Below are 288358 nucleotides of genomic sequence, written 5' to 3'. Positions count from 1 at the left end.
TACAGCGAAGAACGATGAATACCGAATGGTCTACCGTCTACTCTGCTTCGTACTGTCATACTGGACTACCGAAGTGCCATGATCCTTTTCCTTAAAAAAACGCCATTTCTTTCGTAGAAGAATTTTTTAAGAAAGATTTTCTCTTATCTCACGTTACACACTTTTTGATTCATATTTAAACTACGTTAATAGATTTGAAATAAAGAAATAATGCACTATCAACAACACGTGTCACACAAATATATATTAATTATATTAATAAATATTGAAATATATATATAATGAAAATTATTTGTTAATTGGATTGTTCTTGAATTCATTCATTGTTATATAGAAATATGTATGATATTTAATAAAACAGATTAACATATAAAAAAGGAAGACCATGTCTCAAGAGGACGACCCGCATAGATCCTTTGAACCGAACGGGATCGGGTTTGCGATCACGGCACGACGATAAAGTTGGGAAGAGTTCAAAATAAAGGGACTACCCTCCGGATGGTCCCCGACGAACCACCCAGAGGTCAATCGCCGCATCCGGCTCTAATTAATTGCGTTCGGCTGCGTTTAAAGAACCTGTATCCTGCCTTACGCGGCCGCTGCACGATAACTTCTAATAATTCGATGATGCGGGAAAGGGTTATCGTTGCAGGAAATTGTCTAGCCGGTAACGTCCTTATTTATTCATCGCAAAGAATAATTATCGATAAATTATTGATACTATTGTTCTTTTTATTTTTTTTTTAAATAATAATAACAAATTATTATATCAAAATACAATCGAATTAAAATAAATATTTATCTAAATGAAATCTTTCGTTATTAATTAATTGTTATATTATATGAAAAAAATTATGATAAAATATTTGGATCGAATTTATTTACATTCATAATATTTTATTATTCCGTCATATTATTATACTCGTAAAAGTCGATTATAAAGTAAATTAAACGCCATTGAACAATCATTCCAGATTCATTGTAATATATTTTTCACGCAGTACTAGTCTCACTAATGTTCACCATTACGATAAATTCACTGTATCATAATATCTCGAAGGATATTAATAATGGCGAATACTGTGAAACTACATGACGTTACGGAGTACCGCGTTCTGTGCATTCAATTTTTCTTTCTTAAAAATAGTGACTAGCGTGGATGACTTGTACGAGACGCTAATCGAACCGTATCGAGTTAGCAAATAAGTAATGTGAAATTGTATCGTCGTTTAGATTTATTGGAGCATACCTCGCACAACTGATACACCATTTGTCCTCGAAAGCAGACAAATTGCTTGAATATCTTTTCAATCGTACATTAAATTCAAATTATACTCCTATGGTTTTTCTTATTACATCATTTTGCAATAAAAGTAATTATTAGTTCATATTCGAAAGTTAATATTTGCCAAATTAAAGTTATACTATACAGAATGGTTCAAATAAAGTGTTACAAATTTTTTGTTCACAATCGAACGAGAATACCTGATAAGGATATCATATTTTGAAAGTGACTTAATAGGAAGAGGAATGGAAAAGGTGAGTGTCCTGTATATTTTTTAAATGAAAGATAATATTAATTCTTAATAAAAAAAAAAAGTTAAGTTACTATTATTCAGTTTTACGAAAGCTATCTGAATACCAAAAGTTGAATATCATCTTTCATATAAAAAGAAATATAAATATTTTTAAAATCCTCTCTAAAGATCGGCTCAACAAAATCTGCTATATGCTAAAGGATCAGCCCCCCACCTTACATTATTTTATTCTTATAAAAATAAAATTGATATGTTCTTTAGTTTTGGAGAAAACAGCTTTTAATACATATAATATAAAAAAAAATTAAATTATAAAATCGAAATATTATATGAAATATTATAAAATATTATAAAACATATTTGTTATAATATATATTAAATATCTATAAAATATTTTCAAGTGTTTGTTAAAGTGTATTAGAATTCTTAGTAGTAAGACTATTAAAAATACTTAAGAATGTTCTATAGAAAAAATGTTATCTAAAATATAAAGAAGGTTCTCAAGAAGGTTCTCTCTTTCGATGGTCTTCGTAAAAGTTCCCAAGTGAAAGAGACGTGACCTCGAGATATTAGGAGCCATCATCGGAGTTTCATACTCCCTTTTAATTCCACCATCCCTTACATCTTTACATACATATATTCAAGTGATAAGTGGATTTTTTTTCTTTTCTTTTTTTAATATTCTACCCGATGCTAAACGAAAAGCTCGTTGAAGGGTAAAAGAAAAAAAAGGGTCGAGAGGATTGGAGGATGAGCTCGGCTTCCAGACAAATCCATCTCGAGACGAAAGAAGAAAAAGAACATAAAGAAGAACAAGAAGAAGAGAAAAGTGAAGTAAAGGGTAAAGGAAGGGTACAAATGAAAGACGGTTCCTGTTCGATTCGCTGTTGTCGATTTTTTTTTTTTTTTATCAACAAAACGAAACTCGCCAAGTTTTCTCACTTAATTCTCTTTTCTTTTTCCGGTGTCACAAAGTGAAAACATCGTAGTAGACCAAGAAACCTAACGCTTCGTCGAACACGAAGACGAACGTTTATCATCGAACAGAAGAAGTCAATGCACTTACACTGCGAGTTACACACCGGCCGGAGTATAACGATCATCTTGAGTGCATCTTTAGGCTGGTGCAACGCATGCACACGTGCCACTGACAATGAAACGTTCCTTTATTCTTCTTATTTCTTTTATTGTCTTCTGTGCATACATGTTTATAATATTATATATGTCCTTTTTTTTACGTTCTTATGAACTTTCTATGAACACTGTTCGATACTTTCTTTCGAGTTAAACGAAATTTTTTCTTTCTATTTCGATTGTGTTACTTCAATTTCTTTCATTTTTGAAGTTATACTTTTTTTGACGCGTTGGGGAAAATGTAATGGGGGAGTGATTTTGTTCCGAGCGTCTGGGAAAACGACACCATGAAGTTTGTCAGTATTTACGACGCGCGGCAAAGCGATTTCAAGTATACGGCATGAAGTTGTCTTCCTTTCTTCTTCCCCTTTTTTTCTCAAGCGGGTCACCCATCCAAATACTAATCGTACTCAGCGCTGCTTTACTTAAATGATCGAGCGAAAATTAATGCTGTAACCGCGCCATGGCTGTTGACGCGTGAAGTAATTCGATATATCGCTCTTATATTTAGTGTGGACTGATATCTATATTTTGACATTTTCTTTTTCTTTTTTTTATTCTTTCTTATATATATATAATAATAATAATCATTTTTTTTTTAAGTTACATATTTTTTTTCTTTGAAGTTTTTTTTGAAGTTATTTTTGAGGTTATTGAGGTTATATTTTGATACAGCAAAGAAGTATAACTTCTTACGTGCGTACATAAGTACACACACCAGTTTTTTTTTTTGAAGTTATTTTTTTCTTTGAAGTTTTTTTTTGAAGTTATTTTTGAGGTTATTGAGGTTATATTCGTTTTGGTACGGCAAAGAAGTATAACTTCTCACGTGCGTACATAAGTACACACACCAGTTTTTTTGTTTTTATAGTATCACTTTTTAAAAATGAAAAGCACTGAATCTTGTTATGTATTATTATTCGAACTCGATATTACCTATTTTCTTGAAACCTACTTTCTCTCCGATAGTAATGTTATAATTAGGTCACTTTCCAGTAATACACGAAGGTTTATTTTTCTATTCAATGATCTATGCATAATCTACACGTAACACGCTGTCTAATCATCGAATATCTTAATAGAAGCTTTTTTTTACATAATGTATATATGAAATGCTAACGTACGGAGTATTGCGCGTGAAGTATGAAATTAATCATACATAAATATTTAATTCATCGAAAAAAAGTTTTGTTCATGTTTATAGCATAAAATTTAATGATATTTATAAAACTTGACTTTTCTTTTGTAAATTATTTCTTAAAAACAAAATAAAATCAAAATGGAAGAAATTATTTGTTTGATCTGATAAAACATATAGTGATTTTAATTTTGTTAAAGATCTTGCATTAATAAATAGAGAAATAATAAATAGAAATATTTAAATCGAAAGTATAGCTATACGAAATTCCATGAAAAAAAGAGGTCACAGCCCTATCTCAAATACGAATAAACTTAATATATTATCTTACATACACAATACAATACAATCCTGGCACCGGATCCGTTCAGGTATGCGCTTGCAGCTGTCCTCGGATTCCGAGGAAGGCAAGCAAGAGCGCATCGGTATTTTAGAATAGAAGCTCGTTTTAAACAGTCAAGAGAACTTCCTTTTTATTTTTTCCTATTTAAAATATTTTCTACGACAGAAAAAAGAAAAAATAATTCGCATAGCTCATATCGTAATTTTTGTATATTTTTTATCGTATATTCTCAAAATAAAATTGTCCTTGATTTGTTCTTTAAAGCAATAAATATTGAGAAATTTGAAATATATATTCAAGACTGTATTTATGAAACTTATATGTACGTCTTTACACGATTCAATTAAATTTTAATAAATAAAATGTCTTAGAACAATTCCAGTATTGTACCTATAAATAATGAATTATGTATCAATTTATTAAGTTTCTATTTAAATTATAATATTAATATCCCAACTTTATATATACATATATGTGTGTATTTTAAATCTTATATAAAATATCTTGTCTAATTTGAAACTAACAATAAGAAAGAAATTATTAACTCATTCGTATAAACATTCTATAGAAAAAAAATTCTGTCTTGGTTATTTCTATTCAGAATCGAACAAAATAATGATAATTACAAAGGACAAATTAAAATAAGACAATCTTATATAAGAAAAAATGAATAAGAATCACAACATACTACTTCATAAAAAACAAGAAAAATGACAAATCATCTCTAACAAAATACAAAAATATATATCTATTTATCTGAAGCAAAAGTAAAAAGAAAAAAAGAAGAAATAGAAACGAAAAGAAATCGGCAAGGAAAAACATTATTTGTAATATTTATACAGGATGCATTCAAGAAACACATTAAGGGAGTAGTCATTTCGATAGAACCATCGAGTGAACGGAAGTAGGCGTAATAACGAACTACCATTGGTTATACGTGACCGGAATACAATAACTTCTACTCATATATACATATATAGGTTGTACGAGTACAAAAGTATAGGAATATATATATAGAAGTATAAGTTATTTCTTTTTCTCTACCATATAACGACCGTTGGACGACCGCTCCGTTTCGGACCGCTAAGAATTCCTCAGCGAATCATCTTCCGAGTGGGAGTGGTCGACTCTTTTGTAGAATTTTACTGACATGAGAGACAGAAGAGAACAACACGTGTGTACCTGCTCGCACATGTATAAACACATATAACACATATAACACATAGGACACAGGAACAGATACTTCCTGTCGCGAACGGCTTCGTTCTTCCGGTCTGATCGTAAATAGTCACATATGCGTATATTTAAGTATGTACACGTGTGTATGTGTGTGTGTGAGTGTGTTTCTGTCATTATTTCGCAACGTCTCGGAATAACAAATAGCAATCGAAGAATCAAGGACGTCTACACGATTACTTCTAGGTCAAGATCGTCACTGAATTTTTTCCAATTGTATTTTTTTCATTATCCGGAGAGTACGTACATATTTTTTAATGTACGTCAATTTTTCTCAAAATCGACACGAACTTTTCGAACATCTTAATAATAAGATGGGTGAGTTGATAAGTTTTGAGCCTAACATTGAAATTCACTATTATTTAAAAAAAAATAATAAAAGTTTTTCTGTTGAGGTTAAAAACTTTTCAATCCATTCTCATAAGTGCTGGATTGTTTGAAAAGTTCGTGCTGATTTTGAACAAAAAATGTATGTATATTATAAATATAAATCGAATATATGCATTTTTAAAAATTAGCATGACATTTTCCTGAGGTGCAATTCGATATTTCTTTTATATATATTCCTAATTGAAAGAGAATACGAAAAAAGAAAATCGAATTAATTAAAACGTAACATAACATAATAATCGTTTTACCGTTCGATAAGATAATATTATTTTCAAAAGAAAGATACGAAGCGATGCGATTGATAAGAAGAACTGGCAATTATTATCACGTGTCTTCAACAACATAATTCGAATTGATAATAAGATGAATAAATGGTTAAATAATAGAGAAAGACGAATTAAGATTTATTACCTATGGATAGATCGAATGAATGAACAATAATGAATGAGCGACATGCGATGAATTTACGATTAAATGCGTATCGATTAATATTTAAAAGTGAATTTTTTAAGATATAATTTCAACGATGCTTATATAGGTATTAGATAATTCGTAAATTATAAATATCGATAAGTATATCAAATTGATTCATACTTGTTGGAAGTTAGATAAAAAAGAAAAAAGACGAAGAAAATTCACGCGAGCGTTAGAATATTCTTTTAATGAAAATTATTGATAAGTACATATAAATTCGATTCATAATTCTTATTTCCTGTTTTTAATACAATAAGAAAACGATTCATTGAGTCATTATTTATTAAGAGGGTGGGTTGAAAAGTTTTTCGAACAAATTTTTTCCTTTCACTTTTAAATTATTTTTAAATTTCAATTCACCCACATAGAGTACCCATTGAAATTTATAGAAAAAAAAATACACTATAAAATAGAGCACAAAAAAGCTACAAATATATATTTTATAAATCTATTCGTATAATATTTGTAATAAAGTAAAAAAAAAAAAAGAAACAAAAACAATCATAAGTAAACCAGTACAAAGTAAAACAAGCAAAGAGAAAAAAAAAGGGAGATATAAAGATGAGTTCGCGGAAGTCATGGTTGTTTCTGTTTAATTTTTTAAGTCGCCCACGAGAGCCGCGACTTGATTATTCTTTCACAGGGTCTCTTTCATACACGCACACACGACACACGTAACATTCGAATACACAGCATACACTCTCGCCCACACACGATCTTCATCGGTTACGCGTGTGCTTACTCTCACGAAATAGCCTGCCAGTCTTATTCATTCGACAGATCACTTACGAACTCTCACTCATGGAAAATTTCGTCAAATTTTTAATTCATTCGCGTTTTTTAAGGAGCGAGTTAAACGGATGATTGTGATTTATCATCAACCCACGTAAATTTGAAAAAAAAAAGAAAGAAAAAGAAAAAAAAATAAAACCCACGCAAGAACGATATCGAAAAATACAATTAATGGAGAAATCAAGAGGATAACCTTCGGATGATGATGAGTTTACATTGATTTATTTTATAATGATTTTGGAATTATTTGAAAAATATCGTTAGTCGGCGTTAGCTTGCAATGGTGGAAAATACACGCTTGAAATAATCCGGTCATTGTCCCTATCGATGGCACATGACACCGTGCGTATGTACAAATTACCGGCAATAACGACCCCATACTTTATTCTCGCGCTTGTTAAAGTTACGCCGATCAACAAGGATGCTCACTTTTGATCTGTCTGACTCTGAACAGTGTTCTACAAAATTTTGAAACACAGTTAATAAAATAAAATAAAATAAAATAAAGTAGCCGTTTTATGGGTTGAGTTTAAACAAAAATAATTACAATTTTCTCTCGAATTATTGACTTAACATTTTGTAGAATCAACATTATTTTTATTAATCAATTTTTTGTAAAAACAATTTAAGCTATCAGTTTACTCGTTGAATTATTAACCTATGGTCTCGCAAAACCGACAGAATTTGTATTAAAATAAAACGTTTAAAAAAGAATGTAAAAATATATTCTGTACATTTTGACGATAATTTTATCAAACGAGTCAATTCATATTAAAAGGAAATCTCGTAAACTGTGAAAAGTATTTTCGATTGTCGCGTCAAACGATGCAAAAGGTCAAACCAGAGAATCCTTTTATTCTCGTCGTCCTCGAAAGGCTCATGGAAAGTTCAGATATACATATAGCAAAGATTTTAACGAGACCTTAACGAGGTTCACTGTGCAGCAATCGTCATGTCCGATCGTCCGTGCGTGATTATGCAACGCAGGAAGGGTCTTCGACCACTCTACACGTCCCACGTGTCGGTCAACAACGAGAAACCTAACAAAGATTCTTCCACATACTGATACCGTCCAATTAAAATTTTACACGTCCTTCCATTTCTTAACTCAAATTTTCTTATTCGATAATCTTTTTTTTTTCAAAAAGAAAAAATAATATATATATAGTATATTTTTCAATATATAACTTCATCGTACGAAACTATTGTATTTGACTTTTTTAACTAACAATAAAATACTAGCTCTGAAAATATTACATAATCGTTTTGTAACACAAATATATTCGGTTAATGTATCGTTTGCAATTACCTTCGTCATTTACCGTGAATATTTATCGATGCTACCGGTTAGCATTCCGTACATCGTTTCGTTTCGTTTCGCAAGGACGTTCCTTTGCTAAAACATGACACCGAGTCATTCATAAGAAACGTTATCGCGTATGCTGTTGGTTTTAGCTAAAATGCAATATTTCTCTGATATATCTCGTTAATATTGGGACTAAGATAATAGTATTTTAAAGATGGAACACCTACACAGAGAAATAATGAATTTTTAAAAAATGTCGATATTTGTATAACTTCAATATTCGTGGGAAAAAGCATACTTTCACGCACACACACATACAAAAGTTTTGAGAATTATTGAAGTAAGATAAACTTCTGACAGGCTAGTGTGCAACGTTCGAACGTTTCCGGCAAATTTAGATAAGACTCGTATCCTGTTTATATTTTAACCATCGTCTTTGCTCTTTTAAAATATATCTATTCTCATTGGTCGTTCAATAATTTCGGAAATATTACCAACTGAAAGAATTAGAAAAATGTAATATAAAAAAATACTGCAATACTTATGCATTCTAAAAATATAATAATTTTATCTAAACAAAAATATCGTAAAATATAATAATTCTAATTAAACGTACATGAAAGATCAAATAAAACCATTTGTTTTAATATGAAGAAAAACCGATTTAATTATCCCTTTAAATTCGAAATGCATTCAGCATTCGTTTTGACACGAACATTTATTCCGACAACTGGGAATTTCGGAGCAGCTGTCATGAGCATTTATTTTCAATAAATTATTGTATAAATGATAAATTTTAGTGTTTTATATTTTCAATTGATATAAAAAAAAAAAAGTTATCATACATTTTTCTTAATACATTACATATATATATTATTATCGAATTAATGAATGGAAATATGTGAAAATAATTCCCAAGTGCAAAAATGGTTAATGTCAACGATTATATAAATAAAAGTGAATAAAAATGTTACATACGTTTTCCGGCTGTGACGATCGTCTCTGTCGCGGCACACAGAAGAGCGGCACGCCGCTTTCCCTCTTCCTCTCCAATATAGCGACTTCTCGTTTTCCTTGCACAAAAACACTAGGACGATCACCTTTCTTAATAATTTTTCCTGTTTTTCTTATTCTTCTTTTTTCTTTTTTTAATCACACAGTTAGATATCAAACGTTAGAACAAAAGAACTCACGCAGATTCACCAAATCGGTCAATGTATATATCAAAGTAATATCTTAAGAATTATCTTGAAACCAAATGTTCTGTTCTTACTTTACTACCGAAGGAAGGACGAAGAAAAATCGTCAAACTTGGAAAACGTGACTTCTGCTGGTTGGAACGTTCGACGCTAGGATATCGACGACGCATCGATTCCTCGCAACTCGATCCCTTCGCTTCTTTTCTCCCTTCCCTTCCTTTCTCTCCCTTACGGCCCTTCCTTCTTCTTTTTCTTCTTCGTTCGTTCACGATGGTATGGTGTGTGCTGCCTTCTTTCGATACGAGAGTGCGCGCGCGAGCACACACAGATAGAAAGAGAGATACAGAACAGTGACACAGGTAAAGAAATAAAGTGTAAGAGAGAAAGAGAGAGAGAGACAGAGGGACAGAGAAAGAGAGAAAGAAGGAGAACACTGAAGAAATGTAGCTTTGTTTACCTCCTCTTCTTTTTTCTCAATGAACTCTCCTCTTCGCGTAAAGAACAGTGACACGTTGCGAATAAAAAGAGATAAAGAGAGAGAGTGAGGAAACAAAATAAAGGATTTCACGAGGAGTCATACATTCGTTATTCGTATAGAAACACAATGCGTGTATCCGTGGGACGACGACGACAACGACGACGACGACGACGACGACGACGACGACGACGAGGTAGAGGGTTCGTCAACCCGGACGTGACCACTCGACTCACTCGTAGCAGATCGAGGACTTTCGGTAACGGTTATCCCGATTTCCGATCTGATCCGGCTCGTTCCTTTTAAGAAAAAGATGATGAAATAATAATTAATGGAAACACTGTTATAATTCGATGCTGCGTTATACGTCTTATATGTTGAGTACAAATCTAATTAACGCGGAAACTTATATTTTACGAGAGAACGAATTTTCTTATGAGGAAAAACGAGAGTAAACAGAAACAATGCTAACAGGTTGCGCTCCGCAGAACGACTGAGGCGCCCCACCGCTCACTCGCTTTCGGAGCCTCTCCCCACTTCAATTCACTACTTGCTATCCCCACCACTACGGCCAAAGAACGCGTGCCGACGTGCTAGTCTTACTCCGGATCGATGCGATCGAAGGATTGATATCAATGAGATATCCTATGTCTATAGTTTGTTTCTTTTTTTTTGTGTGTGTTTATGGTTTTTTATTTGAACGAACGAATGCATTAGTTAAAATACTTTTTTTATAGAAGAGTTTCAAATTTTTTTGTATATATTTTTATACGCATGTATTATTTATATTTATGATTCATCTAATTTATTAATGATACACATTATTTTAATTTCAACTTATCCACAACGTAAATAAAATATTATAATTACATTCATTAATTATGATTGCTATAGAAATAATGTAACATATCGATTTTTAATTATTTTCTTTATACGATTTATCTTTTCTGTTCTGACTTTATTAATATCTATATTATTATTATTCATTATGTATGTATTGTTTATTATTTATTGATATTTCAAAAATATGAAAAATCCAAATTATCACACAAAATTCATCTTTCGTATAAATATTTTAATTTTAGCATGACTTTTTAAATGATATTCTATAAAATACTATAAATTTAAATGATTTTCAATAGAATAATATAATTACAACAATTTATCATAAAATTTATTACAAATAACGTAAGATGTTAAAATCTTTAATAAATGATTTATTTTGTTAGAACTTTATATAGTTATTCGAAATATTATATCAACTAATAAAGATAAGTATTAAAAAGGAAATTATTACCATAATTCTATTATCAAAATTTAATACATACCACATCCATTTGATACTAAATCTATAGAAATTTTATAAATATTAAAGTTACATTTTGTACAATTGAATACAGTTAATGATCAATTTGATATTGGTTTAAATAATAAATCAAAAATAATATTTTTATTTATAATTTTCATAAAATAAAATGAAAAAATATCTGTAATACTAATTGCAGTATTTGATCTCAAAAACGTGACCGATCGTGATATGTTCAGTGTTAAAGACGTTATCTATCGAAAAACGCAACTTTACATTTCCAACGTATTTCTTTCAATTTGAGATCTTTCAAAATAAGTTGTTTAACATGCGTGTCTTTTCTGTTATAGAATAATTTTTGTATAAAATTTATTATGTACTCCTTCATTTAAAAATGATGATCATCAAACAATCAAATTTTATATTATTTCAACATAATTCCTTACGTCTTATCGATATCCTTTCATCTGGGAACTTTAAGAATAAGTTTTTTGATGCGTATGTCTTTCTTGATATAGAGAGATGCGGGCTTGTAGAGTTCATTCTGTAGAAAACTACGCGTGTGGCACGAGTTCGAGGCGGGTAAGAGATACGATCTGCTTTGCTCTCCTGCAGCACGAGGTCCCGCATTACTTGTGTATCTCGATTTCAAACCTCCTGTCCTACATGTCACGCAACTAACCACGCTAATTAGTCCATTATCATTGTCATGTCGGTAACGGCGACTCATCGTATCTCTTTATATAATAAGTACCGTTCTTAGCACGTTCGCGAGTAAGTACGCCTTTCGTGACCCAACTCACTTCGACAAAAAACATCTCATTATTGTACATTCGTAATCGTCATATTAATATTTTTTATTATTTTTTTTTAAAACAACAGACATAATGTCTGTTAAAAAGTTTTAATATAATTTCAATTAAATATTAAGACAAATTTCTGACTATCAATATAAACGTATACATTACCTAAACAAATTGTTATTATTTTATTGGTAATATAAGTCAAGAAACATCTTTTACAGAGATGAGGGTACATTATTTACAAATCATATCTATTTTTTTTTAAAAAGTGAGAAAATACCTGCTATAAAGTGCAAATACATTTTCATAGAAATGTTTAGAAAAATTAATAACTCTTCATTTTTATGTTTTTTTACAATTTAAAATTTTGTTAAATAGTGTTTTTTATTTTTTAATTAAACAAATTGTTTACAACACGTGAAGAGTATATTCATTATAAATAAAAATATATTCGTAGAGTAAAAAAATAACTATCATATACAGTTTTTAAATGCATCTTTCAAGTACATTTGATTATGGTCATTACCATACTTTGTTTATAACGCATATGAGTATAATCTTAAATGCATTAGGGTTTATAAATGATCTCTTCAATTATTAGTTGTTATTCTGTAATGTAAGTTCCATCTTTCTTTTCCTTATTATTCTATTTTAATGCTAATGAAATGTCTGTGCTTTTGAAACTTATTTCCTTTCTCTTTAATTTCTTCGACATTTCCGGTAATTCCTTTCTATGTTTTCTTACCGTTCCACATGCGTTAGTTCTTTTATTATGAAACACATTGAATAAGACTCGTGAATCAGTTATCGATGTATAATATTTCACATTTTTCAAATACAAAACTGCAATAACATTATAATAATTTTTGTTTCTATTCCTAATACTGTAAATGATGCTTCCAAATTTATTTAGAAGCTCTTGTATAAACAATTAGAATATTGCACAAATTGGTAATTGTATAAAACGAATATTTTTTTGTTTCTTCAAATCTACTTTGTTTAAATGGTACGTACTGTTTTATTAAACAATAATTGTGATTAATTAATATTACATTTGAAGATGTTAGTTATTTTCAGTGTTTTTGAGATTAAACGTTTTTACGTATTAAATCTTAAACAAAAAGAATTGGAAAGTATTATAGAGTAGTAAATTCGAGGGTGGGTTGAAAAATGTTGAGCCCATTTTTTTCTAAGTCTTAAAATTATGTTGAAAAATAACGGAGTTTGACAGAAAAAACATTGCTTCTATGTCAGGCTCAAAACTTTTCAACCCACCTACGTAAATCATTTATCGTCTATTACGATCTGTCCAAAAAAATATTCTTTATTATACTTCTTTTAATATTTAAATTATTGTCTTTTAATGCAATAATAAAGTGAAAATTTTTTGTTTAGCTTTTTAGACTTTAGTTAAATAAACAAATTATCTAAAGATATATTTTGATATGATTTATATTATTACAATCTTATAATAAATTATTCTCATCTTCATTATCATTTTTTATATAAACATCTATTATAAATTAAAGAGATTTTCTTTTGTTTTCTTATTTTATAAAACTTTTCATTCGTTTTAGAAGCTTCCTTAAAAATATATGAAAATATATTAAAACTATTGCAAAATTATATAAAAAGATTAGTTCGTCTCGGATGTAAATTTGTTACTTACATAAGATTGTATAATATTTATCGCGAGCAAATTTCCTGAACGTATATCCTATACGCACCCATAACGTACGAAAGGGTTAAATGAAACCTTTGAGTTTAATTCGGAAAGGTGAATACCAGTAGTTCATTCAAAAGAGATAAGAAACACGCGAAGATATTGTTTAGCGACACCATTTCAATTGCTATGGCACACCCACATGGTCAAAGCCGGCTAAAGTAAAACAGCAGCATGTACTGACCACCTTTAATTTCACTAAAACGCAAAGTGAGTAATAAACTGGTCTAGACGTATGTTCTGGCTTATAGTATTACTATTTACCATGCGTGGGTGTCCAGTGTGGGTGTGTCAGTGGACACGACAAAATACTAGACATATGGATGGACATAAGCCTACCTGCTACCTTTTTATTAAAACTTTTGAATTTAGAAACAATTCGTACAAACGAGTCAAAATAATGTTAAAATACCTATTCTAATAAGTCTTAAAATTAAAAAAAATCCCATCGAAACTTTGAAACATCATATTTAATTATGATAACTAATATTTTATTAGCGAAAAAGAATGAAATCCGTTTTTTAAGATCACATGACATTAGAAATAATGATACCAATCTAATCGGATGATCGTGTTGGCAAGCATTGCGAGGGTTTCATCATTGCATTCTTACACGAAAAATTAACCACATTGGCCTCATATAAGCTAATTAAATTAGGAAACGAATATATATTAGACGAGGGAGATAGATATTTTCTCACATACATACATATGCTCTTATAAATTTGGGTCGAGTGATCACACATTACATATTCACCAATTTGTAAAGAATTCTTTTGAAATTATATGTCATATATTTTATTATTATAATTTATGTATCAAATGTTTTCAATAAGGAATACTACCCTCATCATTTATGTCTTGAATCATATCGTCTTCTCGGCCATCATCGGGAAAGAATAAAGGTTCAGGATCATCTTCTATTTGTTCCTTCATTATATTAAAAATAGGTATAGGTTTTCTTTTGCGAATGGCTCTTTCGATCTTTTGAGCCATCCTAATTTCTAGAGGACTGCTAATGAAATTGACTATTTTACAATTTTGATGACTGCCTATCCTTCCGACTCTTCCACATCTAAAAATACAGGAAATTAATTACATACTGTCTGCATTCGTTATATTGAACTAAACAAGCCTTACCGGTGAATATAATCAGCAGTATCCATTGGAAATTCATAATTCAATATGTGTCGGACCATGACAGTATCCAATCCTCTAGATCCCACGTTCGTAGTTGATAATACATTAACTTTTCCATTTTTGAATTCTTGGTATTTTCCTTGTTTTAATTCCAAAGGCATGTTACCATTTAAACAAATGTTATCGATACCACAATCATTTAAGAACATATTAATAAAATCGCAAGTAGCGATATTATTACTAAATATTATTACTGGTTCCTTAGATTTAACTTTTGGTTTTATAAACTTTAATAGCTGGTACGGTTTTTGACTAGGACCCAATCTCATAAATGTCTGAGGTACGGAAATACGATGCAATTGTTCTGTAACTATTTTAACCAGAGAATCGACCTAAAATTTGAATATATCATTATATTACGCAAACTCTACTTATACATTTTTTTTTTACAGATTATTTCTATATATTTATTCATATCACCTACATTTACTATGCTTCCTAAGACTTCAGAGATTCTTTGAGGCATTGTGGCAGAAGCTAATGTCAATTGAGCATTTTTAGGCATTCCGTTTTCATCTATTATTGGTTCACTAGCAATCTATATTACGATATAAACAGATTATTATGATCTCGTCTGCAAGATTGTATATGGAATACGTATAATTTATACACACCTGCAGCCTATTCATGAATACATTAAGTTTTTCTTCAAATGTTTCATGAAATAATGCATCTGCTTCATCCAGAACAATATGTTTGACACAATCTAATTTATAAATTCTGAAAGTGGTCAATTTACTGAAAACTCCAAAACTTGCTACAACGAGATCGACATCGTCCATAGGTAACCTTGATACCATTCTTTTTGTTTTACCACCTACTAAGATTTTGGTTGAAATATCAAGACTATTTGACAACTTTTTAGCTTCTTCCTGTATTATAAATAAATATATATTTATATTCATTTATATATATTCATATTAACTAACATTTTTATCTTATAATAGAGAGAATTATATGAAAAAAAACAAACCCCTATCTGAATAGCTAATTCTCGACTTGGTGTAACGATTAATCCTAATGGAGAATTAAGTGGTCTTTTTAACATCGGTTTCCAATTTAAAATTTGTTCTATTAAAGGAATAAGATATGCCATTGTTTTGCCACATCCAGTTTCAGCAGCTATTATAGTATTTTGACCACTCAGAATTTTTGGTATAGCACATTCCTGAATTTTCAACGGCGTTGTATGCCCTATTTCCTGTAATTTCTTGTATAACCAAGGATTTAAATTGAATTCCTCAAAAGTAGACTTTTTAATATCTTCATCTAATGTTAAAGTTTTTTCCTAAAAAGATTAACATTTGTTAAGCGTGTCTTTTAGGTATGATATTATATGGAAATACTTAAACTAATGATACAAACTGGATAAATACAAAAATGATCTCCTTTGGAATCTGAACGATTCCATCCTTTGCTGTTTAACGGTATTGCTTCGTATTTTGAATAAGTATCACCTTGGTAGAAATTAAACATCGGGCGTTTGCAAAGGATTATTGGTGTTTTTGATTTCCTTTCTTCGGCAGTAAGTGCTTCCCGTTTTTTAACTTCATGTTTCTTAAAACGTTTGGCACCAACTCTTTTCTAAATCCAATAAAAATATATTATTATTTCTATAAATAAAAAATATAGAAAAGAAATAAGAATAACCTAAAAGAAACATAACCTAAAAAAACATAACCTATTCGAAAATCATGCTAATATTAAAGTTTACTAACCCCATACTTTCGTAAATTTACAATTGACACACTTATGTTCTTATAACATAAATTACAATATCTAAAAAGCATTTTAAAATGCTGTTATTTTTACAATCTTATTTTACTAGAAAAGATTCTAGTATTCGTCACATTCCATACAAAATGTTTATAAATGAGGAACCATATATATCTTGAATCAATTATCATTAGTATCCCCATTTTCGTAAGATTTAAAAAAATAGCGCCTTTACCTAATGTCGGTAATATCACTTTTCTTTCAAAACAAAGAGTACAGAAGTACATAAAAGCTCACAGTCCCCTTTTGTATCTACCCAGTTTCATTTTAGTTACTACCGGGACCACTAGTAGGAGATAGTATGTACTTAACGTGATGACGGTACAATACTATCAAAGAACAGTACAATGCTATCAAAGAGCGGTACAATATTATCAAAGAATACAGTATTCTATCAATTATCACCCACTAGTGGTCCCGGTAGTAACTAAAATGAAACTGGGTAGATAAAAAAGGGGACTCTTGAACTTCTATGTACTTCGTATTTTTTGTTATGATAATAAATAAGTCCATATTGTAGTTACCGTGATTACTGTAACGATCGATAATACAGATTTTTATTTTAACAACTGAAAAAGTAACTTCCGAATATCTTTTATTACTCTAAATAAAATTGAAAGAGATGATACAATATAAAAAAAAAAAGAGCGAACAATATAATACAAATTATTTACATATATATGATTGATCGTTTTTTTCTATTTAAAATAAATATTGAAATAACATATTTCTTAAGAAGAAGAGAAAAAAGAAAAAAAGAAAAGTCTAAAATTTTAAGTTCAACAGGACAATCGATAGATTTCGATTAGTGTCTATAACAGCAGGTAAGAGGACGAGCAAGGTAGGGTGTCACACTTTCGTTCTCCCCAGGTTCGATTGTTGTTGGTGCCAGCAGGTTTTCTAGTCGTCAACGGCAATAGACGGCGGCGTTCGACCCAGGAAAGGCGAAAGTGCGAGTAAGAAGAAGGCGAAGACGAAGAAGAAGAAAAACCGTCGAAAGTCAGTCAGAAGACGAAGGAGAATGTTTGTCTTTTGTCGAGGTCGGAACGATCGCTGTGAGCGATAGTCTTTGCGAATAAACGCGTGGAGGATGGCTGATCGCGAGGAGGACGAGGAAGAAGAGGGGGAGGAGCGGGAAGGGGAGGAAGAGGAGAAGGAGGAGAACAAGATGGTGTTGAGGAGGAGGCACGAGAGGATGAAGGAGAGGAAGGAGAAAAAGGAGCCGAAGGAGACCGACGAGTTTACTACCGACGAGAATCTCAGGATATTCGAGACTCTTTGCATCTCGTCTCCTCACAAGGTCTACCCATCTCACAACACGATTCACAACACTATCGCACTCATCTTGAATATTGTGAAGCGCACCTTGCTCTTTCTATTTTTTTCTTTTTGATATTCTCTCACGTGTATATATGTGCCGGTAATGGCGACAGTTTACTCAGTCAGAAATTTGAAAAAAAAAATAATTGATTTGTTTGATATTATAATTATTTATATTAGAAAATAAATCATACAATCAATTTTTTTCCACTTTTTGACATAGTCCACAGTCATAATTAACGGTACAATTATAGTTAAATAAATATATATTTATGCACCGGGCACGTATATTTTATTTTTCTCCTCTCTTTTAAGATATCACTAAATAAAATGATTATTTGCCATTAATTTTAACGTAGAATTATGAATTAGGTATATTTGAAAAATTATCGATTTTTTGTCACGATAAAAATTTACACCCTTTTAAACGAATAATGCACGAATAATGCACATAGAAAAAATCGATCAAATCTATCGAAGAAGAGGGTTAAGTTTACGTTCATCGAGTGCTAAGTTTCGTTACTGAGCTCTTGAAAATCGTTGTTTGATCGAAAGCTTCGTTTTCCCTACGTCTTCTCATAGAAGCGTCAGCCTGTTAAAACCCTTTGGAATTTCATCGTGGATCGGATTTACGAGTGGCTCGTTTAATTGATGCGTCCAATCGTAATTTCGTAATTTCGTCACGCGTAAGCGTCGTTATCGTAGCCCTCGAAACATTGCCCTCTCTTTTTACCCCTACACTGATCCTCTTTCTCTTTCTCTTTTTTCCCTTTCTCTTTCTCTCTTTCTCTGTCTCTTTATCTATCTCTGTCTATCGCTGTCTCTATTTCTCTTATTCGCTTCAGTGTGACGTATACGAGGTACACCAGTGAAACGCAAATGTATTGAGTTGCATGCGAACAAGGGTTGCGTTGCCATAGCGTTACACAGAATCGATTTTAGCAGTTCCACTAAAGGTCCGTGTGTACGCGCCTTTTCGATCCTCCGCGTTCTCGCATGCCACCATTAAGGAAGCCTTAATTTATTTATTTCTCTTCGAGAACTTTTTAATTTTCCTTCAAAATTATCTACCTCTCCTTCACATTTTTACTATTTTCTATACTCAAATTAATCTTTTTACTCGTTAACTCTTAAATTGTATCGCTAGAACAACGCGATGACGACTATACTCGTTAAATACAGAAAATTATTATCAATCGATAAGCTAGAGACATAATAAAAAGAAAATGACTGATCCCTGAAGGATCTGTTAGAAATGAAAAATTTAAGTGATGGTTCTTTATTACAACACTTATGTTAAGCACGTTTCTTAAAATAAGTAAAACTTGTATCTTTCTATTTTTTTAAAAAAAATTTTGTTTCTTTTTATTATTGTTTTAAAATATTTTAAAATATCTATTTATATTTATTTCTATTTATAAATATCATTAATTTTTAACAGCAAATTTAATACAAATGATAGTTACGAGATACGTGACGAGTATAATCGTTATTTACAGTTAAGAGGATAACGAATAATAACCAATTTTAATTTCGTTTTCTATGTTGATTCGTTACGAGTTCGAGATAAATGAATCGAAATTTTTGCATTCAAATTCGCTTAATGTTAACTAACTATGAGCCACGCGAAAAAATATTTATTTAATGAATACAATTTTTAAATAAATTACATAAAGGATTTTTTTTTAATTTTTAGGAAATAAATACGTATATGTATATATATATATACACGTATTAATTTGTATATATTTATAGATTCACGCGTGTTGATGATAAATAGATCGAATTTGATACAGAAACGTTCATTGAAACGTAATTGCTGAAACATTATATTGATGACTAACAGATATTATCTATATTGGCATGTAATAATAACCGATAGTTATCGTGAATAATGTCACGGACTCATTCGTGCCATTATTTTCCTAATCATTTTCGAATTTGTATAAATATCCACGCAACCCGAGCTGAAAGTAATATCTCTAAAATTTATAAAAATATTCAAGTAAGTTTCTTGTACCTTTTTTTTTTGTTCTCGACAAAAGAAAATGTATATCATTATTCATTTCTAATTGTCAAAATAAAATGCTATAAAATAGGAGGATAGATTGAATGGTTTTAAGTCTTGACAAAAATTAATTTTTTTTTTAAATAAAAGTAAGTTCGACTGAAAAAAATTGTTTCTATGTCAGGCTCAAAACTTTTCAATCAATCCACGTATATTATACGTATTGTATAAACAAGAAACTGATGATTACTTTATTTTTTAACATTGTTTTGACAATGATTATATTTGTTAACTTTTATTTAATGAAATCAAATATTTTGTACAAGGTGTTTTAAAAGTTAGCTGACAAATTTTAAATAGCATATGAAAGATTTAAAATAGACTAACTTGTTATAAAGAATTTTAATTTTGATAACTTACTAATGAAATATGTTTCACTTATAAAAGATATTTTTTTAAAAAGAATATGAATTTCCATTCGAAAAATATCTTATATATAGTAGAGCATCGATTACTAGAATGAATCGAACGAGACCAGCATATTAGCAATTCTGATAAGGTATTAAACATCGATCACAAAACAATTTTAAACCATTCGGAGAAGGCTGGATACGAAATATGAAAAAAGAAAAACTTGTTTTACTTTTGCATTAAAATACGAAGAAACTTTTTACTTAACCCAGTATATACTAAAATATATGAGTATACCATAATATATAAAAATAAGAAGCCAAAAAGTATAAATAATTAACTTTTAATTAAAATAAGAGAGATATAACTATATATACTTTATTATTTTTTCTTTTCACCTAACTTAGAGTCGTTTATTTAATGATTTCCTCTAGTTAGCTTGTAAATCACACACACACACATACACATACATCGGTAGAGAGATATATGAGAATATATTTTCGGTTGTGTACGTCTCATAGTTGATATCAGGACGTATTTAGTGTCAGGTCGCGGTGGCTCCTTGTGCGAAGTACGGAATGAGAATCACGTAAACCTTCGTTATCCTTGGCAGACAAGGATATACCTTATCTATTCGCGAATACTCTTTCCATTCGTCATATAAAACAAGAACGACGAATTTTCGTAGACATTGGGACGAATTGTTCGTGCTCAACTAGTCGGCAACCTTTCGAGAATGAAAACGACGACGATGATCGTCCGTTCAGTTCAAAGTTTGTCAAGAAAACGTGAATTCGATTATTGATTAAAACGTACAACTAATCGAAAGTAAATAAATGAAAAATATCTCTTATACATTTTTATTTTCCAACAAATAATGAATTGCCATTAAAAACAATTGAACAAAATTCATTGTTATTTTTTTACTTTAATTGTAAGATGTGTTTTATTCAACAAATTAAATTTATATATTAGAAAAGAAATAGAATTTATATGAAATTATCTTCGTAGATGGATTTCAATAAATAATTAGTTTTGTTCTTTATATATATTTATTTGTAAGATGTGTGATATAATAATTAAATAGTTTTAATCAATATAAGGTTGTAAGAGATATTTACTTTTTTTTAAGAAAGTTAAAACATGATCAGTGAAACGAATAGGGTATTCATGAAAATTTATCGTTAAATATTTTTCTAAAATAATCAAATAAAAAATATACACAATAGATGTATTAATATGTTAGACAATTAATCTTCTTGGATAAGTTGCAAATTCAAAGAAATGATTGTTAACGCGTAAGCATTAGCATTTAAGAAAGATGAAACGCAATTACCGTTCCTTCCAGCGTATGTATTAGACGAGAAAATATCTTTTCAACTGTGGTTAACGGTGTGAGGATAAGATAATCCACGTGGTAGAAACAGTGATTTTCACTCGGCGTTTATGAAGGAGGAGTATGAGGAGAAGGAGAGGGAGATAAAGAAGAATGTGGCAGTCTTCCTCCAAGTAAACTAATTTTTTACTCTTAACGACCAACTTCCCAGATGTAGTAATAAATCATTTTAACTAAATCCACTATGGTAGGAGGGAGTCACGATTTATGAATTTGTTCAGTATCTTTTTTCTTTCCCTTTCTCTTATTATTTTTACCTTTATTTAAAAAACAAAAACTTCTTTTTGGAAATTATGAGTATAATACTCTAAACCGAGAAATTGTGTGTTTGTATTAGTTTTTTATTAATTAAAGAAATTCAAATGCGAATATATTTTCTAAGAATAAATTCAATTGTAAGAGAAATTTATTAAAGATCCTCAAATGATTCTATGTCATGTAAAAAGTTAATTTTATTCAGTATGATGATATCTCTTGTATGAATTTTACACTTATACTTATCGAACACAATTTTTAGTTTCTAGAGTTGCAAACTAGGTTAAAATGCACGCGTACTCCAGAAATTTTTAAATTTATGTTTCTCGAAAGAAATGAACACATTTTATTCTACATTTTTGATTTGTTAGTTTTTTATGTAGAAACACTACTCTGCTCGCTTTTACAATCATTTTACAGGATATCCTGTATATTATTTTACAGATATCAAACATTATTTGATATTTCGCTTTGTTTAAAAAAAAAATTTCTCTGGTCAGTATATACGGTTTTTTTTAACCCTGTACATTTATTTTAATTTTAAATCTAACTTAGATATAACACTTTACTTTTTGTAATTTTCTTATTCACTTTTCTTTGTCCGTTTGGATTTTTAAAAGTCGTCGGAGAAAGCAGAAATATAAGAGAGAAAAAAAGAATAAAAAGGAGGAAGCTGTAAGGATCTTTTCTTTGGTTACAGTTGGACACAGGAGATGCGATGACTCACGACTTGACGACGACGTTGAGGAGCGAACTGGCAGCTCTCGAATACAAACGAGATAGGTTGATGTTCGAGGTAAAACGATTTCCGTGCTGTTCCGACGGCTAAATCGGCTGGATTATTAATTCAACGGCTTTTCCTTCTTAGCTGCAGGAGATGAAGAACACCGTCAGATCAAGAGACCAAAGGGTCGGAGAACTTCAGGTGGAAGCTGATCAGTTGAGGGAACAAGCTGCCAGACAGAATTCTATCATTTCCAGTCTAAGAAACGCATAAAGGCGAGAAATTTGTTTTCTTTTTAATAAATATAATTTATATATTTATATAATTTATAAAAAATGCATGATTTTTTAAAAAAATGTCTCCATAGATATAATATTCATTAATTTAAATAAAATATTTAGATAATTTTTGCATATGTAAAAATCCGATTTTATTTGAATTATAATTCTTATGTAAGTTATAACTCTTACGTAATATTATTATGATTTTACATAGATAATAAAAAAGTTGGTCTAACATGAATATTCATACCTAGATAAGATATAATAAAAATATAATTATTATTTTTGTAAGTAGTACTTGGTTAGACCTTTTAAATTTTATAATGTTTTTAAGATGATCGGGCATATTTTTATAATACCAATTTTGTTATTAATTATGTAAAATTATACTTCTCTTATATAATAAAATTTATATCTATTTACAAGTTTAATAATCCTATAAAATATGTTTCTTTGTACTAAAATTAGAAAACGTTGCATTACAAGCATATATCAATTGTTTATTATTGACAGTGGTAGTAAAAATACTTTTGTAACTCATTGCATATACATACTTTAGAAATATTTGTTATATTTATATATATGTATAAATTAATTCACAGGAATTGGAAGAGCGTGAGAAAAATCTTTACGCGTCTCAAGGAAGAAACGAAATTTCGATACAAGGATTACAACGAGATGTCAAGTATCACGAAGAAAAGGTCAGAGAATATGAGAAGAAAATTCGACAAATTGAGCATAATTTATCCGAGGAGATACAATTAAAAGAAAGAGCGAGATTAAATCTTCAGGTATTCCTTTTTATGTAAATTTATATTTATTAAATAGAAAATATTTGTTAAAATTAAACGTAAAAATTGATATATTTTTATGAGAAATTAGTTCCTTATGCATTTATCATTCTCATTAAAATATTCGAAACTTTTGATATAAAATGAAAATGAAATTTTCCTGCTTTATTGAAAAATAAATTATTCGGTTTACTGAATACTGTTGGAAAATTAACGGAATTCAATTAAATCGAATTCACATTAAAAGGATTTTGTACGGCGTCTGGCACACGCATTGAACGTCGAGTACAGTGAAACGGTTCACCATAGCCCGGAAGTGGTTATCCACAAGGCGGAAGAATTAGTGCAAGAAGTAAATCGGTTGCGGAACAGGAGTAATACAATCGAGACGCAACTTAGCGGTATCGAGAATGATTTTCGAAATTGTAAAGACGCGCTAAATCGTCTTACCACTGAAAAAGAACAACTTCAGAGGCAAATGTCTACACAACTGGTTGATTTGGAACGCTTACGGCAGGTATAGTTACAAGTGAACGTATATACAAAGAATAAAGTTTATTTTCAGGATGATACTTTATATTGAACATATTTCTCCAATAGATTCATAATTAATAGCGATATTTGTAGTTAAGTATAAAATGTAAAGAAATGTGAAATTTGAGTATTTATTTCTAAAATGTAAAACTTATCATAATAAAAGTATCGTTTTTGTTTCTTGTCCCTAAAATCGAGGATGTTATGGGTAAATAAGTTCAATTAAAAGTTTTACAAGTTAAATAAACGTGTTTTGGCCAATTCGTAAAAAAGAAGTGTGGTTAAAGGACATTTATTTAAGAATACAATTAACTAATACGATATTTTATAATTAGAATTTGTATAGTTATATCATTTTATATAGTTATTGAGTTGATTCGTAAATAAATGTCATATATAATAATTGCATTAATTTCTAATTTACAATGAATTTGATTCGTTAATCAATATTTGAAAATTATTGAAAATATATCATTATCAATACTCTAAAACAGAGAATGATAAATAAACTAAACAAAATCTGCTAGTTATGTTAAGAAATATATCACGTTTATCAGGAAAAAGAATGTTTAGAAATGCAGCATAGAGTAGCCGAAAGAGAGATGAATGATCTGAGAGATAAATTGGTGAATGCGAACAGAAATATAACAAGTGCTACGGGAAACATATCTAATCAGGAAGCACTGATCTGCCAATTACGAGGTAAACTTTAAGCGAATGCTTGTTTCATTAGAAATAAATACGATTGATTTGTTGTTATTTCTTCACAGACGATTTGAAGAATCGCGAAGAAAAAGAGCAACGCCTGCAGACAGAACTGAGACACTTACTGGAATCTTTAGCAATTCTTTTGAGTACACCGAGTAGATTTGTGGAATCTCATGAAAATGCGATAAAGGATAGGATTAGAGAGATCCTTGACGAGAGCAAAGATCAAGCACTGGTATTTCGCTTCTATTCGTGATACATTATTTAGATACTTTAGAAAAGATTGTTAAACGATTTAGACATCCAGATTATATTCGATTGGTATCAATATTGAACTGCTCGGAAAGTTATGAATATGAAAATTTATAAAAATATAAAAATATTTGTTTAAATAGTCGACGATCTAACCACGTGTTGGATTATTAGTTTTCGTTAGATCATTAAAGTCAAACAACGTGGGTACGATTAGTAAAGTGGATTGGTAATCCATCCGAAATAAACAGAAACCATATGTTGTTGACTTCAGGGAGACGGTAAAGAGACACGACCTTTTTGGTAATATTGGATAGGTGTGAGAAGGTGTTAGTAGAAAAGTAATTCGAACCTGTAAAAGGGAGAGTAAAAGGATACGATATATTTTGTTGAAATAAACATATTATCTTGATAAAAATAAATATACACTTTCAGGGGCAATCCCTATGTTTTTCTTCGGGGGAAATTTTATAAAATTGAAATTATTTAATATTTAGAAAATTCAAAGTCTACGAGAGAAGGTGAACGCTGCCACGGAATCTGCCAATCGTCAAAGCGAAATGCTCGAGACGAGTATGATGAAGATGCGACATTTAGAAGAGGAACGATCTAGTCTCGAGACGAAGATACACAAACTAGAGACTGAGTTAACCAGCTGTGAACTTTCCAAAGAATCTTTACGTAGGGACAAACAAACGGTGATCTTACAAATATATTTTTTATTTTAAATGTATAAAAGAACAAAGAAAGCTATATGTTTGCTGAAATTGAACGCATGTTTTAGTTCATGACGTTTCTCGATCGATTGGGGAAAGCCATGCAGATCGAGGAAATTTCGGAAGACGTCGGAATCGAATTACAAACCGAATCTTTACTCGTACGAGCCGAACAACTTGCCAGATTAGAAACGGACAAATTAGTCGATAAGGTGAAGGACACGATCGATAGATAAATTTATATTTTTTTTGTTTTTACCGATCTTTAAAATGTCTTTCTTCTTCTTTTTTTCTTTTATTTCAAATCCTATGAAAATTCTACCGTTCGTGTACTTCAGTACATGTACTCCAGCTACACGATATTACCAAGGATTCGTCGTGAGAGATCCTTTCACGAGCTTCCCTCCCCGAAAGACGTAAGCCCAAGCTCCAAACCAGTCGAGAAAAACCTTCCCATTTAGCGCTTTATCGTGCTTCTCATTTCGAATTCGGTTCCTTTTGACTTCTCTTTTTTGTACTATTCCACGCTTGAACGAAAAATTCTTCGGCTTTTTCGTGAAACTCACGTAAACGTCCAACTCGATCCGATTTTGCTCGCTTCGTATATAAATAGTTCATTAGTTTCTTTCAAGGATAATTCCATTACCTTTTTTATACTTTTTCATTTTAGATATCAGCACGAGATCTTTTCTTTTTCTTCTTTTGTCTTTTTAATATATACTTTTTTATACAATATGTTTCACGATAAATTGTTAATAAAATTTCCTAAAAAAATAGATCATACATTTTATATTCTTTCTATTCTTGGTTAAAATAATTTGATTTCTTTTGCAATTCCATCGTAGTATTATGTAAATTATTGTCATTTGTAATTAGAAGATTCATTTATTAACAATTAGAAAGAATTTTGTTTCCAAAGATGTTCGCATCTTCGAGCATATATGTACTTTTTATTTTATGTCGCTTAGACGTCTGTGGTCTATCAATTGCAACGACGTGTGAGAACCCTTAGGGAGCAACTGCAGAGGCGAGATCTTCACTTGGATCTTCTGCGAAGAAAATTGTCTTTGCAAGAGGACAGTGTGAGAATAAAAACATTGTTACAAAGCGAGAGAGACGAAGCGAATCTTCGGTGAATGTTGCATCGAATAAGATTAATTATAATAATAAAAAGCAAGAAAAATATTATCATTATTTTGATTTTTTAGCGCGAAAAAATTAACTAAACAGGTGGAACGAACGCAATCACAACTGTCGGAAGAAAAATCACGAAATCGAGAACTGAGTGCTCAATTAACCGAAGCGGCTGATTACAAGGTTTTATACATTTTAATAATAAAAATATAAACAAATAATAAACAAATAAAAAGAATTGTACCATTTTGGTATAAAATATATATATATTATTTTTTTTATTATTTATATAATAATAAGAACAAATTAATATAAAATAATTTCAACGACTGTGTTTCATAATTTTTTAAATATATTTTTCACTGTATATATGCTATATTTAATTCACTTTGATTTCTTTTATTGCAATTCAATCTTTCACGATGTTAGCTACTTTAAAATCGAAATACACAAATTTTACGTTTCCATGATACAGATAGCGGCATTGGAAAGGAGTAGGAAAATAGAGGAGCTCCAGAAACGTCTCGTAGAAAGCGAGATGTTGAGAACGCGTTACAGTAGAAAGCTGTCTATGTTGAAAGAGCAAATGAGAACGACATCTGAAACGGCTGATCAAGAAAGATCTATCAACGATCATTCTCTACAACTTCTTAGAGACGAATTGGCGCAGGTGAAGCAAAATCTCGCCGAAGTTACTAGAAGGGAATCTCAGGTAAATACATCACGTAAATACATGCACACACACAAATTCAACGGAATCAATGATCCTTAATTTTCGATTAATTTTTTTATTAATATTTATTTATTTAATTTTTATTTTTGAAGCATTGTCGAATTTCACAGTCTAAAATAATCAAATTACAAAAGATATGACATGAGAGAAAAATAATACATCAAATAAATGATAAATTATAGTTATTTTACGAAGAAAGTTTGAATTCCCATATTTACGAGTCTCGAAATACTTTCGATATGTATACAGAATATTTATATATTTTATAGTTTAATTTTTATTATACAAATAATATTTATAAATATTTATTTTCTAGAAATTCTTACCGTAAGATTCTTGCCAAATAAGATATTACGTATTCGGCACGCAAAGTCGAATTCACGCAATCTTGATTTATAGTGATTCCTCTATAAACCTACTTGCATTCGACCCCTGTAAGAGAGTTCGGACGCGGTACGCTTGGCGATCCGTATTTTCGAATTTGATATGCCTGTTAAAATGCAGAACCCTTTGACTCTGTCATTTCACTCCGTCCGTAAAATTAGAACTGAAACGAGAGCGTGAAAGCATCTTCTTCATTTATCAAAATCAATCTCCGGAGAATATACGGGACACTTACAAAATATCCGTCACTTCTCGTGACAGATCACGTTATTAAAGAAGAAAATATTCTTTTTCTTCTCGTGACTCATTTTTCATGTTATTTTTTTTTTTTTTCAATAGGCATACAAAGATTACTCCAATGTAAGAGAAATCTAAAAAAAAAAAAGAAAAAGACAGGGAGGGGGGGAGCACTCTTTTCCGAATAAAAATAAGATATAGAATGAAGAAAAGGGGAAATAGAATAACACGTATCGCGACGTAACATCTTATTCATTTTTATTGATATAATTGACAATCAACCTAAATCATTTTATCTGATAAAGATGATCTATGGAGGTATACATATATTGAATATATGCACAGTAGTCCTTTTGGTGTTTTCGAAAGGCAAGAATCTCGCGTATGATCTAGAGTTAGTAACGTTGTTCCTCGAGTCAGAGGGCAAACGGACTCGTTAATTCATTGAAGCAATCTCACCGACAACACGCAGATGACATCCATTCGTATTATTGCTACTCGTTCTCTCTCTCGTAGGAACTGCATAAACCTGCTCCTCGCGATAAGGCAAAACTTTATCTCTTTCTTTCTCCTAACGAATACGACATCGTTGTTCGTCGATTATTCATTCGAATCACGTTCACGTTCACCGAGGTATATAATTTGAAACGACTCGCGAAACCGTCTTTTACCTTTCTTTGAGCTGGCACGTGCCACCCACTAGTCGACCCGTTACGAATTCAAATTTTTCGAATGGTATTTACAAAATAATACATTTTTTGGATGTTTTTTTTTCTTCTTATTTTACATGTAGAAGGAATAAATTTCAATCTAACTTTTATAGCATAATAATCGCTTATAGAAGAACTTTCACCTGCGTATAAATATAATCGAAAATTTAATGTGTTTAAATTTTGTCTTATATATCTAGATACTTTCGTTTATATGATTAACCAACGTAACTCGAAATAACTTGGCAAAGTAACGAAGCGCAGAGAAGGATGCTCTGTGATCATTCGAACGAATCGGACCCTTGTAATTTTATCGAAACCTTTTTTTTCTTGCTTTCTCGTAAACGACCAAAAGTGTCAGGTCGTAAGCGTTGACTCTCACCCAGAAACATCGAATCGATTTTCGATATGTCCTTCATTATTTTTGATTATCTCAACTGATTTGAACGTAAAGCAATTTTTGACGATCTAACTTGTAATGGCGAGCGTGTTAATGTAGTAGTGGTAGTAGAGTAGTAGTATGCATAGATTTATCTATCTATCTATCTATATATCTATACAACTTGCAAATCGTTCATATCCTATTTCAGTTGCAGAGCTTCCGTGTCTCCGTAGCGAAATTATTGTCGGAGCCAATCTGCACTCCGGATTACGAGATCATTACGCGACTGCAGAAAATGGTTGCAGCCCATCGCGACTTCACCATGCTCTCCCGTAGATACGATGAACCGTTGGAAGCGAGTCCCTCAAGGTGCACAAGGTAATCCTTGTTAAATATTAACGAGAAAGGGAATAACTTTGAAAGCAAACGTGTTTTAGCCGTTCTAAGCAGGAAAATATGGAAACCATTTTGTGAGCATTTAAAGTTGAAAAATATTCTATAGAAAATAAATTCTCAGATTATCTCTTTTCTTGTATGTTTCTCCTCGTTTATGCCTCGTTAATTTTTACTCGAGATAAGAAACTTTAACGATCATGTTTTTATATCCTTCTAACTAAGATATTTTACATTGATAAATCATTTAACGATTTAAATATTATTCGTTATTTGTATTTAAATTAAAGTGAATTAGGTCAATTCTATTTTTTATTATTCTATTATATCTATCGATAATTATAAGAACAACCTAAGTTATATATATACGTATAAGTATATATTTATATATTTTTTAAATTTATTCCTACGTCACTTTCATTAATAATGGCATATGCGAGAAGATTTATCAGATTTCGAATCTTATATTCTTTAATTTAAATAATTTCATTCGGAATTTTTTTAATAATTCGAATAAAATGTAAATAAAACATATAGAAAAATTGAATTTATTATTTAATTTTTTGTTAAATTAAACTTATTGTTAGAGAAAAGAAGTATGTATGATATATAAAAGTATATTAAAGTATTGAGATTAATAAAAAAAAATGTTAACAGCATTCATCCGATCCATTCGGTGCATCCACCGAGATCACCCGGTTCTCGGTGTACCCGTTACGAAGACAGCGGATTTGCAGATCCACCAGATTTGCACGATATCGAGGAGGATTTTAACAAGAGACCAGTAAGGAGCAGCCTACTTCCGTGACATCGGCCAAGATTCAACGTTTGAACGGTTGTCTGCTTGAATCAATGACGACAGCATCTGATTGTCGATCTCCGCTTCTTATTAGATTTATATACGAATGAAACGATGCGTAAAGCGAACCGTTTACTTCGTTTAAACGGACGACTTCTACAGTCGTTTTCCTGGAACTTCAAAAAAGACTCTTCTTGTTTACGAATACAACATACAGGATATTATCCTATCACGTTCATTCAAATGATTCATTTTTTCCTGATAAGAAATAATTTTCCAATGTGTAGGAGATAGGGTAAGTTCTAACTCAAAGTTTCAATTTACAAATATAAAATGAAACATTTTAACTAATAAAAATAATCGAACATTCGTATTGTATATTTGGACTGGCATCTCTCAATCTAGAATAATTATTTATTATTCTTTAGAAATAACTTTGTATAATGTAACTTTTTATACGATGAATCATTTCCATTTGTATCAAAATTCTAAAGTGGCATTTTTTAATCATACAACTTTCCTCACAATTATTAATACAAAATAGTGTTAAAAAATACACAAATATGTGTAACGAAAAAAATGTGTCATTCGATAGGAATATTGTACCCGTTTGAATGCGTGTTCTTATGACTTATATAGGTCGAAAATTAAATGATCGTAGATAAGTATCGCTTTTCAGTTCAACAAACTCAGAAGTTCAAACATTGACCGTGATTGAAATCGTTTAACGATCTATAACGATCATTTGATATTCGATTATTCTTTTTTCTTTTTTAATATTTTTTCTGTTACAATGATTGTTTTGCTAGTACGTGTAATCACCGATCAACTTGTATAATTAATTTGAAATGTAACTTTTATAAAATTGTATACCTTAAGCATTGCTACGATTCAGATCTGTTCGATTCCACATTAAAGATGAAATAAAAGAATAAATTGTGAAACTGGTTTTCGAGCTACTTACACATCGTATCATTCTCAACTGTTTTGCGAATTTTCGATTAATATCTCTTTTTAATACCGGATTAAATATAATCACTCTCACTTCGAAGAACTTGTTCGCAAAAGAGGAACACGTTCAGATTATCGAAAATTAACAAAATCATCGACATCATAAATTTCGAAGAGTCATTTATATTTCAACGTTACTTTCTATTACATATCTGTAAATAAAAGAAACAAAATTCAAACAATGACAACGAAATAAAGATAATAAAATTTTGTATCAACTATCTCTCCAATCTATTTATGCTCAAGAAAACATTATTCTTCAAAAAAAAAAGTTATAAATGTAAATAATATAAAAACGAATAGAAAGGTCTCTTGCAAAAAGTGTGCGTCATTATTTTTACTCACTTATCCTATAAACGTTATGGTGTGTATAATTTTTTAAATTATGTGTTACATTACAATTACACATTCAAATCTATCCTGAGAACATAATTATTATAGAAGACTTATTAATTTATTTTTAAACGATCAGTTAAACTCGATCACGATCGGCCGAGTTCCCCTATTTAAATAACACGCGAGGCAGCCCACATTTTTTTTCAAGTTGCTTCTCGTACAGCCGATAATTCGAAGCTTCACTTCCGCCGACACGGTTCCAATTTCCATGCGTGGTCCTACGCTGTGAATAGGCAACCATAAGTGGTTGCAAGTTGATATGAATGTAACGGTACATAATCGAATATCGTAATTACTCTTCAAAGATAGCCTTGCTAAAACTCAGATCGTTCTCTCTCTCTCTCTCTCTCTCTCTCTCTCTCTCTCTCCCTCTCCCTGGTATATATATATATACCTAGTTCACTTGATTGCTCATTCTTTTGTAAAATGAGATAATGTTACGGTCTTTATTGCATCCTTATTATTCATCATCGTTAAGGACACCGTTCGAAGGTGTTTTTAAGGTCTCCTTTTTTAGATACATATAAAAAAAGAAGAACCCATATATTAAACAAAATAATAATAGATAATAAATAGTAATACATTCAGAATTAGCCAACTTTTTATTTAGACACAAAAAATGTAAACAATTATTTTGACTGGAATAAAAAATTGATCATTCAATGCCAAAAAAGTCTCATGTTATTTAGATGGGAAACTTACCTCGTTGGCGAAGATTAAAATTGAGATAAAGATTTGAAACTTGAAGGATATTTTGTTTTATTGCCTCTGAGAGAATAAAAATTCAAAAATACCTAAAATAAGAACCACTCAAATGTATCTACATGTATGCGTCTCGTATAAATATATCACTGTGACTGACGAGCCCATATACAAACACAATTTATATTCCTAATAAAAATATGTTGATAAAAGATTAATCATTTTATTAATCTTGTTCATATGTCTAGAATTTGGCATATTGGAGTGCTATAAGTACTCCAGGCAGAAATAGTCACTGACAATTTCCAAGGACTATCACAACTGATTCGGTTTCGCGGAATATTTAATTTCGAATAGTCTTGTCTGCAATAGATTAAAGTAATGTGGTTATAAAAATGATACTACTTGTGATACCTTGTTTTGTTAATGGTAAATAATAGAAATGTTTTTTTGATCCGAAAGAAAACATAAATCTAAGAACAACAAAGTTAATGGAGATTAGAGAAAACACTTCTCGATTATATGGGCGATCTTTGGAGACACGTAAATTTGACTAGGCGTTTCTTACATCACACACAGGTATCGTAGCGTAAGACAGGCTTCGTAGTAAGTATGTAGGCGGTAGTTGTATCGCTATGGAGTGGAACAACCACATTCCAGAATGTAGACGGCGGAGTGAGTAAGAGGATGCGAATCGCAGAAGGGTAGACATGAAAGAGAGAAGCCGAGAAGGTGGGACAAAGGGAGAAGAGGAATGGAAGAATTCAGGTTCGTGAATACCTTCAGGGATTCGAACCTTCCTGCCATAGACGTTCAACGTGTGCGTTTCGAATACTCCGACGTTCACGAAACATCTATTCTTTCTGATTCACTTTCAAACATCATTGTAGGATCAAATCTTTAATGTTTTAAGGTTGCTTGTACGATAAAGATAACTTTAATTAAATTGAGACTACCTTAATGAATTTTAACGAATAATAGATTTCACGAAGATCTCGATTATTTTCCTTTTCGTGTAAGATGGAAATCATTCTCTTTAATTTATAAGGATTTATATATCTATATTTTAGTAAATATAGATATCGACGATCCAATATCGACTTCTAAATATGTTGGTAATTGTAAAAGGATGAGTAATTGTTGTCGAATAATTGAAAAAATTCATTTTATGACTTATTTTATATAACAATTATTGATATTATAAAATGAATCGTAAAATAATTTTTATTCCATTTTTTTTATTTATTTAATTCAGTGTCATTATTTATGGCACAAATTTTATTTTATTTTTTGATCACTGAATAAATTGTTTACTCTTAATGTTAAGTTTAAATTATTATGTCAAATTTCGAGTTTTAAAATTTTTGTTAATAAGAATAAAAGAAAATGAATTATTTATTATTAAAATGTTTTTGTATTTATATTGGATCATATTTGATCGCGTTCTTATTTTTCTTTCTTTCTATTAGACCGTGTTAGATTAAAATTTTAAAATAAAAGTACAAATTTTTGTTCTAAGAACAACCTTGAAAGAGGAACATTTTCAAGTCCCTCACTTACGAAAAGTAAATAAAGAAACGAGTTAAGTTTAATGCGATTCTGGGAAGTATTCGACCGAACGACGAAGTTGCGCTTCGCCTACGTAAGCGCCTATCAGAGGACACTCGTGAATGGTTGATCTCGTTATTGTACAAGCAGACATTCGCGTGTGCGACTTTCGAGATCTGGGTTAGTACATATCTAAACTCTGAACTTAAGAGTACTTATTTATGCCAAAGTGGTGAGTTAAAGATAGATTATTTTTGTGTCACGAACTAGATTGTTAGATGTGATACAATTTACTCGTAAATTGATGTATAAATCTCATAGAATTAGCTATCCTATCATTTTCCTATTGTAAAGAAAAATGTAGGGAAAATGAAAAAAGTTCTCTACAATTAAAATATTTCTTTACAAAATATAAAATAGAAAATAAATATAATATCGTGAACAAAATTTTAATCGTCTTAAGTTATTAAAATATCGCGCAAGGCTTCTTATTTTCAATCCCACAAGAGGATGCTTGAAAATACGAAGCCAATCGAGGGACGAACATCTGGTGACTTTGTGAGCCGTGTCGAAACCTTTCAATATAGCTAATTGTAAGTTCAGATATTTGATCTGAAAATATAACAAACTGACTAATAGGTAAAATTTTCAAATTATCTTTTATGAGATCTCACGAATAATTTGACCTTTCTCCAAATGGAATTAATCGAATTTTGATAAATGAACACCTATCTAAGTTCAACGGACATTTAGTAGGAAATCTTAGAACATCTGTTCACGTGAAAACATTTCCTCGATGCGCGCTAAACGCTTTTAACGTCGACCAACCAAGCGAGACCGATTGACGACAACGTTTCCTGGATTCTTCTATGAGATTTCCTTCTAATTAGCTTCGCTCCTTCCTTGTGTCGCATTATTACGTTGGAATACTTTTAATAAGTACTTATAAAGCCGACGGATCGCAACTATATAATGATAATACTACAAATGAAAATACTGGTGGGAGGATTAAAGATACAAAACTTCAAAGAAACTGGAAATCAGTTTTGTAGAAATGTGGGATGTTTCATATGAAAGTTCTTTAGAAATCTTTATTTCGTAGAAAATTCCACTAAAATATATGCTAATTAATTTATATATTTTTCAATGTGAATCTGAAACAGAAAAGATTAAGCTCAATCAAATAATACATTTATATTAATCAAATTGAATGCATCCTTACTACACGAGCAAATAAATTGATTTAATTTCCATCTTATAAACCAATTAATTATTCCTATATCCGAATTTTATTTCTAATATATTGTACACGGGACATGTATAATACTAATAAGTTTTTCGTATATTGTTTGTTTAAATGTGGAAACATATTTTTAATGGTATCACACTACAAAATATTATTATTATCACAGCTTAAAATATTATATAGATAAAATATATATGATTTTTTGAAATCATATTCGGATCAGATGCAATCGAGTTAAAAAAAAGTCTATAAACAATGTATTAATATTTTTTCTAGTCAATCGAATAAAAAAAAAACAAATTCTAAATAAATTTTTTCGGTCGTACTAATATATGTCAAACTTTAGTATACGTAAATCAAGTTGAAATAAATTAGTTAATAAGAAGGTTTCACGTTTTTAACTGCACGCAAGAATTCCAGTAGCTTTGATTTTCTAATCTAAATAGTCCTAAATTCTATGGACACTTATTAACAATAAAATATCTCTTTTCAACGATTCATGGAAACGCCTCCATTTACTCTATTGCGCTCGGAGAATTCTAGCTGGAATCTGCTACATGTTTCTAGCCGTCCGGTGCGTACATAATGTAACTCTCGGTGAATTAAGGTCGTACGGAGCAAGAAGTTCACGATCATTGCAAAAAATGTACTACAAATTGTGAGAAGGCTGAAGAAATCGAGCGATCATTGGTAGAAGCTATGAAATTCTTATCGTTTTGTTTGTTAATGTTGAGCGTCACTAATGATGCTCGGTAGGGGTGCCATTTCTAGATCGCTGCTATAACGTTATATTTTTTTCACAAAAGATTATTTTCTAGTACTGTTAGTATAGATGTATATACTATACTATAGATACATTATATTTTACATTTAAAATCTTAGAATATACGATACTTTAATGTTCGATTAATATTTTCATGTTAAAAAATATAAACTAATAAATATAATAAAGCAACATATATAATATATATTAGTAAAACAATAGAGTAAATATATTCAAGTCGTATTCACATTGATATAAATATTAAATTTGTAATATAAAATATTTGAGTTCCAACGGATTATTCATTGAATTTTATATGAACGGGATTAATGAAAAATATTAACTATCGTAAAACATTCACGAATCCATATAGTTCATCGGAGATAGATGGAAAATAAATTTGTCTTTGCCAGTTAAAACTAAAACCCGTTCTATCCTTGAACGTATCTCCGAGACAGCACGAAAATTACATATTCTTTTGCTCGAGAGTCATTTCACGCTTCTTCGTTCAAAAACTCTTTCCCCGAGCTTCGAACTGCAGAAAAGTACACTCATAAATATATGTGTATTCACCGGTGGTACTGGAAAGAGTTAAAATTAGTAACGGTCGAGGGACAGTTAAACGGCTCTTTGCGTTAAGGTATAGTATATCTTTTCGATTCTGTCAAGAGAAAACAACGTTCAAAAGAACATGAATTTCTTTTTGTCAATAAATAACAAATAAAATACTTCCTTGAATAAAAATGACAAACAACAATTCCGTTAATTTTTCACGATCAACACACAGTTGGTTTTACAAACATAAAACGTTCGTAAAATGTATATTCATTGATTTTTACCGGACTATGATCATATGTTATATAAAAGAATGTAATATAACATTTTGTTAACATTATTTATAAAATATTGTTAAAAATTATATAAGAACGTTTTTATATAAATAAAATTGACTTGGTCGATCAGTGTTAATGAAATCGACTTAAAGGAGTGTACTTGAACGTATGTCATTTGAAGAGAGAAACGATACAGTGTCTGCATTAATAGGCATTAAAAAGAGAGGAAGAAGAATAATTATAAGAAGAAGAAGAAGAAGAAGAAGAAGAAGAAGAAGAAGAAGAAGAAGATAAGGAGATAAGAGTGTAATGGGCAAAGAAAGAGAGAGAAAGAAAGCATGAGGGTCAAAAGCAAGATAAAACGAGTGAATGGCAGGCAACTCTGAACACGGGAAAATAAAAGAGAAAGGAGAATAAGAAGAAAAGAGGGAGGTTGTGGTCGAAGTAACGCCGAGGTTTACCATGGAGTCCTTTTACGCGAAGAGAAAAGGTGGGCCTTATGCAGAGGCTGCCTTCGAGCGAGCAAAGAGTCAGGACAGGATTGGATCTTGTTAGCCCTGAACTTGGCCACCAATGTCTTTCCTTCCCTGCAAACTTAAACGTAGTATAAGCTCTACGACGGGTTTGGTCTTACTGCGCTCACGATCTCTTAGTATCGAGCTTTAAATACTCGTAAGAGTTTATGCAATGTTTTCATTTCAATTCCTGATTGAAATGGAAATTAGATGTTATTTTTATCATTAAATTGAAACATGTTTTTATATCTTATAATCTATATAATTAGTAGATATAAATATATATGTGTGCTTACAATTTATATATGTTTCTGTAATTATAATAGTAGACTAATTGTAAGTCAAAAATTGGAAAAAATTCATTTTATGATTTATCTTACAATAATAATAACAGTTATATCAAATAAATTATAAAATTATATTTTTTGATATTTTGATTTATATTAATTCACTGTCATAATTATAAACACGTATATAGCTTTTGTTATGCATATACAATATATTTAAATAGGGTGCCTCCTATGAAGTTTTATAAGTAATTTTACATGTAATCTCCCGAACTGTTCGTTATGCAAACAAGTGTTTTAAGTAGAATGAACTTTATTTAATCTAGATAAAATTTGTAATCATCACTTTTTTGAAAATAATAAATACACGCGAAACGACGTTTCCGGTTGTTTGTTTATTCTTTATTTCGATTTAGTAAAAGATAATCGAAAATTTTAGGAGAAAATTGTTGATGTCGATCGATGAGTACGTCGTAGTGAAAGTCAAAAGAGAAAGAGAAAAAGTAGAGGAAAAAAGAGAGAGAGAGAGAGAGGGACAGACAGACAGAAAGAGAACGCACGTGGAATCTTGTTTTGTAATTTTAATGGCAGATCCGATCTCGTTGGCCCTGAACTTGGCCGTGAGCCTTACTTCGCGTAATCCTTCGACGTAGGCGCGTCACGTTTCGAGTTCTTACTCGATCGTTTGCCACCGGCCGACAGTCCAATCCGTCTCGGTGTGCCTAGAACTATATCGTAAGACTTGACCCATGTTATTTCGACTATAATATTTTTATACCGAGCTGATATTGTAAGATATATCTAATTATTCGTAATTAATTGCACTTAAAATTCTACGATTTATCCTAAATGTCTATCGTATTAACATTAAACGTAAAATAACATTAGGAAATATAGTTTAAACAATTTAATCATAGGATTTATTATATATGTTATCGTGAAAAATCGAAATTAGGGAATGTCAAGAAGTCACATACATACCAAATACGTCCGTAAAAAACCAAATATTTGGGTTTATTCTTATACATTAATATTTTTATTTTATTCTTTTATTCTTATACATTAATATTTCAGACGTACACCAAGCGACAAAATAAATCAATTTAAATCAACAGATTTTAGAATATACCAATTATTGCATGCGATTATATGACACATAACAAAAATTACGTATTAAATAAATTTATTAAAAAAATATAATTTTCTTCAAACCCCAATGAAAAGAAATTTTAAGACCTCGAGGATCATTCGAGACCCTTTTTTATTCCGCGGTCCCATGCGGCCGCTTATGTTAGTCCGCTTACTGCTTAATCCGCCGTTATATCGATGTATGTTAAATAGTAGCGATTTTAAACTTTAAAATAAAGAATACTTACGTATTATTGGGTATTATAGTTCAAAAATGAGTATTATGAAAACAATGTTTTTTTGCAATTATGATCCATAAAATACGAAAAATAAGATAGCTAATATGTTATTTCCTTGAAATCCCGTTTTCTATTCTCATTATCGATTATTAGAATTAATAAATAGCGCGAAGTTGTAATATATGTGTTATTTTTTGTATCATTTATCATTATTATATATTTCATAAATTGATTTATCCATCTCTGCCTTATCGAAGAGATAATACTTTGCGATAAAAAAATTCTTATCAATAATATATCTTATCAATAGAAAAGCTTTGGAATATTTTACTTTCCTGTACAATTGTATTACAATTACAGTAGAGTTAACGCAAATTATTCCTTATCATCAGGATGTTTACGATTGAAAAAAATGACCTCCGACGCGCTTGGTTTCCGGTTTTTTTTTTAATTGAAAAGCACGCAATTCCAGAATCAGTGTCGTTTGTATCTTTTTGATATAACAAGATATATATATATATGCTATCGGAATAGTGGGAAATCAGGCAATGTTAGCAATTCCTCGGCATTGTCCTCAATGCAAAGCGTTTTTCGGCAATGTCGGAAATAAATTCATATCTCTCACATTTCCTAGAAATTCTTGACAATGACAAATGAGAAACCGGTAAAATAAAAAAGCAGATATAAAATATTTCGTTCTAAGCCTGTTTATCTTCCGATACGATAGAGAATAAAAGATACAGATTTTTCGCAGAAATTTCTACGAATATCGGTTTAAACGTAATATAATCTTCTCCTACGATAAGAGTAACAATGGGTGATCCTACATAATAACGCACCAGCAATGACTAAGTTTAATAATTTAATAAGTCACAAAAATTGGCAGGGAATGTAATGTATCCAGACGATGTGTCAACGGGAATTTTGCAATTACCAATGTCGAGCAATTGTTTGGAAAAAACGTCTCCAGACCGGTCGTTTTGCAATGCGACTCGCATGTTAATATTTAATTTAAGTGTTTTAACGTATTTTCATAAAATGGACTACTTCAAACATGCAATTAGTTCGTCTGCTGTCGTTGATCGTGGAATCACTGGCAATGTTTGTCGAAAATCACCTGCCAATAGAATCATCGCACCATCAAACCGGTTTTGGTTGTTTTTTAAATCTTGCATTGTGCGGCCTAATGCCTCCAAAGATTTTTTTGGTGGCATTTTAAACAACCAAATCATTCAAGTTTTCAATTAAAAAACTATTGATTTTGCTACCTTTGTACCGTCAATATATTGCAGCCTTTTAAATTTTTATTTCACGTAAAAACACGTATCTTTTTTTATTTCGTGTAAAAACACGTATTTATGTTGCTAGGCAACGCTTTGCATTTGACCAAATTCACGCGAGGTTCACGAAAAAATGTCCGCTGCACGCGTAAATCCACTCAAATTTTGAAATTTTGTTAGCGATTTTCTTAATTTTTCTTTCCGTAAGAACTTTCTACAAAGTATTAGAAAATTTAAAAAAAAAAAGATAAATGAAATCGATAAAATCGTTCTCATGTTATGGCGTGACCAAGGGTAACAGGGATTCATTTTTAGATACATAGATTACTATGAAAATTGTGATATTGAAAATAGAGATAAATAAATACATTGACGTATGAAAATAGTCGATGTTCATTTTTCATTACAATAACAAAATTAAATTATTTTTGTTCAGTATTTATAATCGATCTTAAAGAAATATTTACTCGTATCGTTATCTTTACTTGATTCTCGGTACAACGATCGAGTATCTAACGAGTACCGTTTACTACATCACTAAATATAATTTCTATCTAATAAGGAAAGACAAAATCAGTAAATTAATATTATAGCTTATCAAATAAAAAGAACAATCGGTTTTTTATTGTCAAAGGTATTTTACAATAAAACTTTCGATAATATTTAATGTTTAATTGAAAAGTAAATAAAGTATCATTGTTCGAGTCAATCAATACAGCATAGAAATAAAATTTATTTATTTTTCCTTATAATAAAAATTAGGTTATAAAATCATTAAGATTGATCTTTTTTGAAATAACAAGTTGAATTTGTGATTCTATACAATTAATATTATAATTTTTCTTTCTCTCTTTCTTACTCGTACATTATTTACAAGCCTTTGTGATAGACAAAGGTTAATTAAAAAATGAAGAAGAATTCTTTGAAACCTCGTTGTGAACATCGCACAATGCATTCTAGGCGGTCCCTCTTCTATCCTTCGAGTTCACGCACGGAATAACCCTCATTAAGGGCACATTTGCGGCTAATGCGAATTAGGAGGATATATTAGTCACGCTGGGAATTGCAGATGCGTGGGAGTGGAATGTTATAAATCGGAGTCCAAGACGAGGAAATTAAGGAAGAGTTCAGTATGTATACTTTTTAAATAATATTTGAAACGTTTTACAATCGTCTATGTGTTTCTTATACTCGGTTATGGTATTTTGCAATAAAATAGTAACATATGAGGAGATATTACATATAACGTGCGAGTATATTAGGGTAATCCTTATATGGGGTCTGAAAAAAATTTCATGTTAGAGCGCGTCAAATCGATTTCAAATAGTGAAAAAAATGCTCTAATTTTTTTTAGCCATATCTATAGAGGTATATATTGTACATATAATTCTTATTTTCAACATCTGTGGAAAATCCAATTCGACACACCTGCGTGACATTGAAACGGACGACTCGTAAAATATGCCATGACCGGTGCCAAGTTGTTAAAGATAAATCTTAAAACAACAATGAGATGAGGCTTTCTCTGTCGTTGCTTTCACCTTTTTGCGGAATTTGTCAAGTAAACTCGTTTTTTTTATAGGTCACGGTAAACTAGGAACGAAAAACGAAATAAAAAATAAATTTTTGTTTTTATTCTACCATATCGATGCACTGTTATATTTTCTCTCTCTACCAGTATTTATTTATTTCATTAGAATAATAAAATACATCTTACACTCATAGGATACATGATAATATAAAATTAAAATTTATAAGGCGAAAAGCACAGCAATTTACGTCGCTCCTCACGAGAAAACTCACGGAGACGAAAAAGCTTTTACGAAAGTTATGGTTGCTATCATATTTTCAAATTTTCTTTTACATCTTTCAACTTCTACATTTTTTTAACAAATATAATACTGGATTTCATCGATTTATTTAATATCCAATATCTGAGTATCAAAAACGTAGAAAATTGCAATAATATTATCGCAATTTTATTTTCTTTTAAAATTATTTAGAATCTCACACAAGCAATCGTCACAACCTTGTAAATTTTCCAGATATGTTGTGCTTGACCGATGATTGCATTGCTATTTTCTTCTGTATTGAAACTATCAACGTAATGATAAGGAATTTTTCAATAGCAGCAAGATTTAAACTAATCTATTGATATCTTATCAATATCAGACTAAAACTTCGCGAGCTGATTGCGTATTTATCAGAACATTGTTAACAAATAAATTATGATTATTATTTAATTTTCAATTTGTACGAATAATGTATAATTGGTTTATTACATTTATTTACTTTAAGATGACAACAGTAAAATAACAGTAAGAAAAATAGAAACAAACCACTTATCAGTGTTTGATAACTATAAAAAATAAAAATTGTTGGAATGCATAAGTGCTTTTGTATTCTTTTGAAAATATTTCTGCACCTTAATTAATAAAGTGTTCGCAAAGTAAATTAACACAACGGTCCGATTATCGCAAAGCGAATGCCAATCAGTTATCGTAACGACAACTTCCGTTGGTTGGAATTGTTTTGTTAGTTAGTTGGATTCATTGCATGATCCAGATTTAGGTTGTCGATAAATCCTTTCCGAAGGTTTGTCACTAATAACAGGTTTCAATGTTAAAGTCATACATTATCTTGACCCGTAGTGCAACAGATTATATTAAATGGTAATTAAATTTACTATAAATTTCATGTTAACGTAAATATTATCCAAGAGAAGTAAATATGAGCTACGAATCTCTGATATAAATATTTTTATTAATTAACATATTATATTTTCTTAAGAAATTATTCTTCTGTTTTTGCATAAGCTGTAACATTAATGTTAACCGCAAATATCTCAATTATTAGTGACATATAGATAAAAAAGAAACTACATTCGTTAATGTTAAGATATTTCAGTTATTCACTTTAAAATATTAAAGCAACTTTTATATTTTTAATAATTTAAATTCACAGTAACGTTTTAGACATAAAATGATAATGCTGTTGATTAATTATTGCATGAAGCATCTATAAAGCGTTAGATTTGTATTGCATTATATTGCATTATATTAGAATCAAGCGTACCAGAATATACTTTTCTAAATGTTCGATGAACGATCATTTTTAATAACGAGCTTAGAATTAACAATTCTAATTACAAGTATTTGTTTTTCTTACAGTGCTTTCTTTTTTTCTTTTCTTACCAATGTTTTTTAACAGTTTTTCAAACAATACGAAATAACGTGCACTACAAGTGGAAGTGCTAATGACATTCACATCAGCAATCCCTCATGATCATTGTTATTATTTGGCTTCATCGTTGAAAGCGAATACATTTACGTACCAACAACGCAATAGTCTCTCATCTTTCTCGCGTATCTTTTTCTCCTTCTTTGGAATAAATTTAAATCAGTATTCGTCTTATATCCTCTCAATGAATCTTTCTCTTTTCGATACTGAAGAAGAAAATTTACGTAAAATCGTTAATATATTTAAATAATAGAATAACCTGAATTTTTTTAATCAATTAATTTTTCTTAAATAATACATAATATTTTTTTTTAAATCGTGACCACAAATCGATTAGATTTATGTTTTCAGTGAATTTTATTATGCAATATTTATCTTCATAATTTATTCCGTCATAGAATAAAAAGTATACGTATATATAATTCCAAGGTAGATTTAATAACTGGACCGTATTAAGAAATTTATACTTTGGCAGATAGGAAATTATTAAAAAAGGAAAATTTTACATTATTTAACAAGTTTTATCATCAAATAGTGCGAGTTTTCTGCAGGATTTCATAGGTGCAAGAATGTAACTACTTTTTTCTATGTGCAAAAAGAATTAAGTTTTAGTCCGGCTCCCTTATTGGATATAATTTGTAAAAATACTTCAATTAAAAGCTGCAATTCCATTCTATTGATAATCATTCTTATAACGAGCGATTTTTAATATAAGCAAGAAGAAAAATAATATCAATCGTATCTTCGATTGTAGATAAGGATCAAAAAGAAGCAGCAGTACGATAGATAACATTCTATATCTTATCGTTATGAGCAAATGAGGATACTTTAACAGAGAAACGGAAAGTATAATGGTAAAGTTTTTCCAAAGAAGTTCTTTTAATCACGACTCACCAAAGATAACGATATCGATTGGTGCTCTTTATCGAGATAAACTGTTATGTAGAGCCAATCGATTGATAGAGAAATGATAAGGATTAATAAAAAATGTTTGTTCTCTCGCAGTTTCGTGTCAGTCAAAGAGAGGTAGTCAAACTTATTACGTGAAAGTCTAGGAAAAGCTCGTTCAACATGTCACTAAGACGATCTTACACTCTAATTGTGTCGTGTCTTTTATTCACGAGTCTTCTTTTTGCGTCGATCGAGTTAGGTAAACGATTGCGTATTCTAATTTCTTTGAATGTTATTTAAGTGATCACAACCTCTTAAAAAAAAAAGAAAACAAATGGCTTCCTATTATGAGATCAAAAATTGAATATTTATTTGAATAAGCTATAATTCTTATTTGTCTGTACCAGGTGAGGGATTAAAGTGTTACATATGTGACGGCCAAAACTCAGATTGTGTAAATAGTCTAGGCAAGAGTGAAGATTGTCCATTAATGACAACTACGACACAGTCGTCAACAAATCCGACGACGAAATCGACGCAGCCGACAACAATTTCGACGACGGAACCGACGCAGCCGTCAACAAATCCGACGACGGAATCGACGCAGCCGTCAACAAATCCGACGACGGAATCGACGCAGCCGTCAACAAATCCGACGACGGAATCGACGCAGCCGTCAACAAATCCGACGACGGAATCGACGCAGCCGTCAACAAATCCGACGACGGAATCGACGCAGTCGTCAACAAAGTCGACGACAACTACGACAACTAACTCATTGAAGCAAGGTCCGGAATTAGATTTTATTGATAATGGTATTGTATATATTCATATATGTATAGATTATACTATATTTTTAATACATTCAAAAACTCTATAACATACAATTATCTAAATTGACAATTAATAATAATTTATAAATTGTTAATTATTATATTTGAAAATTATTAATAATATTATGTATACAAGCAGATTGGCTTAAAGAAGGTGAAAACATAACGTATGAATGCGTCGAGGCACGTCTGACTACACTAAATGGTAAGTAATATATATCATGTAACTTATTTTAAATGTCGAAATAATCATTACGAATTAATATGAATGTTAGTCTTGAGATTTATTGAAACTTTTCTCTCTCTCTCTCTCTCTCTCTCTCTTCATTTTATTATTTAACAATAAATATTTATATATCACTAAATTTCATTCAATATCATATGACATTCAAATGTGAATTTGAATTTATTATATTATAGGTACAACTTTGAAAAATGAAGTATATCGAGGATGTACTCCAAAGAACTTGGTGTCTTGTAGTAGAATTCCAATATCAGACATTCAAGTAAAAAGTTGTGTTATAAGAACTTGTGAAACTGACAATTGCAATTCTTCAAGTATGGAAAAAATGGGAATAATTTCATTACTTTTACCTTTAATCACAGCGTTACTGCGTATAAGATAGATATTCCATTATTAATACTGACATAATAATATGACGTGAATTGTATTTCTATAAAAAGTAGGCAATAAAAACTGATTGAAAAATATTAAAGTTATTATAGTCATATATTTCTGTCAAAAAAATATTTATATGCAATTTAAATCTAAGAAGTTTATTGAAATGAACAATATCTTGATAATGAATGTTAAAATAAATTATACTATTAATTATTGAAAATCTTTTATATATTCCAACTTCAACAAAAAATTTCCAACTGAAATTGAATGACGAAATGGAGATCTGAGATTAATTTAAACCTTTTAACAAAGTGAAAAATTTGTTCTGCACGTTCAAGAACGGAGGACTTATGTGTGGAATCGCGGTACAATGATCACTTAACGAAGGGCGTCATATACCTATCGTTCATGATACAGCAATCACAACGCCATGGATTAAGCACAGAACAATTATACATTATGTATAATTCAATTTGTAAAGGTATATCAACTTAGAAATGTCATGTTCTTCAACTCGTACTAGAAACAAATCCATTAATACATATTTTATCAATAAACTAAATATATAGGATCACACACATTTCAAAAGTTAAAATAAGAAATTAATAAATAAAGTATCTTATCTCTTTATTAATTTGAATATAATCATCGATATGCGTAGGAAAGGAAATTAAGATAAGGACAAAGTAAGCAATAAAATCTTATTATTCTACAATATATCGATACTAATATTGAGATTATAAGAAATACTATAGCTGTATATTCTTGAATACAGTAAGTATGCAATAATAAGGAGAAATGCATTACTTCTCATCATTTTATGCAACCGTTCGATTTCCTTAGTGCGAACGATTTGCAAGATAAACAGAAATTCGCGTACAACTTTCTTGGCAGCTATGCACTTCGTGCGTTCTTCAACGTCCGTCAAAAGTACGACTAACATAAGTTTACGCGGAACCGCGTTACGCTTACGCGGATAATGCTATAGATTTATATAAAACTGGGCCGCGATGCTGTGAGAAATTCTTCGTGCATCTGCCAACGGCAACGGACCAAACCTTACCTCCTTTTCTCCCCCCTTCTCTCTTTCTATTTCATTCCAGTTTGCTTCCGGGTACCACGATCTACCGGGAATTCTCGTACTCTCTTCATCAATTTTCCAAATAAGTATCAGGAATTCGTCACTCGAAATATCTCTGATAAGAAATTTTTCTAACGTTAGATCGGAAATTTTTTCTCCACTTGAAAAAAAAAAAGAGAAAGAAGAAGAAGAAGAGAAGACTTCATGCCGTAAATTTGAAATCGCTTTGCCGCGCATCGTAAATACCGACAAACTTCGTGGTGTCAATTTTTATGTCGCTCGTCAAAATTTCACGCTCTCATCACATTTTCCCAAACGCGCCAAAAGAAGTATAACTTTAAAAATAACCTACGGTGAAATGAAAAGTCATATAAACTAAGCGGATATATAGACAATTCATATCAATCTATCGACTTTAGCATTGATCACAATTATCTCTATCCTCTTTAAAACATTGTAATTCATTTGCAAGTTCGAAACTTTCAGTTGATACAGTTATCTAATTGATTTTCGCGGCTCATCGGCGAACTATTTCAAGCGAGTTATTAATTTTGCTTGGCATGCATCTATCGCCGGTGAACCCGATATAAAAAAAGTTGATATTTTATTATTAATGATGTTCGATGAAGCTCACATTGTTGGTAGATACTTAAGCACAATTTTTTCATATGAAAAACATTATCAATATAACGAAAGTCTCACTTGCTTCTCCCATTTCAACGTTAATATTTTATAATTTAATTATAATCACGTTGTTAAGTTGTATAACAATCGTTTTTTTTACTATTACATAGAAACTATACTTTAAATTCATTTATTTATTTAATTTTTCGTTGCACATACGTGGATCGTAAACTATACAAATATGATACTATACCTTCTATCTATTTCCAAATTTTCGTAAGCCATCCTACGGAGTGATAAACAAAATTCGATTACGACAATCTCGTAAAGTTCCAATATTATGGATGAGAAAGCAACGTTCTCGTAATCTGTAAGGTTAGCTCCATTCGTATCTTCCCTCTGGCATGTCTCTTCTTCGGATTCTTTTTAAATGTCTAGCAAATTCAAAATATTTCGAACGAGTTATAAATAATAATTGATAAAAGTCGGGTCAAGAGGTCAATTTAACTTTTTAAAATTTTTTTTTATCTATGACTATGATGTCATATCTTACAAAAAAGTAGAATAAATAAAATAAAAAATAGTACAAATGTGTAGATATGCGTGAAGGAAAATGGGGAAGATTTCTAATATAATGCTTCGGACACGCATTAGACAAGATTCACGTACAAATTTTCCATATAAATCGTTGGCAAAGAGGCATAGTTAGTTTGTAGCGACATTCTCGTCCACCGAGTGGCAGTTACGACATGTAAAGTGCAAATACGCAGATACACCGACAAAAAGACATATTACCGTCCTTTCTTTCGTTACGCCTGGTAAACAAGAGCTTCCACCGGGATAACTCTTATCCTCTCGTTAGCTCCATTCACGTTTCTTTCATTTCTCTTCTACAAAGGAAGGAAGCAAAGAGGAAAGTAAGGAAGAAAGCAAGAAAGGAAAGAAGGAAGGAAAAAAGGAAAAATAAGAAATAGAAATCAGCTCGATTCGAACTGCGGTCGGTAATGGCTTGCTACTTTTCTATAATAAATCATTCGATCGAGTATTCAACTACGAAAATCTAACGAATTTGTTTTTATATGAAATTATGAAACAAATATTATAAGGTAAAAATAAAAAACGAGAAAATATAATATTTATCAAGATTAATATTGAATACAGCAAAATATCAATACTAGATGATACTCATTATTTACATTCTGAATAGTATACGGATTGAATTATATTTATATTATTTCATTAATTATTTTCAAATTACGAATATATTATACAAACACTATTTACTTTCTCGAAGCTTTGGAATATGCAATATTAAATTTAAAAAATATTGTTTATTATATACGGTATAAATAATTTTGAATATAATTGAAAATCGTATAGAATATCTTCAATGTTTTTTTTTTGATTCGTATGAAAGAAAAAATAAGATATGAAAAAGAATAGTTCTCGAATTTTGTTGTTGAGATGACGTATAGATACATCCCCATGGAGGTTGGATAGTATTCTTCTCGAATTCCCATTGGAGCGTGCGCGTTTTGAATTTCGAAGCGTAACCGAGCGCGGGAGGCTCGGCTAAGCAAGTTAACGTTTCGTGGGGCGCTTCAGTCGATAGTCATCCTTCGTAAGCGACGGGTCGTTTCGTTTCCTTGTCTCACTTTTCCTTCATAATAATCGTCCCTTTTATTTTGTAAACTTCTTTTCATTTAACACATTTTATCAAGGATCTATTTTCTTCAACGACCAACAAAAATCCATCCTTTCAAGTTTTTCGAATCTATCTCGCGTATATGTTTGTGACAGCATTTCATTCAAAATAAGAAAATCAACAACAACGAGATTAATCATCAGTGCCGAGCCTAAGTGTTTCAATTGCAGTTTCGATTATGATGCGCGATCGACGACATTAATTTTTCTTTCTTTGGGTTTCTTTTTTTTTGTTTCTTTTATAATTATACCTGTCACGAGTCAAACGTCCCAGGAATTTTGCAGCAAGATTATGAACGTGAGTACATCAATTATATGATTTTGTTTCCTATTTCGTATTTAGGATATGACGTATGCCTGTGTGATTCATTTAAAAAAAAGATTGTCACGTTTCTCCCATTTTAATTATCCTCATAAGAAATTCCTAATATTTTTTTCAGCAATCGGAAAAATAATAGAATCTAGATTATATTCAACTTTAATTTGTGTTATTACGAAAAAACGTTTTATTTTCAAAGAAATTATATTTCATATTTCGTTAAGTTTTTAACAATATTCTATACAATTTTAATAATAACACATTTTCCAAAGTAAAATTTATTAAAAATTTTATATTTAATTTAATTAATTTATTAAAAATTTTATTTAATTTAATTAATTTTAACTAATAAAATTTATTTAAAAACAATGCATGTATCATTCTATTTATCCATATAAATATTTTCTTCCGATTATTGTTACCAATTAGTATAAATTTTCTGAACAAAAACATTATCATTAATTATAATAATGAAAAATGAGAAGAGATGAGAAATGAATATTAATCGAGTAATATTTATTTGTTTAAAAAAAGAAGAAAGGAAATGAATTTGTAAGAAAAGACAAAACCACAAAACGGAAAAAACGCGTTTCAAAAGCAACCGGATGAGATCATTTCTAAGGTACAATTCTTGCAGGCTTTTAGTAGAAGAAAAAACTTTCCGAGATATAAGACGAGACTCGTTCGTTCATTCGTTCATTTTAAGGAATCTAGCGTGCGTATGTCTCACGACACACTTATACAAATCACATGCCATTTCCTCGGAGGAAAAATATTGTGTGAAATCGTAACAAGACGGACGACTACGTAAAATATAACTAATTAGTTAATAAATCTTATTTTTTTCTTTTATGTTATTTCAAAATTTATATGGAAATTTGCAAGTAAAAAAAAAACTCAAATATAGATACAATTTAATGATAAGTGCATTTAAAATTGATTAACCTTGCCTTTTTTATTGCAATAATTATTTGATTAAAATCTTCTACAAATTATCGCAGATAAACTAAATATATTCTTTGAGATTAGGATGAATGTAAGAAAATCTTAAAACATATAATATATTTATTTAAAATCTCATGAAAACTTTTTGGACTATTTGATTATCAATGAACGCGAGTATTATTTCGAATTAGTTTCTTCGTTGAGGGTATTGGGAGGGTATTGATAATGCAAACTAAATGCCATAATGCCAGACATGAAAAGGACTAGCATTTGAAGATAAAGTTATTTAGAGAGAGAGAGAGAGATAAAGAGTTTCTCTTGAAGGGAAGTTTGAGATGGTCTCCGTTTCCATTATACAATTTATATAAAGGAAAACTTCTTCTGTATCAATTGTACGAAATATTCGCAAGCACATTTGCAAATGAAAGAGGTTCTTATTTCGAATTAGTCTTGCCATTTTGTTGGACCGAGTTATCGAAACTTCGACATTCTCGTTCACTGAAAATCGAAAATTTCTGCTTCATCGAGCTCATGATAAACACTTGAATTTGCATATTCGTTTACTCTTTACTGATGAGAATTACAAAGAGTTCATTTTACCGGTAAATTAACGTCACCCAAGTGTGTCGATATGTAAATACTCGCACGTGTCGCATGCACAACAACAATATATAAAGCGAAGCATTGAAAAGAAAAGGAAAGAGAACGCGTTTAAACTTTCTTCTCTTTCTTTTAGTCATTTTCTTCAAATTCCCTAGACCGAAATAATCACCTTGATTAGAATGTACTTTAAACGATAATTCGTAATACTTACATACAAAAGACTTTCTTGAAATTTTCTTCCTATTTATTTATTTCTTCGTATCTCTCTTTCTTTCTTTTATATATTTTTCTTCTATTTCTCATCACCTGATTTTCTAATTTTTGTTTTTTTTTTTTTCTTTTTCTTTTTCTTTTTATTCCCACACGCGAGAAAACGGATATCCTGGATAAACCGTGCAAACGATCTGAAGAAAGTTTTCCGTGGAAAGTACACTTCCTCGTGCTACGACACTAACGTGCAAAGTGTTCCTTATTCTTAAAGCTTCTCACGTTACGATACTTCTCGCGAGCTTCTTTTGACATTCGTAATTATTATAATGACAATAAAAAAAAAAATTCATTATTATCAAATAATTTTCAAATTGTTGCAATAGTAGTCGCAGATAAAAAGTAAGAAAATTCTTTCCTAATATTTATTTACAATTTTTTCCCGGATCTTTTCCACATTTGCTGTTTCCTTTTTGTTTATCGCAATAACGCAGTAATCATTTCTAACGCTGTACGGTTTCCACGAGAATATTTCGTAACTAAAAGCGATCGACATATTTGTTTTCTTTTTTCTTTTCTATCTGACAGGAGGGAAAAAAAATAGTTCGACGGGTTTAGTCGCATTAAGTATTAAGCCAAGAGTCGTTGAACAATCTGGAACATGATCTGTCATTGCTCGTCGGATTATTACCAAAGCAATTCGTCTCTCGTAATTACTAGTGTTTGGTGAAAAAGTGACGAGGTCAGCCAATCGAAAGAAAGAAATAAAAGTAAGAGGAGAAAGAAATAGAGAACCTAACCGCGGGATACAAAAGAAACATTTATTTTTTTTTCTTTTATACCGAATCCCGATTTCACGATTGTACCACGTACTATCGTAGTATTAAATTGCTTGCACGATTGTTTGAAACACGTAAGTAAGTACGAGCTCATGGCATTCTTCGAGTGATAATTAATTCTCTCGGTCGATTCTCACGAGAGTCAATCGAACCGAATATGGAGACACCTATGCGTTCTTATCTACCGAATTTGTATACAATCAAGTGACCAGTTTCAAATCGTTCGAACGTTTCAAATTTTTATCCACAAACACACCTATTTATAAGTTCATCAATACGAATTTTATCGCTCTTACGACATCAACGTATTTTCGATATAATTTTCGGTAAAAATTCTTTTCTTCGTGTTTTTAATGAAATCATTTATCAGAAATAATCATTTATCACCAATGTTATTGAAAATAATCCATTTTATTTGATTATCAATAATAATAATAATCTACATATATATAAATGAATCCCCGTTTTCCTTGGTCATGCCATCATAATTTGAGAACTTTACCGATTTCATTTATCTTATCTTTCTTAAGTTTTCTAATACTTTGTAGAAGGTTCTTACGGAAAGAAAAATTAAGAAAATCGCTCACAAAATTTCAAAATTTGAGAAAACTTGAGAAAGAAGTGAGTCTGATATATATAAAAAAAGAAAAAAATTGCATTAAAATTTTTAAAAATGATTCACGCTCAATGAAAATTTGCTAGTACTTTTCTATGTTTTTCATTTTATAAAATTGGTAATTCTGTATCTTTCACTATAATTTAAGTTTTTTCAATAGCTAATGATGTAAAAAATAACGTATAAAAATTTCAGCATAACCAGTTTTATAGTGTTTCTTTTTTTTTCTTATGAAAGTTTGAAAAATTGTGTGTTTGAGAAAAACGCATTGATAGTTAATTTGAAATGAACCGAAAACTCATTTATAATTCCAAGACGGAACAAATTATTTATCGAAGAAAGCAAGGAAAAAGAGAAAAAGAACAGAATAAAATTTGCAAACAAACCAATTTAGTTCCGCTCATGCTTGCATGGTGGTGTTGTATATACGTGACACACTAATCCAATTTCCATATGTGCCGCGTGCGTATATAAAACTTATCAGGATCGTGGTTTCGTGTGTCTATTTCTTTTATTCTTTAAAAAAAATACAAAACTTTTAGTACAAACTTATTTTCTATTAGTTAAGAATGTAATAATAATAAGGCACAAAAAATTTCTCGGAAAAACTTTTAATTTTGTGCCGCTTGATTAAAACGATTCTTTAAAACACAAACTTGATGAAACGATGGAAAAATACGGCTCGCGAATAAGAAATATTCCAAGAAAAAAGAAAAAGTTAAGTCTTGAATGATCTTATCTCATTAGACATGAATTCACTTTGATGATGTATATTATCATCATCGTGGATCATAACGCACGTTTCTGATTTCCATACTCGTTTCTATATTAGAGAGTATAACCGTGTAACAAACGCCATTTCAGACAGGAACTGCGCAGATTAACGTTGTAGTCGAGATTTGTCGCGATTTCCTAGGAAACAATTTAGTAAGAAAAACGATGGTACATTTTTTTTTAACGAACGACGAAGATAATGACGGTAATTATTGTCTATTCGTTTGCAAGCTAATAATAAGGAAAAGAATAAATAACGTGATCAAATCCACGCTTCGTCGGAGTTTATTCTTAGATAATTATAAGAAAAAGAAAATACGAATTTTGTTCAGGGATTGTTGTTTGATTTCGTTACGATCGACATGCAATAATAAAATCGATTGAAAATAATCAAGCTTGAAAATTACAATAAAAAGTATTATACGTTATATACGGATACTATATAATAGATACTTTTATTAGTTATATAGTAAGAACGTTGTTCTGTTGATAAAAGATAGGACGTAAGATGGAAATGGACACTTTACAAACAGAGGCGTGACGATCATTCATCTCGACTTTAAGACACAGTGATATCATCTTGCTGATGCGTTGAGCAAACAAGCTTCGCGGAATATACGTCATAGCGTAATACTAATATTGACGAAGCTTATAATACTCCTCTTTGATATTTCCAGATATTTATTAATTGATAAGATTGGAAGACAAATTTTTAACATAAATTGGCTGGTGTAGATATCATTTTTGTATTTTGAAATAATCGATTAGAGTAAAGTAAATATTTGTCATAATAATAATTTTATATATATAAACGTGTTTAAAATACTATAATTTCTAAAATGTCATTTAATATTTAAGAATATTATATCAAATCAAATTTTTATATCGTTAGATATAACTTTGATAGCGTCTTTAATTAACGAAGATTAATGACATTCGGTAGAAGATATTAAAATAACTAGAATTTGGTGACTCGAATTGTTTTAAACGAAACATCGAAGAAATAAGATCTCGAAAGACGTACAATAATAAAATATTATAAGTAAATAAATACGTACATCTCTTGCAATTAGTTATTAAGAAAAAAATATGAAGTATAAATTTTTGTACTTCCATTGAATACTCACAAAGAGTTTTTTAGTTAATAACTGACCAGAATGATGCTTAATTAATGATCTTTAACGTTCAACGATTTCTAATTCACGCCTACGACTTTCTAACAAATCTCACGTACTCGGAAGGATTATACATAGTAACATCATTAGCGTTTAATAGCTATAACGAGATCGTTATTTTACTTTGGTTCGATCGATTAGTTTAATTTTATTATATGAAATATTTTTCGTCGAAGTAGCACGTCATTTCTTTATCTTACAAAAATGAAAAATCTCATATCGTGACACACATTTAGGATAATTCACACATAAATAATAAACACGTATACTGTATATATACAGCTTGTATCTCTCGAAAGAGAAAGCATGCGGGTCGATGGTAAACCACAAATTAGATCAAATCGGTGATAAACGTTAAGCCGAAAATAAGGGAACGTTGCTTTGCCAATTGGTGTCAAGGTATGCGGAAATAATATCTGGGCCATTTCGAAAGTTAGTTGAATATATATATATGTGCCGGTAATTATAATTAAAAATTTGAACAAAGTGAAAAAAAATTAATTTTATAATTATTATTAAGTAAGTATATACTTTATACGATGTAATTTTTATGAAATCAAACGAGTCAAAAATTTTCAATCCTTCATTGGCAAGAATAACAATTACCATACAGCATTTCGTATTTCCTTTTCATTTATATACAAATAGGATCCATTCATGCGAATTCATGATACGTTGATTTGATTCGATTGTGGATTTTAGTAATGAAAACTCTGATTTCGAGGTGTATGTATGCACCCGTTACGAATAAACGAAACGTTTATTATTAAAGAATTTAATTGATTATTGTTTGAGAGAAGGAGGTTTATAAACATCGAAATTTATAGCAAGACGAGAAATATTTATTTAAATTAACGTGAAATTAATATTGCATCGTTAAAATTAATAACACTTTTAGATAGATAGAATAATCTGAATAATATAATTAATATCGTAAAAATAAATAAAGTAGAGTAAGATGCAATAGATATCATCAAATGATAGATAAATGAAGTTCAATTATTGATAATGTATTATGGTTTAATAGTAAAACCAAACCAAACATTTCGAAGCTTTTAAATTGTGATTATTTGATTTAATGAATTCTTTTTATCACAATAGTAAGTGATACGATATTGACAGTGTAATCTAAATTATACAAAAACACCGATACGATATCTTTTTTAAAACTTATGAACCATCATGTTTATCTTGCTTGTTTTCTTTTCTTTTTTTTTTCTTTTCTGAGAAAGGTTCGAGGGATCTGAAGACAAGGTACAGCGTGAGAAAGAACAGTCCTGTCGAATTCAGGTGCCACTATGCAAAAATTGGCCGCAAAGAGATACGAGTAAGAAAGAGAGGCGAAGAAGAAGAAGAAAAAAAATAAATGAGAAAGAAAAAGAGAGGGAAGGAAAAAAGAAAGAACGACCAAGGGCCACGCGAGGCCCTGGGGGCCTCAAGTTCATTGACCCCCCGATACTTTTTCTTCTTCTTCTTCTTCTTCTTCTTCCTCTCTTTCTCCCTCTGTTTCTTTCTTAGTGACTGCTTCTTCCTCCTCATTCTCGTCTCATTTCTCTTCACCCTTCTTCGTGCCCTTTTTCCACTCATTTCTTACCGCTTCAAATACGCCTCTGTCTGAGACGGAAAGAAAAATATTGATCTTTTTGAGATCGCACAAAAAAAAAGTAATTAAAAAAATAGAAAGGTGTATATATAATGTAGAGAAAAAGATACAACTATCGTTAACCAGGATTCAATATAATTAAAAAGAAAGACGTATAAAACGGAATCTTGATCACTGATATAAATGATTTAATAGGCAATATAAAATGGAATGTAGGATAGATATAAATATATAAATGATTGATATCTGATTGAAAATCTACACTAAAAATATCAGATTAATAAGATAATTAAAAAATATATGTGCAGAAAGAAAGATTAAAATAAAGATTAACCAGTTAACAGTGTTACTGGAACAACGTGATGAGGATAGAACAGTTGCTGTAACATTAAATTGAATCATAACGAAAAATAACATTTCATTTCTTGACAATTACTATCAACCGATAAACTAAAAGCATAATAGAGTGAAAACAATTGATTTCTAAAACCTGTTAGTAAAGAGAATAATTCAAATGATCGTTATTTATCGCAATACAATAAGTTACATTTTGTATCTTTCTATTTCTCTGAAAAAAAGTTTTGCTTCGTCAAGAATAGAACTAATACCTTGAGATGATTAATGAAAAACAAGGAAACAAGTAAAGACAAAATTTAATCAGAAATTTGTGTAAATATATTATAAAATACGATATGTGCGCGTGTTTTCTTTCGTTCTTATCCAAAGACATTGTAAAATATTAAAAATTAACAAATAAAGATGTGAAAAAATCGTAGACTTTTAAGATTTGATTGGTCAACTGATGAAACTCTTTCTCGATCGAGGAGACAAAGGAAGATATATATCTCGCCGTTCGATATTGGTGCGCTTCCATTTTCATCCGTGCGAGATTCACGCGGAAATTACGAAGACCACGAGAATATTGCTGTCGAGAGATCGATGTCGTTCCTTTTTCCTTTCTTCTCGAAAGGTCTAAAGCTTTCATACATCGAGGGAGATCAATTGAGTTCGAAGGTTTTTCGATAGAAGGGAACGAGCAACGTTTCACGGGTTAATGCTCTTGTTATAGTGAAAATGGTCGCTCGACAAATATTTAACCCTCGTTTCAAAACGATATCCTCGACTTTTATCTAACACACCTAAATATTCAATCTAACTGGTAATAATGATAGATTATATATTTCTTATTAATGATGTTTAATAATACGAGTTTGTTGTATTATAAATATTTGTTAATTACTGGTACCATGTAAAATGATATAATACTTTATAATGGAAATTCTTATTATAAAGTATCTTTTATTTATTAGATTGAATCATAAATTAAGTGATGGTTTATATAGTAATAAACTATTTATTTATGACGGAAACTTATATTTAACGTATCATTTATTATTGAACGACAATAGAAACTGTTCTTATTAACTAATATTAAACTCAATTGTCAAGGAATTTTATTATAAATATAAAAAATTCTGTATTGAGATTAAGTGGTTCGATAATAAAATTATTCAAAATTCTAAAAATGCAATTAATCGCTTTAGTCTTTGAATGGCTCACTTATGAATCAATTCTGCAATTATACGCGTATACTTGGTTCGTTTAGCATCAGAAATGTCTTCAATTTATAATAAGACGTTTACGCCATAAAATCATGAGCGTCAAAAATAAACTAATAAGAAGATAAACGACGTGGATTAGGCAGAAATTATGAAAAAATTTAATCAAAAATAAATTATAGTTTTCTAACGATGCCGCTAATTATAAACTGGCTTTTCTTCGATGTATACGGAAGAATACGCTTCCGTTTTCCCTACCTCTCCCGAGAAATCGATGAACGAATCGACGGGGTGCGAACCCCGTCCCGGGCTCGACGAGCTGCCTGCGACTTCGATCGTAATTAACTGGGGCTCGATTAAAGCTGGCCATCGATTAAGTCGCACCTCGAATTACACCTCATTCGACTGATATCAAAAATCTCAGAAAAACTTTTTTCCAAATTTCCCCTTTTATTTTTTCTATCTTTTTTAAAATTTCTTTAATCAAATCAATCTCATTAAACGATATTTATCAATGTAAATATTTCCTTTATAATTTTGTTTATAATTTTACATAACTTTCAGTTGAATCCAATTAAATAATATTTTAGAGACACAAACATAAGCGAATTTTGTTTTATTTGTTTGTCAAAGAGGTGAGGTATGATGTAAAAATAACTGTAATATTTTGTTGAAATAAATGGAATATTCTCAATGCTACCAAAAAGGTAGTGTGTCTTTTTACCGTCTATTTGGAGTCAACAGCACACGGTTTTTTTTTTCTTGTATTTTTTCGGACGGATTACCATCCATGTTTTTAACCATACCCACGTTGCTTGACTTTAGTGATCGGCTCGGAACTATTAATCAAACATAGTAGAAGTAGAAACGTGTTTATTTTAAGCACATAACAATATCAAACAATGATAATCCAACGTGGCTAGGCCATTGACACTGATCAGTATCTTATATAAATTCTTTAACGAATCGATTGATGTAAAACAACAAATAAAAGAACATTTATGGAAGAAAATGAAACGAAAGCAAATCATACCTTTACATTACCTCAACCATGGACTGGCCCATTATTCTGGGCATGCGTAGTCTGAAAGAAAAGCACCAGAGCTGGTTTTCCAATAAAACCATTCATTTCTTTGACTATTTATCGTACCGCAAGGCATCTCACTCTCTTTGCTTTCATCAAAATCAAAAAGCATTGACGACGCTCTACCTTTTAACGAATCTCATCCCGTATTTCACTTCATCTGTTTGACTTTGCGTTTGCAGTGATTCCCAGCTGCGTATAAACGATGTTCAACGTTATTGGAATACGTGTCTCGATAGCAGCAGCAGCAGAAGCAGAAGCAGCAGGAGGACGCTAGTAATTATTGGAGACTCCTTTATACGTAGTTCAATCCAGCTAGCGTTCCTCTTTTTGATAGGAAAACCATAAAATATTGGAAAATATATAACGGACTTGAAATATATTGTTCCTCTATTAATCACGTCGTCCAGCTCTTAGGATCTCTTTTGAAGTGAAATTTAATATTTTGACGAGAGAAAATTCTAGTGAAGAACTTTTAAAATGTGCGAAGTTGTTGGTTAGATAATATTATTTTTCTCGCTTAACGTTGTCGGCTGTACTTTTTGCGCGCGTCACATCCGTCTTTCTTATTCGTCTCGTTCGTTTCGAGGTACACTCGTAACTCAGCGAAAAAGAAAGACAAGAGGCGAGGGAACGTAAAAAAGAAGATGAAGAAGAAGAAGAAGAAGAAGAAGAAAAAGAAGTAGAGGAAAACGAGACGCGATGCAGGAGCACCGGACGAGTACCCATTGGTAAAGTATTGTCCATAGAAATTCTCCTTCTCCTTACAGTATACTGAAATTAATTGGCACGAAATTAAACCGGTTCTTCAGTACCTCTTTCTGCGGTCGGATGAAAAGAGATGAATAAAAATCAAACTACGATTCGGAATGCTACGAATCAGAGAATTAATCTGCCAATGTAGACCGCAAAGGGAAAACGATCGAGATATCGATAAGTAATATCGATTGCTACTTATCTTCAAACAGAATTGGAACGTCGAAAGTTCATGACTCCTTTACCATTGGGATGGATATCAAATTTCTTTAATTATCAATGTGACGATTGTAGAAAAATAGTCGTCATCTACGTAAAAATATTAATTCAATTTAAACAAATTATGAGATGATTTGTTTATTTGAACAATCAACTATTATACTCAGCTGTATTATAAAACTTTCGTTGTATTCGACGCAGTATTGTTGAAGAGAAAATATTTTGTATTTGTTACAAAATTTATATTAATTCACGGTAAACAGTGAACAATGTTTCTTTCCAAATATTAATCGACGTTCGTATATAAAAATTTGCATATATGTTAGCATGTTTTAGAAATCTAAAAGAATAAATACGGTACTTTTGATCCTTTCGTTACTGGTTTCTTCGCTATTTTTATTTTCTTCTTCGTTGATAATAGAAAATAACGACGCGATACGTACGAAAGGAAGTTTAGCTCTTATCGCGATGGCCTAGATTTTTTGTTTTTTGTTTTTACTCTTGCAAAGTGAAATTCAAGATTCGAAATTCCCTTCGGAATTTTCTTTTTCTTTCGTTCTCTATCTCTTTCTATTCTCGATCGTGCCTGTGCATCGTTATTGGCTCATTGTACTTGCCTAAACCAAAATATTCTCTCGACTGTTTTTTTTTCAATACTATGCTAAATTCCGTATCATAAATTTGGTCAGAACGAGGCAAAAGACACTTTTTATATCCTGAAAAAATTTTGTCCAATTTTTCTTCTTCGTTTCATTCTTTCCTAAGTTTAACATATTCGTTTCCGGAATACAATGGTGAACGCATTGTTCGTATCAAACAGACCCCAAAGCTCGTCTATTCTTTTTCTTTCTGTTTAAAACGTGTCCGCAACGCTCGACTTCCTACGAATCTTTGAAAACGCTATTTTAACATAAAAAAAATGGTCCGTAATCGGAAATATTCTTCTTGTGAAGCTTTAGCGAATACCCTTTTGTGTTAAAAAGTTAATCAAGTCTGCTCTATTATTAAGATCACACTTCTTATCTTCTTATTCTCGAGAATTTAAATATTCTAATTCATTGAGACAAAATTCGTGTGTTTATGGAATAGATAAATCTTATTTTATTCGTACTATAAATAGTCATTTAGTTATTATACTTGACACGGTATACATAACTTACAGAAAACTAGTTATTTCTTGTTATGCTTTTCTTTTGATAAGGGAAATCATGCGACCGTTTCACTAAAAGCTTCGATGTATCGCATATGTAAAACTTGACGTTTTTATTTTGAATGTCAAGAAAAAAATAGAAAGAGAAAGAGAGAGAGAGAAAGTGAAAGAAAAAGACACTATACAATTTAACACTAAATGTACTACAATTAATCAAATGATAGCTTAAAAATTTTAAATTAAAATTCTACATCCAGTGTTGTTGCTTTTCTTCATTCAATTTTGCGACAATTAAAATTAGAAATATTGCTTTTTTCTTATTAAAAAATGGTATTATTTATTATTGAAGCCAATAATTAATTAATTATTATCTGAATTCAATTGTAAAGAAATATAAATCTTTTCAAATACCGATCATTTGACCGGTTATATATAAAAATAATTTATATCATTTTTATAATATATATCGGTAAGTTTAATGTTGAAAAAATGTTTTCGACAATCGAGAATCCTAATATCCATATGCGCATATGAAAAATTTCATTATTCTAAAGCATAATGGAAAAAAGTCACCATTTAATTTCTTTTCATTCCTAAATGAAATTTTCCGAATACTAAGTCTGATAATAGGATTTTATGAGAAAAATTTCCTGATTCTGCATTCTACGTTCTCCCAGCGGGTTTCCGTTCTATTGTTTTTTTCTTTTTTTTTCTTTTTTTCATAAACTCCATCAGTCGTTTACAAAGTCGTGTGTTTTACTGAAAATTTCAAGCGATTATTTCGTGCTCTAACTAGACATTCCACAACTCGTGCGTGTAACGAAATGAACGTTAAAGGGATATGAAAGGTCTTTTTATCTAAATTATAACAATTAGTACAATCTGCCTTATAACTCACTATACACGTAAAAATACGATATATGAAATGTAATAATATAAAATGTATTACGTTTTATCCAAAGTTAGTTCTTTAGGTATATGATAATTTATCTTTTTTCGTTGAAAATAATCTTAATATTTAAATACTTGACAAATATTATATTTGATATTTGTTAATACTATAAATAAATAAATTCGCGTAAGTATATTAAAAACATAGCTGGCAGGATCTCACGTTAGTTATTAATTATAAATAAAAAGAAACGTTTGCAACAAAACTTTGAATATTCCTTATCGAATATGCTAATGCATGTAAGGCCCACGTTCCATTTAGGTAAAGTGTCATGTGTCAAGACCCTGAAACCTCCTTCGGAACAGGAAGAACCGCCGCAAAGACGAGTTCGAGCAAACTCGAACCTTACGATTTCTGGGACAAGAGGCTACATCGGCAAGTAAATGAAAAAAAAAGAAAAAAAAACGCATTCCTGTACAAGCATAATCCACCCAAAGCAAAAGTAAGCTTTAAAATTGCAAATAAAAAATTGTTGTTCACTTATAAAATAACATTCACATTTATAAATGTATTTTTCAAAAATAATGGAATTGAAATAATTTTGGTTTCGCAAAGATTTTAATGCTTATTATATAAAATATATATTTATTTCTATTAAATTATAATCGTATACTGTTGTAATTTTATTATAATTTTATACCGAATTTATTGAGGTACTCTAAAAATTCGAACTAATTTATTAATATATATATTTTAATTTTATTTCTATTTGAGATAAAATAACAATATTTAATTGAAATATTTGTAAATAAAAATATATATATGTATGTGTATGTGCATACACGTATACATGAGCATCGTATATGACGAAATACATCTAACAAGAATAATTATTGAAATATTATTAATTAGAGCATTGTTAAAAAAGAGGATATCAAACATTATATCTAATGTAAATGAGAATATAAATGATGTAGAAAAATGTATAATACGTGTAATAGGAACACATCTAAACCCTGGTCTGGTCGAAAGCTCGATGTTTCTGTGTAAACACGTACATAACAACATTTGAAAACATACTAAAACAATGATCAATCATGATGTTTCTCTTCTCTAACTAAGCAATAGTAAAGGAACAAATATCTGCAATTGACATTGACCACTTACCGTCAACGCACAAGAGAAATAGATCGTTAGCTGGCTTGAAGCTCGTACGAACTAATGAATCATTAGCGTCCCTATTAGCCAATTAACGTCTTTTAACCCTTGGGGGTCTGTTCCATATCCGGTTGGCCAAAGCAGACGGGAGCAGATGATATGGACTGGCTGCACTTGCGTCATTTATATGCGTGTAACGTTCGTAACGTTAACCAGACTAACGTATAGCTGCTTCATACGATCTCCTAAGATGATTAATTTTCATTCTTTGATGCTATGTTGGTTCTATTAATCAGCAATGTCTACTTTTGTCGTCTTTAAGAAAATATTTCCTTTCGTTACTTCAAGTAGAATGAAAATATCTTTCGCAAAATGAATCAAATTCTATTTCTTTTTCTTCTTCTTCTTCTTCCTCTTCTTTATAGATCATCTTTCACAATTAAAAAATATTATTCTTCTTATGCTTATCTAGTTAGCATATCTAGAGGAATACTTTGCCAAGATTTTTTTTTAATGAATTTGCCTACATCTTTCTTTAATTTGAAAAACTAACGAGACCACATTTGTCAGAAGTCTTGGAATAACGTGGAAAGACATTTTGGATGATCATAATTGTACTCGCTTTGTGACTGTCATAATTTTAAAAGGATACGCATTGGATTATTATTTTTTCCCTGTAGTACTCGATCTTCTTAAAATTCCAATATTCCTCTTACCCACGTAACTTTATATCATTCTTTCGATTACTCGAAAGCTATCATTAATAAAAGAGACCTTCTTTAACTTTGCGTTTCTCGTATCGATTTCGTGCTATGTGTGCACATTTAAGAAAGCTTGTTATTGTTCTCAAAAAGTGATAAGCCGCGTACGTGAAACGTGATCGGCATGCATCATAAATTGCATTTGTAGTAGCCTTGTGCAACGATTACGCATGTAATATTCGACGTGTTAACAAATTCTACACGTACAACGTATGGACAATGAACTATTAAATACAAAATTTTACAACTTTAAGCATATAAAAAAAATAATATTCATAAGTTCCCATTATTCGCTATCTAAACTTTTAACATAGTGAACTGTTTATATAATAATAATATTAATAAATAATTCTTTCTCAAAACTATATATTCTTGTTTACATTTTTATGCACTGATTATTATTTTCCACGATCTTCTGGAGTCTACTATTCGATAGTAATCATCGAGAGAGTTTGAATGAGATTGTAAACGTTGACCTTCTTGAGTGCGACCAGACGACGATAAGGTGACGTCATCGAATAAATTCAATTCGTATTGTCACGATTTACTACAACGATGATGACAACGAACGGGTCAGAAAGACGTTGACACAGAACTTAATTAAATTTTCTTTATACTTTCGTAATTTTTTTTTCTAATTATTATTCCCAGCTGTTTTTTCCTTCTTCTTTTCTATTTACGAGAAGTTTTGACATTAAAAAAAAAAAATTTTGAGTTATTAACTTTGTTCTTTCTACCAACTGATCGTTATCTTCATATCACTCTTTATCTTCACGTGTTTATCCTTCTTCTTCGTATCCAGTATTTTTTTCCTGTTTTCAACGAGTTTATTGTTCCACGTGTATTCGTATCTAATATTTGTGATGAAATCACCGAACGGAAAATTCTTCAGTCATGAAGATTGTATTAACCTATAATTTTAAGAGAAAACAATTCTTTTTCAAACCTGACACATCTTAAGATGCGATACAAATTTTCTCTCATCGATTTGTAACGTGGAACTGCAAAATTGAGAGAAAGCGTTTTGATTTACAAGATGGAACTAATATAAACTTGACAGAAAATGCTTTGATTTAATTATTGAAATATTTGACATAATGTATCGTAAAATATGACTGAACATTACCATAATGTTCCCAAAAATAACGGAAATTCAATAATAATATTCCGCAGCAAGGGAGTATGACAAATAATAATAATTCCCCGTGTAAAATGAATTCCAATCGAATTGGATATAATTTCTATTATTCAATGCTGACTAAAATACCAATCGATGAAGCAGAAAGAATATGAATATTCTAGTTACGTTCTCACGCGTTAGCTTATTCATTGACAAAACCACTCTCGATCGAGTCAGCGCATATCTCGTTTGTATTTCTCGTATATGCATTGCGAGAAAGACATTACGTATACGAACACGTGTCGTTATGTCGCATAACATCTAATGCATATATGTGTATGTACATGTAAATTGTATGCAATACGTATATACTCATTCGATGGATGGATTAGATTAATCGACTTCAATGTTGGTCCCTCGGAAGGTAAGACGTGACATCAGAATTTCTGAGAACTAAACTCTTCGTTTGTGTTCACATTTTGCATTTACGACGCACTTGGAATATTTATACGCGAAGAGATAATAATGCTTGTATTTCTGTGTGTGTGTGTGTGTATAGGTTTGATGTACACTACACGTATGCGGTTGTTATTCCTCGACTAAAGATTTTCCCGCGCTTCGAAGGCCAACAAGATAAAGATAACTTAGAATAATGGCGGTCAAAAGTTATGAAGGACGACAAAAAACACGCTGAGATTATAAAATTGCGGATATTATAGCGGTGAGAAATTGTTCTTATGACGAGGACAACGACTAACGGAATGGCTGTTGAGCCACGTTTTAAAACGTGCTTAGCCAACTATTCGATTTCTACGATGACTCTGTCAACTCCCTTTGTCGTTCGACTATAACGAGATCCGATGACTAAGAGGCCTCAAAGACGGAAGCAAATCATCAGCTCTGAATTGATATCGTGCACATCCTTAAAAATCTACGCTCTTATCTCTTCCAGTCGATTTCTCTCTCACGCGTTACGTCAGATTTATTCAAACATTGATTCCTTTCTTTATTTCCACAACGTTCAGAGAATACTCAAATTTTGTTTCTTTTACTGCATCACATGTATATATGAGCCACTTATATACCATATCGATTAATTCCATAAAACAAATAGTAGACAAAATTGATAAAGTAATAATATTGTCGTATCATTTATTATTAAATGGCTATACAAATTATTACTAATTTAATAATATTAAATCTATATATAATTATTAAGGAAATTTATTATAAATTTAAAAAGAAAAATATTGGCCGAGTATCTTGATAATAAAATTTTAAAAAATGCTAATAATGGAGTGAGTTAACTGCTTTGACCTGTAAATGGCTCATATGTCAAAATAATTAATCTATTAATATTTATCCAACATATGTATATGTAAGGAAGAGTCACTAAAATCGTAAAACTTAAAATATTTTACGTAATATATTATTTTCATTGTAAATGGAACGTTTTATACTATATATTTTTATTATTATATTGAATATTATATATAATGTATATATCTCTCATTCTTCATTAATTTCATATATATTCATTGTTAAATATTACTTATTTATACTCGACAATAAAAACAAAATTGTTAAGCTACAATTTAAGTAAGCAATATGCATTTCTCTCACATTACTATCTTCTATATATTAATTTTATATACAAGCAACGTATTATGATTCTGTGACAAAAATAATCTGTTAAAAGATGTGAATTGAAATATTTTAACGCTGTGAGAAAAAAGATCTGAGAAACGTGACGTACTATTCGATCGACTTATTATCATCGATTATACAAAAGAATAAAAAAGAAAACGAGAATAACTCAAAAGTTACGGAATACAATGAACACAAAAATTTCTGTCTCGCGGCTATATTTGATCGAAATATTAGGAGACTGAATTTACGACTTTGTAGTAAGAAGTTTCTTTGTAAAAAAACTTTCCCAAAGGCACGTACGAGTTCGTTTAAGTTCCCTTTTTTTTCTCTCCCGAATAACTTTACAATAGAAATGGTCTTTGTCATTATTAAACTTATTTGTATTATTGTCGGAAAATCTGTTCGTCTAGATCAACCGACACTTTCCATCAAAAAACTTTTTCAGATTTATTCTCTGATTCATTCAATCTGAAACATTCAATAAACTTTTTTCAATGAGATAACACGGACAAAGAATGGTATCATTAGATGGAAGAAGTTATTTATTAAAACATAATTCGCATAGTTTTCTTGTACCTGTAGAAATTAATATTTTCTACAGTTCTGGGTTCTCTGTAAAATGCGTTAAAAGATAGACCACGTGCTAACTTATTCAAAAATACAAATATACATACACACAAAGAATCATAATATCCTCTGAAGCATAGAAAGTACACCCTCGTAAAATGGTTCCATTTGCGAGATTGAGCTCGTCTAGTACGTACTGGTGAGAAAATCGGTGCACTATAAGATCCTTCTTTAGGAGTAATAAATACTTGAATACATTGCTTCGAAAGTTTACGAGATACACATATACGTACGCACTAACTAGATTCGTAGATAATATTATCTTCAAAGTAACGAGCACGAAATATAGCATGAAATATATCCTCTACTATTGAAAATAAGAATGAACAAATTATGTAGAGCTGGAATGAGAATTCACGAAGAGAAAATTAAAATCTACCTTGAATTTCTAGCGAATTTTGTGGGCCTATATTATCCTTCAAACGCATCCATCCAGCTACGTTACTTTCCCGCGTGGATTTAATGCTTCCTGAATTTTATTCCGGATGTAATATACCTAAGATTAATCTTGGACGACGCAACTATACATTTTCATAGTACAAAATGAAAGAGGCTAAAACCGAGACGGTGTATATATATATATATATATATATATATATATATTATAAATATATGTGAATATATTCATAAATATATGCATAATATTCGTAAACACATACGTACAATATATTGTATTATATTATCACGTATTTTCGTATATCTCATATTTACGAGTATACATATGAATGTATGATAGGTTTATGTATGTACATATGTATATGCTCCCATATCATATAATAACCGATACTCTCATAATCAAACATTATAATTTCAATTAGAAATTTTGTCAAATAGTCCAGCCCTAATTAGTAACAAATCGTCAAAGCAGAGATTCTCCCATGATTACGCAGTTGATGTTTAATCGATCGATTAATACACCACTGGCAGTTTACTTAAGTTTTCGTACGATTGTACGTTCTAGTTTTCGTGCAATATAATCCGCGTAATTAGTGGTAATTAGTAATAGCTTAATTGTATTTTAAATCTTACTCGTATTTAGCTATGTTATTATCACTTGACTTCTACATTTCAATTTTTTATACCGAATAAAACGATAAAATCGGTATGAAAAGCTACATAGAATAATAAGGATAATGAGCTCGGATAATGAACGTATAAAACAAAAGAAACGTACGCAATCGTATGCTCTTTGATGCATTATAATGACCGACCTTATACATTTCGTTCAGTCAAACGTTAATAAAAAAATCATAAGTATTACTCTTTGTAAATTTAAATAACGAACCCGGAAAAATGTGAAAGGAATTGAAATTCTTATGGCTACACTACTGTCACCTTATGCATAAATTATCAATTATATTTTATTTATTTTTAATTATACAACCTACATTAATATAGATATTTGAATCATTTTCAACTTATTATACTTGCTAATGAATAATTTCGAATGTTTAAATGAGTTAATATATAAAGATATAAATAAAATTGAGAACTCGATATTTCACACACTCAAACATGAATTAGTTCATTATATTTCAATAGTCATTATCTTAGTGTTTGTATAAGTCAAGGACCCTGTTGACACTCGTAAAGAAACTTTTTCATTTTCAAGAACCGTACTTCGTTTAAGAGACCACTCACGGAATGAATTCAGTGCTTTTCGTTGCAATTTAATAAAGTTAACTTTTATATCAATCTAACAAACGAATAAAAAGTTACGGTTTTCGTACATTTTTCAATGTCTATATGAATATAAATTTTATCTATATTTGTATTTTTTTTTTTTTATGGATTCACGGCATTCTCCAGCAGAGTTTGTTATTTTCCTACATTGAGCATACGCTATATGAATGACTCATGGCCTTGCCGCCATTTCACGCGTATAACTCTACGTCTAATAACACCGTCGTAACTTCTGACTCATGTTCAAATTATACGGGGCTATTGCGTCCTATTACTCGCAATAAATACCTGTAGATATATATGTTGTATGTTAACGACGACTCAAATATATATATATACATGCATATATGCATGGATTATTGGAAATTAGATAACTTCAATAATCTAACGACGATATGAAAGTGATCGTCAAACGGATTATGCAAATGTAACCTAATCGGACGGTGTCATAAATATTTCCACATTTTCGGTTCACTCGATATATTTAACGTAATAATTTCACCTTGAATTTAATATTTCTATTAATAATTTATATTAACGTTGTGATAAAAAAATACGAGTAATGTCTTTTAAACTCAAAACTTAAATTTAGATAAATACGTACTCTACAAATAAAGACGATTTGATATATTATTTCTAATAAAACTGCGTATATATTTATTATATATATAAATTTTTTTACACGTTACCCTTAGGCTTATTTAAAACGATTGTATAAAAAGTAAATTTGAGTTAACGAGTATTGTCATAATTCACAATCAAAATTAATCTTTAACGATTTTCCGATGATTGTTTAATTAATAATAATAAAAAATTGTTTTTTCCAAATTTTTGTAATACAAAATTTATCGAGTCGTGGCATCAAGAACGATCTCGAATATCCGCAACAGCTTTTGTTTCGATATCGAACGAATATAGGAATTACTTCGGTGATTTCGACAGCTGTCACGATGACACGTATTCCATCGTAACTTTGCCACCATTGAATCTCTACACGAAGTACGATGCCACTCTCCGAAGCTTCACCGGTCGTGTTCATACCCAAGAACAATTACGTTAATACCTCTCACGTTTCTATGTAGCACGTGATACTATGTCTGCTTGTAAATCGATGCTCTAATAAAGTTTGTAAACATTGCTTTCACGGTGTATGCACTTCGCGTGATACTTTGAAAATATTTTTCAAGTTTGAATTTCTATACCTGATGAGATATCTCACATGCATCACGTGATATAACTTTGAACTCTAATATTACTTATGAAGAATAAGACTGTACGCATTAATAATTAAAATAAACTTCGATAAATTTGATATGAGAATCGACTTCTATGCTTAACGTCTTTGAAATTTATATTTAACAATAATAAAATAAATAATTATGTCCAATATGTAATCAAGAAAATAAATTTCGAAATGATCATAATATTATACGTTTCTATCCAATAAGTCGCGTGGTAATAATAATTTAAAATGAGATTTTTCAATTACAAAGCACAAGCAAATAAAATTTTATTTGATTTTTTTGATATTTATGTTTAATAATAACAAAATAATTAAAAATTGTTTTAAATACGTAATCGTATCATTATTAAATTATTCGTCCCTTTTCGGTAAACTACTTAATATTCTTTGGCAGTAATTATTTTTATATAATTATGATTTCGCCAAAACTAATAAAATTGTATTTTTCACATTTTCAAAAATAATGTTTTGCTATAATAATATATGCAAACACCCATATATAGTAAGTGTCCCTTAAAATCAAACATCGTCACGTTTACTAAATTTTTACTTAAAAACTATTAATATAATGTGTCCAGAATAAAAAACAAATTAAGAACAAATACATTAACCAGGTATTCTTCCTGTTTTTACATTTATACTAAGATACTTATATGATTTAAGGTACGGACGTTTTCTATACATTATTTTTGTATTTGTTTAATTTACTTGATATAAAATAAAGCTCTTAAATTAAACTTATTAAAATATACTAATGTATTTATTTCAAAATTCTTTTTATCCTGAACACATTATATTAATAATTTTCAAGCAAAAATCGTGAAAGTGTAACGATGTACGATTTTTAGGGACACTCATTGTATTGCATAAATGATCAAAGAAATAAATCCTTAAGAATTAAGCAATAATGAGCAATTGTGAATTTAGCTATTTGTGCAGATTCGAGACCTCTCGTCGAAGAAAGTTGAAGTCGATTGAATTCGTGACATTTCACGATTGGTAGTTGGCCGCGCATCTAAACGAATCGCAGCATCTTTTAAATTTATGCATCCAGCAAAAGGGACGCATGCCTATTTAAAAGGTGTGCTAGGAACGAGTTTCATATTTTACAGCGCGTCCACGCTTAATTTACAATTACAAGCTGGGTAGTCCGGATTACTGCGTTACATATCAGTGCAATATATATAAATGTTGCGTTTCGCTTTGTTCTTCTTCGTCTGTACGCAGATTTCACTTAACGATTTATAATACTCGTTTAATTTGCACGTTGATAAGGGAGGTCTGTTATTTATTTCTTATTACTGTAGAGAAAAATAATTTATCGTTAATGGAAAACAGGAACTGAAGAGAGACAATATTCACGAGTTCGGATTAACGCGTTAGCTGAAGCACGATATTCCCTTTTGTTTCTTTGATTAATGCTCGCCTGCTACTTCACCCGTCAAATCAGAAGGAAGATCTTTAACAGGGAAAGCGACAACCATTGTCTGTTATATTACAGAGGGCAAATAAATTTCACGCGCTATTCTTTACGATGCTAAATCGGCCAATCGATATGAAATAGAGGATTTAAACAATTTGCCGGTATCGCTAATCAAATTTTAATATTTTATATTTCACGTTAAAATCGTATCATTGGTCTATTCGCTTTATATTTGCAAATTAAAATATTCGCACTTTTTTTTTCATAACGAATTTAACTATGTAACATGTTGAATAAGTTTGATATTATTGATGACAATTACTTTTATAGATTTCATATTAAATATTTCTAAGTAAGATGTCTTTTGTGAATGCGTTTTTTTAGCGACATTTATAAAAATAAAAGTATACTTTCTAATAGTAATAAAGTCTTATTTGAAAATAATGATAATGAATTCTCTTCTATCTTCCATGCATAAAAAAAGTAAAATGTTATAAATTTTATTGGATTCATGTAATTATCTTTATGAAATTAGTTCAGCAATAAATGTATTAATGTATAATTTTTATGAATATATAAGATTATATTATCTATTAATTTGTATCGTACATTAAATGGAAAATTATCATAATTTATATAAAAGTAGTGATAAAGAAAAAATTATTTAAAATACCTTATATTAAGTATTAATCAACGTTTAACATTAATATATTGGAATTCTGCAGTCGCAGAATATTTAAAATTTAAAATATAAAAATCATAAGCAATTATTCGCTCGAGTTAAAAAAAAGTATCATAAAATGATTTTATCTCTATCGTTAGATACGTATAAACATTTCTATCGAGCTCGATTATTCTACATAACACAATGAAAATAGATCTCAAGCGTTAATAAGATCTTCCGGCTGTAGGAACTGGATTATACACGACTTCTCAGGCTTTTCTATGTTTCGAAATGATTTCTAACGTGCGAGGGAACAAGTTGTTTTATTTAAAAGCGATTCATAGTTATACGTATGAATATATCTATGTATGTGTACTCTATGTAGGTACATAGAAACGACCTGGATCGCAAGGAAGTACAGACGAGTTGGTTAGCGGGTAGATCCGATATACGACTTGCACATAACTCTGGTCTAGCGTTATAACCGCTTTCTGTGCGTTCTGTTTCCTATTCACGAGGTACACCGCGTTAGTTTCCCCTGCGGTTTTCATCTATTCCTATATAAATGTATAAATGTATATATATACATATAGTCTTATAGCCATAGATATTTAGAACGAGATAAAAAAAAAAATTGATTTTCATACTATCCGAAACATTTATAAGATCAACGTTAAATTGGTAACAATTAACACTTATTAAATTTTGACAGCTGTCGTTATCAAAGCTACGTAATTTTTTTTTTCTATTTTTTTTTCTTTTTTTCTTCTTAACAAACTTCTCATAGCTTTTCTTTGTAAACTTTTCAAAACTGAACATATAAAATACAATGATACTTAACGTGAAAAATGGTACGTTCTCAGACAGTGAGAAAACGTTGCATAAAACTCGACTCTCGTGACACAATGTTCGCATTGAGAATGTTTACATTTCGCGCGGCACATTTCGGTCTTCCGTGATGAAACTTCTCGAGATTGCAAAGGTAGGTGATATTTTCGCAGAAAAATACGAGATATAGTTTAACAGATAAAATTTGCTATACAAATCTTTAGGAATTACTATGTAATCGTTGTTAATTAAAACGTTACATATTTAATCTCTTGCACCGTGCAGATTTATGTAACTTTTATATTAACGAGTTAGTGTGTTTTTTCTTTTTTTTTTTTTTGAAATAGTTACAATCTTATCCGCGACTTTTATGAATTTTGTAAACTGATATTGTACGGCGTAATGATTCGAGACGAAAATTGCTGTAAAAGACTGACGAACGAGATAACGAAAGCTTTCCGCATCGCATCACGTTTCTGCAATCTTTTTGATTACCCTTAAAGGAATAGAAAGAGAGAGAGAGAGAGAGAGACAATGATTTCCCTTCAACGTCGATCCCTAAGGAAAGACTCGTTAAAATTCTATCTTGGTGATCATCTTGGTCGATTAAGAGAACCGAACTACGAGGGGATAATTTAATCGACCGCAAAATCGTGGTTCGCAACTTGATACTCATCCTATGAACATTTTGCGGTAAAAGAAAAGGTATTGAAATCGATAACGAATCCATGAGAGATCACGTTTTACTCCTCCAAACTTATCGATAAGATATTATTTGCAAGAAAAACGAATAAATACGATTACCTACATTTCATCCATTCAAAATTTCGTTATTTAACCGTTCAATTGTTAACCCAATTGCATCCGTAAGCGTAATATTCCACACACGAAAATTTATACTTGTCACCTAGCGTGGAATAATTTTCGCGCGTTTAGTGAGCAGTACGTGTAATTATGCGGAAATGGTAATAAACTACCAGGAAATTTGAACTCTTTAACTCATTCAATGCCAACTACGAGATGTAGGAATTTTATTGGATGGTACACGTTAACTGCGAGAAATCTCGTAGATATTTTATTTTTTTTATATATAAAACTTAATATTATATATATATAATAATATTAATATAATACTAATAAAAATATTTATATCTATTATAATATTTAATTTAATGATTTCGTATATATTGATAATAATAATATACTATACGAGATTTTTGAAAAAGTATTTTCAAAGTAAAAAGAAAAAAAAAAGATTTTTATATTATTATAATTATTTATTTTATATAATTTTTTTTATATAATTATATATTTTATATAATTATAATATTATAATACTAATAAAAATATTTATATCTATTATAATATTTAACTTAATGATTTCGTATATATTGATAATAATAATATACTATACGATTTGAAAAAGTATTTTCAATGTAAAAAGAAAAAAATAAGATTTTTATATTATTATACATTCGACAAAAATGTTAATGTAATTATTTCAAAATAATTCACTCGCATCGTATATCATCGTATATGTCTATAAACGACATATTTCAAACTAAATTCATGGCAAAAGAGAAACGATAATTTCGAATCAACGATACCTACGCCTGCTGCTTCGACATGATTCATGAATGATCAAAGATCTACGAGAGAGAAAGAGAGGCATGCGAGTCGACAACGACGACGACATCGAGAAAGTGAATTCTCTTCGGACTCTCTCGGTTCACATTTCCGAGAGTATCGTCCTCTCGATTTCTCCAGCGAACAACCGTTCACGAAGATGACGTCATTTCTCTCATTACGACCATTCAAGAGCCTGTAATAATTACACTTACTACTAGTATTCTACTCCTTCCCTTTGAAAAAGAAGACTCATCGCTTTGAAACTTTTGTCAAGCGTACAAACACGTTGTCTCTACACTTCGTCGTTCATTTTGTCAATAATAAACCAGCCTAAATGAATCAAACGTACTTCTTTAATAATGACGGGTTCGTTGTCTTCTTACACGTTATTTTTGACGACATTTAATTGGTCGAACAATTATCCTCAATCTCCTTGTATCTCTTTATCTCTCTCTCTCTCTTTATTTCTCTCTTTTTTCTCGTTTTGCTTATTTCTCGAATGAGAATAATTTGTTACGCCAACGTACGAAACCAAGCTAAATAACTACCTTTCTGCTCTATCGAATATTCCTTGACACCGTTTGCTAAAACGGTTTATATCGAGACTACGTTACGATTAACGACACGTTCGTGAACTTTGAAGATAAGCAACAGGATAAACAGGTTAACACGGTATTTACTCGTTTTACCAAGCCTTGTAAGTATTTGACCGGTCATGAGAAATATTAAAAATGATTTCAATAGGTTTGACATTGACCTAAAAAGTGATAATGCTTTAAATTTTACGAATAATAAGACTATCTACATTGGACGAATTTCTTATTTGATATAATTTTTTATGAGTTAATATTGGAAACATTAGTTTGATATTTAGAACACTTACTGTAATATTAGATTTTCAAGATTTTTTCAAAGATGAATTTAACTGCTATAAGTCTTTTTAAAATATAGTATATATAATATATTTATAATATAACTACACTCAGAGTACTAGTATTATTTTTTAATAATAACAAAATAAAAATATTAACAAATAATCAATCCAATTTACTTATATATTTTTACTAAAGTTAAGATAATTTATAAACAATAAATAGATAAAAATATTTAACGTACAATAATTAATAATTGAATTAATTGATTTAAATCTCATATTAAGTAAACAATAATAGATTTTATTACCTTCTACAAATGTCATGAATCTATTATATTTGCATTTTATATATGTATTTGATTGTACATTCTTTTCTACACGTTAGAGTAACGTATACGTACAATAAATCCAAGGAGTACTCATACCCATCGCACTATCAATTTAAAACAATCAATATTTTCTTGTTATATAATATTTTTAAATTCTTATAAACAAAAACATATTTTAGAATTATTAAACTTCTAAAATGATATAAATTTTATTGTAAAAAAGCATTTTATTTTAAGAGAAGTACAATTTGACATAACAGACGAGAAAATTACTCTTGCAAGATATGCTCAATTGTCTCAAAAGCATTATAAGAGGTAAAAAAGGACCAACCAAGTACTACTTATAAAAAAAGATGATTTTATTTTTAGTATATCTTATATAATTATACATATACCTTCGTGAAACTAATTTTTCATCATTTAAGTAAAATTATATTTTTCAAACAATAAAATGTTTTTCTGCAATAAAATCTATATTAATTTTAAAGTTTAATAATCTTAAAAAAAATAGGTTGATTAATATTATTAATATTAATGAAATTATATTTCTGAAACAATAAAATATTTTTCTGCAATAAAATCTACATTAATTTTAAAGTTTAATAATCTTAAAATAGGTTGATTAATATTATTAATATTAATGAAGTTATATTTCTGAAACAATAAAATATTTTTCTGCAATAAAATCTATATCAATTTGAAAATTTAATAATCCTAAATGTATAAGAATTTGGAAATTTCTTATTACAAACAATTATCAATTATTTAGCATTTACAATGAAAGGGAATACGAATACTCTTTTGACTGACTGTATATGATAATAATTCATATATAATTCAACCCATATACAATATGATAAGCCAAATGTATGAAAACAAAAGTATCTAATACAAATTTCAAAATAATATTATAATGTACAATTAGATTCAGCAATTCAGAAAAATATTGATGAATAATAATTTAAGAAAGCAATATTTGGCAATTTTTTGCAACATATCTTACCAATCGATTTCACTTCTGCGTGAGAGAAAACTTTCTTCAAGCGGAAGACGTCACGGAACGTCTACTTCGAAATCATTATCGTCCCACGAAAAAGCTTATGTACGTTTTCCTTATATACGCGGGTCTCTCAAGGTCATAGGCCGCTTAACAACCTGGAACCTCGGAGTTTCCTGCATCGTCACGCGTACTATTCTTCTCTCGGCGGTCGTTGCACCGGAGAACGGTAATCCTTGGGATAAGTGCAACGACGATGGAGCACCACGTGCGTGCTTCGACAAACGTTTGACTTATAAATGTATATGCGTGTGATAGTTTGTGTGTGTGTTTGTATATTTTGTGTATGCACTACCAGCTGCGTAACGTTCCCAAGATATAATGTATACCCCGTGTAATAGCGTAAACACGGTACTAACGTGGAATAGACAATGCAACATTGGAAAGGGTCTGAGATACAAAGAGAAAAAGAAAGGAAAATATAAAATAAGAAAAAGAGAAAGATTGAGAGGAAGGGCCAGCAAGGATCGTGTTGTGTCGATAGATTGCGTCTCGTTCGCATTCGTGTTTATTGTCCTATCACGAAATACGACGTGCCTTGAGAATGGAGAGAAACTATGAGAGGAAGGAAGAGGTGAAAGAGTAACTTCAGAAGATATAGAAAGTAGAAACAGCAGGTAAAGAAAAAGAGAGTGAGATAGATAGAGAAAGATTCCATCGGAAGGGTGTCGAGATCAAAGGAGTATATACCTTTGCCTTTAGCGACAACGAATTTATTGATAATACAACGCACACTTTGTGCGTGTTATTCTTCCCAAGTAATACTTATCGAAGATCAAAGATTTGATTATTTTCTTTTAAAGGAATTATAAGAGCTGCATTATTAATAAACCATCTATTTGATCTACCGAGAAATTTTTTAAATTATTTTTCTATGACTATGAACAAGAGATCTCAAATTCGTCATTTTTACGTGTCTCAAAGTTTATTAATATTACATTTATATAACTGTTATGTTTATATATATATAAATAAATACATACCAGGACGTGTATTATTAAGTCTCCAAGTCACGTAAGATTCCTCTGAAATTTTGTTTATTATTAATACCTAATTCTTATTTCCTAGAAAACTTAATGATTTTTTGTTGTTGAACAAAAACTCCTATGGATGAATATTAAAAATGAATTTAAATTATAAATTTAATGTTATTTTAATGTTTAGATATACTCATCTATCAAGACAAGATAAAAAACATTTAAAAACCAACTTTTGTAATGACACATTTATTTTAAGAAAAGTATATAAAGCCGATCGTTTTTGTCCAACGAATACGATGCTAAATTCTACTTGGCTAATCACACGCAAAAAAATGTTCAACGACGTCGTAACGAGGCAACTTGTTTCCTGTCTAAAGAAAACGAAACACAGGTGAAAAAAAAATACAAGAAAATACGTTTAGGATTCTTGCTCATTCTCATACTCGTACATTTACGATTACCACAGTGTCACGCAGGGTTATATCAGTGACATGTTTGCTACATTCCAACGAAGGATGGCTTTTCGAGCCATTAATTTAGCGAGTATGTTCTACTCGACAGACAACGTTTCCTAATCGCACTAAAATGCATCCTGCTAGTGTGATAGCACTATCTTCAAATGCAGCTGCATACGTGATTCTAGTGTCCTATTTCTATGTTTATTATTAATATTAACAATTAATCGACTTCTTTTCGGAGGCGTTTTTTCATCGTTTTCAAAGGTTTTTTCCTTGTAGTCACTTTTTACGACAAACAAAAATTACTGTGGGACTATTCTGTTCTTATCCTAATCACATAAAAAGAGTTTATTACTATTATTATTATTATTTTATAACAGATAATAATTATTATCAAACCCATAATTAACATTGAAAGAAAATTTGCAGTTTAATTATATATTTTGTTTTTAAGATAAGAACTTCATTGCGCTTCTTACATATAATATTTATAGGTTAGGTGTTCGTGTATTATATTATTAACAGAAAAATAGATGTTGTATTAGCTCATAAATTATTACTAGACAGATAGTCGTAAAAAAAAGTATTAAAATAAAAATGCAGAAAAATCATTACACGGAAATCCGTTTTATTCTTTTTTATTTTACAAATCATAATATGTCTCGCTGTCTCTTACATAGAAATTTCCTGCTCACAGATAGAAAAAAATTCTTGAACTATTTAAAAGCTTCCTACTTTACTAACTCAAATATCATACAGGAGCATCCACAAATCTGTAATTTGTCTAGCTACTCAAGTATGACGATGTCGCTGGCTCATTTATCGTGTATCGCAAAACGTTATCGATTACGGTTTTCCGCTATATACACTCAATGTGATTATACGTACCATTTACAATGCATAGAAACGTACATATGTGTATTCGTTAGGAAGCTCGTTATGAACCGAACAATAAATAGAGCGTATCTGATTTTATCGATTCCATCAACGAATATTATAATACGAAAATCTGAACATATTGCAATAAGCATTTATTTATATAGGTATGTAAAATATCTTTAGATATTAATATAACTAAATATAAGAAATTATAACTATTTTGTCATGCTCAATTAAAATCATAACAACTAAGAACGTTTTAATATTAATGATATTAATAAATAACAAATTAAGAATTTAATAATTATATCGATTATCTTAAATTAGAAAAAAATTCTATTATAAATAAAAGTCTATAGATATTAATTTTGTATAATGTAAAACTTTATAGTAATTATTATAGTAGTAATTATTGCAATAATAATAAACAGTAGGCATTTATTTGAAATTGCTATAATGAAAGTAATTATTTCTCAATTGCCAATAATTATTATAATACCAAATATATTATCTACAATGTAAATAGTCAATTAGAACAGTTTAGATTAATAATTATTAATAGTTTGATAAGTATTGTGTAAAATATTTGAAATTATAGAGAGTTTTTAATTATATTTCTTTTGTAGTAGTTATATTTTTATTCGACTTTTTCTACAGGTAAGATATTTTCATTTAAATATTGAAATAAATAATGGAAGATAAAAATTAGAAAGAAAAAGCATGAAAAGGGGGACAGACGTTGGTCCAGACCCCCGGAGACTGCTGCGGAATCGATACGATCTGATGACCTATTTATCATTCGGTGAGGTTCACTTTCACAATATACCCTTCGTTTAGTTTTCATAGGGTCTTTAATTGACTCTCTTTACCTTTTTCACCCACCTGCGTCACTTTTTCATTCTTCTCCTCATCTTCTTGTTTGTTACATCCAGCCATATTATTTTTCATAAAATGTTTGGATGTAATACGTATGCGTATAGTGGTTGAATCTGGGTTACGTAAGGGATTTTTCAGGGGATATTCGGATATTTTTAAACGAACTAGAAAATAAAAATTGATAGGGACTATCAAAACAAACAAAATTACAAATGAAGTGGAAAATAGAAAATAATAAATGGTACTTTTTATTTTCAAATATATGTTTTTGAATGCATACAATTTTCAATCGATTTTTTCATCGATATTTAGGCTTCAAATTAGAAAAAAAGAAAGTAAAATAATTTGAAAAAGAATGTAGAGTATTTTGGAATTTAATAATCATTATTCTGAAATTAATAAACTACCGAAATAAAAATTTCCTCTAAATTGAAAATGCATTTTATCAAAGCTACATTTTATATTGAATGTTTACTATATTAAAAACACATATTTATTTATATTATATCATATAATTTAAAAAATACAAATAATGAAAGTATATACGATTTGTTTTACTATTTTATATTATTGGCAAATTTAATTGACTTCCAAACTGGTAATTCGGGCCATCAATATAAAAAACAATTGGCAAACAAATATAATAAACAACTATGTGTTCATGTTATCAAAATAAATAAAAATATTTAATTTTAGAAATAAATTTTTTCTGTGTGAAATCAAATTCTTTCTGTATACGAAATTTTACTAAAACCGGTCAAGCCGTTATTGAGTTATAAGCGAACAAAGAGCAGACAGATAATAATTTAAAAAATATCAAATGTGAGATGAGTGGTGAAAAAAATAGATATTCATCCCTTAATTATGAAAATAGAATTACATGTACTCTCAGAGTCTACAGATTTATTCATTAATATAGATAGAATGTAGATACGAATTATTATATATTATTAATCTTAAATCAATACTTTGTTAATTTATATTTATTTAATTGAATTTTTTTATATTAATATTTAAATTTTGTTGTTCACTGTCGTTCATAATACATTGATAATCTTCAATTTAGCGATTTATCACGCTTCGGAAAATACTATTGGATTCCTCCTACCATTAAACGATACAAAATGCGAACAATATACTTCCGGGTATAGGTTTCAGATCATACCTCTCATATTTCAATTCCTATCGTTATATCGAAGCGATATAATAGTAAATCCTTTGGTAAAAGATCTATACTAAAAGATCATTTCGAACACATGCGGGTTTATTATGACACCAAAAGAGTATCTACCCTCATCGATTTCATTTTTCAAAAGACAATACATCCGGTCGGGGAAGATGCCCACACACACACATATATATACACACCCATATTATCGAAACTTTTTTATCCGCTCGTACTTTTACGATTAAACAGAAAGTTTGATACGTTTTAAAAAAATAACAGAGATAAAAATAGGATACATTCATAGTTTTTACGAGGAGCTATTGCAAACTTTTGAGACTGTCGAAAAATAGAAGTGAATATGACCAAAAAAAACATTTCTTCTATGTTAGGTTCAAAACTTTTCAAAATATTAAAGATTAAAAAACGTGATAGATAAGAAATATTTAGAGGAGTGATTATTAGTGTGTGAGTGAATGAAAAGAATGAAGGAATAAAATGTTGTTAGGAAATCGTAAATCAAATCTTATTCGTGGTTGTGCAACTAAAAAAAGACATTATTATTTGTTGTATTTATATTTCCGTATATAAATATTTAAATTAAATAATTGTTTATTTTTTCCAAATATATTGTCCGTGTATAAAATCTTCAATTATTTATCTTTTATTAAAAAAACACATTTCAAATAAACTTGAAAGCATATTCAACATTTGCCTCTTTTTATAGAAATAAATCATTATAACGATCATGTTAAAAGTAACTTCCTAGAACGATCATCGGATAAAAGTGAAATCAGCGTATTACAGGTGACGCGTGCTCTTGGATGCAAAGATGAAAGTTCAGAGTCGCCGGAGAGATTTATGCATCAGTTATCATCATTATCATCGATAAACAAGAAAACGATTAGAGATCGTTTGCTTCTCTCTAACTCTTCGTTGAATATCGTTTTAATTTATTAGAAGAAGCTTATAATAAATGGATAATCCTTATATCTAATAATATCTAATAAATATCGTAGACCCGATGTTTACGATAATTAACAAAGTTCGATCGGTTAATCGAAAAAAGATGAGAATTGGAGCGAGAATATTTGAAGAGTGCAACGATGGTGTTTACACACTTTGGTTAGGTTATATCGAAACTCTGATTCATCTTCCCCTTTATTTAAACACAGTGGCGTTAAATTACAAGCGGACATCTATTAATTGATCATGTAGGTATTTACGTAGGTGATTTTATAATAAGCAGTGAGATGAAATTAAGGCCATCGGAAGGTAGACTTTTCTCGTTCAGGTTAAGTAGGTCGTTGTCGGTACGCCATTGACTGATTAGTTCTTTTACGAACTTGCTACTATCTCTTGCGTCACAGCATCGAAGTCGACGACCTAGTTTTTTCCACCACCGAGGTCAATTAACAGGGAAAAGAAAGAAAAAAGAAGAGAAAAATCAATAGGATTCAAACAGTTTCTCTTTCTTTTCTTCTCCCGAAATTTTCTTATCGCACGTTTTTCTTATTTTACATGGAAATAATTACAATGAAATCTTTTTATCGAAGATTTTCATAACAAAAGATATTTATATCTGTTAACGAAGTCCTTGACATTGACCAAGAAATTGTATTTTATTATCAGTCAGATTAAATTATTTCTTCGCTTATTATTTTGATTACTTATAATACATATATAATTATCATACTTATAAGTATTCAAGTATTTTCTTTGTAACTCTTTCTTCTTGAATCGTAAAGTTCAAACTCGTATAACATTTAAGGATAAAATCGAAGAGAAATGAGTCGATACAAATACTGCTGAGATATTTATAGAAGAATTTAAACTTCAGGCGAGGGACCTTCGTGAAATCGATAAGCTTTCATATATAACATAAACGCTAAAGATGAGCAATTCTTTCTCTATCAGACAAAAGTTCCCTCGCTTTTAGACGAAATCGAGCGTAATATTTTCTAAGGCTTACCTATCTATTCGATTCCTATGTCATACTGACGGAAAGAGAGAAGATAAGAGCATGATAAATGGAGTTGAGAGTCGGTGTGGCCATTGAAACGCATTTGAACGCGGAGAAAAAGCCGACCCGCTCATATATCCAACTCGAAACTCTAACTATTCGCCTCCGTTTAAATAGGATTTAACGTTCGACCGATAACGTATGTTCAAAGTCCATTCACTATTTGATTTGCGATATTTAGCTGAATATAATTCATCGGACATATTCGATCTAAAGGACTCGGACACCAAATAAGTGGAAAATCGGTGAAATTCACAAAAAAATTCTCAAAAATATTTCTACATGTTATATATCAGAAATATTATTTTTGTAAACTATAAAAAGTATATTATTTCATATTTAATTTTTATCTTTTTCTTTTTCTTTTCATTTCTTTTTTACGAATTATATATTGTATTTCTTGTAATGCTGAAAGGCATCAATAATCCATTACTACATTAAAATTTATTCTGATATCTATCCGAAAATATATACAATTTAATAAATAATGCAATCGATGTTTAATAAAAAAAAAAGTAATACAATCTAATATTATTGTGTCTCCTTTGTTTTTAGGGCAAAATGAATGGACCAGTGTATGCGTCCTCCTGTCCTGCACTACAATCGAATCTTTCTCTACATAGTTCATCATACTATAGCGAATACAGTGGCACGACCAGAAGACGACTGTCTTCGACTGGCGAGGCCGATACTTCCGCTACTTCGAGCTACGAAGGAAGCGACAGCTCCGAAAACAGCGACGAATCACGATTAGATCCGGTCAGCCAAATGGAACGCGAACAATTGGAGACTTTCTTTCGTGGACTTAAATCACAGGTATCATATAAAACACAATGCATATATGTGCCCGTAATTATGAAAGTGGTTTAAGTCATATATTTCTTGTTTCGAGATATTTAAAGGATTACATTTGAACATTAAATAAATTCTATATAATATTTTCATATAATTTTTATTTTTACATATATAATATATACAAATTTTCTGAACAAATGATAAAAATCAAATATAAAATCTAATAAATAAATTATGAAAAATTTGTTAAACTAATCATAAAAACTCGTATTCATTAACATACATATGTTCCCATAATTATGAAAGTGTTCCTAAGTCATATATAGATATTTAAAAAGAATAACATTTGAACATTCAATAAATTCTATATAATATTGAAATAACAAACACTATCTAACGGTTCATTTTTGACAATATCGTGAAAATTACATTGAATTAATTTAGTTTAAAATAATGTGGTGTGAAATAACTATTAAACTTATTTTTTTTTAATTTTGACTTAGACCACTTTCAGAATTATAAGCACATATATGCTGTTCAAAATATGTGGACATAATTTCAGTGGTGGTTTCATATAATTATGTACACGATATTATCTTGTTTCCAAATTATAGCCATTTTCTTATTATAATATTATCAATGTAAATCATCGCGGAAATGTATTAGCAAATTTTCATACCTAGTCTTATCAACGACAAAATGTAATGAACTGATTAAAAATAATGTTTATACAGCAGACAAGAAGGTCGTACATGAATTAAGAAGCTTGCTTGTAAATTGTGAAGCATGTATTAGGTTAAAAGACAACTGAAAGATAAATATAGCTAAAATTTGGAAACAAGGTATTCATGCGGGAAACTGAAATAAAAACTTTTTGCAATTGACATGAGATAGTTACACTTGATGTTATGATAAAATGAATTAGGGATGCAGTTGCAGAAATTAATAAAAATTGACATGAAATTTGTCATATCATAAACAGTAGACTATAATAATGTTATACTTGTATTTGAATAGGCGGTCAATATTTTGAACAGTACATTTCGATATTTTTACGATTTTGTGTAACTTTCAAAATAAATTATGTTCTGCTTGAAACATTTGTTTTGAAATAACGAATATTTTATAAGTTAATTGCGCGTTTAACACTTTACATGGTACACATTGTATATATAAAATATTTCAACATATTAACATTACTTTATCTTTATCCTTGAATTTACAGGTATTCGTATGCGAATCACTAGCAAACTTGTATCTTGGTAGCGCCTCGCAAACAGAAAGGTGGGAACTTCGATTCACTGGAATACCGGTCGTCGTCCTCGATCTTGGAGAGACACGATCAAGATCCAAAAGACGAATCCAGATTTTGCTAGCCGAGCGAGGCACTTGCTTCACATTATGGCGAGAAACTATCGATAATCTTTCATCGTATAAGGTATGCTTACTCTTCTTTTTCATTTCTAATTTGAAAGATACTACATATAATATAAGATAACATGATATTTACATTATTTCGAAATCTAATATACCTGAAAATGCATGAAATTGTTAATTAAAATTAACAAAATTAAATAATCTGAGAAGTTATATGTTTAATCATATTAAGAATAATAAAATCTTTTTAACGAGAGTTAATGTTACTTTCTTATTTAATAGATTAAAAATAAAATGAAAAGAAAAAAAATATAATACATTACAATTTGATATAGGTATCCGGACCAGCATTTCACACGATGTGTCTCTCATCGGACCACACACGTTTGGCTGGACTGAGTTTTGACAATCCGAAAGCAGCAAACGATTTGTGGCAGCACATAGAACGACTGGTCTCGTGTCCAGAGAACATAAGTCTTTCTGTGCCAGGTAAAAAGAAAAAGAAGGTGCCTCAAAAGAAGGTCGTCCTACCAGCGAAGAGCAATATAAGCCAGCCGTGCCAATTCCAGCACGTGACGAGCGTCGATGCTGCCGATCGATCGCGATATTTTTCCCTTCAAACGTTGGTGCCAGCCTTGAGCGAGCTAGAGAACTCCCTCGAGGCAAGTTTCTGAGTCACGGACAGCCTCGCAAAATCCTCGTAGTTTCTCTTCACCTCTTCACCTTATCGAATCGAATCTTCTTCCTTTTTTTCTTTTCTCTCTCCTTTTTTATCTTTCCTTTCTTTTCACCAAGAGAAAAGAAACTTTGTCGAGTTGAGAAAAGGGAGAAAGAAAGAGAGAGTTTCGTTTCAAAATGACGAGCATTGTGTTTGATTAAAAAAAAAAGAATAATTTATTAAAGAGAAATAATCGATCATAGAAATCGATCTACTTTCATTTAAACAAAAGCTATGTTTACTTTCTTTCGATTATTTTACACGAACTCTTCGATATTTCATCTACTTCATGACACGGATTTTTTTTGGTTATCGTCGATGTTGAATATTGAATAAATGGAAGATTCAAATTCATTTAAGTTTTTGGGTGGATCATTTATTTTCGTTACCCAATATAGATGAAATATCAGGTTATTTTTGAATTCTTTCAACAGCTAAACGTTGTCTTCCATCAATTTGCAATATGAAGATTCAAATTGGATTTTTTGTTACGAGAGTTATATTGTTTCATTTCGAAGCGTACTGCTCGTTAAATATGAGTAACTACGATGACATTGCTTATAACTTGAAAGAAGTGCTCGAAATTTACATTTAATTATTTTACGTTGAATAATGAAAAACGAGCGTTTCAAACTAAAGAAGATATGCGAGGCGTGACAGAAAATGATAAAATATAATAAGCGAAAAAATTTCAAAAAGTAGCATTAAAAACTTCGTCGTTTCGTTTCTGTATATTCATTATTATACAATATTGTATATTATGTCATAACGATGAATGTTACTTTGACAAAATGTTAAAATGAGAATTTTAACGTTTGAAAAACCTTTGAAAATAAGAATTAAAATCATAAAGTTTCGATGTTTTCTTTCTTATTAACGAATTTAAATAAACACCTCAAGGTTGTTATACGACGATACAATCACTATATAAACGTGATCGTTGAAATATCTGATCTTAGATATATCTATAATAATAAATTTTAAATCTAATAGACGTTCTATGATAAAATTCGTTTATTCATCAATCATCATTACAATGTTATTACATTATACGCGATATATGTGTGCGTAAGTTTAAAAACTCGTGTAATGTGTATGTAGATATACTTCTCATAACTTTCCCTCTTAAGATATTATACTGTTTATAGAAATTGTAAAATTTCTCTCTGCGTTTGTTAACGTGATCTGCGTTTACGATTTTAGCCAATCATTAGAAGATTTCCAAGTAAAAATATTTCTCGTGATTTGTAACTTGCTTTTTTGAAACAGTCGATAAAGTTGATTGCTATCCTTCCGTATTGTAAAGCTTTCAATAATTAGAAAATTTGAAAAAAAAAATAAAAACTTGTCGGAAAATCAATGTCTCGATAAAAATTTGAAAATTAAATCGTCATACTTTTGAATATTATAATATGTCTACGATCTACGATGTAAAACAACGTTTAATAAAATAATACAGTTTCCGATATTATCGATGCATGTAACGAGTGACAATCTTTATGATCCGAAGTAGCAAATTTTTCTTCTATCTTGATGTTACATTTTATCGGCTTAAAAAACAAGTAATGTTTTACTCCAAAATATAAGTGAAAAGTATTTATCTTTGAAAATTATTCAAAAAATAATTATCGATATGTATTATCTTACCGATAATAAAGGGTAACGGCTAACATTACAAAATATTTCGTATGCAGATTGCTAATTAACAGCGATTGCAATAAGACTGGTCTTACCATCCACATAAAAATATTCTACAGTTAATAAACGTGGATCAAAGGACATTTATTTGTCGAGCTATCATTATAGATAATAGAAGTATCACTTATTCTAATATCATTTTACTTTTTGAAATATGTATATGTTAAGAACAAATCTGTTTTAATTTTTAAGAATATATAAGTATTTCATTTTACTTATTATCTCTCGCCAATCAAATTAATTATACTTAAGATTAATTAGATTTAACGATGCGTTGTAATCTCAATGGAATTTACACTGCGATTCTGTCAAATTCAGTATGATGTTTTTTGTACGAGCATAATCGTAATCAATTGATTAACGAATTTATAAGTTACGTAAATTCTAGAAAGATTTTAACGTTTTTATGTAAACTATCTTCGAAACATTAATTAATGTTAATTTCTTTATCCACGACTGTGATATAAATATATTTGTATCGTTACGTTTCATAATATGTATCAGCATTAATCATTGCAAATTAAGCAAAATCATAAATATCGTTATCTATGTAACAATTGTGGTAATAAATAGTATCTTAAATCTTAGATCAATTTCATTAATGGATCATACTATAGAAAATAAAGAAAAATTATACGATCCTGAAATTTCCTTTCTTATTTCCCTAACGCTATAATATATAATTAATATTATTATATATAATAATATTAATTATATATAAAATAAAATAATAAAATATAAAATTCTATAGCTAAAATATAAAATTCTATATTATCGATAGAAATTAGTTCCGTACGCATGTCAACAGATGGCGCACTATTGAGTTTTTATTACGAAACAATTTCTAATTTAATAAGTAAACCATATATTTTGAAAGTGTCCTAAGTCCATTTTACTACTTTTTTGTTGTTGACCGTAATAATATCTACAATTGGAAATTAACTCTCATAAAAAAAAATGACACGGTAAAAACAAAAAATGGACTTAGGTCACTATCAAAATAAACGACTCAAATAATCGAGAATAAAATTGTTATCGTAATCACGCTTAATTGAAGATTAAATAAATTTCAAATTATACATGAGAGTTAATAAACATATCACATTATTTTTAGTTTCAAAAGTAAGTATGTGCTTTCTATTCATAATACAAATTAAATTAATATGTTTGATTTTAAATCCAATAATGTTTAGTTTATAATTAAAATTCACACTATATTGTAATCTCGAACAATGAAAAGAGGAAAATTATAACGATTATGAATTATTGTCTGGATGTCTAGTTTTTATCTAATATAAATGTATTCATAATGATCGCATTATTATTATCGTTACTTTTGCAGTAATTAATGGGGGTTCAGTAAATTTATAAATTGACGGTCTCATTAGTTCGAACTTTGAGAAAACTCTGTTAATTTCTAATTACATGAAATATATTCTATGCATTTTATCAGCATGAGAATATTCCATTGACGGAACCATTCAATTCAAATCATTTCCAAGTGTGTTAACACCATCAATAGATTCAATGTTTGTATTGTAATTTGTGATAAACTGTTGCCATTTCTCATACGTACAATAAAATTAATGACCGCGTATCGTAGGTCATCGTGAACAAAACGGAGATAGGAGAAGATTGTTTCTTAAATATTCCAAAGTCTCAAAAAATCCATCGTTTCCCCATTTTAACAACAAAGGAAATTCACTATGCACACGTCTTAAAAAATCTTGTCGTGTACAGCGGGTTTCTAATTATCCATACGATATTGTAACTAACACAAAAAATAATAAAGCAAAATAATATTAATATCTTTAAATTACAGTTTTTTTTTACGCGAAATTGATCTGACCGCAATTCTTTAATTATTATTTCATTAGTTCATTAATCATATTTAGAGAAACAGGACAAAGAACATCGTGGTAATTAACAACGTTTGCAGTCAATTATTAAATAATGGACAGTAGAATCTCAAGTATTTTTCTAATCAACGGAGCAAAAAACAAAGCAGTTTTTTTTTTATAACTATAATAAATTTAAATTTAAATTTAAATTCTGTATTATTAAATTTGTAATAACAGTGATAAATTTAATATAATGTTCAAATATTTTATGAAAATCCTATATGTCTATCGTATCTGTTTACCCTAGACTTCTTACTATAACGATTAACATGAAACATTCAATAAATTAATTACATTCAATTCAATTTATGAAACATATATATGAAAATTAGTATACATCTTCTCGGAACACGTGTATCGTCCTCCAAAGTAGATGCCTAAAGATTTTTTAAGAAGGATGTTTCTTAATTGAGGTCAATGAGATCACACTTTTTTAATTATTTTCTTCTACGACTTTATAAGTAATTCTGATGAAATACTTGTTTACGAAAAAAATGATAGGTGTTTATTTTATATTCAAAATTTTCAAAATTTGGTATTTAAATACTTTTTCGTTTAGTTTAATTACTTAAAAAATACGAATAAATAGAGAAAAATGATACAAAATCAAAATATAAACGTCTCATTAAATATTTATATTTTCATATTACAAGAATATTATTTCATTCCAAAAATCTATATATTCACCTTATATATAAATAACAATTAGATTAATAATTATAAATTTCTAATAAATACAAAGCTACTTTTCGAAATAATCTTAACAACAATAAATGATTATTAAGCATCTTATCCTATACAAGGTTTAAACTATCACTAACGATGTATCAAAAATTCCTGTAAAAGAATTTTAAGTCAACAAATCGCACGTTAGTAAAAATAAAAAAAAAGAAGTATTAATATATAAAAATAAAATAAATGAAAGGTAAAAAAAAGAAACTATTTAAGTTAAAAAATTTTTTCGAAATCGTTAGACGATATTCACATATATATAATACATAAATGAGAGCTTGAAGATACACGTCCAAACATTCATACACCCATTCCTGCATACATGCACACGTGTACACAAACACACACACATTTACACATATACACACATAAATAACTCTCATAAAGAGATCCCGTTTTCTTGGATGTCGCGACGCCAAGATGGACTCCATCGGTTGCGACGCCTCGTCGTGTTCTCCGTCGAGGCGCTTTGGTGCAGCTTCAATGCTTCCCTCCATCCTCTTCGCCTTTTCATAAGCATCCTACAACCTCTACCACATCACCACCACCACCACCTTCTCTATCTCCACTTCTTGATACTCTCTGGCGCCCGCGGATGGTGAACGCACGTTAGTATAAGCAAAGCAACGTAAAACACACAGAAGAGTCGTCGTTAAAAAGCCTTCTCGTTTGTCAGTTTCGAACAAGCTAGCAGCGCGAGTTAACGCATCAATTCGCTCATCCGTCTAATAGCGTTACTCTTTTCAAAATATTAACATAACTATATTCGGGTCCACTTCTTTTTCCTCTTCTTCTTCTTCTTCTTCTTTCTTGTTTTCTTACATTCTTTCGTATCATTAGTTTTATTTTTTTTTTTTTCATTTTCGATCAAATTTAATACATTCTTATTTTTTTTTCTTTTAATTCTTATTTTTATACTTATTTTTTTCTTATTTCTTTCTTTTTTTTTTTTTAAATAAAATAAATTTTATGAAAGACAATAAGTGTACTGGTTAATAATATACACTTTCGTGAAATTCTACACTTTCTCTCCTTACTTTTTCCGAGTAAAGTGACTTTCGTCCGCATTTAGACGCTTTATCGTTCACCAAACTCTCTTCGTACATTGTCGCGTTTATATATCTTCTTCGCTTATGTTCACCCGACATTTAACAAACGATGAATTTAAGAATCTTAATTGACAGCATGTAAACTTTCTTTTCGTGAAATAAGATCGATCATAAAGATAAACAGTATTTCGATTCTAAGCTTCGGTTCAATAGGGATCACTTTGTTGTACGAAAATCGATCGAGTGTCTATCGTTAAAATTTATTAATGTAAGTGATTTTTGTTTGAATAATAAAAGAAAAAACATTTCGAAAATAAAAACTACTTGTGGCCACGTTGATCTTCAAGCAAACGATCAGGTAACGTTATATATCGAATTATAATATTTTATGTTCCTTTTAATCTTATCAATTTCAATGGAACTCTATAAAGTTATAACAGGTAATTAAAATCGTTTTTTATCCACGTCAATTCTTAATAAGTCATGCATGTGTAATAAATTCGAGTATTTGAAGTTGATAACAAGTGCTTAATTACATTCATTTTAAAGTAAATTCAATAATATTTAAACTTTGATAATAAGAACAAAATGAACATTTTTATAACGGTCGTTGATGGATCGATTGATTGAAAATACTTAATATTGTTTTACTTCAATGTATATGCGTACACACATACATACGTAGATACTTACACTGAAGTCACAGAAAAGGCTCAATGTAAGCATTACTAGAAAAACAGTCGTTACTACTTTTTTCGTTGGCTGTACAAGAGGTTGCACGACCGGAGCAATATACGTTTAAAGAATGAATAATTGTAGAATGAGTCAGAGCATTCTAAAAAGTATAATTGGTTCAATCGTTTTCTCCTAACTTCTTTTTCAGATTTTCGTATTTCACGATCTTATCCAGGTCGTGGTTTCCTCGATATTACATTATCTAAATTAATCCTTTGTTTATATTAAGCAACACGTCTTTCAACGAAAGACAAGATAAAACAAGATAATTTTATAATCGAATTAGTTATCAAACGATAAAAATAGTTAACACAAATACATCGATGAAAACGAAAGCAACTACTATTACGAAAAATGCTTTCTATCTATCTAGGCTATCTATCATGCGTAGAATCTTGATTTTCTGAAATTCGATACGTGATAATTTGTGTGAATGAATTAACAACGGATGCCACATTTGTTTTCCGTCATTATTCGAGTTACATCTCATGAAATTTAAACTAGATGTTTTATATATGTTTATGTACATAAATATGTATAATTTTTTGTTATGACAGATTTTATTGCTTTTTGTTTTAAGTTTTTCTCTCTCTCTCTCTTTCTCCTTTCGTTTCTTTGATTTTCTTATTCGCAGCATATTTATACAATAAAATTTTCCATTTAGCGAATGATTTCATAAAATAAAGAAGTCAGAGTAAACTTGACAAACGGCGTTAACACCCTCTATTGAGATCGTTACGATATTTAAACAGTTCACGAAATTCTATTCGTTGTAGCCAAATGCAGTTATGGATGAAGTTCAATGCTGGGGTTTTCGGATTCTTTCGCGAAACCTGTTCTCTCTCTCTCTCTCTCTCTTCCATTCTTTCTCTCTCAAAATTTCGTTTAGCACATGTTGCCAATGTCGAGTAGTTCGTCTCGACAATTCTACGATTATGTTTATTTAAAGATCTCGCTTGTAATCTGTTAACTTCTCTCGTGATAAAAGAATAAATCAATTTTATTTTTATCACTTACATTGAATCTACGCCCGTAACACTTTTTATCCATGGTTACTTTATTATTTAAAATTATATTTACTAACGTAATGGGTTATATACGTTCAAACAATTACAGTTGTCCTTAAAGTAGCCATTTATTTCAAAAAATAAGAGAAACTATAAGAAATATAATATATGAAATATATGCGTAATATGATATTATTATAGATAAAAACAATATATGTGTTTGATTGTAAAATAATTTCTAATTTTTTTGCGATTAATTTTGGAGTAAAATTTCTTGCAAAACAGTCTAAAGAAGTTTAATTCTGTAGACCGAGCTGTCCAAGATCAAAACAACAATAAGAAACAATTAGAAAGTTATAAATATATGGATAGTACATAAAAATGAAGATTAAGTTATGCCAATACTCGTACGGATTAATACTCTGAACTTTGTTCTTTGTTTATTTATTATATTTTATATTCATACTATAATAAAAAAGAAGTATAACTTCAAAAATGTGTTCGCGGTAAATAAGATAAGATGCGTAAAGTTCATTTGCTAAAATATGATAAAATGCTTTGCCAGAAATATTTTACTTTTCGACTACAAATTACAAAAAGAACATTACACATATCAACTTATTGATTTATCTAAAGCTTTCTATCTCGTTGAGTAATAATTTTTATTTTTAATCAAAATAAATTTCATATATTCAAATTTATTTTTATATTTGAAGAAGTTAAATTTTTTGAACTTTATTAATAATCTAGTCATCGAGTGAAATGCTAAAGTTCACTAATTGATATGAAAATCTTACATAATTTTTAAAGATATAAAAAACATTTGGTTTTTTACAAGGAATTTGAACATTTTTATTGAAACGAATCGTATACTTATTACGTTCGACATGTTTGCCTAATTCACTGTGATTACAATTGTATACACGTGTTTTATCGTGTTCCTTTTTTTTCACTACAGCAAACCCACTAATCTGCGACAGATTAAACTTTATTTATTCATTTGTTCTTTTTAGAAATATGGAAATTTATCTGTTATATGTTTTTTCGATGTGTGTTATTGAAGAGCTCATGATAAAAAATTCCGCTTTTTAAACAATTTCTAAAAAACAAATAAAAAAGTAATTAGAAATTTATCACTGAATTCTGAAAAACGTGATAGCAGTGAACAATAAATGAAGTACAAATACAAATATATTTTATAATAAATTAAATTATTGTAAATAATAGTTATAAGTAAAAGGTGGATTAACTCTTATATTGAATCAACATAACAAATATATTATTTTATAAACTTAATCTTATCATTTTGCATAACTATTGATTTAACTCATAATTCTGTTGCAATAAATTCTATTTTATTATGCTTTTAAATTATTAGTATATAAATTTTATACGTATTAATAAATCAGCATATTTTTAAATAATATTTTTCAGAAATTCTACTTATAACTTATTTATAAATTATTTTATAAAAAATATTACTATAAAGAATAAAACAAAACAAAATTAATTAATCGAATTAACGATTATTTAATTTACGATACTTTCCAAAATTTCAAAACGCGTGTTCGTTCGTTTCGATTTCTACATTATAATATCTATTTATCAAATATTCATATTCGCTATCCAAACCAACATATAATAGCGAAGGTGGTCGATTTGAACCACGTAATGGACACGCGCTTGAGATCACTTTACGCATCGCACTAAGCGTTGCGTCGGAGTGCGAAGATATTCTTTCGAATAGATAAATGTATTAACGAGTATATTTGAACCACTCTTATATACAATATGTGTGTGCGTAGACGTTATTATTCATGGTGTATACGATAGATCAAGCACGAGGCAAGTCGATGCAAAACTTAGCTTTAATTCGAGTCGGTCAAGATGCAAGGACGTAACTTTATAGTTTCATTCTCATGAACGAGAGATTCTAATCACATATTACGTTATTATTTAATATCTCTGTTTCTATTTAATCCTATCTTTCTCTATCCGTTCACATTTGATTGCCGCATAACAATGCATTTAATTGACAAAGCGTATATTTTGACGAACTTAATTGCGTCTTGATCAATTACGAGTTGTTAGTATTTTCTCAATTGATCCCACTTTGACTGACAAAGAAGATAACTTTCTTTAATTAAAATGTAGTTACAATTCTTAAGATCAAATTCTTTCGAAATATTGTCTCTTTTATTATTTTCTATTTTTTTTTCTTTTCTTTTCTTTTTTTATTTCTAAATTATACAAATGTATATAATATATTCATCGAGAGAAAATGTTAAAATGTTTCGATAAATTTTTTTAACGAGTCATGATTTACATTTATAATCTTATCTTAATAGACTCGTTAAGAGAACAATAGTTTCTCGCTAAATGTGATATGTTATTTTAATCTTAAATCAAAGTAATTGTATGTGTTACTTTATAAAACATTTTACTAAATTTATTCACTACTACTGATATATTACTCTCTAATGCGTAAATATTTATTTTAACTTTACATCGACAGAATGGGTACTTTTTAAGCATGAATAACTATTTTAATTATCAATTGAAATTGTAAGTAAAATAAAAAAAATTATTAAATAATATTCTGAAGACCCTGAAGAGTACTAATAAATTTATTACAATTTTTTAAATAACAATAATATTGAAAAAACCCACCTACTATGCTGACAAAGGATTAATAAAATTTTATATATATATCTACTTTTATCCCACGAAGTGCTAAAAATATCTACATTTTCTCGAATAAACGGTAAGTAAGATTGAGGCGCCTACCTCGGAAAAGATAGGACATTAAAGTTGTCTGCAAAAATTCACAGGGGTATAAAGGGGAGCCTTGATTGTAGCTTAACGCCAATCTTGCGCAGATTCCACGCTAGTTGTTAGTCATAATTAGCCCTCAGCGGGCGTGATAACTATAATCAAGAGGTAATAACTGATGGAACACCTTCTTTCTTTGAGAATTGTTAAGCGTTGCCATTCGCTGTTACCTGCAGATAACTGCAATTGCAAGATTGTCTCTAGCTCTTTTTCTCACGTTTTCTCCTTGTCCCTTTTTTGCTCTCTCTCTATCTCTCTTTTTCACTGCTAACCAACGCTTTCGAATAGGTCGTTAACTTCGAGCACGTATGAATGAAGCGTTCGTTGTCAGCTCCAAAGTCCTTCGTGACACGTTACATGTAACTCTCTTGTATATCGTGTAAAACAAGAAAATCTTTGACTTGTTAAATTAACTGAGAAAGTATAATTATTTTTCAATAAACAAGAGACGTTTCATCGGATAACGTGAATGCATAAACGGGTATAAAAACAACAGTAAACATCAAATGCTAATGACTCGACGTCAGAATTGATTTTTCTTCCTACAGAAATAAATAAGGAAAAACAAATATGCGAGTTATAAGATAAACATTGATTCAAAGGTTAATGCGACGTTCCGAAGAAAAATATTGTTCATTTTTTTAACACTCCTTCGATGTTGAGCAGGGAACCGTTAAACTCGTCGGTATCGTTATATTGCTTTCGAAAAACTCGTTCATACACGATATATGTAAATATATATGCTTGTGATATTATATACCTGCTTATATAACAAAAATGGTCCTGGTTTCGTATAGGATAAAAAATAAGATGAATATTATACGAATAGGTAGGGCCCCTAATAAAAAATTCAATATTCAAATAGAATGAATAAATAAAACTTAATGAAGTAATAAAGTTAAATATATCTCTGAACCTTATACTATTGACAACCAATGTGATTTCATATATTGTACACGGAATAATTTAGTTATTTTCTATCCGAACCGATTTAAATATCAATATAGATCAACGATCATTCAAATTTCTCGTTCTTCCTTATGTTACAGATATCAAATTATCGTGAAAAATTGGACGTAATCTTTACGCGCTAACCAGTGAAATATCAACGAAACCAAACAGTGATATGAAGAATACGCAAACTAACGGATATGGTATGAATTATTCGCTTTTTTTTTTCTTTTTAGTCCTTTTTTTTCTTTCTTCTTCTTTTCTTATCTCCAACATTCGGACAGATCGGCGTAAAAAATAAAAAAAAATATAAAAAAATGAAATAAAACAAATATCAAAGAGAAAATACGATTGTATATATCGAATGAGTGGAAAGAAAATTTACGACGTTATTATCAGCAAAGTTCGATTAATCGAGACGAGTAGGAATGAGCGACCGCAAAATATACATCGATTCCAAGAAAATCGATCTCGAATCGAGGAGGAGACATGCGCAACAAGAAAGGCTTGTGTCGAACAACATAATGCTTACATGCATATGTATGTACGCAGCTACGCACGTACGTGTGTGTGTGGTCGACCTTTTACGTCTCCTAAGAAGGAAAACGAAATATGTGCACTGTGCTTAAGATGCGAAGGTTGAATATCTCGAGGTTAACGTGCGTGTTATAGTTCGCATACACCTTATTCACCTTTTTATTATTATTTTTTCTTTTTCTTTTTTCTTTTTTTTTCATAATTTTCTTCTTGTCTTTTCTATTTTTTTCATAGCGACGAACTCGTTGTTTATCGACCTAGTCTTCAGGAATCGTATTAATCGCGAATGTTTCTTTCCTCTTGAATAATGATCATCAGGAGATCCCGGTCTAGAACTTGAACGATATTTACAAATAATATCGCTGGAAATTGATCGCCGAAGGAAATCGGGTTTTCCATGATTTATTTTCAATAATTCTTCTAAATTTCTGATGCAATTTCATTTGAACTTGCTATCATACAAATTATAATTTATCGATATAATCGTTGTTTTTTTTTTATTATTATTATTATTATTAATGTTACTTGGCATAAACGGTATAAGCTAAATGCGTAGAAACTTCTGGAATTGGTTAATTTGTTTCCTTTTTTTATGTATTAGTTTCATATATAACATTTTTTATGCTCGTAGTAGATATACAATGCAACGTAATGGAAAACACAGAAAATTATACTGTTAGTATTGAGTAATGGCTACGGATAGCCTACTTTTCCTTAAACATGTGTTGATAAATTTATTCGATCGATTTACTACGCTTCAAGTCTTTTTTCTAAAAATAAAGGAAAAAAAATAATTATACAAAGCAGAATATAGTAAAATAATTAATAAAATGCAATATTTCGTAAAATTTGGTCGATTGCAGCGATTCTTCTACTTTGTATTCATTTGATATAATATAAGACTTATTATGTACCTTCGTTAAAACATAATTACGTGAATCGAAAAAGATCTTTTCTCTCGTAATTTAAATAATGCGGCCTTACGTTTTGAGTCACGTGCATTCGCGTTGTGAATGCAAATTCGATCTACAAAGAGGTAGAACATCTGTCTATTCTCGACAATGAGAAACAATACCTTCGGCGAATAAAATCGGAACGACCTTCCGCGAAAATATCTTTTCTTGATTTATATTGTTCATGTAAAACTTGAATTTCAAATGACTGGAATTCCCTCCGTTTTTCTCCAATGATTTCTTGATCTAAATTCCAGTGAACTTGCTTTCGTACTGTGCAAACATACGCGAGTAAAAAGACGTATAAAAGTAAAAACAAAAGTGAGAATAAGTAAAATACTTGTCGACCTTCTATTTTTTATAAAGTAGAACTCAACTTTATTGCTTGTCATAAATTATTTTTCTTTTTGTCATTTTTTTTAATAACCTCCTCTGATAACGCTGTATTTCCCCTTTAGATGGTATTATAACAATAATAATTGTCACCGAGGAATGTTTCACGTTAATAAAAGTTTTATTATCAACTACTAATTACTACTTCCGGCAAGTTTACGCGTCGATCCAGCGACGAATAAAATGTCGTCGGCAAGTTCTTTCGCAAATGATAAATCGTCCACACGTGCTAAAGAGTAGTCGAGTAGATAATAAGCACTCGGTAGATAAACTCGACCAATCCTGAGACTTTCTCATACGCACACCCACTTGTTGCACAAGAAAACGACGCAACTCTGACGTCAACGACACTCCTACTCTCAGTAATACACTCTTCATATGTACATTGCCATATTATACAGATGTATACATGCCTATATATATATGTGCATACGTAGACAGTACAAGTAAGTAAAGTACGATTACGAACGACGAATATTCAATAGTAAGCAAATTAATTCAGATCACTTCACAAATGAAATATCATTAGTTTATCTTATAAAGCACGAATATTTTTCATTGGATTGACCATGCCCGGGACAATGATCTCCATAATGTGTGTGTGTGTGTGTATATATGTGGTCGATATTTCAAACATTAATATCTTGAGGAAAATTTGCTTCATTTAACAACACAGCATTGAGTTAAATATATTTTGTATCAATCTAAAGTTTTCAGATAAATTGAACAATTTCCACATGTTGAAATTTTTTATTTTAAAAGTGATAATATGAAAATTTTTTTATGATAAGAACTATGATAATTTAATAATAGTAGACTGATGGTTAAGTAATTGTATATTTTATTTATCTAGAGTTTTCAAATGATCAAGGTTAGAAGAAAAGAAAAAAATTTTATCATTGTAGACTAATAAAAATAAAAAGAAACTTTAAATAAGCTGGTCTTTATCGTTTCTTTATCATCAAAATTTAAAAAAATATATACACGTACCCTTAATCGTAATATATTACATGGATTACATTTAATTACTAAGATAATATTTTTAATCCGAGTTAAAATTCTTTGCTTCTCTCCAGTCTCGAATGACTTTGTTAATGTGAGATAATAAACGTAAAATTATCAAATTTTACTGAAAAATATCGAAATAATACATATTTATTCAACACAATTTTGGTATATATTGTCTACCTATCCTTATATTTTTATATAGCACATTGTTAAAATTAAGCTCTTAACAATAAAAGATCTGATGATATGTCTATAGGATTAAGATATGTTTGATCAACGTATTGACATTTACATCTGAATTACCGATACGGTTAAAATGAGCAAACATTACATCCCTACAGCGAAGATCGGAAGCTCTTATTGTTTCGATGACTATGCGAAAGTAATGACTGAGCTGAAAACAATGTTCATCTGTTGAACTCTTGGGATTTAACCCGCAATATAAACTTTCAATCATTACCACCACAATGATACTTACATAGGAATGTTTCGCATTGCAAGGACCAGGACTTGCCCGACGTGCTTCCAAATCCCACAATAATCACTTAAATCGCAGATTATACTTTGTGTAACAAGCCACTTCCAATCGACGTTGTTAGTCCTGCTCGGATACATGGCATCAATACTTTCAAAAGATCTAGACAATGCTTTAATCTTTCCACCTGTCGTATACTTTTGTAAAATCTCTATGTCAACAAGATCATAAATACATAAAAGACGTAACTGGAAAAAACCATTAACTGCCAAACAAAATTCCTTGTACGACATACATTATAAATCACGTAATTAAGGAAATATTTATCTAAGAATATTTGATCTATAGATAAACAGAAAAACACTTATCCTACATTTAAATGGTTGACATCGTTAATTGCGTCTTATATGCCTACTTGTTTATATATGTTCAGTCGGTAACCATAAAAACAGAGTTTTCTGCAATCCAAATCGCTATGGACGGAAGACAATGTTGTGTGTTTGATGAGATCAGAAGGGTGTAATCTATTATGAACTGCTAAAACATCGCGAAATTGTTAATACCAAACTCTACCAACATCAAATGATCAATTTAAATCAAGCTTTGCGTGAAAAATGACCAGAATATCAAAAAAGGCAATACAAAGTGATTTTGCTTCATGATAATACACCATCACACATAGCAAAATTGGTCAAGGAAACGATTGAGACGTTTAGTTTGGAAATACTTTCGCATACGGCTTACCACCAGACTTTGTTCCGTCCGATTACTACTTATTTGCATTAATGGGACACGCACTTGCTGTTCAGCGCTTCACTTCTTACGAAAATGTACGAAAATGGCTCTATGATTGGTTTGCCTCAAGATAACAACAGTTTTTTTGACATTCACAAATTGTCAGTCAGGTGGGAAAAATGTACGGTTAGCGATGGACAATACTTCGAATAAAATATTTTTTATCATTTTCATACAATAAACAGGTATTTTCTATACAAAAATTCCGGTTTCATATTTACATACCTGATATTAAGACGGTTCGACTAATATCGCTCGAGGCATGTATGATTTGCATAACGAATATGAAAAATACACTAACATTGCATTAGGATAACTTTGTTCCATTTCTTAATTAATCTTACTAATGTATACGCTTTTGTAGGAAGGTTATATGATAGCTATATCATAATTTTGATTTATTATAACCTCACGAAGAAAAAATATGAAAAATATTTCCCTAATTTTTATCTACACTAATTTAGTTCTGTATTCTATAACTTCCTAAATAACAAAGTTACTATGAAATATAAAAATGATGATGTTAATAATGGTGATAATAATAATAATAATAATAATAATAATAATAATAATAATAATAAAGTATAAAATATCTTAAATACGCCCATTGCAACATTGTAGATGAAAAACATTTTGTATTTTTTTAAATACCGAATTCAAAAGAGGAAACAAATGATTTTCTTTTGTTTTCAGCGGATGTGAACGTTAAACAAGTTCAGAACGGAAAAGATAGAAAAATCGACGAGGACTATGGCGAAGACATTGACGCCGTGCAGCAGGCAATCGGCGATCTCGGAAGATGGCAAATCCTCGTTTGCTTGGCGATCTCGCTCGTTAAGTTTCCAGTTGCTTGGCATCAACTGGCGATCGTCTTCATGGCACCTCATCAAAAATACAATTGCACGGCACCAGCAAAAACGAAATCATTAGATCAATGTATGATCAGCATTAATGAAACAAATGTGGAATGTACAGAATGGGAATACGACAGAAGTATATTTCCAGAGACTGTAATATCGCAGGTATTTTGCAAATTGTCTTACAATTTTTTTCTGTAACATTTTCTATAACTTATTATCGTTTTAGTGGAATTTAGTATGCAGTAGAACGCACTATGCTAATATACAACAATCGATCTTAATGTTCGGTGTACTACTTGGAAATGTCATTTTTGGAAGCCTGGCCGATAGGTACGAAACAAAATGTATACAAATGAAATTAGCTATTCAAGTAATCAAATAAATGATTTCATTTTTTACGTAGGTACGGTAGAAAATTACCTTTGATGGCCTCAGTCATTTTACAACTGACTTCAGGTATCGGCTGTGCTGTAGTTCCATGGTTTCCAGCGTTGTTAGCACTAAAGTTACTCAGTGCCATGGCTACAGGTGGAACAATGGTCACTAGTTATGTCATTTGTAAGTTATCTTAAAACTTTGTTCTATTTTAATACTTTCACTTGATTAGTAAAGAACGATATTTAAAAATCTATCATTTTTCTAGGTATGGAAATAGTCGGTACAAAGTGGCGAGCAGCTATCACTGTACTTTATCAAATTCCTTTTAGCTTAGGCCAAATGTCTTTGGCTGGAATCGCTTATATGTTTCGCCATTGGCAACACCTTCAAATTGCTATTACAGTACCTTCTATTATTCTTTTAAGTTATTGGTGGATCGTGCCTGAATCACCAAGATGGTTACTTGCCATGGGTAGACAAAAGGCAGCTTGTAAAATTTTAGAAAAAGTAGCTATTATCAATAAGATAGACAATAAAGACATTCCAGATACAGTTAGAAGACATTGTCTTCATCAGGTATGTTTATTCAATACAATTGAATTGTAAATTACTATATTATTACTATTATATCTTTAAACGATTTCAAACAATTAACTAATTTTCTCGTGCTATTAGAATTCCAGAAGAACAGCCCAGGATCATAATGCATCTTTCTTAGATTTGTTCCGCACACCTAACATGAGAGTGAAATCATTATCGATCTTTTTTAATTGGATCGTTTGCGGAATGGGTCTTTTTGGAATGTCACAATACATTGGTCAAGTAGGCGGCGATATTTTCATCAACTTTGCCATCTCTGGAGCGATACAAGTACCAGGAAATTTCGTAGCTTGGTGGGCAATGAACAAGTTAGGCAGAAAAGTAACTTTAATTAGCAGCAACGTAATAGCTGGTATTTCTTCTCTCGCCCTCATCATTGTACCACATGGTAAAATCTCATAAAATATATAGAACGTTCCATTGAAATCTATTAATAGAAAAATTGGATTTCTTAATTATTAAAAAAATGTTCATAAATTTTTGAAAATTCAGATAATGATTTTATATTTATGATTTCAATTGATTATTTATTGCAAACAATTAATATTTAAACATATTCTGTAATAACAAAACAAATTTTAATAATTTGTTATTTAAGAATAGATTCTGATGAAATGTATTATCTTTTGACGAAAGTTAACTTAATCTTTGTAACTAATGACCATCTTTTTTCAGATCTCGCATGGCTGAGACTAATCCTCGTTTGTTTCGGTATTGTCGGCATGTCGGTAGCTTTCACTTCGGTTTATCTTTTTTCGGGCGAACTATTTCCGACAGTTGTTAGAAACATGGGTGTTGGTACTAGTAGTATGTGTGCAAGAATAGGTTCTATTGTGGCACCTTTTGTCGTATCTTTGGTATGTTAAAACATAAAAAACAATTATTTAATTGTGTCTGTATTTTTCTTTTTTATACGTATAATAAATAACAATATTATTTACATATATGAAGAATCACGTAGCAGAATGGTTACCACCAATTATTTTTGGATGTTTGCCGATTATGGGAGCTACGCTTTGTCTCTTGTTACCAGAAACAGCAGGATGTACACTTCCGGAAACGCTTCAAGATGGAGAAGATTTTGGCAAGTAAGTAAAACATGTTCGCAGGATGAATAATATAAATTAGAAGTTAATAGAAAACGTACACTTTCATAAAACTTCGTTTTATTTTACAGAAAACCTAAAAAAACGAAGAAAACTATTGTAAAAGACGTAATGGAGCATAATGAAGAAGAAAAATCTATCGTATAAGGACGATCAAAAAACTTCAATTGACAAATCTGTTATCGTACAATTAAATAATATATATTATTATATAAATACTACGGTCATTCCACGTCTTTATTTATTACATCGTGTATATGTACAAATTGGAGGTCAATTACGAAGAATTCGTTCGATTTGCCTCGAAAAAAAGAATCGTTTCAAATTTATAAAAATTCAACGTTAACATTGCAACACTATCATACCTGTAATAGTTTTTAATTCGTATAAAACATTACTGCCAAATAGAAATTTAAAAGAGCAATGTTTTGTACAGTTTGTACGAGAACATGTAAATAGAAATTTCTTTTTTATATAATAATTATCGTTTTCCTTTTTTATTTTTACTTCCACACTTTTTTCTTTCCTTATTTCCTTGATTCATTGACATAATTCAATTTCATTATTGATATTTTTAAAAAGAAACATTTTACAATATAGTATTTTAATCAAAAAATTTGATCTTACTTTTTAATAGCAAATTTAAACGAAAAAAAAAATCACGGTTTTTAATCTACTTATCATTGTTTATGCGTGCAATTTCATCACTCTTCACATGATATATGTAGGTGTACCTATTGAAGGTCATGCATCAAATACGATACTCATGTACAAATGTAAATATTATCTATTCTCGACAACAGGATAATATGATTTAAAATTAATAATCGTTTATAATTTAACTAATATCTTTTTTAAAAATTTTCAAAATCTAATAATGGCTTATTTTATATTTTAAATTGTTTATCGAAAAACGAAAAAAATATTTCAAAAGTAACGAACAAAAATATGTTAACAAATAATATAAAATTATACGAAAATTGTATACAAAATCGTATTAATAATTTCATAATTTAATTCATGCATACACACCTCAATTCTTTTATTCTTGAGGTAACGCATTGATCGATTCGTTCGGAACTTATACATGTTATCATGACAAACACATACAACAACATATACTACACTATGGTTCCTGCTTATATAGGACTGTTCATCGTACTATGCTGCCATTCCACCTTGTACCGTTCTCTGAAAGACCAGTTCTTCTCTGCCAAACGGTAAGTATAGCCCATCTACCAGAATTATATAGTTTTCAATTCACAAAATTTATGCACAAACCTCAACATTTCAAAAAACTATATATCATATTGCTATTTTTGAATCATTTGCGAAAGATTATCTCTTTTTTACGCTATGAATTATTAATAAATAATTTTCGATTGATAATTCAATTAAAAAGATAGAATTGATAAAACGTAAATTCCAAAACGATTTATTTATTCATTTTCGATATTGAAGATTTCGAAAAGGAATAAAAATGTGCACGCTCAATAATGTGTTAATAAATTTCTTTGAACATTTATTTCATTTAATGCAAGATTTATTTTCATTCTTCATTACTTCACATTTTTACGAATTGTCATATAAAAAGTAAAAGAAATGTTGAATCTTTTATATAAATTTTTTATTCTAATACCTTCCATTAAGAAATGATAAAGTTTCAAAATATACAGATAATTAAAAAGCTATAAACTATTTTTTTATTGTCTTGGCCTATTTCAAAATTTAATAGTAATCCTTCTTTCATAACATAGAAGAATTTTTATCAAATATCTAATATTTACGAAAGAATTTTCTAATGTCTATGATAAATATTACATTCTATAAATTTACATAATTAAACATTTATATAATGATAAGATCAATATGAATGAACAGGATTTCAATTTCGATATTACGAACTAAATCTTATGAGAGCATAAATTACAATTTTCTTCGTAAGTTATTTTATTGTTTCATTTTTAAACATCGCATACTACGAACCAATGAAACATGACGTTACAGAAATTAATGTTGTTTACATTTTTAGAAGAGAGAAAGTATAGTGCCTTTCAATTCAAATGTATAACGAGGAAGTAAAACACTTTCACATTCGATATACTGAATGGTTTGATGTACATTAAATAACTGTTACCTTCATATTTTACAAAAGAATTATACAGTGAACTGTAATGAAATTATGTTCAAGATCATTTATAATTTATTCACTAATTACGAATCTAAATCCAATACTAAAAATATTCTAAAGATTTACTATAAGAATATAATTTTTATAAATCATTATCTTTTCTTTTAATCTCTCCAGGTAGAATGTATATTTTATTTTTATTATTACTGGCTGTTGCCAGTGGCAATTCTTTCGATAAACTTTATTCTTGGAAACAAGTTAATTTTAATTTTCCGAATGAAAATATCCGAGAAGCTTACATCAAATCAGGAGATTACATAGAAGAAAATAATTTGCCTCTGGGTCTGGCAGTTACGAAAGATAAAATGATAATTACTATTCCTAGATGGAAAAAAGGTGTATTGTCTAATTTAAATTATGTATGGTTAAATGACACTAGTGGTAAGTTACAAAATAAAAAAGAAATGATATAATAAGAAAAAAATATACGAAAATAATAATAATAATAAAAATAAAAAAATTAATTATTTATAGAATCGCCAATATTAACTCCATATCCTGATTTTGAATCGAACGATATACATTTGCCGGATAGTATAGTAAGCATATTTCGTGCTAGAGTCGATGAATGTAATCGTCTTTGGGCTGTCGATACAGGAATAGACGATATTTATGGTGAATCTAAGGTCATACAACCTGCCAGGATCATAGTGTTCGATCTAAATACAGATAAGGTTAATACAAGTAATTTATTTATTCGTATCAATTTAATATAATGAAATACAAACATAAGAAATTGATCTCTATTATTCAATAATATGATATTATTTTCAAATTAGATCATTCGGAAATATACTTTAAAGGATACTGATCAAAAAGCCAACTCCTTTATAGCTGATCTCGTTGTGGACTCAAAACCTGATGCTTGTGAAGATGCTTATGCTTATCTTACAGATTTTTCAGGCTACGGTTTGGTAGTTTACAGTTGGGCTAAAAATAATTCTTGGAGAATCGAGCACAATTACTTTTACTTCGATCCATTACATGGTGAGGATTTTTGTAATTTAACGATTTGCAATGTCATGTTACTTTAAAATCATACACTTATACATTAATATTTCTAAAATCTTATAGTATTATTTTTTTAGCACTAAATTAATCATCTCGTATTTAAAGATTAATATTTATAAATTATAATTAATATAATATAATTATATTAGTATAAATTATACAAGTATTGTGTAAGTTGTTCACATTATAGGTACAATTCGTTTTTCAAATATCATAAATATTGGATTATCGTATGTTTGCAAACTAAATGTAATATTAAATCATAAGATAAAAAAGAAATAAAGAAAGAAATAATAATCGATTGTATATTTTGTCGCAGGTGATTATAATGTCAGCGGTTATAATTTTCAATGGACCGATGGTCTCTTTGGTCTTGCCTTGACTCCGTTCCAAGTTGACGGATACCGGACTCTTTACTTTCACGCTATGTCCGGAATAACAGAGTTCTACGTGTCAACTGAAGTTTTACAAGATGATACGTTAACCCTATCAAATAATTACCATGCGTTTCACGTTGCTGGAAACAAAGGACCAAAGAGCCAAGGACCTTCGTCGGTCATTGATCAAGAAACTCGAATCGCATATTTCACTCAGGTACAAAAGAATGGAATAAGTTGTTGGGACACTGATGTGAAATTGACTCCAGAGACGTTTAGTAAGTACAATCTAATTTTATCCAATAATTATAACCAAATCTAAAATCTCCGTTATTTTTTATTTTATGAAAAAAATGCTCAAAACAAATTTACATTTTGTTGAGAGACACACATGAAAAGAATTTTTCTTCACGGTTATCTTTTACGAGATATCTGGCTTATTAGGATTTTTTTTAAATAAAACCTTAAAATTCTTTCTTTTTATTTCGAATTAATTCCTGGAGACATTTTGAGTAAAAACTCCATTTGACATAAAACTCCAATACATGTTAAAAGAAAGTTGATGTATTTTGAAACAAAATCTGACGGTTGACGTAACTATAACAAGTCATATCTTTTTTGCTTTAAATTTACCAAAAAATACCAGAGAAAAGATGGATATATTCATTTTTTATCACCAATTATCAATTCAAGCAAAAATATTTTAGAATTCGTCATATATGAATGTCTTTCCAAACTAAAAATAATTGAGATAATTCAGATGATAATAATTATTAGATCATCCGTAATAATAGATAGATATTTACAATTGTTTGCTTAGAAAAAGAGAATATAATATTCACACATTTGTTAGAGAAAATTATGATTACCAGTCGCTAGAATTCATAGCAAGAAAATAAATTATCAATAATGATAATCGCGTAAATAAAATGATTGGAGACATCGGTGCTATGTACGAACTAATTTTTAAATCAAGGAAATTACAATATCCTGTTGCATACAAAATGTACATCCTTGCATAAATTGTATGAATTTATTTATGCTATTTTCATACTTCGTTACGTAAGATCTTTCTCAGAAATCTTAAAAGTATCGATCAACAATGACATTAAATTTATTAATGCTTTTATCCTTAATCGTGTGATATTTATCACTGCATACGTAATAGTAATCATTTTTCCTTTCAGTTCTGATAGGCCAAGATAATGAAACAATGGTTTATCCAAATGATTTAGCCATCGATAATGATTCGAGAAAATTGTACGTGCTATCTGATAATTTACCTAAATTTGAACGCTCTACTTTAAGTAAGACAGAAAGTAATTATTTCATTACTGTAGCTCCTTTGGATGCGATTTCCAAATATTGTAAAGCTTAAATTCTGACGTAATTTTAATTGAGATAGACATAATTTTTAATCCATTTAAAATACATAAAATGCTTAATTATTAAATATTTGTATATAATTTCTAAAATAACAAAACTTTAATATGAATGTAAAATGAAGTTCAACTTTATATTATGTTTTTTATAATTACTTTATATAATTAATTATAACGCGTATAGTTATAATAATTAATTATTCATTTAAAAATGAAATAATTAAGTGAATTTTAATATTTGCATATTTCACATTTTGAATGATCTATTTTGAACAATTTATTTTTTATGAATAATATGTACAATTCTAGACATTGACGTTTCATAATATAATTAAATAAATGTATTATGAATAAAATATTATACTACACAATTTTCTATACTCGTGTGTACCCGCATACATTTTTCTAATATAATCAATTAATTGTAAGAGTCATGTAAAATAAAAGAATTATAAATGAATTTAAGATTATTCACTTATCACATTTAAAACATTTTTCAAGTTATAAATACACATTTTGACTATATAACAAAATTTTTCTCTCGTGGTATATATGACATGTATATATTTACTTACGTGCATATACTCGACTGTGTAGTTTACTAATACTATCGTATATTTTCATTGTTCATAAATTTTTTTTACAATCTACATTTTTTGTTATGACTGTCCATTATCTCGGCATAAAAATGTCAAAAGCATCTTACGCCTTCAAAAATATCGGACACACTTCTAGACCAATTTTAACACATTCATTGTCATGAGAGTCACCAGTGATCGACACTAATTGTAAGTTTGTTTATAGCACCGCTTAGTGTGGCCAAAAAATAAAGATATAATTTAATTTTATTGAAAATTAATATCTGAGGATTGTCAAGGTAGCTGATTACGATTTTAATATTAATTTTGTAAGAAACAAGATGATGAACTGAAATTAGCGGCCTTTTTTATTAAAAATTGATTCAATCTTTTGAAAAATTATTATATTAGGGTTTCCGAGGTCGCTGATTACAAATCTGATATTATTTTTTTGAAAAATATAATAGCGGACTCAAAATCAAAGATATTTTCATTAAAAAAAAAATCTACAAAAATTTTTATTGTTACAAACTTTAATGTTTAAAAATATTGTTTTTATAGAATTATCTATTTATTACCTTATATTATATTTATTTGTAATTACATAAAATAGAGAATAAAATGTAAGATCTTTACAAGTAAATTTGTGCACTATCATACAAAATCTTGGATAAAAGCTAAATTTGGCTAAACTAGATGTTAGTTTTTAGATATTTATTAATTAAAGGTTCAATAAACAATTTAAAACTAATTAGAGCGTGTGAATTGGTGAGAATTTTTATTTAGAACTTTTTCAATAGATATTTGTAATACCCGCATCGGTAAAAAATACGTAACAATATACTCTCCATTAGCAACTACATGTATTATTTATGTAAATTTTTAAAAACATAATACAATAGTACTTAAATATTACTTACTGTCAGACGAAGATTCCATATTTATATATTGAAATCGGATAAATATTAACTGCACTATGCGAGTTGAAAAAAAACCATAACTTTCAGATCGTAGTGAGTCACAAATGCGATGTGTTAGACTCTGACTTTTCAACTGATAATTTATAGGTATACATAAGCACTAACCAATAACAAATGATTGAAAAAATACCTGCGAGATCCACTAAACACAAAACTAATGTAATGAAAAATTATATAACCATTTCCTATATAACCACGTTTTCGGGATTTGGCCAAATTGTGTGTCGTTAGGCTTATAGACGGTCGTAAGATAAATTAATATTACTACTGATGACTTATCGTTACGATAGTAATCTTATTCACATCAATACAAAAGAAATTATAGGTTCAGATATTTGGTTTACACATTCGGTCGAGCAATCAGTAATCCGTAGCTATTATCCATGTAATTATGCCTGAACGCTTCTAAGGTCATATCCTTTTTAGTTAAAAAAAGGCAACGATACCCTTAGGGTGTGAATTGAAAGACTTAAAACAATGTGAAGCTATTAGGTGAAACCAAAATAAGGAAATGATTTATTTTCTATGTTTTGAAAAGGTAAGACATCTGTGCGAGTTGAAACATTTATTCTAGAAACGTTTATTTTCTACAATTTTCCATTGTTTATATATTGTTTTAACTTTATTTTTATTTATATTACTTACCGTTAAAAAATAAAATTACCGTGTCCCAATAGCGGTTCAAACTTTTTTTTACCTAATTGAGTTTTTTCGATGTTTTCAACGTGAAATATATTCTATAATCAGGATCGAATAACTTTCTATAGAAGACATCTTTAAGGGAAAAGATTCGGCTAGCTGTTTTTTTTCGTATGAATCTTCCCTCTAACAGTTAGAGTCTTCCTATTTCTGAACAAAATTTAGCTATACACGCTTTAGTAAAACAAATCGTATGTATATGTTACTGTGAAAAACTGAAATCGACGAATATCAAGATTCAGATGTTCGCTTGTCAATATATATTAAATACGTCAGTGAAAAATCGAAAATATAGATTTATTCTTATACATTAATATATACGGACATACACCAGGCAGGTGACTATGTAAATCTTGATATTTTTCAATTTCGGCCTTCACGGTAATATATATACGTATATACCGGTTTTACGACTGTGGTGATCCTGAAGTTACTATAGAAATAATATCGGACGAAATATAACGAAAAATATACTTTGTTAATTTTTTAACAGAAATATATTAATATGCGTAAAGAATAGTAATTGTTTGTACGGTGTGAAAGCCGGGAAACAAAATAGACCGCGCTTAGCGTATAGCAGAAAACCTCGGTAGTAGGAAACGCTCCCATTGGCTGCTTGTCGAGTATGCTCATGCAGTGTTCTCATTAGTTGCTCGCCGGACGTCAAGTGTAAAGCTCCTTTACACGTTCATGAACGAGCTCCGAGATGCGGGATGCTCTTACACGACTATGTTTACTAGCGCCATCGTGTGAGCATCTTCTATACTAATAATTCTTCTTCCACCTGTTTTTTAAAAAATATTTTAAACTCTCAACTATTCTTTGTATCATTTGCTCATATATATTATTATTAGTTTAATGCATATGTTAATATAATATATGTTTTTTTTATAACGGTGAAAAATTAGACATAATATAAATGTATCTCTAAAGCGAATCTTTAAAAAGCTAAAATAATTTAATTTTTAAATAGACTAATTAAAATAACTATTTTATAATATAAATTATAAATAAATTTCTAGTAAATATGAATGTAATTTTATATGTTGCTCTGTTAACGAGTTACATTACATTAACATCATGTGAAATACTTTCATCGATAGGAATAGTAGGTGTTACTACAACTTTAGGAACTTATTTCTATAATAAATTTCACTGCAGCTATGGTGAATGTTGTGCAGATCAATTTGTCAAGCTTGATGTGACAAGTACGTATGAATCGCATATTACTTATCTTTACAAGTTATAAAAGAAATATTAAGAGAGAATTGTTTTTGATTTTAACCTTTTTATATTTATATTTTTCCTTAGAGCTTGACAAACTTTTGAAAAAAAATTTGTTCGGTCAGCACATTGCTTATAAAACAATATTAAATGCATTATTTGGTTATTCAAATCAGATGGAACAAAGAAAAGCGTTAACATTAAGTTTTCATGGTCCGCCAGGAACTGGTAAGAATTATGTAGCCAAGTTTATCGCAGAATCTTTATACCAAAAAGGGACTGAAAGTAAATTCTTTCATTTTTTTAATGGTAGAACTGATTTTCCATTAAAAAATGAAATTGAAGATTATAAGGTGAATAAAATAATTAATATTAACATTATTGCAACTAAAGAAATAAAAGATATTAAATTTTAATTATAATCTATGAAATATAGATACAATTACAGGAAAAAGTCAAAGCTGCATTAAAAGCTTGCCCAAGATCATTATTTGTTTTTGATGAAGTAGATAAAATGCCAGAAGGAATACTAAATGCTCTTGTACCTTTCTTGGATTATAATACGTTTCCAGTATACAATTTAGAAAATAAAGCAATTTTCATATTTTTATCAAACACCGGTAGTAGACAAATTGTACAAAGATTATTAAATCTTTGGGAAAGTGGTGTAAAGAGGGAAGATACTAAGCTTCAAGATTTTGAAAATTTAATATCCATCGGAGCGTTCAATGAAAGAGGAGGATTTCATCTTAGCGATACTATAGAAACTAGTGTTATTGATCATTATATTCCTTTTCTTCCATTGGAAGAAGATGACGTTAAAAAGTGTGTAATGAGTGTATTTAAGAAAAGAGGAGCTGTACCAACTACAGAAATGATAGACGAAGCTTTATCGCATTTGACATTTGATCCACCGCCTCATAATTTATATTCCAAATCTGGTTGTAAAAGAATAGAACAAAAAGTAACTATATTACTGTATTCTTATGTAAAATAATTGTTTTTTATTATATTTACCTTACAAAGTATTAAGAAAATTTCTTTATTTACAATTTAATACATTCCGTGCTACATGTAGCATAAATGGTACACGAAGGCATATTTATTTGTACCCATTGTCATGAACGTAGTCTAAGTCATATATCTCTTATTTCGAGATATTTAAAGGATCTAAATAAATTCTATATAATATTGAATTTATTTAGTTTAAAATAATGTGGTGTGAAATAATTAGTAAGTGAAAAGTAACTGGCTTGGTTACAGCGATTGGTCATTTGTCCACAAATTTACATTTTTTTCTAAACTTCTCTGCCTAGTATATTTGCTCTGAACTCAAGTAAGATCTATCCAGCTATAGTTATATGCATCTAAATGTGGTATATATTTGGCTTTGCTCAAAAAATTGAATAATTCGATAGAGTCTATATCAGATTAAATGGAGTCGTATCGAAAATTCTTAAGAAATACTACTTCTATAATGAGGACTCTATAGCTAAACGAAATTTAAATGCAGTATCATTTGAAATGTCACAGAGAAGAAAAATCAAATATAAGTAATGATTAATCTCATAGTATTCAGTAGATTTGTTTGGTATTTTTTTTATCTTTGAACATGTCCATACGTCCTATGAGAAAGTGATAAAAAAAACGTACAAAATATAAGTGAAGAATATTAAAACGAGCGAAATTCTGAGTCTGAAAATGAGCAAATTGAAAGTGAAGATGATTTGTTTGACACTAAAGAGTAAAAAATTTTGAATATCTGTAGAGGACAAAAGCATCGAAAATTTTTATTTAATTCCGAAAGTGAAAATGATCAAAATTACTAGAAAATTAAAATGACTTTTGATGGAACTATTTGGCAGCAAATAAAATAAAGTCAAATGATTAGGAAACTAACAGTATTTTAAATTTGCAAGCTTTATCAAATACTTTTTTCACAACAGAAAACAATTCTAACTCTTTAACAACAAACGAGAAAGCAATTTTAGTTTTCCTATATAATTCATAATAATTCAAAGTAAGCAATTGATTGAAAATAAAAAACAATAGAAAACTTCATTACTTTGCTTAGAAATGAGAAAAAACATTTTTGTTTTTTCAATTATTAATAACTAATTAAATATTTAATTATTATAATAATTAAGGTTAACAATTATAGATTTTAAATTAGCAAATAGCTTGCAATTAGATGCACTTATTCATTTTTTTTAACTGTTGAAGTTCTATGCCAACTTTTTTGCGCTGACTTGTGAGCTTCTATATACTTCTGTGTTCTTGCTAAGGATCACAAATTTCCTTATCATTGGTACAACTGATCTGACAGTACATTTGAAGAATATAGAATTTATCATTCGTCAATAAGAAAATGTAATTGTAAAGTCAAAGAATACAGAAGTACATAGAACCTAACAAGTCTCCTTTTTTATCTAAGATTCGTCTTAGTTACTACCGGGACCACCAGTGGGCGATAGTAGGTAGAATATTGTATTCTTTGATAGTATTGTACCGTTCTTTGATAGTATTGTATCGTCATCGCGTTAAGTACTTACTATCGCCCACTAGTGGTCCCGGTAGTAACTAAGATGAATCTCGTTAGATAAAAAAGAGGAATTATGAGCTTCTATGTACTTCTGTATTCTTTGGTATAATAATAAAATAAATCCATTTTTTATCTTTATAAATAAAATTAAATTATCTTAGCTCGGTAATATATGCATATTGAGAAATTTAACAAATTTTTATGATATTTTAAAATTAATCAGAGGTTATACATTATCTTTATTTCATAATATTATTTTCTTTGTTTAAAGATTATCAATGCTTAAGATTTTATTTGCAATAATGTTCTAAAAAATGTTAATTATTTTTTAACAAAATTTTTAATATCTATTTAAATATAATTGTGCAGTGGATCCGCATAGCAGATAAACATTGTATATTATAGTAAAATATATAATTTACCTTAAGATATTTTAAACTAACAAACGAATATTTGAAACCAAATAATATGTTGTGAACGTTCATGAACGTTAAAGAAAATTTTTCCTTATTTTAAATACATCATACTGTGTGAAAAAATATAAAAGTTTAAGATTTGAAAAACAAGAGTATGTTTCTTCAGAAAACGTATAAATTAGTATGACAGAGCCGCTTAAGCACAAACCGTCATAATAATACACAGAAACAAGCGCAAACGAGCGTTTGAGCGGTATAGAATAGTCAGAATTGTCATTAAGCCCCATGGATGATATTCCGTTGGGACCCGTGGGATCACCCGGCTGCGTAACATGCTCCCACATATACACGTATATAAACATACACAACAAAGAATTTTACATTTACGTGTACGTCTATATGTATATGATCTCGGGATTCAGCCGATTTTCCTCCCTACGATTCTTACTTCTACCCCGACAGATCCGATATCATCCGGCGTCATCCCAAGGGCTCTCACTCATCTGCCGACAAAAGAGCATCTGTGCAATCCGATCCGTAATGTTTGGTGCAACCTGTTCACAAATAGCTCACCCAGTGGCATAGCAAGGACCATGAATTCATTATCAGTCTAGTATAAACATATTGCTACTAGCCTGTCAGTCAATGTAAAAGATGCTTTTTGGATACGAGTCATGTTCATCCCTATTATCACCGTTCCATTCACCAATCTGGACCACCCTATCTCTTTCATCGTGATGGTGCTGGACCGAGTCAGAATGTTTCTCGATAAAATCGGTTGTCGATAGGCGTGAATTGAAAACAACTATTGCATGGCATACATTGTAATATATATATCAACCGTATTATTTTTATTATAGATATTCTTTATTATAATCTTTACTTATGCCTCACAAGGATCTTACAGTACATCCAAATGCAGTTTTTCAACCATAACGATAATTTCACCAAATTGGCGTCAACCGTTTATAATGTTCATCTGATGCGAATTTTTGAACAATTGAACATCGACTGGACCACTTTTTTTACTGAATGGTTGCAAGAGCAAAACCGCAGGAACGAATGTCCAAAATTGCCGAATTTATGATTTTACTGTATGTGGTATCGCAATACCGTGTGAATCTGTAAATGTATATAAAATATATTATAAAAGACAATTAAATAACCGATTCGAAAGAAAAACTGATTTGGTGTCGTGTGAAATAGCTGTTACACGTTTCTCTCGTAAGACCGCGTTGTGAGTAAGACGATGTCGTTACTCTGATGGTTATCGATAATAAATGACTTTCTTCGAATATTGGTTTAAGAAATGTTTCATCGTAGAACTATAAACAGAATGAAGTTAGAAAACATTGGAATTACTTTACTATCTCTTTTTCTTGATCGTGATTTTCTTGAATATAGGCTTAAAAAGACATGCTCCGTTATCTTACTAATGTCACAGAGGACACAGAGAAAATGGAGACAGAGTACACGTATAGAATACGTATGTGGTCAATGCTAGCACAGCGGCTGTGTCTATGCAGGACTGTGGTGGCAGGTGACGGCGTGTTGTGAGCTGCATAATGAATAATGCCAAAGCCGAACCACAAGCCGTTCCTGTCCTTCCACTTGGCTGACTGAATGACAGGCAGTCTAGGAAAAACCGCTGATTGGCCGTACATGCTCCTAGCTCTCGTGCCTGTCACATTCTCCGTGTCTACTTTTGTGTGCCTCGATCGAAATTACCTTCCTATATGACCGGAACTAACTTTGAAATCTTTCAAAACTATGCCGAAAATTATAACGATAAAAACTTCATTCTAATAAATTGTAATTTAAGATTTCGGTCATTTTTTCTTATTTCCTTGATCTTTTTCTTTTATTTTTCTCGATTCATTTGGAATCGTTTTCAAAGTTTATCCAACGTTCGAATACCACTTGCCATCTTCTCTGATGTTCTGGCACGGTCGATGTGATGTTGTTACTGCCACGATATAAATTATAATTAGTGGAGCCCGTAATACCCTTTGAATAAATAATCAACGAGCACCGGCAACTACCCGTACGCTCGCCTCCATTTAAGTCAAGGTCTCGCTACTCATTTCTTGTCACACCTTTATGCCCCCGTTAAACATGAATTTATACGATGCTCTTTCTCTCTTTCTCCTACCTCCCTCACTCTTTTTCTTTACGCGAGAGAAAAGTTATTCTGGAAAAAAGAATCACGTTGCCGAGACATTTAATTAAATACTTTTTTATATTTATTTATAATTTTTATTCTTTTTTTTTTACAGTTTAATGCCTAAAAGTAGATCCTTTAGAATTGTCTAAATGCACAACATTGTTCAAATCGAATTCAAGGATTCGATTTAAAAGATTTTTCAATCGTCGCGTTGGATTCCCCTTCGATAAGCCTGGCGTTCTACTCGGGGAATCGAAAACTACTTTAAAGTAATTAGAGGATTGTCAACCCATCCCGAGCCAGTGCCTGTTCCCATTAGGGATGTCCTTCAAGTGGCGGCTCGAGTGGGATGAGATCGGAGAAATCTGCCTGTGGATTCTTTCCTATCAAAAATCGATTTTAACTAATGCAATAACCTTTCGTTAACAAAATTCAATTCAATTAAAAATATTTTTAAATAATTATTAATATTAATTTTATATATATAATTTATTCATTAGCAGGCATTGTAAAATCATTTAAATGCTGGTTAAAAGGCTATAGAATTGAATGAACGGTAAAAGAAAAATTGTCGATCCAGTCTTTAATCTTTTAAAACTATTATGAAAAAGATCACATTAGTATTATCACGGATGAAATTTCATCGCATTAAATTATTTTCTATTTCAGAAACAATAAGAAAAAAAGAATCCGATCAAATGATAGAAATAAATTTTTGTACAATAAATAAATTGATTATACTTTATACATTTTTCTTCATGTTTTGACTGAAATTTCAACGATGATAGTCTTAAAGAGAATAATCAAACACTTTGATGTAAATTTTTTCGATTGTTATATTGAAAGACATGACACTTACGATAATATTAGAAATATTTTTGATTTTTATCGAGGAAAAGAAGAAGATAAAATTTTGGGAAAATTCTCCATTTGAAAATTGTCGCGGAAGCGCCGATTCACTTTCCTAGAACGCTCCTTGCACGCAAATTGGGTTCAACGTGAATACTTAATGCGAAACTGTGGTCGAGCAAAAGTCAAGGTGCAGCGATGGGAGACAGAGAGGAAAAGGTCGTTTGCCGTCCGTCCAAGGTGTCAACTAAGTTAGGACCATCTAACCGAACGACTTCGCACGCTATATCACCGTACCGAAAGCGCTCAAAACGTTTTCCTTTCGGACACTAAAATTCCGAAATTTTCATCTTCGAGTTAAGTTAAGCGAAAACATACGAAATTTCTTTGAAAATTCCTATTCATAACAAAAGTAAAATGTTAGGAAAAATGTTACGATTTGAACATTTCTTTGAGAAAAACTATTTTCAAACGAAGACAATTTTCTTTGTGATATATCCTTTTTCTTCTAGAACTTCCTAGCAAGGCTCTCAGCGTATCGTGGTCACTGCAGTCGCATTAGTTAGGACTAACAACGCTGGCGGACAATCAAAAGCTGATGGGCCATGATTCGCTATGATAATGAACCATGAATATCGCATGAGGCGAGCAAGCTGGGGACGGCGAGTTCTCGTATCGTTCGCTGCCTCTCATGTCGTGGAAGCTCGCTGTACTCGAAGGGATGGGTTAAAGGGAGCCACAACATGGCGGGAAGGGAGAAATCAAGAGAGAGAAAGAAAAGAGAGAGAGAGAGAGAGAGATGAGGACACCGATGCGCGGTAATACCTCTATTGACATTCGTGTTAGAGTCCTTTCTAATGTAGCAGACTAACTAGAAATTGACTATTTTCTCGCACATGTACGACAGAGAAGACGATACTTAAGTCAGTAAAACATTCCCGCAACCTTATCAGTTTTGTTCGTGGACACGGTTAAGATCCTCATAAGCTCCACATACGCGTTCTTTTACCAAGTTCGTTGAATTTCAAATTTCATTGAAATCTACAAAGAGAGAGATATCAACTGATTATCTATTTAAGATAGAACTCGTTAAATATTATTCGAAGGAAAATAAAAGAAGAGAGGGAGAGGTGGGAGAAAATATGCACTTATGTAGAGATAGAAGCAAAGCGATTAATCCTCCAAGTCGAGAAGAAGAGGAAGCCCAGGACTAGAAAGTAAAAACGTAGAAGAAGGAAAGGGTGAAAACTTTAAGGGCGCGTGCGTGAGAATTACCAAGGTATATCTCTGTATACGAAGTTGCAGAGAGAGAGAGATAGAGAGAGAGAGAGAAGGAAAGATAGATATAGAAGAACAAATGGGTTGAAGAGAGACAGAGATAGTCGATGGTAACGGAGAAGGGAGTAAAAAAGTTGGAAGGGAGGAAACGAACGTTGGCTGGTAGGGAGATGGACGAACGATGGTGGAAAAGGAAGGAATATGCGTGCATGCGTGCGTGGGTGGGTGGGTGTGTGAGTGCGTGAGTGCGTGCGTGCGTTCGTGCGGTACGTACGCGCGGAAGCTCACCGTTCGAGCGTTTCAGAGCCGAGCGGAGCCGAATGACTGAACGAGGGTGCGGGCCCGCGTGGCCCGCATTGGTTGCTGAATTATAAATGAATGGAGCGTAAGGGCTGTTGCCTAGCAACCGCATACACCGCGTTAAGACAAAATGGAGAAGCGCGCAGGCAGCATCCGCGCGGCCTTCCTCCAACTTTCTTTCCTCCGTCGGAACAAGTTCTCTCTTTTTCTTTTTCTTCTTCTTTTTCTTTTTCTTCTACTACTTCTTCTTCTTCTTCTTCTTCTTCTTTTTCTTCTTTTTTCAGAGAATCTCGGTTCGACATTTTCTCTCTTTCTCGAACCTTTCCTTTTTCGATCATCTTTCCTCGTCTTCGTCATCGATCGTTTTCCTAAAGGGTTTTAACTTCTTTTCCAAGCTTTTTCTGGGTCATTAATCGTATCTCTTAAAACGAAAATAAATCTTTTCTGATAATATATATATATATATTTGTGAAAATGAGTTGTGTTTTTTTATTAATAGAGATTTTTAAGAGACAAATTCATATTTTTGAATGAAGATAAAATTTGGCAATGTAAGAGGGAAGTGAAGCAAATAGATAAAACAACAGGTAAATCTAACAGAGATAAAGATAAAAGATACCAACGGAAAATAGATAGCTTTTATTGCGAAATTGTTAAAAGAAAAATATTTTCGAAAATTTGTTTTAAGAAAAACTTGTACATTTTTATAAATTCTTTGATAATACTTTTTTATTTCTCGGTGTTATTTTAATGCATTGTCATATCAGCTCTCTCCCTCTCTCTGATTTTTCATGGGCGGTTATTAAGCTGATAAGTAGACGTATCTTTGACGTGAAATGGACGTCCATTAGCAAGCACTGCGTCGATCTGTACAGCTCTCATCCTCTTTCTCCCCTTCTCTATCCCTGAACATTATGTCCCCAGCTCCCTACCTCGTGGTGAGCCACGTACTCTGTTCTTCTTCCCTAGAGCACCATTCCTCGTTCCTCGTTCCTCTTTCTTCCGAATATACTTGAATTGCTTCTTAGGTTGGCCCGTTTTATGTACACGATCGCATCGCAGATCACTTGGAGCTTCCATTTCTTTCTCTCTGTTTCCATCTCTTCTTTTCTTTTTTCTTTTTTTTCTTCTTTCTTCTCCTTCGTTCTTCACCTTGACGTAATACGCGTGAACCTACTGGAAACAAAAATCTTCGCATCCTCTTGAATAATTCTATTACGAATACCATCGGTCGTTTTTGTAGTACGTAAGTCGTTGGTAGAAAGGAATATAACTATAAACTCGAGTCCGAATTAACAGATGATATTTTTTCAAACAAATTAAGTAATGTTTATTTAAACAATTATAAACGATAACACAATAATCGTACTCTAATTATATAAAATATTTACAAATATATACACATAAGTAAGTCTATCGTATAATTTTTGTCGAGTTTATTTGAAAAAATAGAAAAATAATTATATATTTAATAAATATAGAATTGTTTTAGTGTAAATATATTTAGTTTGATTAAATTTATAATTAATCTTAGGATATATGAAAAAGAAAAAAGTAATAATTATGTATTTCTTGTTTACAAATTACACCGACGGCTAGTCTTAAACCGACGATTTACTGACTTAAGTGACACCTGCGTATATTATTTAAACACAAAAAGCTAAATAAGAACCGAGCTTTATCTTCTTCTCTAAACAAACAAGACCGAAGTTGATCATTGAAATATTATTGTTAATTCAACTCAGAAATATTAAAATTCTTATTATATATTGTGCACACATATGCGTACATGTATTATATTATATAATATTTATCATATTTATTTCTATGATTACACTGATGTGTTAGACGAAAAAATAATATTATTATTAATTTATAATTTTTGATTGAAACTTTATTTCACAACGATTATTTCTTTACTTCGAATTAATGTTAAGATTTTTCAACTTTCGACATGTAGCCGATCGAAATCCATTAATAGATTTCACTGCGGATTAGATTCACGATTACACATACGGTTATATTTTACGTCTGTACATCAGCTCCGGAACGTATTTTTCTTTCTCCCAAGGGCATTGCCCTTCCTCCTTTACCTTTGAAACTCGCTTTAAGTCGTATCCGTTTTTCTTTTTGTTCCTTTTTCCCCCTTTTTCCATTCGTAAGACTACTCTCTGGTAATAATCTCATATCTGTTATTTTGCAATTTTGACTTGTGCGGGTCTTTTTAAGAAAAAATATTTCTTACAAATTGTCGAGCATAATATTTACATAACAACAATTTGTACTATATGTAAATCGTATATTGCAATAGGATTTGAACATATTACAATTAAAACATTTTCTAGCTTATAACTAAACGTATCAAAATATATCAATGCATGTAGTTTTAGATGATTCATATAAACTATGTTATTGATTACAATAAAAATTATTAATATCTAATATTTGTTAACAATAATGATAAAAATATACAGCTAATACATAATATAAGACGCGAGATATTTTTTAATCTGTCTCTGCAATGTGTTAAGTTACATAGGAATCTACTTAGGCATTGTGTTTTTAGTTTCAAAGTTATGTCAAATTTTTGTCGAAAGATCGAACCTACCACGTAGATATTTTCTTTTCCTCCCAGGAGCATCGTCCCTTCGTTTGTTTTCCTTCAGAATCTACTTGAACTGTCCTTCCCGTAGAACTTTTTCACCCACTGAAATACATCGCAGATCACCGCTACTTCTGGTGACACGTGTGACAGAGACCTAGAGTCCCGCCACGCTCGAAGCAAGCCGATCATCTCAAATTACAAAGGGTATCGGAAACGGATTTATTTCGACACCCTTTTACGGCCCATTATACTTAATGGTTTATATAAAGCAAAAGAAGGTTGTCTCCACGGCGTATTCTTGACATTTTCTTTGGTCAGAATGTAAAACAATTGTAAATATTTACTACTTTTATTATTAAATTTGGTAAGTATCTACTCATCTAAGAAAAAATGATTTTTCCTTCTCATCGAATATTCCTTTTTTGATCAAAAGGATCTAGTTTGTCCAGGTTCTTTTATCTTTTCATAATTCCTACTTTTTGTTACTATATTAAATCATGAATCTATGATGAAAATTGAGAAAAGAAAAAGAAGATTCTTCGTAAGAAAAGTTTCCTATTTGAAGTAAAGGCAAAATATTTTTATTTGACTATACGCTCTTCCGTAGTAAACTTTTTGAAATTTTCACGAGTAAAATTTGTCATTACTTTAAACACGAGAGAAATCAGAATTGACGTGTTTCGGACATAGAAATCCACCTTCCTTTAATCATTCGAAGTAATTATACGGAAAAATGACGGTTCAACGTTATTCACATCATCAAAAATATCTATTAAAGTATATTTCAACGTACTTACTCTTTCTTGGCATATTTTATTCATTCTTTTCTTCTCTTTCTTCTTTTCCCGATAATTGATAACATAACAAAAATAACGTGTAGGACTTTAAGCGAATAGTTACTTATATATTTTGACCTCTTTTTCTTATACAAAAGAACTTTATAAAGTGAACGATTTTCATTTCAGAAAATGTCCGACCCGTAGTCAGATTAAAAGGGTAATAATCAAATATGGTACGCTTAATTCCCTTGTATCTCCCCATAATTTCATGGAAAATATATTCCACCCCCGATCTAAAGACCCCACCCAGGCTGTTAAATATAATCTGGTACCGCGTTTGTTACTTCTTACTCTTCCATCTCCTCCTCGCAGTATTCAACTTCCCAGTTTCCTGGTAGGCTTTTGTAGGCGCGGAACAAGGGGTTAACCTCCTACATTATTCACACGTTCATTATATATGAATAAATTTTCGAGTAATGCCGAGATAAAGCTGCCAAGTTTTAGGTGCCCGCTTCGCTTGAATATTTAGGAGACACTGTCACGCAGTACCGTTATGCCCCCGTCTTCTTCTTAACTTTCCGAGATTCGTATATAGTCTTCTCTTCGTCGATATGCATTATGGTACTTTGTATTATTTTCTTTAACCCCTTATAACTTTTGAAAGTTTTCTTTTTCTTTCAAATAAATATAAATACATTATATATATTATCAGTAACGTATTGACCACTACGATGATCAATCATGATTATTAATTATCTTCTCAGTGGGGCCATAATTGTCATCGATGAATATCGCTACAAAATGTATAAGTTAATTAGAATATAAGTCGGACAGCATGAAATAAAAAATATTAAATAATGCAGATAACTAGTTAATAGTGAAAAGTAAAATGTCCGTTGTGCAACAATTAATAACTAATTATTATTAATCATTTTTACTTCAGTTACAAATAGAATAATGGAACTCTGAATAAAGAATATTTGTATTAATGTATTTATTATGTACATATAAAGTATTATTTCGAATATTTGCGATCAATTAACTCGTTTTCATTCATTTAAAATTTAACAAATATAATAAGTATTTTTGATAAAAATTAGATCTTTTAATGAATTATATTAAAACACACAAAAGTAGATCTGATCATCGCAATCTTTACAATATGTTGATACTTTTCTTATGTAATTTTTTGTAATTTTCGTATCAAAAATTTAACCTATCAGATTAAAGAATTGTCGAGTGCAATTGAATGCATAAAAGATTCAAATTATTACTCTAAACTTATAACAATGAAATTCTTTCATGGCATTTAATGTTAGGCGTAGAAAGATTTCTTGGCATTAAACGTGGTAAATAATGTATGCAAACTTATATTTATTTTGATTAGATAGCAAAAAATTTATTCTCTGGTAAAAGTTTGAGTAAAATTTTGTAAGTAAAAAAGAAAAAAACAATCCAAATAAAGGTTTAGCATTGCCGGTAAGATAGACAAATATATGTTAAAAATGAAATTTTCCTAGATCTACGAATAGGTGTATGAAGAATATCTACTTACTAAGATTAACGAAAATGAAGATAATCTAATAGTCGATATAGTAACCAATTGGAGATATTTCGATCGATTGCGTTGAAAGTTGTGAGCAATTCGTGAACACTCGGTATTGTTTCGACAAACGTTCGTACGAGGATTCATAGGGTAAATCCGCGGGAAATATTTATCGTACAGCAAATAAACACACGTATATAGGTATCGTATAGAGACAACTCGAAGCGTGAGTCGATACTCGTTACTCTCGACTAATTTAACGTGATAACGGGACAGCAGACGGGTCAATAGGAATTTACAGTGTTTGCCGACGGAAATCAAAGCGGGGCACTTAACTGTGTAGACAGACGACAGGCGAAGGTGGGCTGGGGTGGGGTTAAAAGAGATGGGGAAAGGGTGGAAGAAAGAAAAGAGATGGAACGAGAGTTAAATAGAAAGAGAAACTGAAAGGAAGTCCGTGTGGAGTTAGAAGGCGTTCGTTGAAGAGGGACAAGATAGAGATAGAAAGATAGAAACACGTAGACCACATACATGTATACAGATAAAGTGTGCGGTAAACAGGAAACAGCGTATCTTTTAAGGAAGGAAGGAAGGAATGAAAAAAATCAAGACTCGAAGTCATTCGAACTACTCAGCTGTCTAAAAGTATAGAGAACGATCAAACAGCCAACCAGAAGATCAGAGGATGTCTTTCAATGGCCGACCATAGACCAAACGAACGAGCAAGAGACAAATCGAACATCGAGTGAGGATACCAACGACGATTTAGGTACCTTACTTGTTACTGCCGCTGCTGCTGATGTTGCTCGAATCGAGTCAACGTAGTTTCTTCTTTCTAATGTCACGTTACTACCTAGAAAAAGAACGAGTTAATATTTTAAGAGTATTCACCGACCAGCCCTCTTGGCAATTCTCCGGGTGAACCACTACCGCCTCGATTGACCATTCCAACAAGTTTTATAGACACACGCTATCCTACTGTTTTTTCATCGGTATGTGTATTTAAGTGTGGCTTCAATTCTGACTTCTCCTAAAGTGTACGATCGACCTTTCCATCGGTTAGAATGCAACGTGTCAACGAGATAACTGAACTATAGATAAGAAATTAATTCATTTCTTTTAATATTTTTTCTTTCTACGATTTATTATTATTTTTGAAAATAATATCAAACTTCTCATGTTGAACGACAAGAAGAGAAAGACGTTTGTATAGTTCTCTAGAATACGAATTGTCCTAATCACGTTATCTTGCACAATCCAATTGAAATAATTTAATCGATGATAGATTTGTTAAATGTAGATGAAAGACACCGAATTTTAAATGTCTGTTGATAAAACGGTGCACTTGTCGATCGGTATCAATTCGGAAGAATAGAAAAAGAAAAAAAGATGGAGATGAACAAGGGAAGAAAAAAAAGTGTTAATAAGATGACAGAGCGTGGGGGTTAGGACCGGAACGATTCGAAGTGGTTAGAGAAGAATGGAAGAGGGGTGAGCGTATTTCACGATGGGGCGACCGTACGAGTTTTTGTATTATACGGAGATTATCAACCTGCTCGGCTCCCAATTCAAGCATATATACATAGAAAGGGAAGTATGCTCGTAGACGAGAAAAGAGAAGAGAGAGAGAAAGAGAAAGAGAGCTAGAGAAAACGGGTGGAAAGGCGAGGGTTGAGAAGAGAACGAAAACAAGAGAGAGAGAGAGAGAGAAAAAGGGGGTTTGTCCCAAGTTGGGGGTCGCGAATAGGGCATGCAAGCACGCACACGCTGCATCCCCTTGGGACGAGGCCGCTCTTTATGCTCGATATAATACCGCTCTCAAAACATACACACTTCGCTCGTTCTCTTAACGTGTGTAGCCGACACTCGGGGTGGGGGAGAAAGAGAGAGAAAGAAAGATATAGAAAAGAGAGAAAGAGAGACGACTAGAAGAGGGATAAAGAAGAAAAAGGATAGCTCGATGAGCCGAGAAGGGGTAAGGGGGTGCTACGAGCGAGCATAGCTACGACAATAGCTACGGTTCTACATGTTCAGGGATAGGCGCGTGCACGACCAAGTGTACCTAACTTTGATCCATATGCACGGAGCACGCTCGCGAACGTTTTGCGCATGCGATGAGTTTCTCTTTCTCTTTCTTACGAATATACATATTTGCTCTCTCTCTCTCTCTCTCTCTTTCTCTGTCTTTCTTTTTCTTGTTCATTCTCATATTCATATTTGCTTTTTCTCTCTTTTTCTCCGTCTATCTCTTCCTCTTTATCTCTGTCTTTATCATTTTTTCTATCTTTCTTTTTCTTCCTCGTATTCGTATTTGCTTTTTTCTTTTTTTCTCTCTTTATCACTCCGCCCCCCCTCCCCGCTGCTCCACCATTCGCTCTCTATCTCTCTTTCTCTCTCTTTCTCTCTGTTGTCCTATCTGATTTTGTACGTTTCTCTATCTCTGTCAATTGTTCCTTTACCTTCCTTTCTTCCTTCCTTCCAACTGCTTCATCGGTTCACTTTCTCTCTCATCTTCGACTCCCACGTGACATTTTTCCTTTCTCCCAGTTTCGTCTCTTTCCTACATCCACTTCCCCACTCCCTCATACCCTTCCACACATACCTTCCTCACTATTTCAACCCTCACTACGATCAACCCCATGGCACTCGACTCGTTCCCGCGCACGTCATTGTCCCGCATTGCCACTAATTATAAGGCGATGCCTCCTCGGGTTTCGCGTGTCGTACGCCGTGCATTGTCACCCAACGCTTTTCCTCTCAGCTTTCCCACAAGCGTTCTCCTCGAGTTTTCAACGTTTTATTTCAGCTACTTCGGTGAATCCTTCATTCGCGATAAAAAGTTTGTTCGTTAGAATATCTTATTCAGTAGAAACTTGTCAAATACGTACTGATTACTTTAATAGTAAAATTTACGTTTTATTATTAATAAATTTAAACGTTTTATAGTAGATACTCTAAATATCTCGAGCTACAATTTTCAATATTAAATTGAAAATATATAAATTGTATATGAATGCAGAATTAAAATACATTATCGCGTTTAATATTGTTTTGAACGCAATGTAATACATGTTCAATGACATAGATTTTTATTAGAAAAATTCATTCATTAAAAAGAATTATGATAAAATATTTTTCTGTATTTTATCACATTTTAATATTACTTAATAGCTGGGGTAATCATAATATTTATTTCACGCAGTAATTTCTACACAAAAATAAATCATACGTTAAGAACAAATTTATTCGGAAGATAATATACGGAAAAATATTTTTCAAATGATAGAATTTTGACAACTTTGCCCTATATACCTACTTTCTTGAAGTTTCTTTTTTTTTTTTTGTTAAATACTTTTTAACGTGTTCTCATCAATCTCTTTTGATACTTTGAACTTAGCCATAATATAATATATATATATACACGCAAAAAGAAAACTCCTTTTCGGTCTTATCCTATTACAACGAAGCTCGGCACTTCCTAGCTAAGCCGAAGACAAGACCCTTCATCGCTCCCATTTACTAATCCTCGACATTGGCCAGGAGTTTACAAGGAATATTTAAGTTTCCGCTAAGCCAGGATTAAGGCTAAGGCTAAAGCTAAGGCGAAGACGAAGGCGAAGACGAAAGCACTTTGATTAGCAGAGACAAGCTTTTGTTTTTACCTACCACGACTATTATGAAACACCAGTAAGATCTCTACCATCGTGGCAATTAAGATACAATTTGATTTACTAATACAGAATGTAAATAAAATATTCAATATTTGCAAGATCATTCATTTTTCTTATGTTGAAAATAACATTAGAACAATTTACTTATTCATTTATAACGTCATCGATTTTCTATCGATGACGTTTCGACTGATTAAATGTATGACTTCTGTGGTCTATAATCATACTTGATTCTAACTTACTTTATCTCTCTTTCTCTTTGCTAGCTCTCAATTATCCCGACCGAGATTTATTTCCTTTAATCGAGAATATAAAACGAACGAATACTAGGCAATCGGATTCGATGAAATTCTTGTTTGCGTTAAGCAAGTTCGTAGTTACGATTCGATGGTTGAGAAGCAATCGTACCTAGATATCGACCAAAAGAAACGATCGATCATACTGAACTAGTTCTTATCTAGTAGTCGTCGTCATTCGTTACACTACGTTATTACGCCTTATCATTTCTAGGACGAAAATTGCGATACTTAGGGCCAACATTACAGCTGGTATATACCCTATAACACGATTAATTTCAAAGAAGAAATTGTTTTGGTCTTCCCTCAAGAACGTCTACTTTCATTTTGTTTAATTACACTCGACGCCTTAACTTTTTTTTTCCATGCTATCCGCGCTTGTAAAACTGCAATATTTCGTAATAACTTGTTGGTGTTGGTAGCGTATACGTGTAAAATGAAGTACTCTCAAGTGACGACAAAAAAAAAAGAGAAAAGCGGGAAGAAGTTCGTATTTTTTCAATTAAGACGAGGGAAAAAAGCCAAGGATGGGTGGGTAGCTAGCTCAATGCAAGAACGAGTAAGAAGGAAAGCAAGAAAAAGAGAGAGAGACGGGTCTTTCGACTCCATTAACACGCTCGTAAAAATACAGGATAGAATTAGTAAGAAACAGAGAGACAAAGTGGGAAATAGAAAGAGAAAGAGAGAGAGAAAGAGAAATAGGGTGAAAGAGAAAAAAAAAACGACAGTTAACGTTGCCGCACTAAAATAAATCCTTACCGCTTAAATATGAGATCAAGGATTAACAGGGGCAGGAAGGCGGTAGTCTTTCCCGTTTAACGTTAACTTAACTTAAGTTAAGTACGTAGCAAACCAATAGAGTTACTATTTAGAATTTATTATTTTTCTTTAAATTCCACCCGTGAGATTTCTCATACTCGTCTTCTAATCCCGTATTTTTAACGAACACCACTTTCGCCTTAATTAGATATATAATATATTTCATTGAAGGGAGACTACATTACGTTCACGTTTGAAGCTAAGTTATCAGCACATATAGCGAATATAATACGTCGAAAGCTTTTAAGCGACCATGTATACCTATGCCAATATATATATATATCTAATATCGACACGTATAATATTCACTTATATGTATACATAGATAGACAAAGAGAGAAAAAGAGAAAGAAACTTTCAATCAAGTATCGCAACTAATTTCTGCCAGTTAAGTTATACTATTTATCAAATCGATAATTGCCAACGTCTCTCTTGTATATATCTAAATACATATAGAAATGTATAATACATAAATGTTTTCGCAGAGAGCATAAACCTTTGAACGAAAGGTGGGAAAGCATGGATGAGAATCAACATCGACGGGCTTTATCCTCATAATATCCATCAACTGCGCAGCGATTTTCGGTCAACATCGAAATTCGTGATCGGGTTAGCGAGACAGATAGAAAGAGAGAGAGAGATAGATAGATAGATAGATAGAGAGAGAAAGTACGAGAGATAGAAAGAGACAGAGAGAGGTTCGCGACAGGTCGAATGACAGCAGACGGGTGGAGCTCTAGCCGAGTGTTGGTATCCGTACGGCCAGTTGGATGCTGCGGGGGCGGTTTTCGGGAGGGCTAGAAAGGACGACGCTGGCCGTAGGAGTGGGAGAGGGAGGGTGATTGTGTTCTGTTTCATGTATAATTCACCCCCATCGCTCGGGTCTCGCGTCAGCAACTCCAGTGTGTCGTGCCCGTTATATCTGCCGTTGCAGTGGCTCATAGAATGGAATATCCGACCCCTCACTGTCACGACATCTTCGAGACCCTCGGCCTTCTCGTTTCTTCCCTTCCCTATCTTTACTTTCTCTTTCTTTCCTTTTCTTCCTTTCTCTTTCTTTCTGTCTGTCTGTCTGTCTCTCTCTCTCTCTCTCTCTCTCTCTCTCTCTGTATTTCTCTTTCCACTACTCACGTTCGTTTCTCTCCTTTCTTTGGTCAATTTCGCGTGTCAGGACGCCCTTTGTCCGCGATACACGTATCTCGCGACCGAACAATGTCGCAAAACTCTGGCAATTCTGCGAAAGATGCATTATTTATGGGACGGTCATTGTATCGCAATAACTTCTATGATGAGGGAGTCCATAGCGCTCGGAAGTTCTTGGAAAGTTGCAACTCACGCTTCTTTCCTTTTCTTATTCTTTTCTTATTCTTATTCTTATTCTCTTTCTTCCTCTTCTTTTTCTTCTTCTTATCCTTCTTCATTCTTCTTCTTTTTACCCTCCGATAGTTGCGTCCTTGCGTCAATTCGTTCTCTCTTGCTTTCTTATTTTCTTCCATTTCGATCCCCTTTTGACCTGCAAACTCCGTCGATCGAGCCTCAAGAAAACCACCACCTCCAGAGACGGTCGATCAAAAGTTGAAAAACATTTCCAAGTTATAGGAAAAACTTAAAATCGTTCACGTTGAAAGGACGTACCTAGGAATCCTCGTGACGTAGTATTTTATCGTCTAGAATAACGAGATTCGATTCTACTGGTTAAACGTTTCACGACCAATCGATAATTCCTTCGACGAAGAAGTCTAGCCTACTTTCGATTGAACCACCTATCGCAGTGCTACGTACGACGGTAGTATTATTAACATCGGGGCTATCATTAAAACAATTACGTTTCTACTGTTTCCATCTCCATTCCCGTAATTACCTCCTGACAGTTGCATTTTCAACGTTTGCCAGTATACTACGCTTTCTACTCTCCCAAGCCGACTACGTATCCTCTTCTATTCCCTGTAATCTACCAGCTGTCAGCCGTCTAATATTCACGTTGCTTCTTGCATAGATATATGTAGGTATGTCTCTCGCACTTCGAATTATTCGTCTCATTCTCCTTTCTAAAATGTTTTCACACGCATCAATGACGTTTTGTATATATGTATATAGCTACTCCACCTTCTTCTTCTTCTTCTAAGTACCCTGTCTGGCTCTCCTGACGTTGGTAACCACTACTGTCGAAACATTATGAATTTCTACCAAGTGGAACGATATTCTTTCGTTTTTAATTCCTATCTATTCACTGATGATTTTCAGCGAAGAAACTTGTTTTCTTCAAATAACTTATATCGAATAATTATCTACGTCTATAATCATTAGGATTGATTTTAGTTCTAGTTTGGCTCTTCTAAGAATTTGTCAATTATTCTATTGAACAACTCAGAGTATTTCTAATATATAACGATAGAACCACGTTTTGACTTCCTTTACTTTATTTATTATTGAAATTTGCAGGGTTTTGGATTCCACACACAACTAGATTGACCGCATATAGTATTTAATGATTCATTGTCTGGGTTTGAAGTTTAGAATGCTGTTACTAGATAAAATATCTAAATATATAAAAAGATCTTTTTGAAGTTTCTTTTTTAGCACCAAAATCGAAACGATCAAATACGAATCTTAAAATCAAACTAATCAACGTGATACGTAAACGAACAAATTGGCTACCGATTATCCTCGGGCTATTTTATCGGTAGGGAAACGAGTACACTCGTTTCGTAGTGTAGCGCTAATGTAAACATGATTTGTAACACAAAAGCTACACGAGTTAGGCACGCCTGCCACATGTTCACCGAAAGAGAGAAAGAGAGAGAATGAGTATACGTCGCATAAGAGTGTTCGTGTCGCGCACATTCATGTATTGAACGAGGCTCGTTGCAAACATGAGTCCTTACCAAGAGAGCTGCAGTGGTGCTAACCGGGCTAGCAGTAACGCAGTAGCAGCCAATATGTATACGTACACGAGCAAACAAGCCTTAGGTCTCGATAGTTGTTTACACGAGATGCCAATTAATCAGCAGATACTGTAAGCTCGTTTCGCTCGCGGCACTTTCGGCCTCCTGAGTTTTTCCAATATCGTCCTACAATGTCGAGGAGGGTTCTTTTTTCTTCTTTAACAGGTACTTTGTTGATGGTCCTTGTTTTTCGAGAACTAAGTATGCCACGTGTACCAGCTGGACGTCTCAATTTTCAAGACATTAAGCAGGTATATATATATATCGTTGATAAGGAAACTAAGCTACTTTCGTATACATAGGTATATGTTTTTAGCAGCTCGTAATGGGTCACGTGGAATCCCGAAGCGTGATGAGCCTTCATAAACGTGAGAGTGGCCAAACGATACGATCCAAGTTCGACAAATTTCAGAGAGAACACGTACCACTAACCTAATTAACTCTCCGTGGTAATATACAGTACATAGTAGCAACGACTTTTGTGAAAGTTTAAAGAGACTTATCGCATCACTAGCATATATGATAGATATACGTACATATGTATACACGTATGTGGAAGTATAAAATGTTGGACGTTTTACATGAAAGCCCAGCACGATTTTCTGATTTGGATAAATAATCTTTTTAACAGTGTATTCGTGTCCTTCCTATAAATTTGTAATATCATGCACCGGTTGATAGCCGTGGGACACGCAACCTACTCGAACCTAGATTAGGTTCAATAAAAGAGCATTGCATGATGGTGATATTTCCGCTTAGGAACGTAAAAAATATTGTTTCTTTTTTTTTTTTTTTCTTATAATATTCGAAAGTGCGTGTGAATGGTAACATCACGGTATCACACTTGCCTGAGTACTTCGATGTTTTTGAACTATCAGATTGCTATATGAGAATATCGTATTTGTATTGTCACACACGATGGAATTAATTTACTATATAAAAAAATATAAACTGATGAAAATTTCTGTTAGTGTTACGTCTAGTTTGATTCAACACTACGGGATAAAGAAATACGAAATTATCAATAACATCAAGGTTTACTTTATTATACTATAATATTTATAGTTGAGTAGGTACTTAGAACAAAGTTGGACACAAAGTATGGTAAATGAGTTATGGCACATGATATGTACAATTATGGAGGATTCTTTCCTTCCCCTTGTTTTACATTGCGCGCAATTTGGTGTAGTTAGAAAACGAATATTATAGTACTTATTATTTACTCGGGAGATAGTTTTTTTATTTTTTTTATTTTTTGTTCTTTCTTTTTATCGAGAATGTTCTCTCCACTTCTTTTTTCTTCCTTTCTTTCTTTATCTTTACACATAGTTTAATATTTCGTTTATGATGTCTATCGAATGGTTATTATACGTATGGTTTGGTTGGTTATTCATTGATGAAATAAGACGAGAAAGCTCGAATCAGATGACTGTAAGTTTAGAAAAATATGTCTCCTTGATATGGGACAACACGAACGAGATGTCAAGTTTTCCGTGAATATACGTTATATTAATATTTATGTGGATACATTAGACTAAAGCGAATAGAATTTAACTAGTGAATTAATTATTATATAACAATTTACAAATAGATTTACAATTTTTCAATTATTATTTACAGATTATTGAAAGTGCCTACGAATGTAAGGCAATGCAAGCTCAATCGAATGAAAACAAATATTTAATAAATACAACGTGAAGTAGGCAACTACCATTTCGACAATTGTTTTGCTAATAATTTTATCGTAACTCTTAAGAGCTTCTCCTCTCCAAGTTGCACGCAACATATTTACATATAAATCTCTACAATGTCAGGCAATTAAACTAATATTTTATGATATGTCTTTATTATATTATTATATCGTTTCACAATTATAGTCTTACTCATAAATGGTGTTTCAATGTTACTACGCTGTGTCAATAAGAGACGACTTTAACGATAATTTGAAGAATAAAATCAGAATTATATCTATATATATTTATTTATGTACAATATGTAATATAAATTTGCGAGGAAAGATTTATTTATTCGTCGATGTAATTTCTAAAGTTTTAAATTGCTTTTATAATACTCATTGTCAGAATTTTTATACGCGTTTCGACGTCATTTACATTTTTCTATCATCATACTTCACACACTATATCGAATAATGACAGAAAAGAATGAACGTAATTGTTTTTTCATGAAAATTTTACGTAGAGATAGATCACCTATGAGTAAGACTTTAAGACTTTAACAATTCATTTTGGCTTCTTTTTGTTTAAATTTGTATAAACATTTAAACTAATTACCGATAATAATTATTTATAATAATTAGTAATTCTCGTAATCTTTTTATACAATTTTCATCTCGTACGCTTCAACGTAATACTTTTACGGTTTCTATTTTTTATTTTAGCTTGTTAACAAGCCACCTAAAAAATGATCCTCGATCGCCGTTACGAGAATCATTTCGCAAAATAAAGAAAAGAATATGCGCTTGTATGCACTTTTAATCATTTTTTTTTTCTTCAACGTATCGATAAGACGCAACCCGATCATTCGCATTTCTTCAAAAATAAATTAATTAATCACCGTTTGTTCGCCTAATCGTTTTACAAATAAACGAACCTTTTCTTCTTACCAACAGTTTTTTGTTATGTAGTTTTTCAAAAATTAATGTAAATCATACACAAGAACGTTGAATAATAATATACGAGAGTAATACATATAATACAATAGAATGATTATGCTCGTTCGATGTAACTGTATTCATGGAATGTGCAAAGTTAAATATATATTATATTAATTATCGTTTTCGCTTGAAATTTCTTCACATTTGCTTATCGCTAATCTTGAAATTCATAGGACTTGTTAAAATATATAGTTTGTTTTTCGTTAAGAAACGGCAGAGACAGACGCTGCTTTTTAAAACGTACTTGGCACACAGATTTCTGTTTTTTTTTTTTGTCAGTTTTGTTTATATACGCGGAAGGACCGAGACATAAAAATTTCTCTCAAAGCTCTTTGCGAACAAATAAGAGAAAATTTCAAGAATTTCACGAGCCGCAAATGAAAACTCTTTCTCCTTTAGATAAATTCATCTTTTAAGATAACCATAATTACATGATTCAAACATCCACTCACGTAACATTATTCTTTTCTCGTTTCTTCCATTATTTTTGTTTCTCTTGCAAAATCATTTTCTCATCACCTTTCATATGAAGATATATAAAATATGCGAATATTTATATGAATAATTGCGAGAATTATGAGATCGTTAATATGCGACATTTTTGTCTTTGCGATAGAAAACGGAAAGTGGTTGAAAATTTCGCGTTAATCGTGACATGTTGTCAAGGCTTTTAGGTGTACTTCATAATGATGAGATAATGATGGTAATGATGATAACGATGATAATGATAATGACGATGATAATAAATAGCAATTATAATAATAATAATAATAATAATACTAATAATAAGCCCAGCGTGAAACTAGGGTAAGAACAAAATAGCCCCACAGTAATCTTTACTGGTCATAAAATGCGACCGAAAAAAAAAACCCATAAAAGTGGTAAGAAAGAAATGTCTCCGAATAGAGTGATTAAATAATAATAATAATTATAATTACAATAATAATTATCATTGGAGAAACATATTGCAATATATGACTTGATTACCCTGTTTTTATTATTTATAGAATTATTTCCTCAGTTTTTATAGAGCATCCCCTTCAAATCAAATGAGTATGTGAGAATGTACCGATTACTGCATAAGTTACCCTCTGTTATCCCATTACAACGAACAGATTGTTATTATACAATTTGTGACAGCTAAATCGGATTGTGTCGATCCGATTTGATATTATTATTATAATTGTTATTATTATTATCATCAAATTACAGTAAAGAAACGTGTCTTTTCTATCACTGTACGTAAAAGATCATTTATTTTTAGATCAAATGGAACGTGGACCATATTTTCGTACTTTCCGAATTTCTGCTGCAAGTGAAAAATTCGTCAAGGGTTAATAAAACAGTAATAAAAATAATAAAATATAATTTTATACTTAATATATATATATCAATGGTCGATAATATTTTTGTTCAATTATTAGAATGCCGTCTTTTCGAAATCGTTCGTCATGACAACAAGACGAGCTAACGATTTCGTGGTCCGGAATTGGTGAGAAAACGATCGCTCAATGCTCGAAATGGAAAGCAAATAAATTACCAAACTAGAATTCGGTCCATGCTGTCGAACAAATATCCGCGATATGAGTATAAAGGAAAAGTAGGTCGGACAAATTACGGAGTCCTTTAAGCGTGTATGCACGTTCATGAAAGGATTGGCTAACAAATAATCTCGATTTCGGTTCGGACTATCGATTTGTCATATCGTCGCGAACGAATGCATACGAAAATAACACGTTTAGTTGTAGAGAAGTAAATCAATATCTATATGATATCAATTAATTCGAATCGAAGTATCGTTCGTTAATAAACGAAAGAGAGAAAGACAAATAAAATAATAAGGGAAGGAAGGAAGATAAACAACAAATACAAAAAATAACTATAATCATAATGACGATGATGACGATCATAATAATAATAATAATAATAATAATAATAATAAAGAATCGCGACTAGTTACTATATTGCACTAAAGTTTTTTATCGATTATCTAATCGAAAGTTAATTGGACTATTATCCCTCTAGAAAATACTTATCCTTTTACTTATTTACACGTTTTTTTTAAAAATGATTACCACTTGTCATCCTTTTTTCTCTCTTCCTTTCTCTCTCTCTCTCTCTCTCTCTCTCTCTCTCTCTCACAATCTATCTCTCTTTTTCGTGCACCCTTTCTCTCTCATTCTCCCTCTCTCTTTTTCTATCTTGTGTCTTTGTTCAGCTATTACACAACGACTCGCGTATTAAGTTCTTAATATGATACTTTTTCTCGTGGTATTGCTCGATGCACGAGATAACTTTTAAGCAACAGTCGAGCTGTCCACTGATTGGTCTTATCGCTTGCAATCTTCTTTTCTCTTTTCAAAGTCGTTAGAATGGAGTGTCAACGAGTATCGATCGTTCGTATCGTTTAAAACGTGCCCTTATGCGCCGATTCCGTTGTCGATAGATAGGTGGACAGCGTAATTTACCGAGAAGAGAAAAAATATATATATATATACATATATATTTATTTATATATATATATATATATTTATATATGCATGTATGTATTTATGTATATATTCGTGTATACAGAAAATGGGATCATCTTTATGAAATTCGAATCGGCCGATTCCTCGATTTTCATTTCCTCTGCGATCGTCTGAGACGATTTCGAAAGATTTTCGACGAGACTCTTTTGATGAATTTTGTGTATGGCTACGTACAAATGTATATTCATGTATATGTGTATATGCGTGTAAGTATGTATATATGTAAATAGTATATATGCACATTCTTTTAGAGAATAGGAAGTAAATAGTAAAAAGAGAGAGAGACGATCGTTTTTCCGATGTAAATTATTTACGATTCCTGATTAGACGAAAGGGGGGAAATAATAGAAATCGATCGACTATAATCGATCGATTAGTACTCGTCGATTTTTCCTTCGATCGAACGTCCACGTACGATCGCGGAAAATACGAGGAACTGTTATATGCGTGGTCGCTCTTTCTTGTTATCTCTCATTCTCTTTTTTTTTTTTTTTCTTTTCATATAATTCGACGACTAATGCTACTGTGTATTGCTTTAATATGATATGATACAGTCTTTTCACTGATTGTCCAACATCACTACGTAAAACATATTCTCCTATTTTTGTTTTCTTCCTTTTTATCAATTTGTCTTTCAGACTCGCAGATTCTCTCCCAGTCATTTTTTCTTTCGCACACATTCATTTTCTCTCTCTCACTCTCGAGTACACACAACACACACACACACACACACGCTCTCCTTTTATTTTCTCTCTCTCTCTCTTTTTCTCCCTCTTTCTCTCTCTCTCTCTCTCTCTCTCTCTTACTCTCTTTCTTTCTAGCTTTCTTTCCGTTCACTTCTTTACAACACTTCACTGAGCGTCATTATAGGATTAATATCACTTTTTGTTTACTTCGCCGCTACGTTAACGCGCGACGATTTTATAACAATACATATGTACTTTATATTTTTTTTTTTTTTTATGTTTCGAATTGTACTTTCCGAGACGCGTTTTATTTCCGTTTCCGCTCTTTGTCTTTCTTGATTTTTCGCGATCGATCGATTGATTAATTAATTATTCAAGAGAGGATTCTCTCGCGTGTGTCTATGTTTTTATCGTAAAAAAAAAGAAAAAAAAAAGAAAAAAAAAAAAAAAAACTGAAGCAGTCAGTACGGAAAGATTCGATTCGTTGATGGGGCGACACATTTTGCTCGAGAGAGGAGGCGTATACGATGACGGCGAAAGGGGTAAAACGAGCTCGTAAAACGTTTTATCGTGGGATCGCTTCGTAAAATCGAAGTGTTCGCTGTTCCGGTTGTTATAGAGAACGGAGATTTTTTTTTTCAACAATTTTTATTTACTTTGCCGATTATGAAAGATAGGATGGTAATATCGAAGAAAGAAAATAGAAAAGAAAAATAAATATAAAATGTGAAGAGAGCGTAAAAAACGAAGACAAGAGAAAATCCTCCCTGCTGTTTAAACAAAGCCAAACAAGATCGTTCTTTAATCGACACACCGGAACACGGTTAGGTTCGTTCAATGTCACAACGCGTCGAGAGAGACCGTCTAATGCGGCTTTTCGTAGCCACTTTTCGATATCAGCCTGCGACAGTGTCACTGACGATAGCTGATCATTGTACCAGATGGCCACAGTATCAAGCCGTAAAAATCTCGGGCCGTTTTATCGAGACACATCGAAGAAAAAAGAAGAAGAATAAGAGGAGGAAGGAGGAGAAGGAGATCAGGATAAAGAAAATAGATGACGAAGGTATTTGTATCTGAATCTTCACGGCCAACCCTGAAATTCGGTCAGGGGTTCGGGTTTCGGCTCGAGACTGGGCAACTGGTAGGGTCAGTTCTGCTGTCACAAGCCACCCTCGGGTCAATGCTGAGCCGCAAACTTCATCCTCTTCTGTTTCTGCCGTTGATTACAAAACCAGACCCTGACGACGTTCTTCTTAAGATCGAGCTTCTCCGCGATCGCGGCGATTTTCTCACCGGATGGTCTAGGTTGTACCGCGAAGTATGCTTCTAATGAGCGTTTTTTCCGGCGCGGCAATGCTAGTCCTCTTTCGCTTTTTTTCACCGGCCGGTAAGACCGACGGTGCGTCTGGATCACGTCTTTTATTTTTTGCCTGTGCTTCGGCTTCTTCCAGCCAGGCTTGAAGTATCGGTTTAAGTGCTATCATGTTGTTATGAGAGAGTGTAAGTGACTCGAAGCGACATATCGTCGATTGGGATAGTGCACCCACACCTGGTAACTTCAAATTCGCTAAAGCCTTGCCTACGTCAGCTTGTGTTACGCCCAGTTTGATACGTCTCTGCTTGAAACGTTCCGCGAACGCCTCCAATTCTCGTGGATCCGTATCAGCGTCAGGATGAAGACCGGCTGCTGCTGCCGCCGCCGCTGCTGCTGCCATTGCTGGATGATGATGAGCTGGATGCGGTACGCTTCCACCTCCACCACCGAGGTTACCGTGATGATGGTGATGTCCCATCATCCCATTCATTCCACCGTATACCGAAGGTCCATGTATACCTGCATGATGACCTGGACCACCACCAGCTCCCTCGGACATTGGTGTCAACGTTGTCATCGAGTTTGCTGGGTCCAACATATCCAAGCTTTCCATTCCAGGGTGACTCATCTGCAACAGATAATTTACGTACTTTTAATTCGCGTTACTTCATACTCGATACTACCTAAATACGTTACGGCTCGCGTCGTTATTCTTAGCGGCCTTTCTCTTTTCTTTATTTTTCTATTTTTTCTTTTCTTTTGAGAAAGTTCACTAAGTTCTCCGACGGTTGCCGTTTTTATATAATTTTGTATAAGTTCTATAGGTTGATATAAAAAGGGCTGCTATTCATATTAATTCTAATGTTTTCTAATATATGCAATTAAAGTATATATATTTAATTAATACAATCGCAACACACACACACACACAATATAACTCGACTTTTACTTGTAGATTACCGTTACGCTATTTCTATCTTTTTTCACTCTCCCTCTCTCTCTCTCTCTCTCTCTGTCATCTACATATCTATCTCTCTAGTTATCTATATTATCTATATTTTTTATATTCTGACTCACATACTTCTACTCATTCTCAAACTCATTCTATCTACCGAATTTCTCATACATACAACTCGTTAGACACAAGACATTTATTTCTAACAATAAGATACGTTCGAATTTTCTTCTATTCCTTCAATGTTCTGAAAATAGATGTTCAAGAATGGAAAGTTCTAAAGGGGGCGATCGATTCAAGTACTATCCCAACTCGTTTTCATTTTGACCGTTTAATAAAATCAGTTGAATTAAAAAAGATTTGGCGGGAAATCGAAAGTAATATTAAACTTAATACGTTAAATTTGAGGGAATAATAAGTAGAAACAACGCTCTCTTCTCGATTTATGATTTTATTATTTTACATCCTGATCATTATTTGTTAATTAAAACTTCATGTGAAAAATAATATTAAATTCATTATTTTTAACCTAAAAATTCAAATTAAACCAAATCATTTTTAATACGAAATTAAAAATATATTCCTAAACGAAATAAAAATGATTACGTTGGGTGATACATCTAACATTTTAACTATGAATTTTTTCGAAAAAAATGATGGATATTTGATAGGATAAATAAGTTATGCATTACGATCGGATCTATTCATAGTATAAATGATTAATATTATCGGATTATTTAGACTATTTGCGACTATGTTCACGATTGCTTGTATCATATGGTTGTAGCTTTAAATTTTCAAACTATTAGTAAATAATTAAAGGACCGTGCTTTTGTATACATGTTCCGATTTCTGACGCGTCAAACGATCGTGAAAGTTGTTCCCGTTAGTATCTTAAACATTTTTGCGAGTCTTCGTCTTGAGAGTTATCATCGTTAACGAGATAAATAAATAAAACTCTGGCTAAAGAAAAATGACAGCGATAGTAAAAGGAAGGTCACAGTTAAAATTCGCGCAAACGAATTATCTCAATATCTCCTAATAAAGAAGAAATATCGATATCGTCTCCATATGAAACTTCTGTCAAAATTAACTATCGTCACTAGGAGGTCACGATACAGATGAAAAAAGAAAAAAAATCAGCGTAAAATGCCAAAATAACGTTGTCCAGAGACGACGGGCTTTCGAGGAATCGATTGTTACGAGTCTGCGCGTGTCGATTTACGAGCGTATTATTAGTTGAATGATATCAAAAGCATTTTCTCTTACTAACCGGCAAATTTTTATGTTGGATCATATAAACGATCTAATGTTATTTTTTTTTTTCAATACATGAGACAGAAAAATAGTGAGAAAGATAAATTGTTACGCAATTTTTACTTAAAAGTCATTTTAACAAATTTAACGTGGTGTATATATAGAAGCGTACCTTAAATTATTTACATTTTTATAACTGTATTCATGAAGAAAAACAAAAAAAAAAAGAAAGTAAAGAAAACAAATGCATTTATACGTTTATGTATATAAAAGAAATAAAGAGAGAAGGAGAGAAAAAGAGAGAAGGAGGAAGAAAGAAGAAAGAATAAACAGGTACATGAATAACGAGAGAATGAGAAAGAGTGGAAAGTGTCTTGGAGGGAGAAGAAGAGAAAATGTATACAAGGCAGCTCACACAATTATGCAGCACGTGCCACGAGCGACGTCACAGCGCAGCAAGCGCGACCCCTTACAAATTATTTATGAGCTCCCTTCATATTTTTCACCGCTCTGAGTGGCGCTACCCCCCTTGTGAGTAGCACCTCGCATAAGGCCTTCTTCCTCTTTCTCTTCCTCTTATTTTCCTTCTTCTTCTTCTTCTTCTTCTTAGTTCTGTATCGCTAAGCTTCTTTGCAATTTTGCGCCAATGATTTTTGTTTTTTTTTTCTTTTTTTACATACATTTCGCATAATCAAATGATCCTCGAACCGTATTTTTAACTTTTCCAAATATTTCTTATTCGGTTGTATTTTAAAAACAATACGTTTTTTTTTTTTTAGAATAAAATACTAATCTGTGCCTTTATTAAATTACCTGTTCATCTTTAAAGCTAATATAATTAAATACTATAGTGTAAATTTGATATTAATAATTTCCGGAGAGAATATTTAATAAGAAATTCGTTAATATTATTTAAATAAACCTTTTTTTTATAATTGTACTGGTAACATTTATCATTTAAAACATTGGTGTTTATCAAAACATATTTGATGAATTCCTTTTTTACACAAATTAGATGAAATCTTTTTTTCTTAACAGAGATTAAGAATAGCACTCTCGCGTCACTTGAATCTTTTCCCATCTCATTCAGAAAGCGCAATTACGCTTTTCGGCTTTCTTTGACCGAGTTTCTTTTTTAAATCTCTGATACTCAGAAGGTTAAAATCTGCGTTTTTTTTTTACAACAATGCTCATAGTGATGCGTTCTTATCTTTTTCTGTGTTTTGAAATTCAATGTTCTGTTAATCGCATTGTTCTATCGAATCGAATATCTACAGATCAAATTTCAATTTCATACCTTAACTACTCGACTCCCGTAAATTCTTATATTATCTAATTAAAGTATGTAATTCCGGCTTCTTTCATATTTAAACAGGTCAGTATAATTATTTCAGAGTTTAACCAGTCATTTCACAAATTAACGGATTTCACAAAGTAACGCCAAGATATATACATATCTATGTGAATCGAATCCAAAATGTTTTCAGTTGTTAAGTCGAGATAAATTGGGCAAGAATAAGGTCGGTTCGGTATCGTTGTGTAAACGGTAGCACTCTGCGGCCTACTTTTACCTTCCAGGGATACGAGCGAAGAATAGAAAATTCAAATATCCTGTTCAGATATGAAAAGGATAAAGTACTTTTAATGGATATTCTCGTCCGGTAAGATAAAACGATGAACACGAAATGGGGAGCGAGCGGGATAATTCTATAGCCGGCTTGCTCGTCATAAAAGTTAGCGCAAGTGTGGTGCACTCGCGCGAACACAAGCGAACGACCGAATCGGCTTTGCGAAAAGGTGAACGTGAGACCAGATATAACTCTGTCTTTCTTTCTCTCTCTCTCTCTCTCTCTCTCATTCCCTTTTGTATCTTTTTGCATGTACCAACGGAAAAATTACTTCCATTGAATAAATATTAACAAACACGCATTATTAGTATTAAAAAAAAATACTGTTATTATATTCTTTTTAATATTTTCATATTATTATTATTTCATTGAACGCTTAGTGGCTAATAACCATAATTTAATTAGCGAACGCACCTGCTTCATTCTACCCCTTTTTTTTTCGTCTAAGAAAGGACGAATAAACTTTGCGTGGGAGCTACAAAATTCCTTCTCGAGTTAGTCCTAAAATAAATGCTTTGTTTTTTTTTATATTTGTTGAAATTATTATAGAAAATAGAATTATATTAATTATAATTATAACCGCGCAAACGAAACAAAAATTGGTCAAATAATGTTGCCTAACTTTAAAACAATCCTGTAAATTCTTTGAAAAAATGGAAATATATCGTTTGTCATTAAAAATGAATCGTTTATTCTAGTGATCGTGTGCATCGAAAGATTAATTTATAATGCAGTGTTTATAATTTGTAATTACAGACATATATCTTTTCTCTCAAGGCTTTTCTTACTTTCACCCTCGAAACACTATGACGAGAAGTATCGTGATGAGTGCTCGTTCGCAAACGTCAACTCTCGCGAGAATAGGATGGTACGACAGTGTGCGAGCCGATAGTACTGGTACAGGACGAATTTTCGCAGGGTAGTTGTTAGCCAGGGTTGCGAGAAGTAGTACGATAGGGCCGCCAGAGAGAGTTTGACGGCAAATATAGAGTGGGTAAGGGACCAGGGAGCAACATAGTGAGCGTAGGGCCCTAGAGACTCGCTGCAATATTTCATCATTAGACTGACACGATGCTAGGGTTAGTCGTCTTTCTCTCTCTCTCTTTCTCTCTCTCTCTCTATCTATCTATCTTTTTCTCTTTCTCTTTCTTTTTTTCTCTTTTGGTCTAGGGTTATACGAAACTCGTTACATGCGTCCGTGAACGTAATACGTTGCCAGTTACACCACATTGCCACAGGGATAGCAAGAAGATCGTTGTTATTGAATTCGTCAGCGTCACAAATAAAAACAAAGTTTATGGGTGGCCTGGACCATCTGTAGTAACACAAGAAGGGTGAAAATGAGTAGAAGTCGAAAAACGGAACTACGCCTGGGTACTTAACGATCAACGAGCGTGCTTACAAATGAGGGAAGCGTTTTACTCATTAAATGAATAAAATTACAATTTTTCCATGCAATATCTATTCGCCTGGTTCGTGTGTAATATTATTTTATCAATTCATTTATTTTCTATTAATGATAATAAGATAATAATATTTCTCTTAACCAATGTTTGTTTTTTTATAAGCAATAAAGGAAGTTCTTGTTCAAAAAAAAAAAAAATATCTCTAATAATACGATTTAATAATTTCAAAGTTTAAAAAGAAATTAATGGACAATTGTGGAAGAAAATCAAATAAATATAGGAAAAGAAGCTATTGAAGTGATTCTATATTTTTTTTCTTTCTATCTAATTTGAACCAAGTCAACTTCACGAGTATGTTTTGCCGTAAATCCGTGAATCCGATATATCTAGAAGTTACATGAAATGTATTTTTAACCTTCGCCGTACGAATGCGATCCACGATCCCTAAAGTTTATTGTATCCCGCAGAGAGCATTACAGGTCGTCCCAGAGCCGGGATATTATACAAGGAACGCCCCTACGCGATCATTCCGGGTCGAAGCACATTGGTTAGGGCACCCTCTTACCATCCTATTCGTTTTCTCTCTCTCTCTCTCTCTCTCTCTCTCTCTCTCTCTTTCATACTCTCGTTGAGCCTCAGATTGCGCTTGAATTAGCATAAATACCGCGAAAGGAGCATTCGACAAATTGAAGACCAGAACCTGAATATTGGCGAAGCCACAAATCATACTCTCTCTCTCTCGTTCTCTCTCTCTCTCTCTGGTCTATATACGTACGAGTATTTTAACCAGTAAAATTGCTTCTGCATTACAAACGAAGTCGCTGAACGTGGCATTCATGGCAATAATTAAATCGGACGAAAATTAAAATTTTCACTCATTCGTCTGTCTATTATTTAAGCTCACCAATGAACATACTGCTTAAGTTACATTTTTCAACAGTGCCGATTAATTATAGACCACGATAAATGTCCGAGTCGATTAATTATTCTCCGCGATTTTAACTCACTGTCGGAACTCGTTTCATTTTATTGTTGCATATGCACGAGCATTGGGGACCATAGACGATTCGTTAGTATATATCTACGTGACTTTACTGTTCTCTACATTGCTGGAACCGAGTTTGTCATTAAAGCAATCGTTATATCGATGAATCAAACCAGTACAAACGTCGATGTTAATAAAGTAACGTCATGTTTGCGTTTCGTTTACGATACCCATCAGGTAAACTCAACAGAATTATACATTATGTCTTTTTCATGATACTATCTTCGAAATGATTTTCTATAGTTTCAATAAATCAAAATTGTTTATTGGCATCATCGATTTAAATAATTATAAAAATAAACAATACGAGATCATGTGTAAGGTAATAAACGAGTAATATAAAATAGTGTAAAAGAATGTTACACAATTTTCTTTTAGACACGAATAATACTTGAGTATTATTTTTAAAAATATTGTATAGAATTAGAGTGATAGAATGTGAAATGAAATTAATGAAAATTATTCGGAGATAAATTTTAAAATATTGTTGACCTGTAATTTTCTCTTACTTTTAATGTTTCTTATATTATTTCTATATAACTATGTATTTATATTAAATTATATATATAAATAACAAATTATATTCTAATAAATATATATTAATTTATTAAATTGAATATCAACAAACAAATTATATAAAGATGTATTTCTTTTTACTTGGAAAAAAAAACCAGAAATTATCAATATAAATCAAACATAATATTTTTAAATATATTATACTCTCTCTCGACTGCATTATCAAACAATCTCTCATCTTCAATAATTAATAACAATGAATCATGGAAAATAAATATATTTTAATAGAAAACACTAAATAGATTAATTTTGAATAACTTTCCAAAATGTTAAAGGGTCTTATCCGTAGGGACGAATGTAGTATAGCATAAATGCAAACTCACAAAGAGGTGTGATTGTACCTGATGATGTGGCCGGTTATTTGGATGGGGGGTTGGCATGTGAGCACCGTGATGGTAAACGGAAACCGGATCGTGTTTCAAAGGCATTGGAGTGCCAGCGTTGTGCTTTCCCAAATCCGCGGCTAAAGCCTCCGCCCTCGAAAGTAAGCCGTCTTGCAGACCGCTGTTCAAGCCCCCGAATAAGTCACCCTGAAACAGAAAGCGTGCCGTGCGTGACGGTAATTGAAGATGGGATTTCTTACATACTATCGATGGATAAAGACAAATACCTTTAACTAGATTCTTAAATTAGCCTTAGATATTTATAAATATAAAAAACGGCATGAGATAATTTTAACTTTTGATTTCTGAAAAAATATCAATCTTAAAAAGATTTAGATCTTCAGATTTTTCAAATAAAATTAACGCGAGTATAATATTTTGTATATATATAACCTTCGATTTTTTCAAGATAATAAAAATATATTATACATAATATAATAGAAAATTTTGCTACGTAAAATATTTTCAATGTTACTCGATCGATACATTGATCTTAAATTATTTTAAGTAATGGTATTTCCATGATCATGTCGTATAAATGATTGACGTACATAAATATCGGTACGTGTTACCTGTCAATTTAAGACACGTCATACGTATATACATACATAGCTTTTACCTACAAAATTTTGAATATTCGATCGAAGAAACATTTCTTTTATTTATCACTTGATTACGACGATCAGTTGGATCGATCTATTTCTTAAAATCAATCGTATTCTAAATAATATATTCAAATGTATAAACATTATAAATAAAACGTTAAACGCGATACGCAAATTTGAATAAATATTATCTGCATGTAATCCGTACATATCGTAGGATTTTTCATTCGCTTTTAAAACTATCCTATCGAACAGTATCCAGACAACAGACTGCTAGAGTATTCTGCAGCAGCATGGCCGTACACGATCGATATTCCGAAAATAGTTTCTTCTCCCGAGACTCAAAGTAGTCTACTACGAACTTCTTCAGACTTTCGATTTGGTATAAAATCGTTCCTTGGAATTTTAAAATAACGTCTTACTCTTCATTATCTTTAATTACATTCTAAATATTATCTAATAATATTAACTAAGATTTTGACTAACGAAAATGGAAATGATCGAAAGTCCGTATAAATAAAATAACGAAAATGATGCGCAATCAGTAAAATTATTGTGTACCATCTTGTTAGTTATATTATACATAACAATATTCCAAGACTTCAGTAATAACGCTGCGTGTTCTAATAAGATACGTAGGATTGTTGACACACTTTCGATGTCGTTAACACGTATCTACTAAACGGTAGATTTCTTATTCACTAAAGGAAACGTATTCTCTCTATTCGAAATACAAATTGTACAATATTATCATAACGTTAAAGTGTAACGATATCAATTTAGTAATCGCATTCGCGACAGCACCTACCCCAGAATATTCGCTAATCGAATTCATTCGTCACAAGTTAGCCAGGAGTTGATCTGAAAGATGGACACTTAACCAGACGACCCATGGGATAGTGGACGGGACAGTCAACGGTGTTAGTTATGAAACTGGACGATAGCAATAAGGGTTCCTAGTCCCTTCTATGTATTTCCAAGTAGGACGATTCTAACCCTCCCCAAAAGTCAATTTTCGATGCCAATGAAAATAGCATGAAACGGGAGGTGAGGAAGATTTTACATGTAAACACATTCGAATATATTTTCCTACATGGAAATAAGTATTAAAAGGTTATACGATATTATTATTTTTAGTTAATAATCTGGACGTTTGTTTTTAGTTGTTTTTTTTCTTTTTAATGGTTTAAAAAAAAATCGATGTTTATGATCTTTACCTTCCAAAAGTTATAGATTAAGTTATAGATTAAGCAGCCAGGATTACACGTGTTAACATAGTCGAATTGATTTTTGCAATAAAGTAGTTTTTAAAAATCGTTGAAAAATATTAACTTTAATGAACGTCTTTGAAGGAACAACATGTTGCTATTCATACCTAATACATAATGTCATCATGTTTATTGATTTATGTACTTGTTGCCTGAGATCATTAATTTTGATTGTTTCTTACGAAAGGATAAGACGTAAGAGGGATGCACAGAAGCAGTATCCGACGTGGTATGATGATATACGTTATTTTTCTTCTGAACGTGAAGGGTTTGTTTCACCCATTTCGATAGGGGTTCTCTTAATAACGGTTATAAGTTGGATTCATGGTCGCTTTTTACACAGATACGCTTCTATAACGTAGCAATCGATATTATATGGGACATTTCGCGTCAACTACATCTGTCACTCGTGCCCGCGGAACTCACAAGAATTGTACTTTGTTCGAAAAATATATGGCATTTTCTTTGACCAAGAATATATCAAATTCGAAAACGTTACCTACGTTTAATTATTATTTTTTGCTGTTCAATTAATCCCACGTAACACAAAATGTTTACATTATCAAAAATCAAATAATACAATGTGAAACTATCAAATATTTGCCAGACATTAACTAACCATTAATTTTAAGCGGTGAAATGAAATATAATTTAACAAATACAGATTTATGAATATATGATTACCATCTTACATTTATTCGCTTTTTTTATTTATCGACATAGAAAAACATTAATGACTTTTTTGGTGCAACGGTTCGATAACTCAACACTTCATTTTTAAGAAAAGTCGTATTGTTTTGAATAAAACGATTCATTTAAGTTTTCGAGCACAAAACAATTGTAGAAATTAATGCTTCTGCGAACGTGACTACTGAAATGTATATTATGCGAATCGTTCGTAAAATGGGAAAAATTCATCGATAAAATACCTACCCTGGACAAACAAAAGCGTTTCATTAATAAAAGAAAACTGTTAACGTGAATGTAGTCGGCCGCTCTTTTATCCAAAGAATTATGAAAAGTTTAACGCCATAAAGCGGTATTGCTGATTATTTTTGTATTTTATAACTGCATTGTTTCAAAACTCGTAGTCGCATTATTAAACTTAAATTAGGTACCAACTGACGTGCAGAAAATGAGTCTTCAATGTTAACCTCCCACTCTGTGGAATTTTTTAATAATTTAACACGTCGATGAGGTCAATTCCCATAACGTCGTTTCTATAGAGTTAATTGAAATTACCGATAGACAGAGATTATAATATTCTTGTTTTCCTTTTCCTCCCTCTCTCTCTCTCTCTCAGCCTTCTTTCCCATCCTCTTTTTTGAAAATAATAAAAAATTTAATTTGATAAATTTCTATAGAATATTCATTAGAAAGACAAATATTTCTTTTCTATCTGTAAAATAATATATTGTGTATTTAACAATATTAAAAATAATATAAAATAATATAAATAAAATAATAATAACTTCCCTATTCTCTTAATTAACGTGAAAAGTGAAAGAACACACGCAGGTTCGAAAATAACGAAACAAATCGTATTAAGAATATCTCAAATCGACCTTGAAAATTATTCAAGTAGAAAAGCAATCGTTTAACGATTCTCGAAGACCTCATCAAAGTACGAGTATCGGTAACGAGGTCGAACCACGAAAATTTATACGTGGGAGTTATCAAAATATCGTTAGCACGATATGCTCGGTCGGACGGGGCCAAAGGTGATTCACTGCTCCTATATTCATTACGAGCGGTAACGTCCGCATTGCTCGATCAATGTTTCATGTGAAAACCACCGTCGTACTCTGGCGCTTCGATTATTTATGAACTTCTCGTGTCTTCGTCGGGTACAAGCACCACTACTACCTATATGCCCTGTTCGCTATCTCTAGGTTGCTGAACCGCCACCACTTTTTCTAATCTCGTGACGGCAGCCCCTTTCGCCGTTTCTCTTCCTTTCTCTTTCGATCATCCCTAGATATACTTCGATTCCCTTGTGACACCAACTCCTACAAACGCGAAAAAATGCGATTATTTGAACGGCTCTTACGAATTCTAAGCTTTACACTTGAACGAATATATTTCCTAAACAAAATACAAATTAGTCTTGCATAAATATTATCATTGTTCAATTATATAATAATCATTTATTACTATACTTTATCAAAGATTATTAGAATAATCGTGAGATCAAATCAAAATTTCATTTACCGGAACAAATTGTAAAGATTGATAATCGATCGATGGGAACTTAAGTATAGCTATTTTTTTATGGAATTAGAAAAAGATCTAAGACTTCTCATTTGTTCGACAATCTATTTATCTAATCCGAATTGATATTACTCAGAAACTGACGATAAATGTTAGTCATTTGCGAGATAGACGTTGTGTTTGGAAGAAGAAAAAGTGTCTTTTTTTCGTGTAAAGTGTTAACAGGGCGATAAATCGCGTAGGAGCTTCTATTTCGTAAGTTTGTCTTCTTCTTCTTGTTCGAATGGAAGGAAGACTTGTTTAGGGTCGGCCAAAGCACCTGAGATGATCATACGTTCTCTCGAATTTCAGGAACGATCTTTCCTATCCAGTAAAATGCTATAATGTACAGAACGAGAACGATAGAGAGAGACAGATAAAGAGAAAAATAGAGAAAGAGGGTGAGATAGAGAAAAGGGGCAAAGATACAGATTGCTCTTGTTAAAGGACGTGGTTAACAGCTCGTAGAGTTGTTTAGCAAACTTTCTCTTCTTCCCTTATCGCGTTTCGCTTTTCCACGTCGCCGCGGTTAATAGAGTCATTTTTCTGAGCTGCCTTTACAGGCAGGACCCCAGGCAGCAACTAAATACGTCTTCTGAGTGGAGCCACCGTTAAGGATTAGCCAATTACAATTGAATTACCGCACCCTGTCGGAAGATGGAGCAGGAGTTAATTTATCGATGCCCCTTCTCGCTGATGTGCCCACAAAAGCAATTAAATCGACGATATATACAACTTATTAAATAAATATCGTATCGTAATTATTTTCATCAGTTTTTCCAATCAAAAATTTCAATATTTTATCTTATAAATATTTATAATCATCATTAGCGAATAAAAGCTAATTTGCTATATCATCAAATTATTTTTAATTCAAACTAAGAACAGTTAGGTTGCTATTTTAATTATGATTGATCCATCTCCTTGGAAAATTAATCGTATGTAATTCAAACGCATTTAATTGATGTTGGTTATTGAAATTTGTTTACGCCTACCGATTATCGTATCGTGGAATTATTCGTTTGCCGATCGAACGATCATCAAAGTTGCATTAGAAGCTTCCGCTACGTTGTTATGCGTGGAATGAAAAGAGAAAGAGAGAGAAAGAGAGAGAAAGGAAAAAAGAGAGGCAAAATAGAGAGAGATAGCTTCCATATTTATTTCCTATTTCTTTTATTTTATCCTTTTTCTTTTCCAAATAAGAGAAAAAGGTGACCATCTGCGAATATCATGTAACAGTTGAGTATTCAAGTATATTTACGTCATTAATTACCGATCGAATCGTGGTTACGCCGATCTGAATACGAAGTATACTCGGGACCGACGACTATCGGATATTGCAAATTGGGACGATTACGTTATTTCCGTCCGATAACCTACATCGCGGAGTAGTCTGAGCCATGAATAAATAAATTCTTCCAGAAAATCTGACGTCTGACACGAAAACAAGCAGACTGTTCAAATTATCACTTGCATGGCGGAGTACCTACTGTCTAGAAAGGAATATTATTCCACTCTTCGTTATAACGCGTTCAAAATTTGCTTAAGTTCCCCGTCTACCACCATCTCCGCCTCCGCATTCACCTCCAACTCCTTTTTATCCTCCTTCTCCTCTCTCTCTCTTTCTCTTCCTGAGTAAAAATCCAATTAATGAAAAATTTGGATTAACATCGAACTTGGTATCGAATAATAAAAGCTGTTCTCTGTCTGTCTGTCTGTCTGTCTATCTGTCTACCTATCTCTCTCTATCTCTTTTCGTTTCTCTTCAATCAATACCGTAGCAAAAAGAAATTATAATTTATTTATATCTTCGACGTTTTCTGAAAAAATTGAAAAAGGAAAGAAAAAAAATATAAGATTTTCGAGATGAATATCGAAAAATGACTTTTCCGATTAGACGTCGCAAATGTTATGACAATTAAAAACAAAACGTAATTCTTTAGTCGGAAAAAAGAATACAGCTTGTTAGGAATGCACAATTTTTTCTATGTGTTTTTAACGAAGAAAAAAAAAATAATTAAAAAAGTTAGTCAATGGAATAAATTACGTTCAGGTGCAGGTGTTTACTGTATCGATGGGAAGCATAAATAACACTTTGATATTTTTATGACACTGAAACTATCCTCGTACAACCTCATCGTTTGTCTGAATAATCAATTTTCGGCCATAATCGTAACCACGAGATAGTAAGTTTATGCGTACCTTGCTATCATAACTACTTACGTGGTTTTGTAAGACATAAATATCATTTTGGCATATTATACACGACGACAGAATTATCTGTCTTTCTATTATTTCTTTTGAAATTTCTATTTCTGATCTCAAGTTTCTTGACCAATAATAAATCAAGTATTTAAGAAATCAATCTCACAACTGCTTCTTTCGATTTATCTAAATTTTGTTGCTACTTTTATCACGATAGTTGATATCGTAATTATAATAACGCCAAGATGCTATTTAAAGAACGAATCTCTCACTCCAATCGAAGATTACATTTACAGTAAGTATACAAAATATGTTTATGTAGATCACAATTACCTATAAATGTGTGTATTGTGTTGATAATTTAAATTAATTATAAATTCTTTTTTAAATAACATCCCAAATATTGAGACCATCTAATTCCTTTGTATGATTTTTTGTTTAACTATTATTTATTTTAAACTTTTTGTTTTTATTATTATGAATATATTGAATGAGAGGGATAAACAAAAAATTTCTATAAAAAATATAAAATACAAAAATAATTATTTATTATTCGTTAACTGATATATATATATAATTTGATTTTCGTACAATGATCCTTATTTAATATAAATTAAACATATTGCAAAGTAATTCGCGACAATGTCGAGCCAGTCGTTGTCAGCAGACAACGAACTAATTTAATAAATGAATAAAATGAACTAAATAAAAGAAAAGGAGCAAGCTAAAATTTCGAATCATCTCTTTCCCCTACTTCTATTTATTTTCTCGCATATTCGCATTTCTTGTCTATATAGATATATATATTTCTTAACACAAATGATTAAAATACTCACATTATGCCTTGGTGACCAAGAATTGCACATTATGGATGCATCTTCCAATATACGACTCTGCAATATCAAAAATTTCATTTTTAGAGAAAGTGGCATGTAATATTGACAAGAATAATTGAGGATTGTCAAACATTATTCTTTCAAATAAAAAAAAAAATCAAGAAAACACGAATATAAAAAGAAACGTATTCTTTTAACGAAATTATTAGATACCTATACGTATGGTTAACAATAATTCCAACGAAAAATAGAATTTTACCGTTGCTTTCGTAGAATCTAGACACTGAAATTTGTTCAAAAAATACATCAGTCGAACGAATCTTTACAAGCCCATTACTAAATCTAAAACTTTTCCCGATGTTCACTCTTCTCGAATATAGATCGACGTAACTGATGAAAAAAAAAAGCATAGACAAAAGCTAAAAAAAGAAAAAAAGTAAAAGAAAATTCCTCTATTCCGATAAAAATTACGAGCATCAAGCCAATAACAAATCGATAAAAAAAAATATGGTTCGAGGTAAACATCTCCAGTAGTTATCTTGAAAATCACATCGAACGACACAATTGCATATCCATCCGATTCGATTTATCGAGTTTGACGAATGATAGGTAGCGATAAATGCGAAACTATGCGCTGTAAAAAGCGAAAGGGAGAGAGATAAAGAGAAAAAAATAAAAAATAAAAAGAGAGAGAGAGAGAAAACTTGCGTAGAACGATAGTCTCGGTGATTATTATCCTTAATGATGTTTAATATGAGTTTAATGACCGTTGCAGACGAAATATTTTCGATCGCAACGATTTTCGCAGAGGAGAACGCGAAGGATTTATCTGTCAACGAGACTTAATATTCATCCAATCTGCATATTTCATTTCCACCGATCGCATAATATGTATATTTAAAGCGAACAGTTAAGATTGACAGAATCGGGGCACACCGGCGTCGCGACGCCGTCGCAAATTAAATGAGTCATTTTTGGATACGCGCGCAGAACTAGGTAATTCAATATCGTCCTTATTAAAAAAGCGTCGGGTAATTCTCCATTCCCTGTCGTTCCCATCCCCCTTCCGCCACACTTCCATTCCTTTCTACTTTTTTCTTCCTGCTAGATCTCATTGCACTTGCTTGACTGATGACAATGATCGCGTTATTACAGTGAAACACATCACTTTACTGGATCAACGCAGCCAATCAACAGTGTCACGAACCTTCCAGACCATTATTTGGGATCATCGACTTTTAGGTATTGTGCTTTTTTTTTTTCTTTTTTATTCTTGTTTCATTTTTTTGATAAATTATAGTCTTTTTTTTATCATTAGCCAATTTATTCATTCTCTATGCAGGAAAATTATCGATACTCATTGTTGTTATTATAATTATTACTTATTTATATTTCCTCGGATACTTTAAAACTGGCTGATTAGACATTTGTACAGATTAATCCAACACTAATAAAGAGTGAACTATTTTATTTAAAGTGAAAATTAAATAAATGACTTTACTATTCTAGTGATTATTATTATTGTTATTATTATTGTCATCAAGAAAAAAAAATATAACTCAGTATGAAAAAAGTATGTAATGCACAATTTATTTACTTATCGTATTTCATTCTACCTACTTACGTTATAGTTTAAAGAAGTTGTTTATATCAACACCTCCATTCCTACTGAATTTTTAAATAAACTTCGTCATGATTAAAAGTGTGTCACGATTCAATCTTAAAATTTTTATCCTACAATGTTTTGTTAATTCTAAACCTTGTCGTTATTTAAAATTCGACAGCAGTAATCAAGGTCTTATTATAAAATTCCGGATATCGGATTCATCTTTCTATAATTTATAAACAGAACTCTATTTTAATTAGGTTATTCGAGTAGAGAATTTTTATATTCATTTAAATGGTATAAGTAATATCTCATAATAGAATAAGCGACTGTTTATTTTTCTGAATCTAATAAAAATAATAATAATAATAATATTTTAATATCGCACATCGCATAGACATTTGCATCGCACTGTCGATGATCCCTTAACATATCTCGGAATAATTTTCAATTTGAAATAGACCGACAGAATTGTCATATCGCGTGACGTTTCCGAGGATGTCCCTTGAAAGCAGGATAGAAACTGACAAGAGGAATAGGATAGGGTGATTGTCAGGGACGCGTCGTGTTCCAGGCTTTACGAATTTTCCATCTCATAGTGGTTTTACCCTTTATCTCTACCGATCTGATATAGGGTTCACTATGATCTTCTAAAAATATTTCTTTAAAAAAAACAAAAAACAGTACGTAGAAAATACGCAACCCTTTTCGTGTAATATTAATTTTCTTTTTCATTCGTAGAAAAGACAAATATTATATCCACTTATAAGTAATTATTAAGAATGAAAATATTATAATTATTACATAAATTCTAATAAAAAACTACATTAAACATCAATATGTTCTAATTCTACAAATACTTGTGTTTTCAGCTAATAACAAACAAAATCTCAAAAGGAAGAAAAATCAACTGATAAATCATCTTAATAGTATACATTGCAGGCTTTTTATGATCTAGTAGATAGAACTTGGCAACGGCCGTATCTAAAGTCACGATAATACTCTACAAATATTCAAAGAGATCGTATAAACGTGTTTCTCCATCTTCTACGAACTAACGAACGAAGCATACACACGAAAATGTATATACCTTAACCGAAGTATATTTATATACCTACACCTACACGTTTGCATATATGTATGGATAGATCATAGATCCCTCGTGGATGTTTATTTGTATGTGTATGTGTGTACGTATGTACTTTAGTACGCGTTGTACACATTGACGGTAAATACAAAGGTCTATCGAATCGTCAGTATGTGTATATCTATTCTTATACACAACGAATGTGTATATACATACATACATATATTGCTGTCTGTTAGTCATTACAAGTACATCTATTCGCTACATATACATACATACATACATACATACATACATACATACATACATACATACATACATACATACATACGAATGTACATGCATACGATAGAAAGCATAGGACAGAACACTCGCGAGCGAACAAACAGCCGCGACCGGATCAGTTAGCCCAGCTAATTGATTTTCCTTCGCTGTAGGAGTTGGTAGTAGTGGCACACAGTATTGCAACGCACGCTACAATATTGGGAGACGGTGCCGCGCACAACGGTCAAATCCAATCGGAAACTCCCGTTTGATTATCAGAGAACATGCATGGCCGATTGTAAATCAACCACAATCGTGTTTGGGAATGATTCCCGATCCTTTCCGAATACGACGAAATCCATTCTCTCTCTCTCTCTCTCTGTGTTTTCTTCTCTATCTTTATTTGATAAATGATTTGTTCTTTCTGATTTTAAGCCTATGACAACAATAGTTGATCAATATTCTGTCATAAGTTAGATAGTATTTATATAATTCATTATATTTTTTTTGATTACGTGCAAAGATTTATTGCAGATCGAAATCAAGGAAAAATTAAATAGAAATTGTTTTTCCGAAAATATTTATAACATAATATATTCGTATTGTACTATAGACACTTAAAATTTTCAGATGAATCATGGTATTTACAATGTAACCGGCACATCCGAAATTCGAAACGATCGTCGTGTATATTCCGGCTGTGAGAGACGAGATCAATCAGTAAATTCGGCCATTCCCTTGTTTAACCATGGTAGAATGGAGCGCTGGTGCAGCCGCAACAAAAGGTGCTTCTCGTCGATAAATCCAATCCGAAACTCACGATTGATTGCCAGGAAATACATCTATAGAGCTCCATATTATACGTTCTGTTACGAATACCAGTATACGTTTTCGAATTTCATCACTTTTATGTATTATATTTACATACGCTGCTATATATAACATGTATATATGTATATATATAATCGTCCAAATATATATGTATGTATACATTTATATATTTCGATGACTTATGTTAATATTAATATTTCACGGTTAACATTATTGCTAATAAAATGAAGCATAAAAATGACTATTTAAGTTAAAGCATTATATAAATCTATTTATTTAAATTATTCTAAATCTTGAATAAAATTTTTTGAAGACTAGACTATCGATTAATAAATAAATTTGGAAGTGATTTATTCGAAGTATGAATTACGAATACTACGTTTCAGATTCAATCAAGTTTAAAATGGAATAAAATAAAATATCGAAAAAAAAAGAAACACTCAAGAAACGAAGATCTTCGATCGGTCAGGGGTTCCTAAGAAAGTTCCCTTCGTTGGAACTTCAGCTGATAATTATCTAAATTTACCAGGGACCTGGAGTCAAAGTGTGAAGTCGTGTTCAAAATCTTTCTGCACTTTGGGGCTCTCATCCGCCGGTTAATAACAAATGAGCCGGGCTACGTCTCTCCTCACTTTTGTTATAATCGGACATACTTGCCCTCTCCCAGGTACTGTCAACCATTCTATATTATTCAACGTACTCATTTGAGCCATTCTAAACACCTTTCAAAGTTTACTTTCACTTTATCTTTCTAATCTATGTTTTCGTCGTTAACTTTTCTTTAGTCAATTATTGAAACGAACTTTTTTAAATATTCGTATATTTACTTAATAAGTATATTTACGTAGTGTATATAATATATAATAACTTTGCTTTTTACTTTTGTACGATATTATGAATCAAATATAGTTACGTGTATATATCGAGAAAGATCTGTCATCGTGATTTTTATAATAATACAAATTCACAAAAAAATACATCTTTTTTTTAATGCCAAGATCACTATTACGTTTTTAAATTGAACCATTGTGTGTTTTTCTTAATAATAATGTAGAGGACAGTAAAAAAAATTCAATGAATTCCAGCAATGTTATTCTAAATTAGATTAAAACTCAGAATAAGCCACTTTTAATTTGAAATAGATCACTTCGTCATCATTACTGGTGTCACTAACAATTTTCTTTTTTCATAATCTAACAGACATTACAAAGAATAATTAAAAATATATTTAAAAAAATTAGAAATTGATACACGCTTTGACTTTGCAATTGAAAGTAAAGTCGGAAAGATAAAAGAATATCATTCCAGACAATTTCTTATTTATCAGTGACATCATATCACAGCAATCGGATGAAATATCACAGTCGATTCGCAACGTAACACCGCTAATCCCAAAAAGACACCAATTGAAATTTCATTATCCGATTTTCTATTTCAAGGAAAAATAAAAATGTAACAAAATTTCATATGATAAAAAGAAACAGAAATTGTTTTTACAATAATTTCAATTATACTGGAAAAATAAACCAATCAAATTATGAGCACGATTTTTTTTAGTATGTAACACTGCAGCGAAGCGTAAATTTGAGATCCGTGATGGTCGTTCAACGTGAAATGTTAGGGTGTGTGATTTTGCTTTTTTTTCTTCTTAAAAAATAAAAGTGTCTGACTAATTTTTATTATTATTATATATTGCCGGTTGGAAAATATTTCACTTGTATGTGTGTAATAATATATTCTTATCATATTATCATAAATGTCTTAAAAATTATAGTGCTCGTTAGCTAGACCATGCTGCATATACCTCAGCAAACGATACGCCGAGAGATTTTCCCTTTTTATACCTGGAATAATGCAAAACACGAGTAGAAAGCCGTTACATGCTGTCACACTATTCGAGAGTTAATTCGAGTCTCAAAGAAGACGTTTTAACACGAGCGCTAGTAACTCGGGAGTAAATCTTTTCGATCGCGTTAGATGCAGCATCGGGGGGCAGGAGGGGGGTACAGTATAGTAAGATGAAGAGGAGGAAAAGGAGGGGGGGCTAAGGTAGGCAGCAGACAGGGGGATTTACGTTGACTCCATCTCATAATTATTTCAAGAGAAAAACGCAAGCCTCGGCGAAGCGCGAAGCGCCTAAGAGCTCTGTAAAGAGAATTTATGAAATTTTGTAATGTAATATTCTGATTCGTAGACGCCGTGGCCCGTACTCCTCGTTAACTCTTTCCCTGCTAACGATTTTTTTGCTTTTAATGTAGAGAACGCTATTATGTGATTCCAGGAAACGTCATTGCGCCGGTCGCGTTCAAAGGAGGAAATGAAGTGAACTAATGCAATCTTGAAAATTCAGAAAGCGACAGTAGCAGGTAATCAGACGTTGTAGATACAAGGCGAGAGCAGTTTATCAGCTTTCACAGTTGGAATTTTTAAATGTCGAGAGTTTCACAGGTGACCGTAGGTAAGGCAAACATTTTTCACAAGAAGGAAACCTCCTTTCCCATTTTCGATCTAAATCGAGAAATTAATAGTCACTTCTTCGTCGTTGATTATCAACGATTCAAAGGAGTGAGAACGATAGTCAGAAAGCAAAGTCAACTGCGAACGTTAACTCTGTCATAATTCATCGGTCTGTTTACTTTAACCCTCCGCCTTTCGACATTTGATAACGTAACGCTAATTCTATGATCAATAATGCATAAATCGTTGAAATTATCCCTTGAATCTGTACAACGATTGGACATTTAGTTTCTAAAAGTATCATTCCTGATTTATTCAGATTTTAAATTTACAGATATGGGGCATAGACAAAAAAAAACAAACATTCAAGATCTCAACATTGTCGATCTTTGATGTTTCATTCAAGTGGAAGAAAAATTTATATCGCGAAGGGCTCCATCTGATAGTATTTAAATAGAAGTCACCAAAAGCGTGGCCTCGGTTCGGACGAAAAATCAGTGATTTCGTAGGCATACTACCCACATATATCTCTGCTAGCCACGCTCATTGGCTACGTACCGTTCCGCCCCCGCAGCCCCGCCAATCAGACCGGCCGCTTTCTCTCATCGATCCACACCATCCACACTATACTCAGCCGCCATGCTCAACTTGCCTGTTCCGGCTATCCTTCTCCGACGATATACCTTCACCAACGTGGAATAGCGAACATAAGCGAAGCGAAGGGAAAACCTAAGGGCAACCAATCGAGAACGAAGAAAATATTTCCAAAAGAAAAAGCCTGACACGATTGCTTCGACGGATGTAGATATTTTTCCTTTCTCTCTCTTTGTTTTTTTTTTCTTTTCTTGCTCACAAACGTTTTTACATGTTATGTATGTATATTTATGTACATTTCTCATATATGCACAACGAAATGCACGATCAATGTTTAACTTTAGAATTTCTAACGTCATTCTTCTTTCTATTACGAAGTTAAAATCAAATTTTATTGTTAGAATTTTACCGATTATTACGACAGAGAACTAAGCTAGAAAAAAAACAAGACAGAAAAAAAATTTATATATTTTATAATTTATTTTATAATATTTAAATAATTTTAATATAAAATATATACATAAATTTTGTTAAGATTTTTTGACTTAGTTCGCTATCATTGCTACCGGCAAATATTTATTATGGTTGTGATGTTCGTAAATAATTGCAATACTTTATCGATTTATTTACTGTTTTTATCTTCTTCGAAAGAAACGATCAAACGAATTAATCGTCGTTAAGCACGTCGTTAAAATATTTTTAAAAATTAACAGTACTCAATAGATAACAGTACTCAAGAGAGGTACCGTTTAAACTCGTCCACTTTTCTTTTCCAAATTCAATCGTTTGTTGTTAAGTATGATAAAGCGATGTTCTTACACAATCATTTCCCATCCATCATATGTTGTTCTCCGTCAACAACGGGGTGTTCATTCCCAGACCGGAGTACCAAATTTTCTCCCGAACTTGGGAAACTCTAGCACAGCGACGACAATTAGGATAAAAATTGACAAACGAGAAAGACCGCAATGAACCGTTTATGATGGATAGATCGTGAACATGTTTCCCCATAAAAATGATTTTTCACGAGTTTCGCAAATGATTATATGATTATCTTTATACACACGACATACTTTATTTACAAAAATATTCATTCTTTTTAACAAAAGAATCACAATTAAAAAATATCGCAAAAAAAAAAAAACAGCTAGTCATCTAAAAATACATTAATATAAAAGAAATAATTCAATCGTTACAATATAACCTATAATACATCCTCAAAGTAATTATAAGAATCTAAAAAGCTAATAAACAAAAAAAGAAAACAACGAAATAATGATTAAACTAAAAATCACGTAATATCTTGCAAAAAAAAAATAGTATAAAAATAAAAATTCGAAAGGTATATTCGAGTGACCGATATCGAACCGAGAACCGAATGAAAAAAATACTTTCGACGCTATACAGACGCATCAATTTTCATTATCCCATTTAGCAAATAGGCCGACATTGTGGAAGAGGAGAAAGTGATTCGGGACTGTCAAAAATGGTCTCTGGCGCGGTCGAACTCCCGTCTGGTTAACAGGCAGTCTCGTCATTGCTACGGCCGCTATAACGGGCGTACACAGCTATAGCAAGAAACCTCCTCTAATGGAGGTTCGCTTCGACCGGGTCGACTCTCTCGCGCACAACTCCCTCCGAGCAACCTAGCTACGCCACCCTTTCGAATAAACTCGACTCACCCTCTCTTTCTCTCTTTATCTTCCTATCTCTTTCTACTACCATCGTTCTCCCTAAACCAGTCCTCCTCTCTTTCTATTCTTCACCCTATTTACTGTCTTCCTTCCTTTTTCTCCTCCTTTCCCTCTTCTCCTATCTCTCTCTCTCTCTCTCTTTCTCTCTCTCTCTCTCTTCTTTCTCTTTTCCTTCCTCTTTCTTATTCTCTCTTCACCTCAACCCCTCGAAGACAAGCATTCCCTTCATCGTTCTCCATTTTTTCGTCGTTCTCCGTTCTCCACTAGTGTATTTCATCATACTTTCTTACTGCTTTCTACCAGCAACTTCTCGTCAATGGTACAATTATCTCTTTTCACTTTTTCCCTTCGTTCTCTATCTTTCTCTTTCTTCCTATCTCTGTTCCCCTCGTTCAGGTTCTCTCGGATCTCTCGGATCATCTTTATAGCCGATCACATTAAAACGGTACGGCACGTGGAGTTTATAGGGCCATGCTCAAAACCACCTTAGTAGTTTTATATACATAGGTACATACATACTATTATATATATATATAATAAAAAAAAGAGAGAAAGAGAGGAAAAGATGGACGAGTTTTACGTCGACGATCTCGGACGTTTCATCCTTCGACGAGAGGCGATCGTTTCACGAAGCCGGCCATTCGTCCGTTTCTCGTGAAAAAATTCGGACTCTCCGTTCCGTAGTAGTCGTCGTCGTCGTCGTATTTTTTTTCGAAGAAGACAGACCATTGCATTATTAAAAAGACGTTAAACGAGTCGCGTGGAAAAGGTGAAACTATCGTCAAGGACGTCTCGGTTTTGTAGTTTTTATCGGCACACAAGTTCTCCTGGAGAACGCCCGTGTTCTGGCTTTATCGATCTTTGTTAACTCTTCGTCCTACAAAAAAATAATAGTCAACTTACCGAAAAAAATAATAAAAAAAATGATCGAGGTTTTTATTTTATTTTGTCTCCTCTTTCGTCATTTACCATTATATAAATCGCGTACGCGCTTCTCGACGATCATCGTTATTATTTATATCTCTATCAGCTACAAACACTTTCATCGAATTACAGACCTCCAATGGACGGACGATTCTTATCGGAGGAAAGAAAGGGAAAAACAAATTGACCAAGAGATAAGAGAACCGATCGACTAGGAAACGAGTAGGAAACACGATACTCTAGCAACGAAGGCGTATGGACGAACGATAATTTACGAGGCATGTAATTGGAACGGTAGTAATGCACTTAAGGAAGGATGAGAGCAAATAGCATGTAGCAACTTGGTCACGTGGCGCGCACGTGGCAGCGCGTGCCACTGACACCCAACTGTAGCTCACCCTCTCCTTCTCTCTCTCTCTCTCTTTCTCTCTCGTACTCTCCTCTATCCAAAACTCGTTTAAGTATAAGGATTCACAGAGTCCTCGCGAAGGTTCTTCCATTGTATCTCCCATCGGACCCGGAACCCGAGCATTAAGAAAATTGAAACGTCGATTTGTCCTCGAAATTCTCCCCAAAGATAATTTCATTAAGATCGCCTCCGAGGGTGGATGACTCGAGCATCTTTAGGTGATGTAGGACCCGACGAATAAATCGTTCCTCGATCTTACACCGAATGATGCTAATTTCGTTCGACGTTACGTCGAAATTCGACGTGGGAAATTATTTGATTTACTCTGACAAGTCTTCTTCTTCTTACCTGCCAAGAAACTCGTCTTTTGTGAGAAACTTGGAAGAATAAAAAATAGAGTTACCCATAAAAAACATATTTTCCAAGAATGATTTGATCAAAAAGAGAAGAAAATAACAAAGAAAAAACACTGACACGTCCCTCTAGTTCAATTGACTCGATGAAGTCACTCGCTAATTAGGATTAAAAATCAGAAGAACGTAATTAAGAGAGAAATGTTGTAACGTTTGGACAAACTCGCCAAAGAACTCGACTGATCGACGATAAACGCGTTTGTATGCCATCTTGTTTGAAGAGTGACACATATCCTACAAGCGAATGTTTGCTCTACCCACGCATTATGCCCTCCAGTGTCCTGCTCGTGCTCGAGCAGGTGCACAAGCAACCTCTTTCTCTTTCTCTCTCTCTCTCTCTTTCTCTGTCGTTCTTTCTTTCTATCTAGTTTGGCCCTAACGTGTTCTCCTAGCCAGCAGTGTGTGTCACGATACAATCGTGGCGTAAACATATGGTCATAATAATAGACTCTTGATTTTGACGAGGGCCGGGCTCCCTTCGTGTATTCCGTGATTGCTTCTCTCTGTTTCTGTTACCCCTCTATAACCAAATGAACTCACTAGAACTGCTTACTTCAAGTGGCCCGGCAAGAAAAAAAAAGTAATCTCTTGTGGCAAAATAAAGCAAACGGTATATAAAAATAATCAGTAATTTTAGTAATAACAAATTCAAAAGTAGATTATCTAGTATATAATTTCGAAAGTATAAAGCACTATTTTTTGAGACTCATCCTTAAAAGTCAAAGTAATGATAGCGTAAACCGTTAAACGAGACCATTACTGTATGTATACTGTGTAGTTCACCTTATACATTGTCGATAATACCTACTATACGTTCTTTCGCTAATGTAAGACCGATATTATGAACGTTATCCTCGCGCTTTCGTTTAGGTTGACGATATTTATAAGTAGTTCAAAGTGAGTACTACCTATATAGGTGATGTACAAGTAAAACGTATAATCAAAGCATTGATAAAATACTCGTTTCAAACATGTCGTTCTTAATCATTAATAATATATCTGAACGTATTAATAGTTATTCTTTTAAATATCATTATTTGATTTACAATTCATGATTATTACGAAATGAATTAGATATATAATATAAACATTTTATATTAATATACGTATCTAAAATGTATTTAAAAGTTGATTCTTAATATAACAAGGATTATTCTCAAAGAAAGTAAAAATATAAACATTTGTATAAATTGTTTATCCTCGTAACCAACGATCTGCATAGAAATCGGTAAAGAATGGAATAAAGTAACGAAAAGCGATAAAAGAACGATACCGTGTCTCCGCAGATCTGGTTGTACAGAGTCTAGAGGAATAATGTATAGACGGACATTCACAGCGAACAAACGGCAAAGACTTGTTGGTTAAGAGGGTATTTTTAGTACTTCTTCCAGCTACGTGCGGAACAAATCGATCGGTCTTACTCGTCAAAAATTGATTCACTTGTTTCATAAGAAGTGCTGACAGTGTTACTTCCCAATGGCACGGACTTATATCTCTTCGAGGTTAATATATTATATGAATTATCTTTACGATCGACAGATCACAAATCAGATTCTCAGATTTTGTATTTCAACTTCTCTAACTAAGTAATGAATAATACTTTTTTAATTAGTCTTCATTTTGTTTGATCGATCTAATCGACAATTTTGGATGATTTCATTTGGTGTAATAATTTAATCGTTTTATTTGATTCTAACATTCTTGGGATCAACGATAAGTATATTTGAAAAAAGATCGAAAGGTAAACATGATAAGAGATACAAACTATTCGAATTTACATGTTCCTTTATATACGCAAGGAAAAAATACATATATCCTAAGTAGTACTAGACGTGAGCGAACTCTTGAATCGAAGAATTGCAAAGTTCGGATAAAGTTCGAACAGAGGGATGAAGGTTCTCCTTGTTTTCTTGCGATGATGTTTTCCACAAACAGTATACTGGTATCCCGAACACGTATGGGAATCATCTTTTTTTTATTCGTTCTACTAGAGGACCACGTTTAAAATATCAACGTGAAGAAGAAAAAAAGAAAGAGAGAATAGAAGATATCGGATATCTCGAGGTATTTCAGATATCTTGTTAAATATTGATAACTTTTTTCGTCTTAGAAATCTTCATGCTCACGATTTCGAATAATTTACCTCGAATTCTTAAAATCAAGATTGACTGGTAGCTTGCCGGATGGACGAATGTTTGTATCTACATTAATTAAACAAAATTATCAACTTATTTTGTCTTCATTTAATCGACGATAAATAATAATGTTATTGCGCTTCCAATAAAAAATCATAGACAATCATCATAAATGTCAATGCGAACAAATGAACAATAAATAGTCCTAACTATCAATTGTATTTTGTCTGGACGTCTAATCGTTTAGGTAACATAATCGGAAGTCGATATTCGGAGCTCGGAATCTTCGTGAAAGTAGTGCACCGTGAGCACCCACTAATGTGTATCTTGACTCGGGGCGAGGAGGAAGGGTAGCACCCTAACAAATTTAGGACTCGTTAAGTTCCACTCGTCGTCCTTCGTCGTCCTTCTCGACCCTCCGACATATCGTTCGCAGGTACACGCTCGTATACGCGTTTAACCACGAAGATAGAAAGAGGGAGAGAGAAAGTGGTAGAGAGAGAGAAAGAGGAATAGAAAAGGAAAGAGAAAAGGGATAGGAACCGTGGAGAAGGAAAAGCCCCGTAAGTATTATTGTAATTATACACTTAGGTTTATTTCCTGCGTGCCCGCCCACTCGGCAAGGGCTGATAGCATTATATACCGTAGGGTCCCTAATAAAAATAATAATAAGAGTGTTAAACCGCGGCGGAAGCGATGTTCACCTTTTCATCGTCCTCCAACCCTAACCACGTACTACCCTGAGCCACGATATGTACCAGAAGAGAACACCCTGTACTAAGCGAACATATACGTAAGTACATATAAATGCATATATGTATAGATGTTCTCATTTTACATTGTATATTCACCTGTCCTTCTAAAAAATATGATACAAAACTTCTCGATTCTATAACATGTTTAACATTTCAAATATCTTGTCTCGAAGAAAATATTTTTATCTTTTCAAATATAATAATAACTCTCATTTTCTTGTCTTGGTTTCTTTTTTCAATTATATTGAAATTAAATTGTATTATGAACTAAAGTTAAGGCCGATAAGACCAGAAAAGAACACTGTGTATAGCCATTTCAGAACACGTAGATATACTTGTACAAACACCAATGTGTGTCTTCGAATAAGGATATTCGTGTGTGTATGTGTGTGTTAGTCTATACATAAAATACAGGTGTACATAGATTTATGTATATACTGGAAGTTACCGTGTGGCGCAGAGAACATGGCGTAGAGACCCTATACAGAGATCCTACGTCTACGTATCGTGAGGTTTTGCGTGGCATTTGGTGGATACCACAAGGGTCGTTCGGGACACCTTCTACGATGGTGTGTATACTCGACATTGCGCGGATCGCAAATCAGTCGTAAAACCTAGCCGCGTTTGAAACTTTACGGTTGCCTAACACTTCTTGGCGAGAGTATAGCGAAGGATGTAAAAGCAAGATTCAAAAGCGAAAATTTGCTACGAGAAACATCGAAGTCTCTTTTCAAAGTAAGTTCTTTCTTTGTTTCCTTTTTTATATAAAAAAAAAAAAAACACAGATAGGTTTTACGGGTATTTTAAATATCAAATAAGTATTCTAAACGAGTTTCGATTACGTCACTTTTTCAAACCTTTGCCACGACGGTATCTACATTTTTTTTATTTTTATACATCTAGGGAGATGCTTATGCATATAGGCATATACTTATTGTAATTAATCTGATGATCGAATTGGCTGTGTTTCTTTCGATCGCGTCTTTGTCAAAATATTCCTCACCCTAAAATGGAAGGAAATAATAGTTATAAAAAAACTGGATTTTCGGATAGTGAAGATAAACTCGATTCAATTAAATATTTTCGATGCTCCATTTAAAAACACCCCGCTGAGACAGCAAAAATCTCAAAACGCGTATACAACGAGCCAGCATTTTTTAAAATATCTTGATTCCACATTTTCTGAACACTTTATTCTTGGTCCAAATATTTGTATAGATGAATTCATAATAAAATTTAAAGGGAAAATTTCTTTCATTACACATAACCCTATTAAGTAACTTTATTAATAAAACATAACTTTAATATGTATATTCTTTTTAATGACAAAGCAGAATCTTCAATCTTTCACGGAGACGCATGTCTTTGCACCATTGTAAATACTCCCGAAGTACCAAATAGCCCATAGTAAAAATGATTCGGAATTGCTGAAAGGTCATATTAAAAAAATTGCTCGAAGTACAAAGGGTTAATATTATGTAATTTAAGCTTATTCAACATAAACACGTTATCATGATCGGAATTATTTCAAATGCATCTAAAAATAAGTTATGAAATACAAAATGATCTTTCATAAAAATGTACAATAAAATTCAAATTAACATTTAAAATTTCATCGTAAATAAAATGTATTGACAATTTTATAAACGTTAGCCTCAATCCACCCTCAATGTACGGATAATCGTGCGTGACTGTTCTCTCTCTCTCTCTCTCTCTCTCTATTCCTCCAACCCTCCTAGAATAGTATTAGTTAGTGGCTACCATTCGAAGACCCTTCTTCACCAACGAATACACGCTGCCACTTATTTCTTTCCCTAACCTGAACCATCCTTCTGTCCACCTGCACTTCAGTGTCGCTCCAAATACTCAAATTCGTCGAGACTAATACGACCTCGGCACGAAAACGCAATCACCATAGCGACGACTGAATGCTTTAATGAGTAATTGAATTATCGACATTCCTTCTAATTCAATAAAATTTCATAATTGCCGTACGATCGTAAAATCATTATTATTATTTCTCCTTAATTGGACTTTTCACGATAATTTTAATTACAAATTCATATCGTATATCATAATACAACCATCGCGCTAGAACAATTTTATATGAAAACAGAAACGGATGATGATCGAATAGATTCACTGAATTCAACCATCGGTAAGGTACTTATTAGACCCAATGTATTATGAGCGAACAAGTCATGGCAGTAGTCGAACTGATTTATGCACGAAACTGTTCTGCACTATAGTAGGTATCGTTCCGAATATCGGCTTATTGAATTAATTCCTCTAAAGAGCTTAACGCATGACGTACGTCTAAACCAATGATAAATTTGTTCTTTCTCCGGAAAGGGAAATCTATCCTGAACCGATTTCCATTTAAAGAGAACGGAAATAGAGAAATAAAGATACGACCAAAATGAGTCTTTAAGGAAAATTTCGAGTGGCCGAATTCTTGTCTAAAAAAAAAAGAAGAACAAGAAGAAGACGATGACTCTTGCATCTCTCTCTCTCTCTCTCTCACGCCTTCCATTATTTTCAATTTGTGTAAATTAACGTTTTCGTTCTGCGCGTCTCCGTGAAGGACAATAAATAAGGGGCCAAGCGAGTAGTAAATATAAATCAGGAGTGATTGGATGTAAGTGGGGAGCGTTATGTGTCCCCAGCGTCCCGTGTGTGGGGTCGACCGCGGGTATTCTATAGTTGTAACGTAGTAGACACGTACGCAGCTTTCTTTCTCTCTCTCTCTCTCTCTCTCTCTCTCCTGATATCTCTAGTGGTAGAGTCGTAGAACGATCTATGCCGTATCCACGTAGTTCGCGTAGTTCACTGGCGAAAAGAAGGAAAAGCTGGAGTACTTTACTTGGCGTCAACGTGTCTCGCGAGTACTGCGTGTATATATCTGACTGTGGGATATGTACAATAGAGAGAATGAGAGAGAGAGAGAGAGAGAGTGATACCGATTCCATTTGTCACGTACCACCATCATTCTCTCCTTTTCATTTGAATCCTCCTACTTCTATTTTCCTTTGTCAATCGATGTGCTTCGCCTGCCAAATGATATTTCGATATCCCTAATCCAACTTGCGAATTCTTCATTGTCTAGATCAACGTTTTATAGAAATATAAAAAGATAGAATGAGAGAAGAAGAGAAATAAACGTTAGAAACGTCATTAATTCATCGTTATTCGTCTCGAAGCATACGTAAGAAATCACCGGATATTGAAAATTGAATCGACCTAAATTCAATAACGCTGTTTCGTTATTAAACGTTAGTCCTTTCGTCTCAACGTCAATTTTGTTTGTTTTTTCTTTGATTAGGATAACAGGTGAATAATATATATATATATATAAACGAATAAGTCTATGCTACAACAGGTGTGTAAATCCGAATCTAAGAAGAGGTACTTTTTGTCACGCATTCGACGTGGTTAAAAACGGTAAAAAGTCGGAAGAGATCATTGAGAAGGATATAAATATTCAAACAATAAGTTCGAATACACAAGCAAGGCTTTCGTAGTCATTTTTTGTCTTACTATATTTCTCTTTTTACCTCTCTCTCTCTCTCTCTCACACTCTCTGTTCGTGCACAGGTGTGCACTTTCGGCCAGGGACACAGGTGTAAGCGGGAGAAATTATCGATTATGCAATCTCGTGGCCCAGCGTGGGCCAGCAACTTGTACGCCTACGCGAAAAAAGATCTAACGTTCGTGTAACATACTAACACAAGTGAATAAAAATATATACATATAATACGTGTGCACACTAACAAAAACACTATAGTTTTCCAGGGTCTACTTTTCTGCCAGTACAGTTTCGTAATAAATATAAAATAGTTCTAGCGCACACAGAGCTTCATCGAATTCAATCGACGTTAATTAGTCTTTCCTATCGCCATGACAGACTTGAAGATTCACTCGCAATCAAATTTTTGGATAGTTCTCATCCACGAGGACTTAACTCTATGGTCTCTAATTTTTACTTAAGGAGATATAATTGATAATGATACATGGAAAATACTGATTTTATGAGTGTCATTTGATCGATCAGTCTTTCGTCGAAAGACGTTTTCTCGTAATTAAAATGAGAACCGATATTATCTCGAATTCGAGGTGACAATAGGAATCATTATTAACGGCGTAATTGCTTTTGGATATTTTATCGAAATTTCATTACGTCGTCGAAACTATTTCATTCATTGTCTGGCACCGGCCAAACGTCTGCCTTTCAAAATTCACGTAAAAACAGTTACGTTGATTAAAATTAATAAGCTAGCATACGGACGTTATGATAATGTTGATTCTTTAATGAGTTGCCCAGTAACGTATCGTATGAACCACGAGAGTACAAGAATTTTAATTGATTTCATATATATTTATGGCGGGTACATGTCATTACAGTGATGACCATTCAATGCGCATTAATGCCTCGTTTGTTGTCTAATTATTGAATAATTCGAAATTATATTATTTTGCAGCATCGCGCGTTTAATTAAAATGTTTATTTAAACCGCCGCGAAATTGATTACAGTTCTTTAGTATTAATAAACGATCGCTCGATAGAAATTTGTCAAATAAATAATTTATGCGTCAACATGCGGAGACTCACGGAATGAATATTTACACGAACGATGATGCATATTTGTTTCATTTTTTTCATTTTTTTTGGTCCGATGTGAGAAAGCGTTCATTAAGAAAGAAAGAAAAGGAAACGTAACATTGCATCTAGAATATCTATTAATTTTTTTCGTTAGAAATTTAATTGTTGATTCATACTTACAACTTTATATGTTTATAATTGACAATATTTTCAATATTATAGAATTTTTATTAAATACGACAAAAAATATGAGATTTGTGATATTATCTCGAAAGAAAATATTTTCCTCGTCTCGATCGTTACTTAGTGATCCAGTAATCTGATCCACTATGAAAGAGCGTTTACTTTCTATGCTTAATTCGCGATGACGCAGTAAACATAGACGGGCCAATCAATAATCACTACGTCGGAGTGGCCAAGACTCGCGACACGTCGATCTATTTTTCATCTCTCTCGTTACTTTTTATATATATATATATATCAACTAACTAACGAGTTTTCACTTTCCTTCAAATATTTTAATTTATTGAATTTCTAACTAATCCAACGGGGGGGAGGGGGTGGCTCGTCGTGTCCAAGGATAACTCTCGTTTACGAAAATTTTTAAATATCTTACAGAATTTATTTATCATCGACTACACGTATTCTTCTTAATGAATAACTTTAATCGTCGCATAAACATAACACCTAAAATTAACTTGACCATTCTTATTCGCAAATAAACAATTAATCCACCGTAACTCGAAAAACGATAATGCCGAGAATAAAGAATTTAAAATACTCTCATTAATCTCTGGACCTCTTCGATATTCCGTATGAATGCTGGAAAAAAGTAAAAGTCCAGAAAAATATTCCACACAGATGAATAATATTCATCGATCCTTGAATAATTATCATTCAAAAAAAGGATGAATAAATAATTGATCTAAGATATCAATTACGTGGATATGGATAATTGATATTACGAATGGAGAGAGGGGGGGACAGGAAATAAAATTGTATTTGCATATGATTAAAGATTAAAAGGGAAAGAAATTGTACATATTTTATCGTAATTAAGATTAACGTGCGAATTAAATTAATAAAGAAGTTATATTGGAGAGAATTGAAAACATTAAGAGCACGAGAGAAAAAGAAAGAAATAGCGAGAGAGAGAGAGAGAGAGAAAGAAAGTAAGAAATAAGGGGAATAAAAGAAAGAAAGCGATGAAAAGAACCGAAGAGAAAAATCAAAGAAAAGAACGATTACGTCGGATTCGCGTTATCGGGCGTAACAGTACGGCTGTAATCTCATCTAGGCACTCAGTTCGTAGCGACGGTTTTTATCCTATTACGTCACATGAATAAACTAAAGACCTACTGGAGTTCTCCGACGTTCGAAGAGGGTGAAGGAGAAGGAGATGAAGAAGAAGGAGAAAGGAACATCGTGATGGTTCCGCACCGGGGCACGTTACTCTCTGTGGAACCTCGTGTGTTTTGAGTCGCTGATCTTTCGAAGTAGAAAGAACGATTCTCTTTCTCTCTCTCTCTCTCAGTGTGTTTTTTCATCCGTCAAGAAACATCTTTCGTACCGGCAAAATTGCTGAACTTCGATTGATTCTGTTTAAATAGAGAATGCTACTACCACTCTTATCTTTTCTTTTCTTCTATTTTCTTTCATTCTTTTTTCATTTCCTCGTGTATGTAGATTCCTTCGAAAAAAAGGGCTTTCTTCGTTACCACGTTTCAGCTCGTGCACTTCCTTGTGAATATTTCATTAGAAAAACACTCGACGATAAGTCGTTCTCTACCTTTTTACGTTCCTCCCCCAATATCCTCGATATCGTGTCGAAGAGAAAAGCCAAATAGATTTATGGAGTCGTTACCAGTCTATGTTGGATCTTGCACGATTAGATTTATTTTACGAGGAAAGATGAATTTTATGCTATCTTAATGGGACATCGTTGTCTTATTCTTATCATGGTAAAGCTTAAAACGATATCATCTATGAATTCCTTTTGTATCCTTGAATAATTTTAAATAAACCACCTCGATAGATTTAACGATTAAAAACAACACTTTAGATTTAGCAATCAAAGACAATGGCATTTGTAATTTAGTTATATCTTTCTATTGGCTACAGACCGTAACGATCGATTTTCTTATCTAACCAGTAAATATCTTTCTTATATATAATGCATATCTATAACTTTTTACCGAACGTTATTGCCGGATGTTATTCAAAAACAGCGAAAAGCGTAATAACAGGGAAGAAAACAATGTGGTTCTAGACGGAAATCGATCGTTACGAGTCGTAAAGAGAAAGAATAGAGGATGGAAGAAAGAAGTAGAAAATGCACGGTGAGCGCGAGCGGTGAATTATGTGACGCGGGAAAGTGCTACGGAGGAGAAGAAAAAGAAAAACTTTTCTATATGTTCCTTTCACTTTTTCAAACGTTTCGATAAGAACAAATATCGTATCTCTATATTTCTCGACACGCGATCAAGAAAATGTGCTCATTATCTAACATTTCTCAAAAGGGTATATTGAAAATGATATATTTAAAATGATGAAAAATATGCTCTTGTCTAGTTATATCATTGTGTTGATTCTACGCACTTATATTGTTGTATAATTTGTGTAAAATATATTTTTTATAAGACTTGAAAAAATTTACTTTACTGAAATATCTTTATAAGAATAAAACATTTATGTTGTTTTATGTGTCTAATATGCGAAAATAACTATCTACAAATATGTACTTGTTTTCTTTACTAACAAAAAAGTAGATTAGAAAACATAAATAAACAAGGAAAGCTAATAGCTTGTATAAGAAATCTCTAGAAACGCGAGCGCAAAAAACAATGTTTACGTTATTTATTATTAATATCAAAATATTTCAAACTGAGGCATATATTTTTGCAAATTTCGAAATACACGGCGTCATCGTAGAATGAAAGACGAGACTTTAACGGAAGGAAGAGAAAAGAACGAAAAAAGGGATTGATGAGGGACTCACCGTGGGATTGGGCATACAGCGTCGCGGCGGCGGCGGCATGGGATCCGGCGCGGCACGATATGGTGGTGGTGAATATCTGCCCGAAGGGAAGCAACCGGGGGCGGTAATCGGTGCCCCATGGAGTCCCTTGCTTCCCATCATCTTGTCCGGCGAGTACATCATCCTGCCACTGCCGGTGATCGGTTTTCACCGATTCGCCTTACACCACACGCGCGCGCGCGCACACGTTAGGCCTAAAACCGGCGGCAGCTCGAGACAAAACGATCGCACCAACACCGACGACCGTTCATCAACTGTTTTCCGAGGATTCTTTGCATCTGTGAAAGTCCAAAATCTAAACTCTACAATCCGAATTCCTTCTATTTTCCTTTCTCTGTCTCTCTCTCTCTCCCTCTCCCTTTTTGTCTCTCTTCTTAGTTTCTTTAGTTTACGAAACCGTTTTATTTATCTTTTAACTTCTTCTTCGTTTTCTTTGTCACGTTTCTCGTCACGTTACCAATTCCCGCATTCTCGATCAACGAATTAGTCTATCCAACCAAGCCGACGTCTGACGAGACGTCGACTTAAACTCCTGCATGATGCACACCACGATCGAGCACGATCATTAAGATAGTCCCAAAGATCCTTCGTGACACCTTTCCTCGTATATTCTTATTAATGGATGTATTCACTCTTTTTCAACGAACGACAACTGCCTCTCTCTCTCTCTTTCTTTTTCTCCCTCCCCCCTCTCTGCGTATGTCTCAAAAATCGATCGTTCGTGTGTCGACGGGTGAATAGAGATAATTCTTCAACGATTCGATTATAATCGACAATGATCTTTTATTTATTTACTTTTTTTTTTGGTTAACTTAGTCGTGAAACAATGTTAAACACAGCAGAGTAGCGAGTGTTGACTTGAAAGGAAGCCACCGGTAAAGCAATCGTAGAAAACCGTGGCTTGGATCGCGCAGGACCGTACATGGATCTTGTCCTAGAGCTCCGCACTTTTTGGCGCTGACTGGCCTGCGAAGAGTGCTCTGCGGATGAACTCTTCCAGAGAGGGGGAGAGAGTCGGCGAAGGGTACTTCTCGAAGGGGTGGTTTACTCCGGGTGCCAGTGGTGGTGGGATGGAAAGTACGGGACGGAGCAAGGGGTTGTCAAACCGCAACGACGAACAGAAGGCGGAGCTTCGAAACGTTAGCGCATGCGTTTGATCCCTTTAGCTTGGTCGGCCATCTTTCTTCCTGCCTTCGTGTGGGTGTCGCTAACCGCGACCACCCGCTTCTCTCTTCGCATCCACCTCTTCGATCCAACAGCACCACCTTCCTGACGTCTCTCTTTCTCTCTCTTTCTCTCCCTCTCTCTCTCTCTCTCTTTTCCTCTTTCTTTCTCTTGAAACTCCAACCCCATTCCTGTTGAAACCCTCTACCAAGAGACTACTATGAGGAGCAACCAACCTTACCCCGTTCCGGTGTCTCCTCGTCGACACGAGGATGCGGTCTTCTACCTACTTTTCTTGCCCCACCTTTAGGCTCCTCTATGAGCACGCGAGATCCGGTCGAGCGATCCGACTGTACCTACCGGACTAAATATACACGGACCGAGTGCGTGGCTTACTACTTGCAGCCGTATCTACTACTACAACTGGATTAGTGGTAACTCCGAGGAATTCTTCCAACGAGTCTGACTTAACTTTCTACCTTTGTACTACTTTGAATTTTCTTGGAACTTGGCGCACTTCGAAAGAAAAAGTAATATCGGTCGATTAAAACGATAGAAACGATCGAGAAAAATGTCCGAAAGTCCGTATCCATCCTTCTTCTTACCAATGGGCTATTAATTATTTATCCAACGGATTCCAATCTCGCACGATCGCCGGCCCTTCGATAGCAATCCGAGCTCCGAGGGTGAGCAATTTAGGCGGGCCGTTAAGCGACTTATTCGTCGGTTTCCACGGACGGCGGTCAAACGTCGTTCGTTATTTTCATCGGAAGGCAACCTTGGGGAATAGCGACGCTTCCAAGTTAGGAATACCGGCTAGAAAGGACGGGAAGGACAGTGCCGTTGCTGACGGTGATGGAAGAAAGGATGAGATGGAAGAGATAGACTAACATAAGAGAGAAAGAGAGAGAGAGAGAGAGATGAGTAGGAGGGGGAGAAGAGAGGGCCTCGACAGCAGTCGTTTTCCGAGGGATGTTGGCCGGAAGGTTCCCGCGGGGCCTGTGTTATCGCCTCGGCAGGATGACCAGCCCGCGTTATCAAATATTAAACCTACTTGCACCGGCAGCCTATCCTCGACAAGGTATCCAAAGCCTCCCCCTTTTCGTCCTCCGTTAGCCTCGCACCAACCACCACTGGCTACCGCCAAAACCTACACCCACTTTCACCCACCCAACCATCAGGAGAGAGAGAAAGAGAGAGAAAGAGGAAGAGAGAAAATTCTACACTCTCGTCTATCCGGTCTATCCGTGCTTATGTTCTTGCCATTGTGTTGTTTCTGTTGTCGTTGTTTGCCCGCAACAACGAGAGAAATCCACACTAGGCCCGCGAAATTGCTTGCCCGCAACCGTTTCCACTGGCCTCGAGGTAAACCGGTAAAAATTGATTTTCGAGCCCGCCAAGGAGAGATACACAACGCGACGAAAGTTCGAGGCCAAGTCGTAGAGGTTCTCCACCTTGGTCCTAAGGTTTCTTCTGATGGAACGATAAAAGTCCGGAAGAAACTTAACTCGAACTTTTTCTTACAAGTTTGATAGTCGACAAGACAGATGTTTTTCTTTATTTTTTATTTCTCTTTCTTTTTTTATTGTTTATTTTCTACGCTTTATATTTTTTATTTTTCTCATTCGTTTTTTTTTTTTTTTTATATTCTATTGTGAATATCGTTTACTTCTAATAAAGAACCGGATAAATATAAATAAATTTACATGAAATATTTCAACTCATCGACCTAAAAAACGTTAGCCTCGAGAGTCATCAAAGTAGAATTTTTTCGTTCGTACCACACGATATCTTCGATGTCGAACAACAAATAAATTATGAAGGAACTTGGAAATGTACTCCCTTTCTAATTACAACCCGATACTCCGTGATTCGAGGTAGCAACAACTCCGTGGTAAAAATAGCGGTGGATGTCCATCACGTTTGAACGTAGAACGATAAAAAAATCGAATATATTTGATAGCTAGGTACGTATAACATGGTGAACTATGGAAAGTGTACCGTGAATAGTTGAAAAAGTATCGTGAGCGTTGAAAACCGCGACATGCATCGAAAGACTGAAATTCAAGTAAAAAAAACAAATTTTAGATAGATGTCGATTGTGAAGTTATCGAAAACTACGACCTCTAAAAAAGTTTATCATGAAATTTTCAAATGAAAAAAACTATTTACTAAATAATATTTTCATTTAAATATCCATTGTTACGGATTTTTATTTAATTTTGTTCCTCCTTTGTTAACGATGTTTTATTTGTTTAAAATTATCCTTTTCCCTTAAGTATTTCTTTCTTTCTTTTATCTTATTCTTCTTTTCTATGCAAGCTCGGACTACTTCTTTATCCTCTGACCTCGCTTCTCGATGACAAAGCAAATTGTGTCCTGCGAATGGATTTGACGTTGTATAACGTGGATTCGCAAACGCCAACTTCCATGAGGCTTTTGAATTAGCAAGAAAGAGAGAGAGAATAATAATAACATAGGTTCGAAATAAACCGGCGTGGTAGTTCGAAGCGAGCTAAATGAAAGTTACCCGGGAATTACGCAACTGTAATACCGCATATTTCCAATCAAGCTAATGAGTATAATCGGCAGCCGTTTCGCTGTGGGGTCTGTGGGTAGATTCGCCCTGGAAATTCGAGGGATTCGCGTCCTGTCGTGTCGTGGGTAAAGGGTAAAGGTGAAAGGGCGCTCCGGGTCGTGTATTCGCTGTATGCAAACTGGAGAAAACTTTTTTTTTCCCAAATCATTGTACTTTTTCATCGATGTGTATCAATCAACTAGTTACTAAATTATTATTGTGTCGGGGAGAATCATATGGTTTCCCTTTTTATAAAAATATATTTTTATATAGTATTTATAATATAAAAAATAAATAAACAGTTATATACGATAATTCGCGAAATATTTCGTTTTCCAATTTCTTCATGCGTATATTTAAATCGGAATATATTTCGCTTTTCGTCCTTTCAACGATAAACTTCAACGAATAAACACACGACAGAATCGTATAAGCTCTTTCGTGATTATACGAATTAGAATCATGATTATAGAAATAATGTACGCGATCAATGATCACACTCAGACCGTGCGCGTAATAAATCAAATGAACGATAAATTTCATTATAACTTGAGTAGATACATTGATACCAGATTTGCAATAAACGAACTCATTGTCAACTTACAAATAGTATACCTCGACATCGACGTCAGCAATGATTTCTTAAAATGTCATTAACACTTATAACGAAAACGTAGATAAATTTACAATGATTAATAGAATAAAAAACATATCATCTAGGATCAATAGAATAGGACGTTTCATTTAAATCTGAAATATCACCGTTAATTTCGATGATGCTGAAGTAAAAATCAACATAAAACATAGTTCCATCAAAAGAAAAAGAAATTTGATAATTAACATAAAATAATTTTCAATATTATTCAAATCGAACAATTATTATCTTTAATATTATTTCTTATCGTGAAAAATAACGAAAATATTTGAAGTATTCGAGTTAGGTGATACATCCTGTATGTATATATGTATATTGTATTAGCTTTCCGTACATTACATTCTACCTCGTTGCATTGTTAGTAACGTATAACGTGATCGCATTGCATGGATCAAATCAGAATTTTGTTTGTCCATTTCCCAACTATTTGCGAATTTCATGTCTTGATCGGCTTAAATGCGCGTGTTTCATCTGCTATTCCTTTATATAAAGGGTTTATCTTGCGTATCTCTCGCTGGACGATAATCAGATTTATCGGCCTGGGAAGTATTTTCAAATCCCTTTACTTTTTTACTCGATGCCGCGGCCCACGGATAAACAGCTTTCGAAGGACGAATTATTTACCGTTCGAGGCGAGCACGTTACGCTCCGTTTCAAAGAAGATTCGAATCCATCTCGTTTCGTATTTCGAATATATATATATTTATGTTCATTTCTTTTTGGTCAATCTTTTCCTAGCTATATATTCTCTATTCTATATTCAATAAATATACACATATCATATGTGCTTTTTAGTGAATCGTTGAACCGTTATAAACGTCAATGCATTCGTTCAACACTTCTCGACAGCAAGATCTTGCTTTACATTCAACCTACTAACTCTAAGATCTGCTCTTAAAAAGACATATGAAAATATTTAATATTGAATTTTGTAACATTATTTTATTCTATATAGCATCGATATATCCGTACCTTTGTAACGAGACAATTTTAACATTGAAATTTTCTTATTCTATATATCACATATGATATACACATTACAATATTACTTAAATTTATATTTTTATTTAGTGTTCTATGAAAATTTAAACTTTTTCTTAGTAGAGCACATGATTCATAATATTATAATGCATTTACGTTCGCAATAAACATTTTCGATAGACAGAAAAAAGATGTAAGATAATTAAAAAATGAATGACAAATGAATAGAAGTCAGTTAAGAATAAATTCTACCGAGACACGTAAAAACCTGATAAGAAATACTTTTAATAGAACATCAACCATCAAGCCAATCCAAAGAAAACTCGACTCGCACTTTTAGCTCAACTCTCATCTAAAGTATTTCACGTAAGTTTTAGCATCGGATGAGGACAATCACATCTTGCCTGACGAGTCAATGTTCTTTCCACTTAAAGCACCAGCGCTAGAAACGGCGATCGAAGTCGTCTGGTTTTACATCAGAGTAGAGAACAATCTCATATATGTATTTCATGTAAAATATGCCCCAAGCATTGACGGCTAAGTTACCTCGCGCGAACACCCTCTTTTACCACCCTCAACTCCCACCACCTAGTCACTCTCTACAACGTTACACGTTGAACCTATCCGAACGTGCACGGTTTACACGTCCATGAAGCTAATGTTTACAGTGTTAGGTCTATTGGATTAGCCCATACATAAAGCACCTCGTTCTCTTTGATATGCACATACGTGCATTTCAAGAGCTCTCTCTTTCTCCCTTTCGTACACATCCACACTCACTCACGTCCATACACACACAAACACATACTTGCTAAATGAGCGTGCCGCGTGATCGAGCGTGCTTTCATTAGTTAAGCTCAACCCCGAGAGACGATCACACCAAGAACCAACGTCGTTCGAACTTTCTACCTTATATATCGTTATAATAATGAGCCTTTCAATTTCTCTAATTTCTATTATTATAAAATATAATATTAGCTAAAATTTACTTATACTATCAATTTTCATGATTATTATTATTATTATTTTTATTATTTTTATTATTTTATTATTATTATTTTAATTCCTTTTTGTATACTTGGTTTACTTTATTTTATTTTATTCTTAAATGTTTGTTTCCAACTAAATATGAATTAGTTTTCCTGTTTATATTAGTGTGTGAATCCATTATTTTGATTTAATTATTTCTATTTTTGTATTTTATAAGTTGTATCGTCCAGCTCCAGGCGGAATATAATAAGTCTGTCGAATCTCAGAACTTAGCCTTATACGTTCTCCTCTTTTTTTTTTCTCCATGTTTCCTAGGTTTCCCTTTTAGCCGTTGTTTACAACAAAACAAGGATTACTAAAGAGGAATTCTTAATGCAAAGAGTTATTATTATTATCAGTATTATTATTATTATTATTATTACTATTATTATTATTATTATTATTATTATTAAAAGAATAAAGATTATAGATATAAAAAAAAGTTCTTTCAAATATTTATAAGAATTGTCCATGAATATCTAAAATATTGATTGAATTCTTAAATGTTGCTTTGTTTTTTGATAGAAAAAATGATAAAAATTTGTTCTGCACTCAACGCTATAAGAAAGATGTTACTTTGGGAGAGTCAGACGTTCTTATCTTCTTAAAAAGTTATAACGAAAAATTGTGCTCGCGCGAGCTATTTCTCTTGTTCGTTTCTTTTCAACATCCGAAACGTAAGGCGCACACGCTTTCTACCAATTGGTCCGACTAGTAAGGTAGAAGATCGTGAACGGAGATATGAGCCCGCGTTCTCCGCATATAGGGAATTTCCTCTTTCGTATACTAGCAGATTGAAACATTGCTCATTCAAGAATCGCAATGATCGTTAATCTTGCACGAATTGCGCTACCTATCTCTCTTCTTCTTTCCCTCTCTCTCCCTCTCTCTCTCTCTCTCTCTCTTTTTCTCTTTCTCTTTCTCTTTCTCTTTCTCTTTCTCTTTCTCTTTATCTCTCTGTCTTTCTCTTTCGATAATTATGAGACGATATATAAGCTTAGAAATTAGCCCTCTAACTATCAACATTACTAATTGTTAAAATAGATCCCTTTTAGGTATTATGTTAGTATTATCAGCAGTTAAAATATAAAGTGTCAACGTTTCATTACAATTTATTATACTTTTTCATTACCTTAAGTTTATTTATAAATTAATCTCAGTAATATAATATATATATATCATAAATATTAGTTTCCAGAAAAGTTCGCATCGATTTTAAAAAATCATTTAAAGGCAATATTTTTATTTATTTATGCAATCGATATGTATATATATATATATATATATATTTTTAATTTAAAATATTTTTTTAAATATTTTACTTTTATTAAATAGGAATAAAATTGAAATAAAGAAAAATTATTAAATTAAAATATTTTTTAATAAGGATATATATATATATATATATGTATAATTAAATCGGCACGAACTTTCCAGGCAATACAATCGTCGTTATTTATTTAAGAAGATAAGAACATCCGATTGTTCTAAAGTAATATATTTCTTATAGTGTTGATGATATATATCACAAAATAGTATTATTGTACTGTGATAAATTAGATAAATCTCTACAGTGCAGATATTTAAAATACTTTGAAAGTAAATATCAACATTGTTAATACCTCTCTATTTCCCCTTCTCTTTTCTATCAAATTTAGAACAAAATTGTCAATAATATAAATTACACAACTTATATTTTCTTTTTAAAACTATTACACCTTATTATATAATCAACATTTCTATCGAATTATTACAAATAATCTTACAATAACATACAAAAAATTGTAACTTTTCTTTTTATCAATTTCTCACTCAAACCATCGTGAAAGTTTTCGAAACTCGAGATGTAATCAAATCGACGTAGGTATCGGCGTGGCCAAGAAAAGGGTCGATTAAATTCACGGTTACGCGAAGTTTGTGGCAATTGAAACGGAGAGCGGGTCAAACTAGTTCTAAGGAAAGAAGTGGGAAGGAGAGAAGTAGAAAAAGAAGTAGAATGAAAGAAAGAACGAGAGAGAGAGAGAAAGAGGGGGAGAAAGAGGGGGAGAGAGAGAGAGACGATAGGAGGAGAACAAAAAGGAAAAGAAGAAAAAGAGTCTGGATCATAGGGAACACGAAAAGAATCCACGGGAGAAAACGGCTGGATGTTGCGGAGGATAGAAGAGGAGTACGAGGAAAAAGAGGAAAAAAAGAGAGGAGAATACTGGAGGAGGAGAAGCAAGAGTGAAAGGGGAAAGTCGAAACCCGCGCCAAGGAAACATAAGAGCGCGTTCCACCATACAATACACGCGTAGGAACACGCGGGCTTTTTCTCTGGCACGTAGAGATATATACTATATATATATATATATAAAGAGAGAAAGAGAGTGATATGCGCGCGAGCGCGTACGAGCGAAAAACACGCGAGTACCATGGACCGTTTTGCACGTACGTTTCACGAGGAGGAGGAAGAAGAAGAAGAAGAAGAAGAAGAAGGAGGAGGAGGAGGAGGAGAGAAGTGTGAGCGAAAACACAAACGAGAAAGATACGGATACGTAACGCATACATACACATACCCACACATAAGAGAATAGACAGAGAAGAGAGTACAGACACATAGATCGCATACTTATGCCGTCGCTGTGCACATAAAGTTAGGGGGCCGCGCGTTCTCTCTCCTACGTTGCCGCACAAGAATAAGAAACACGGTAGCATACATAAACAAGGAGGTTGGGGATGCAGCAATTTAAAACGTACCCCGGAATTCCTCCCAACGGGGCCGTAGAGCGGCCCTCTATATTACGAATTCCCCTCCTCTTCCTCCTCCTTCACCTCCTCAACCTGCTCCTCCTCCTCCTCCCCCTCTTCTCACCCTTTCTTTTTCTCGTTCTCTACAGCATCCACGGCTGCGAAATTTCGGTCGTGTAAGAAAATCGAAACTGCTCGCGATAACATAATTTCTTCTCGATTTCATCTTGTTCGTTTGAACGTAAGTGTGTGCATAGTAGTCGGTAAAAAAAAAAAAAGAAAAAAAAAGAAGCAAAAGAAATAAGAGTAAAACAATAAAAAAGAAAAAAAATCTACGAATACATGAAGGAACGATCTACGTAAAGAGGTTTTTTTCTAGCTTATTATTAAACTTCCAAGGAAGGCATTGTCGAGTTCTACTCGATAGATCCCGACTAGTACGGGAGCTTGTAATAAACTTTTATGAGACGTTAACCGCGTATAATATCGAAGTAGAAATCCTTGGCCTTATACGATGACTCCCATTATGCAGATCCTACGTCTACGTCTATGTCGTTGTCGTTGTCGTTCTCGTCATTTTCGTCGTCGTCGTCGTCGTCGTCCTCGTCGTCGTCCTCGTCTCCGTCGTCGTCGTGGCAATGCCGCGGATAAGTCAAATAGCGATAACAATGGCGGGAGGGAATTTGAAGTTGTGCGGCTCTGAACGTTCTGAAAGCAGGGCGATTGGCTGTTTGAACGGCGGTGTCGCCTCAGGCTGCCGTGTTTGCAGACATAAGGAAGTCGAGGTCGGTTGGTTCTCTCTCTTTTCCTCTCTCTTCCTCTTTCCTCCGTTGAGTGCGCACACGCGACGACGACTTTGGACTGTAGAAAGAGAAAGAAAGAGAGAAAAAGGAAAAAGAGAGATAGAGAGAGAGAGAGAGAGAGAGAGAAAGAAAGTGGATGGAGAGGGTACAGAGACGAGGGAGTTCAATTGGTGGCGGCAATCCTAGTAATGTACCCGTGGGGCTGTGTCAAAGTGCCTTCTAGAAGAGAACGATGTTGCATTCAGCATTCTAAAACTTCTTTCTTGCTACGCGAAAGAGCCGTAAGCTCGAGAAAAGAGAGAAAAAAAAAAGAAAGAAAAGGAGACGCAAGATATTCTTATTCTTATACCAACGATTTTATTCGAATTTCCACGCGTAACCCGTTATTTACATTTTCTGCATAAACTGAACTATCGAAGAAACATTGACACTACAGAGAATGACCGTGATATATACACATATATATATATACCTAGCATAGAAATTTCCAAATTCGAGGAAGATGATACATACATATCGTTGAAGAAGACTCAGCAAGAAAGAAGTTCGATGCTTCTTACGTTCACACCTTCTTGCACGAAGTATGGCAAACTTTTAAAAAGGCGACGATCTCTTAATAATACATGTCGTGGTGGTAGAAGCGACCGGTAAAACAGTTATAAAAACAGCGGTAACTACGTTAGAATCAATTATTTAAGATGCAGAGCTCCGTAAAGAGAGAGTGGAGCAGTCGTAAAGGGGGTGGAAGAAAGTAATGCCGTTCGTGGAAAGATGCTGGTAGCTCCAGGCAAAGAAAAAGAGTGAGAAAGATAAGATAGATAGAGAAAGAGGTAAAAGAAGAGAGAGGTAGGATGGCTATCGCGGGAATTATAAAGGCCGTAGTTAAAAGTTGCTTCGACTATCAGGGGACTGACCGGCTGAAGACGAAGTCCAAGCATTATTGTGAAACGCTTTCGTTTCGAGTGAACTTCAAAAAGTTAGAAAAACATTTGATAAACCTTTGAATACTCGATAGAATTCGAGAGAAACGGAAACGATCGATTAGAAATCTCTTCCGATCGATTAATTTTATGTAAAATGAACTTTAATCTTTACGACGAAGAAGACGCTAACGATTTTGACGTAGTGATCGTTGGTGCTGGTTTAACGGGACTTACCACAGCATACAATATACTTAAAAGGAAACCTTCTTTAAATGTATTAATCATCGAAGGAACCGGTAATTCTTTCATATTTTTCTCATATTTCCGATCGAAGCAGTGTCAATATACTTTCTTACAAGTGAGATTCCTTCATCGTAAAATCTTATACGTCTTATATATCTTTACGATTACTACAGATAAAGCTGGGGGACGCGTTTTATCACAGAATTACAGCGAAACCTTTTACGCCAGTCTCTTGCAAAAGCATATCACTCGTCTTATCCATACACTGAACATAAATACTTGCTCGAGGCAGAACATAGACTGGTCTGGAAAAAAAGTGTTTTTTACAAAAAACGGTCCCGTAGAAAAATTGCCAGCTTTATTCGCAGCTGAAGTTCGTTATTTTATTCAAGTGGTAATTATTTATCTGAATTGTTTTCAGAAACAGTATTCAAGGTTCTTAAATCAGATATGAAATTTCATACGATTCTTTTCTAATGTGCTCAGATTCAAAAAAATTCTTTAAATCCATGCTTCAAGACGTACGTAAGGAACAAGATTACGCATAAATTAGCTACAACCAGCGTCGATCAATTACTGAAGAGACTTGTGTTCTTTTCCAATGCCAGATCCGTATGCAGTTCACTTATCTATAGTACATGCGGTAAAAATTAATATTTCTAATAAAATTCTGACATTCTGATATTTTTTTTTTCAATCGATCCTTATCTACTGAATCCTTGCAACGTATATTCATTTATCAGGTATGAGAGATCTTCGTAAGCTATCAGCATTATGGATGCTTGTAATGTTAAATGGTGCAGGTGGATTGCTCAATCGACTAAAATTCACGATGGGAGATAAAAGCCGTTACTTCGTTCAAGTTATTATAAATATTTTTACAATTAAAACAATTATAATTCACAATGTGTAAATGATTTCGCTATATATTATTTTTTAAATTTAAACGAAAAAAAAGAAAAGATTACCCCATTTAACAGGGTGGAATGACGCAATTAACCGAAGAATTATTAAACCATATACTATCTAAAAATGGTCATATTATTTATGGTGAAATTGTTACGAATATTCAATTCAGTGAGGACAGGGCTTATTGTTATACTACGCGAAACTGTTTCAAGTACGTTTAAAAATAGTGTTATTGTTGAAGTCAACATTTTAATAGAATTTATTAATATTATTCATCGTGCTAACGCGCGTATTTAATTGATCAGCGTTTTTCGTAAATATATAACTGTGTACGGGTATATAGATGTGACATCGTAGTGATAGCAGTACCACCCCCAGAAATCTCTCACATTTGTATCGAACCATCCTTACCTGAACACGTATCTCGATCCCAAATGTTATTTCTACATAGTGACAATATATTTTTCAACGCATTTTATAAATATCCTTTTTGGAAAGATGAATATAGCGGTGATGTTTTAGCAACATTAGATTCAAATACTATTTTAAATATTGCTTATGATGCAACATGCAATAACTCTAAACGAGGAATTATAGCTGGATGTCTTAATAATACCAATATTATACCAACTACATCGAAATTGCTTTTGTTCGAAACACTAAGTCAAAGTTTCAAAAATAACGAAGCAAAATGTTGCACCAGTTATAAAGAACACGAACGATCTACAGATGAAAATATTGAAATTAAATTGAGAAGTAGTTGGCTTATGAGCGTTATGCAACCATGTAACATATTTTACCATGTTGATCATGTAAATGCATCCATTGATAGGTAAGAGTATTTTATCGATTTTTGTCGAACGTATATTTTTCAAGTAGTATTTTAAAAGTAGCTTTTATCTTTCTACTAGGGTTTTTTTCGCTGCGAGCGAATATGCTACAAAATGGCCTGGAACGATAGATGGTGCGATCGAGACAGGCGAATTAACAGCAAATCTTATACTTTTAAGAGTTAGACCGCAAACTTTAGAGTTTGCTGACATGATAACTATGTAAGTTTTAAATTGATCAATTTGTTATACAATTACTGCGTAATATTTGTAGACAAATACTTTATTTCCAAGTATACTAGATGAAATCTTAATTTTTTACTTTTAATACAGACAAAATGAAATCAACGTGCAAAAATCGCTCCCAATTGAAGTAGCTATAATGCAATATTTTTGCTTAGCAATGAATATGATCATATTGACTTCATTTTTACATATAGCATATAATAAATAAAATTATCAACAATCTAAACACGTTGAAATGTTAGTTCCTACCAGATCACTAAATTCAAATAACGTGAATACGGTTAGTTAAATGAATAGATGATTCAATCGAAAAAACAAAAAAGGATCTTCTGCCGTTGACTATAAAGAGACGAACTCTGGAAATGTGGGATAATTATGTGGAAGTGGTCGTAAACGGTGGAGTAATATAAAAATATAATAGATAAAATTATCCATTTAAAATTGATATCAAATCACTATGTTGGTATTATTTCAATAGTATTTATTTTTTATGAAATCATGCATATGATTCAGGAAATTCAAATGTTACATCCCGACCTGTCAGTTTCTTATAAACAGAGGCGAAAGTGTCGACCTGAAAAATATAGAAAAAATTAGTGAAATTGTAAATGGTGGTGACTGTATACGAACGATACAGCATACATTTAATATGCTATTTAATTATATAACTAATACTAAGAAGACATACTTTATGTTCAATGTTAGTCTGCTCATTTTTATCCAAGTGGACTTTAATAAGTTGTTTGCCCTCTGCTTTAACGCGAATGCGTTTGCCAACAATTTCAACTGGATAGACCAAATCTTCTAGAAGTGCATCGTAGACGGCAGTCAATGTGCGGCTACAAAATTTAAGAAAATATTATATAGAATTATACTACATTACACAAAATTTCAAAGCAACGCATTTCACTAAACATTGATAGAAATGATTCCAAATAATTGTAATAATAATAGTTAAATTACCTTCTTGGTCTCTTTTGCTTATTCTTTGTACGTGTTTTCCTAGTTGGTTTAGGTAAGATTTTTCGTTCTCCTACAAACATAACATGTTTACCAGAGAACTTCTTTTCTAATTCGCGTACCAATCTCGTATGAATCTTTTGAAATGCTTTTAATTTTGGCATTGGTACATAAATAATTATTGACTGAAACAAAAGTACTAACATTAATTAAGGCGTTTTCTAAAGATAATACATATGAACACATATGTAAAAGATATCTATAAATGCTTTTAGTATATATTAAAAAACTTTTACCTTTTTATTGTTGGTTTCAATTTCTCTTGCCTTAGTAATATAAAGCTCTCTTAGTTGTGATTTGAGATCACTATTCATTTCTAGCTCTAAAAGAGCTTGTGAAATACTGGCCTCAAACTGGTCGGCTTCGGCGCCCCCACTCTTTATGATTTTAGCATTTGCAGTGAACATCTGAAAATAATTAGGTTATGTTACTATTGATACAAATTATAAACCACAAAATAATATTAACTTTTATGCTGTGGTTAAATGTTTAAAATGCTGATAATATTATATCACTAAATAACACTTTCAAACATGAATATATGATCAAAATAAAATATTTTAGGCGTCACACAGTTAGTAACATCCATTAGTATCAACTTGTTGAGTATGCAATCTGCATTAAATATTTTTTTCCATACCACTTTAAGAAATTTTTAATCACATTAACAAAATAATTTACCGTTCTTTCTTCAATTTTTCTTTATAGTCAAAAAAATCCTGTAGAACACGCAGGTCGTAAGCTTCAACACCATGCTAAAAGAGGCAAAGGGTAGAAAGAACATAGATTGGAACTACCACTACTTAGGATTCACTCAGCTTTGACCACGGGTTCAGTAGAATGGTCAGGATTGGTGGATTTATCGTCCAATAAACATCAGCCAATAATGTATGAGTGTATTTTTAAAAATTAATTTTTATTAAATTATTTATTCCTTTTATTATTTATTAAGATAAATTTGTATGAAAAATGTTATAAAAGTATTATTCTATAATATTTTTAAACATATATATATTATATACAAACAGAAGTCACTATAGTACAGTAATCATATTAGTTACTAGGTGGCGGTACGAGCATTTCAGCAATATAGTTTCTATTATTCCAGAAACTAATCTTAAAATATAATACACTTATGCTATTCTCTGTATTACATTGAATAGTGCTTACTAACACTACTGATAGAGAAAAAGCAAGTTACAAAGTATTATAAAATATTAAGAAATGTGTAGGGTGTAAATTTTTTTTCCAAATAATGAATTGACATTAACATTTTAAATGATTATTTTTGATAAATAATCAATATATAATTACGCTTATTAAAAATTTACAAATAAAGAAATTTTGTACGGTCGGCTTATTATGGTTGATGTTTATACGCCGAGAGCTGAATGTGAATTAAATATTCTACGTTATATAAATATATATGTTTATCTTTGTTTCATTAAAACAGTGAAAAATGAGTTCTGGGTTCATATCGGAAGCTGAAATAGCAGAGCAAAGAAGAATAAGGCAAGAAGAATGGGACCGTGTACGAACAGCTGACCAACCTTTAGGTTATTATCGTACAAGTTATTCGATTGTTCGTTATTTGTTAAATGTCATGTACTCCAAATTAAGTAAAACCTATTAACTCTATACGATGAAATTAAACTATAAGAGAAAATTAAATCAGCACTTTTAACATCTAAGTAAAAATATATATTTGAATTATTAGTGTTAATATCTAGAAAATATTAATAATATATAAATTGCTTATAACAATAAAAGTGATTAATATTTTAATCAAATTTTGATAAATAAAAGAATATATACTAAACATCCGATTATAAAAGTTTGACAAATATGATGATTAAAGAATTATATATTTTTTACTATTTTTTAGAACCTCCTGACGAACCATATGATCCTAGATCTTTGTACGAACGTTTACAAGAACAAAAAAGCAAACGAGATGCAGAATACGAGGAAGCTCATAAACTTAGTAAGAAAAAAAAGATATTTCGTTTATTTGCATTTATTTGAATGAATATTGTCATTATTGTTTTCCAGAAAATATGATTAAAGGATTAGATGATGATGAAGTAGACTTTTTAGATTTGGTTGATAGAACTAAGTTAGAGGAAGAACGTAAGAAAATTCTTGAAGAAGAAAAAGAAATGCGTGACTTCAAAGCTGCTGTTGCTTCTTTACAAGAAAAGTCATTAGATGAAAGATTAAAACAAGAATTAAAAAAACCACAAATCCCTAACAAGAATGTTTGTAGTAGCAGGTAAAATATTAAATCAAAATATATTTAAACTATATTTCACACAATTGATCATTATGTTTGTGTTAATTATTATTAATTTTAATAAAACATTTACTTTATCTTTTAGTGGCCGTAATTCCCAATTAAAATTACTGGCAGGTGTGGTTGTGAAAAAGTCAGAAAAACCAAAGTTAAGTAAGTTGAAATTATAAGGTATAAAATAAAATAATAAATATTTAGTTCAAAAATTAAACTCATTAATTAATTTAGGTGAGGGCAAAGGTGTCAAAAGAAAATTGTCTTCTCCAGAATTAGATAAACATTTAGCAAAAGAAGATGATAATCATTTACAATATTCGCAAATAATAAATACGGAATCAAATGTGCTCGTGGAAAACAAAAAATCATATTTATCTGATGCAGTAATTAATCATACTGGGGGAATGAAATGTATTGGTATATTACCAGGACTTGGTTCTTATGACGACTCGAGCGATAGTGATTGTAGCTCAGATACTGATCAAGATCCAGAAATAATTCAATCCAAATATGATCTTTTAGGACGTAAAATAGTAGCTGCAAAAGATAAGGAGAAAAGCTGAATAAGAAGTATAAGTAAGCATTTTTTTTCAACAAGATAAAATGAGTGACATTTTATTTAACTAGTTGTTAAATAAGAAAATATAATCATAACTTAAATTTTTAATTTCGGAATCATTAAAGTTCCAATTTATAATGCGTGAATATATAAAAATTGAATTATTCTCTTAAAAAGGTCATATTATTTTTATTTCTATGTTAGCTATGTATTGTGTACTATTAAAATTGCAATTATTAAAGAATTTGTGTAATTATGTGGGAGTATAAATGTATTGAACAAAGACGACTAAACAAATACATTTCTATACAATCGGTAAATCTAAATTTCTTCTAATTAGTATTTTAAAAGTACTTTACATTTAATTGTTACCAAAATATTGTCAATGAATAACATTCATACATACAGAGTGAGTCTCCTAATATGACGACTTCAAATGACTTGTAAGTTACTCGTAAAACGAAAAAATGTTTTAAACAAAAGTTATATGGTATCTAGGAAGACATACAGTGCTTTAATTTGTTTTTTATTATCTTACAATTTTATTGAGATTCTTAACACAATAGCACGTCATGTCTGTAAACATGTTCCCTGCTAGATGTTAGAAATCATCAACATGAATGTTGAAAAATTCACATTACATTCGTAAAATTGATCACAAACACTGGTGGAATTTGAATGTTTGGTCACCAAATTGTTGGACTGTACTTCTTTGAAAGATCACTAATAGATCAAATATACTTCACATTCTTGCCTGAAACACTGCCTATTAGAAAATGTACTTTAACACTTTGATATTTAACATAAGTCACATTGGTCATATACATGACCATCATATGACCGGTCATGATTTCTCCTGTGACGCTGCAGTGATCATTGGTGTCAGAAATGTTTAAACTATTTACAATTGTAAAAGTTCAATAAAAATTTACAGTTAGAACGTTCTGAACATAACTGTTAAATAGAATATACTTTGAAATAAAAAGTGCCCCATTGAACAATTACAAATTTTTATTGGAACATCGAAAATGAAAGATTCATTTTCATGAAATCTTGAATAATAAAAATACTACCGTGGCATCTTGAGCGAAACAAGTGATTTCTGCATGGCAGTCAAAGTATTAATATGTCAAATAATGTGGTATCAACATGACAGCTGTCATATTAGCTTTGCGTTATGCTTCAAGTTTGTGCTATTTATTGGCATCTTGCATTTTTTAAGTATAGAGGACGGAAGATCAAAATTCACATCTTATACGCATTGAACCATTATTGTGTGAATAATAATTATTAAATTTATATGATTTCGTATTTACTTTATAAACCTTCCTTTCAGTCTCAAACAATTACTTAAAAATATAGCATCAACGTGAAAAGTATTTTGGAAGAAATTTTTTGCAGATAAATGTTAAGTGATGTTCGCAGTGATAATAAAAGATTTTGTTTAATAATACATTTTCATTGCAATTAATAGGTGAATTCATATTTCACATATTAATAAGGTAATATATATATAAATAAGGTAAGATCCATTTTACAGTATACTGTCAGCGTAGCGTTAAATATATATTATATATGATTTTAATACTATAATTAAATATCTTTTTTGACATTTTCTTTAAATATTAAACATTATGTTGTTTATAATTAATTTTTTATTTACAATAGTAAATTCATAGCAATCATTTTTACATAATATTCTAATAATTATACTACTCCATTTTCTCTCTAAAGCAGCAAAACTCAACTTTGGCTCACAAAATCGATTACGCTTATAAAAACAATATTTAAATACTGCTGAGGTTAGCATGAAAAAAGTGTTATAAAAAAAAAAAAAAAGAGATACAGAAAGGTTATTTACCTCTATTCTAAAGCCAGATTTATAAATAAAAACAAATAACTTCGCATGAAAGTCGAATTTCCACATTAATTTAATGGCAACCAGTCAATAAATTATAATCTTGTACAAATGAAGATATTTGTAATAAGTTCCATTTTAACGTTTTCTACTTAAATAAAAAATCGTATTGAACAGAAGTGTTATACCGTACGTATAGATTGTTACGTATTTATTTATCTGCACGTATGTGTATCAGCGTTAAATTGTATAATTCAATTAAATCATGGAAACCCTTGGTTTTATCCAAACTAACTAGGCGTTTTTGGGAAAGCATATAAAATGAAGTATATTATACACTAAACTAATAGTTTCATGAAATATAAAGGTAAAATATAAATTCATGAGAAACGAATAAATCAGTAAAATCTGAGGTTTACACGATTTAACTAAAGTATACAACATAACGCTATCATATAGATTTACAAGTAATTTCTGTGTAAGACAATCGTTAAGTTCCTATAAATGGTCGTATTTTGTGAGTTAGACCATTATTACAGAATAAATAATTAGTACAGAGAAAATAGGATTAGGCTTAAGAAATTTAAGAAATTATACTGTTTGTTTTTTCATAAAACTATCCGAAACCGTACTATGTGTTTTTATGTTTTTTCTGCAATACTAACAATTAGACAACAAAAAAATGTTCCCATTTAAATTTTATTGATTTAATACTATAGTAACTATCCTCAACACAGGTTTTAATGAAACAATCATACATTTAAGAGACTATAAATACAGGATAAGATCATATTATAGAATTTCATATAATCCATTACCAGGCAAAAGCGATTATTTTAATTTTGAGAACTTTCATAATTGTATTATATTGAAACACTTGGTTAATACTTAATCTTTTATATTTAAAACAAATGCCTTCATTAAGCTAATATCATTAAATAAAAACGATTTTTATGATAGTTTAATAATAAACAATATAACAATGTAGATTACTTTATCAAATTTTCTCTAATTTTTTTTGGAAGGTACTATTCAATTTGAAATAATAGTGGTTCTTATTATAAAAGAGATTACTTGTAAAGATATATTGGGTTGGCAACTAAGCGAGTGCGGTTATTTTAATAATGATCTATCAACAAAATTTGCAATCACTTAGTTGCAAACCTAATATTTTGTATAGGACATACTGATTTTATTTTATTTTTTTAATACGATACATGTTTCAGGGCTATTTAATCAACAAATTATTTTATCTTACTAATTTATTAATTAATAATTAAAATGGACGAAACTACTCGCTATATAAAAACTACATTTGAGAAAACTGAAGCTGAAAATTTTGAGTTGTTTCTTCGCTGTATCCAAGGTACTAAACGTATAACAAATCCTCTATTTATATTACCTTCTTGTCAATACTCAAGTGTGATAAATTATACTCGTCATAATCTGCGTTTACAATATGATTTTGATGTGGAACGTTATACTGGATTTTTACAAGTTTCATATACTATACCTTATCTTTTTGCGGGGAAGACAGTTATAAATGAAGAAAATAAAGCTATTACATGTGCTGCTGTCAATAGCTTTAAAAAAAAATTTAAACTGTTACTTAATGTTACTCATATATATCCTGTAACCAAAAGGATGCTCAGTTTCAAGAGAAAACATATAATAAGTATGAAACAACATATAAGTTCATTATACTTGAATTCAGAATTTAATGATCAAGCACTTCGTCTCGATAATTCGGTCTTTCCTGTGCACAAAATTATATTATCAGCACAAAGTTCTGTTTTTGAAAATATGTTCGATTATGAACGAATTAATGCACCAGAAAGAAGAATTATTATTCTAAGGAATGATAATTTACCATATTATAGATATAAAACTTTTCTCATTATTTTGCGCTACATATACACTAATGAAATTGAAGATTTGGATAATATGGCAAGCGAAATAATTTTTTTAGGTGACATGTTTCATATAACGAATTTGATAGAAGTATGTAAAGATGTTTTGATAAGACACATTAATAAAGTAAACGTAGAGGTAATTCTTTCCATTGCAGAGAAACTAAATATCCTAGATTTAAAAGCTCTTTGTAATGCTTACAAGGAAAGAGTGGAAAGAGAGGAAAGAGAGGAAAGAGAGGAAATAGAGGAAATAGAGGAAAGAGAGGAAAGAGAGGAAAGAGCGGAAGGAGGGGAAAGAGTGGAAAGAGAGGAAAGAGCGGAAGGAGAAGAAATAGAGGAAAGAGAGGAAAGAGAGGAAATAGAGGAAAGAGCGGAAGGAGGGGAAAGAGTGGAAAGAGAGGAAAGAGCGGAAGGAGAAGAAATAGAGGAAAGAGAGGAAATAGTGGAAATAGAAGAAAGAGAGGAAAGAGTGGAAAGAGAGGAAAGAGAGGAAATAGAAGAAAGAGAGGAAAGAGAGGAAAGAGAGGAAATAGAAGAAAGAGTGGAAAGAGAGGAAAGAGTGGAAAGAGAGGAAAGAGAGGAAAGAGAGGAAATAGAAGAAAGAGAGGAAAGAGTGGAAAGAGAAGAAATAGAGGAAAGAGAGGAAAGAGAGGAAAGAGAGGAAATAGTGGAAAGAGAGGAAATAGAAGAAAGAGAGGAAAGAGTGGAAAGAGAGGAAAGAGAGGAAATAGTGGAAAGAGAGGAAATAGAAGAAAGAGAGGAAAGAGTGGAAAGAGAGGAAAGAGAGGAAAGAGTGGAAAGAGAGGAAAGAGAAGAAATATTGGAAATAGAAGAAAGAGAGGAAAGAGAGGAAAGAGAGGAAAGAGAGGAAATAGAGGAAAGAGCGGAAGGAGAGGAAAGAGTGGAAAGAGAGGAAAGAGCGGAAGGAGAAGAAATAGAGGAAAGAGAGGAAATAGAAGAAAGAGAGGAAAGAGAGGAAAGCGGAAGGAGGGGAAAGAGTGGAAAAAGAGGAAAGAGGGGAAAGAGAGGAAAGAGCGGGAGAAGGGGACAGAGAGGAAAGAGCAGAGGAGGGGAAAGAGAGGAAAGAGCAGAAGGAGGGGAAAGAGAGGAAAGAACAGAAGGAGGGGAAAGAGAGGAAAGAGAGGAAAGAGGGGAAAGAAGGGAAAGATTGGAAAGAGAGGAAAGAGGAAATAGGGGAAAGAGAGGAAAGAGGAGACAAAGAGGAAAGAGGAAGTAGTAGTTCATCTGCAAGTAATGAATAGAAAAATCCAAATAAATATTCAAGTGTATTGTAAAAAATTGTGAATCATTCGAGGAATTATGATATTTCAATGTTTTATTACAAATTCAATGTATTAAACTAATATGAAGATAGTTAAATAAAAAAATACTTTTTCTCTATTTTTATATTATGTGTAAATTTTAATTTTATTATAAATCCACGAAGCCTATATACAAGGAAGACGATCGCAGTGTTATAAATATGTCTACGTATATAGACAATGAGAGAATAATTTCTATTGCCACTAGAGAGCACTAGAAACACTACTGCACTAGTTGCACTATTTGTTTCATTTATTTATTTATAAAATCACATGTACTTAAATCTGAACCTCTGAACCCCACTGCCGCCCTCGTGGAGAATTATCGTACTCGGTATTTAGTTATTTTCGATACGATAACGCGTATCTCGATCGTGCTCCTTGTATAAAGCTTCGTTTATAAATCTATCTAAAGAAAATTTTTATGTTGATATAAGAAAAGTAATTATACATACATTTACCCTCATTAAGTATTACTATAATGGTCAATGGGGATACGGTTTTGTAAAACTCGGCCCAGGGGGCAGCATCATAGATCATTCCATGTCGCGCAAATATTTAACATCAAAAATAGCAGTTGGGTGTATTAAAAAAAATGGATAAAGAAAATAAATATTATACGTGAAATGTTGAACAATTAAAGCACGAATTAAAAAAGCGTGGTCTTCGTACCATAGGTAAAAAAAATATTCTACAAGAACGGCGAGTATTATATAAATTATCATAATTAACCTCACTATCATATAGTATTTCAATGAATAATTAATTTAGGCAATGTTTAATTATATTAAATAATTATTGAAGAAAATAATTATTATTTATGAATTAGGTTGATATTTTGTGATCAAAATAAAAACTTAAAGGCAAACTGTTTAAATGGCTTTAATTTCTTATTTTTAAAAAGCAATATTCAAAAATTTGCGTTCGAAAAGACTTGCTAATATGCTGCTCCCAAGCGGAAAAGTTTGGTAAAACGGGTTCCCATTCCCATTGCTTAGATTAGCAAGTTGAACAATTTAAAAAATATAAGTTATTATATGTATGAAGCAAAAGTAAGAGAGCGAGTTTTTTGGCGGGTTTCTTTTGTCTCCCAGACAGAACGTCTTGGTGATGAGCTCTCATTGGTTACCTTATCGCTATGTGATTAGTTAGTTTACTCTCTATTGATGGCGCCTCTATTAATTGTAACTTAATGTTCTGTTAGATGTATAATCTCAATTGAATATCGATCATGCCTAAAATTATTTGAATAAAAACCGTTAATTATAATAATCTATTTCTAATGATATTTTAAATACATTTCATTTCATTGTTCTCTTTGTTTATGAAAGCTGACCAAAAGTATTATCTAGTATGTACAAATGTTACGTTCATTTATAAGCCGATTAATTCCATATAACAAAAAGTAGAGAAAATTAATAAAGTTGTATACATTGTCATGTCATTTATTATTTATTAGTTATATAACATTTTGTTATTTAATGGTATTAAGTTCATTATTAACACGTTTATTGTGAATATGAAAAATTAAGCACTAATTTAATATTTTGGTATTAAAATTTTTATAAACTCTAAAATTGGAGCTAATCATTTTAACTTATAAACTGCTATATATGTATCTGTCCCAATCAAATAATTTTAAAATTTTATCTTTAAACAAGTTTTCATATTTCCAGATATTATTGAATTAACGCACGAAAAATACCTATAAAACGTCTATTTACGGAACAGTCATATATACAAAAGATTTTACAAATGTATAATAAAATCGTGCTGTAGGAATGTCATAATATAAAAGGATAGCTTTTGATTACATACTGCCTATAGACATTTTGATAGTATTGTTTTTTATAATATGCTTATTTTGTAGCTATTTAATCAACATATTATTATCTTAACTGATAGAAACAATGGAAGAAGGAAATAATCAATATATACAAAGTGAATTTAAGACACAAATTCAAACTAATGAATATCGATGGAATATTACAGATTTTCAACGTGGTTCAGTAAAAAAGTCACCTATATTTATTTTATCAAGTCTGACATATTCAATTACTCTGTTGTTCAGAGGAAATGATTTAGTTATATTTTTTTCATTTAGAAGAAATCCTTATGGCGGATATTTGTCTGTTAGAATGAATCTATTAGATTTTAATGATACATATTTTATAGATAAGAACCATAGAGAAATTGTATATCCAAATGTAAACGATATAGCAGATAGGTTTGATGTGCTTTTTCAAGTAACTCACATATATCCTCTAACAAAAAAACTGTTTAGTATCGCCGTTCGAAAACGAGAAGAAATAAGTAAATATATTAGTTCATTATGTCTTAATATAGAATTTTCTGATGTAATAATTACGCTTAAAGATTCAATATTTCCTGCACATAAAATTATACTTGCGTCACAAAGTACTGTATTTAAAAACATTTGCAACAGTCGAGTAAATGAAGTACCATTAAAAATTAATATAACTGATTGTGAGATAGAAAAGGACATTTTTGTTATTATGTTGCGGTATATATATACAAACAAAATTAAAATTACAGATAATACAGATATAATAAATAAAACTATTGCCGTAGCTGCTTCATATAAGGTAAACAATTTGATAAAATTATGTGAACATATTTTAATCGAACGTATGAGTGTTGAGACTGTATTCAATTCTCTTTTAATTGCCGATAAATTTAATTTTCCTGAATTAGAGAATTATTGTTTCGAATTTATATCAAAAAATAAGAAAATTATTCGTTCGAGGAAAGAATATGAAAATCTGAAGCAAAATTCAAGAATAGTATCGAAACTTATGAATTACATGTTAACTTGAAAAAAATATTATTTTATCGAAAAAATCTTAATTTATTAAATTTATATGGGCATAGTTAAATATACAAATACTTTTTCTTTATTTTATATAATCTCTAATTTAAATTTTGTTTGTTTATTTTTTCATTTTGATTCTGTGCGTTTATTTTTTCATTTTGATTCTGTGCATTTACTTTTTCATTTTGATTTTGTGCGTTTTTTAACTGTATATTTTATAACAGATATTGATAAATTAAATTAAGATTATTGCATCTTTTATTTTGTCATAACGATCAATTTTTTCAAGATAAAATTAAAAAACAGAATTGTATAAGATTGTTAATAATAAAATTAAATATATCATAGACAAATATAAATAAATTAATAAATATTCTTGTATATATGGATAAAAATTAGGCTGCTTTAATTTCGCAATGTTTATGCAAAAGCCACCACTATATATGTGTATTCATTTTTGGGGAGTTTGATTTAACGAGAAGATATTTATATTTATTAGGGGGAATCCTTTCTCTTATTCATTGTTATAAATATTTTGACAATAAAAGTTTTATAAATCTCTAATACAATTTTAAATAATATGATTTTATTCTCTCTCTGTGTTTGATATATTTTATTTTATATATATAGGTGTATTATTTAAAATTAAAAACATAGATATACAAATAAATAATTTTTGTGTTCCTATAACTAGATGAAATTAATTATATAATGACGTTAAGTCAAATAAATAACGTAAATATTAAAATTAATTTTAATTGACAATCATTGTTTTTGCTTATAAATAGTGAATTATTAAAATTTCTTTACAAAGAACTAAACTACTTTTTATTTCCTAAAGATGGCGCAAACGTTTTACGTTCTGTACTTTGAAATGCAACGCATTTGGTATCTTATATGAGTCGAGTAGTCATTGGTATAAGTATATAGCCTAGAAGAAATCTTTCTAACGATTGGATTGTAAATTTATTTACTCAATGTATTAACAACTTTAAACGGACACATTTCACACGGAATTTGATAGAGGTACATAATTAAATCTATAATATATAATATATATATATATATATATATATATATATATATATAATATATAAGATAATATATATATATATATATATAAGTACATATATTGTATATAAAAAATATATCCTTAAATTGTGTATGTAATGAATTTATTATTTCTCATAATATTTCTGTATTTATTATATTTTACATTTTACTTTGGAAGATGTTAACAAAATAATGCAAATTATTGAGAGGTTTTTTCTTGTTAAAATTAGTTATATCTTTAGATTTGTTTTCTTGCAATGTTCTCAGAAATTATATTGTAATTTATTGCATATAATTGATAAACTGTATACGAATTATTCATGCAAATAGTATCTTGTAATCATAATTAAAAAAATTACATGTATTAATATATAAATGCATGTATGCTTTACCTGATTTTGTTTACTACATCAAAGTTTTGTACTTCAATTAAGTATAGACATATTGAGAATGAATTAAACTTTTAATTTATGATTTAATATATTTTCTTTTGTAATAAATCAGCAATATTTATTTTAAATAATGCACACAACAATATTTGTGAAACGTTAGTGGATATTAGATAGATTACACTTAATATAAAATATACATAACTGTATTTTATCTTATCTATATGTAATCTTTTTAACTTTGAAATAAGAATTGAGATTGTATAGATATATTTGTAGCCACTTTCATCTGGTATCATTAAAATGGCCGATTCCAGTGATTTGGATCGGCAAATTGAACAACTGAAGAAATGTGAAATTATAAAAGAAGCAGAAGTAAAAGCTTTATGTGCAAAGGCTCGTGAAATTCTTATAGAAGAAAGCAATGTACAACGAGTTGATTCTCCGGTGACAGTAAGTTTAAATTCATTATAGAAGTTGTAGACTATTAAAATATTTAGTAATTCGTTATAAAGAATTATGTTTCTAATATTTCATTATATGTGATTACTATTAATTCTAATTAATATTTATAGGTATGTGGAGATATTCATGGTCAATTTTATGATTTGAAAGAATTATTTAAAGTAGGTGGTGATGTTCCAGAAACGAACTATCTTTTTATGGGAGATTTTGTTGACAGAGGATTCTACAGCGTTGAAACATTCCTTCTTCTCCTTGCATTAAAAGTAATATGCTTATAAATTCAAGAATTATGTATTATTTATTCTCACATTTTCAATGCATTAGTAAGATTATTTTGTGAATTTTTGTTGACTTTTTAGGTACGTTATCCTGATAGGATTACATTAATTAGAGGGAACCACGAATCAAGACAGATTACTCAAGTATATGGATTTTATGACGAATGTTTACGTAAATATGGTAGTATTACGGTATGGCGATACTGTACTGAAATTTTTGATTATTTATCATTGTCAGCTATTATAGATGGGAAAATTTTTTGTGTTCATGGTGGTTTGTCTCCTAGTATTCAAACTCTTGATCAGATTCGCACTATAGATAGGAAACAAGAAGTGAGTATTAATGATTACATATTCTATTCTTTTTTAATAATAATATTTATTTTTTTTTATATATGTGGGTGGATTGAAAAGTTATAAGTCTGACATAGAAATATTTTTAATCAAACTTAATTTTATGACAATCTTAAAATTTGTAGAAAAGAATAGGCTCAAAACTTTTCTACCTATCCTTACAGATATTAACATTTAATATTTCTTTTCATTTAAATGTACGTACATATGTGTTTTAACATAAACATTATACATAATTTTCATTTATTGATATATTGTTAAAATTATATTTATTAAGAGAATAATACAAACTCTTTTGTAAAGGTACCTCATGATGGCCCCATGTGCGATTTATTATGGTCTGATCCAGAAGATACTCAAGGTTGGGGAGTCTCACCACGTGGAGCAGGATATTTATTTGGTAGTGATGTTGTAGCTCAGTTTAATTCTGCTAATGATATTGATATGATATGTAGAGCACATCAGTTGGTAATGGAAGGATATAAATGGCATTTCAATGAAACTGTTCTCACAGTATGGTCTGCACCAAATTATTGTTATAGGTATATATTTAAGTCAACAACTTTTTACATCTTATACAATTTTAAGTTATTCTTTTAGATATTTCATATAAATTATTTTACTATTGAAATATATATTTGTTGTGATATTTGAAAAAAATCTGAATATATTTATGAGTGTCTATGTGGTGGGTGTACGCGTGTCTGTGTTTATATATATACTATATATTTTTTATTTATTTTTAGATGTGGTAATGTGGCGGCTATATTGGAATTAAATGAACACTTACAAAGGGATTTTACGATTTTTGAAGCAGCGCCACAAGAAAGTCGAGGAATACCTAGTAAAAAACCACAAGCAGATTACTTTTTGTGATCAAATATTATTAAATCCCAACTTGCATGTTATCATTCTGAAGTCAATGACATAGAATCTTTAAGATTTTCATGGATAGTTTTTGTGTGTGTTCAGGTTATGACACCACAGATATTTTCAATTTATACGAAATTGTCTGATTTACTTTTAGTAAATTTTTATGGCTATATATAAAAAAGAATCAACAATTATATTTATTATTGAATATTGGAAAAAATTATATGCCAATAAGATTACTTAGATATGACAGCATATGTTTAATATGAAAGAATATTAATAATCACAATAAAATAATTGTGCTTTACTTTGTTAAGATTATATTTACAAAGTATTTAATAACTTTGTTTTGAATATTGGAGGAAAAATACGTTGAAGTGACTTCATTTTTTTCCAGAAGAAAGACGAGATATTAAAAATACTACAAAAATATTATTTCTATATTGGTATAAAGATTGTATTTCTTAACCCTTTGCGGACGGGACGATTCAACTTTAAGCGTTCCGCTGGGCAGAGCCACTTTTGCGATAATCATTTGAAATTGCCAGCTCAAATTTCTGCCTTTACGTTATATTGACGTGCTTACGTAAAACACATACATGAGATTTTCGGCTCTGTCAGTTGTTTTCGCTAAACGCACATATGAGTTCTTCGACCAAACTGATGGTTTACGCAGAACGCATATATGCGGAGGTAGTCCGTAAAAGGTTAATTAGTTTTTTTATATCTTTCCAATAAATACACAAATGCACTCTTTTATGTATATCATTTGTTGATACGTAATTATTTTTGAATGTAAATGAAAAGAAAGTAAAATACAAGTTAAACGCTTAAATTCATTAAATACTTTTATTGAAACAAAGCGTAATCTTTAATCTTAGTAGAATTGATCATGTATTTAGCAAAACAACAATTTTATGCATATAACAAGTAAATGATGCATTTTATACTATAATGTTACTTATGTAAATTGTAAATCTTTAATCAGTTTTTTAAATAACAGAAATCAAATGCTATTTGTTATACGTGTTTTCGTAATAAATACGCATAAATATCAAATTCCGTATAATCACAAGTTGTATGGATGATTAATTTTGTTCTTGACCAAGATTTAATATGAACAGTATGAGTCGATATAATAAATAAATTGAAAACTGTTAAAAATGTATAAAATTAACGTAAACAGGACTAAATTATTTACTTAATAAAGCCGTTTATACACGGTTACACCAAGTTTGTTTAATTTTATGCATCTACGGAACAATTAGAAACTTATCTATGTCTTATGTATAATTTTGTATTTGAACATACAAGTTTCATTTTCTATTTCTTTATACTGATAGATTATACGTTTTTATTCCTAATGTTTATTAAAATATTTTTTACTTGTTAATGAACTGAATAAAAGTTAACAATGACATATTTATATTACTTTACGTACTTCGAAAATAATTATCACGTAGTTCGAACATTTATTTGAAAAAAAAAATTAAATTATTATGTACATTTATATATACTTGTTAAAGGATAACAATTTATTTGAACGTAATCACGTATGTTCGGAATTCACTTCTCCAACAATTTTCAACGACTTTCATGTTTATTTCAGATTTTTATTATTTAATCGATTAGATAAATACTATAATATATGTAAAAGGATTTCGTTCTTTATTATTTATTTATAAAAAATTTCATTAGAAGGATTCCGGGGATGAGGAAAATAAATTCACATATGTTATTTTAATATATAAAGTCAAATTTATGGGCAGAACAAAACGGTATACCACGATTATGAAGTGTAGATTATATGTAAATCCTTTTTGATAATTTGAGTCGTAATCGCAAAGTTAGCTGTTAGCTAGAGACTATCAAGTTGCAACGAAAGTATCTACAATATATACAGATAACTAGTATATAGTTTTTAAAACAATTTTATGTTTGAAATATTTATGAAAATAGAACAGACATCCATAGATCTCTTATCGATCTTTTTTTGTTTTCTTGGTCTTTATTTTTACATATATTGCATTTTAATTGTTTATTTGAATAGGTCAGATTTTTAATAGATTTACTCACACACACACACACACACACACATACAAAATTTGCCTATTTTAAAATAATATATCGAAATATTGCAAATTTTAATAATAGCCGTATACGCATGGCGGCGCTGTATGCTTGCGTGGCGGGAACACTTGCTTGCTGCTTGCTAAACGCCAGATTGCATTTACAAACACTCTGACGCGGAATTGACATTATCTTCATAATTATAAATAATAATAATATTTTTATTAAAATATGTAAATTTCCTTTCAAAATATCAAACAATTGTCAATAGTGTGATTTTTATAGTGTATTATTCGCAAGTTAGACGGTTATGCTTAATTATAAGAAATACTTACTAAATTATATTCGGAGTCCGTGTGTCTTTCTAGGGAATTATTACGTAAGTATTAGATACTAGCATATTATTTTCGAATGTTTGGATCTTCATATGCATTTTCTTCAATGCAACAATTTTCACGTGTTAAAATTCGGATAATCGATATTATTTGCAATTTATTGCGTGATATAGTAGGTTGGGGAAAAAGTTCTATTATTACGGTAATGAATGATAATTTCAGTACATTTTACTAGTGATTTTTTCGGTCATATTTATAAATGGCCAATGTTATATGTTATAATTCCTTTTATCTTCTTATTTCAATTTTTAAATGCGCCGAACATATTGTTAAAGATGAACTAATAAATAACTTTATAAGAACATATAATATTTCCTATTTTGTAACGATAATTTGGAATATCTTATTTTTTTGTTAACATTCACTTTATAATAAGAATAAGAACATATTTTGCAGCAATTTAGAAATATTATTTCCATAAAGCGTAATTAAAAGGTGATAGAAAGAAAGAAAGAAAGAGAGAGACCGATAAAAAATCATCTTATGGATATATTCAAATTGAATTTTGGTAATTTGTGAAATGAGAAAATCCTTGACATGTTCTTACGAAAAAAATTTAATTCTCGGCTTGTTCAGAAACAGGTAATACGGATCGTGGCGTGGGTTGCGCCTTCATCGGTTTGCTACTCCCTTGCTATAAATCTACTTGTCTTCCTTGGTATACATATAATACTACTACTGCATAGGTATACCGACGTATCTTGTTCGTTCTTTCGTTTATATATACCAGAAATGCTTCCCTGTCGCTGGATAAACTAATTTATGAGACACGCACTCGACAAAGAGAAACGAACACCATGACGCTCATAAGAATAGCCATGACATTCATATATTTCTTTCTTTGTAACATTGCAATGTGCATTTATTGTATGCACCCTTTTTACATTGGAACAACGTTAAGGATTTTGTTAGTTCTCTTTAAATATCGATGTTTTAAATTTGTCTATATATTTTTATTTTCCGAGAAATAATAAATTTGTCTCTTTAAGTAAAGATTGAAAAATAAGAAAAATTCACACGATGTGAATAATATTACACATTACAGATAAGAATATTATATTTATTTTTTTTTCATTATTTTCATTGCAATATTTTTATTAAGAGTTACTCCTGAAGTTTTTATTGATTTTTTTGTTATTTCTTATTGTTAGTTTTTGTTTAGAATTAGGATAAGATGGATAATTCCAATTAGAATAAGAATTAGGGTAAACGGTATTTTTTAAAGTACATTTTCATTTAGATCGTTTTGCATAGAAGGTAGAATTTCTTGTTAAAAGCAATGATCAAGGTATTTTGTACTTTGGATTCTGAATTTCTCATTTCGTAGAATGACGCCCCTGATATGCTTTCTTCCATATGATTACACGCGATATGAAGTTAAGCTCTCGTCAGAGATACAAATTAAATTCCTATTTTTCATATTTTACCTTTGTCTACGTATTTTTCTTTGATTCCTGTCTTTGTCTTTTTTCGTTTTCCTTTCGTTTATTTTCTTTTCATTATATAATAAATAAAAGTCTTATGATTTTACAAAATTGTAATGATTTTGTAATTTTTATATAAATTGTATGTTTTTTAGATTCAAATAGAGAGATAATTGCCATGTTTTTGTTTTAAGGTTTTATTATTTCATTCATTTAATTCTTATGATATTTTTTATTCAAGAACTCGATAAATTAGGAAATCAGAATTCATGATCTTATTCGAAGATGATAAAACTCTAGGAGATTATGCGATATATCTCGGAAGGAGATAAGTGGTAATATAACTTTAAAGTTCAATAATTAGAAATCTTGTCGATTGCGGTTTGAATAATTATGATTAATTAGGTCTTAAATTATGTAAAGTATTCGCAGTAAAGGTCTTAAGAGAAAAACAATTAAAATTTCGAACGTTTTACATTTAATATAATATCAGTTTTATAAAATAAGAATTAATATTGAAAACGAAATATACTTAAAATGTTTATAATAATAATAATAATAGTGTATTTATTTAGCTTCGCAGTCACACACGAATAGGATTTGCTTTTCTAACAACAATTTTAAGCTTTCTTATTCATTTATTTTTCTATTCACCCATCCACTAATAATAACTTCTATTAATGTTTCTTACGCAACTAAATATGTTCAACTTTATCCTAACTTTTGCAGTTTCCTTGATCTTGAATCGTTTATTGCATATTTACTATCCCCTTTTTTTCTCTTTTCTTTTACTTTGAAACTTTTTTAACCAATTTATTACGTAGTTGCATAATTTCTGTCGTATTTTTTTCTGAACGATGTCTGATTTTTTGCGAATAGAAGTTTTTTTATTATTGGAAATTGAAAAACTGCCTACCTTCTAAATGAAGGCAAATTGTTGACAATAAGGGTCTATATATAATTAATTAAATAAATGTCTAATCCCCTCCCCCCAAGTTTCGATGATTTACATTAATTTCAAATACGACAAATTTATTGTATGGTTATGCTACGACCAAATATAATTATCCTGTCATTGCTTCCATTTATTATTTCCATTAAAATAATTACATTTTCAATTTCTCTACAGTTCCTTATTTTTAATATCAATAAATAATTTAGCTTAGTGTAATACATACGCATACAAGTTATATATTAAATAGATATCATATAAGGATTAATAATCCTTATAATACTATAATTGAATGATATAAAAAATAATATATAAAAATATAACATTTGTGAAAAAAAGAGACCAATTTATTAAAATGTTCCAACGTTAAAACAAGCTCTCAACAAAGAAAGAGAATTTGATTCGGATCATAAATCATTGTATGAAAAAAATAGTTGAATTTTAATTAGAGGAATTTAAAGTAAGACGAAGAAGAAGAAGAAGAAGAAGGAGAGAGAAGGAGTTAATCAAGGGTGCGCGCGCATGCGTTTGACACATACATACATGCGTTCATGATCGCGAGAGTTCGGCGTCGTCGCGTTACCGTCGCGACGCTCTCCGACGCTTTGCTCACGACGCTGTGAGATCCCGCGAGGGCAGTGCGCGTTTATACGTCGCGACGATCGTTTCAATGATTTTTTGTTTATGTGTCCTCTGTACTTATACATTTTTTAGTTCTTTGTCTCTTTCGCATATCGATCAACTTACTCTCACGGAGTTGTGAGTTGTCACGTCAACGTGACGTCCTTAATCTAAACTCGTTTATAAAAAGAAACATTTTAATTAATAGAGTGAAAACATAGGGAAAAATCATCATAGCGACAAGTGGTCCACGTGGAGGTAGCAGCATCTTCGAGAACAAGATTTTGAGTTTTCTCCGACAATAACAAGACACTTCTTTGATTTGCGGATTCGTTTGTTCCAGTTTATCACAATTTTTAGATCATGCAGTTCTTTGACTTGGATTGGATAATAAGGTAAACACGAATTCATATATATATATATATATATTAGATATATTAGAATGAAATTTTAGAGATACTCATTTTATTTCTGATTTATAAATATATGAGTTTGATACAAGCTTAACACGAGGAATACTGTTTTTGATTTTAATAGAAATTTTTCATTCGAGTTATTTTATTTTGATTGTATTATTATAATAACACGTGATTCTTTCAACGTTCAGCTCCAGTGAGTTATAATGAAAAGGAAAAAGAAAGTAATTTGATAGACATGTAAAATTTCTATTATGAAGATAGACGTTTATTTCATTCTTATCGTAACATCGATAGGTGTTTGGAAAAAAAACGTGTTAGAAAGGCTATTCATCTTCAGGCACAAATTATATTATTTTTAATATATTTACCATGGACTAAAAATAGTTCCAAATGACATCTTATCTATATTTTTCTTACTCGTAAAAATATTATTATTGTTTATTTCACATTTTGTAATAAATGTATTCATTTAAAATTGAAAATAAATCAATGTATTCGTTAAAAATTTATTGATATACAAAGAGAGATTGAGATGTTTATTGTTAGATAATAACACCTTATCGATTAGATTGATTCGTTGATTTCTAAGGATCCATTCGTTAAAATTCTCATGCTTGCAAGTTTGTATATGTATCTATACATACATGTATATACACACACATGTAGATGGTGTGTACGTGGCACGTTGACTTTCCTTCTTCTATCCTTCTTATCCCTTCTTGGTAACTCCACAGTGATATCGACTCTAAGGCTCCACATGCACTTCCACCAAAGATATTCTACTTTTAGTTTTCTTTCGCAAAGAACTCGACGTTTTTTGGAGAAGGGGAAAGCTTTCACGTAATACTCGTGCCTTGAATCTTATCAAGATAGGAGATTGTTGTAAGGAAATTGCGATCGACATTTTTGTGAAACCGAGGAAAGGGCATTTGAATTTCTAAAATCAAGAGAGAGAGACAAAGAGAAAAGGGAGAAAGAGAAACAGATAGAGATTCACGTGAGTATTCTCTATAGAACCTTTATCGTTATGTCTCATACGATAACGATCGCGAGTAAAAACGTCGCTTTTTCTCTTATAGAAAAAAATTCGTAAAAATTTACCAAACGAAGAAAGAATTTTTTTTTTCAAATTCGAGATTTAATTTTTCGATAAATAAATAGCATTTCCTGCGTATATCGTTTAGAATTTAAATATAAATGCCATATGTTTCGTTAACTTCGCAAGTTTTTTTTTTCTTATCGTAGAGAAGTTGATTGAAGAAATATGTTGGTTTATTTCGTAAAAAAATGTTGACAACGTGAGAAAACTCAATTTTGACAATCTCTAATGCCAATTAGTACGTTCGAAGCAAATTATAAGAATTCGAAACATTTTTTTTATAATTGATGTGGAAATATGATTTTTTAGTTAACTCGTCGAAAACAGGTGTATATATGTGTTTGTGTACAGTATATATATATATATATATATACATACAAGAATACCTTCAGCGTAGAAAAGAATTGTTTCTGTCTCTGGCATCGTTGTATGTTTCTGTCAAGGAACACGTCCTGGAAAAATATGTATTCGGTCATTATCTTTCTTTTTCTTCTTTTCTAGGTCATCCTTTATCGCAGTGTAAGAAGGTAGAGATTTCTTTTGATTTTTTCTTCTCTTTATTTGTCTTATATCTAACGTAGCTAATATATTTATATACATATATATTCATGTATGTATGTATGCAAAAATGTTTTCCGGTACTATTCGGAATAAATTTGGTCAAGTATAATAAGTGACCAGTGTTACTTTCATATTTTTGTATCAATTGCTTTGATATGGAGTGTAAGTGACATTTGGTAACCGAAAACATCGAATTTGTTGCTATGAAGTCTTTTGGCACAAAGTAGAAAATAACACTTGGAAATCGGATAAAATCAAATGTTTTATAATTCATATATTGTTTTAATATTATGTACATATTATTTTTTTAAATAGGTATATAGGTATATAAATATTATATTATATATTATTCTTTACAGAGTAAAGAATAACATTTGAAAATCGGAAAAATCAAATTTGTTAAAATTCTGTATTTTTTGTGTGTATTATATATGTATTATATTATATTTGTAAGCACATAAATTGTTAATATATAATATATTTATTATAATATTGATAATAAATATATTTCCTCGAGAGAGAAGAAGTTTAAATTTGTTTGCCTTTTCACGTGGTATTCTTCTCATCTGTTTCGAAACTTAATCGTACTTCGGTCTATAAGCCGGTTGAGCGTTCGAAAGTGCTAAGTTTGAGTGCATAATAAATTCTTCGTGTTATGTTCCTTGCGGTTAAATTCTCACGAATAATCGATCCTATCTTGAAACAGTTTCTGAAAAATTAGGGCTTTTGAAAAAAGGAAAAAAATTAAAAAAAAAAGACCTTGTCGATTACAGAAATATTAGTACAAGTATTTCCCTTTTAATAGATCGTTATTTTATTTAGAAGTTATTGCTTTTAAGTGATTACGGTTTAATTGTTCATATAAAAATGTAAGTATATTCTTATATTTGATTGCATATGAGAAAATATTCGAGATTAATTTATAGAATTTATTTATTTATTATCGTACGCATATAACAAATTAATTGTTTATATAATACTTATTCGATGATTTATTTAAAAGTAAATAAGTTCCATATCAAATGTACTTACTTAGAAAAAAATAATAAGCAATATATTTCAAAGGTATTCCAGAGGAGTAGAATTTAGAAGACGTGACGAATAGTTTAAAGGAGTTGCGGGAGAATAGGAAAATAAGGAGGGTCGAAGTTCCATTATGAGGGTAAAACTCTTACTCGTTCATGCTTGGTTAAATACGTTTAAGTTTAACTTAAGTAAATATGCATTGAGTCTTCTCGCGTGTCGCGAGTTATGATCGATCGTGACTGGTATATGTCATCCCCTCCTTGGCCCCTTGCACACCTATCTTAAGTGGTAGGTCTTAATTATTCTCGTAAATCTTGTCGCATTCAGCTTCTAAGACATTATTCGTATTCACATGACTTCTCTGTAATTACATTTGCAAATGTATTTTCCTAATATTATGATATTTAATTAGGTTTCTTTTCTTTTTCTTTCTTTTCCTTTTTCAAACTTTTATCTTATTTTTCATCGCATTAAAAGTTTATTATTCTCTACGATTCGGCAAATACGAAAAAAGCATATAGTATATCTATATATATGTATCGGATGATGTTATTGGTAAAACCATCGATCGTCCAACTTTGAAATTTTTCCATCTTTATGGCTATCTACCTTGTCACTAAGTGCATTCAATTTCTCATATGGCGCATATGTTTCTCTCTTATCGTCGCTTGAGACATATCGTAACTCACAACGAGATTCTCCCTTTGAAATTTATAAAATGCCACGTTCGACACTTACATATTTCTAGATTTTTCATTAGATATTTTACAAAATGTTCTCCAAATTGTTCAATATTAAATTACTTATTAGACTATCTGGTTTTACAAAGATTAACTATTTATTTCCTCTTCTTCTTCTTCTTATTATTATTATTATTATTATTATTATTAGGACTACGTCCTGTTATATAACTATTTACACTTGATCCGTATATTTTTATTAAAATTGTACATTTCCAGATTTAGAATATCGTGTCGAGGGTAATCGATACAACGGAAATCGAAGATGAGCGTTCCAGACAGATTTGGTAATCTTATCGATTATGATGAATTTTAAGATGTCTCATCTTTCTATTCAGAATGCATGAACGAGTCAGCTAAAAGGTCATCTCATTCGACCATCGCAGTTTTGTGAAGTAGTATTTTCATTTTATGGAAATAGTTCAGTATAGACTTCCTTTTTCTTTCCTTTTTTTTTTCTTTTTTTTTCCTTTCTTTTTCTTCTTTCTTTTTCTCTTTTAGTCTGACCAAAAGTTATTTTTATCGTTTCCAACGTTGTCTCGTGTTACCAACCGCAATATACGTAAGTTTTTTTTTCTTACCAATAGTAGCACCAAGTTTCCCCACGTAAAAGCAATTTTCTATGCAATATTCAATGTCGAGCTTTTACTACGCAAGAGGGATAGCCAGTTTTACGTGTTGCGTGTACGACTTTTCATGTCGTCGTCGTCGTCGTTGTCGTCGAATGATGCTATTTCCGTGAGAAACGAAATGTCCTATTGTTTGTTTAAATATCCCATTATGTTTTTTTCCCCTGATTCTAATATTCTTCTTTTTTTTTATTATTCGTAAAATATACCCGTAGAAGAGTTGCTTTTTTCTTAAGTTAAAATGTAATAAAAGTATTTATTATATATAAGTATTTATTTATTTTATTTATTATTATATATTTATTTTATTTTTATTATATATTATTATATATAAGTATTTATTATATATAAATAAAGGTATATTTATTAAGATTGAAAGAAGAAAAATAAATATTAATATTAATATAATATTAGTTTGATATATAAATAGTTATTACTAATATAATATTAGTCTGACATCTCTCATTTGTCAAATATTATCGAAAAGTATTTTGGCGAGGAGATTATTGAAAGATTTTTATTGATGATTTTTCCAACGCTTCAAGATTACGCCATTGTACGAACGATATGAAAAATTATACCGTTGTTTAAAAAGAATGTGCGAGCTAATGTATATATATATTATTTACGATCTATCATAAAATATATCTGTATTTCTGTTAATGTCTTATCCACTTCGTTTATTACAGTTTTTCTCGTGGAATAACGATTCCTTCGACGCTACGTAGTAGCTTTCTTTCGTTGCCAAATGGCGACTGTTTTGAGAAGTGCTCCTTAACGAGCGAAGCAAAAATTTCCAACGATATTATCCCGTAAGCGTTAATTCTTTAGAGAAAAAGAAAGACTCTCAACGTCAGATAGGAATAGATTTTTTCTATGTACCTACTCTCAGAAATTAAACTTTATCGATTCTAGTTGTCACAATGTGATTTATCGAGATTAGTTTTTAAAACTTTTATTTGTGTATATAAGGATATCGTATTTGTTAAAGTTTCTATTAAATAATCTTTTTTTATTTGATGTACTTCTCGAAGTTATTTGTTAATTAAGTTATTATGTTTTTTACAGAGTGGACTTCGAAGATCCATTTTTAGCAGATAATCGAAATAAATATTTCTAAATGATTCAGTTCGTTTTAAAGATATTTTTGATTGATTACATTCTAATTTAATGATTGAAAAATGTGGTGAGCGTTAAAAGTTTCTATCATAGATCTTTCCGCGTTTTAATAAAGTATGTCGTTTACTGTACATCGTTTCGTTGGTTCTATCAAATTTTTGTTCATAGATCATACTATACTTTAAAAAATAACTTCTTGAAGTTATAGCGATCAAAACGATCACTTATCGTTAGAATGACAAAAGTACAATAAGGTGGTTATAACAGTAGTTTATCTGAAAATGATTTAGATTATAAATTTGGTCAATATACAGGTTGTTTTCAAAATTGTTTTACTTGGAAAAGAAAAACAAAATAAAATGTCAAAAAATATATCGATTTATTAATAGAATTAGAATATTTTATTTTTCATTTTATTTTCATTCATGGTTCCACGATGCTGCCAATTCAAATACTTCAAAAAATCCAAAAAAACACTATCGAAAAATGCCAAATAGCGCAATAGCACTCTTTTAATTAGGTGCGAAGATATTCAATCGGCGTGATATCGCTCGTTTTCTTTTTTCTCGAAAAATCCCAATCACCGAGATATCGAATGCGATATATATATGGATTTTTATAGTTGAACGGACATTTCAACTGTTCAAAGTGCATCGTCAGTTGTCCCCAAATAATTTATTTCGAAATGAAATCTAAAGAGCTCGTGTTCGCGCTGCGTGGGATCCAAACGATTAAAAAAGCTTTTTTAATATTTTTCGGTTCAATGAATCAACTTTCGGGATATCTCGTGTAAAATAGGTATATTTCGAAAAAAGGTATTTTCGATAATTCTTCAAAGAAGAGATTTCGATTGATTTTTCTTTAGCTTTGAAATTTGTTTCTTAAGCAATTCTATAACAAAAAACTCTTTTTCATTTAAACAATATAGATGTTACTTAACGAACCTGTCATTTTCAGGTAACAATAGACATAATCGAGCATCTCAAAGGATCGATAATTGAAATCGATGAGGTAGAATCGAACTCGGAAACAATCTAATCGTAGCGAACGCGTTGATGGCGCGTGGATTCGTCTCTCATTTACGTATACATTTACTCTTCGCTATTATCACGATTCTCCTTCGAACAGAGACGGTACTTAACTGTTACATCCAAACTCGTCAAGTTTAGGAGGTGGTTCGACTTCGAGATGTTAGATCCTGATGTACTCCGGTATCCAAGGGTTGTTGCATCTCTCGTCGTTAGTGAATGCGGTTGAGCACGAGCACTCACCTACCTTCAGAGTACTTACATATATACGAAGGTTTCATGTCCGATCTTCGCATGTTCGTAACGTAAGTTCTTGTTCGTTGTTTGTGGCTAGCCCATTGAGAGACGGATACTCTTCAAGAGAAAAAGAAGAAATTGGTATGAAGAAGAATAAAATCAAAAGGAATAGGTAGATAGATTTATTATAATGTTTGTATATATATATAGTATCTATTTTTCAACAAGAAATAAGGAAAGCAATTAATACTTGTATGCATAATACATAACAATAATATTAAATAGACATATAAATTATAATAAACCTAAGTGTAGATATAAAATAGAAACAAACTGAAATTTTTATTTATTGTTAGAAAAAGTATCGTAGGTGATATTCACTTTTTTATACATATATAAACAATATTACTATTGATCTATTAATCAAATTATATATATATATACACTTTTTCTCTATTAATTTTTAACCCCTTGGGTACATTTGACGTCTGAGACACGTCATTCACTTTTTTCCCTAGGAGCGGATGACGTGTCTAAGACGTCAAACCAAAAATTAAACTTTTAGGTACAATTTATTTCATTTAGTTTTATTTTGTTGTTATTAATTTATTTTTGTTTTGCAATTCTAATTACTTGAAGACATCTTAATACTACATATGTCACCAATATTTTAGAAATAAATACATTCTTATCCAAAATGTACTGCCTTTACATACTACTCCAAGCAACCAAAAATTATTTTCGTTCCACATGCAAATATTTTCTCAAATAAATCCGTACCCAAGGGGTTAATAGAGTAATAGAGATAGGTAATAAGAGTACGGAAGTAGATAAATCGGATATAGTAAAGAATGAAAGTCAAGGATGTGCAAAAGTTTAGACATTGTTGGAAAGCAAGACATCTTAGATAGTCAGGGTAGGAAAGATATAAAGAGAAAAAGAGAGAAATACATAGACTAAAGAGACAGAGAACAAGAACGGATCCGCCCTAGAATGGTTTGCTCTTCGAGTTGGCCGCTGCCGCACCCTCTTGACTCTGACATGCGCCATGACCCGTATATAGGTAGCCATAGGTATACGTTCCACTGTTTTTCCACGTATCCGCGTGTTCGTAAATAAAAAAAAAACGTAAAAAAAAAAAACAAAAGAAATGCTCGATCGTATTAGACTGCGGTTTTATTCCTTCGCTTTTCTTATCTTCACTCATTCTTTCTCTCTTTCTCGTTCTTTTTTTCCTTTCTGAGTTTGGAATCCTTCGTGATCCTCTTCAAATACAGTGGATATGTCGTATCGGCACGTACGGGTGTTGCATTAGTTGTGTTGCTCCTCTCTCCCTCTTTTTCTTTTTCCTTGGACACGTGCGCTGCGTGCGTACATTTTTTACGTAACAATGTGTGTTTAACTTCTACAGTATTTCTTGCGAGGCATATTATACCGTTCGCGTATTTCAAATGAAAAAAATAATACGTGTAAAACGACAGTTTCGAAAAGTTGTTGTTCTTTAATTTCTTATTTCTTTTTTTTTTTTTTGTTTTTCCTTTTTTCCTTGCTTTTTAATTTTTGATCCTCGTTTAATGAGAATTCATTTCTCGGATAACATTGATAACATACTCGTTATATTCTTTTTTTTCAATTTGTGTGTAAATAAAATTGTTTTGTAACTTCGTAATTTTTATTACGATATTTTCGAAGCGTAAATAATTTGTCGAAACTTAGTTAGTTGAAGTTTCATATTTCTTATTTGAAAGGATATAAAAAGGTAGAAACGTGATCTTTATAGGATAACGATATCAAAGTTATTTTTCAATGCATATCGATGTTATACATGATTATATTTTGAAATACGTTGTTTAACGATCAGATCATTTGTTTTTATTTGATAAATTTAGGAAAATAAATAAGAGGAAACATTTTCGTCATTCGATTATTGTTTAACAAAAAGATCACTTCTACGTGAGCGCAAATATTTGAATAAATTTCAGTGTTTCTTTCTCTCTCTACCTCTCTCTCTCTCGATTTCGCGCATATTCATTTTGATGTTTCTCCACACGCACTTTATTCATATAAAGCTATCGAGCCGAGGGAGTGTACACGTTTTTGTATAGACACACGAATACGCATTCGCGTTACGTGCTTTCTCCGTTAACGCGCGGGATTTATTGTTCTCGCGTTAAGATAGCTACGACGACTCACCCCTTATGTTAGTCTTTTTATCATTTTTATTTTGCAAAAGCTCGTTTCGGTGATACGATAAATTCAAGGAATCTTTCGATTATTTCAAATATGCCTCGACGATTCAAATTATTATTATTATTATTATTCATGATTTCGAGCCGATAATTTTATTGGAAATTTTATAATTGGAAATCATATACGTTTATTTAAATGTTTCAAATATTTCATTAAATGTACACTGAATTTTAATAGAGATCGCATTGTTTTTGACAATCGTTTTTATTATACGTGTAGTTTATACATTACACATTAGATATTTCTAATAAGATTTTTAATTTTTTGACATAGAATTTCTAACGAAAATATTTCAATATTGATAGGATTGATTAGAATATATCTATATATATTGGGCGGTACAATTTGATAGGATTATGATTTTATTATACATGTAAAACTAAATGGAAAAAAGGAAATAATAATTTTAAGCAAAGTTTCAATCCTAAGCTTGGCAGTAATAGCAATAAAAATATTATTTTCAAATTTTTTTAGCCTTATAAGCATGGAATATGGTAACGAAATCAGCTCACGTGAAGATGAGACATTAAACAACATAATACTGCGATACTTGCTCCGACAAGTCCAGGATGAATCTTGACAATTGTTTTATAAAATATCATATTAATTGTAAGCAACAATACAGAACTTAACATTTAAGAAATTTTCTTCTTCGGGATGTAAAGAGATATACAATTTTAGATTATATAATAAATATAATTAATAATAATTATATTTATTAATAATATTTATTAAATTAAATTTATAATTTTTTTTTGATATTACAATATTTAAAATAGTTTTATTTGTTAATTTGTATGCGAAATCATTTTAAGCTAGCTGCAAGTAATACGTTAAATATGGGGGAAAGGGTTAAAATGTGATAAAATAGTTCATATTACTTAATTTTGATTATAAGGTTTAAAGTGTTTATTTTTTAGCGTCTGTGTGTACAGATTTTTGTAAATCTTGAGGATAAATCGCTATTGATTTTGTATATCGTAAGCGATTATAGGATAGTATACGTTTATAGTGTTCATATGTATATGTATTAACGTTAAGAGGATAAATGAATAATCCAGGATAAATTGTCCGATGTCAAACGAGCTTCGATCAGATATGAATTTTCATTTCCGTCTTGAAATTGCCGAATTTGTCTAATTAACACTACCTTCGCAATTTTTAATGTTTTCTTTCACTTATTGCATTAATAATGAATAATCTTATAATTCAATAAAGATAGAAACATAATAAACTTTAGTTTCACTTCAGTCGCGTGTGGATCTCGTAAACTTTGTTTTTTTATATAAAAGGAACATCACATATAATTTTGAAAATTAAAGGCTTATTAATAAATAATTTTTATGTTTTAATAAGAAATAGATATTTATTTTTAAAAATCGTATTAAAATAAAAATAAAAAAATTAGATATTTATTTTTAAGAATCATGTTAAAATAAAAATAAAAAAATTAGATATTTATTTTAAAAAATTATTTGAAAATAAGGTTTCAAGTTAAATATTTTCAGCTTTATTCCCTGTGATTCGACGTCACCAGTTAATGGTTAATGCTTGTATTATTGTTGTATGTAGGCTTGAAATCGATAAAGGGTTATCATCAAATAACAACATCGGAAGTGTCGAGAAGCGATGTCTTTCTATTATCCTTGGGATGATGCCGCGAGTTGGTGCGCACGATAACATCGATTTTTCTTTCCCTTCTCTCTTCTCTTATGAATTCTACCATTCGTCTCATTCGCCACGATCGAGAGGTGGTCGTTCACGATTAAGGGGCGCGGCTCTTTTTTCCAGAAGGTGATTTTTCTTTAAGGACGCGATTTCTTCTTTATTTTTTCCTTTCGAATTCTTCCTGCTTTAACGCTTAAGATCGAGGTTTATCTTTTGGATTGGAAAGTGTTCCGTACTTTTCTTTTTTTTTTTCTCCGAGATAAGACAATTGATATCTTTTATATCGACGTTTCATGACATTTTTGTTTTAGATTTCATACCTATGATTATATATATAATCTCATACGATACCTATACGTTTGTTTTTCTCAAATTATTGTAAAAAAAAATACTAAGCAAATACTAATTATTTTTTGTCACCATCTACATAGTCATAGGTACTAATTTATGTATTAATTTTATCGTCAAATTGAAAAATAATCTTTCCCGAGATTTTGGTGTTTTAATTTTATAAATATAAATGTATATTTATACATTATTATTAGATTATTGTTGAGTTATCGAATAGAGAAAAATCTGTCGACATAGAAACGAACTGGCAGATTTTCGATGCTAACTTAATCTCCTTGGATTACGACAGCCCTTCCAACTTTCCTTTCCACATTTCTTGTCTTTATTTCTTTTTTTTTCTCTCTCTATCTCTGTATCTCTGTCTCTCTCTTAAGGAAGATATGATAGTACTTTCGCGAATGTTGTAAGTATATATATATATATGTCTCTCGAGAATATTAACGAGAACGAGCATGAAAAAGAAGATTAAAATAAAAAGATAGCGTAGAAAGGAGAGAAAAGGGCTATCGCGAGTTGTCGGCTCGCTAGACATTTATTTAAAAACGCGAAAGAATGCAAGAAGTAGCATTGAAACGGCAACTACGAAGCAAGAAAAAAGAAAAGGATAAAAGCCTTACATAGAAGAGAATCGTTGTTCTGTTAAAACGGAGAAAACTGGAAAACGAGTGGAAAATAGTCCTGTGAAATTGCGTATCCTCACGTATTACGTTCCTTTTTTTCGATACCTTCTTTTAAAATTTTAAATCTGACACTCCTAGCTTACATTTTTTCCTCTTTTTTTTCTCACAGATTTACGCGTTAATCTTTTCTCATAGACAACGTTGTAATTTTCGTAGTCAAAAGAAGAACGGAACATCTTTCAGGTTTCACTTCCCATATACATAGATTTAATAAGGAAAGTTTTTAGTTTTAATAAGGAAAGAATTGTCGATGAAAAATTTTCAACTTTCTCTTTCTTTCTTTCTTTTTTTTTATTACGTTTCTCTTCATTCCCTCATACTTCTATACATTCGCATTGCTCGTATTGTACTTGATTAATAATCAAACTAACGAAACAACATGTTTGGTAGAGATAAAGAAAATTTGGAATAATCATGTCAAACGATTCGTCAAATTAAGTTTAAGAGAGTTTGCGGGCTGTAAGAAAATAAAAAAAAAAGTTCTCCCAGGAAAATGTTAGCGAACTAAAGAAAAGGTAACATAAAGTCTTTTATGTTGGTTCAAGTTTCAGCTCCAGATTGTATCCCGGGGTCTTGCAACCCGCGTGTTTGACATCACTGTTTTAGAGCGTCATGCGTTGCGTAAAAGCAAAATATTACAGGGAACGATAAATACCGACAATGAAAATGGATATAAAAAGAACGATGAACACGTAGCGGAAATGTGTGTAAGCATGAGTATGTGAACGAATGCAAAGTAAGAGAATGCGAGTGGACGTATTATTTTTGTTTTATCTTCATATTTAAAATGAGCTTTCGTACGTTAAAATCGGTCAAGGATTTTCTCTGAATTTATTCTAGGTGTTAATCCATTGTAAAACCATATCAAACGAATAACTTTAATTCGTGTTGATTTAAACAAAAAAATCAGTATCGTTGATTATTCTCGATATTTCTCAAAGCATTTCCAGCTATGATCTCCGTTGTGATTACATTCTTTTGAATTGATATCGAATGAAATTTTACAATAATTTTTCAACAATACTAATACTTGCGCTAGTATTATTTCGGTGAAAGAATTCGATTTTGGGGTCAAATATACTGGACATATGAGATTTCCTCTTACTCTTTTTTACTTTTGTAAATTTAAACTCGAATTTCGTAATAAATATTATTATTGGATTAGAGTTGATATATTGAAAGTTTTTTCGATATTTGAATAATCGATAATTCGAACATTATTCTCACGTTTCGTTCAGTTAATTTGATCGACAAGTTTTGACAACGAGTTTGAGCGAAAACATAATTTACAATTGTCGTTCGTTGCACCGGTTTTGTTTATTGACTTCGATCAATTCAACGAAACTTTTCGTTGAGTACGTTCGTAATAAAACAAACATCCTCCTCGTCGTTCGAAAATGTCTATTTCTTTTTCAGTTGCCTTGTGATATCGAAAAAGTCAGTTCGATGACACAAAAACTTTCAAAGGAAATGATATCACGTGCTAGGAAAGTACAATTCGATATCGTTTTTACGATATCTTATAAAAATCTAGATATCAACGGTATTCTCACGATTTTTGTTTTCTCTACAAATACTGCTACACGTTTTATAACTTTATAGATTTCCATAAAAAAAGAAAAGGGAAAAAACTAACAGATAAATAAGAACATTTTATTTCGCGAATTCTTACTGCGTAAATTTGTTGGATACATTGAACTCTCTTGGGCACATTTAATATCGTTAAATTCGTATAGGGTTAGATTATGTATTATATGTTTTAGCATCTGCGGATAATTTTTTCTCGTGATTACTATGTTCAAGGTTGCTGCCAGGTTTGAAAAGGATCGGCGTTTTACCGGGAACGAAGCAGTGCAATTCCATTATTCCCTTCGTTTGCGCTCGGCAATTTTCATTCGGAAAGCTTTCAACATTTCCGTGAACAACGCTAGCTTACGTCTTTTCCATGTACCTTTCGTTTCCTTTTTCTTCTTTTTTTTTTTTTTTTCAAATTTCATTTTGCAATCCAAGTTACACGGTGAGCATACGACTCATTTGGGATTCATTAAGCAAAATTCATTCGGACGAAATTCTTGTTTCGTTTGGGAAAAGTAAATTTGTGTTGTTTGGATTGAATAATAAAAATAGAAGAAAGATTTTCACTAGGGTTTTTATAATTAATTTGATTACATTTGCGATTCGTTATTGGGAAAACAAATCGCTATTGTTTGAAAAATCGTCCACGAAGCGTGTGTATGTGTGTGTTAAAAAATAAGATGATTGTACCATTCTTCATATTATTATTATCATTATTTTTGTTTTTCCTTTTTGAAAAATATATAAATTTTCGGTTTCCAAATCAATTATTCGCACGTTTTTTTCTTGTTTTTGTAGTTTAATACTTCCCTCACTATTGTTGCTGTTTTGAATGTGGCTGCTTTTTCTGTATGTTATGTGGTTGTATATGTGTAAACTTGATTTTTTATGACAATGAATGGTGAAATTTTTCGTTATAATTCCTATGATGGACTAATTATTAGTATTATTTAGTATAGAAATTTACTGAAGTATTGCCGATATCAAGAAAGATTTAAAATCTCGTTTGTTAAAATAATAGCGAATTTGTAGCATCTGTTACCAATGAGAGCGTGCGCCTTGCCATAAAATTTTCATCACCGAGAGAAATGATACCCTATACATAGCCTGTACTTTCTATTTTTTCCCTTGGTTTTAGTATCCCTATCGAAAATTCCCAACCTCCCGACCAACCATTTTCAGACCGTTCATAGCCGAAAAGCAGCCACGATGGGAAGGAATTGCTAGGGCGGTTCTCGTGTGTCGCTTCTGCAATTTCCGTTGGTTTCGCTTTGAAAATTACCTTCCGTTGTCTCTGTTTCTTTCTCTTCTGTTTTACTTTTCGCGAAAATGTAAACAAGAAAAGAATAAGAAACAAAAAGAAAGACAGATTCGAGAGGCGTTATTAAAATTATTGATTTTTGTTGTTGTTTTCTATTGTTCGTTCATTCTATACGTTACATGCTAGGTAGAAAATCATAATTAAAAAGTTTTGTCTTTTATAAATCATAGCACATAGAATTTCATATATACATATACATATATACATACACGTGTAAAGTCAGTTGGAAATAATCAATCTAATAGGAATTTAAAAAATAAAAATTATTAGAAAAAATCTAACCGTATTTAACGTGCTGTAATTTCTGTCTAATACAATGGAAAAAGTTGTTATCCGAGATACATTTATGAAAACTTTCCTCTCATTTTGCTGTAGCCGTCCTTGTCGTCGTTGTCGTCGTCGTGGAAACGGCTTGTGCCAATACGCAAGCATCGACGATTCATACGTCATTTATGAAAGAGTAGGTATATAGACACGTGGTATCGAGACACTGAAAAATAAAGAAAGAACTAGGATACGAGAAACGTCATAGACGCAACCTGCGAATAACGAGCATCTTATTTTCTATTTTCTATTTGAATCTTTTGCCTCGTTTATTGTATAAGCGCATTTTCTCGATTGTATCGTGAAATTGGTGAATGGTTGTTGGTGCCTTATGCTTTAATGGAATTTTCCTTATTCGGATTAAGACTTTTCAGGGTAAGCATATAGATAAATGGATTAAATCGTAATTTCGATATGATCCGTTTGTCTTTCTTCTAGGGGTTTAAGACAGTTATGAGATGGTTTTAATTTTTTGTTTGAAAGATAATAATAAGACTCGAAGAAATTTTACAGTAACTGATACACAATCGGAAAATATCAATTATAAAACTGATATGGAATCCATATAATATAAATTTTATGGAATTGAAATCGAAAACGTTATATCCGTAACAATATCATTTTTTCGATAGTTGTAACTGTATCAATCAAAACTGATATGAAGTAAGAGTCGTTTAAAATCGTACACCGTTACGTTTACTAGAGTTTTTCTTGAAAACTATTACTATAGTGTGTTTAGGATGAAGACAATCTAGAAATAAATATAAATTAGCATATTTTTGTATATATTTAAAATAAATGAGTTTAACTTGTGAAAGAATTATTTGTAAAAAGTGAATTAAGCGAATACGAAAATAATGTACAAAAAAATGCTCGTCATTAAAAATCGTACGTACTATTACAATTATAAAAACGATGGGAATGCCTGGTTTTTTCATTTTTAACAGTTAGTTACACATTCTTTGTTTTCACGATTATTTAAATGTTTTTAAATAATCAGAATCAATTTAATACGCATTAAAATAAGAATAATTACATTATAAGTACATTTATATAAACATTAAACAACTCGTAACACAAGTAAATTATAAAATTATTTTAATTCGATATTTGATGACAGGTAAACTTTAAATTTGAAATTGTTTAGCGCCGTTATTAAGATCTAACGTTCGTTTATTCCTCCGGTTATCAAAATATATCAAAACGCTATTAATTCGTGTTCCGACGAATGAAAAATATCGAAATTATTTTCTTTGTATAAGTAAACTTCAAATAATTACTTTTCACTTGTTTAAATACGATATTATTTACACAAGATAATAGTTAACAGCCTGGCCACGTTGGATTATTAGTTCCCGGCACGATTCACTAAAGTTAAACCAACGTGGAAACGGTTGGTAACGTGGATGGGTGAACCGTTAAGAAAAACAAACAAAAACTGCAACCCGTGTGCTGTTGACTCCAAAGAGGCGGAAAAAGACAACTCGACCTCTTTGGTATGGTATTGAATAAGTATGGGAAGAGAGATATATTACCAGAGAAGTACCCCGAACTCGTAAAAAGGGATGAGTAACAAAACAAATATATGCGAGAGTATAATTAATGTTTAAAACAATAGTACATTTCTTTAAACATTAAATATCTATTAATATACTTCGAATATTTAAACAATTTCAATTGGATATTTTATTAGGTGAAAGCTTTTAATTCTAAATCTTCACTGAGCAGGAATGTTAAAACAAATGTATTTTAGTTTAAACAATTGTAAGTATTAGTAGAGTACATTAAAATATTAGATATATCTTAGATGATTGTTATTTAATCGAAGGAAATGTATATTAAAGTCTAAAAGCACGTCGTATAAATTTGACGTACTGTTCTCTTCGAAATCAAAAAATAAACTAACGCGTTGCCCTTTATAAAGTCAGTTTAAACTTCTTTTATTGATTCTTGTTTATATGACTTTCAGAAGAATAAATTCTATTTATTACGAATATTATTTACGTTATACATATGTAGCCTTTTAAATGTCATATAAACAAGAATTAATAAAAGAACTTTCATAGAGGATAACGAGCCAGTCTAATAGGGGACTTTGAAGATGAAGGTGCGTCGAATTTATTCTTCCGTGTTTTTACACTCCAATATATATTTCCTTTAATTAATTAACAATCATCTAAGGTATATCTAATACTCTACTAATATTTAGAATTGTTTAAACTAAAATACATTTTTTTTAATGGTCCTGGCTAGTAATGACCTTGAGTTGAAAATTTTCATTTAATAAAATATCAGATTGAAATTGTTTAATATTCGAAGAATATTAATAGATATGTAGTTTTTAAACAAAAATGTACTTAGTATTAATTTACTTCAATGAATATTAATTATTTATTATTAACGATAGACTTTGAGACTGTAAGAATACAGTTGTGTGTACACATACTAAAAATGTAACATTAACTTTAAGCTTTGTTTCACATAATATTTAATAATTAATTTCACAAATATTTAATATATTTATATATATAATTATATATATAAATATATTAAATATTTATTATAATATATATTTAAATAAATATTTAATAATATTATTTAAATAAATATATATTATAATATATATAATAATATATATTATATATGTATGAATTAATATGTATTTAAATATTTTAACATCTATGTGTTCAGCAAATAAGAAAAATAAAGAAAATTGTAGGAGTATTGAATTTTTCGTATATTTTTGTACGAGATCAAAGAAGCAGGTGCAAAGATAAATTCGATACATGCGATACCTTGGTGTATAGAAGGAAATAGAGAGAAGAGAAGATTGTATCAGAAGCTGTATATATGTATCTATGTTCTTTGAGGTTGCTCGTGGCTTATCTTAACTTACTTACAGTATTTCAATATCAAGGATAGATCAATATCAGATTTTAAATGGACAATCTACTTATCTCTTCTTGTATAATTCTTTTTCGTTCGAGTAAAACCGTACTTCGTGTCAGGAGGATCGTCGCTTTTCTTCTTCGTAGTTACTGGATTTTAGTTGAAATTTTCTCTTTGACATGAGATGTCTCGTACGAAATTTTAACTCGGATATTTGAGTATCTCTATTTTGCAGAGAGACGTCTTGCAATTTCAGTTTTATTATAATTTATTTCATAGAAAAATTCATTTATTTTTATTAATAGTGGATACTTGGGGGATCGAAATAGAAATTATTTATATCTACGAGTTTCTATTCGATATTTTATCTTTTTCTTTTTTACTCAACGTTAATTTGCCGTCCGATTAATTATTTTAACAAAGCTCTTATCGTGCTTCCATTTTACACTTTTTCAGTACAATGGAACTATTATTTATTAACGAACGTCATGAAATACATTGTTCGTTTTAGCTCTTCTCTTATCCAGCATTGTGAGATTTCAATTGTAACACGGTTAACTATCTGTTATATATAGTATTTTCAAGACTTCCAAGCAGGGAATTAATCTTTATTTACTTTCTATTGCATAATCTATTATTTCTCTGCTTCTTCCAATCTGATCTTCGCTTCGAAAAGGATAAAATTAAATTGGCGTACCTAAGGGAATAGGTCGAACGAAATGATATATGTTAGGTAACTACACGTGTTTCTACACGTCGGTGAAAAATGTATTACTTCTTCTATAGATTTCAAGATTCGAGAGAGCAGATGTACATATATAAAAGGAAAATCGAAAGATGAAGACTGAGAGATAGTACATGTCGGTCAAAAGAAAGCTATGATTTCGTCTGTCACGTTTCGCATATGAAGTTGTCGGAAAATCTTTTCTTTAATGTCATATTTTTTTGGAAGAATTTCAATCTTTTGAAGTACACGTTTTATAATGAATAATTTTAGGATTTCTAAAAGGAATCAAATTTCTCGAAATAAATGTATAATAATTTGTTTATATTTTAAAGAATAACGAATAATGAAGGATGCGGCAAGTATAAGAAAAGAAATCCACTGATCACTTTTAATTCAAACAAATGGAGAAAATGGAAGATTTATTGTCCTCTCAAGCAAATATTTTTCATCCAGTTTTCATTCTTTTCGATGGGAAAGATGTATCATTCACGAAAGAAACCGATTTATCGAAGGAGAGAGAGAGAGAGAGGGGTGAGAGGGGATGAGAGGTTATAAGCAAAAAAAAATATCGATTACGTTTTTACTTTTTTCCCATCGTACATTTATGCATATGAGGTCGGAAAAAGAAGAAAAGTAACCTATTGTCGTCAGAAAAGAGAATTGCTCTTTTTTGTCGAATTTGAAATGATCAAACTCTCGTCGTTTTTAATTTAATCGATAGGACATAAAACGTTCTTTGCATACGACAACATATTTTTCGAGTATCTTCGATAATCAAAAATATTGAATTCAAAAAGGGACTCGTTTGTATAGAATATTAGCGAAACTTTTACGATCAGCTTAAGTTTCCTCATTGAATCGTTATTGAAGAGCTTTAGAAGGAGGGTAATGATTTTGATAAGTTTAAACGACGTAATCGTTTCCCAACGATGGAAATGTTGATGAGTGTATATCGACGAATGTAATTTTATCGACGTTTTTATTTTAATTCGAAATAACTCTTACAATGGAATATAAAATTGAGAGAACAGAGTAAAAGAAATAACGAAGGGATATTTCCATTAGAAAGAAAAAACCTTTCAATCGTTACGTAACTTTCAGTATACAAGAGCACTATATAAAATAAGCTTAGTTAAGTTTTTCATTTTCTTGAATCTCAGAATACATTGTATATCGACAGACGTGTACATATACTATACAGTTACATTCAATCCCTTTTATAATATTATTTACTTAATTAACTTTATTTACGATCTAGTATTTATTAATGAAATAACAGATTTGTGTGTGTGTCATCGTTCCAATGATAATTATTTGCCGAATTGAATAATTTACAAACAAAAATATCAATTTAATATAGTTCGAATACGAATATTAATATAATATATGCGCATATGTTTTTATAAATATATATCTAAGCTTCGAATTTTTCTCTTGAAAAATATATATAATATATATATATATAAAATCTACTCTTTCGAGTCAGTAACGATAAATACTCTTAGGAAAGAATAAAGCGAGTGAGAAAGAAAAAAAAAAAAAGAAAAGTAAGAGACGATCTCTCTAGAGAGATCCACCTTTTTCTTCTTTATCATTCCTTGAGGCACGTGGTTACATCGAATCTGATAAATAAGAAGGACAAGAAGATATAGAATGGTAGTTGGAGAAAAATTTCATTCTGTCTCGAACAACCGTCGTTGTCGTCGTCGTCGTCGTCGTCGTCGTCGTCGTCGTCTACGTTGTCGTCGTCTTTTTATTGTCCTTCATGTCCAACGAAGGACCTTCTTCTTTTTTCTTTTTCAATATTATCATTGAGCGTTGTACCGCGATAATTCCATAAGTGACAAGGAAAACGACAGATCCTTTTTTTTCTTCCTTTATATCTATATACTTCTCCCTTTATTCGCGTGGTTTATTCGTTTTCATGCAATTTTTATTTATCTTTTCTGTTATTACGGAAGAAAATCACGAAAATATAGAGCCGGCCAATACGATTATATGAAAAATTAAATACTCTGTAGAAATAAGCCGATATATTGAATTGGAAATATATTTATTATTACATATTTTCACGAATAACGGAGTCATGAAAATTCCGAATAGTCGAATTAAATTTTATTTGTTGTTGGTGTGTGTGTGAATAAGTATCTATCGTAATTTAGAAACAATTAACCTTTTCTTTTTTTCAATTTTAATACATGTTATCTTTCGCTTTCGCTAAAATTAATGTACAAAATAAATCTTCCGACTGTATAAAATTAAAATTTCCGTATGAAAATTCCGGTTTTAAACGCAGGGATTATTTTTTAGATATACAAATAATTCGCGCGTAAAAAGTAGCATGTAAATCGTTGTGACAGTTGTATTTATATATACTCGCATAGAAGAATTTTTCTTTTTTCTTTTAAGATAAGCAACACGACGTGTCAGAATAGTTGCCCGGATGAAGATCGTGAATTCAATGACGTCGTTTAATCAGTATAGAGGGACTTGTCGTGCCTGGAACGTTTCACGAAGCAACCGTATTTGTCAGAAATCTCGTCGAGATAGGAGAAAATAGGCCGGAAACGGTGCTCGTAAATCTTCTTTCGAACATCAAATGGTGATTCTTTAACGTATTACTTACTTTGTTCTCTATTAACTCGTATGTGGGTGGTACGAAAAATGATCTTAATTTTCGAGAAACTTAGGTCATATCGTTCAAGCTTAAACTTCTCTTTTTCTAGGACCTTCCATTTTTTTCCTCTTTCTTTTTCTACCTCTAAGGTGAAAAAAACAATATTCTCGTTTTCGATAATGAAACATTAATTATACACATATTATTATATATAATTATATACAATTATAAACATAATTATACTTGATATTTTTATTTTTTTATTTTTGTTTTCATTCTGCATAGTATATATATATAAGTTTAATTCATAAATAATTTTTGCTGGAACGAAGTAATTTATTACAATATAACGGCATTAATTTATAAATCGATAAGTTGATTTATTTATGGTCGGTAAGAAGTTAAAGTTGACTCACCGTGATCGTAGTGTTTATATTTGCGAAAGTTCGAACGACCTAGTATTTAAATAGTTATTGCATGATTAACTATTTGCCCAGGGCATTTCATGACTGAGGTAAAAGCGATATAAATTTTACTCGTTTCATTTTAATATATTTTTTGTGCTCGAAGTTAGTCGGTCGATGAATTATTCGTGAATGATCATTAATAGACGATTTTGTAGTTGAATATATAAAAACGCAAACTTTAAAGATTTTCTCGCGTGAGACATCAAACTATGTGGAAGTACAAATGCAAATATATATTTACATAAGTATAGCAAGTTATATATTCGTACTGTATGATAAATATAGTCGAGATTTCTTTACCTAGCAGAATACGATCAGATTAATAGACGATGATATTACACGTCGTAAAGAAAAATGGAAGAAGAATAATAATATAAGTCATATCTCGTGCAACGATAATATTATAATAACTAACATGACGTTTAGTAAAAATAAAACAACAAAATAAGAAAGGAAAAAAAAGGAAATGGAATTAAGATAGAAATCAGCCTGGTATGAAGAACATTTTCCCTTTCTTTTCTTCACGTCCTGTTGTTAAAGGTACTACCTACATACTTTTCTTTTTCTTCTTCTTTCATCCACGAACAAGTGTTGCGAGCGTTGTTATTATCGTTATCGTCTGCAGTATCGTCGAGAAAATGATTATCGTACCGACAGAACGATTACAACAGCACCAGGTGCCGCTCGTTTTCGTTAGTTTCTCTTTTGATTTTTATTTTGGGATTTTCCTTCAACCCTTTCTTCTTGTTTTTTCCCTGCTTCTTTGTTGTTGTTCTAAAAAGGTATTTACCTAGACGCGTGGAAGGTTATTTCGGAGTAACGGCTCTTTTTTTTTATTTAGCGGTATAGTCTACCTGTCTATCTTTTATCATAAATCTCTCTTCCATCCTCAACGATGATTTTTTAGGACGAAAGGAATAAAGGAAGAATAACAAAACTTGTGTAACCTTATCGCTTTTCCCAGATGTAAAATAAAAACTATAAAATGAGAGCAAGGTTATTCGACACGATACGACGCTCTCTTTGATAAATGTTCACTTTTTTGTGTACGTGTTGTGTGAGTCCTATCTGCTATTCATGCAAATGTAATGCCTATGATATAATATATTTGGAAAGAAAAGAAAATTTATCAAGGTTTATATTTCATACGCACGTTGTAGCATTGTATTATTAGATTATAGGAAAAATATAAATATAGTATGATATTTTTCAAATGTATTGGAACATATAGTACAGATTATATGTTCATTTGCAACAAAACGTCTTTTCTTTGTCCTCGTGGCAAAAAGGTTTTATTCGAAATTGAATAAAATTCATAATAAACACGAAGTAATGAGAAAAAACAAGAACGATGAATTATTTAGATAATTGTTCATTTATTTTTCATAATTTTTATGATTTATTTTCCTAATGTTTCACAAAATTACATTTTCATTTCGTTCGATCGTAAGAGCATTGTAAGCAACAAGTAGCACGGTAGTGTGGAAGATGTTGATATGTATATAGATAACTTCACCGTAATCGAATTCGTTGTCGTTTTAAACAAATAGTATATCGTGATATAGTTTAAAAAATGACAATAATATTTGCGAAAAGGTTTCGTCAATTTTTTCTCTAACATTTAAATCTTGCTTTTATTTTTTCATTTTCATTTTTATTTTCGGATAGAATATCTTTTTCTTTCGCATTCCATCGTCGTTTCTTATTTGCCTTCTTTACAAATAATCAAATTATTTTCTTGACTTAAAAAGATATCGGAGGGCTAAGTAAAGACTTCGTTACGAATGATAAAAAATCGTATAATCTGAAGCTTTTATTTAATAGGTATTACTAATCTTTTTCGAACATACGATATACATTTTTTAAATTTATACCTAATTCCTTTAATACATTGTTTTAGATAAAAAATTATATCAGAATTTATTTTACTATAGATTTTACATTTATTAGAAAGTATATCTACAGTTATTCATTCAATTGTCGTAGGAGTAATTTGAAAAAAGTCAATCAAAATAAAATACCAGTCACCAATAATTCCCATGGTATTCACTATGAATGACATCGAGTAAATATGAATATCGATCAGAAGAATTTCATGATTTTATTTCTATTCAGTAAATTCGGAAAAATTCTTTTCGAAATTTGAATTTGTTGTTTGTCACAGCTTTAAAAATTGTCGATCAAAATGTCGTTTGAACTGATATGAAAGTTACAGGACACATATGGCAGCTTGCTAAGGGTAGTATCTATAGGACAATAGGGATATTGTTAGAGAATTTATTTTCTGCGTTGTAGTTCTCGCTGTCAAGTTTCCGCGATCGAGAAGGATGAAGCGAAACTGGATGATGTGAAGAGAATGAATCGAAAAAAGTACGAGATGTTTCCATACATATGTCCGTAGTTTCATTGTCTTTTACTTTTCATCATAAATCATCGATGGTCCTTCTTTCGAATATCTTTGCCAATGTCATCTTTTTTTTTTCTTTGTATTCTTTACAATGAAAATTTGAAGGACTTGCCATCTTCGAAGTGACATTTTTTCGATTCGATTTATTGAAATCTATTGTATTAAATAATTAACAAACGAATGAATAATAATATTGACGACTTCTTAGTCTGACTGAAACAATTAATCAGAAAATATTATATTCTTCGATTTTACTTTCAAATGCAGATCATTAATATGATAAATAAATCTGATTGATTTATTGTTTCAATATACGATGAGTGCTTTAAAAATTTGTCTAAAGTGAACTTACGATTTTACATTATTCAACTAACAAAATCTGGTTAATTAAACTCGATGATATAATTATCATAGTTTTTGACATAAATTAATTTTGTATTTTATTAATTTTTTATTGATTCTTTTTACAGCAATTACACTATCGCGTTCTATTATTTTTCATATCACACAATAAATATGTTTTTGTGTACATTCGCAAATTATTCAGGTTTCAAGTAATTTTCCGTGTTTTGGCGTTGAAATGCCTCGTTTTTCGAAATATCGATCCAATTCTCTATGGATTTTTAATAACCATAAAATATCAAAATAATTTCTATCGTTTTTCATAGATTTTATCTTTTCATATTTTTGCTCGTACTTTTCAAGCGAGTAGGTACGAACATTAGGTCGTGACTACGAAATGCGCAAGGGTTGCAAAACTTTTATCTTTTCTTTGCTGTGGGAGCGTTCGTAGATAAGGTGTTCTTTCCAACGATGGCACACTAAACTTTGCAAAGTCATTGCCATTCCTTTGAATATGTCTCAGCCCTTAAATTATTTGACAATGCCTAATCTACATATGATCGGTAGCGATTAATTGAAAATATTGAAATACAGAAACATTGATTTCAATCTTTCGATATATACTTAAACACATTACAGCTGTTTAGTTATACAGGATAAAATAAATTGATATAATACGTTTCTAAAGAATACAATCACAAATATTAATAACATAATCACGATTGAAATACTGTTGCGTCATATGGTTTCGCATAGAATAGATGCATTACGAATTAATCTTTAAATAATAATATTTGCAGTGAATTGTGCATAATGATATTATATGCAACACGTTATTAGCATAGAATCGGGAATATTCGATGTAAATGATTGACGAGATTTAACTGATTGATCGTTATTTCAGAAATTAGAGAAAAAGTATTGAAATCGTAGAGTTTCATAATTCGATTGGTAATTATTATAAACTGAAAATAGTCTTCCAAATGCGATTTTTCCTTAGCGGGAGACTAGTATTAGTGTTACCGAGGGAAGAAAAGATGAACGACACCCTCCTAATCGCTTGACCAGAATTTCAGGGTTGGTTTCGTTGTCGACGTTAGGGGTGCTTGGTAAACCCTCCGGCTATTTATATATATGAGTTTCTATATATATAAAATGAGAGTAAGAGGGAGAGAAAGGTAGAGAGAGAGAGATAGAGACAAAGACAGAGAAATATATACTTATATAGTTGCCATATATACGGATAGAGAGACATTACGTATATATATCTGTAGATATATATCGTTTGAAATCTTGTTTTCCCGTTTATTCTCCTACCAATGTAGCTGCTTTACTCGCAGCATTTCCCTTCTATGATCTTCGGCGTAACGATAATTCGCAGAACTACATGGAATTAGGTAGTATATACACGTATATATTTACACTCTTGCTATTTAGTTTAAGTACTGATCCTTGCTTTACTCCCATTTGTAATCCTGTGGGCGTATACACGATTTTCTGTGAAACAATTTTGATTGTCAAGATTCGGTCAAATAAAATGATTTAATTCGTCGGACGTTTACGATTACTGAGAAGCGTATATTATTAGGTTATGAATTTTTGAAATCTTTCGTGAACGACCAGATCAAATATATTGTAGCATGGTTAGTGCATTTTAACGGTAATTCGTTGAAATTCATGAGAACGGATGATCATTTCTAGAGGAAGCAATCTTTGAGAGTGATTAGTAATCGAGGAATACCTGGATGTAGGATTTAGTATGACTGTATATACAAGTTAACTATCCAATCGATCTCGATGAAAGCATGTAGAAGAGGTTCTATATCATAAGCAGTTTAATTATGATAGTGATTTGGAGATTATTATCTCTTTTTTTTCTTTTTCTTCTATTCTTTTTTGTTCGTTTATTTTTTCGTATATTTCTTCTTTATTTTTCAACCACTTCCATATTAATTTAAATCATTTTCTGGATTTTGAAGTCCACCGTAATTGGTTAGAATTATGCAAACGGAAATTTAGCAGAGTAGGACTACGTTCGAGAAAATGAAGTATCCTTTGCTTAAAACCGCATCGATTGATGAGAAATTCATAAAAGATAATTAATACTGTGACTAGTATTCTTTGTCGTAGATAGAATGTTTAATTATTTCGTAAAGAGATAAAAGGGAATGAAGAGAAGCGAAAAACACAGCTCGCCAAACGTGAAGAATATAAAAAAAGTAAAATACTTCACGAGGCTGAAACGGTTTAGAAAATCAATTAGAACGATGGAAATACAAAATGTTGAAATGAGAGAAAATGAGGTAATGATTATTTTAGTATTATTTAATTATTCATTCAATAATATAACCACATTGGATTCACGAACATGGTACTAATTAATCTTTGAATTGTCATCGGCGAGCTCATCTACCGTTGAAATTTCCGTTGCGGTCAATTTACGAATCGACTGATCGGCAAGTGGATTTGAGTTTTCGCGAGAGTAAAGGTTTTTAATCGACGAGATAAATGTTAAATAAACGGCATCGTTCCGTTACATATTCAATTTGTTCGTTGATCCGATTATTATATTCCGGATTATAAAATATATAAATTTATACCCATAATATCTACATACATTGGGTAACGATCGATCTGTCGAACGAATCAGTAACTAAGTGACAATAAAATATATCGTTTGATAATAATTAAAATGTTATATACGCAGAATTACGATTTTATTTCTATACAATATTTAAAAGATATAATAGAACAATATTATCGAAATGTAAAATACAAAAGCTATGAAATTTTAAACACTCTATGCTTTTCTTAATATAAAAATTTAAATAAATATAAGAATATATTCAGAGAAAAGAAAGATCAAGAGATAGAGAATATTATGCTAGAATAAAATATTTTATTTTTTTATTTATATATATGTGTTACTGTGAAAGACCGAAATTGGATAATGTCAAGATTCACATGATGTATACCAAATACATCGGTGAAAGATCGATTATTTCGGTATATTCTTATACATTCGAACCATCACCTATGTGTAACGACAAGAACAGATATGCTTTGGTGGAGGTCGAAACGAGAAGCCGATGTCGATAGAAAGGCGACAGTCTGTCGCCAAATCCTTTGTTCTGTCGCGATTGAGGTCATGTGGCATCTGTTGCGTCAAGAATCGGAACGATCTAAGAGAGTTTATTGAAGTTTATTATTGCTATTATTCTTTTTTCTCATCTAAAATGTACTATTCGTTTTAAGGCTTTACATACGTCCAGAATTTTCCAGAAATCGACTTTCTTTTTTAACAGATTGTTGTTCTCCATAGTTTTAGGCTTATTTCTGTGAAAATCGATTGCAAAAATTCCCCATAGATCCAAGGTTATGGTAGAAAATGTGACTGCCCGACGAGAGTTTGTTGGTGCGTGCAGATAGCTGTTCTTTGTTTAAAATACTTAAAATTTTAAATGCGTTTTTCTCTAAGCTACTTTTTCCGCCACGGTCGGCATGATAACTCTACAGTTTTTAATATTTTTAAATGCGATTTTTTTTTTAAATATTCGAAATCGTTTTCTCTGTAGTTGTCGCGAGCCGGATTTTGAATACTTTGATTTAAAAATTTTATAAAAATAATTAAAGCGTATAATTTATGAGAGACGTGTAAAACGTAGATTTTTTTTTAAACTGTCATAAATTGCTAAATTTTTTGAAATTCAAAATTCCGACTCGACTAACTATAACTATAACTTTATTTTACAAGAATTTTTTTAAATTCTGCAGATCGATCAAAATTTACAGGAGATATAATGCAGACCGTGGAGCAACTTTTTTTTCTTACTGTTGTGAATCACGTGATTTTTTATATAGTAATTTTTGTTATAATAAAGTGAAATAAAATTTTTGTATAAAGTTTAAATACCAATAAACAATGTGCACTATTTATTTTTATTAATTTCTATTGTTATCCCTATACTACACAAATTTTTTCCTTTAGCGTATTCAGTTCAACAGTTTAATTAGATGTGTTCTACTGAACCTTTCTCCTATATTGACATACATATATCATAATATGTTTTAATAATAAAATATGATTTAAAAACGTTAAATTAAAAATAAGAATATTCAGCAAATATTTCAGACATACACCAAATGACGATGTGAATCTTGACATTTTCCCATTTCGGTCTTCCACAGTAACATAAATGTCAGCTAATTTTCTTCATTATATTTTCATGTAGGAATGAGAATGGTGAGAAGTATGAAAGTTTCTAGAGCGTGATAGTATAGTCATGTGTGTGAGTACGTATGAAATACAGCGATCACAAGTAAACGAAATGTGGAAGGTTCTAGCTTTAGTTAGATACATGTGTGTGTGCGAGATTCATTTGTTTATGGGTATATATTAAGAGTATAAACGAGAGAGTCAAAAGTCAGAGTAAGATTGTAGAGTTAGAGTAAGAGTGTTAGAATCATAGTGAAGAATGAAGTATCATAGTGAAATAGCGGAGAATGGAGAATCGAAAGAGTGTTTAGCGTGTTCGGAGATAAGAGTCTGAAACTGTAAACTTCATTACTTTCTGTACATATTTCCTTATGTAACTATAATAAAGGATATCTTATTATCATATTAATAATATCATAAATTCACGTATACGTATAATAAATTTTACTTTAAGAATAAACTGAGTTAAACAGTTATAGGCAACATATCAAATATTCAACAACCATTTCAACAACGTATGTGCTTTTACAGAAAAATGTTTTTCTTTAACATACATAAACATATATGCACGTACATATATGTGAAATATATACTATGTAATATCATAGGAAAAAAAAACATAGCTTAGAGCGATAGAAGAACAGGATATTGGTAAAACGCGTTTGATTGGAAGGATGGGAAAAAGCTATTGACGTAGAGTGTCGATTGGAACCACCGACGTTGAGTTTAGAACGAAATGTCGGGACGTCGATCGACGAGAACGTCGAAAAGGACGACGTCGAATGTTGAGAAGCGAAGCTTTTTGCTCTACCAGCAGCAAGAGTCGTATTCTCTAGGTGTGGTTCGATCGAAACACACAGAGAAGGACGTCGAAGTCCTAGCTCGAATTAACTAGCAGTTAATAAAGCCTGACGCGTTGGCACTTAAAAGCGCAACGTTGACCGATTTTGCACAACGTTTCATCTTCCTTTGAAGCTTGTGCTTGTTCTATTAGTTTCATTAATGCGTTTCTCTTGAATTTCCACCCTGTCACCGAAAGGAAGGAAGGTTAGCCAATGGCTGTGCCAAGAGCTTTTAGCCCCCGCCTCTTATCGTTCCTTTGACCGATGCAAACACACTTCCAGTAAATCCTTTTATCGCTTCATCACTTTCTCTCTTTTTCTCTCATTTTTACTTTGTTTTGATTTCTCTTTATCGCACCTACGTTTCGTGGTCAATAATAAATTTTATGTTATTATATACATTTCAAAAATTATTTAACGTTCCTCCCTTAAATCTAGTTAATGAGATTGTTACCTATTAACTCGAAGAGAGGCAAATTGAACAAGTTTATCAAGGAAATGTCTTTTTGACATCTTATGTTAGTTAGCCTTTTAACTTTGCTACTTTTAACGTTCTTTTTCTTACTTTAATCTCTTTCTTTCTTTGAAGAGAAATTTCGAGAAATCTTGGAAGTACGTGCATCGTAGCCAGTATTACGATTAAGAGAACTTCAAATATTAGCATAAAGTTTTACTACTAAGCGAGTAGAAACTACTAGCCATACAAGAGTGATAGCTCGGTTATACTATACTTCCTATCTAAAAGACCAAGGGAATTATAGGTTTCATTCATCCTCCAACTATTCGCAAACTTTACAATGTTGTAGATGTTAGTTCTCTCTCAATAGCTTAACACTATATACAATGCTTTTGAAATTTACTTTCCTCTCGTCATTACATTCTTATTTGTCATTCCACTATTTTCAATGGGTTTACGTTGATAGACACGTTCATTAAGTTATTCCATGCTTTTGATACATAAATTGTATTTTATTCTTTTAACGTAATTTTCCGTTTATTACATTTTTCATCCAAATAAATCAATATTTCACGGTATTTTTTTTCATTAAGATTCCCTTGGAAAAATAAATTCTACTAGAATTATACAAATAATTTTTCTTGGAAAATTTCCATTTCAAATTAGGTTTATTCTTTGACGATAGTTATCGAGATTTTATAAAAAATGGTTTGACGAACGAGTTCATTTTAAAAGGGGTGGTTAATTAACGAGTTTGGTGTTTTCAGTCATTTCGTATCGACCACTTAAGTGCGAGTTTAATTCTTCTGCGGGAAAGAGATGGGTGTATTTAAACACAGGAACTTGAGAAAAAGGGGGAAGATAATGAAGCGTCAGAGTCAGTTATAGCTGACAATGAATGTTAAAGCTTGGATATTAATTCTAGAATTTAACTTTAAATTAGAAATTTGAAAAATATAAGAAAAGTAAAAAGTGATATTAAAAAAGTCTCCAATAATATCGCCATTTAAAATCTTCATCTCAATTTTATATTCATGTATCGACAAAATAAAGCGAAAATCCAAGAAATAAATACATTTTGCAAGGCTTTGTAAGTGCTATAGAAAAAATAAAAAATTATAGTTCTTTTCAAATTTCTTTAAGTTTAATCAAATATTTCAATGAAATACTTCTATCTCGTAATGATGATTTTTTAAGCTTCATTAACAGCGAAATTTTTAATCTGAAGAATACATCACATTATTTTCTCAAGGATTGCATAATGGCTTTTACGTAATGTCTTTTTGTTCCAATATTTTTTCAATTAAATCTATTGATCTTTCTTTGACTATTTAAAGAAACAAAATTCTTGGAGAAATTTCTCTTTGGATATTTTTTTAAACGTGCGATATCATGTTTACTCGTGTAATAACTATGAAATTAATGTTCAATATCGATTTAACGAGATCGGCGATGTTTCATGTCATCATTAAACGACACGTTGTTGTTTGACAATGAGAAGTATCTGATTATCGTCTCGTCTATTTATGTATATGTATAGATGTTTAGTATATATTCTCATTACTGAGATACCGAGTATATATAATTATCCATCTAATCCAGAGGATCTATAAATATACTAATATTTGTGAACAAAAATAAGCGTTTAGATTAATTCGTATCTATGATATGTTGATTAAGCCATTTACTTGTAATTATCGACATTTTTTCTCAATTAGGTTTATATAACTATAAGTATAAATACGTTTGTTCATTCATTTGTTTAAGTTATTCCTTCAGCTAAAGGGGAATGGAGGCATTTTTCCATTAAGGTCACTTCTTTGTATATAAGTATATAATATACTTACGTTCGTACCAACAGGGAACGTAGTAGTAATTGTCACTGATAAGGCGAACAAGCAAGTAGTAAGAAAGACATTAGTAACTGTCAGACGTCTTTGAAAAGATCGTATTACTTTTTCTTATGTTTGTTCTACTTAATACTTTTAATATATATATACTTTACTTAGTATTCTTAAATATAAGTTTTTTTACGTAATTATATAACATATTTATTAGTTTTATGTCTGCAACATTATTTAGTTGACTTTTATCTTGACAACAGATTGTAAGTGTACTTTTTTAAATAATAACAACAAAAATCATACATTATTGTTGATTATTGATATAGCTAATCGAAGCATAGCTCGTGGAATTTATTATTCATTAAAATTCGATGTAAAAGAGTGAAGGAAATTTTTCATTAATCATCGAAACAGATATCTCGAAGAATGAATAATTTATGATTTATACAAACAAAACAGGTTGCGATAGGATCGTGTTGTTCATTGTTATACTCCTTAACGTTCATATGCACTTACCATCTATCTTACACGTGTCGTACGCTTATTATGGGGACATGTCTTTGTTTTTTTAATCGTTGAGATCGATCATGATTAGTTTGCTTTTCGTTACCTCGTCTAACGATGAGAATCGTTCCATCGTGTTAGAGAAAGCTTTTCGTTATCTAGACACATTTGTGTTCGTTCGCAACTTCGACACTAACTGTTTTGCTTACATCCTACGTGCGGAGAATCTTTAATAGAAGTTATAATAGGATGATCTATTACTACGATATGTTATTCTATTCAATGAGAGCGAATGAAACGTGCAGCGAAATGATTTGGGTAACTATCTTATTTTAAAATAGATATTCGTGCTTGTGTATTACGATTCGATCAATCAATCAACGTTGAAATCGAGGTCTACATTTTTTAAACGAAAATCTATAATTATTAGGAAGGATTAAACGTTTCCTTTCGAGTTTAATTTATTCTATAAATTATATTTCTACGGCAAATGCGTTGTGGTTTCATTATCGGCGAATAATTTAAATTTAAAAAATTTTTAATTTTTTTAATTTTAAATTTTAGTCCTAGAATCGAAGTGATTATTCTTGCGAGGGTGAGATAAAATTCGAGAGTGAACAGAGAAGTGGTGTTTTTCTGTTTTGTATGAACGAAAAGAAATTTAAGACGTAAATAACGAGGAATAGTTAGTATTAGAAGTGTGTGCATCGATATTTTTAGAAATATCGATAGACGATTTCTTTCTAAGTACCGCAAAGGAAATGTTATTCTTTATTTGTCTCGTGGTGATATGAGTATAAGTGTGTGAAAATTTATTGTAGGATGAGAAAGACCGTTTCTCTAGACGAATTATTCTTTATCGGAAGTAAAGAAATAATTTAAATTTTGTATGTTCGAGAATGATCGAGAAGTTTCGAGAGAGACGCTATAGAAAATGACGAAAGGCGATAGAGGGGGATGATTAGTATACATAAGCAACGAAAACAAGCCGACGTGCATTTGCATGGTTTTGATTTGGAAATTACGATGAGTCTGTTTTGTGTGAAAAATTACGATGAAAGACGACGAATAACAAAGAGATAATTATGATGATATCTTTGTTAAGAAAAGCTATTGAAATAACATAAAATACGACGAGTATTAATAATTAATTTATACGATTTTATTTTATTTCATTATACCTTATTAAACCTTTAAATAAACATTATTAAACAATATTAAATAAATTAAATTAAAATACAAATAAATCTTACATTCTTGAATACTAATTTTAATTCTAATAGTAATATTTACTATTAGATTCGAATTTATTATACAAAATGAAAAGTAACGTCGGTTCTTTGAAAAATAGAAAAAGTGGATAAGTTATTGCAATTTTATCGATATTTGATCGGTAAATATATAAATTTCTGATAATGTTTGTTGTTTAACAAAATTATTATAGATACAAAAAAATAGATTACTAACATTTTTGAAGAAGTATTTACTACAGGTGAAAAATTTCATATTTATACTTTGAAATCGATCAAATATTAATTTCACTATGCGCGTTTAAAGTGATTATAATTTTAGATGAGCAACGAGTCACATGTGCAATGCACTCGACGTTCATGTTTGAACTGCATTTTACAAGCGTGCATAAGTACTCATCTGTTACAAATGATTGAAAAATGTGCTACAGGGTCTACTAAATATACTCCTAGGATTAAAAGTCCTAGAATAAAAAACGATTGAACTCTAACGTCCATTTTACACTTGTTTGTTCTTTGAATCGGTAGGAACACAATCCTAACCCATAAGGTGATCATAGTAAAGATTTCCCGGAAAAGCATTCCAGCTCGACACACACTTTTTATTCCTCTCTTTTTCGGATTTTTTCGCATAACATTCGCACGTATAAATACATCTGTATATGTATACAGATTCATATCGACTACGTTTCCATCGCAACCAAAACGGTCGTTCGTGAACGTGTTAACGCCTCTATAAATGCTATTTTCAATCGCGAATCAAACGTTCGTTGTTTTCGTGACTAATTTTATTGTAAATAATAATTTCACTCGATTTTTGTAAAACTTCTAAAAACAAGTCATACGAAAATGATATCTTTGCGTACATAGATTTATACATTTTAATATTTTTCAAAATGAATCTTTGCATCTTGTATAATATTCAATTCATTATTGTTACAAACAATGGTTACTTTATAAAAATCCGAGAATTTTAAAAATATTTTTATTATGACAATTTAATCGTTAATTTTTTTTAAATTGTCCAATTTAGATAAATCTATTGAATATAAATTTTCGGAATTTTATTTATTCTAAAAGAAATTATTTTAATGCAGAGCTTCCTACGAATATGTTCACTTTCTATTATTCAGATATTTTATTTTTCGCGTAGAAATTTGACAATGACGAACGTGTCACTCTTGTTTGACGAATGGGTTACGTTTATTAGATATTGTGAAACTTTCAATACAGTCACATGCGTTTTTAATTAATACGACAGAACATTTCTCTTTTCTGCTAAACACTAACTCAATAAATCAATGCCACTATTTGTAAATTTGAGTGAAGAATATAGATTGACATCGCACAGAAGATTCACATTTTTATCGTTGATTATGACATACATAAATGCATATTTATAGATGATAGTTTTATTTATATTTATGTCGTACGTGCTTGCAATATCAAGAATCCTGCCACGTGCGACTTTCATTTAAATAACATTCTCTTGATTTACATCGCGATCACGTTGAAATGTGTACTCGAACGTTATCGTGAATGCATTCAACGTATCTCTGAACTTGCTCGAGTTGGATCAAATTTAAAGGAAAAGTTTTAAATGTTGTAATCACAATGAAAGGTAAATAGAGAAAGAGAGAAATCAAATTCCTTTCGGTCGTTCATAATGGAGAACATTTGTTTGAGATTATTTTTAAATTATTTTATTAAATATTTATTTAATATTCTTTTAATAAAATTGTATTATGCAAAGATCTCTCTCTCTCTCTCTCGATAAGAATATTTTCGTCGTATAGCTGTAAGTAAATAATTAAACGAAGATGAATCCTTTGAACGAAGATGTAAAAATATATAAAACAACAGAGACCAGTTTGATGTGTCCATGTTTATTTACACTTTTTGTGATTGTTTAAATTCGGTAGGAATAAGATAAACAGTTCTTAATGTACGTGTTTATTTTTTTTACTGCATGTGTATGCCTATACGTTTCGAAATACACACAGTCAGCAGTTAAGTTAGAAGAGTCGAACGCGAAGGATGTTCAAAGGTTGTTCGCGAGCATAATCATCGTATCTATTGAATTTACTTAACTATATAATTATTCTCTTAGTTCGTGTTTTATTTAAAAGTGCATATTATTTAATCGATCGGTTTATTTCTAGCTGGGGAAATATTTGGCTCAATCGTGGTTACGAGTAACACGTTTGAAGGATTTTTGAGTATCGTAAATTATGAAGCTTCTTTTCGCAAAGAGGAGAAACTAACTTTTGCTTTTCGTTTTATGAGCCGTTTTCTTGGTAGTCTTTATGGTTTTCTTCCTACACTGTACAATTTATGTTGAACATCTCGTTCGGTTTAATCTTTTTAGAATTTAGCACATTCTGTTTCTTTGGCGAACGAAAATGATCATATTTTATCGTTTATAAAATTAAAAGGAAAGAAGTACAAGGAGGAAGTGATTAAGATTGCATGAGTATAACTGTACGGTAGAATCTCGATTATCTAAATTAATTGAGAACGTTGATATTCGCATGTAGGAATTTTTTACTTTTTTCTCTCACGTTTTTTAATTATATTTAGCTTCGTCTACAAATTTAGCACATTACGTACCGTGTGTACATATTTGTTCATTTCGTTAAGTTAACGTAAAACTTTTGCGCACATATTTGTTAAATACGTTAATTACATTAAACTAACGCAAAATTCGTGTGTACATATTTTTGCCTTCCGTTTTAAATTAAAAATTAAAAATTTCAAGTTAACGAATTTTTATCTCAAATTTCTCGAGATTGCATTTTTCAATTTTTCTTTTGTTTTTTTGAAGCTAAAAGAATTTGAAATATATTTAATTATATCTCACTTCAATCGATATACCAGAGAATCAATTCTTATTTATCATTATGTGCTTATTCTGAACGTATAAAATTTCTTAACATTCTTTTTAATTAAACAACTTATTTCAAGGTTATTTATTTATCTATACGAAAGAAATAAATGTAATCTATATAATAGTCGAATGAATTTTTCTTGAACTAAGGAAAGAGAGTAAATAATCAAGTTTTTTCTATTTTCATATCCTTATCTAATGCAATTACCTTCTTATAGACAATTTGGGAGATAGATCTCTATTCATTCGAAACAACATCAGCAACAAATAGAAATTACTCGAATTTTTTCTTACGAGATTACATATGAATTATAATCATTTCTTTTTATATTAATGTGAATATCGTTTCGCATGAAAATCTATAGAAAGAATAAAATGAAATTAGTTGATCAACCGTAAGTGTAGTTTTTAAAATTTAACGATTAGGAACGACTCGGATGAAAATAAGTTGTGAGTATTATAAAAAGTTAGACGAATCTCGTTAAGTATGAATCGTCTAGTAGGGTGAAAAACACTCGACAACCCTAATATTAATACCAACGAGCTGACACGATATTACAAATTGAATATCGTAATCCGCTCAAGCAAACATTTCGTCAGTGGTATTATTGGTATAAAATAGAAACGACCTCGATAACGTCGGACTTCGCTTTATGTGTCTGAAATTAATTATCGATGATGACTGTACAGAGAAAAACAGAAAAAGAGAGAGGAAAAAAGAGAGAGAGAGAGAGAGAGAGAGAGAGAGATTGAGTAAAAAAGGGACATTTAAAACATTACTTTACGACGTTCGATAATGAATTCGAAGGATTTACGATGAAAATAAATAAAGGGATGAACGAGTTACGAAACGCAATAGGATTCAACTGCTTGTTAAAAAATCCCGTAAAGTTGCAAGTTGAGAAGTTATATTTATCTTGAGGTCTTAAGAGTTCGTCAGAGTTCATACGAAACCTCGGATTGGCCGATGAGGTGTTTAAAAGATATTTTTGACGAATTTCAACATCTTACGTATTTACTTACATACTTAAATGCGTATATGCGTGAGAAAGTTTTACGTATATGTTCTTACGAATTTAGTTATTCAAATTAGAACGACGCTTTTCTCGTATCCGGTATAGTTGAGCTATGCAAATGCGTTGTTATTTTGGTCAATTTGTTTGTTACTTTGTAAATCGAGTTTTGCATTTTCAATTGCTCCGTTGTTTTTTTTCATATTGTTTTTTTTGCATTTATAATTTGAAAAGAGAATTTTATATAATTTGTTCTCGAACTATTTAAAGGGAAAAACTAGAACGAAACTTTTGTACTGTTTCGCGATCATGGTCTTTTACAGTTCGTTATTTTATTCAGCAACACGTACAACGACGATATCCCTTTTATATATACTTTTTCTTTTTTTTTATATATATATATGATGGAAATTGATATTATAAGTTTTATCTTTGGTTTGCAGTAAATTATGAGAAAAATTTAAATTAATTATAATTAAGACTACGTTTAAATTAAAATTCAAGTCGCTCGTATAGGTTTTCAACAAATAAAAAGTGCAAATTATTACACACAGAATTATAATTTGCAAGATAATTTGATACTTAAGAATTAATGATAACCAATATAAAGTTAAATTAAATTTTTTTCATGACAAATATGATGTGTAGAATCTATGTTAATGAAGAAATAAAATCTAAATATAGAGCATTGATCTAGTTTTATAGATGAAAATGACAATTCATAAACTGTACTAGTTATATTTTCATGTGAGATTTATATAAAGATTTTAATGACGATTAATTTATTTGTTACGATTAGTGTCGTAAGTACAATCATCAAAAATTTTTTAGATTAAGATTAAACTTATAAAGCGATTTTTTACTCTAAAAGGCATCAAATTATTTATTAAAAAAAAAAATAAAAAGAATTTATAATCTAAATTATTTTTAATTACTTGAAGTATTGAAAGTATCTACAAAACCCGTTTCATAGTCGGGCCTTTTAACTTATTATAATTATAACAAATATTTGAAAAGACACATCATATTTTTCATGTATCTATGAATATCTGATATTATGAAAAAATGTCGTTCAATATGTTTAAAGTTTAGATGTATAATATATTTTATCTTTTTTACGAGAGAGATAAGATGATACTTTTTATCTTTTTTTAGGATTGAAAAGAAAATTCGGAAAAACGATATTCCAATGGAAAGTTTTTTTACGAGATAATAAAACACACACATAGAAAATTGGCTAACATTTCAACTTAATGACATTGTCAATCCAAAATTGTGTAATTTATATGACGAACTTAAAAAGTTACAAACGTATATGAGTAAACTAATTAGATATACATATGTGAATATATTAAAATTTAAAAAAAATAACCTAGAGTATATCTTACGACTAATGTAACCATAATTTACATTGTAAAATTTTGTACTTTGCAATATTGTTTTTTCTCTCGTGTAGTCATCTATACAATTAAGTATATTGATAAAAGAATGGAGGGAGAGGGGAAACAAAGTAATTAAAAAAAAGTTCCATTACATGACTTTTGATGAATTCATTTTGATCGATTATTTTTCTTGATTGGTATCCATTTTTGTATTATTTATTTTATTAGAATCAAATTTGGACGAAAGGTTGAACCTAATTTCACGTCATCGAGAAAATAATGTTTGCAGCGACACGCCCACGAATCGCGGTGCTTTATTGCATCCCAGTCTTTCTCGAAGCTCGAAGCTTGAACCTAGTGTCTCGTTCAACGATGCTACCGGCAGGTAATGGATTACACACTCCACTGTTCTCTCACAACGTGGGAAAGCTTCCAGGTATTCGTACGCCCTCGCGTATGTTCGAAGGATGTTCTGGCATCTGTGTGATCTCTCTGGACCAAGGTTTTCATTTTTTGCACCAACAGCAGTTTTCTTTGAACTTCTCAACATTTAAGTTTTTCATGAAATATAATATTATATTTATTGAAACACTGAACAATAATTGGTTTGATATGTTTATTAATTTTCTTTCTCTCTTACTTTTATTTTAAAAAAAAATTATGAATTAATTAACGATTATTATTATTATTATATTTTATTTCTTTTCATTTATTTTTTGGATATTATTGAACTAAAAGTGTTTTAGTTTCTTACTTTTGCTTATTTATTAATTAAGGAATTGGAATTTTCAAACTTTCTGTTCGAAAGATTATTATCGTTTCGTTTTTATTTTTATTCTTTGTTATATTCTTAGACGATAACGAAGCCAATACTTTCTGTTAGAATTTCAAGTTTATTTGTTTTAAAATAGCCTTATGAGAGGTAGAAAAATATTTTTGTATGTCAGTAACATCATTTTTTTACGTATTATAGCATCATTTAATCGATTAAAACTACGCTATCTATTGATTATCTATCAACAAGGTATACGGAAGTTTAATTAAATTACACTCTCTCTTTAATACTTGTTTTTATTTCTTTTGTATACGAAGATGAAACTATATCACTTTATCTACGTGATCTTTTTTAGATAATTGATTATCATCCTTTTAATCGGATAGTTCGATTAACGAGATTAATTTCGAGGTCGTACGATGTCAGAAAGTTGACTTTATTTAAATAATATAATACATTACTATTCTCCTCGATGTAAAATGTATAAAAACTCAATTTAAAATTCAAAATAAGTTAAATTTTAATATTCATTCAATTTAATTTATCGATCAGGAAATAACGCATTTGTTGGTTTCGATTGTCAATGTATGTTTATTCTTAGAATAGTTAGGAGCAGTGACCTACATAAATTTTCTGAAAACTCAACGTAAAATGAGATCGTGATAATAGAAATAGATCAATCGATCTTTCATTCGTTCATACGTATACGTGCGAGTTTAAAACAGAAGGAAAAAGCAGAAAATACATATTGCGATTGTCTTCGATATTTTCCAGAAAAAAATACAAGTTCGAATAGTTCGAATATATTTGATACGTGAATGAACGCTGTGGGTGATCGAATAAAGTGCATTTTAAAGGCAAATATCTCCGTGGTAACGGAACAATTGTGGAGACTTGAAACGAAGAGAGAATTCAAAGCCTTCAATCTCTCTTTGTATAGTATATTCTCTTGTAACTTTGTGATTGTATAGGTTAGGTATCCAATCTAACTATACAGAAAGCGATATTTTTCGTTCTTTGTACCAATTTTTTTGTTATTTTACCTTTTTAGATTTGTTTGACTTGTATTTTATTGACGCACGTTTGATGCATCAACTGTGATTATCTATAGTAATATAATATTTATCTTTTAATTTACATTAATTATACATATATTATAATTTTTTCTTTCTTTTTTAATATCGCACACAATCATAAAATTTTGATTATATTATTTTTATTTTAACTAATTAGTTACGATTAACGAGTATACTCGTCTTAGAGAAATTTTTATATATATTTTTGCAATTTTAATTTTATTTTGCAATTAAAATTAAATTTGCAATTGCAAATTTTTGCAATTGCAATTTTAGTGACAACTAAATTATATTCGTAAATTTGAAGATGTTTAAAATATTTGAAGACCAAGATGAAATAAAACGAACAAAAATACATATAATATACTAATTAAGTCTAATTAAGAAAATATTGTCTACTTTATCAAGCACATTTTCAAAAAGCACATTTTCAAATATTACACGAAAATGTTTACATCGTTATAAAAATAATATTCGAAAAGAATGAAGATATTGGTGTTTGGCTTTCAAAGGAGCCTTTATTTAATGTACCTTGTTTTTAGAAGTATCATTCAACAACAGCAGATTAAATTATTAACTAACCATTTTTTTTAGTAATTGATTTTTTGTTCTTTCATATGCAAACTATTTGTTTAAATGATGTGAATAAATAAACGTTTGTAATAAATTTAATTGAATAAAAAAATAAAATTGTCATTTGATTGCAACTTAATTCAATATTATAAAAGTTACACATATTATTTATTTGACGAGTATACTTACACAATACAATTTAAGTACACGCTTTTTAAAGAGGTCGCCATAACTAACTGGTTAATTATTTATTTTGATTACGTTATTATTTCACGTGTAAATATTTGAGTGATCGTTAATAATGATGTTAAATGTCATGTTTAACACTAGATTTACGGACTGAGCCAATTTGACTCATTACAAAAATTTGTTTACCGTATATATATATATAACTTAAATATTATTTTTTAAAAACATATGTTGGTTTTTAGTTACTTAATTAAATATACGTAAATATTAATTCCTCCCCTTTACTCAATCCTCCATTCAAACAATGTTTGTAAGTCATTAGAAAAATAATGAACAAAATATCCGTAAATCTAGTGTTAATTATTTGGAAATAATATTATATCGAATAACTTACAATTAAATATACAAATACTCGGTAATATGATTAACAATTTTTGATGTTTTAAACTAGTCATATCATACTGGAACTGGATAAAAGCGACATAGACAGAGATAATAAAGGTTAATAGTAAAATGTGGAGGAAATATTTTAACTTACAATTAGATGAAACACGATACCTGTCAAGCTTTCAGGTATTTCAGAAAGTACTGCAGGATATACGTGACGTTTGTTCTCCCAGTAACTTATTATTTTCTATTATATTCGTCCGTGTAAACTTTAGTTTAAACTTATACGACAGACCGACGACGATATTGGTTCCTGTATCTTGATAAATTTTTTAAGCGGTAAAAAAGTTTCAGTTTACAAAGCCACTGTGTATGCTATTGTACCTTTAACCGGGTCATTGTTGATAACGAAGAGAACCCACGTGTATCCATTTTTGATATTTTAGTTCTCGTTACATAAATGGAATGTAGAAATACGTTACTACTATGTGTGTGTGTGTATGAATACTAAAGTTTTTTATAATTTTATTATTCGTTGAATAGGTTAATTGAATGGGAGAAAAAAGGAACAATATGTATAGGACTTTTAAATTTGCAGAAACATCTCATTTGTGTTTTTATATTTTATACGCGCGATAATAGAATTAAATTAGATTATCTGATTTAAAATTATTTTACGAAAAATATAAAATAATATTATACGAATACGGAATTTTCTTTCGTGTACTTTTAATGTCTGAAGATGGAAACGGTTCTAGATATAGAAATTTGTAATATAAAATTTTAGGTAAACGAAGATAGTAATGAAAAATTAATTGAAAAATAGCAAGCAATAAACAAATCTTGCTCATTTATTTGATTTATTAAAAACCATCAAAAATCTTGTTATTCCTATTATCAGAAAAAAGAATGATTTCCTATAAAGTAATTAAATTAAATGGAATTTCTGACAAATATCCGTATATTCATTGTGACTTAAAGAGATTCATTTATAAATTCATTTCGCAGTCACGTAATGAGAAATCTTCGTTGCCGTAATTACTGAATCGTTATCATTTCTCGTTCAATAATTCCTGACAAGCAATAATTGGCTTTTTTGTGAAAGAGCAAATATTCTTTCTTTATTTTAATGTATAATATGATATTCCAACAGAGATAAGAAAAGAGAGAAAGAAAAAGTAATATAACTTACCTTCTTCTCACATCTTTTTGTTTTTCTATTTCCTTGAGTCGTTTATTTGTCGTAATATTTTTTGCAGTTTATTTGCAGTAATTTTAGACTACTTTTTATCGAGATGAAAAAATTAATAACGAATTACTATTTATGTATAATATTATGTAATATATGCATATATATAGGTAGATATCCAATGATTAGAAACGAAATAGTTTTATTCATGACTCGTGGTTTTTGTGGATAAAAACAATTTTGATTTCAAAAAGGGTGGCCACCCTAGATGACACAGAAAGGTCAACGAATGATCTCAATAACTCGAGTGGGATGTTCCCAAAAACATATTCGCTAGTTGAATTATCGATTATTATATTATATTCGATATGTCACGCTTTTTTTGTTTCTTAATTAACGTTGTTAATGATTACTCTTATATAAATATAATATTTTGATTTAATATTTTTTTTATATATATTTTGCTTTTATCTTGTAATCGCTCGCTGAGTTTTCTTCGATATGTGTTATTATAAAATTAATATTTATTATTAATAATTAAAAAAAATAAGAAGAAAAAGAACAAAAATAAATCACGCAATATGAATTTATCTCTGACTGTGAGTAAAAAAGAATAAATATTTTTTACTTGAATTTTTATTTAATATTTTAATTGACGAGATTTTGAATATTTTAGAATATTGCTTGAAATTGTGTAATTAGGTCGAAAGCCGAAATGTTTCTTTTAAAAGTTTTTGGAAAGAGGAAAACTAAGGAAATGGTAAAGTTTATTTTGTAAGTTAGTGGAAGTTAAAAAGAAGGCCTGTAGGAAGTGAAAATGTGTGGGTAGAGATATGGGATGGGAATTTTGTGATGGGAAACAAATGTTTAGGTTAAACAATCTTATGATAGTATATATCTGTACTATGGTTTTAATAATAACGATAATAATGATAATAAAAATATTCATAATAATATGATAATAATAATATGATAGCGATAACGATAATGGTAATAGTAACATGATAGTGCTTTTAGTAATGATGGTGGTAATAGAAGAGGAAGAATGACCTAGAATGGAACGCAATAATAATTAATCGAAATTTTGATAGTAAATGTATTCGCAAATCAATAGTATTATAAATAAATAAATAATGATATTATAAACAAATAAATATGATAATATTTATTTATATAATAAATACAAATATAATATATTATATTTATTATATGTAAAAATTATTTTATATTTTTATTTAGTTTCATAACCACGAATAGGACTTGATTTAAAATTTTTTAACAAGAACTTAAAGCTATCTTATTAATTTATTTTTTCTATTCACTCACACGCTAATAAACATTTTTTTAAATATCTTTTATGTAAGTAATATAAGTATATTATACTCTATCCTAATCATTGCAATTTCTTTGGCCTCGGATTTTTTATTGCATATTTGCTATCTCCTTTTTGTTTTTCTTCTTTTTTATCTTGCAACTTTTGTAATCAATTTATAATTTTTCTTTCGTTCCGTCCGCTTTCTATTTCCCTTAAAATAATATCATTTTCAATTTCTGTACAGTTCGTAATTAGATGTCGTAGATTTCCGAACTCTTTCCAACGTAAATCGCAACTTCTGCTTCTTCTCCTTTTTCATTGCCTATTCTATATTATAATATTATTTTATATATGGGATTGGAAGAAAAGTTTCTTCTTTTTTCTCTTGTTGATGGCCCTAGGATCTTATAACTTTGGTAACAAATATTAGTCGGATTTGGCAATATTTGCTTGTATTTCAAAAGTGACATATCATAGAGTAATTTAAAAAAAAGTTATGATATTTGTTTATTCAATCAAAAGTTATTATATCACGAAAACGAGTAAAAATAAAAAAAAAAGAAATTCGATACATTTTAAAAGTTGATTAGAAAAACGGGAAGAATGTTACTCGGGCTTCTAAAAAAAATTCGTAATATTTATGGAATGATATCAATACTTGTGGCACAAAGCTAGTTCGAGCATTTTTAATTTGGGAATTTTTCTGTCAAAGATGCACACTTCGCTCTGGTAAACCAATTATTGGAAAAGTCGATGAAATCATTGAAAAAATTAAGTAAGATCAGTACATTATCAGAGTAGTAATATCTCCTGAGAAATTAGAAAGTATTAAAGCAATGCATTTATTCCATAATGATTCCTATAATATCAGAAATATCCTAGTCTTATTCGAATAGTAATGCTGAATTGATAATTTGTCAAACTCGGAAACAGAAATATATCGACACCGTTTGTCCGGTGACCTTCTAGTGATAGCTTGTCAATGTATATACAAATCGATACATCGATTATACATTATTAGCAATATAGTACCTCCTGCAGTGTTACAACGCCGTTGGGAAAAAAGAGCAATGAGAGGAAGGAAGAAAGAGGAGGGAGAGAGGAAAGAGAAAGGTGGGCAGAGAAATCAATTAAAGCGATCGTTTCTGGAACGAATCAGCAACGTAATTGCAGTTGTTGCTGCGACCGATCAAGATCGAGTAGATTTTTGTTGCATCTAGAAAAATATTGTTTATTTTCAAAAGAAATTTATCTATGTATTAGAAAATATAAGTTTAACAATTAGTAATAAGTATTTATTATAAAACCTATTAAATATAATGAATTCAATGTTATATATAATAGTAGATATACATAAAACGGGAATAATATAATCAAATTTGTCCGTTAAACTAAACGCAAGGATTGCCATGAACTATTGTTTATGATACTCTCGACGTGGACAAAGTTGGTTAATATTGCTTTTAATTAAAAGCACTTATTCCTGGAACCTCGAGCTGCTTCGAGTAAGATATCATTGTAAGAAAAGTTATTTTCATTGCTGCAAATTTACGAAACAAGATTAACGTTGTTCTTAATACCGAACGCACGGGAATTGTTTTTCTCTCTTTCGTTACTTACAGTTTTATATTAAATATTTTTCTGTTTCACTAAAATAGACACTCATATGCATATACATGCATATACATATTATAGATACTTCATATATTTTTCGTGTAGATAATCAAAAGAGAAGATTTCTCGAGTGTTTCAATTTTCACTATGGCCATAACATTTGGAACGATCGTATAAAACTCAACTATACGAGCTTAATATAACGAAATATTCGGACAGTTTCATATGAATTTAATTTAATGAATTTCTCTTTTAAATTATCGAGTGTAAATTTTTAGGGTATACCATGATAAAATTTACGAGTAAACTTCGTGTAGCTTGAAGTATTTTACAGCTATTTCTATGAACGATATTGTCAAATAATAACAAGAAAGGATTTGATAGTTTCAAGTTGACCATTCACGTTGATCAGTGAGTAGTAAACGTGTTCACGATCGATGGTATATCTTGTTAAAAGCAATAAAACTAGACACTGAAGGTTCTCCATGATACATCGACCTACTGAAAGTCATGACTAATGATCTCTGTGAACTAGTTCGCTAAAGGAATTATGCTTATGATCTCGGTCACGCCTACATGACACGTTCACATACGCATATGCAAGATACAAAGATAGATATTTGTATGTATGTGTAGAAATATGTGTATACCTAAACAGTAATCAGAGTATACTTAAGTGAAATTCTCCCCGACGGTTAATTAATTCTAAGTACTTTTTCTTGTTAATAAACGTGTGAAGTTAACGATTTTAAGCACGCAATAAAATTTTCAACGATTTTTTATTTAGCCAATATATATAATAATTCTCGTTTTTCGTTATTATCATAAGCTATAGAATGTGTTCTTTCTTTCTTTTGTGTATCTTTATTATACTTTTTCTTTTACTCTTTTTATCTTCGTTTTTGATTGAATTTTAATATATAATCTCTCTTATACTTCTTTTATAGATTATTCTTTCCACCACTTGATTCAATGGATAAGCGTTTTCGTATTTTATGATCAGGTCGATACTTGTTCCAGCAATCTTTATATTTTAACGACTTTCTAGATTATTCTAATTTAGAATCGTAATGTTAGATTTATCGTCTTTCCCTTACAAAATAAAATTTTCTTTATTGTATTTTCGCTGATAGAAATCTTTATATTTCAGTTTATATGTATGTGTGTATGTGTGTATGTTTACGACATTAAAAGTTTGCAATAAAACACAATCCTGCCGTTTTCAAACTTTCGACATTACATTCTCTTGTCGAAACTGCTCATTAAAATATACTGTCACAATTATGTAATTCGTGCTCCGAACAATAAACATTGATTTTGCAATTTTTGTAATACTTTACAACGAGTTAGTTATTTCTTATTGTTTTATTTAGAAATTATGAACTTTTTCTTGTTAAAAAATTTTTTTTATTGACCAAAAAAAATAAAATGTACTACGTTCTTTTGCAAATCTCGTGTTAATTATAATGAATTTTCTTTTTTTTAGAAATAAAAGCATAATTGGAGGTTGATAAAATGGAAAATTAAAGTGATCTAATTTATGTTGCGTATTTATTGTGAATTAAGAAGACAATTTTGCAAGTAAACACGGGCTAGTATGTTTAATTAAAATTTATCGTACTTTTCGTATATATCCGTATAATGGTAAATTATGATAAATGTGTCATATTATCTTTCAATAATACAGGATATCCCAAAAAAGTCTCTTTACCGAGTAAAAGAAAATAATAAAAAAAATCAACATTGGTTTATTCATAAAATAACTATATTTTGTTTATCATTTCAAGATATGAATCTTTAGTTACAGTGTTATTAAAAAACTATAAGTCGATATTGCCACGATGTTGTCACTCAAAATATCTTTCAAAATGAAATGTATAATTTTTAAATTTTGGTAAAGCAACTGTAGGATTCATTTTGCAGCTTTGCGGTTAAGAATAAATTTGTAGTAAAAATTTGATAAATTTTTGGCAAATAATTAGACTTTAGTTATACACTCGTTAATTATTATATAAAAGAAAGATTATAGTAATATTGTAAGATACGTTAGAAAGCAGATGATATTTAATGGTTATCTTTCAATCGACAATCGATAATTAATTTTACTAATAATAATTAACAATATAATCACGTTGGCATTTCGTATATCGTTTCAAGCCGACACAGGTGAACAAATGGGTTTATGTATTGTCGACGACGTAACCAGAGCGATGCTGCGATCGTATGATATAGGAAAACACGAGACTTTCCTGAAGAGGTAGAACGGATATTTATTAGAGAATCGTTCTCTCTGTCGTACAAACAGTAGTTCGATATAATTGTTCATCATCGTTCGTAGTTATATAACTACTTATATGTGTCATAATGTAATAATAAATAATTTGTGTCGAAAAAGTTAAAGGAAACAAAAATTAAATTAAATTTAGGCGAGAGAGAGAGATTCGATCAAAGTATTAATAAATTATTTTTTAATGTTTCAATATTATGTTTATATATCCATAAATAAATGTCGTTATAAGTACTTATTATTTGAGCTCATTAAAAATACATTTTTTTTATATGTTTTAATAAGTTTCATTTATAATAAAATTTGTTACCGTATTGTTGTAATATTACTATAAAATATTGCGACGTTTTATTGTTATTAATTTTTTTATTTATGACACAATTATTTATAATTCCGCGAAATTCAGTGTATCCATAGAAGAGTTTCGCATGAAAGAGATCATATAATAATCGTTTGATTATTTTTGTATTTTTCGTATTTCATTTTTGATTTTTATTTTATATTTAAAGAAGCGTAGAAATGCACTGATCTTCGACACGTAATCAACATAGCGTAAATTAAAACGGACTAAAAGAGAAAATAGATGGTAGAGAAATAAAACGAAAGAAATGCATCGTTATTAAGTCGTTTTCCGTTGAATCAAAATATTCCATCATGTAATACCATGTTTTTCCTGTGTTATTTACCACACAAAGATTAAATAAATATTTTGTTCGAACGATCAAATTCGAATTGTACTCGCAACTGTGAACATTTATTAATAGCGAGAGGTAATTATCAAAATAAACGAAGTATCTTGGGTATCTTTTAACCTTCGACTTTAAAGAAAAAACGTTGTTGAAAATAAAGTGATGGAAAATCCAGCATATTTATAAAGTTATTCGCGAAACTTGTAGCTTACGATAAATACATTTCTATTAAGTATATTAATTTCATAATATATCTTTTAGGAAAACACTATAACACATTATTCATTGTTAGCAGTAATTACTTGAAATAATTTATCAAGCAAAGTGTGAAAAATATTTTAGACCAGAATAATGAAAATAAATGTTAATATAGGGCGTAACGCGAACGCTTATTATCGTTCATTGTTTTAATAATGCATTTAACGATAACTTTGCTCGTAGGAATACATATATTCCATTTAAACTTGTTAATTATGCTCGAACAAATGAATTTGATCGACTAAATAAATACTGTGTTTCGTTAACGTATGCATTTTTATATTTACGTAGATATATACAATATGCTACGTAAAATCATCTCTCGACCGAGATTCATCGTCTCGTTTACGAGGCGTCTTAAAGTACTCTCGCATAAATCTTGGCGACACGTTCGAGCGTAAAAAGTGCTTTCGAAGGTCGCTACACCGATAAAAGGAGTATAGATCGATCGACGAAGAAAGAGGAGCTGGAGGAGAAGGTGAAGGAGGTGAAAGAGGAAGAGGAGGTGGAAGAGCTTGAGGAGGAGGAGGAGCAAGACTTAGAAGAGGTCCATCTCGAAGAAGAGGTTTCGGAGATAGAACGAGCCCCGTTGGGGATGATAGATTCCTAGATTCTCTTTTTTGCTTCGACCCTCGTTTGTCAGCTCAACTGGACATGTTAAGAAAAGGGAGGACAGATTTTCGAACGATCGATTTTATAATGCAACATTTTTAATCCTAATCTTTATGTATCCTTTAAAATATTTCTTAAAAGAAATATTTCATTTGTATATTTATTTCACTTACATTAATAGAAAAAGAACCTTTCTTACGGTTTTATCAATGAAATATGATGTAGTCTCTGGTTGAAAATAAGAAGTAAATGAATAAATAATGAAACTGTGGAGCGTTATTGAAAAACATTGCTATCGCGTTTTGAAAAAGGCAAAATATCATCGAAAAATAAACTGAGAGGATAAGTTGAAATGTAAGATGAGAAAACATTGGCATAAATCTCGCTTTAGTTATTTGGATTGTGCTATCAAGCGAATTTTTAGTATTCCATTAATCATTATTATGAAATTTCGATCAATCTTTCTTTTTGATCCACATTTCTAAAAGAATGCACGATATTATTTTATTATTAAAATGTTTGTAATCGTATCTACACGAATGTGTATGCTTTAATACGCATACATGTGTAATTCGTTTAACATTCTACAACTTTCCTGTTTCTCTCTTTTTTTGTATAACTTTTTACCCCTTTATTTCTATTCTATTATATTAGATGTAATAAATTCGTTCTAAAATATTTTAATTATTGAAATTCTTGTATAGAAGTTCGTGCAACATGATGGAAATGAATTAAATTTTTTTATTTTTGTTAATTAACATAAAAAGAATATAAATATATAATAATATACTAATTGTAAAACTAAAATATCTACATATGTAAATTTATCTATATATATAGAGATATACAAACACCTATTTATTATATTATTTATTAATTGCATGTAGATATTTGTGTGTATTCATATAATTATAGAAATATAATAAATAATATATATATATATATAGAATATAATAAATAATATAAGATATATATATTAGAATACACGTAAGAATTTAAACGCAGATTTTATCTTCGCATACAAACATAAAAGTTTCTTCAATTTCTTTCTTTTTTATTACGTGTTTATTTTCCGGATGCGTTCAAAGAAATAAGTTAGGACGACGCGCTATTGATTTTTTCTTAGAGCTGAGTTAGCAATTATTCGAAAGTTTCATCGGGAAATATTTGTGAAGAGATATTCTATATGCTGAGCAAAAATAAGAAGATAATTGAACTGGCAGATATAAAGAATTATCGGACGATACAAAAATCATAAAACTTTATTTGTATTTTTTCAACGGTGAAAAAAATTCACAATTAATCTACGAACATTGCGTATAAGTTAAAAGGGAAATGATTGAACAAGAACGTACACGCTTTCGTATACCATTGTGAATATATTTTTGCTAGATCGAAGTATTATTAATCTCGGTCCAATTTAAAACTATAGGATATACGATATATTCACAATCAGCTGGATTACTTATTATTGGAACACGTACCTTCGCGGAAATTCCTGGAAATTTAGAGAAAAAAAATAGAGCAGAATTAAAATAGAGAATGTACATACACACGTCTGTCTCTTTTTTTATTTCTTTCAGCAAAATTAATTAAGAGAACTATTGAAGCTCAGTCAGCGTGTAGTAACGATAATTCTTGAAGGAGAATAATCAGCAATGAAAAAACGTATTAATAAAGACAAACTCGTTGCTACTTTCATCAAATTGTTCCATCTTCTCATCCCCTTTCGTTCTTCTCTTTCGTGAGTATCCAGAGTATAATTCGTCGAACTATCGATTCGTCGAGCATCCCTGGCAAGTTCACGTGTTAGATGAACGTCGAAGAGTTCCCAGTTATACAAGAGCCCATCTATTCGCTTTTATATTCGCTCTAGGTTACTTCAATACTAACTCATCGACACTACTCTCTCTCTCTTTTTCTTTTTCTTTATGTTTCTTTCCACCTATATACTATCATCGTATTCTTCTCTGTCTGTTCTATCGTCATTCTCCCCCTTTTCCCCTCACCCCATTACCCTCCTCCAACCTCTCTTTCTCTTATCCTCTCACACCTCACTAACTTTTTCTCTCTTTATATCTCTCTTTCTCTTTATTCTATATTGGTTACCAATGCATTGGCAAACTTACGCAATCCTAGGGGAGAGAAAGTCATTAATTCTCTTTTATTTCGCCAGAATCGAATCCCTATCTCGACGCACGACCCTCGTGCTGTTTACATTGATTGACGTTGCGCGATTTGGTTTAGATCGACATGTATCATTTTTTAATGAGCCCTAGTCATTTTTTTTTTTCCTACAACTTTTTCTCTATGTTAGAAAAAATATTATAATATTTGTTTTTTTCACGAACATGTTATCCTGATTTTTAGATAACGTAAAACGAGAAATATAGAGACCAATGGAGAAAGAGGGGAGAGAGAGAGAAAAAGGTGAAAAGAATTTAATTTTATAGACAGACCGTGCCGTTGATTCTGCTTACACGGCGTCGCCATCGCTTTTTTTTTTGAGATAAAAGCAAAAATGTATTATTTGCCCGTTTCTGTTTCACAGTCTCAGTAAACCATTCCTTTCTTTTCTTACCTTCACGAGATCGAGTTTCCACTTTTAGTATCTGCCAATCTCTAAAGAAAGAGAGAGAGAGGGGGGTAATTAATTTCTCTAGCCAGGTTTCTTCTTTTCCTTTTTTATGTCTTTTCACTTTTTCTATTTACTATTTTCTCACGTTCTCCTTCTTTATCCTCATCTCAGGTAATCCTTTTTAAAGAGGAACGAAGGCAAACAGAAAATTGTTAACTAATTTACTTACTCGGTGAACGCGGTCGTACAACTTCGTTTATCTTCAAAATCATCAATTTTAATTTTTTTATTTTAATTAGCAAAATATTTGTTTCGATTCTATGAAAAGAAAAAACTAGCCAGGTAGCCAGTTCGATAAACAATAAAATACAGGTAGCGAGCGGCTGTTTGGTTTCGCGAATTTTGTTATATTATTTATTGATCTTACTTTGTGACCAAGTTTGTCTAATTCATTTGTTATTTTAACTGTATTTTATTTAGGATGAAGTTTTCTTGATACGTGTGGTATCACGCGTCTTTAGTTTTTAGTGCATTTATTACATTTCTGAATGTATCTGGTGTGGTAGTTTGTATTTTCACTTGGTTATCTTTAAGTTGTTTTATTACATAGTTATTTTGTCCAGCTGTTTCATCCAATAACTCGAGCAGAGGGTCGATGATTTTCGCATCTATGTATATTGGTGGTGGTTTTACTGGTTTCTTTTTTCTAATTTTCCTGTAGTGTTTTGTGGTTCTGTTGACTCGTCGGGTTCAGATCATAAGCGTTGCTTAGGGATATGTCTTGAAGCCATTTTGTTGGTAATGGCGCGGAAGAGTTATTTTTGTTGTTTTTTAGTTCACTTATCTTGCGTTTTTTTGAATTTTGTAATTTGGTTGACTTAGCGGGAATCCAGTTTTGCGAATCTTCCGAATCCATCTCGCTTTCTATAGACGAGTTTCTATTATCGATTTTGATTATTCTCTTTTGTGTATAAGCAAGGTTAGAGGTTTGTTTTGGTTCCCTAGATGGTTGACTTGTTTCGGTGGGTCGAATAATGAAATTGTTGCAGTTATTAACGATTTTGAACTTGAACACGCGGTTACTCGCGAGGGTGCAGTGTTACCTCACTAGGACACTAGTCACTTCACATTTGTATCTACAATGTAAATCTAACGTACGTTATAATACTGTATCTGTATATATTATTTAAATACTTGTATTTTCGGGAGCGTTAAATAAACACGGCCGTATTTACTAACGATTACCGGGAAAGTGATTTTTCCAATATCGTTGCTAGTTAATTTCGAAACTATTCTTCCTGCTTTTATTTAGTAACTTTTTTCAGCGAACGTATAACGAACAAGCGAGCGGAAACTTTTTACTGATGAATTTCTTTGACGTTAAATACTTTTTAGTTTTAGACTAGGACAAAGTATTTGAATTTTTATCCAAGCTTTTTTGTTCTTTAACTAGAATAATTATACTTTTTATTAACTCATGTAATTTTTAAAACTTTAACAATCGTTAGGATGTGAATTAATCTTTTCGTAATAGATTTTTGTTTCTTATTTTAAGAATTTCCTTCGTTTCTGGTTTTTATTTGTTATATGTTGTTAATATCAACAAAAATAAATCAAAGTAGAAAGTTGATTTGACAATGATCACGATATTAATTAAACAACATTGTGAAATAATTACAAACTCGGTAAATAGATTAGAAAATGTATTTAGGCAAGATCTATCATATTTTTTTGTAAGAAGTATACGAGTTGGCTAGAATTTTAATATCGAATACAATATCGAGATGATAAAGGAGAAATAATAACTTTTTATAATTACGTAAACATTTTTCTTGCTTTACATTTTAATATTATTTTTTTTATAGTCATAAAATCGTCATAAAATATCGAATTTTTATATCTTTCACATTTGCAAATAAATATGGATTCAATTAAATTCTCTTTCAATAAACTTATTTTTATTGGACTCAATATAAAAAGGTATGTTTTCTTTTACAGAAATGAAAGTACTTTGGAGATAATAAATTTTCAAGAATATTTCAATAAAAATCTTTATGATTATTCACGAAGTGAGGTTACGCGACAAATATAATCAAACTATCAGGTAAAATCGAAAACTAGATTTTGGACATGTGCAATATTTTCCAATCCTATCCGCGACTATATTACCTTCGATATTTTATTTCAAATGTTACCAAAAATATGACCTTCTGATTGCTAGGGTGTAATAAAAGTTGGAAAAGGTCGTTCGGGTGAAACGATCGTGGAAGTTCTACAGAGAACTTTGACCCTCGCATCGTTTTTATTTTACTTTTATGCGTATACGTGTAGTTGAATATACGCCTGTGTTATTTAACAATTTATATGAGATTCGTGCAAGAAGTAGATAATGTAAAATTTTTCTATGCATTGTTATACACATTCAAGTATTCCATTTACATTATTAACTCGTAAGGAATATAATATGCTTAATTAAACTTATATTTTGTTTATTTTCATTTAATACATGCATAAGGTTCCTTAAATATTAAAATAATGTTGTTCTATGCATATCTACTTAATTCACATATTATTTAATAATGATTTCTCCAAAGACCATTAAATTGTTTATAGTACGATGCAGTCAATTAGTGTTTGTGCATACACGAATAATAAAAACAAACATCTTCATTATTGACATATTGAGACTTACAATTAGTATAAGCGGTTAATCTGTAGTGTTTGGCTAAAATGTTCAATGATACAACGAGAGCGTTTTCATTCAGGGTTTTTTAGTAGATTCGTTAGTAGAACTAACGAGTTTTAGATCTCATTTAAATTAATTAATCTAGCCACACAACACGCCATAATCTCTATTTCAAAATTCTTATAAATAATTTTATCGCTTGATCGACGTTCGAATGATTACGATAAGCATAAGAATATGATGATACCTTAAAATACTGAATGCTTTTGTGAAAGAGGGGTCAAAATTACATCCTCATACGATTAAATGCTGTTGCCAGATTAAGTCAGGATTGTATGTGCAGACGACCGAATGCTGTCCTTAATGTAAATCAAGATTATGCATACGTACGACCAAATGTTGTTTCGAGACTAGTCAAGATTATGCGCATGTCAGAATGAGATTGACTCTGGAAATTGTTTGTATGTATGTATATGTTGGTATTTCGAGGCTACAAGATTGTCTCGATATACGTATGTTCGAATGCTATCAAGAAACCGAAACTGTTTTATGTTTGTCCGTGAATGAATGTCTTGATACTTTGAAAAAACGTATACGGCTGTTCTTCTACATTAGCTTATTATACAACACGAATATTTAAACATCACTAAATGGTTGTGCTCTTTGGAACATGTTTCCATCAATAGAATAATAAAGGGTGTAAACAACGGTTTATCAAGAAATAGTTGGTTTATTTATTTGATATGGCTTCCGAGGATCTTATTTCGACTTCGAACACTTATTGTTAGTTAACTTTATCATCAAGTGATGATGTAAAAAATGTGTATGTGATGTACATTGGTTCGTGCTAAATGGTTTGCTTGAATTGATTGCGATCGAGTACTTTAAAATAGAAGTCAAGATCATTTAGAAATAGTCGACTGTCTTTGATGAGCTTGCAAAATGTAATTAATTAACTCACTTTTTTATGCATAAGGTTCGAAATATGTATATTGTTTTCCAAGGTTCATGAGATGAGAGTTGACTTTCGCTGGTCGTCCATACTTATCTTAGGAAATGCTCCCGAATATAAGAAAAATATTCTTTGTTAGTTCTTATTTGATGATGTTATCTTCGACGATTGCAAGCTCGATCTATTCTTGTCTATATCTGCACAATCGTAAAGCTAAGAGACAAAATATATGCATTCCTTCGTTTTATGACCTTTCAAGAAGGAGTTCATTCGTCCTCGAGATAGCTTGATCTTTATTGATTTAAGGGATTACAAAAGGTTTCCATAAATTGAGAATACTCAGAAACAGCAGAACGACGAAACAAGGGAGTTATGAAAATCAGGAAATATGTAATAATATCTTTGATGTTTGTTGAAACGAATACTTTTTCAATCCAGTTTTAATTTAAACATAGTATGGCAGGTGTATTTAAAATACTCCTCATCGGTTTTATTACCTGTCTATTACGTTTAAATCTGAATACTTAAATACATTTAATAAATTCAAGTACTTGTCGTTATTACTCTTCACACCTCTGATGTCTATCTTTTGAGTCATTAATCCAGTGTTCCGAACAGTTAACTTATCCAAGTATTATTTGTACCCATCGATGTTTAACTAAAAATATTTATTCATACATATTATTCGATTTAGTTAACAAAATAATATTGGTAAGGGATTTAACAAATTTTATTTATAAAAATCTGTATTAATGTATTGAGATAAAGATAAATCTAAAATCAAAACTATAAACTATCATAAATGGTGGTATACCTTTCGTTATTTGATTAGTTTTATTTACTTTAATTTGTTCAAAATTTCGCCATATAGGATGATTCAAAGATATTTTATGCGTAAACGAAAGCCCAAATCCATATGGGATCATTAAACATTAAACACGCTTGAATATAAGGGTTCTTTTAGATATCCCTTGATAGGACGATTCATTAATACGGTTGAGTAAATTTTAGGAAGATCATTAGGGTATTTAGATGTAACAGAGGGAGGAAACCTGTCTCCGTGTTTATCTTTTGCAAGCGTCAAAGGTATCCTACTGGTCAAGAGCTAGTTAATTGATCCTAAATTTCGGTCATGCTAATATATTCCCTTAAGTGTAATGTTCACGTCTAACGATTATGTTATTCAAGTAATGTTTCATGATCTATTTTATAATACATATGTATTACTATAAATTTAGTTAAGAAAAAATGTCTCTTTCTCTGTTCCATGAAATATGTTTCACGAAAATATAGAATACTTTTATTAATTTAACCAAAGATTCGATGTGACGATTTTTGCCACGTTATTTACGACACTTAAAAAAACTCAATGGCGAATCTAATTAATGGAATTCAGTTTACTTCATGGTAAAGTAAATATAGAGCTTGTAAAAAATGGCGTGACTTTTTCATCGATCTCGAAAAATACCGTGTAGGAAGTTTAAATATTATCAATAAAATCTAATCTTTTAAACTAACTTCGTGTTATTCTAATTTGCACTTTCTTTCAACGTATAATCGTTTGATTCCTTATGTATTTATTCAGATGCATTTATTGCGTGTATTTAAGTATTCCAATTTCTTTCTGGTATTTTGAAGTCTGAAAAAGTAAAAAAGTAACAAAGAGACAAATTACATAAGATTTCAGTTTAAAGGACCAATCCAGGAATAAAATTTGATGTAAAATTAATTTACATCAAATAGGTGATTAGTTGGTGAAATATTTTTTTGTAACTTTTTTTACTGGTATATTTCATTTCGTCTTTTACATTCTACAGTTATGAAAAATTATTAGTAAAAAATAATCTCTTTTATATTGTTTCGAACTCGTGCACTCTTTTATTGTACTGTATCTTTTACTCCTCTCTCTTTTCATCTTTCTTTCTCTCGTTTTTTCTCTTTCTATCTCTCTCAGTTGATGAGAATACCTCTCAAGAAGGAATAATAAAAAAAAGAATAATCTCGAAAAATCCTCCTTTACATCATATTACACGTGAAACGCAAGAAAGCTTACCATGTTCCCGATCTCTTCTTTTTTTCCTCTTCCATTTTGCTTTAAAAATGAAGATAAGAAAATAAGAGTAAGAACTTTGTAAATTTTTGTTCTAAAGTATTTTTTTCACAAAGAGTTTTCTTTTCGATGGACTGAAGTAAGAAAAATTTGATTGCGAGTCTCATTAACAATATTATCTGTCGTTATCAGCGCCTGAAAGGAAAACTTTTATTTCCTTATTAAAATCAACTTTTTTATTTTATGGATTATCGAACAAGCTAAGAATATCATTTTAATTTTCAAGTGTCTCGTAGATACATTTATAAATAACAAGTAATAGTAGTATATATAACAAGTAATACTTATGTCAATTACGCATAGAAATATTTAATCATGGAAATAATTATAGCCAGATATATTGTGTAAAATATTATTTGAAAAATTTCCACTAACTTTATTTCTTATCCACGAACTACTTTAACTAAGTATCGATGGATACCAGCCTAGCATCGCGTTAGCACACTGCGTTATGGCAACAATTGCTTAGTATTATAATAATAACAAATTTTTTGAATATATTTATATAATTTAAATAAAAATTATTTCTTATATTTACTTAAAATTTTATACATAAAATATTCTATATATAAAATTTATTTCGTTTTATGTTTATAAATATTTAACAATAAATATTTAATAAACTTTACATTTCTATTCTTGTAAGTCATGCTTGATTTGATTTATAAAACGAAAAAAGTAGATATAAAGACAATGTTTTCTAATTGATATCTAAAATAAACAAGTTTCGGTTATATTTCTAACAACTAAAAATGTTGCATTTTCAAAGGGGTAACACGCATCATCCCTTGTCCAGCACAATGCACTTTTCGTTCAGTCCTCTGGGGTATCATAAACACGAAATGCTATCGTGTAATACACAGATACACGTATACACGCGAATACTCATACCATAGAGACTATAAAGTTTTACGTTCGAGCTGCTGCAAATATATCTGTTGAAAAATCGTAGCACCACATTGCAACCGTTTACTGCGTTCTTCCTTTCGTTCGTCTACTTTCATTTCGGAAAGAAAATTGGCATTTTCCTGCAGCAATTTTTATGCTTTTAAAGCTTTTCACACCTATGCAAAATATTTAGAGAAAAGAGTTTCAATTGGATGGATATTTATTTGATGAATATTGAATATAGTATTTGTGTTCTTTAAATCTTTCATTCTCTACTATATCAATTGTTATTCAATGATACGTAAATTCATTTGAATTTTGATTAAAAAATAATTTATTTAATGAGAATCTACGTTTATAGCTGTTTAATATTAACCGCCTGTCATTAGTTGTAAATGTTGGTTAGTTTGAATGTATAAATATACATATATAACACAGTTTTCAATAAACTAGAATCCTTGTATCGTCTTTAGAATTGAAACTAGGCTAGAATCTGGGGCAAATTTGAACACACAATGAGTTAAGAAAACTGTAATACTAGTTGCAGCCGAATGTTGGAACGGACGTTGTATGCTTAAAAGAAACCTGTAGTTAAACTAGACTTATCAACACATACATATATATATAAGTAGATACTTACACATAGAAATCTGTATACGGTGTATATATTTCTTTAGTATACATTTAAAGAATATCTATATAAATTCAGAGATAGTAGAAGAACAGTATCCTTTAGAAAGTAATATCCAGTAGGAGTTCGATATCGGTTATTTCTATTGCGTAAAACGAAAGTTTTCCCTTTGTTTCAGATATTCTCCTCGAAGAAGTACACTGATATTCTCGGTGAAAGAAGAAGAGAATTGTTGCTGAAGGACAAGATGACTACGATAAGTACGCTTCGATGTACCGTACAATGAGACATCATCATAAGGAACAGATACAGACGAAGAAGGAGAAGATGTCAAGTTCACCGTAAACTTTTCTCGACAGATAACATCGAGTTAAATACTTGTATATTTCTAAGAAACGAGGAATAGACGTTTAAGTCGTTGTCTTTTGTCATCGACAAGCAACCGACACGACTACACGTTTTTTTGTATTTTTCCAAAATATTCTTACAATTTGTAGACCTTAAAAAAAGGTCTTGCAATATTTTTCACGATGAATGACACGTTGAATATGACTAGCGTCATTATCAATTACACAGAAATATACAATGATAATGATACGAATTGTGAGGCTGATCTGCCGATCGTTTCTCTGCTAACTCAAATTCTTTACACGTTTGTTTGCATCATCGGTTTACTAGGAAATACTTTAGTTATATACGTTGTATTACGTTTTTCAAAGATGCAAACTGTGACGAATATGTATATTGTAAACCTCGCGATAGCAGATGAGTGTTTCTTGATAGGTATACCTTTTCTTGTAACAACTATGAGTACGAGAAGTTGGATCTTTGGCAAAGTAATGTGTAAGATATATATGACAACTACGAGTATAAATCAATTTACTAGTAGTATCTTCCTCTTCATTATGAGCGCTGATCGTTATATAGCTGTTTGTCATCCTATATCTTCTCCGAAAATGCGTACACCCTGTATATCCAGAGTAGTCTCTTGCACTGCTTGGACTACAAGTGTAATATTTATGATACCAGTATTTCTTTATGCAAGCGTGATGGAGGGACCTAAGAATGTCTATAGCTGCAACATCTATTGGCCGGATGATCATGGTGGTCAAACAGCTTTTACTCTGTATACTTTTATTCTGGGCTTTGCCATTCCATTGATCCTTATATTGATCTTTTATTTTTTGGTAATCCGGAAGCTTCAAACTGTAGGCCCGAAAAATAAATCTAAAGAAAAGAAACGTTCTCATCGCAAAGTAACCAGATTGGTATTAACTGTTATCACCGTTTACGTTTTCTGTTGGCTACCCTATTGGCTGATGCAAGTAGCTTTGATTTATACACCTCCGAAACAATGTCAATCAAGCATCAGCATTGCTAGCTTTCTATTGGCTGGATTTCTTAGCTATAGCAACAGTGCTATGAATCCGATACTTTACGCTTTTCTCAGTGACAACTTTAAAAAAAGCTTCTTGAAGGCTTGCACTTGTGCGGCAGGTAAAGACGTAAACGCAACATTACACATCGAGAACAGTGTATTTCCACGAAGGAATAAAGCAAACACTGAGAAGATCCAATCCAATCGTCATGTTACTCCTGGACAAACAAAATTTGAGTTAGAAGATGAGGACGGTGAAAGAGGCTTGTTAGTCAGTAAAACTTCAACTACTACGGTGACCATGACGTCACGATCTAACATCGCGGTGACTAGTGAACATAGTCGAGATCTTGCTAATAAAGAGAAGGAAGGATTAAAGAACGGAGCACAGGTAACTTTGCTCACGCAAGTTTGAATTATTTTATTCAACGACGTTTAAAGTAATCTGAAGGAAACCATGAAAAATCAAGTATTTGTGTCTTCGATGATAAAATTATTGATTTTCTAACAAACGAAAGTTCTTGGATCGAATCCAAAATCCCGTGAAAGTTATCGTTGGAGATTAGTGACCGATACGACGACCTCTATAACTTTCAATTTCTCGAATACGATCGTTCGTAATAAATCATTATGTTTTTGAATGGAAACATCGGAAAGAGGAAGAATATTAAAGTCTTTTGCTGACGTAGAAACGAAGTTATGGGGCTGGGACAATCGTACGAGTTGTCATTATCTCTCCTTAATGGTGAAACATTGGGAAATAATGACTTAATGGTTGAACATCTCAGATTTTATCCGGGAAAAAGATCCTTCTCTCTTTTCTTTCATTCTCACGTTCAATGAAATTGGCTACTACTAAACTCACAGCATGAATGATTTTAAGAGAAACTTTCCTTAAAGAAGAATGCGAGAACAAAAACGATGTGTCGCACTCGAGTGCAGGTTTAATGGTGCTAGATCGAGTTCCCTAGTTTCCTATAGTGACTGTTCCTGTCAGACTAAATATATATGTATATATTATTATTGTTACTATCATCATCATCATCATTATCATCATTATTATTATAATTATTATTATTATTATTGTTATTATTATTATATATGTAGATTCTTTGATGAGTTTTTCAAATTTAATGGCGATTATAGTGTCGTGCTAATTCGAATAATATTTTTATTTCTTAAATGATACTTGGTAATTAAATAATTTAAGAATTCGAACGATACCATTATCTTCCTAAATTTTATATATTAAAGTGTCGCAAAATATAATTCCAATTTCGAAGATAAGCTTTAAACACTGTATATTGTATGTGTGTGTGTGTAAATAATTGGAAATTCACTTAATTGTGGTCGTAATAACAACCATATTAATTATACTTTTAAGTGTATTCATATCTTCTCATTGTCTTTCACATAGAATAACAGAAGCATAGAATAATTTCATAATTATTATTTCCATTTCGAATTAAAATTAACAATGGGGCTTGGTTGTATTCCATCGTGCCAGAAATAAATGTCAATGTTTCGCAGTTAATAAAATTTGTTGTTTTCGTTGAAATAAACGAAATTTCTCGTCTGAGATATTTGTCAATACTTTTTCTCGATAGAGAAACGGCAAACAAAATTATTTCTCTTAATGTCTATGATTACCTTGTGAAATTCTTGTTCCTGTCAAAAGCCCTATATTTATTCTCTAATCAAGTTTGTCTTTGATCTGCAAAGTTCCTCTAGTTCAATCCAATTTATTTATGGTCGAAGAAGTTATCCTCTTTTCATACAGTCTGGCTGTATGAACCGTCGTTTGATTTACATCATTAGAAGTTATGATTTATTCGTGTTAACATGTATTCAGAAACTCCCGAAACAGATACACGACTGTTTTCTATAGATACATGATATGTTATATTTGAAAATAATTTAATTAGAAGATTTGAAAAAATATACAAAGTTGTGTGCCGTACTAAACATTTTCAGCATATTAAATATATTATTTTGTTATTATATGTTTAATAGATTTTAAAAATTTTTTATTAAAAATTATCATCCATCTTGTTAAGCAATAATTGGATTGTTTATTTTGAAAGTGGTGTAAATCCATTTTCTGTTGTTTCGAGAAAATTTAAGGCTTGCATATTGGTCAATTTAAAAATTTCATTAATTATATCAAGTTGGACAATGTTTCCATTAAGTTATCGATATGTAACTTGATTATATACATTACTTTTAGGCTAATTTAACGCGTTATAGATGTGTAATCTATTCAAAATATTTTTGAAAATGTCGCTTATAACATTTATATAACAATCTCAACGAATTAGATTTTATTTGTCATAAATTAAAAAGTTTAATTTTTTCTTTACGGTTATTTTTATAAGAGTTTTATTGTTATTTTTTATTTATTTTTACGAAAAAATTACTCTTTTCACGATCAAAAAAATATTTATTATTATTATTTTTCTTTGACCGTAACACGTACGATTTAAATTTTGTAGCTCATCCGATACAATTTATTTACGTTTGAGTTATGTTTAAGTTGTGTTTAATCTTTTTTTTGCTCACAGTGTAATTTTCCTGGATCATCCTGGGAATCAGATTATATTCGTTAGCGCATACAAAAATTTATTCAACGATTATTTTAATAACACTTGCTTCTCCTTTTTTATTTGCAAAAAGATAAGAATTATCAAGGTTAAACAAAAATCTATTAATTTTACTTTTTTTTATGACTATGTCTGAAGACAAGATCACATGTGAAATTTATTCACATTTAAGTTACATCTGCATTAAGTGTGGGTTGTAATTAATCCTTTTTTTGGATGTATTTGACAGTCTCATTAAAACAAACGATGCATTTAAAAATGTTTGATTGTCTAAGTTATTTTCATCAATTTCGTTTCGTTTTTGATTTTTTAAATCGATATTACATTTCAGGGTTAAGCAAAAATTTCTGATCACTTTCTTTTTTGCTCATCAGTCGAAGAAATAAAATGACACGAAAAATAATACGAATTTGTGAGTTAATAAGGTCCAATTCAGTTGCGTCTGCGAATATGGTACGATATATATATAAACCGATTTGATAAATAATTTACCATAAACGTCAGCGAATATGCGAAATTAACGATCGTTAAGTGGGATTAAACGAGGTCGCAACGCGTAATTTTGTAAATATTTAACGACACAGCTATGGTATATAAGGTAATAGGTACGTGTCATAATAATATGCCGCGGGCTATAAGCATCATCAACAGATGATGCAAGTTAAATTACCTACGGTATCATTTTCGATGTCGGTTGACAAGAAATCATCGATTCAAATCAAATTAACTGTAGGATTGCAATAATAAATCATATATTTTTATAATCCTATTTTATTGTAGAAAATTTGCAACCACAGATTCATTTATCTATTTTATTTCATTTGTTCCCCATAAAGTGAAAAATATTAATTTAAATTTTTCCTATAAGTATATAAGTTTTATAGATAGTTAAAATATTCTAATATTTTTAATAATTTTGTAATTAATTTTCGATAATCGACAACTTTGTTACGTGAATTGCGAAAAAAGCAATCGTCGTTTTTTTTACCAATATTTAATAATTATCTTGCAGAAAAAGAAATGAATGTTTGCGTTAATTATCGAGAAGTAGGACGGTATCTTGTGGAATAATTAATGTTCATTGACACGATCTCATAGACTAATTCACACTATAGTAAATTTTCTTGGCATTGGTAAATTTTCTTTATAGTAAATAATTCATAGCATGTATTTGGCATAATATAATACTATTGCATTAGCGGAAAAAATATTCTAATTTCTCGGATCAGAAATTGAATTGGAGAATTTTTGTTTCCTGATCTTTATCATAATATTAAACAAAAAATCTGTTTATTAAATCTAACGAAAAAATATATATTTCATTGTTATACAGCGTCTCGAAGTTAACTTGTTGTTAAATAACATTTTATCTAAAAAAACCATTATACACTTTCTACTTTTTGAAACTCGTTGCTGGCAAATTCCATCGATCTTATAGCGTCATGACTCAGGCAATTTTCGTTTTTTACTTTAGCATATGAAGTAACGAAAATAAAAGAGATGAATAAAAAAGGAAGAGTAAGAGAGGCAAAGAAAAATGGAAAGCATATAAGATGAAAGCGAGTAAAGAGAAAAAGGTATATGAGATGTATACTGGGGCTTTATTATTTTACGGAAAACAATTTCCCTTAAGAGCAATGATAAGGATTAACGTTCACTGCTATAAAACATGATCGCTGTGTATGTAGGATTCTCTCTCTCTCTCTTTCTCTATTTTTTCTGCTGTTATTTTTCTCATTGTTTGCAGAGTATGATGAATTAGAAGCACATTACGCGATTATTTTTTCTCGCCGATGCTGAAAGATCGAATAATCAACGGGGAAGTAAACGAAAGGGGAAAGGGTGGAGGGGCAGGAGACGAAAATAGAAAGAGAGAAGGAGAGACATGCACAAACGATAAAATGACGACGATGTGTCGCCACAATATTGTTATACGTTTCCTTTTATAACATCACTTTCATTTTTCTCTGTCTTCTTTCGAATAACATTTTTGCTTCTCACCGTTTGCAGATCGTTAAACATTGACTGTCACATTATTGGAATTTAATTTTGTCCCTTCGACAGAAGGATAGGTTAGATTTTTATCTTTCGAGAAAAAAAGATAGTAAATAATATATAGATCAAGAATAAAGATAAAGTAATGAAACTTCAATTTGTTCCATATTTTCATTCTCTTCGTATACACTTTTTACGAGTCACAAATTTTGACGAGAGAAAGATGAGCATTTTTCGTTTCTTCTTTTGATAGGAATATGTTGATTTTCTCTCTTACTTTTTTTTTCTTTCTCTCGCCCACTGTTTTTAAGAGAACGCGAGTGGGGATAATTTATCTCAATAAATTTCACCGAATGCGAAAGAATAAATCTACGATGTAGGGTATAGGTATATATACGTATATACATCGCGTGAATTTGAAGACAATTCGAAGAGAAGCGATCACGTTTGGGGGAAATAACGATAACATCTTTAGCCATCGATTTCTTTCTCACTATGGGTGATAGGAATGAATTTCTTGAAAATTCTTTAAAGGGAATATCTTATGTTATTTTATAGACTTTCTTTTTAGACCTCTAATAATAATATTTGATTTTATTCTTTTTATTTATTTCATTTTACATGTTTTTTCGAGAATGGAAATTAAATTATTTATTATTATTCATTATCTTTTTCTTTTTTCAAATCCTTTTTTTATACCATTCTATATGGAGAAAAATTAATATTTAAACATTTTTTATAAATACTTTTAAACGTTCTTTACTATATGCTAAATATTTATGCACTTAATATACTTTATAACTATTTTTATTTTATCATTCATTTTCGTATACGTTCATTATATTAATGCAAATTTTTATATCATCTTATACAATCGTTAAAATAATTGATAGTAAATCACATACATTTCCAAATTTAAATGTTACAATTTCGTGATGTTTTAAAAGGTAATGCTTTGGACGTGATTGGTGAACGTAAAACGTTCTCCAAATCGAAGGTAGTCTCTTCTTTCTCACAAGGTTATCCCATACATCAATCAGTGTAACAGGCCAAACGTCGACCGAGTCAGTTTATATCGATAGTACTTTTTCTTTTGGGTGTCTCATCGTGTCCTAAATTGTTCTTCTTAAAACTTCACTTTCCCTCGAGTCACCATGTTCGACCTTGCGCAAAAACGGAGCTTTAATCAGCCACATTGTTTGACGGGTGTTATTTCTAGTCGAGAGACCATAGCTTTTCTGAAAGAAGCAACGAATATTTTCTTTAATAACTCGATTGAATACTCGACAGGGATTCAAAGTTTAAATTTACAGCAAGATCAAAACTCTTTTTTTCTATTTTCTTTTTACTAATTTAACACTTTGATCGTACACCGTAAATGAAGTATGTTTCCTGCGGGATTCAAATTTATGCTTCGCAGCTACTTTACTAGTTTTATTAGGTTACTAGTAAAATATGAGCTTATAACATTGTGAAATCTTTTACAAACAACTTTTTAAATTATTTTTCCTTTTTCTATAAAAAATAGTTAAAGAACGATTTCTATAAAAAACATTAGTTAAAAAACGATTGCATTATATTTTTCATTATATTAGTTTCGATATTGTACAAAAAAATAATAAGAGACGGAACTAATGCATTTCTGGGCCGTGTTTCGTTATTTGAAATTAGCGCTTGTATTATTCTCTATCATTCTTAAAAATTTGATTCGTCATCACGGGAACATTTTGTATATGCACAAAATTCTACTGAATAGGAAGTTTATTTCATTAAGCAACACAAATTTTTAAATTTGAAAGTAAATTCATTTGATAAGAAATATTTTTATAACGTTTCAAGACAAATTTCTAATCTCTATGATTTAATTGATTTTACAATTGAAAAAATAAATCATTGAATATGATAAATTGAAATAGTAATCAATAAATTCATTCGAATAATTCTATTGAATTTATATTTTCACGTAATTGTCCCACGTTAGATCGATCAGGCTATTAATATGCATTTTTTTTATCCGATTCGATTTTATATGAAGTACATAAAGATATATGAAGATCTTTGCTCCTGTTTATTATTTTCTTTTTCACATTTCATATCACAATTTCATATCACAATTTCATATCAGACGAATCGAAACGTTGCGATTATTGGGGGTACACCAGAGATGTTCTTGTACCGTTTGATGACATTTTCGAGCTATATTAGATAAGCTTTTGGCATTCTCGCTTTGGAATCTAAACGAGGAATCTCAATACGACGTAGTAAGGGACAGGGAGGAAATAGAGAAGTTAATGTGAAGATACCGAACGCTAGATGCAAGAAACCTTCAAGTTAACCTTTTGATGTATCGCAAATGAGAAAACATTTGGAAAATTAGTTATCAACATCAGCACGATAATCTGTCATGTTTAAAGAAGATCGAGTAGAAGTTATATAACGATCGTTTAGTTACAAATATACAGGGTGTCCCAAAATTTCTTTTATCGAAAAGAAAACAAAAGAAAAATCAATATTGGTTTATTCATAAAATTACTACATTTTTTTTATTCATCAAGAGATATGTATTAATCTGTAGTTCCAGTAATGTTTAAAAAATATTGGCCCAAAATTTAGCTATTCTAAATACCTGACAAAAAAGAAATGTTTTTTTATTTTTTAATTTAATAAACCAACTTTTTGAATTCTCTGTATATTATTTTGTTTCCCTATCTATCTTCATCATCTTGTATCTTTCAATCATACATTCGAGTCAATTTGTGTCACAGATAAATAACAATTTACATTTTATTTTAGTTGATTAAATTTTTTGTCTAGATTATGGTTTTAACCGGGCTAGTTTCTACGAAGAAATTTATACGGAAAAATACGGCAAGTAAAGGAGAAAAAAGGAGGGAGAATGACACTCCCTTTGCTTTATTTAATCCCTACGGCAATCACCACTACTTGTATCCCCATCCTTCTTTTCTTCCTTCATTTACCACAGGATGCGTAATCGACTTTATAAGCATGCTAACGTCAGTTTATCGTCTCTTTTGTTTGTTTTTTCTATTTTCTATTTTTAAATATTTCTTCGTATAACATATTAAATTAATATAAAAATAACTGTTTATACGGGTGAATCAAACTTTCATTAATTTATGTAATTCTATTCACGTATTTCTAGTTTCCTTAGTGATATTGAATAAATTGGTATTCATAAATTGTATCAAATAAGAAACAAAATTAATTTGAGTCAACATTAATGTACTTTTGTTTATATGAATAACATTTGGATAAAAAAATTTACAAAAATAAAGATATAGGACATATTTAGGAGATAATTATTACGATAGTATTTCATATATAATGACGTATAAAGAGGATAAATTTATCGAAAGTGAAAATATTTTCTTTTCTAGATATCTTTTAAACAGATGAAAGTAAACTTTCAGATTATTTTCAGATTATCTTTAACAATATTAATAAGAAAAATTTAAAATCGTTAAAATATATTTTAAATTAGATTTATTAACAATTCAAAAGAAAAATGAGATGATCGATTATTAAAATTTTGATTATATATTTAATGAAGAATATTTAAAAATGCTTAACAAATAATATTTAGATACTTATGTTACAACGAACACCTTGTTTGCTGATTTTACGAACGAATCAACAGACTTATTGATTTTCTCAAACGTATCTGGAATGTGTTTGGCTATTGAAACTTTCCAAAAGATAGTTCGTCGTAATAAGTAGGTATACTTAGCTATATATATGTATGTACTTACATAAACCGTTTTAAGAAAAGAATGATTGTGAAAGTTTCAAGAAATGTACCCATTTATTGAGAAAAGAAAATAATAGATATCTAAACAAAGCAATGATAGTGAATATTAATGTTGATTCATTGAATTTGCAAAATAATTTTGAGTGGATATATTTTGTGTAGGTAATTTTCTTTAATAAAAAATATATCCCTAATAATATTGGTGATATTTTCAAATTTGAGGCTAAAACGATAATCAACAGTCAAAAGTTAGTTATAATAATTTTATTATAATTGTTGTTTTTTTCATTAATTCTTGGTTATTGAAGATTAGCTTTAAGTTTATGTATTGGTAAATTTTTGCTAAAATTCACATTTGTAATTCGATGATTTAATTCAATGATCTGTGTTTATATTTGTAATTTACTTATATTAGGGTTTTAAAAAAATAGTCTTTTGATTAGACTCGTAACTTCATTCGATAAATCATTTATGGCAATGAGAAATAAGGATACACTTAGAATAAATTTTGGCGACTTATTTTTTTTAATTACCTTCAATGACTTCTGAAAAAGAGAGAGAATTCTTTAGGTCTGACATGGATAATTCTTCCATGTAAGAAGTTGCTGCCGAAATTAAAGATTTTACGTAGATGTAGTTAATAATTTCGTAATATTCGATTACTTGAAACTATATCATAATTTTTTTCTATTTGAGACAAATGTATACAATAATTTTATTCTGAGCACTTTGAAAATCTTTTCATTTAGAAATTCTTTATATAAATTCATTGTGAATCATACAAGAAAAGAAAAAGAACAATGTATTTATAAAAGTTATGTTATTTATTTAAATATGATTTATTGCGTGTAAATTTTATTTTATATACAATTGTATTAATTATAATAATAATTAGGAAATATTATAAAAAGTTTTCTTTTAATAGTATATATAATAGTATATATAATAGTATATATATTATAGATCACTTATACAACGATTTAATAGTGCTATTTATCTGCATACACATAGGTATACAAATTTTGCAAACGATTACACACTTTGCAAACGATTATATTAACGATAGTTAATCACATTCTAATTACGCAAGGATTGACATAAACCACAAATTAGAAGATAAATAATTTGATGTCATGCGTGTAATCTATGTGAATCCGTAAATATAAACAAATATATATATATATGTATACGTTACCGGCAAAGTTTAAAATCCGGCATTCTATAGAATGCTCAAGCATTGTATATAATGCCAAAAACTAGCCGACAATGTATGAAATGATTCATATTTCATACATTTTGCCTAAAATCGCCGGATATTATATAAAATGCCAAGGTATTCTATAGAATGCCGGCTTTTCATGCATTGCCAATAACATATATATACAATGAGTCACAGGAGTATTCGTATTTCCATTGTTAATTTAAACAATTAATATTTTATTCTAATACAATATTTCAAAATTCTTATACACAGAAATCTTTTTTAAGTTTATTAAACTTTCAAATTGATATAAATTTTATTGCAAAAGCACTTTATCGTAAGAGAAGTATAATTTTACATAAATGATAATATTAGTCACAAGAATATACCCAATTGCCAGTTACAAGATACAAATAAGTGCCAACTAAGTACTACTTACAAAAATAATAATTGTATTTTGATGATATCTTGTGTAGGTACAAAACTTTTGTAAGATCAATTGTTTGATCATTTATGAAAAATTATATTTCTCTGACAATAAATTGTTATTTTGCAATAAAATTTATATTAATTCGAAAGTTTAATAATTCTAAAAAAAGGTTTCTATGCATAAAAGAATTTTGAAAATGTAAATTATAAGTAAATATCAGGTTTTTTAAATTTATGGTAGGAGTAGGTACGACTAATACTTCTAGGACTCTATATACAATCTATATATATTCTATCTATATATATATATATAAAAGAAGAAAGAGAAAGAGAGAGAGAGAAAGAAAAATAAGGATATTCTCTCTTTTTCTTTCATATCTCTCGTCTCTGACGGATACCATCTTCTACTAATTCCTATAACGGGAAACACAGGGGCATGGAATTTTCTGATTTACGTAAATGCCAGCGGAATCGTGATGAGCATGGTATATCACTGAATAGAGACAGAGAAAGAGAGAGAGAGAGAGAGAGAAACCGATAGACAAGGATAGAGAGAGGAGAATCCACCTTTAAGGAATAGCTAAGCATTTCCGCATTGGCCACAGGAGTGTGCAAGAGATTCTCAAGATTCCAAATACGAATTTTGAGTCAAGAACCATCGTTATTGCGTGATACCTATTGTACTTCATAATCACACACACACACAAAGAACACTGTAATATTAAAAGATAGTATTACATTTTCATTATATATCTTATTTGAATAGTAATTATTTTTCAATGATGTAATTTTCATTTTCATCAACGACAAGATTTTAATACGATATTGTTAATATAGAATAAATAAATCACTGTTACCAGTTTCTATTTGATTGCATAGAATTTTTAATATAGAATGAAGTTGATGACATTTTTAGATTATTTAATTTTACATAATTCTTAGGATATTGAAGATTGTTGAGTACAATGAGAGTTAGATTTTTGCATAATCAAATTAAAACGTCTTTGTCATGAAGATGATACCTTAGAAAGTTTGAAATGCCAGAAAATAGAAGTTATTTTCTTGATGTTTATCAGAAAGCAAGGATTCGATATGAACGAAGATATTTGAGTCAACAAGAATTTAAGAAAGTTTTTAATTTCGTTTGGTTTTACTTCTGAGCTTCCGAAACAATATTTAATACTTGTAAGCGTTTCGATACTTATAAAACAATTTGAATCAATTTCTGAGTTACTAGAACTTCAAAAGAGTAGTTTATTTTAAACTTTGTTTAAAATATTTTTTTAAATTATTAAATTGATCTTAATTTAAAACCGAAGTGATTGAATAGTTTTTATTGGTATCTTTTATTAGCAGTAAACCTCTTTAAATTTTGAGAATTATTGATAAAAAAAACTCGTCAGAAGATATTTGTTTGTTGTTGAATTTCTTTCGGTATCATTTTTTTGTTTTAAATTTTGTACAGTTTGTTGTTGATGAATATGGAGGTGTACTCGCTTTGTTCAAGGTTTCATATATTTTAAAAAAAATTGTTTTATGAGAAATTTGATTGAAGAGAGACGTCACAACAAAATTAGATAAAGTGGAGAAATTTTAATATCTTTATTAGGATTAAATTCGTTTATTGGTGGTATATTGGTATTTTTCAATATTGCATTATTGTTATTGCTTTATATGAGTTAAACTTCTGTAATCATTGCGGCTATATTCTTCGGACATGATTTAGTTATATGCCAATTTGGTTGGTAAATACAGCAACACGTGGAATCTGTGTTTAGGTAAATCCAATATGACGTGTTGTAATTAATTTGAAACAATTCTAGTTAGAGGTTTATTTAGTCTGGCTCATATAATATGTAGTGTATATATATTCATTACAGATACCAATGAAATACTTTTAATTTTCATAGATTCTAATAAAAATTCATGAGATATAATAGGACACGCACAGTACCGAAAACGAATAAATTCATTATCCATCGCTATTTAGCTGTATACATTAAAAATGAATCAAATAGCGAATATTCGATGTTAATATCAAAGCTTGTTACAATTAGGACCAAAATAAAACATGTTTGCACACTATGACGTTTCAAACCAAACTATATTTCTAAGGCAATTATATGGTTTAAACTTAATTAAAGAAGATAACTGGTATATACAAGTTTAACGAGTTTAAAATTTGTTATATGATCATAGGATTAAAAAAAAAATTGAAAAGATTTCGAATAATTTGACATGTCGAATACTTTCAAATATTTTTTTTAAATGATATATATATAGATAACACAGAATAAGTTAATCTTATTTTCTTACATTAGACAGATAAATCTATGAAAGCCGATTATTCTTGAAACATATGACAATTTTTAAATAAAGTGAAAGATGGAAAAGAAATTCAGTCAATGTCGGACCGATCAATTACTATGCAAATCTAATTTCGAGTGTAAGTGAAAATAAGGAATATTTAATTAATAATAAGTTATTTGAGTAAAATCGATATCTATGTAGAATTCAACACATTTAAATCACTGTTCGTATGTTAATTAAAAACTAATTATAAGCGATAAATTAAACTTAGAGAAATTCGTATCTTGTAAAATAAATTGATCGCATCTACTACATTTGTTAATTGCATCATTCAAGTTCCATTTGCGTAATTAGCAGATAACGTTAATCGTTTGATGACTTCGTATATACGTAATCGAATTTCTCTTTTAATCGGGATTTTTTTCTAAATCCCGAATTTATTCTAAATAGTTATCGTTTTCGGATGATTCGATAATATTTCTAGAAATGATATATCCTCGTTAAAGAATGATTTTCTACCGTTTAACCTTATGTTCAATTTTTCGAGCTTTTACAAGCCTGTAAAATTAAAGGAACGATAAAATATCGAGAAATGACGTCGTAGTTTTATGAAAAAGCATCGATGCTAGCAAGTTAACAAAGAAAATAAAAAATAAACAAGAAAACAAGCCGTATGAGTATAATATTTGTCGATCAAGTGCTGTGATGTATAGAACGAAATTTTTGTGTGTATGTGTAAGGATCATGCTGGAGAATTTCTTAGAATTATATTTTAAAAATTATGTTTAACGAAGTTATATGTTATTAGTCATATGTATGTACATCTGTTTAAACTAACAATAAGATTTTCGAACGAACGTGTGTATGATCTATCTGCGTTTGTCGTTACGTCGTTTTGAAAGTCTCAAAATCATACATGTTCTCTTATTTCTGCTAGATGTCGATCGATATCGCTCGATTTAATGTGAATTCTATGATTAATGTATTATTTGTAATACTCTAACCAAAAATGAGAAACAAAGGTCCACCTTTCTTCTTAAAGATGTGTATAATTGAATATATATATATACAATTACTATAAATCAATTACAAGTTGACCATCTATTTTGATCGAATGTGTTTCGTGTACAAAAATAAACATATATATGTATATGCTATAATGTCGATAAGATTGTATAAGATTTGAGAGAAAAAAATGGATGATGATCATTCCTAAATATAAGATAACATTTTGCTCGAATACAATCTTGATTCGTTGCAAGCGATGGAGACCAAAATAAAATCATTCTTTCTCTTACCGTTCCCGAAAGAAAAATGAAAGAGATTAATATAAGAAAGAATCTGTATCGTTAAATAAAACCTATTATATGGTGTTTGATTTAAAAATAAAACCAAGTGATTGTATTAAATGCATAAACAAACAAAAATTATAAAACTGGATTGTGTTGTACACTGAAAATAAAGTGTAAATATACTTTGTGAAAAAATCATTGATCAAGCAAATCTTCTGATTTTCAACCTATTCTTTTTAAATTGAAATGATTTTAATGCAATAAGATATTTTGATTAGAATAGTAATAAATAAGGAGATTAGTTTTTTGTATTTAGTTTTTGTTGATCGAGTTTAATATATATCTAGGTATAAATTTATAATAATTTCAATAATATTTTACACACCTTCTCAAACTTATTCGATACTACCGTGGTAAGAAAAATGGACCATAAATTAGAATCACGTTGATTATTACAATTTTAAACGCTTAGCCGAGTCGTAAGATAACGGGAGATAGAAGACAAATTTATTTAGTAAGTCTTTCGAGTGAAGAAGATTCAAAAAAATGTTTAAATCGAAAATAATATCTGATCGCCGTGAGCACAAATTGAATCAAATTTATCTGATTTGAATCGAGATGGTTTTATTCCAGGAATTGAGTTTCCCCTTTGCGAATAATCGGTTGAACATCGCGAAAGAAAGAAACTTTATTTCTCTCTTTTCGATTTTGATGTAATGAAAAAAAGAACGAACGGGTGAGTAAAATATAATAGGCGTAAAAAAAAAAGAGATTTGATCTGGAAAAAAAGTTAACATCTAAATCATTGGATTCCATAAGCAATCAAGCGAAAAGAATCAAGAATACATCAGAACCTCTTGATTTTAATCCGATAAAATGGAAACAATCGGAATATGGCAATAGTCCAAAGGACATCATTTTACGGGAGAAAGGATAATCGTCTTGGAATTTTCTTGGTTTAGTTATTCGAGACATTTGTCAAGTTTGCTTGCTTACTTCGATCGGTTCGAAGGGATTTATAACATTTTTGTTGACACTGGGTTGTTCACGATTCATATATTCATTCGTTCATTTATTTATATATTAAAAAGAACGATTCTTTGATATAAGCTCATATATACATAATAATTAGATGCAACAATTACAGATAACAGATATATTCATTTAATAATCGGAATAAATGATCTTTAATAAAAATATGTAAGATTTATTTATGTATATTTATTTAATTTATTTTATTTATTTAATATTTAATAAGGTTTAATTTGATAAAATGAGATAAGATAGAATAAAATAGTAAGTATCTATAATTTAAATTAATAATTAATCAACTCGTTGTGCTATGTGTTACTTTAAACGTTGTAATTAACAAAGATATCTTCGTACTTTATTTTTTGTTGCCGTCGTCTTTTACACACAAATACTTGTTACATACAAATATTTATACAAATTTTCCCAAACATAATAGGTTAACATCATTAAACGACAATATTTTTTTTTGCTAATAATTGAATAATAAATAATTTATTTCAGAGGGTCATTTTGATTAACTTCGTATTGATTAACTTCGCACTCCAATGGAAATCGTTGCAGTAATGCAACTCAAATGCACTAGCAAGCACTTTTTTCTTTCTAGAAAATTTATTTGAATTTATATGATAAAAGGATTTCTAAAAACCAATGCACATTATTTCATCGCATTTCCTCACTTTTTGTTTTATGGTGTTAATCGATTTCTACAGTGAACGTCTCAAATATATTTATATATATACAAAATAAGTTTATAGCAATTAATTGTAAGTGAATTATGTCGAAAACAAAATGAGATAATAAGTTTAGATTTCAAACACGTGTGATTTAAAAATTACTTGATTTTATGGCGTGGTAATATAAGTAATTATCATTCATAATAATTATAACGTCTTAGTTTGAGTTTTTAATTTCGTCCAAGGACATTTTTAATATCGTCTGCGAACATCTCATCAAATTTGTATGAAAAGAAAATAATTTGGCTTGATAAATTTTTAGAGGACGTAAAGTAGAGGGACAATTTCATTCTTCTTCTTCGAACAGAGGGAGAACTTTTTCTCTTGGGTATAAAATATGCCACGTTCGCTTCTAAAGTGTTCCAGTGTTTTATAACTTGAATAAGATCGAGAACGAAAGTCGATATAGATATGTAGATAATAAGCGAGATAGAGAGAGAGAAAAAGAGAGAGAGAGAGAGAATCTATCGTCTCATCGAGTGGTTTGGCACTCCTGAATTCGTTGAAAGGTCTGTAAGGTGTTAAAACATCTTCACGGCTGATTTGTCGATCATTTGATCAGAAAAAGTTTCGACGAAGTTAATAGCATCTGTGAAGGGATAAGTTTGAATATTTATATTTGCCACATAAAAAATTTCACGAGAAAGAAAGTTCCACAGCGAATGATTTATTCTTATTTTGTTTCTGTCAGAAATGAAAAAAAAATTAATATTTTCTTTCTCGATAGTAATGGAAAAAGAAATAAATTCTCGTTATTTTCAGATGTAGGTGTGTTTATTGTTGTCAACAAATGGTGTAAAAATTTATTTTCTTACTTCTTCGACAGTAAAAGCAAATAAATATTTTACTTGAATAAATAAATATATTTATATATTTATTTAATATTATTATTTTTAATAATAAAAATTATTATTTGTTACATTGTTATTTGATGAAAAAACGTCTTTATGATCGTCTCAATATTAAAAAAAAAAAAAGCTTTAGTATAAAGCTCTTTGCATTATATCGATATTTTGTTTTGAATGGCAATGTAAAAATTATTTTAATTATATAGATGTATCATAATGTTCTACTTTTAATTTGTTTAATTGCATTCTCGTTATACATGGTGGCAAAGGATGGTATTTATATATTGAACGTTTATTTTCTTGTTAAATGAAAATTGAAATTTAGCTTCTGCGGAAATATCGTTTGAAATATTTCTGCATGTAATATATGTTATTCGTATAAATTATGTAAATATGTTTGTATGTTAGAATGTAATTTGAAACATCGGTTTCAACCACAAGAGATTTTCATTTATTTTCGAGATCGTTGCTGGACTCTCTACTGCATAGCATTATATTAAATACGTAATAATTGGATATTCTCGACCATTTGCTTTTTAACATTAAAAAATAATCCACATCGATATCGAGTTTTATTTGTAAAATTTTCCCTCTATTCATACGGCTGATGGTAAAATAACTTTATTAACAAAAATGAGAAAAAACTAAATTGCTCGAAACATATAATTAAAAACCGTTATGTAGAATTAGAAATGATTTTTATTAAATTCGTTATAAATTTTTATGTTTATTTTCCAAGCTTCAAAATTTCTAAAATAAATTACTAATTAATTATTTATTATATTATTATTTATTTATATTTTTTTATTTATTTTATAATTATTATATTATTTATTTATTTTATAATTATTATTTATTTATAAATACAGTTTTTACGAATAATTTAAATGTTTTTCCGTAAATTTTATTACCTGACTTAAATATTCTATCTTTAATAAATATTTAATGCGTAAATTATTATTTCAAGATTAAAAAATGAATTATCTTCAATCATTTATTTCAATTATCTCGTTTTTTTATTCAAGAAAATTAAAATTGTTATTGAATAATATCATAAAAATGTACAAAATCCGATAGCTCAATTAATACTAAAACTTGTGTAATTATTTTTTAAAATTTAATATAATATACTATAATATAGATTCTTTCGAACACAATTAATTTGGCATTTAATATAACTTCGAACGAACTTTCTCGATATAACTCACGATCTCTCTTATGTTTGAACAATTTAAAGAAA

General features: G+C 30.7%; 15 protein-coding genes and 2 long non-coding RNA genes across 23 annotated transcripts in view; 11 read left to right on the top strand and 6 right to left on the bottom strand.

Moving 5' to 3' along the window:
• LOC122520882 (signal-induced proliferation-associated 1-like protein 1) overlaps positions 1-9497 on the bottom strand; it is a 73477-nt gene extending 63980 nt beyond the window's left edge. Inside the window, exon 1 of the mRNA XM_043641314.1 lies at positions 9330-9497. The gene's annotated coding sequence lies outside the window, so the exon portion shown is untranslated. The remainder of the gene's footprint in view (positions 1-9329) is intronic.
• A 267-nt stretch (positions 9498-9764) lies between these two features.
• LOC122521156 lies at positions 9765-10505 on the bottom strand. The gene is made up of 2 exons (XR_006304679.1): positions 10008-10505; positions 9765-9842 (listed from the first exon to the last, which is right to left on the bottom strand). It is a non-coding gene; the product is annotated as an uncharacterized LOC122521156 (long non-coding RNA).
• A 3672-nt stretch (positions 10506-14177) lies between these two features.
• LOC122513239 (probable ATP-dependent RNA helicase DDX28) lies at positions 14178-16934 on the bottom strand. The gene is made up of 7 exons (XM_043629508.1): positions 16776-16934; positions 16423-16641; positions 16031-16345; positions 15672-15929; positions 15482-15595; positions 14998-15389; positions 14178-14932 (listed from the first exon to the last, which is right to left on the bottom strand). Exons 1-7 carry the CDS (start codon positions 16845-16847, stop codon positions 14686-14688), a joined length of 1617 nt encoding a protein of 538 aa, XP_043485443.1. The 5' UTR covers positions 16848-16934; the 3' UTR covers positions 14178-14685.
• Positions 16935-17694: 760 nt separating this feature from the next.
• Positions 17695-31945, top strand: LOC122517992 (coiled-coil domain-containing protein 170). The gene is made up of 15 exons (XM_043636636.1): positions 17695-18133; positions 22924-23019; positions 23092-23209; positions 23817-24019; positions 24267-24536; positions 25111-25255; positions 25324-25496; positions 26011-26211; positions 26298-26441; positions 26568-26645; positions 27198-27361; positions 27438-27546; positions 27839-28075; positions 30018-30187; positions 30860-31945. Exons 1-15 carry the CDS (start codon positions 17924-17926, stop codon positions 31008-31010), a joined length of 2469 nt encoding a protein of 822 aa, XP_043492571.1. The 5' UTR covers positions 17695-17923; the 3' UTR covers positions 31011-31945.
• A 2835-nt stretch (positions 31946-34780) lies between these two features.
• On the top strand, positions 34781-46539 carry LOC122516857 (mucin-2-like). Its single transcript, XM_043635085.1, has 4 exons — positions 34781-34838; positions 45488-45895; positions 46053-46118; positions 46334-46539. Exons 1-4 carry the CDS (start codon positions 34781-34783, stop codon positions 46537-46539), a joined length of 738 nt encoding a protein of 245 aa, XP_043491020.1.
• Positions 46540-49845: 3306 nt separating this feature from the next.
• On the top strand, positions 49846-88246 carry LOC122517957. The gene is made up of 4 exons (XM_043636629.1): positions 49846-50242; positions 84668-84928; positions 86133-86345; positions 86620-88246. The coding sequence occupies exons 1-4, from the start codon at positions 50237-50239 to the stop codon at positions 86956-86958; spliced, it is 819 nt and encodes a 272-aa protein (XP_043492564.1). The 5' UTR covers positions 49846-50236; the 3' UTR covers positions 86959-88246.
• Positions 88247-91866: 3620 nt separating this feature from the next.
• LOC122517824 (organic cation transporter protein-like) lies at positions 91867-105493 on the top strand. 2 transcript variants are annotated; one of them, XM_043636515.1, is made up of 10 exons: positions 91867-91941; positions 98006-98110; positions 102762-103090; positions 103155-103258; positions 103332-103486; positions 103572-103882; positions 103982-104294; positions 104582-104763; positions 104858-104994; positions 105084-105493. In XM_043636515.1, the coding sequence occupies exons 2-10, from the start codon at positions 98083-98085 to the stop codon at positions 105157-105159; spliced, it is 1635 nt and encodes a 544-aa protein (XP_043492450.1). In that variant the 5' UTR covers positions 91867-91941; positions 98006-98082; the 3' UTR covers positions 105160-105493. The 2 variants fall into 2 exon arrangements, with proteins under 2 accessions (XP_043492450.1, XP_043492377.1); XM_043636442.1 differs by lacking the exon at positions 91867-91941 and adding an exon at positions 92230-92740.
• A 696-nt stretch (positions 105494-106189) lies between these two features.
• On the top strand, positions 106190-110098 carry LOC122514655 (protein yellow-like). Of its 2 annotated transcripts, none has more exons than XM_043631594.1 (6): positions 106190-106232; positions 107321-107584; positions 107678-107877; positions 107983-108190; positions 108534-108869; positions 109779-110098. In XM_043631594.1, exons 2-6 carry the CDS (start codon positions 107326-107328, stop codon positions 109967-109969), a joined length of 1194 nt encoding a protein of 397 aa, XP_043487529.1. In that variant the 5' UTR covers positions 106190-106232; positions 107321-107325; the 3' UTR covers positions 109970-110098. The 2 variants fall into 2 exon arrangements, with proteins under 2 accessions (XP_043487529.1, XP_043487537.1); XM_043631602.1 differs by having other exon boundaries at positions 106191-106236; positions 107325-107584.
• A 3102-nt stretch (positions 110099-113200) lies between these two features.
• LOC122526130 (torsin-1A) lies at positions 113201-114543 on the top strand. The gene is made up of 3 exons (XM_043649333.1): positions 113201-113438; positions 113542-113807; positions 113891-114543. The coding sequence occupies exons 1-3, from the start codon at positions 113258-113260 to the stop codon at positions 114449-114451; spliced, it is 1008 nt and encodes a 335-aa protein (XP_043505268.1). The 5' UTR covers positions 113201-113257; the 3' UTR covers positions 114452-114543.
• Positions 114544-139695: 25152 nt separating this feature from the next.
• On the bottom strand, positions 139696-177145 carry LOC122516915 (inhibitory POU protein). Its single transcript, XM_043635141.1, is given in 5 exon segments — positions 139696-140897; positions 140899-141501; positions 148082-148270; positions 155288-155344; positions 176055-177145. Coding segments are annotated over 5 exon segments (1173 nt in total). The 5' UTR covers positions 176217-177145; the 3' UTR covers positions 139696-140735.
• A 9962-nt stretch (positions 177146-187107) lies between these two features.
• Positions 187108-189389, top strand: LOC122516793 (probable flavin-containing monoamine oxidase A). Its single transcript, XM_043634966.1, has 8 exons — positions 187108-187249; positions 187370-187590; positions 187683-187839; positions 187940-188058; positions 188177-188316; positions 188449-188937; positions 189017-189157; positions 189269-189389. The coding sequence occupies exons 1-8, from the start codon at positions 187108-187110 to the stop codon at positions 189387-189389; spliced, it is 1530 nt and encodes a 509-aa protein (XP_043490901.1).
• A 252-nt stretch (positions 189390-189641) lies between these two features.
• LOC122514336 (40S ribosomal protein S7) lies at positions 189642-190991 on the bottom strand. The gene is made up of 5 exons (XM_043631076.1): positions 190883-190991; positions 190438-190608; positions 190145-190326; positions 189870-190020; positions 189642-189755 (listed from the first exon to the last, which is right to left on the bottom strand). The coding sequence occupies exons 2-5, from the start codon at positions 190606-190608 to the stop codon at positions 189678-189680; spliced, it is 582 nt and encodes a 193-aa protein (XP_043487011.1). The 5' UTR covers positions 190883-190991; the 3' UTR covers positions 189642-189677.
• A 323-nt stretch (positions 190992-191314) lies between these two features.
• LOC122514324 (PSME3-interacting protein) lies at positions 191315-193370 on the top strand. Of its 2 annotated transcripts, XM_043631065.1 has the most exons (6): positions 191315-191393; positions 191655-191757; positions 192087-192185; positions 192254-192473; positions 192580-192647; positions 192723-193370. In XM_043631065.1, the coding sequence occupies exons 2-6, from the start codon at positions 191661-191663 to the stop codon at positions 193052-193054; spliced, it is 816 nt and encodes a 271-aa protein (XP_043487000.1). In that variant the 5' UTR covers positions 191315-191393; positions 191655-191660; the 3' UTR covers positions 193055-193370. The 2 variants fall into 2 exon arrangements, with proteins under 2 accessions (XP_043487000.1, XP_043486991.1); XM_043631056.1 differs by lacking the exon at positions 191315-191393 and having other exon boundaries at positions 191473-191757.
• A 2715-nt stretch (positions 193371-196085) lies between these two features.
• On the bottom strand, positions 196086-198637 carry LOC122514310. Of its 3 annotated transcripts, XR_006303022.1 has the most exons (3): positions 196779-196955; positions 196613-196664; positions 196086-196538 (listed from the first exon to the last, which is right to left on the bottom strand). It is a non-coding gene; the product is annotated as an uncharacterized LOC122514310 (long non-coding RNA). The 3 variants fall into 3 exon arrangements; XR_006303021.1 differs by lacking the exon at positions 196779-196955 and adding an exon at positions 198599-198637 and having other exon boundaries at positions 196086-196664; XR_006303020.1 differs by having other exon boundaries at positions 196086-196664.
• Positions 198638-199135: 498 nt separating this feature from the next.
• On the top strand, positions 199136-200994 carry LOC122516853 (BTB/POZ and MATH domain-containing protein 4-like). Its single transcript, XM_043635053.1, has 2 exons — positions 199136-199494; positions 199820-200994. Exon 2 carries the CDS (start codon positions 200054-200056, stop codon positions 200978-200980), a length of 927 nt encoding a protein of 308 aa, XP_043490988.1. The 5' UTR covers positions 199136-199494; positions 199820-200053; the 3' UTR covers positions 200981-200994.
• Positions 200995-201861: 867 nt separating this feature from the next.
• Positions 201862-205806, top strand: LOC122516862 (serine/threonine-protein phosphatase 4 catalytic subunit). Of its 2 annotated transcripts, none has more exons than XM_043635062.1 (6): positions 201862-202002; positions 202698-202871; positions 202994-203146; positions 203243-203494; positions 203819-204057; positions 204262-205806. In XM_043635062.1, the coding sequence occupies exons 2-6, from the start codon at positions 202722-202724 to the stop codon at positions 204389-204391; spliced, it is 924 nt and encodes a 307-aa protein (XP_043490997.1). In that variant the 5' UTR covers positions 201862-202002; positions 202698-202721; the 3' UTR covers positions 204392-205806. The 2 variants fall into 2 exon arrangements, with proteins under 2 accessions (XP_043490997.1, XP_043491003.1); XM_043635068.1 differs by having other exon boundaries at positions 202686-202871.
• Positions 205807-209849: 4043 nt separating this feature from the next.
• LOC122516660 (somatostatin receptor type 2-like) lies at positions 209850-272487 on the top strand. Its single transcript, XM_043634644.1, has 2 exons — positions 209850-210245; positions 269709-272487. The coding sequence occupies exon 2, from the start codon at positions 270061-270063 to the stop codon at positions 271321-271323; it is 1263 nt and encodes a 420-aa protein (XP_043490579.1). The 5' UTR covers positions 209850-210245; positions 269709-270060; the 3' UTR covers positions 271324-272487.
• Positions 272488-288358: the final 15871 nt, after the last annotated feature.

The sequence above is a fragment of the Polistes fuscatus genome, unplaced genomic scaffold, assembly GCF_010416935.1.
Source record: "Polistes fuscatus isolate 324 unplaced genomic scaffold, CU_Pfus_HIC Scaffold1, whole genome shotgun sequence".
Lineage (NCBI taxonomy): Eukaryota > Metazoa > Arthropoda > Insecta > Hymenoptera > Vespidae > Polistes > Polistes fuscatus.
This window is presented reverse-complemented; position numbering and strand designations above follow the sequence as displayed.

Coding starts and splice junctions, on each gene's coding strand:
- LOC122513239 (XM_043629508.1), bottom strand. CDS start 16,847: ATGCTTTTTAGATATTGTAATTTATGTTATAAGAACATAAGTGTGTCA. Junction 16,642..16,775: donor TAAATTTACGAAAGTATGGG/GTTAGTAAACTT, acceptor TATTGGATTTAG/AAAAGAGTTGGTGCCAAACG. Junction 15,390..15,481: donor TCTTAGGAAGCATAGTAAAT/GTAGGTGATATG, acceptor TTCAAATTTTAG/GTCGATTCTCTGGTTAAAAT.
- LOC122517992 (XM_043636636.1), top strand. CDS start 17,924: ATGGCTGATCGCGAGGAGGACGAGGAAGAAGAGGGGGAGGAGCGGGAA. Junction 24,537..25,110: donor ATTTGGAACGCTTACGGCAG/GTATAGTTACAA, acceptor CACGTTTATCAG/GAAAAAGAATGTTTAGAAAT. Junction 26,212..26,297: donor TACGTAGGGACAAACAAACG/GTGATCTTACAA, acceptor CGCATGTTTTAG/TTCATGACGTTTCTCGATCG.
- LOC122516857 (XM_043635085.1), top strand. CDS start 34,781: ATGGTTGATCTCGTTATTGTACAAGCAGACATTCGCGTGTGCGACTTT. Junction 34,839..45,487: donor GTGCGACTTTCGAGATCTGG/GTTAGTACATAT, acceptor TGTCTGTACCAG/GTGAGGGATTAAAGTGTTAC. Junction 45,896..46,052: donor ATTAGATTTTATTGATAATG/GTATTGTATATA, acceptor GTATACAAGCAG/ATTGGCTTAAAGAAGGTGAA.
- LOC122517957 (XM_043636629.1), top strand. Junction 84,929..86,132: donor TTCGTGGACTTAAATCACAG/GTATCATATAAA, acceptor TTGAATTTACAG/GTATTCGTATGCGAATCACT. Junction 86,346..86,619: donor ATAATCTTTCATCGTATAAG/GTATGCTTACTC, acceptor AATTTGATATAG/GTATCCGGACCAGCATTTCA.
- LOC122517824 (XM_043636515.1), top strand. CDS start 98,083: ATGAAGAATACGCAAACTAACGGATATG. Junction 103,091..103,154: donor CAGAGACTGTAATATCGCAG/GTATTTTGCAAA, acceptor TTATCGTTTTAG/TGGAATTTAGTATGCAGTAG. Junction 103,259..103,331: donor TTTGGAAGCCTGGCCGATAG/GTACGAAACAAA, acceptor TTTTTTACGTAG/GTACGGTAGAAAATTACCTT.
- LOC122514655 (XM_043631594.1), top strand. CDS start 107,326: ATGTATATTTTATTTTTATTATTACTGGCTGTTGCCAGTGGCAATTCT. Junction 107,878..107,982: donor TCGATCTAAATACAGATAAG/GTTAATACAAGT, acceptor TTTTCAAATTAG/ATCATTCGGAAATATACTTT. Junction 108,870..109,778: donor ATTGACTCCAGAGACGTTTA/GTAAGTACAATC, acceptor TTTTCCTTTCAG/TTCTGATAGGCCAAGATAAT.
- LOC122526130 (XM_043649333.1), top strand. CDS start 113,258: ATGAATGTAATTTTATATGTTGCTCTGTTAACGAGTTACATTACATTA. Junction 113,439..113,541: donor TGTCAAGCTTGATGTGACAA/GTACGTATGAAT, acceptor ATTTTTCCTTAG/AGCTTGACAAACTTTTGAAA. Junction 113,808..113,890: donor ATGAAATTGAAGATTATAAG/GTGAATAAAATA, acceptor TATGAAATATAG/ATACAATTACAGGAAAAAGT.
- LOC122516793 (XM_043634966.1), top strand. CDS start 187,108: ATGAACTTTAATCTTTACGACGAAGAAGACGCTAACGATTTTGACGTA. Junction 187,591..187,682: donor TTCGTTATTTTATTCAAGTG/GTAATTATTTAT, acceptor TAATGTGCTCAG/ATTCAAAAAAATTCTTTAAA. Junction 188,938..189,016: donor GTAAATGCATCCATTGATAG/GTAAGAGTATTT, acceptor TCTTTCTACTAG/GGTTTTTTTCGCTGCGAGCG.
- LOC122514336 (XM_043631076.1), bottom strand. CDS start 190,608: ATGTTCACTGCAAATGCTAAAATCATAAAGAGTGGGGGCGCCGAAGCC. Junction 190,327..190,437: donor TTGAAACCAACAATAAAAAG/GTAAAAGTTTTT, acceptor CTTTTGTTTCAG/TCAATAATTATTTATGTACC. Junction 190,021..190,144: donor AAGCAAAAGAGACCAAGAAG/GTAATTTAACTA, acceptor TAAATTTTGTAG/CCGCACATTGACTGCCGTCT.
- LOC122514324 (XM_043631065.1), top strand. CDS start 191,661: ATGAGTTCTGGGTTCATATCGGAAGCTGAAATAGCAGAGCAAAGAAGA. Junction 191,758..192,086: donor AACAGCTGACCAACCTTTAG/GTTATTATCGTA, acceptor ACTATTTTTTAG/AACCTCCTGACGAACCATAT. Junction 192,648..192,722: donor GTCAGAAAAACCAAAGTTAA/GTAAGTTGAAAT, acceptor TAATTAATTTAG/GTGAGGGCAAAGGTGTCAAA.
- LOC122516853 (XM_043635053.1), top strand. CDS start 200,054: ATGGAAGAAGGAAATAATCAATATATACAAAGTGAATTTAAGACACAA.
- LOC122516862 (XM_043635062.1), top strand. CDS start 202,722: ATGGCCGATTCCAGTGATTTGGATCGGCAAATTGAACAACTGAAGAAA. Junction 203,147..203,242: donor TTCTTCTCCTTGCATTAAAA/GTAATATGCTTA, acceptor TTGACTTTTTAG/GTACGTTATCCTGATAGGAT. Junction 203,495..203,818: donor CTATAGATAGGAAACAAGAA/GTGAGTATTAAT, acceptor TCTTTTGTAAAG/GTACCTCATGATGGCCCCAT.
- LOC122516660 (XM_043634644.1), top strand. CDS start 270,061: ATGAATGACACGTTGAATATGACTAGCGTCATTATCAATTACACAGAA.